Here is a 288,358-nt window from a genome sequence, read left to right on the forward strand (position 1 = left end):
CTCCAGCTGTCAATTGGGATTGAGAGCAGGAGCTGGTCAGGCATGAAGGAAAGGGCTGGAAGTGACACAATTTTCTTCTCCCTTCTCTGAGCTCCGTCTCCCAGTCAGGGAAGTTGTCAGGGAAGCAGAAACAAGAGAAAATAGGCACAAAGAAAGCAGGCACCAAAGCTGCCCTTGGCAGCTGCCTCCCAAGATTATGCTTGAAACCAATCCTGCTACTAGTCAAAGTATTAAAAAATATCTTGAATTAAAATATAAGCTTTATATATCATCACCTGTTATCAAAGTTGTTGGGTTTTTTTTTTGTTTTTTGTTTTTTTTTTTTGTTGTTGTGTGATCAGTCTGTTATCCTAGTTTTGTTTAGTTTGGCTTAGTTTAATTTCAGTTTTTTTGGTTTTGTTGGTTTTTTTTTTCTTTTTTTTTTTTTTTTGTGTAAGGTTAGACCTTATCCCTTCAAATTTTAGAAAAAAACACTTTCTGCAATCCTGTGTAGAAATTTGGTTCTGCAGGTGGAGATGATGGCAATTAATAGAGAATGTAGGATGGATTGAAGAGCTGTTAGAAAGGGAGAATGTGCAGAAGGGGATACTGGGATAAAGAAAGGCCACTGTTAGTGTCTTCAAGGGATCAATCTGTGACAGATCCTGTTAAATGTATTTGTTAATGAAATGTAGAGAACTAAATATGGGATTCTGAAATTCAGAATTGATTGTAAAGCTGGGATGTAGGGCTGAAACAGAGGGCTGGGGAGGGAATCATCCATTAAAAGAAGGCAGGGTGGATCAGATGACTCAGGCTGCTGAAATGAAAAGCATGAGATGAAACTTGGGAGTTTCAAATTACAATCCTTGGCACTCAAAATACTCAATAGTAACTTTTTTCCTATAAATAGAGGATTTCTAAATTGGAAAACAAAAAGGATCATTCATTAGATGGAAGATGACTATGAGCTGCCAAGAAATTTACTTGACTTCAGGTGTTTTCCATTCTAAAATGCATTATTTAAACCTTAGTTGACAGAATAAAAGAGTTTGCCTTTTAACTTTACCTACTGAGTTTCAGAAGGGATAACTTTCTACAGATACTTTTGGAGAGTAAATACCAAACAGGAAAAAGGTTCTGAAATTAAAAATAAATTAAATTTGGCCTTCATGAAGTGTAGGGAAAAAGAAAAAAAAAGAAAAAAAAGAAAAAAAAGAAAAAGGGTGAATTACTGGAATGATGTTCTAAATAGCCAACTGGAAAAGGAATCAAATTTGTTTGAAGGTGATGTTTGGCAAGCTATTGAGAGGGATTGCATAATAAAATAAGGGAGTTTAAGGTTGCTGTGGATGAACAAATCCTTGGACATTTGATGCCTCTGACATGAGACTCTATCTTGATCACTTCATATATTCATGACCTCTTTCTGATGTGGAGGTTGTTTGCAGGAAGAGGGTGGATTTTTCCCTGCTGATCCAGAGAGGACTAGTGATGATTGTGTGGGGAGAGTTGCCTTCCCCTGATTGTTGTGCAAAATCAGAAATATCCACCTCCAGTTTTTCTGGTGCCTTTGCATATTCAAGAGACTGCAGCAGCTCAGGCTAGCAGATACTAATTTTAACCCACTCTTCCCCCCTGTGGGATGTGGTTGGCTTTCTCAGTTCATGTGCTTTGTCTGAGTTTGCACAAAATGAGTTAATCTCAGGGCAGGTAGACAGAGACTCAGGCTGAACCTGAGTCACGGTAAATCTTTATTTAATAAATGCTAAATAACAATAGTGCTGTAGGGCCTTGATAGCAACCCTCCATTTCATCAGCTGAGCTCAGCAGCTCAGGTGATCCCTTCCAGCCCCATGTTCCTGTTTAGAATTGGTTGAAATGTGACATCTTTATTCAGGCAAAACTTTTCTTAAACTGTACTGAAATTTTAATTTCCTTTAATATTTCTCTGCTGTGAAGATTCCCTGCTCTCTTAAGCATTTCTTTTCCCTAAATAGCAATCCATTCCCATTAAAAAAAACACAGTGTGCCAATAATGTACAAAGGCTCTAAGAATTTACCAAGCAGGACACATCTGAAATAATTGTAAAGAAACCTAATGATATAGGAAGGCACGAAGAGATAGGAATAGATAATTTTTCATTCCTTTTATCAAATAGCAATAAATAGCTTCTTTTTCCCCCTAAGTATCCACCAAAACTTATTTTGTTAATATCCGTGTTTTGCTTTAGAAAGAATGAATGAGAAATAAAAAACCAGACGTGATAGTAAGGACAGAATGAAATATTACTGTTCAAAGTAAAAGAAAAAGCAATACTTTTAAATAACTAAAAATGTTAATGTACTCAAATATGTTTCTAGAGAAATATTTTTCACTGGGATGTGGTGGTTTCTGGTTTTATTTTTTGTTGTTGTTGTAGTTTTTTGTGTTGTTTGTTTTTTTCCCCTAAACCTGTAAATATCTTTGTTTTGTTTTAGAAAACTCTTAAACTAAGTTTGATTCAGACACAGACTGGACAGGGAAATAGATAATGTGAGCATTCAATACACCAGTGATTCAAGTGATCCAGAAGATGCCTTTCCAAGCATAGCCCGAGAAGGTTCCACTATTTCAAAAGAGAAAGTATGTCATGATTGCCTTGTTTTGTACATTCTTATGTATTTTTTAAGCTAGTCTTTGCTGGCATGTGTTTATTGAACCCCAGAGACCATTGCCTTCACCTAATACAGCAACCCTTTTGATCATAACGGAGTGATTTTGAAAGACATTTTTTTAAGTATGGACTTGAGTTCACCATGGTCTGAGGAATGCAGGTGATTTAAATTGTTTCCTTTTAAACAGGATTTGGGGAGTTTAGTATTGTGTGTGTTGCAAAAGTTTTCTAAAAATCTTCTTTCCTCCTTAGTCTGGTACTGTGATTTTAAATATGACCTTCTCTAATTTTGTGTGAAGAAAACCAATGCCTGCTAACTCTGATTCCCATGAGCACTATTCCTTGTTTAGAAACATCTTGTGTGAATAAACATTTCCTGATCCACTTTCTTCTTTGTGAAAGCCTGTAATTTTGGAGACCTCTGAACGCAGAAATGGGGAGACACCTTTTCACTCTGAAGAAATAATTTTGAACTCTGGGATTTATGGTTAGTCTGTCCAAGTGTTTGAACAAATCAAGGTCAAGGGACCAGGTATTGTAATTTGGCTGGTTTTGCTGTTGTATGGGACAGGGATTCTTGCATGCCTCTGGCCTGAGCTAATCAGTGCTCTTTCAGTGCTCCTAGGCATGGTCTAGGAGTGAACTTGCCGTGGAGCATTCCTTGCTGGCAGTTTGAATGTGTTGGAGAACAAGGGAGCGTTTTTAGTGTGGGCATGGAGAGGATTCTCGTGGGTTGGTTCATTAATATTGCAGAGCCATAGTATCCTGTGCCTGAAAGGTAGGAGACAGAGCTTCTCTTAGATAAATCACAGAGTGCCTACCCATAGAAACATGTAGGTGTAAAAATGACTGGGTAGCTGAGAGTGCTGTAGAAAACATGACCAGGTCAGGTGTAATGACAAGTTCATATTCACCAAGAATATCAAAGTAGAAAATGTTTCTGTCAAAAGAAACAAAATAGTTGTGGGGCCACAGGAAGTGTGATTGCAGATAAAAGTGCCAACTACATAAAATTTAGGTTATGTGGGAGTAGGGGTGATAGACTGAATCTTGGAAAGACATTCAGAATTTAAAGAATTTTTTTTTTTGAAAAGGCAGTAGAATTACTGGTGGAAGAATACAGCAAAGGAAAACATCCTTACAATAAGTTTGAATAGACCATGAAGTAGTTTATCAGCCAATGTAGAGACAGCCATGCCAAACACAGATTCTACCACTGTACTGTTTTTAGCTGATTGAGTTAATTTTCCTCATCGTAGCTTGTATGGTGCTATGTTTTCGATTTCTGATGCAAACAGGGCTGATAGCACAGTTTTAGTTATTAGTGCACAGCATCAAGGCATTTTTTGCTTCTGACTCTGCTCCCACAGTGAGGAAGCTGAGGGTGCACAAGAAGATGGGAGGAGACACAATCAGGAAAACTGACCCCAGCTGGCCTAACACCCTAGAACATCATGCTCAGCAGTAAAAGCAGAGTGGGGGAGTTTTGTCAGGGCTCCTATAATGTGGGAACTGGCTGGCATTGGTCTGCTGGAGGAGGGAGATTGAGGGTTTTTTTCCTTGGTTTTGTTTTTCTTTGCTTCTTTTTGCCTTTATTTTTAACTTTTCCCATTGAACTGTGTTTATCTCAACCCACGAGTTTTCTCACTTTTACCCTTGTGATTCTCTCCCACATCCTGCTGCGGGGGAACGAGCATGTGGCTGTGGGTGCTCAGCTGCTGGCCAGAGTTAGCCTGCAACCACAGCTAAACTGAAAAAGAAGTAAAAACTACACTGCCTGGAAAATCCTGCCCTGAGAAGCTTGTCTAGGACTGCCAAAGACACTTAGCATGGTACATTCATAACATGTGAAGAACACAGAGGTGAATGAGCTGAACCTCAGAAAGTTTGAAAAACTGCAAGATTACTATTCCCAGGCATGTTGTCTGGATCACAAGGAAAAAAGTTATTAATATCATTAGGCTGTATATTAAGAATAATTTGATATTGAAGGATAAACTACTGCAGGTTGCACAGAAAGAGATGAGATGAATTTATCATTGTCATAGAACATTAAAAGAAAAATTATAATGTTATCAAAAGGTGATTACATTCATTCTACAGATATTCTCACCTGGTGTAAATCAGCAGATTTCTTTTGCCATGAGAATTTTGGTGATTTATAAACAGAGGAGAACTGAGGTCACTGTTTGTGTTCCTGTGCTGTCCTTGTAATACTGTTTGGACCAGAAACATTCATGCTCATGTTTTAAAGAATTTTTAGATGCTAGGGTTTGTGGAATTGTTGTGAGCCTGAGAAGTGCCATCTAATCACTCTTGTTAGGTTAATGGAAAAGCTGTTTGACCACACCAAATACTTCACAAAAACAACAAAAAGTGAAAGTGATTTAAAATTCCAATGAACAGGAACCATGAGCTCAATCTTGAAAGGTGCAAAAAATGTGTTCCTTTCCTTGGAAGAGAATAGGGCAGATTTTACATGGAAGGAAGAAGCAATTTCTCTAGGGCTGGTGCCTAAACAGAGCTGAAAATCTCTTAGGAAGTGTTGAGTGCTCCAGATTGCTACTGAATTCTTGTGATTTTGTTCTTCCTTCTCTTAATGGCTTAAAACAAGTATACAGCATTGTGTTTCTAAATCTGGAGACTGGTTTATATTGAGGTTTTTTTGTTGTCATAATGATGTACAGTTTTATTTTCATTTCAAAATACTTGCTTTTAAAAACCATAAAAACTTGTGCTTTATCTGACAAAATGAAACTAATAATTTTGTTTGCTGTTAGTATCCTCCAAGCAGTAATGTGAACTGAGGTATCAAATATTTAGTACTATGCAGCACTAATATGGATATGGTGATTTTTCATTAATACTAACAACTTCAAAACTAATTCTCATTAGCTTGAAATAATTATTTAGCTGCTTAGCAAGTGATTAAATTCAAACAGAAGTATATAATAGTTTGCAAAAAAAAAAAAGAATTGGTTGACATTACAAAATCTTAATGGCTTTATTCCTTAAAACTTATTGTTGGATTGATCTATACATTTAAGAAATATTCTTAAAACTGTACACTGCTTTTTTCTTTAGTACACAAATTGCATCCAATTTGGAAAAGCATTTTGGATCTGCCAGCTACAAATTAAGCAACGATCACAAAAATAATAAACCCCCAAATAAACCTTAGAATAATGTAATTCAGATTTTAATGGAAAAATAAAATTATTTGCCCATAATTGTTTGACTAAGCCTGTTCCTATTTTCCCTCCATATTTATAATGTTGTCATTTAAAGGCTGGAAGTAGAGAAGCATAAAGAAATAATTTCCCACATGCAGAGCCCAGAAACTCAACAGTAGGAAAGGCTAAGCCTGCTAATGCAGACATGAAATTTGGGTGGGACAGTGTCTGGTATCTGAGCCTCACCTCACTGTTTGAAAGCTTGGGCCTTTTTGTTGACGGAGAAGCCTTTTGTGCATCTTCACTTAACTGTCAGGTCTTAGAACTACGTGATCAGCAGTCAGGAAAAGGATTGAGAAGCAAGTGTGAAAATGGAGTGATGAGAAATGTTCTCTCTGCTTTGTAGCTTCCATCTTGGACAGTACACAGGGAGCTTAAGTGAGGAGCTCAGGAGCAGATGCATGGATGCTATTAAAGCTCGTGTGCCAAAGCATTAAAACTAGAACTGTTCCTCTCCATAAAGGACAGAAAAAAAGAGAGGGCCCTCTAGCCATAAATTCGCCAGGAAAATGCATGTGCACTGTATCATTTGGCTCAATAAAAAATGCAGCATGTGGCAAAATTTTAGACAGATAAATGTAATTAACACTGAAAGGCAGATGGCAAGGAAAAGGGACAAAGAAAGAAAAAACCCATAAGGATGGGATGCAGTGACGCACTCTAACATTATAAGTGCATTAGGAATTCCATCCTCATAGAAGACAATATTTAAATGCTTTCTTAAACTGAAGAATATGACGCAAATTTTTTTTCCTGAATTAGAGCCTAAATTTTCAAATAAGGATCAGTGCATATTGATTTATGCATTCACTGTAGTACATTGTTGTTATCCAAAGTATAAATTTCAAGCATCCTGGTGTTAAGAAATGTGTTTAAGAGCGGCAGTTATACCATTTCTTAGAGGTATGATAAGAAGTGTCAGTGCCCTGCATAACAAATCATGTTTATGTTACAGTAGAAAGTAAACATTTGCATTTCAAACCCACACAAAACATGGGTAATATGTTAAGGTTGCTCTAAGTCAGCCTTGCAAAAACTTCTGGAGCCTGAGTTCTTAGCAAGACTGAATAACTACCATGTATTCATATCAACCTGAACAGCCTCTGGTTGAAAGTGTCACACAGTGGGGGGTTTCCTGCACTTGGATTTAATGGAGAGATAAGGGCAAGGAGAGCATTTGGAGGGAAAAAAAAAAAAAAAAAAGAAAGAAAGGAGTGAGGTGGAATTAAACTGGGATTTAAAAAAAATGGAAAATCAAAGTATGAGGTTTTCAGGCCTGTCAAAATGTTTAATTCTTCTTGTTCAAGCTGCAGATGGTTTGAGTCATCTTGTGCCAGAATTAACTTGGTGACACAGTAAAATAACCTTTCAGAAATACGTTTCCCATATTTTATTCATTGTTGCACTTTAGCTGAACCTATTCTTTGCATGAATAAGGTATTTGAGATCAGATGCCCTCTTCATACTTGCTTGGTGGGAATTAGAATGTGACTTGTTAAGAGCTAAGCCTAATTATGGAATAAAGGCATGAAATGTTGCTTTTGCTTACATTGTGTTGTGCATCTTCATCTGTCTATGCAAAATACTTATGAAGTGTGCTAAAAACGAAACCCTTGTGTCTACATCCTGCAAACAATCTGGAATGCCACCTTCTGTTATATAATAAATGCCGACTTGTCTGTAGAGAAGAAAAATAAGCCACATGTAAAACTTGTATGGTCGAACCGCCTGCTTGATTTATGACAAAAGGGTTGCTTCTACCATTTGGATGGTTCTTCAGATCCCAAAGCAGCAACAAGAATGAAGTAAAAATTAAGGTGTGGCCGGTGGAATGCTCCTGGAGGTTTAGCAGGGCAAGGAACCAACTGAAAAGCTGGGAGTGGAGATCAAATATTGCCTGTTTCTGAGGTGGCGTTCTTTGTCCCTTCTCCCAGGCAGGCAGTTTACAGTTCTGCCAGGGGCAGTGTCGAGCAGAGGGCATTAGTGCAGAGCTCTGTGCAGGGTCTGAGAGCTGCCCTTGATATCTCAGAGACAGATTTTGAACATGTTTTTTACATTGTTTGAATCAATTTTGCATAGTGTAATGCTTCTCTTTGCAGTGGAATGTAGTTTTCTCATAAGCATGCACTCGAAGAACAGCATCTGCTTTGAACCCTGAGTATTACTGGTTCAAATGAGAGCTAATGGAATAATATGTGCATATAGGTTTTTGCAATGCACATATCTCATTATAAAATTAATTAAAATATGTGCATAGTTAGTCAATGGAAACTGTGTACGTATTTAAGTGGTCTCAATAAAAGAAATATTCTGAATTTTAAATTAATTTTGGAATTTTCCTCTATCACAAAAAGATTTTCTGTGCTTCAAATGAAGGATTTTATTCAAGCAGATGACATCTTTCAAATCAGAAGCAGCATTTTAAGTTCAAGTGCTACATTTTGGTCTGAGGCAGGTGATTACTTTTATAAATCAGCTGTATAAGGTAATCCCAAAAGCTCTCCATAAATAATAACCAAGACCGAAAATTTCTGTGTAGGGTGTGTGTATAATGGGACAAAAATAGAGATGAGGGAAATGAGTTGGGTTTAAATGACTTTCTTCATGTAGCTAAATGGGCATTTCTTCCATGGAAATCAAACCAGGGCTATACATATGGAAAGAGGGCAGGATCTCGTACCAGCTTTGCAAATGCTTCAAAAAATTATGCTGAGCAGCCCAGCCTGTTACAGCTTTTGAACAAAATCTGGAGGAGTGTTCATAACAAGTATAGAGCAATTTACATTTTTTTTCAGTTGTCAGACACTGTGTGCCACAAACTAACAGGGATGACTGGGTAGTATGGAAATCTGCTGCTGAAAAATTGTCCAGATAGATTTCAGTTCAGCATGTTCTCCCATTATTGTCTGAGAACATTTGTTCAAGTAAAACTTTCTTTGGAACTGGTGAAATGTAAACCTTCACAAAAGCTTTATTTAATTTAAGCTGTTATTTTTGCCAGTGTGGGAAATAGTTTAGCACAATTAGGTCACATAGTCAGGAAGCAGGAATGGTATTTATTGCATGATATGGATAACTATTCATGTCGCTGCAGTACTGAAGTCTTAGTTTTCAAGCTGATACAGCCAACCACTGCAATTACATACAGATCAACAGCCTTTGGAAGAAATCTCTCTAAATTTTCAGGTGAACTACTTCTGAAATTTTGAAGAATGCTTTTTATTTTTCTTGTATCAAAATATTATCAAATTGTAAATAAAATAATTCAAATAGAATTATTAGGGCTTGGTGTAATTCAACTGTTTTTTTGAGTAAGTGTGAATATGGTCATCTTTAATCTTTCTGACCATTTCATTCAGGAGCATAAAGGCAGAACTTATTAAATTAATAATTTTCTGAGCAAATATTTCAGTTATTGCTTCTTCACCATGAATGCAATGTTTCTCTTTAAAATTTAAAGAGAAATATGGAAGTGTTGTGTTACCTGTCATGTATATATGGATGGAGTTCAGAATAAATATAAGTGAAATCTTGACCTAGCTGTATAAGTATAGCCTTACAAAGGATCCTCAGCAAAACCATGGAGAAACTCCTACCACTACTATATAAGATGTTTTATCTAATATTATTTTAATAAAATTATTTATATAAAATTTTCACACCAAACACAGTGCTTTCTCCTTCAGTTAAGGTATCAGCATTTTCAGTTTCCTCCTGTCTCTGTCTGGACTTAGAAAGATCCAAGAATGATACAGAATGCACATTTTCATGTTGCAGAGACTAATGAGAAATGAAATGCTTTTTTTTAAGCCACAGGATGTTCCTTATTAGGACTAATGAGAAAATGAAAATTATTTCCCTTGAAAAAATGTGTTAAGAAAATAACACCTAATCAAAACAAAAACTCAAGTCCACAAAATTTTTGTGGTTAAGAACTGATGGGAAATTCCATTTCAGAAAACTTCAGGGGAATTTTTCAGCTTTCCATAGAAATCTTCAAAGATTTTCTCAACTGGGAGAAAGGGAAATGGGCAGGAACCTTACAGAGTGGAATCTGGGTAGTCATCATTTTGCTTTTTCTTGAAGGAAAACTATTAGAATTTTTTTCCAGTTACAAGTTTCAAAAGTGCTTTATTTATTATTGTGGCAGACACAGCTGTCCCCTCTCAGAATTCCTCAGTCACACTATGGGATGGACATGGATGCAGGCTCATTTTCCAAATTGCAGTTAGATTTTCTTGGTGTGCTGCATTCCTTATTGTGCCAGCCTCCAACAACATGCTGTTTTCCTTGTGTTCTCTCCTTTTTTAACCCTTTAACCCTCTGTTTTCTATTTGTCCTGGTCACCACATTTGTGTAGCTCACCCTTTGTAGGTATTTCAGTTGCGTGTTCCTTTGTTTTTGTAGTTTTCTTTGCAAAGGTAACAGCTTCATCACAGCAGCTCAAAAATATGGAAAAAGATCATAAAGAAATTTTCACTGTGGTGAATCATGAGGAGTTTCACAGCATCTAAAATAGTGCCCAATCTGAAAACTCTTTGTTGTCACAATCCAAGTCATTAACTCCCTTGCAAAATGTAAAAATATTTTTGTCAAATTCCAAAATTATCCACAAAGGTTAGTTATATCTATGGCCCCCCAAAATTGGTATTGTTTTGTTAGCAGTTTTTAAAACCTCAGAGACAAACTGCTTACAAGTTATAAAAGGTTTAAGGTAAATCCACATTAACAGATTTACACATGAGTTAAGAAAGACAAAGTAACATAGAGATATCTTAGTAAAATTTGTTTTAAATAATTTTTCTCTCTGGAAGATCATCATTTTGGTGCATGTTGATCAGAGGACTTATTCTGTCCCCATAACAATGTTATTTTCTTGTTTTAATGTCAGAAACGAAGTTCTAATGGTCTGATTTCATAGTTCCACTGTCAAATCAATGCCTTGCATCTGTCAGATGTCAAAATGATGACTAAAAGTATGGCATATTCTCTAATGCAATTATTCTGGCCAGCATCGTGCTCTTTTAATAGAATCCACTGGTCATAGATGTAGTAATTGAGTGCCTAAAAAATTGGACATCTTTCTGAAGATCTCATTAGGAGCTTGCCATTTTTCATGCTGGTATGTATCTGAGAAAATAGTATATTTCAGCAGCTGATACAATTCTTGAAATGCAATTCCTTCAGCTGTTTTTGACTTATAGGTTTTTGACTTATAGGAAAGAACACTTTTCCCATTGTTTAAAAGTATATATAACTACATTTTAAAATTTTTTTGAACAGCATGGCAGCAAATGTTCAAAGCTTGAAACTCAGATCTTCACACATAGATTCTTTTATAGAAGGAATCAGTGGTTTTCTTAGTTTGAGGGGAAAATAAAAATAGAGTCATACATGATTGAAAAGGCATTTTTTGCTTGCCTAGTTTAACACAAAGCTCACAGAAAATGTAAATTTACTCAATAACATTCAACTCATTGAAAGAACTTCAAAGTTGAACTGGAACATTTAAAAATCCACTTCCTATGCAAGGGCTCTTCCCCTCGCTTTTCTTTTTCTTAGCAGGGGAACAAAATACTTGGTAATCTGCTGCCATTAACTTTTAAATTCCCTGTCACTGAAATGTTAAAATATAATACAAAAGAAAGTTTCTAAAACTGTTCCAGCTTCCTATTTTCCAGTCAAGTATGGTAGATTTTTACTGCTTTTAGTGACAAAACACAGCAAGTAGAGCTGCTTTGGGAATCAAATTAAATTTTGATTAATCTTTAATCAGAAAATGGCTTCTTAGGCTCAGAAGGGAGTCTCTCATCAAAAGAAGACACTGACTGCACAGAATAGCCAATAGGTCATAACCTGAAGAACAGTCCCTTTCAAGTCTTCAATGTGCTTGGTTCAAGCTCCTGGTGTGGACAGGAGCAGGTTAGTTTAAGCTAAAGCCCCAGTCAATGTTCTTACTGTCTTGCTTGAGTGTGTTCTGCCAGCCTTTGCTCTTTCCCCTCCCTTCCTCACAAAATTTTATCTTGTCCTCATATGGAGTTGGGATATTTAAACTTGTGGAAGTATTCTGTGGCACAGGAAAACAGTTTCCAGCCCAGCACTTAAAATGAAAATTGCACAATATACATGCTATCTGCATTTATATTGCTTTTAGCACCTTAATATTATATTAACAGCATCTTTTGTTTTTGTTTTTGTTTTACTCTCCACGGTCATGTAAAATAGTACATAAAAAAGTGCATAAGTATTATAAATCACATAGATTTTCCATAGAAGTTAATCATCACAGGAAGAATTATGATTATGGTGTACAATTTCTGTGTCCACAAATGAAAAATTCTCTTTTCTGCACTCAGGTCCTTCACCTCAGGAGGCTGGGCAGCCCGAGATCTGTCAGTATTATTAAAGACTGAGGCAAAAAACCCTTTGAATGCCTCCAATTTTTCTTCATCCATATTATTCATATTACCATCTTGAGAGGAATCTGTTCAATGTTTTCCTTTTGCTATTACATACTTTAAAAAAGGATTGAAATTTCTGCTGTTATGGAACAGGACTGATGCTGTGAAGAGACACATGATAATATTCTTAATAGGCATGGTGCATCCTGGACAAAAGGCCCTAAAATCATTTATGGTGCTTGTGTAAACCTTAAAAGACTATGAAACTCCTGAGCTTTTCCATGGCCTCTGCAGGAAAAATGCAACACATTAAGGAGGAGCACTTGAATATATGAATGAAGACTTGATAATTTATCTTTATGTGGAGTTAGTTCTGCTGAAATTGTGCATGTGAAGTGAATTCTATATGTACAACTTCACATCTGATACATTGAGTATAGGTTGAACAAATGTGCCAGTGTCAAATGTCTGCAAAACCTTGGCATGGTCCAAAAGCCATTCTTGGGTCTTGCCTCATGTGTGCTGTGGCAAGTCACCCTCCCTAGGTATTCACACAAGGAATCTGCTGCCTTTTGTGCTGGTAGCCCAAAGATAGATGCACAAACCACTGAAGTGAGTGTGAGGCACTTGGCCTTTTCTCAGACTGCATCTGCTTATTGCTGTGAGGATAGATACCCTCTGGAAAATAATGAGAAACAATTAATCTATTGCAGTAAGGACTCAGGGCAGGAGACAGCCAACTGTTGCATATCCACAGAGTCACCCAGCCCTAAGAAAATATGTCTTAATGATTTAATTACTTTTCTCATCTGAGTGGATATTGTAATTCTGATTACAGAAGCTGAGGATGAACACGCTTAAAACTAATAAATACAAAGTGCATTCATCTGAAATGAACATCATCAGCACTCACAACGAAATTTCATTTATGGGCATTGTTTCATTAAATGTAACCTCTAGCTTATTACAGGCACATTATTTTTCATTTTTTATGCATGATGTCATTCCTTTATTTAAACAGACCATAGTAAATATTTTATGAAACAATTAAGGGAACAAATAATAAATTTTTGCATTAAAAATGGATCTGTGAAAGTGTCTGGCAACTAAAATGCAAACAAACAAATAAACAAAAGGGTGGAATTATGTTGCAATCTGTCATAAATTCTCCTGGAGTTTTATCTGTGATTTGCCCACTGTTACTCTATTTCTTACTCGGTTGGTCTATTATTATGAGATGTGTAAAATGGTAGAAATATGCAGGCTACCTTGGGGTAGAATATGATGATCTTTCCACCTCAGACTTTAGAGGATGTTAATTGTGTGCTGGGCTTTTTGTGTCCCCAAAGTCCTGTTTCATGTATTTAATTACAGATTTTTAACTTCTAAAATATTTGCTGTGCACGCTGGCAAGTATTTTAAAGAACCATGTCCTGTGTACTGAGGCAATTGTGCAGATTAGCTAAAAGAGTCATTAAGCATATCTGCTTGCACAAAACTGTCATAATCCAGTCTCCTAGCAAATTTTTATGGCTGCTGCAAAAGACAGGGTACAGATGGGCTGTTGAACTTTCAGCTTAGCACCTCCTAAGAATCCCACTGACTTCAGCAACAGTTGAGAGAATTTTTCAATTTAAAATATCTGGAAATACAAAAGATAAAAAATTAATACAGTGGCAAACCCCACATTATTTATGCAGTGGAAACTCCTACTAAATGTACTGAGAGCTCAATACAGTCCTACTGAAATCAGGAGGAAGATTCCCCTTGACTTCACTTCAGGAGCTGGATCAAGCAACTTGTTACTAAAGATGTGATTCTGCAGAAAGAAGAGCCAAATCTTCATCTCCCAAAAGGAACAGTTGTGGTCATGGTGGGAAATATTCACTGCACTCAGCAGCTTCCAGTGCTGCTCTGTACCTGAGAGATTTGAATCTTAAATGAATGAAACTCAGGAGACGTTTTCTCCCTGCCCCAGGAAAAAAAAAAAGAACAATGACAGGATCTTACATACACAGATCTGAGTTTTAGCACTAATGTGTCATTGCCAGATATTAATTTTCAATTTTCTCCTTGCAGAAGGAGTAGCTTTGTCAAGGTCATGCCACACATAAATCATTTCTCTGTTTAAGCGAGGTCTTGCTAAAGCAGACCTTCTGTAAATTAACGTTTCTTTCTAAGGAATGCATTCTTATTTCAAATGACCCATTGCCAATTTTTTCCCTTTCTTCTTTTGTTTTTAACATCTAAGTGATTTGCAAACTTCTTGAATTTCAAGGACATAATTAAGAATGCTGATTACATTGACATCACTCTGAACTTCGACACTGAAGAATGTGAACAGGAGTGCACTCACTGCTTTTTAAATACTTCTGTCCCATCCTCTACAAATAAACATAAGTGATAGAACTTGAGAAATAAAACAGGTCATGGTCTGTCCTCAGAAGGTGCAAGGCTGAGAATGTAGATCTTTATGCATCAAGAAGAGAATGTAGCTGGCAATATTTTTTCCTAAAAAGAAAAAAACTGAGTTTATGACAAGGCTCAGGCTTGATGAGATTAAAAGGATCATCCTTTTGGTACATTAGGAATCCTAATGGTACTAGGATTCTCTAGTACCATTATTTTTTCAGAGTACACATTAATGCATTTTATTTTTAAATGCAAGTCATGGCTCTCATTGATGCTGTTATTATGAATTGCAAAGACCTCCATCCATTAGTTTGGTCACAATGTTCTTAATTAATAGGTGACCTATCTTTAACCAGATATCATATTTTACATAGATTGTCTGGTGATAACCTGAGACAAATACCAATGCATAATTAATTAAAAAAATAATTCTCAATATATGATGCTGAATGGATTCAAAACTAGAAAGGTACTAATTAGAATTTTTTTCATTAGCCTTGCATATGCTAAGTGTATTCTGCAGTGCTCAGTGCAACAGAATGGGTGATCAGGGGAATAGTTTAAAACTCCTGATGAGGTTAGAAAAACACCTCAATAGTCTTGTGATTCCAGTGCTGCTCAAGAAGGATAACTGGAGATCCATTTTTCCATAGCCTTTTTCCTGTCTCACGATTGGGGTTCTAGAGGAGTTCCAAGTTAGTAAGGAGGGTTAAGGAGTGGAGATGGTACTGTAGTGATCTCCAGCTGCCAAGCAGTCATGGAGGGCAAGTGCTGCTTTATCCAACCATGACTAAACCTTACACTTGCCAGACACTGCAAGAGCTTCTGTGTGTTCCAGTCTGGGAGTTTGTACTGGTAGTCAGTGAAGTTCTCTGTAAGGAAATTTTGCATCAACTGAATGCCCCAAGTTCATCTAAACCAACACTGATTGTGGTCCTGCATGTGGCAGCAATTAGAGGGATTTTTCTCAGCAGTTGTGTACAGCCAACCCAGGGCAGGTGGCAGAGCACCAAGCATGGATCTGGGTAACAGAGCAAAGAACCTTCTGCGTATCTCCCAAACTTTTGGGGTTTTTCTATATATCTTTATTCTTTTAGTTTTGTTTTCAAAAATTGATAAGAACCTGAATCTTTGAAAAATGTCACCATTTGCAATTTTGACACAGTTGCTCAAATGACAGTATTCTTCCAAGGCTTTGCTTCTATATTTCCTTTCAGAAGGAAAATACATACTTTTTAATTTTCTGAGGAGACAATTTTTAGTGACTGACGAATGGAAATATGAAATTTTCCTTTGGGTGACAGCATAAACTGTTCAAACAAAAAAATTAATTTTATTTGTTTAATGACTTTGCTTTGGAATTCCTATTTGAGAAAAAAAGAATTATTTTCCTATTTGCTCTCAAACAGAGAGTAAATAGGAAAATAATTTACCTGTTACCCGTTCTTCTGTGGAGAGATATTGCAGATACCAAGGATAGCATAATATGGGTCTTTCTGTGTCCATTGAAATTTATCATATCAGAGCCAGAGGAGGAAAGAAAGATTTTGATGATGATGATGATGATGATTATGATTATCTAAGATTTTTAATTGCTTTTTGACAAAAACCAAAACCATTGTCAGATCCAATCAATAAATTTTGCAGTTTCTGCTTGACCTTAAAACAATTCAGTGTAATGTTATACCATAGGCCCCAGCAATTCTAAAAACTTTTTTTAATTGTAGACCAGAAACATTATTACTGGCTTTCTTTTTCCTTGTAATGTACAATAACAGCTTCCAGGGTAAGCAATGTGTCAGTTCTGGTGCAGAAGGGCATTTCTCTGTTCTCATTTTTGTCATTTTTTTGAAACCCCCATAATACCATAAGTTTGAACAGCAGTAGGTGATCATAGAAAGGGTTGGGTTGAAAGGGACCTTAAAACTCATCTTGTTTCAACCCCCCTGGCACAGGCAGGGACACCTTCCCCTACACCAGGCTGCTCAAAGCTCCATCCAGCCTGGCCTTGAACACTTTCAGGAATGGGGCATCCTCATCTTCTCTGAGAAACCTGTTCCAGTGGGTCACCAATCCCTGTTTGTCTTCCTAGCATCATTCTAAGCCTTTCCTCTTTAAACTAAAAAACATTCCCATTGTTCTATCACTATAATAGGAAAGTATGTCTCTACAATCATGTTGCTGCTGCTTTGCAGAGAGACAAAGAGAGAAGGCTGCCTCTTACCTCTCTATTGGATGTTCTGCACTGAACTCCAACTTTGGATCAGCAAAGCTTTAAGGACTTGTTTCTTTGCTGCTGTGTGCAGTGGCTGTAGTATAAAGCCCTAAAGATTTCCTCACCTCCTTGTTCAAAAACATGTAAATTTTGTCCCTGTGCATCTTCTTGCTGGCCCTTGAAGAGAACAGCCACCTCTGTGGCAGGCCAGGAGGTGATAGTCTTTGACTTCATGGGTTCTTTTGCTTCTCTCTACTGTACTCTTCATTAATATGGGTAGGAATGGAGAAAAAGGAGTCCATAACCTGAATTTTGTCTCACCTGAGGATTTTTGGAGGACATGGCAATGTAACTCTTAAGATTGGCACAATATAATGGCCAACTGATGTTGGGCAAAACATGTAAGTTAAATGTACCAGTCCAGATCTGAACTCAGTTACATAGCCAAGATTAATGATATGTAATTTTTCAGAGGTGTGGGGGAGTTCAGCCCCTTATTGCTAACATGCATCACACAGGTTAACAGTTCCTGGTTTTGATTATGAGACAGAATTGTACTAGATACAATGATGCAGCAAAGTACAAACTATTTTTGTTGATTATACCAATAATATTTTGTTTTAATCCATCCATTATAGTTGAAAGTAATAAGAACAATTTAAAATTATGAGTGATTCACCAACAGGAAATAAAATTCTAAATTGAGTGTTGGGTTTGACTATTTGCTAAGCAGAGGAAACTGTCTTTTAGTATAAAATTGCTGTCCTGTCCAGGTGTCACAATAAATTTGTCAGCTCCAATAAAATGTAGAAAGTATTGTTTTTCTAATATTAGTGAAAGATGATGTCCATTTAAATTAGATTTTTCATTCATTTCTAATTGGCTTAAAATCTAGTTTAGCTACATGTCTTTCATTCATAACTTGTTAAAAGGATTCTAATTCTCATAGATAAATAGGCATCCTGACGTTTTTCATTTTCATCCATCATTAAGTTTCTTATGGCTAGGTTACTGGTTGTGCATTGCCTTTCCACCTTGCTATCAACTTCTGAAGTAACTGAGTTCAGATTGGATCCATTTATTCCATTCAGTGCCTTATCTGCCTCTTTCCCCCACTTTTTTGAGCACTGCCGAGGGTCATATTGAAAAACTATCTCCAATTCCAACTGAAATCAACCAGGAAATGGCTTTATTTTACTTTTGGCTGTGACCAAAATCAAACAGGACTGCATCATTTCATAAAATGGTCATTTAAAATGCAGCGGCATGTATGCTATGTTGAAAGAACCCTAAATTTCTTATATATGCCTGTTTTTCATTTCATTCATTTGGAATTGCTTAAGAAACAGAAAATATTGTGAAAAGTGCTGGTTTTGTCTGAAGTAGACAATTTTCTTCATAGTAGCTGCTAGGGGGTTGTTTGGGATTTGTGCTGAAAACAGTGCTGATAGCACAGGGATGTTTTCATTATTGCTGGGCAGGGCTTCCACAGACTCAGAGCCATTTCTGTGCCTCACCCCACCAGTGAGGAGGCTGGGGGTGGACAGGGAGCTGGGACAAGACACAGCTGGGACAGCTGACCCCAGCTGACCCCAGGAGAATCCCAGACCATGTAGAGTCATGCTCAGCATATAAAGCTGAGGGGAAGAAGGAGGAAGAGGGGATGTTCAGAGGGATGAGGTTTGTCTTGCCAAGTCGCTGTTACACGTGAAGGGGCCCGGCTCTCCTGGGGATGGCTGAACACCTGCCTGCCCATGGCAAGGGGTGAATGAATTCCTTGTTTTGCTTTGCTTGTGTGCATGGGTTTTGCTTTACCTATTAAACTGTTTCTACCTCTGTCCATGGATTTTCTCACATTTACCCTTCTGTTTTTCTCCCCATCCCACCAGGAATTAAATGAGGAAGCAGCTATGGGGAGATGAGTTGCAAATTGGGATTAAACCATGGCAATCCTCCAGAGAAGTAGAGTGCCATTAAAAAATAAGTATATTTTTTGGATAAAAGATACATTTCTGTATACAGGAAAGAAGGGACTTTAGAAGGTACTTAGTAATAGGCTCTAAAGGGCAAACTAAATCAAAAGAATATTCCTTTCAGTTGCACAGGGAGACTGAAAGAGAATGTCAGACAGTAGAGGTGGAGTGTGTGTTTAGATGCACCAGTTGCAATAAGAGGGAACACTGAATGGGAGATAGGGAATTAGAAATTGCTCATACTTTGCTTTTATCTGCAAATGCACTTTTCCAAGGACTGCTCTCAGAGGCAATTTCTAATATGTTTTCATTCTGCTTTAATCCTTACCCGTGTTTTCACTGATCCAGGAGAGTCATGAGGGTGACTTTTAAACTGTGGCTTGTTTTTGTAGATAGAGGGCTTGTTCTAGATTTGTAAATATGTAACTTAATGGTAACTTTTACAAGAGTGAAGAGAATGGAGCGATGACTGCAGGATAAATTTTACTGATGCTGTGGGACTGCAGGAGGTTGGGAATTGTTTTTCTGTATTTAATCTGGCTTTGTACTCCTTTTTTTGAACTTCCCATGGTAGTTATTGATAAGGACGGCGTAGAAAATGTGTGTGGGGAAACTGTTGTCATTCTTGAAATGTATGGCTTATAAAATGGGCTAAGGTTTGGTAATGCAGTTTTTTTTAAACGAGGCTGGTGTTAGACATAGATATATTAGCCATGTCAGTCTATTACGTAAAATAGAAATCAATCAGGTATATTTTACAGCAGTTTCCATACATTCCTCTGTTCCTCGCATCTTTATCTTCACTTTTTAATGGAACTAATTTTGTTAAAAGGAGATACTAGGAAATTGCCTCAATTATCTTGCACAAGACATTCAAGAATGGGTATCTAAAGTAGAAAGTCTTATGTGTAGGTCTGGTAAATTGATAGAAACGGTTTTAATATCTGTGGTAAAGATCAGACTCCTATTATGAAATGTAGAGAGTGAATATTAATTCACTGAGTGTTGTCTCAGGCTGTTTTCTTGTTAACAGTCTGCTAAAGAACATGGCATTTCCCATCTGCTCATGAAATAGTCACCAGGTCTACCTCAGGAATGACAGCTGGCTCAGTGTGCTCTCTGAAATGTGTGCCCTGGATACAAACTGGCTCAGGACTCTCCAATGTTTTCATTGCTGGCATTTTGAAAGGTTTTTCATCCTATACTTGGTGTGTTCCTTATACTCTTTCACTGAGCATCTGGGGCTGTAAGAATGGAAAGAATGTTGACCTGAATCTCTACTGCAGTTCATGGCACCTCTCCAGATTTTTGGGCTCTTTCTGTGTGTGCCAGCAGGACATAAGCATTATTTCAGTGTCAGGGTGCCTTTGGCAGGGGCTGATATCAACATCCTTGCAGCCCTTCTTTAGGGTCTCCAATATGCAGAGTAAACCTAGCAGAGAGCATGCACTGTCTGCCATCATATCAAATATCCTCAGGATCAGAATGGAGGATCTCCAGGGCTGAATGCAAGAGGTCTGACAGCATGTGCTACGTCTCAAATAATTCCAAGATGTTCCTATTGGCTCCCAGCTCTCTGTGTGCAGCTGTGTGTTGGTGATGATGAAGGAGAGGAGGTTAGGGTAGGGGTAGGTAATATAATTTTTTCTGTGCATGATTTTCCTTCTCTCATCTAATCCTGCCCTTCATAAGCCATGAATTCACAGACATTTGGCATCAACTCCTTGATGTCTGGCAAGGGGGTAGCACAGAAAAGGGAAAGATGAACGGAACAAAGCTTGATATTTCATAAGTGGTTTACAGAACATTAAGGGGAATATTTTGTTCCAGTAGAATTTAGAATTCCTTGCAAATAAAGCTGAAACACAAAAGCAGCACACTTTAGGTTTTGGAGACTTAGACCCCTTAACTCTTTTTACTGATTTATTTCAATGAATTTCAGAATTTAAATCGCACCTCCTATAATGATTGAATGCACTTTCTGTATACCCAGTATTTATGGTGCAGCTGTTGGCAATGTTAATGTGAAAAGCACATCTCCTGAACATTGTCAAGCTCTTATTGTCACCTTTAGTTCCCTGGGAGATGGGGACAAAATTTTATTTCAGATTAAAAGGGAGAAAACTGTTACCTTTCAGGGAAAACATATATTTATGTTTCTGGATGTCTCTAAAGTGACTCAGACAAGGAGACACATATTTGAGTTATTGTTACTAGATTTCATTATCCCTGGTGCCTGTGTGGCTATACTATATTTTATGCTGCAAGGTTTAGAGTTGTTTTGGAAGGGAAGGGAAGCATTTTTTTGATCTTGATGAGGATGATAAAATGTAAATTCTAAGGGCAAAATTCAGAGGTGATGCTGTTGAGAATGAAAGTTCAATTTTTCATACGTGACAGTCATTTAAATTCAGGCTTCATCTTATCTTTTCTCTCTTCTCCACCTATTTCTGCCTGTTTTTCAATGAGTAAGTATGTCAAAATTAGTGAAAAGTAGATGCTGTTAGCCTATAGGAGATATGAATTAAAATATGTTGATAACAAATCTAGGCTCAAACCCACCACACAAAAGCATCTGACTTCATAATATGTTTTAGAAGTCTAATCAGCAAGTCTTCCTGAGGTAAATGTTTAAACTGCTTGTGTGGTCAGCAGGCAAAGCAGATGTGTCTGAAGAACTTCAGACTAGTGCAAGGTGCCCCTGCCCATGGTGAGGGACCTGATGATCTTCAAGGAGCCTTCCAACCAAACCTTTCTATGACTCTGTGACTCCAGAGGGAGAATCTGTCAGTCTCAGGTTAGGTACTGGGTTGTACAGATGCCTTCTCTCCCTGGAAACCCTTTACAATCACCTGCCTCTCCCCAGTGATAGTACAAAACTTGTTTCTGATGATCTGCCTCATTAGGCCTCTGAAATTTTAGGGGAGATTTTGGTGAAAGAAAGAGGGACTTGCTCCTACCCTAACTGAGTCTCCTAGGGAGTCACAGTGAGTACAGGTAGAACACAACCAAGGGTTGCCAAAGAAATGTTTCTCCAAGCTCAGGCTCTGACACTGCAAATAGGGTCACCTGCCCAACAGAAATTCAATTGCTAATTCAGGCTCCCAGCTGAAAGCAGGGTCAAAAGCCTAATTAGGAAACCTAATTAGACATTGAGTGTATGCAAAATAGAGCTCCTCCTTCCTTTCCATCCAATATAACATTATATATATTTAATGGGACAGTAGTACTATGCATGAATGAAGCACTTCTAATTAATAAGTGATGGTATAAAGACTTAGTATTTAAAATTGACAACTTTTGATGGAAAAATGTGACCCTATTTAATTGCCATTATTTGATAACGTAAGTAGCAATAACAAAAACTATTAAGAAGTTTAACTTGTACCTTGTAACTGCTGCATATGCATTGATTTATAATAAATTTAATCTTTTGCTGGAGGGTAGCAAAGGCACAGCAATAGAGCAAATTATATGATGATATTTATAGGACTTGTTTTGATTCTGGGCTCTGCAAACGTACAAGCAGAAACACACACACCCCTGTACATGCACCACACACATCCTAACAATTTCTAGCTTGAAAGGGCAAAATGTTGACCATCAAAAAAAGGTAAATAGTAAATTTGATCATTGTTTTTAATAAAATGAAGTGGTTTAGCAACAATAGCAAAAGTACAAGGGAGGAGTAACCTGTAGCTGGCTAGGTGTGTGTGATAAAGGTCCTCAGGTAGGATTCTACATGCACTGAGGGGAAAAAAGCTTACAGATATCTCTGGGTAGGTGTGAAACACCATGGTACTGCTGCTCCACCGTGGGTGCCTGGGTCAGAATTCATGCCCAGGAAAGCTCTGTTTGTGCCAAACTCTCGTGGGTGAGCCCAGACTTCTGTTGGTATGAGCTTGTAGGCCACAAAGGAAATCCTGTCCCTCCTATTGATGCATGTTTGGCTTTCATTTGGTGGCTGAAATTCTTCTTATTGTTTTTTAGCCTTCTGACCAGATTTTTCAACTGTGCTGGGTCATTTGTGCACCAGTGTGTTTTAAGTATTATTGTGAAAAAGCTAGAAGGATGCTATTTAAAAGTCCTGTGGGTGTGCTGACTGTCAACTGCTCATGCAGCAGCAACATGTGTCTTTGCTTGGCAGAGAAGCTTTTATCCATCAGCCAAAGGGTTGCAGTGTGTCTCCATAAACAGCTCTGAAGTAGCTCTGAATTACCTGAAGAAAAGGTTGTATTAGACTCTTTAAGAGACCTTTTTAGTAGAGCTACATGAGTTCTGACTCCCGAGCTGGCTTTCTCAGAGCCCACTGAGCTCCACCTTTTCACACTGCTATGGAATGCATCTCATACCTGGATTTAGGTCATCCTTTGCATGGAAAAACATGCCTGAGGCTTTAAAAAAAAAAAAAATTATTGTGAAGATTCTGTTCTCATAGAAACAAACAAAGAAACAAACAAAAAAAGGACCTCTGATAATGTTCTAACTCAAGTACAGTCTTTGAAGAAACAGGTCCGTCCTAGAAAATGGAGGTGTACACAGTGGAAGATAAAGTAGTTATGTAAGCTTCCTCATAATCAATAAACAGGATGATTCATTCTGTGATAAATTTCTAAAGTAGATGTGGCCTTACTTTATATTAAAACGAATTCTCACTTGCTATAATTGGAAATCCTCAAAAATTACAGAACATAGACTGTGAAAGAAAAACAGTGGACCAATATCAGCAATGTGGCCTTTGAAAAGTTACATTTTAGAAGACCTGCAATCACATTTTGAACTGACTAGACTGAACATCATCATGAGGAAGCTTTCTAGAATTTTGGATGCCTTTCTTATTTTCCCTAGTGGATTTAAAATCACTTCTATCCAAACCCAGATATTTAATTTAGATAAACTTCAAACTGGTACAGGTTAATTGAACTTTGTATTGAATAGTGAAGAAATTCATTTGACATTTCTAGAAAAAAGGAAAGAAATAACACACTAGATTAAAGATTTTCCCCTTATAACAAATTTTCACAATGGAAAGTCTGGTAATATCCTTCTTTCATTATTGGAATTTTGCTTTTTATTATTTTCCTCTCTCCTGTTATTTAACTTCTTTGTTTTCTGCTAAAACACCCACAAAATGCAGTGTCCTGGGTTTTCATTTTTTGCATTATTTCAGGTTATCCCGAGTTTCAGTTTGAATGAGAAATAATGAAAATAGCATATGCCAGTTATTTCCCCTGGCAGATGGCTCTCACAGGAGCTTCTATACTACTCAGCTGCATTTATAGGGTAGAAAAAAAATTTAAAATGTCACACAATAAGCCAAAAGCTGTTTCATCCAGGGTCAGAAATTATTTATGGACTTAACATTTAGCACTAAAAAGTGTCCTTCAGTAGCCATTGTTCAATGTGGAATTTTATTTCCTTGGGCTAGATGGCGCTGGAGTATGTAAAATATCCATTCCTGTTTCCCAGCACAGAGCTTCCTTCTGTTTGGGAAAGGAGCAAGCCTTTCCTACATGCAGATATTCACTTCTTTCTTTCTGTATCGACCAAAAAAATGATAACTCTTCTTGTTTTATTTTGAAGGTTATTATAAGTTCCCATTTCACTTGGTATATATTCTCTTAGTGAAGTGTGGCAAAGCTGCATTTTATACATAGAGGATTATATATATGCCAAAAAATTGAACATGTGCACAAAACCCACAAACATTCTGTGAACATTTGACTTTTTTTTTTTTTTACTCTGGAGAAGGAGAAAGAAGCATAAAGGAAGAAGGTGTGTTATTCCCTGGGATAGTTTGTGTTTCTAGCCAAGGAAAGGAGGATTTTCAGTCCAAAAATCTGGAAGGATTGAGATCTACTGGGGCTGGTGTTGAACACTTCTCATGTTTTCTGGCACTCTGTTATGCCCCCTCCTAACGAAGCAGGACCTTCTTTCTGCTGTGTCAATCCTCTGCATCTCCTTCTCTGCCTTCTCCTTTATGCCTGTGTGGAATTCCAGCCATGGCACTTGTCTTTCTGCTTCAGCCCTGGGAAGAAGTGACTATAGGTGAGTCCCTACGTGCATCCTCTGCTCAAGTGGTGAAAGAGGAGATGAAATTCATGTCAATTTATGGTGAAATTTGAAAAGTCTAGTGATATCCTCTAGGAATGGGAAATAGTTCCCCTAACAAGACCAAACTGGGTCTCCATTAAGTTAGAGGAAGACAGACATATGGAGGAGAAGGAGAGAGCCATCCCAACCCATTATCCCTGAAAACCCCATGGTCCCAGGGTTGAACTGTGCATCTGCCTGCTGCCACAGAAATTTTCAGTGCTGTCATTAGCAGGAAAAACTCAGTTATTGCCCAGGCTTTGAGTGAAGGCAAAATGCAGTAGTTGGAGGAAGGTGGTTCCATGTTCTCAAGTTCCATGGCCACAGAATGTTTTCTGTAAATTAACTTCCAAGCTTTCAATACCAGCCAGAGGTGCTTTTCAAACGTGACTAGCCAGAGGTAAGGGAAAAGGTGCACTAGCCTGAAGGTTTTGTGCTGAAGTCCTTCATTTGAGGATACCTGTGTAGTAGCAATAAATACAGACTTGCTTGAACAGTGTCTTTAAATTTGTCTTCTGAATTCTGTATGTGCTACTTTGCTTTGGGAATAGAAATGAGTTTCGCTTGGAGAGTATAAGATACTCTCTTTGAAAGCTTGCTGGAGTTACTTAAAACTGCTTATAAGTTTTTACATATGTGATCTAAGGTTAATTAGGTTTTGTGAAAACACAGATCAGATATTGATCCTCAGAAAAGAGTTAAAGCAAAGCTCAGAAAAAAAAGAGTGGTGAACTAAGTTGTAATGTATTACACAACACTGCTTATACATCACTTTATTATGCTTTTGATGCCATAGATGCTATTGTTTGGTAGCACAGAAAAGGCTCTGAGGGGCAGGCAGGGGTGCTCTGGCACCCTTGCCCATCTCAGGCATCCCTTACTCTCCAGGGGCAATGAAAGGATCGTCCCTCACAGCCCTTTCCTTTCTGGCTCCTGCCTGCACCTGCACTGTGCTCTCTGCACTGCTGTTCTGGGGAGCTGACACAGGCTGTTGAAACCCATGATTTGGGCTGCTGTCCCATGGGGTTGGATTGAGCTGCCATTGCAGATTCAGCACAAGTACTGGTGTTGCTGAATGTGGAAGCACAGCAATTACCTGCCTATAGATGTGCTGAAATAAATAATCTCTTTATGTATTGGCAGGATACTATTACAGATGAAAGAATAAATACATTTGCTATTTTTGTTAAATTTTTCTCTTCAGGGGCAAAGATCCTTCTATTTTTCATGAACACCCAAAGCATGGAATCTAGTTGGTGGAACGTTTGCCACTGTGCTAATTTTTTCTGCCCTTGCAGATTCAGCTTGAGCAGTGGTTTTTGCTGCTCTAGAGAGGTGCTGCCTTTCCTCTTCCACACAGCCTCATGCAGTTGTGTTTAGGACCCATTCTGCCATTGCCTGGGCATTGGGGCTTAAGCTGACTGCACAGTTAAATTGGACACAAATTGAGAGCTGAGTTGTTGTTAGTGGCACTGAACCTGTATATCCTGTCATGCTGCTCGATGTAGAACTGCAGGCAGATTTAGGAATTCTGAGCTTGTTTGTTTCTGTTTGTTTGTTTCCTCTGAACTTTCTTAATGAGGTTTTTAAGTGTCCTGGAAAAAAATGCTTTTAAGGCAGTATTAAATCGATTTGACTTTTTAGCATAAAAAGGAATTTTAAATTTGTTTTGCTGCTGGAAAAAGGCAATATTGCTTACATCTTGGATCTTGCTTACTTTGCTCATGTTACTCTTCTCCCGGACTATGCTTCTGTGCAAGGATCTCAGTAAATATATGATACAAAAATTACTAGTTTTGATTCTTCTATACTGACACTTTCTAGAAGATGTCCACATTCTTTTGATATCAGTAGGAACTGAGGACACTTAGACCTAGCTGAGTTATTACAAGCTCTTGGGAAAATAAACCATTTCAAAAATATGTTATTAAAATCAATGAAGATGATGAGACTGAAATAACCAACCCAATCTACTTCTCTTGGTGAGCAGAACTGCTGTGGTTCTCCAGCTGTTATTATAGATGCTCTTAAAAGAATATTAAAAACAGCTGTCACCTATTTTTTTCCATCACAACATATGAATTTTAAATAGCTGTTACAGTGAAAGCTAGGTTGACATTCTAGTCTGGAATGAAGAAATAAATATTTGTATTTCTAAAGCAAAGAAGTATAAAAGTAATTTAAATAAGTGGTTCAATTAGAAAAAAAAAGTGTTTTATTTGGCTGCTAATAAGTAATTTCAGGTAGGTATAAACTGGCAGGATGGTTCCTGATGTTGCATCCAGTGAATGACCTACATACCAAAACACATCACTAACAAGGCATTTCTTTGTGATAAATTGCAGACATTGTTTAAGACACATATCTCCCTTCCTAGCATGCCAGGAAACCCCACTTTGAGAAAAATCTGAGTAGCCCTAAGTTTAGTGCATCAGTATGCCAGTGCCTTTTTTTTTAATATGGGATCTTCAGACAGCATCTGGCTTTTATTCTCTTTCAAGTGAGCTGTTTGCCAGGTTCTCTGAGTGTGTTTGGCCTTTTTTTCCCCTTGTTTTCAAAACTGCTTCAGACCCTGTCCTGATCGCCATAATGTCCCAGTCGTGCATTACAAGACCTCATCTGTCACATATATTTTGGTTTGATTTTCAGCCTTCCCTTGGGTTGTACTTGGTACATCCTTATCATTTCAGCAAATCCTTCCACTTTCAGGAAGCTTCACTTTTTAGGTGTTCTCCCAGCTGTATCTTTCTCTTATACCATAAGTGAAATGATCTGCACTTGGGGCCAGTAATGCCTAGCATGCAAAATGATTGGGGTAAATTTAGGAGGTAGATTAATTGGAACAGAAATCTAAAATGCATGTGATCTAACAAATATCACAAAATCTGTCTCTGCAAATGGAATTCTTTCCAGACACTGTTAGAAATACCTCCTCTGATGTCAGAGGCACAGTATCTTTAAGAACTTACAGCTACTGGAGGAACTACATTGCAAGCAGTCTTGAGCACAGGGATCTACTAAGTCCTCACCCATTTTTAGATCTTCTAAGTCTCTGATATGATACAGCTTTCAGAGGAAGAGCAAAAATTAAAGGCTGTGGTGAGGAACTTGTTTATTAACACAGGAGACCACTTTGCCTCAAGTGGTGCAATGAGAGAGAGAGGGTTGGACTAGGTGACCTCTGGAAGTCACTTCCAACATAAATTATCCATGACTTTATAATTTTTTCATTAGCAGTGGACTGGCTGAATACTTTTTTCTCTGTATACTGTTCTTAAAAATAAGGAAAATGCTTTTGACTCCTGTGATTTGTGTGGCTTCATTTACAATTTGTCATTTGTATTTCAGAACCAAGTTACAATATCTATGGTATCACTGTAATTTTTTTGTTAAAAGATAATTCTGGCTCCATAGTACTTCAGTATAGTAAACAGCTCAAGGGGTGATGGGGGAGAATAGCCATAAAAATCCATGAATAATTTGGCCACAATCATAGAAAAGATTTATGGACAAGCAGGAGACACATTTTTTTCCTAATGCATGAATACTGTTCTATATTTTATGTTCACTCCAGATTATTTTCCCTTCAAATAAATTTAGCCCTATGAATATTTGAAGCCAAGTGACTAATTTCACAGCCAAAATCCTGTGCCAGGCAGTATAGGGTAAGATATCTGGTACTGCTGCAGACATAGGCACATTTTAAGGGGAAAGTTTTTGTTTGGCAAAGTGAATTGCAATTGCACTGAAGAGAAGCCTCCATCTCTTCCTTCATTTGTGTAGTACAAGTGCTGTAGGCAAATTAGCAAGATTTTTGATTCTTGCACATTATTAGGTTAAGAAAAGAGCAATCAGGCCTCTTTAACTTGTCTTGATGTGGTCTGTATGTCCAGCACCTGGGCAGCAGCAACAGTTCAGTCAGGAGTCCTACTGACTGATGTTTCAGCACAGGTCTGTAATGGTCCCAGCTGGCAGCCCCTGTTTGTGTGTGGTGTCAGGGGTCCCTGTAAAAGTGTTTCTCCACGATCTTTATTACCTGGGGATGTTTGTTTTTCTGTGTATGTGCAGCCAGATGTTGTCACAGACTTCCAGTCAAGTCAGCCCATGTTGGTACCTTGGTGCCCTTTCCAGTGGTGTCAGGGATTGTTCTCCCATCACTTGCTGGTCCATGCCCATACCAAGCCTCATTACACTCAGGACTTGTTTGCTCTGCCCTGCTGTCTGCAGCTTCTTATACTCAGGCTCTCAGCTCTGGATCAAGGCAAGGTTGCAGCGCTCCCATCACACATTCCTTTGTGACAATGAAGGCAAACTGTCCCGGGATGAATTGGCAAGAGCTTATCCTGAGGATCAAGAGATGTGATTATGCTGTTTGGGGACTTGTTAGGCCGTACCTGAACTATCACATCTATTTGGAGTTTTTCCAGTTCAAGTGAGATTCTAAAAATTAAAGCTGATCTACTAAATGGCCAGCATGAGGTTTGGAGGGTTGGTGGATTTGACATATGAAGAAATCATGAAAAAATTGGGTTTAGCCCAAAAAACATGAGGGTCCAGGAATTTCTAATAATAATTTCCCATTACCTGAAAGGTAGTTATGTGGGAGATGGAGGCATTTATTTCAAAAGAGTTCATGTTGACAGTACAAAAAGTACTAAGCACAAGCTGCTTTAAGGGAAGGGAAATTCACTGAAGAAATAAGAAAACTTCATCACGGGAAAGCTTTAAAATTTGAATTATTTGTCCAGAAAAGTGGTGGAATCTCTCCTGCAGAAAATTGTTGTTTCCCTTGTTGTTCAAGACTTGGCTTGACAGGGTTCTTGATGAACCAGGCCTTCAAGAGAGAGTTGGGCCAGATCATCTCAAAAGGTTCCTGACCGTTTATGATATTTCTATTACTTCTCCCTGCTCATGGCAAGGGATTTGGAACTAGCTGATCTTTAAAGTTCCTTCCAACCCAAGCTACTCTGTGATTTTATAATTCTTTTATTGTCTATGTATTCAACTCAATAAAACCTAAAACCTGCTTGTTGCAGGAAGGGATATGTTTTAGGAGATCACAGATTTATTCTGCCCTTAGCTTGATGACACTAGCAGCTGATGACAAAAACGTTTTTTAATTCTGTGACTTTTATTAATTATCCAGTAACCTTGAAAAATTTCCCATCGGCCCTTTCACTTATTGAAATTTCTTACATGAACTGCTTGGATTTTTCAGAGGGTTTTTTTCACCTAGTACCTTACTATCCAATTAGAAAGATAAATAGATAGTGGAAAAATCAATTAAAGCAGAAAAGTTATAATGTGTTAAACTAGAATTGGTTCTGACCTGCAAGAATTGGATTATTATCTAAATATTCCCAAGTCTTGGAATAGCTTTCATCCTGTGGTTGAGCTCTGGTTGCAGTGAACTTCTTAAGAAAGTTAATATAAATTTTACTCTAAAGCAGGAGTTCTGAAGGGTTCGAATGTTTCTATATTTACATCATCAAACAATTTAGATGCAAAATGAATGATTTTATGCCTCTATTCAGGCTTGTGAAATTATGAGGTCATGGAAAAAGAGGGGTTCTTTTGTTAACTCAACTATTTCCATAATTAACATTCTTTTGGCTACTTGAAGTTTAGCGTGCTATTTCATTAGAATAACACAATTGCAGATGGAGAAAAAAAGTTTTTAAAGTATAATTGGTTTTCATTGTCAATATAGCTTAAAATCCCATTAGCCACAAAATTTCAGCATTGTTTTCCTAATGACTTGCATAATTGGATCATCAGATTTCTCTCCTTAAAAAAAAAAAGAAGAGAAAAAGTCTCATGTGGTGGCTTTAAAGGTTATTTGCATGAATTTTCCCCCCTCAGTGTTACATTTGCACTTTTATTTCCACCAGTGCTGAAAGGTCAGAGACCTAGCAAGTTAAATGAAACCATGTCAAGAGCAACTAGAGCTCTTACTTCCCCTTTCCTCTCTTTCTTTCATTTTAGATTATGACAGCTGCTGGCAAATGCATGTATGCAACCAGCTTGGTTTGGGATCCTTGTCCATCTCAGCCTATTAAGGCAATTTAGAGCTCTCCTCTGGGTCTTTCATGGTGCTGTTCTCTCTTTTACATGTGCCTGTGGCAAGTTTTGTCACTTCATTTCAAGAATTCCAGTGCACTGGACTGAACTGGACTTAAATGAAAACTGTTTTGGACATATTGTAAAATAAGGAGTGTTTACACAAAGAAGTGTAGATACTCCCATTAATAAATATCTATAGAGGTCTTACCGTTATACAAGTAAACTAGATTTGCCATACATATTACTAGAAAAATTCCCTTCTAATTTTCCACGTCTCTATTACTACAGGAGTCAAACACATTAAAAATTATAGAAAAATTGCATTACTTGAAGAGATCTTGAGACGATATCCAGTATGTCTTCTTCCTGCAGGGCAGGTTCAGCTCTTCCTAAACTTTACAGATTTTTATTCTACCAATTCTTTAAAATCTCCAGGGTTGAAAAATCTTTATTTTCTTCAGGCAATTTATCTGTCTTTAGGAGCATTTGAAATTCTTTTCTCTAATGTATAAATTAGATATCTGTTGCTGCATTTTAGGCTGATTTCCAGCTTTCCTATTTGAATTTGCTCTTTATGCAGTAGTCTTTATGCAGGTTTAAGATGAAGTCCATGAAAGTACTCTTCAGATGCCACTCATTTACACTACCCAACCCCTTTTGGTTGTCCTCAAAAGCTGTGGTTTATAACTCTTTGATTATTCTTATCTCTTTAGTTGGTCAGCATTTCTCCTGATGGTATCCCATACAGAGACAAAGCAGCTGAAGTAATAAACAGGAAGTGTTTTTTTACTTTTTATTCTATGTGATTCTCTTCCAGGATGAAGCTTCTATTTTGTCTTTGAAATGGCCTTGCATAGCTGACTCATGCCCAATTTATGATCCACTGTAGTCCATGCACCCTTTTTCAGAAGAACTGTTATTACTCATCCTATAATTTTGCAGACGGTTACTCTTACCTAAGTGGAGAACTTTTGATTTTTTGCCCTTATTAAATTGCATCCCAGCCACTTGAGACAATTTCTCCAATTTATAATAATCAGTTTGAATTCTAACCTCGTCATTGCCTGTCCCAGCTTTGAATCATCTGGAAATAGAGTAACTATATTCCCTACTCCATCATGCAGTTTTTATTATAGAAAGTTTTCCATAGACCTAAGCTTCAGATCAGTCCCCAGCAGACCTCACTCTTACATCCTTCCAGCTGAACAGTTTGTCTTTACGCACAGTATCCCAATCAGTTGTATCCCCACCATATGGCAGTTTCAGGAAGACCCTGGATCGCAGAGAAAAATGTCATAAAAGACACTGTCAAAAACTTTTCTAAAGTAAAGATATTTTCCTTTTCAATACACAGACCTGTCACCGTGTCACAGGAAAAAACTCAGTTGCTTGACGTGATTTGTTCTTGACAAATCAGCGTTGGCTGATTCATATCCCCTTGTTCCCATCCAGATGTTTGAATACTTGAACCAGTATTTTTTTTTCTTGGTAATTGAAATGAGATTGACTGATCTACACCACCTTTCATTTTTTAAAGGTAAGCACTATGATTGCTTTTTTTCTGTTTTCTGAAATTTTAGCTGTCCTTACTCCATTCTCAAAATAATTGCCCTGGCTGTGAGATCACTTCAGGCCACTTCTCCAGGCACTCTCAGGTGTATTTCATCAGGACCAGTCAGTTTAAAAAACGTCCAGCTTCTCAAAGTAGAATCAAATCTCTGCTTTATCTTTTCCATCCCAAGTTTTTACCCATTTTTCGTTGATGCTAATTGTGTTAGACATCTAATCACAGATGCTGTATCAAGTGAAGACTGAAGGAAAAAACTACATTCCCATCTTTGGCCATCTGTGCACCATTGAGGCCTCTTATACTTAGGAACCTGTGAAATGTTTTGATAATCTCTGCTTTGTGTAGTGATAGAATAAGAAAAGAGAAAGATTGCTGTGATATTTAAACTAATTTTTACCTCAGAAGGAAATTAAGGGTCTAATGTGGGCCATGCATATATGTGAAATTCATCACAGTCATTTTGATCAATAGAAATGCTAATCTCTAATTTAAGCATGCTCTTAAGTGTCCCTCTGTAGTCAAAAGGAGATAGAAAGTGACTTCAAGGATCAGCTTTTTTCCCTTTTCCAGATACCTTTGTTAGATGAAACTGAACCTGTCAAGAACAGCACATAACAACGATGATGCCAGTGCAAGCAGACAGGAATGGCAGCTTGGTGAGGACTTGGTGCTTGGAAAGTCTTTATTACATTTGAGGACATCACCAAAAGCAAATGGCCAGGTTTTGTTCTAGTTCTATCATAAGCTTTAAGACTGCATTGTCTTAACCCCATCTTTTACAAAAGTGAATGACAATTTACATTCTGATTTTTAATATGTTTAACCTGGTGCACTGCATCATGTTTGATGCACCACTTTTTTTTCATTAAGAATCTGAATTATGCAAGAATTATTTATGAGTATGTGTATATATATTCATCAAAATAATCTGTTTCTCTCAAGAAAGGGAGTTTCCATAAATTGGCTACAGCCCACTTCTTCTTCTATCTTATGTAAATAACTTTCAAGCTTAGGAAAAGGTTGTATTTTAGTCATTTTTAAAAAGGCTTCCAAAAGATGTTTTTTGAAATAGTTAATCTTATAGCATGGTATCAATTTAAACAGCTTGTTTTACTACCATACAACCAGAGGGGTGACCTAGCTGAAGTCCAAGTCTGTTTTAAAGGGCTAAATCTGTACTTTTTTAAAAATTATTATTTTTTACCTTTTTTTTTTTTTAATTACCAATGTAGTCAAAAAGTCCAAACTTTAAGTTTAAGTTTCCCCACCTTATTTAGTCTCCATTCCTTTATAGATCATGTATTCCCTTGTGTGCCCCTACATTCTGCACACGGAACTGTGAATCTCTGTAATGTATTTGCTTCATGGTGGAAGCCAAGAAAACCAATGAATGTTGGTCAGAGCATGCAGTAATTCTTTAGTTATCTTAAAATTTTCAATATAGCTTGAGTTTCCTTCAGGTCTTTTTTTTTCCTGACCTGACATAATGAAATTTTTTGTATTTTTAGAATCTACATCTTCCTTTCCTTTCTTTTCCTGCACCTGACTAGAATTTGATGTGTACACTGTGTGTTATGCAAGTCTCTGCTCAGCTCAGCTACAGTATGGTGTGTATGTTTGTCTGTGTGTGTGCACAGGCACACACAGGTGAGAGATTCCTGGAAAAACAGAAACAAAGCAGGTTTTCCTTTTAGGCCAATTTTAATGATTGTTCTTCACTGGACAAAGTCTGGCACATACCTTGTTGTTTCATATGAACTGTCACAATAACCTGACTACAGTGCAGACTCCTGACTCACCATCCAGAGCTTTGATTTGTCTCCTTATTCCAGTAGCATTTTGTCATCTGCACCCCTGATGCCACTGTCACATGGAGAAGAGGTTTAGGGTGAGGTTCTTGATAGTGTTGAAAAGTGCCTTTGTATTTTACTCACTCTATATCTCTCCCCTCTCATTTTGCACAATACCTATTTATGTGTTTCTGCTTGTGTCACCAACTGATGCATCTCACACACAGCTTGTAGAGCTTTATTGTGGAGGCTTATGAATTTAAATATTTGGGGTTTATTTTGAACATGATATAGTAGAATAAGAAGGCTGTCAAATGTTCCTTCTATGCAATTCCTTATAAATGTTTCAAATGAGGGCACTTTTCTTCTGACATGACAGTAAGAATTGGCTGAACTACTTTCTGGAATGTCAGTAAAGGAGGGGATCTTAGCCACATGCTTCCTTAGGGGCTGGTAACCTCATTTCTGCAGTATTGATTGGGGCTTTTTAGTTTGTTTGATTGGTTGGTGGTTTTTTTGGTTTTGTTTCTTTGTGTTTTTTTCAATTTTCTTTTTTTTCTTAATGTGATTTGTAGCAAATTCCATCTGAAGGCAACATAATAGGAGTAACTGAATAGATGAATTTAAAAAAACCAAAACCAACACCAACTAACCAACAAACCAAACTCAATCCCCCCAAAAAAAAACTCCAAACAAACAAACAAAAACAACAACACCAAAAAAAAAAAAACCAAAAAAACAACAAAAAAAAAAACAAGGCAGAAAGAATTTGCAGTATTTCCATGTTTTGATTCAAATAATTTTAAAGATATTCAAAGTGTTCTGGTAGCCCGCTTAAATGCCTTTATTAAGCAGACATATGGAATCAGTTTATGTTAATATTTTATTTTAATGATGACAGCATATAAATATAATTTACATTAGTGATATAAAATGGCTGAATGCATAAGTATATAGCAAATAAAATGAATAAGTATTTAGTTTTAACTCTATATGCCAGCAATGATGCTGCATATAAGGATGATGTGATATTTTTATATTTATAATTCAGACAAAGTAAATTAAAAAGATTTTTCCAAAGCGCAAGAATAGAGGCCAGATAAACATTGCTTGAAATTTCTTTTCTTTACAGCTTAGTGCAAATAACTGCTCTACAGCAATTTTTCTCATCTCTGAAATGGGAATAGCAGCTGAGTGCTAGTCCTTGGTGAATGACTTACTCAAGACTACATTTCAATGACTAAAATATAGGATATATTTACATATTTTTTCTGTTGAATTTCTTCTTTCATTTTTTTACATAATTTGTTTCAATTTGCTAAGTAACTACTTGGCTGTCAGCCCTCGAGTTTACATTGAGTTATTTTTATTTTTCTGATTGTATTTGAACTGGAATCCTCACAAAGACAGGAAAAAAGTTCTCCCTTCATATTGTAACTTGACGTAGTTGTGAATTTGTATATTGCATTGTGTTAGTGCAAGGTATTCAATATCTTTACTTTTGGAGTTGTTAAGAGCAAGCTGGAAGAATCACCTTGATTTAAGATTGGTTTTTAAGTTTATTTTTGCTGCAACTACTGTAACACACAAAATTAAATGCTCTACTTTCTCCACCATGTTCTGTTACTACAAGTCATGATTCAGGCCAGATGATGGGTGCCTTCCTATGTGGTCTGAACAGGACATGACATTTACAAAACTGGAATAAATTCCCTGATCCCTCTGATAACAGGCAAGTCTAACTTTAATCACAAGATCCTTTTTGGCTCAGTTCTATTGGGTCAGAAATTCATTTCAGAATAACTGACAATTTTGCTGCATTCATTAGACAAAGCATGGCAAAGTTCTGTAACGTTGCACGTTTTACACCAATGTGCTCCTGCCTTAATTCATTAAATTTCAGCTGCAGCCCACCACTTTGTGCAGATGTGTTCTGTGTAGAATGGTTGTAACCATTGAATAACCAAGGTAGAAACTGTCTCTTTCTGGAAAAGGGGATGGGCCAGGTCCATGCTCAGAGACCGAGGTGGTGGCAGACAACTCTGGTCCCTATTTCTACTATGCCAAACTTGGTATCAGTGGAAGGTTGGCAGGGCTGAGTCATCTTGGGTTTCCTGTTAGTTCATGTGAGAATCACTGCCTCAGACTCTGCTGGCATGGCCACACAATGGCAGCTGTCACTTCAGATGTCATTTGAGATATAGTCCTGGAACATTTTGAACTCAAAACCAGAAGTCTCTGCAGCTTGAGCTGAAAAGAAAGTGTCTGTAGCCAAAAGAGGAATACTTTTATAACTCTTCTGTAGACTGGACAGCTGGGGCAGGTTCACAGTCTTGCTGAGAATAGTTGTAGCCCCAGTGTTAGTGGAATGGAGCTTGGTTGTGTCAGGCAATCTGGAAGTGCTTATCCCCATGTTAATATGGGAATTGGGAAGGTAAATGCACATTTGGTGGATTACACTCTTCTAGTAAATCCAGAGTGAACATATATTAAGCAGTAGACTGCGGAACATCTAACGGCCAATTCAGTTCTGTTCATCAAGAAACACCTAAACCTTTGAGCAATTAGAAAACTTGCAGAAAGTAATGCTGCTAGTGGTGTCTATAAATCAAGAACAAATAAACAATCATTAAAATTCTTCCTCAGTAACAGAATCTGATAGTGACTCAGAAGCAGTAAATGAGAATAGATAGTCTAGCTCCAGCCCTAATGGAGAAGGATCGGTGCCAGCTAATAACTTTCTGTTTCTTTCAGTAAATAAGTGTGAGTACCCTGGGTTACAGGCTGGATAACTAATGGAAGGTGAATCACCAATATTCTGAAATTTACACCCAGTCAAATGGCAATTCATTTGCTTACTGACATAGTTGCCCCCACTTATATTCTTGTAATCCTTATTGACATTAATGGGAAATTTACTGTTGTGTGACCATGGAAGGGAGATACAGAATCAGAAAACGTTTTTTGTTTTTTCCATCCTTGTAAGGCAAAAGTAGAAAATAGTTCTTATTGCTAAAGCTTGCACCAATTAAGAAAAAAATATGCATCTTTTTCTCCCTTCACATTTAATCCTGGCTGAATGCAGGACAGTGGCTCTGATGAGTCATATGGCTCTGGAAAAAAATTGAATGGCTCATTGTGATATTAATATATTATTCTGTACTAATATATTTTAGTTTTTAACAGGAAAGATGTTGCATACCAGATATACATTTTATACATTTTATTCAACCAAATTTAACTGTTCCCACTGAAGAGTTTTGAAAGTGATGTTTGTGTCCCTCTCTAGAGAACTTTTGCTTGTTTTCCACTAGTCCTGGAAATCTTAGCCTAAAAAATAACCTCAAAAAGGTTTGGAAAAAAATAAATGCATCAATATTTGGGAAAGTTACAGAGGATAGTTATGAGGCTGTTTGCCATTGATCTTGGGAAAAAGAGTGAAATGGTTGATACAGTTCAAATTAATAAAGAGTTAAAAGAGGTGACTTTAATTGTTGCCAATCAACATCAGTATATGCTAATAAAATTTGTTAATATAGCTTGCTACATTTTTATGAAATTAAAAATTTGATTGAAGAATCTGTTTAATATAGTTAGACATCTCCAGGGCATTAGATTTGGTACAGAGCAATATTTCAGTACCTAGGAAGAGTGATGAAAATTCAGTGGATTAATAAGTACGTAAAAAAGTAAGTTTCAAAATGCAGTTGTGCATTGAATCTTGCTGGGGTGCAGTTACCTTTCCCCATGGCAGCCCTCACAGTGCTGGGCTGTGCTTTGGTAGCTGCAAAGGTGTTGGTGACACCCCAGTGTTTTGGGCAGTGCTGAGCTGTGCTGGCACAGCATTGAGGCTGTTTCTCCACTCTCTCCCCTTAAAGGCTGACAGTCTGGGGCTGGTGAGAGGCTGGAGGGGACACAGCTGGGACAGGCTGACCCACAGGGATATGTTGTACCATATGATGTCATGCTCAGCAATAAACGTTAAGAGAAAGAAGGTGGGGAGCATTCGTTATTCAGTCTTTTCTCTTCTGAAGAATATGGGTACCAAATCCCTGCTTCCCAGGAAGCAGCTGAGCATCACTTGCTTGTGGGAAGGAGAAAAAAAATTTTCATCTAATATAAAATAAAATAAATACATCTACACTCAGACTTTGCTTTATTTCACTAAACCGCTTTTATCTCAGACCGTGAGGATGTGGTGTGAGAGAGAGGCTTGGTGTGCACCTGTCACCAGCCAAAATCAACCCACCCAAAGTCATAAATTAGGAAATATTAGGAAGCAGACATCTTGGGGAATTATTAGGAAACCTCGATAAGATCCATTCTTCACTACACATGCATTATCTCCCAATTTGGAAAATACAGAATTATACTGCTAAAGCTTCTGATTGAAAAAAATCTAGGGGAAGATATAAATAATGAAGAAAATAGTTTATGAAAATGTAGGCACCTTAATTGCTTGGAACTGTGGTACAGGAAAATTATTTCCCAGTATTGTCCCAGTAAATTATTTTCCAGCATTACAAATTCAGAGGCCAGGAAAAAAAAAAACAGACATAAAGATCTGGAAATATGTTCATGGGAGAAGGGATTGTGGAAAGGACTCAGAGGTCACAGGAGTTAATCTGATGAAAAAGAGCTGCTAAAGATAACACTGTGGCAAAAAGGTTAATGAGACCACTACATGAATCCACAAGAGGATATGAGAAGTTATAGAGAGATTAAATTACTGTATTGTTGGGTTTTGCACTGACCCATCTGTATCAGGATAATTTCTGATATTTAGTGAAGAGTGTTATAAAATGGGAGAAGATTTAGAGAAGAGCTATGAGAATGACTAATGAACTGAAAAACATGCTATAAGGAAGGAGTAAATTATTTAGTTTATCAAAGAGAAGATTATGGAGTCAATGTCTGTTTGGTGAACAAGGTTCCACAGTGCATTCTTCTGCCTAACCAGAAAAATATAACTGGAATCTTCATTGGAAAAAATAACACTGAAGCATGAACGTTTCTTTGAAATAAAAGTTGTTTGGTTTTAATCTTAACAAAAAATTCTTCACCGGAGGTAAATTTGTAATCAGGATTAGGTTCTGTATCTAAAAGCTCCCTTCCTGTTGAGGTCAATCTTCTGCTGTCAGAAGCTTTCTATTGGCTCTGCAAAGCATGAAACATTTTTTAGATCAACTCTTTAGTCCATACTACAACTGGAGATGTTATATGCAAAAATTTTGCTGAATTCCTTATATTTCTCTATCCCAGCTCTATTAATATCTTCCTTTTTTTATCATGTCTAACAGCTAATTTCTGTTTGTGTGATATGACTGTTTATTAAAAAGCTACCTCATACAGATGTATATGTGATATAGAGATATATGTGTGGGGAAATGTATTTACAGAAATATCTGTATTTACTAATTGTTACTTTCCTGTGAATCCTTAGCTTTTCCCACCATTTCTAAGATGATGAATTTTAAGGAGAGATGAATAAGGAGAAATAGAAGGAGAGAGATAATTTGGAGAAGCACATTATGACAATAGAATAAACAATCTTAACAGACTAAAATGAACCAGCAGAAAGACTTAAATATGCCTCACGTAGTATTGTTTAGTGACAATGAATAAGTTTATAGATGTGCGCTTTCACCTTGAAAAATTCCAAACTGTTTAATAAATTGTTTGTCTTATTTCTCCCCTTAAATTTTTCTTTGACTTTTCCTTTCCAACTCTTCCAAATAATAAAAGTAGGGATCGTAAAGAAAAAAAAAAAGTCACATAAAATTTAATGGAAAACATTAATTTACAAATAATTGATTGATCCCCAGAGGAGTCAGGGCAAAGGAACTTTGTTTTATGATAATGGAAAATAAAATAGAAAGAGACCCAATTCAGAGATGATCAGAAATTGTTGATTAATTTAGTATTGAAGCAATAACTACTAGAATTAATTTTGTTACTTTTTCACAATGATGATAGACTGGACTTCAGGGCTAACCTGTTTCTCTTTCAGACTAAGAAAAAGATTCCTAATAATGTAAGTGGGAGGTGACTATGACAATGTTAACATGGTCTGCATTGTTTATCTTAATGCCTTCATGGAGGCAAAAACAAAGTTCTTTGAAGTGAGAACACTGAAGTATTAAGTATCTGCAAAGTAAGTTATTATTTTTTGTGGCTACTAATTGTCTATCTAATTGTAATTATCCAAATTATATCACCACAGAAATTCAAAATGACCCTCAGTGACCATGGCATGGAAATCAGCACAGGATTTATCAGTGTTTTCCCTGTGAATTCAATGAGTGTGCTCACAGTCATAACCATTAATCTTTCATACCCTTAATCCAGAACAAGTTGTAAAATGGACGTGACTTAAGTTCTGGTTTTGCTTCCTTTTGAAAAGGTGGAACTGTTTTTTCTCAGAAGTTGGAATCATCATCATGGAATCTTCATAGAGTGGCTTGGGGTGAAAGAGACCTTATACATCACCTAGGTCCAAACCCCCTGCCACAGGCAGGGACACCTTTCTCTAGAGCAGGTTGCTCAGAGCCCCATCCAGCCTGGCCTTGAACACTTTTAGGGATGGGGCAGCCACAGTGTCTGAGAGATATAGGTCAGATATCATAGGCATTCCTGATGAGATTAAAGCTGGGCCATAATGACCTATTTCCTGAAAAATGTTCCTCTGCAAATGGTGAATACCACAATTTTCTAAATGGAGGAATCTACTGAATCTAAATATTTATTTTCTCTTCCACAGGTGACACCTTGCATAATGGAAGGTTATAGCTTCAGTGATTCTGCAGACTACTATTAATTTTCTGATAATGCACATTAATTTTCTCACCTAAAATTATTTTGTTTTCACCAAATTACAAAATCTCATTGATATCAGTAGCTTATTATCCATCATAGCTGTGTTCTGGGAACATAAACATGGCACTCATTTACAACTTTCTGATACTTTGGTCCAAGAACATCACGAGCAGTACAGATGGCATTATTTGCTCCACAGCTCATCTCCTTGACATGTTCTGGATCTGTGCTCTATTTAACTGATGGGTGTCTTTGTGGAAAGGTTATGTTCTGCCAGCATATTTACAAATGCCCCCTTTGCCTTCAAAATTACTGAAAATTCATTACTATGGAGAACCTCTGTGCCCATTTTGGCTCAATAGTCCACAGAATGTAAGGAAGGGTTATGCCCTTTGCCACTAAATATGTATGTTCTACAGATTTTTGGAACAGAACCAGGGAAGGAATTCACTCTTTTTTCTCCACAAGAAAGTAAAGTTTAAAAGTTCAAAAGATTGTGGAAAATAATGTTTTTATATGGTATTCAATCTGATGATTTGCACTTGTGTCCTTGTAAAAAATTACCCCTTATGGTATGAATTAAATTGCAATCAGCTAAGCAAAATTCTTCTTTCCTAATACATTAATGTTTCTGATTCTTGTTCTTCCATATTTTGCTGTCAGTCTTTCATTGTGGCATCAAAGACACGAGAAGTCCTTTCACATAAAAGCAGAAAAAATCAACTTTACAACTGTGTGTTATAGGCCTGGAATCCAAACCTTTTGGCTTCCTTGTGAATCTACTACAGTAAAAGGGGCTATGCTTAGGAGTATCTTATTTAATAGTTGCATTTTTAGGGAAATAATGAAGCCTGTTTCATTCTTTGAAAGAACTTCTTGAGAAGATTGTAGCCCTGAAGAAAAGTTGAGACTATTTGTATCCCTGAGGATCCACTCTGCTATTTTGAAATGCAAAGTATTTATTTTTAAAACTTAAGAAAAGGACTGAAGGAGGGAGGAACCTGCCCTTAATTTATTTATTTATGAAAGAACTCTAGTAGCAAGATTTGCCTACTCTATTCTCCTATTTACTGGCCAAAATCCTAGTTCCAGTCTTGAAATAAATGTGTCTGTTTCTGGTTTGCACAGACATTGTTTATCTTGTCTGTCATTCATGTCTCAGATCATTGTGACATTTCATGAAACTTTTGCCTATTTCCCACTTTTATTTTCAAAATGAAAATCTAGGTATACATCTTGGTTATTTAGCAGATACCGGAAAAATACAAGCACTACCTCTCACATCCTGTGCCCAGGAAGACTTAACCTTCAGTGTTTGCTTGTATCCACTTTTTTCAGTACTGCTGTTCACTGGTTCTTATGTTTGAATTCAATTTCTCACTTAACTTGTTAAAAATTTTATTTTCCCCGTCTTTCCTCCCCTCCCTGCTTCCTTCCCTCTGTCTCCTTCATCCCTTTCCCTTTCCCTTTCCCTTTCCCTTTCCCTTTCCCTTTCCCTTTCCCTTTCCCTTTCCCTTTCCCTTTCCCTTTCCCTTTCCCTTTCCCTTTCCCTTTCCCTTTCCCTTCTTCTCTTTCTCCTCATCCATTTCTTTATGTGTCTCCATCCCTCATTTCAATTTTTAGGAAACACAAAAGACTGAATGTGTCAGTGATGACCCTTTTGGTTGTGGGTATACAAGACAGGGCTTTTGAAGAGACAAGGGGTCTTAGGATGGACGCTGCTCATTCCTGATCCCTGTGGTGCCATGGGAAATGCTGAGTGCCTTTTTAAAGCTGAATAGACCTAGACAGGCATAGAAGCATAGGACACTAGGGATTAACTCAAAAGGTAGGGTCAGAGAAAAGATAAGGTTTATAAAACATACAGATTAAAGAAAAAAGAATAAGATTAAGGGGAGAGACACTCTTACAAATCAGTACAGTCAGGCGTGAGACTGCTGCATTCTCCTGACTGAAAAGCTAACCCTCCCTTTATTCAGAAATGTTCAAAGTAATAAACAGTGCCTTGAACTCCTCTAGCCTCCTTTCTTTTAACCTTATCCTTCTAGCACACCCCATGTTATGTCCACCAGGGACATCTTTGACTCTTTCAAAAGCAAGTGGCTCAATTAGAAAAGAAGCAGCATTTGCCACACAGCCCACTCACTCCCGCAGCTTCCTTTATTCCAACCCACACTGAAAGCATTCATTTATGTCTTCTTGGTCACAATGGAACATATTGATTATCGATACAGGGACCACATTTTCAAACCAAGTCAACTGAAGGGCTCACTGTGTACAATTGTGACACTGTTTTTAAAAGATCCCTGCCCTGTGGCATTTATGGCCATACTTTCAGTAGATTTTGTTTCCAGGGCTTCATTACCTTTTCTGTAGTCCCTTTTCTTGTCTGGCCCAAAGGGCAGTGGTGATGAGCTCTTTTTAATAACTGGGAACTGTCTTCTGTTCTGCCATTTCATTAGCATAGCGAGGCTGTGACCCATGAGGAAGCTGCTAATACTGCCAGCAAAACCAGAAATACATATAATCAGAAAAAAAAGAACAAAAAATATTGCTATTTTATTATATATTAACTCTTTTAAATTTCATAGTAAGAAGAAGTAACAATTGTGTCTTGCTAGCTCACACCATTAAATAGCATGATCAATAGACTTTTAAAATTTTTTAAGTGCCTTAAGGAAAATTGAAAACAAGGATATGAATCTTTTATTGACGAGATTTGGATACATACTTTTTTTTAATGTGCTCTTTAAATATTTAAAGTTTCCCAGGCTGTTTTATATGATATACTTAACAACTCTTCTTCATCAGCACTACCACTGTTTTAACACAACAATCATAAACTGCAGTGTAGTTATTTTGAGGGTAAGGCTATAGCCTAAACTGAGGCTTGCTCAAAATTTGAAAATAAAAATAATGAACCTGATTATCTTTGCCTTAGCCTTTTCTAACTATACTCCTGGACAAAATACTGTAATAGAGATACAAATCAAAGAGCCCTGCATTTTCAAAATTTGAAGGAGAAAAGATTATGTGTATTTTAATTTTCACCTGCCCAATTTGATGGCTCCTCAAATACCTCTGGATTTTTTAGAATTACACAGTTGTTGACTGAGATAGAGTAAATTTAGGCAAATGTGAAGCATTAATAGCTGAAGTTTGAAACACAGTAATGTTATTTTATACCCCTATGATTTTGTCATCATTGTCATCCTTTTGAGACAGTGGTTCAGTGGTGTGGTAGCAGCTGTGTGATGCAATGTGAATGTGTTTGCATGCTTCTTTACTGCTTGATTTCAGCTGGGTTTAGGGCTTTGTCCTCACAGCTTCTGTTTCAATAAATGAAAATCTCCTCCTTCATTTCTAGATGAGATTCTGTGGCTCAGGCTGTAGCAATAGATGTTCCCATGAATCTATTTTCAGTACTCTTAAATTCTATCCCTAATTTAATAATTCCTCAGAATTTGTGTCATCTGGAATTTTGAGAGGTTTAGATTCTAATTCTGAATCTCTCAGACACCTTATTTTAGTTGTCCACCAATGCTTTACATGTCCAAGTTTATGATCATGACCAACCATGCTGTGTTCTGTATTAGTTCACTGATTAGTCCAGAGTCCATCTCATCACCAATCCATTCCACATGACTGATGTCTGGTGAAGAAATGGAAGAGAAAGTAATTGTGAATCTTTGAAAATGAGATAATTTAGAGACATCTCAACACAAGAAGGATTCTTCACATGTCATTTTGGTCATCTGCAGCTAGGAGAAGTCATTTGGCTGTTCTGGAACTGGCAGGAAACAATAAACAGCACTAGAGTGTCACAAATAGGTGTCTAAGAGACATGTAATGTGGATCCCATTCATCACTGAAGAATCTCAAAATATCCTTACTATATCTTATTACAATACTTTTAAAATGCCCCCAAAGCCAAAAGCATTTCATGTCAATTTAACATTAAAATTCTAATTAGAATTAAAAAAAAATTCAAAATTTGACAATTTGTCAATTATAACAGTATTCATGGGCTGCTTAGAACAGAGCAAATTAATTGACACACCTTAGTTCCAGATTAATTATTCCTTAATTATAAAGTGGACACACCAAAAAGAAAACTACTAGCACAAGACTGTGCAGAAAAAGTAGGGCTGATAGGTGAGGAAATTGTGTTAGATGCCTGAAGAAATGGAGTTTTGCACTGACAAAAAGTATTTTCTTCAGTTAAAAACCAATCCAGCTAAGAGGGAGGTGAAGTCCACAATGAAAAAATAATGGGAAAAGTATGGAGCCTGATAGCAATGAATAAATTCAGTATTAGATAATGGAGAGAACTGATAAAGAAAACTAAAGCAGTCAGTTGAAAATCTGTGGGTAGTAGGGCAAAGATAACAAGAAGTTCTTTAAACAGGAACAAAATACCTGCAGTTTTGTAGAACTATGGATGGTAAAATTATTAACCCTGGTAAAGAAAATGCTGAATTAAGTAAATACATCCATTTTCTAAAAGAATAATGAAAGATTTTATTTTCTCTCTCTTCTGAGGGTGTTAAACAGAAACACTAAATATTTTCAAATCAACAGAATTAGATAATTCACTGTCAAGAAAATGACTTGTCTGTGGAGCTGCCTAAATTAGTTTTTTTGTAAATATCTGTATCCTGAGGAACTTCCATAGGCTTGGCAAAATAGCCATGGCCAACATTTACAAATAGTGACTTAAATGGCCTCAAAACAATTTGCTAGTTAGCCCAAACCTTACCTGGGAAAAATTTCTTTGATGAATTGAACCAAGATTAAAATTACAACTGATGCCAGTCAATGCACCGTTATGGAAAATATTTTTATTTTTAATGATCCAGTGTCTTGATGAGTCTGTAAAACATTTTCATGAAGCAATTATCCTGATGAAGCATACCTAGATGTTTTATATTTTCAGAGGCATTGCGTGCAGCTGGCAGATGTGACAAGGAATCCATGGGTGCAGCCAGGTGTGATGCCTGAGGTCTCTGAAATCGCACAGAACTCCGGTGTCTAGACAGCTGGATTGTCCCCTGGTGACCACTGAGTGAGATTCATCTGCCTCACTAAAGCTATTCAAGAATTAAGACTCCTGGGTTGAAACTAGATTCCTTTCAAAGCCAGCAGAGGAAATCCTCTCCTTGCCATGTGCTGCAGCAGACCCAGTGGAATGCCTTTTGCACGGCGAGGCGGAACGTGCCGGTGGAACGCAGGATGTGAGCTCCCTCTGCCAGCTGTGGGGAAAGAGAGTGGAACTGGAATCAGATGGCAGATACCCAAAGCAGAGCAAAAAGGATATTGACAGCCTGGAAGGAGTTTGGGAAAGATTTATTGAAGCATTTCAGGGTTTGGAAAAGATGCTTTGTAGTGTGAAACTAAAGAAGTGCAATCAATTTTGTTTGTCCAGAAAGGTCAAGAGATGGCTACCTATGATTACATCTGAAGAAGTATTTGATCATAGAAGGCTCTTTTATCTTCCAAAAAACCCCACAACCCAACAACAACTGCCTCCCCCCAAAACAAAGAAACAAACAAACAAACTTAAAAACCCCACAGCACAAAAATCCAACAGTTGCAAATTTAAACTAGCACAAAGTGTAGATGTAGAAATTAGCGTGCTCATTATTTACAGTGGAAGAAGCTCTATGGAGGAAAATGTGTGACTGTCACAGTTAGTGGCTGGAACAGCTTATCTTGGGATATAGAGGCTTTTCAATGCCTTGAGTGCATATCTAAGCAATGTGCTACCATGCAGAGCAAAGAGATGAGCCTGGTTAAATTCCTGGTGAGATTCTGTGGCCTGGGATGCACCAAGCAACAGGCTGAATACTTGCAATTATTCATTCTGGCCTTGAAATGTATGAATTTCAAAACCTGTTTTTGTAGCGTAGAAAAGTAGCTTTGTACATTTATCAGTGTTGCTTCAAGTTCTAAAGAGGCATGGGAAAAATTATTAAATAAGGCAAAAGGATGGTGAAAAATGGGGGAAATGATAAAGAGGGAAAATGAAAAATAATTGCACAGGATTTCCATTGCCATAGCCATCCATTTGTTTGAAATTTGGTTTTGCCTCTAAAATGTTGGGTTTTATTTATTTTCAATTTAATTTCTTTAAATTGAAAAACATATATATAATACTTAATTTTATATATTTTTTTATTTACCTGCTACTTTCTTTATCTCTGTTTTTAGCCTTAGCTTTCTTAATAAAACTAATCTTTGCCTGAAAAAAAAGTGAAAAACGTATTTTCCCTTTCCTTCATGACATTTTGCAGGGAAAAATAGTGAAATAATACAATGGCATTTTTTCAAATTTTAATGAACTTTGTGAAATTTTTAAGCAGTTCTTAATAAATAGAAGCTCGTGTCCTGGTGTTAAATGATTAAATTATTTTCATGGCACCTATGTACTCTTACCTTTTTTCCAGTACTCAGGAAAAAAGATCATAGGTTTATATCCATGAAGAATTAAGTTGTTCTTAACACACAGCAGCTGCTGCTGAAATGCTTTTACAAATAAGAACATTTTTTAAAATAACATCTTGAAGGAGACTCTTCTCTTTAGGTATCAGAGATTGCAGGCTGCCTTAACCCACTTGGTATTATGTCTAGAACATTTATATATTTTTCGCTTGCTGTTTACAGCTTTTTTTAGTAGTGTGTCTTTTTTTTCAGTGCACAGGTTTGTGGAGCAAGCAGCTGTTCATTTGTTTTGTCAGTAATGGAAAGAAGACTTGAACAGCTGATGACAGGTAATTTGGGATGATGTTCAAGTTCTTATAATAGAACTGTGTAGAAAGCTATCACTTTATCTTACAGTGTCTGTATATGTGTGACAAGACTCTCAGAACAGAAAAAGAAATTTGCACTTCACAGGGTAAATAATAAAACATGAGAAAATAGACAGTGGTGTTGAGAATGACGTATAACAAAACTACATGCAGGAAGCCATTTCTGGTGCACAACAAGGTGTTTTGCTGGTTGTACGCTTCTGGAATTTTTGATAAAGGTTTGTGACTGTCATGTGTTGACACCTCTTCTATCAGTTTCTAATACAAATCTGGAGCATACTCAGAATATTCATTTTTCTTTACTGGAAAATGAATAATGTAAGCTAAACGCAGGGTTTCAGGAATTTCTAGGCAAATTTGGCTCACTTGCAATTTGTCCAGTTGGAGCCTCATGTCCTCTTGTCATTCACTCTCTGGAGATTTCTGTTCTGAAGAGAGAAATCTGGCAGTTTCTTTGACAGCTCCTGAATGTTTCCAGGAAATCATCCCCACATGTTCATGGCTGTTCGCTGTTCTACACCTACTTCCATGCAGGAATTTGCATTTCTGTCATCTCTCAAGGGAAGCTGCTCCTGCACAGCCTCCTGGAAACTGCAGTTGTAGAAATTACAGTTGTCCACTACTTTTAACTTTCCTGACCTTGAAGGTACCTTTTGTGTACTCATCCTGTCCTCAGCTGCTTTTCTCTGTCACTGGCAACCCTCTCACTGCCTGTCCTGCCCAGAGTTCAGGGAGTTCCCTGTTACCTCTGTTACTGCAGTATTTGGCTCCCTGCTGCCACTTTTTAATTCATTCTGTCAGCTTTCCTACCACTGCTGGCTTCAAAAGTTTATTTGCTGTAGGCAACAGAAAGTCCACATATGGAGTGCCTGGAGATGCTGTCCTGGCTGCTGCCCATGCCTTCTGTTTGTGTGTGTCTCCAGTTGTTCAGTTGCTTCTTAACTTGCTCATGAAGCTGTGAAAAAGCTCTTTTTCCATAGTTATTCCCATATATTTGCATTGCAGATGGAACATTGGTCATCACTTGTGATGAGCAACTCAGTGGTTTTGCTTAGCATCACCAAAAATTAAAAGAGAAAATATGTTATAAAGAGTTCAGGTGATAGTACAATCATCAGGAGCCATATGCCATGCAAGAATGGCAAAATCTATTTGTTCCAGCCAACTACAAAGCCCATGCAGCATACTCCTTATCATTATTTAATAGGGGGTAATTATTAAGTATTTGGATACACAGCAATCCATTCTGTAGCTATTCAAGGCACTTGAAAGCATGCCACTTGCATAGTGGAACAACCTCAGGACATATAATAGTACTCATGAATTACTTATTAATTCTGCTCTCTTCTGTGTCTTTTGCTTTCCAATTTAAGTAGTTTTGGGCTTATTGTGCTACATAGTGGGACTTAAAGGTCATTTTACCACCTGTTGATCCCCTGGTTGTCACTACACTCCTTCTGGTATTGTGTCTTCATGTAGCAACTGGATTAAGAAAGGATAATACAGCTTAATGACCTAGAGTAGGGATGTGATTCTTCGAATGCAAAATAGAGAAGAAAAGATTGGTGCAAGTTAATGAAAACATGAGGACATAAAATAAAGAGATACAAATAAAGACAAGAAGGAAAGGTAGGGCAATGTGTAAATGGCAAATAGACGAGTCAATAATTAATGACAATAAAGAAATGACTACCTGAAAAGTGCAAGGCCTAGCTTTTATTCTTTGAAGAATATTCTCATTGGCTTCTTTAACTTAAAAATAGAGAAGAGTTCTTAGATGTTTTTGTCCTTGGAAATCTTCAGCATTCCATTTCCACACCTAGCAAGAATTTGTCAATATTCAGACAAATAGCCTGAACAGTACAAATATTGAAGCTTTTCCTTCTAAGTATAAAAGAACTTTAAAACTGTCTAGATACATTAATATTTTTGATGCATTGCTGTTGATTTTTTTTATTCAATCTTCAGCAAATGTCCTCTTGATTTTAAATGCACATAAAGCAACTTCCAAGATTAAACAACCCCGTATTTCAGCCCCTGTAAATCGCACTATGCAATTAATAATACATCCAGTGTATTATTTTTGAGGAATAGAGAGCCTGTTATATATTTTTTGTGAGCTGTGTTGGGATTTAGCCACCTACCTTCCATTCACATTAATGGGACTCACGCAGATAAATTGCCCTCAACAACAGAAGTTTTGCCCTTCGGTCTCAAGCCAGGCCTTCAATTACAACTCAGAGAACCAAACACACCCTGCAGTTATGAAAGATGTATGCCTGGGAATTCAGCATAAAGAATGAAAAATATCAAAATCAGGTTATTTGGCAGGAACTGGGAAAAAAAATGTTATTTCATAAACGGCAGACAGGACAGAAGAAACTAAAAGTCATGCAGCTGAGAGAAGGATCAAAGAAGAACAACTATTTCCTTGATGCAGGGAAAAGAAAGAAACAACAAAGTGTGCAGTACAGCGTGTGCTCCTGACACAGCTGGGTCAGCCAGCAGCTTAGAGAGACTTCTGAGCAGGCTAAAAGGGACTGGAGTCAGGCAGAGGGAAATACATCAATATTCTGAAAAGAGAGAAAAACAATATGTAGTTTTAAGGTTCCTTCCCTGTGAAGTTGCCAAGTCTTAGTCTTTATGATTATGAAACATATTGAATTGTTTTAATATTAAGGTGCTAGAAATAGTCAGTCCGATGTTTATTTTCTAAAGGAAATAAAGGGAAATAATCTGGTGAACAAAATTTTGAGGAAAGCAAACCCTCAGGGCTGGAGAACTACATTGTTTGCATGTATTTGGGAGGGTGGAGTGAAATGGAAAGAGAGAGAGAGAACAAGCGAAAGGTACAAATACATTTTAAGTCAATCCTATGATTTTTGTATCCTGTGATTTTTAGTTATGGAGTTTACTTTTGTTACAGAGTCTTACTGTTTTCAGTCTTTAGCTTCTATTAAGAAAGGAAAAAAAAAATACTTGAAGTGGAAATGGTATTAGAGAACTGAGCAGGCTGGAAAATTCCTGGGGTTGTCAGATGTTCAGCTCCTGTCCAGGGCAATTACCCAGGACTCAGGTGTAGCCCAGAGGACACAATGTACTTGTATATTTCCTCAATGTGAGCCACCCTCTCTCATGCCCCGTGGTGAAATCCAGTGCCCAGTTGACAATCATTCCACATGGGAAGGGCTGTGAGCCTGGGATCTACCAGGTTCTTAAATGTAAATTACCAGGAGACAGTGAGATGGTAGCTTTAGCCTCCAAGATTAAATGTGTTTAGAAATGGTCCCTTGAGAACTGTTTCCTCAAGATATATGTTTCAGCCAGTGCTTCACAGCTATGTGCTTTTGGAGGAAAAGAGGACTTTGTAAATGGATTTTCTAGTTTTTTTTTTTTCAACTCAGTTCTATTCAGAAGATGAATTAAAGCTTGAGTGCAATTACTTCATCCTGTCCCAGAATATCATTTTATTTTTATTTAATGTATTTAGTTTGGTCGATAGGTAAATGATTGTTACATGAACCTCTTTTTCATTGATGAATGTGTCTAGAAGAATAAAGGAAGAAAGGACAGGAGGAATGGATATTAAAGTAAGCAATATATTTCAGTGTCCCTCTTGCTGTTCCATTAACAGTACCCATGAAAAGACCCATCTTCCATTTCACAGCCATTCTTTTTTCTCCCATTTCCTCTTCCCTCTTGAGCATCATTTATAGAAATATTATATCTTTAATATTTTCTATAGTCTTTGACTTGGCAATTTGTTATTTGCCACAAACGAAATTTTTTGTGTGTATGTTTCTGGAGTTTTACTTGTATTTTTACTGTCTGTGGGCTTGAAATACAAATTATATATTCATTGATAGCAATGCATTTTACAGCTTAAAACTTGCTTCCTTCTGCCAGGGCTCCTTTCAAATAACTCAAGGATTATTCAGGTAAAATAATAATTATCTCCCAAGAATTTAAATAAAAATAATCTGTACTGACTGTCACTGCTTTTTCATAATGCTGGATAACAGGGTTAGTTCAAATGAACACTTTCAGTTTCTCTCTCTTGGTAATTTGCAGCTAGGATTACATTTGTCTGATTTTCACCTCCCATGGCTCAAGAATTCTGACATTTCTCCCTGCTTCCTGTTTTACCCCTCCCTCCCCGACTTATCCACGTACTTCTAATGCTAAAATTATTATAATAGGAATACAAATTGAACAACAACAAGACAGTTCAAGAACATTTGGTATTCGGATGAAAAACGCTTTTCACATATTCCTATTGCTGCTGAAAGAACATGAAGAATTTCTGCTGAATCAGTAGCAGTCGGAGCAGATTCACATGTGGTTTTAGCAAAATGGTGAGCAAGAAATGCCCTGGTGATTCTTCCCCACAGCTATGCAGGAGCCCCCTCTTGCAAAGAGTGGTGCAGTATCATGGATAGAAGGGAATAATTCTCAACAGAGCTGTTTTTGAAGTTCTGTGTATGTATGTGCATCATTATCTGTGAGTGAGCTTGGAAAATCCAAACCCCACAAATTTCTCTCAGTCTGTTTCAGATCCTTTGCAGTTTTGGGGGTGTTTGTACCAAAGTGGTGTGATGTCTGTTGGCAGTGAAGTATCTGCATGCTAAGATTTATAATGAGACTGGAATCCAGATTCCACACTGATATTGTTTGATTCAGCTCTGGTACTGTGTCCTAGGCTGGTGTCATATGGCAGTTTGCTCTTATGGAAATTACCTCAGACTGGTGGTAATGTTAAATGTCTGCTCATCTGTTCAACTTATGTGGGAATTTCTTTGTTCCCAAAACCAAGAATGTGTTGAGGAAGAAGAGCAAACCAAGTCTGCTTAACACCTCTCACTAACACTGAATATGGTGCTGTGTGGGTGACAGTCAGTGTAAGCCGTTTGAAAAGAGGAGCTTGAAAAAAGATTTTAATAAATTCAGTTATCATTTTCCTTTATGAATTTTTGACCATCTGCAATAAGTAGAATATAATCTGAGAATGATACAATAGAAAATTTACACAAATATTGTAGCAGTGGAAGATGGACCTTGCCCAAAGTTGTGCAAGAGAACTGTGAAATGTGGCACTTGAATCTCTCAAAGAAATGTTTTTTTGTCTCTGAATATGGATTCTGAAAATCAATTATATGTAGATTGGCTGTGAGAGAGAGAGAGAGACAAGCTGTTCTGTTGATTTAGGCATGACCTGTGTGGTGATGCTTCATCTCCCACTGAACTAAATACTCTTTCAAATGACATATTAATGGGAGGACATCCAAAATACTTGCTAGACAAATGAATGTGTAATAGCCAGATGGTTTATTTGGTTTTTCAGTAATCCTCAGAGGATCAGAAAGGGGATTCATTTTGTAAGTTATAGCATGCAGTTACCTGTGTTAAAGTGTCTTGAAATACAGTAGGTTATAATTGCAGATCTGTTCTGTTCTTTTCTTATTTTGCCGCATTTGTAAAGCACTGTGGAAAATGTCAGCCAACTTTACATGGTGTGGTAGGGGCACAGGTGGGGAATGTTTAAGAAATAAGGTTGTAAAAGAGATGTTGGAGCAAATTACCCAATAATCCTTTCTGCTATTCTTAGGACTATTCAAATCTTTCATCCCACATCAAATTCCTTCTATTCAAAATTTAGCATAAAGAACATAACACACATCTCAAAAGGTGGGAAAAAAACTTATCTCATGAGCCTGCCTACATAACTCTATTTAATACATGCAATGTATTTTGGGATATCTTCTCTTTCCTTGAGCATATTGTGCTGAGACAGAAACTTCTAATACAATACTATACAGCTTTTAGCTCTGTACATGTCTGGTCAAATGTCCTCAGCATATGCTCACTCTCTGCAGCTGAGAGAGTGAGCCACAGGTGTTACACTTAAATAAAGGCTGGCTTCTCTCCATCTGGTTCCCTAATACACAGATTGGGATTTTTTCCCTCCATGAGCAGGAATGGGTCCCTTTGATGCTACCTTATGTTCTGCATGGAGGAGAAAAGGAAATTGAGCTGCACCAAATGCTGTTCTTGGTCTCAAACACATTTCTGCTGGGGAAAATGGAACTCTTTCTGAAACATTGCAGAATTTTGCCTCAGAAATTTCACTGTTGTAGACCAATGGTGCTGCTGCTGTGTGTCCCCCCTGGCAGCAATAGTGGGCCAAAATGATTTCAGTCTATGGTGCAGTTAGGAAATCAGCAAAACACTTGAAAACCAAATGTGTCACTTGAGCAAAATGATGAAGTCTAAATTCTCAATAATTCAGGGAAACCTCTCCAAGGCTGCTTGTCATTAGATTTGTCCCAGCTGTTACAAATGTTTTTGGAATACCTTCCCTCAGACACCCACTCTGACGCTTGGGAACTCCTTCCCATTCTAACACTGGGAAGGCACAACAGGAACACCTATTTACTGTGCTTGCTGCTTAGGAGATCTCTCTCCTGAGTGATTCATAAAACAGCCATTCATACACCTGAGGTCCCTCTAGAGCCCAGTTTGTTGAGTGAATTTAGCTGCTTTGTATTGAATTTTACTAAAACTTGCACAGTGATGCAAGGGCATGACAGCAAGGGTACACTGAATTCACTCATTTTTCACAATTGCAGAAAACTGGATAATCTATGGATAAGGCAGGTCATAGGATTTTCCTCCTACTGACATGTAAGTCCTCAACTGTGCAGTATAAGTCTGGGCTCCTTTCCTTTGGTTTCATGTACATGATTTAGCTCTTACAGGTAGAGCCCTTGCCAGATATCTGGATATTTTTGGAACACAGGAACATCAGCTTGCTTTCCCACAGCCTGTGGATAGCCTAATCCTTAGCTACCGTAATTGATGGCCAGATCCTTTCATGGCTGAATAGGCAGAGGAAGAGGAAATGGTCTGTGCTCAGAAATGTGCTCAGGTTCTGCTTCTCATCTGAGTCTCACAGAAATTCCAGCTCAGAGATACTTTCACAGAATCACAGAACAGGTCAGGTTGGAAGGAAACACAGCAGGTGACATTGTCCAAGCCACCTGTTTAGGCAGGGTCATGCCAGAGCACAGGGAACAAGACTGTGTCCAGACAGTCCTGGAATACCTCCAGTGAGGGAGACTCCACTCCCTCTCTGACAATCTGATCTTGTCACAGTCACCCATGCAGTGAAGGAGTTCTTCCTCATGTTCAGGTGGAACAGCCTCAGTTTCTGCCCTTTGCTCCTCATCCATCCTTGCTGTCAGACCCTGTGGGTTGGCTCTGATATCCATGTGGGATAACTCTCCCAGTGGTGAATCACATCTGGAGAGGTTAACTGTCACAGAGATATCTGGAGGTTTCAGCTGATGCCAGCACTTCTTCACCTGTCTCAGGGCACCCGGCTTTAAGCTGAGAATGTGCTGCAGACCCTCTGTCAAATGCATGCCAGGAGACCATCCCTCATTAGTTATGTCTTATGACTCACTACTCATTTTCTATGCGGTCACTTCTGGTGCTCAAGTCTGTAACCAGTGTAATCCAGAACAACAATTGCATGTGGAAGCATCTTTGAGAGCCAGGGCATAAAAGCACCTCCCAATCCCTGAATTTTGAAAGTAGTCTTTCCACTGTTTGTCGCTTACCATTCACTCAATTTCACTGTGAGCGATGTCTCTACATGAAATGTGAGCCACAGCTATAAGCCAGATGTCAGTAAAAAAGTGGATTATCCCTGCTTCAGCGTCCCTTATTGTGATTCAATTTTGTACATGATGGACACTGCTGTTCAACAAGCAGCACTGTCACTGGTCAGCATTTGATTTAAAAAAACAATTTGAGGCCATAAGCTGGAAGGGTGCTTGGTCAAGCAATTGATCAGTGGGTAGATGAAACTAGTAATACAAACACGCTGGAAGCTGGGAGTAACACCAGGAAAGAAGATGTATATTTGGTGTCAGTGATCTTGATTTGCATGGGTACATAAAGAAAGCTGTTTCTGAAATAGAGATTAAAGGTGCTGAGAGAAAAGAGATTAAAGGTTCTGAGAAAAATAAAATTCATTTTTTTAAGAAAAGGGACTATTTGTGTGTATGATTATTTTTAGCAGTTTAATCTGGCAATAAAAAATATAGTATTTGGCTTGTCAGCATTTGATCTCAAAATTCTCTTTAAGGATTCAGGAACAAAATCTCACATGAACTAGTGCAGCTTCTTCTTGCAGGGGGTGGGGGGAGTTGTTTTTTCAGTTGTTTTAACAGGCAATATGCAATATCAGAGCAAATCTCCAGAGGTCAATAGAGTTTGCTGTAGTTATCAGGAGAAAATAGGCTTCATGGTGAGCAGAGAAAACACAGTTTTTTAATATCCACTGTACTGTTTAATGTTTGATAAAAATTCTGTATACACGTTTGTACATACATGTGCACACACACATAGACATATGCAAAAAGATATGATTAATATACTTCAAACAGAAATATTTCCTTCATGCAAAACTTTCCAGTATATTTTGGAAAGCTACAAAAAATAAAAAAAGAAAAAAGAAAGAAAAAAAGGACTTTCATTGGAATAAGGGAAGTTAATTGTAGGATCTTTCAGTTCACACCAAGAATGCTGCAAGTTATATGTCAAAATACCATCAGCCTGAGAAATGGTGTCAGGTCCTGACATCACTCAAGCCTGTGACAAACCTCCCTTTGGCTTGCATGAAACAAAATCTACATCCATTATGCTTTTCACATGGCAAAGTACAGCTACTGCAAAATAAGCTTTCAGAGCCCTAGTCCCTTTCCTTTTGATTAACATTTATTTACTTTACTGTATCAAAGTCTTTAAACAATATGCAACCCTTCATCTCAAAAGAAAAAAGTTTTATGTTTCTTTAGAATAAATCCATTTTCTTGCAAAAAATGATCAGCAGAGAGGTTTCTCTGAAACCTAGCACAATATTAAGTAGATAGTGTTTTAGAACATGCAGTAAAGCTATTTTCAGAATATTTTATAGATAGATTCTATTCTTAATAAATCCTACAAAAATCTGTATTTTTTTCTTACATTGTTATTGAAGTGTTTCAAATACAATAGTTACAAATACAGGTCTGTTACGTGAATTGCTTTGCTGTTTTGGCAAAATGTACTAGAGAGGCAAATTTGAGAAGCCAGTCTTTAGTAAATAAAGATTTTTATCGGTTGGAAAATACAATATGGTCAATACTGTTAAAAAATAAGTGTATTTCTGAATTGAATACTCAGCATAATTGCAATACCACAGATTTCTCAGGGAAAGCTGGTCCCACACCTGGTGCATTCAGAAGCTGTGGTCAAATACTTGAAATTCTCAGCTGGTTTAAGTGGAGGTAATGACCCTGACTTCAACAGATAACTGGCACAGAGGAGAATTTAGTCTGTTAACTTTTTGAAAGCAGCCATTTTATTTGTTCTTCAGTTCTGAGCATTTATGTTCCAGCTGGTCTCAAAAATCACATAACTGGAAGTTGTGAAGTCATGCTGGGGGCAGGGAGGGAAGTGGCAGGAAACTTGGCAGGAAAAGAAGCACTGAAAACTTGAAGCAGAAACTATGGTAACCTGAATAACTTGCTGGAGGGAGGAAGTGTGCAGCAGGTTTTGCTGATGGCACTTGGGGAACAAGGGCTTCACCTCAGCAGTGATGTCTTGCAGTGAGAGAAACGATTCTCCTCCTGGATTTGACATGTGTGAGATGGCAATGCACAGACCATCCACACACATGCTCTTTGCAGCATCTCAGGGAAAGAATGAGAGGGAAAAACTGGAGCAAATCCAGTGTGGGACTCTGTTAGTCAGGAGGCATGAGGGGTATTTAAGAGAGGTGTGTGTGTTGAGAGGAGAAGGCTTTGGAGCACCTTCAGAGGTGCATGGTGATAAGGCAAAGTCCAAAACCTGGAACACAGGACATTCAAACTAGATATGAGGAACGCATTTTTGGGGAGGGATTTTTTTTTTTTTTTTTTTTTTTGGTTTTTGTTTTTGTTTTTTCACTATGGGGGCTGTCAAAGCCTGGAAAAGAGATTGTTGATACTTTCTAGACACATTCAAAACTCAAGTGGACAAAGCCCTGCAACCAGATCTGATGTGGCTTTGCCTTCAGCAAAGATGGCCTCCAGAGGTCCCTTCCAACCTGAATTATTCTGTGTTTCTGTGATTCTGTTCAGTTTACTTAAATTATTCTCTTTATTTTCAAAGGGATGTGACAGTTTCAGAAATGGATCCAGCTGTTGATTATATGCTTCAGGGGGCAACATTAATGGAGAAGCTGCAGCCCGTTTAGCCCCCTGGTAAACTCAGGCCTCACTTTTTATTGTTTTCTACCTTCAGCTATTGTGGAGCGTTGCTGAGCTCATAAAGCAGCTGCTGTGAATGGTGTGGAAAGTAATTGCTGCATATACTTCACAGGGCTTGTAAAATAGTTTGGAAATTACTCTAGAGAAGTGAGCTGCTATGTTTTTATCACTATAGAAAGCATCAAGATGGTAGATCACTAGATAAGCTATAAGTATATACATACATAAATATGTATATACATATATAAATATACATATGGATCCCAACTGTTAAGCTAATTCATGCTATCTTAGAATCTGGCCTTAAAATTTGTCCACAGCAAATTTTTTGGAAGAAATAATTCAAGTGTCTCGATAATAACCTGAGTAAGATGGAGCTCCAGGTGGCATACCTGGCTGATAGGACGGGTGTGATGAAAACTGAACATGAACTTCAAAGAGAAATCCCTAGGTGCCAAAAACCCACAACCTCCTCAATGCATCCACTAAAATCCTAATGTATGAACAGGTAAAAAAGAGAAGCATAGTGATAAAGGAAATCCGACTGTAGAAAGGATGCCTGTTAGTGTATAAATTGTGTAAGAGGGAGCCTCTGCCCTGCTAAATTCTGACTTTACATTTGGGTTTGATTAATTTCTTCCAAGATTACAGGAAGAGTCTTTTAGACATCCTCCTTGCATCAGCTTTTATTTATTTTCTCTATATTTTAGAAAAGAATGCCCATACATCTCGCAGGGTAGGCCAAGACTTTTATTAATTAAACTTTGAAGGCCTTGAAGATGGAGAAAGAAAGTATTATTATTGAGGATTACTTAAACTATATTTTTGTGAGTTTGAAATACAGTCCAGCTGAGAACTACCTGCCAAAGTCTTAGTAAAAATAGACAGCCGGTGGGTTCTGAGCCAGTAGGATCTCAAATTAAAATTATACTTCACAACAGTAAATTCAGTGATGATAATTCCATGTGGATTAAGTGTAGGAAGCTGAAAAAATAAGCACTTATTTTTCTCATCCAGATCATTTGTCTTTCTTTTAGGGTTTTACTTTGAAAAAAAACCTCTGAAATCTGTATGTGTGGATGTAAACAGCTGCATGGGGAAAAATGTCAGTACTTAGCAGCAGTGAAGTTTGTCCAAGGATTACCACAGTGAATAAAACCAACTTCCCTTTTAAAAGCTGAGTGTACTATTTTGGGAATGTGACCCCTTTTCATGAATAAATGACGTGGTGACATTTACAGATAAAGCAAGATTTAACTGCTATGAAAGGAGATGACAAATGTCAGGATGTCAGTAATGATCTGTGAACATAATGGTCTCTCACCAGAGCACTGAGTAGATATATAATGTAATTGTCGCCTGCTAATGCTGCCATGGAAGAAGAAAAGCAAAGCAATGTGAGGAAGATCAAAAACCCTCTCTGGAACCAACCTTAAAGCCTGATTGATAGGCATTGGCACAACTTAGCTAATAAATTAAACTGCTAATGACTTAGAGTTTTTACCTTGTGCGTATTACTATTACACACTGTGAAATTCCTGTATAACTTACAACTGTATTGTGTCAGAGGATAAAGTGTTGGCCATCAAAATGGCTTTCTGACAGTTTCTTTATCCCTGCTGTACTGCTGGGGCTTGGCTGTTGCAAAAGTCTTGCTGGAGCTGAGTGGATTTACTGCAGCCAGAGCTGGTTAATGGAGCACAGGCTGCTGCAGAACAGAGAAAGAATCCTTCCTTGGCAGAATCTTGCAATTCTGTGAGAGATCATACAACCACAGAATCATAGAATGCTTTGAGTTGGAAGGGACCTTAAAAATGGTCTAATTCTAATCCCCTCCATGGGCCAGAATGTCTTCTCCATGACCAGATTCCTCAAAGCCCCATCCAACCTGTCCTTGAACATTTCCAGGGATGAGACACCCACAACTACTCTGGGAAACTTGTTCTGGGCCTCAGCACTCTTACAGTAAATAATTTCTCCTTAATATCTAACCTAAATCTCTTATCTTTTATTTTTAAAACTGTTCTCCCTTGTCCTATCACTATCTGCTCATAAAGATCATCTAGATCCCTTGTCCTCATCAGGTGTTATGTCTCAGTTTTTCACACCCTTGTAGACTGTACGCTGGCCCAGCCTTGTGATTGATACCTAAGTTGCCTTGATGACATCCTCAGGAAACCCAGAGATGTGGTAGGGAAAAAGAGCTCGGAATTATTTATGCAGTTGTCTTCTGAAGTCATCTCAGACAGCAGACTCCCACCCCGGGGCTCAAACTGAATCCCCCTTTGTCCCACACATGGAGTGCTTTCTCCAGCTGACAGCTAAATTGATTCTCACTTGCTATTCAAAGTGAGGAGAGTGTCTGGAAGTCTGGAGGTTTAAGAAAGCTGAGACCTCAGCTCAGTGTACCGTGGAAGGCAGGGGGGTTCTTTGCATGAGCTCCACAGTCTCCTGGCAACTTCTCAGCTCTCAGCTGAGCGCTGGGCTTTGCTTCCCTGGTGCTTTGCTCCCACAGTCAGCTGACATTTTCTCAGCATAAGTTAGCCTGCCACAGGGCTTATGTTACCCAGAAGACTAAGGATGATCTCAGAGAGATGGGGAAACTGTGATTAAAAGCCAGACATAGACAAGCTCTGGTGCAATCAGCCAGAAAGCATTTGGCTGGTAGGTTGTTTATGAGAAGAAATATAACAGATAAAATAGAAGCATTAATGCAATAAAAATGACAAGCTCTGGAACATAGTGAAGATAATGCTGAACAGTGAATAGATGTATTTTTAGAAGATACTCCAAGTGAATCTCCTGTTGATAGTGCACAAGTGTATCTTTAACACTACTTGTATAAACACAGTAATCACAGTATCTCTCAGGGAGATTACAAAATTACAAAAGAAACTCATCCCAATCTGCTGTATCTTTTGATCTGCACTTTACAGTCAGAGCCATCTATGACAATGAAGATGGAGGTGGCATCTTGGATAAGACAGCCAGCAGTGCAGCAATGGTACACTGACATCCAGCAAGGATTCCCCTCGTACCATCTCATAGCTAGATGTCTTCTCTAAGTGAATTCTCCTAAGCTTCCAGAAAAGTCAATGGAGAGATGTAGGCAGAGCAGAGGGCAATCGACCCTATTCTGAGATAAGTATTCTAAGATAAATTGTACCTATTTCTTGCTATTCACTCTAGAGGGATCCCAACACTCCAGAATCAATGCCTACTTTTGAGGTGTATGTGAGACATGTGGGAGGCTCTAATTTCCATGGAATCAGCTGATCTGAAGGGTCAATTGCCTAAACACAACCTTGTTACTGTGAAGCATTAAACTATTAAACCTAATTAAAGATGTCTGGTAAGGAGTCCTTCAGCCTCCGTATCTTGCATAAATGCAAGAAAATTAATAATAAAAAAAAAAAGAAATGCACTTTAAGAACAGAAAAGACATCATTAAAATGCACAGAGGAAGAAATAAGCAAAAAGCAATTATGCTTTTATGTAACCATTGAGCTATTTAATTCACTCTGTGCATACCTTTTTAAAAGATATTCAGTTAAAGAGAAATGACTGATGTTGAATCTTGAGGTGGTCACTGTGAAATTATTCTTCTTTCTGAAGGAAGGGGCACATCACTTGGAGAAGCAATACAATCATTCCAGTAGTAACTGTGAAAAAGCAAATATCGGTGTTCTCAGGGTATAACAAGAAATGTATTTCTGTATGCATCATTCTGGTGTTCCTGCTGATCCAGTGGGGGTCATTTGTGTTGAAACGAGTCTCCCAGTGAGTAAAGATTATCAGTTATGACTAGGTTTTGTGATGTGAAGCAATAATTTTAGAGGCTGTATATTCGATGATTTTAGTCCACAAACCTTCTCTTGAAAATGATAAAAGGTAGTTTCTGGGTGGAATAACCATGGTCTGATTACTTCTTAGGTCTAACTTTTAACCCATCTATCTTGACACAGGGATTTCTAATCTCACATTCTAACTTGTGTTAGATACGTATTTCAGTATTATTGGACCATATCTGTTTAAACTACTTGGGATTTTTCAGTGTAGTTCTTTTGGCTTGATTTATTGTAATATTTAATTAATTCTTACAATTGGATGGATTTCTAGGTTACAGTTATTGGACTATTATTTAGCTCTGTGGGGGTGAGAAGCCCATTACAAAATGTGCTAACAGTTCTGCTGCTCAAGGAAAACCTAGGATGAGGTTTTGTTTTTCATTTAAAAAATACTGACTTTTAGTCTCTGCTTTAATGCCCTTTAAACTCATCAGCTAGAGAAGGACATTAGTGGTTATCTCAGCCCTGACACTTGCTAACAAAGACTGACAACTGCTGACACAACAACATGCCTTGAATTATATTTGGGTAGGGAGTGGAATGGGTTGGCATAACAGAAACATGTAATTTCAGTAAACCACCATTTTTAGAAAATGACATAGTTTAAAATTTCCTTTGCTGAAAGGGAGACGCATTTTTCCCCAGACCTCTCAAAAAAAAATCATGCAGGGGATTGAATAGGAAAATGGTGCCTGAAATGAGAATTTCAGTATGTATTCAGTGTCAGTCAAAATCTTCCATTTTAATTTTTATTCGGAGTTCTTCTCAAATAGAAATGTGTATAGAAATTCTTATCCTTAATTAACTATAGAGCTTACAGAAAGTGTTTGTTGCTATCCATTTCTTTCCTATCCCTCCCCTTACCTCCACTGATCAGAGCTGCATGTTGAGTAGACACTCTATAACCCCGTAATTTGAAGCTACTGCTATAGCATCAATTCTTCTGGATGATACCACACCTTGCCAGTCAAAAATGATTTGAGCTTAAATTGTCAGCTAAAGATGCTCTTCATTTTTATTGCCCTGAACTTGGAGGCAGTCTATTGGACGAAGTGAATTACTTTGTTGTTGAAAATGCTTGTAATTTTGTGTGAAGGACACAATCAGAATACACAATATTTTTTTGCCCTTTGCATTTCTCAACCTGCTCTGCTCCTTTGGTACCCAAGCATATTACAAAATTGCTGACATCTGAGCTGATCAATCAAACTCTTTGCAGTTCTGTAAACGATCTTAACTGTCTATGCAGCTGTTATTTGGCAGTGCTCCATCTGGAAAATAAAATACAAACATCAAAAGAAGTTCAGCAAGGTTTATGTTTCACAGAGGTTTTTTGATAGCTTGTCTGTTATATAACAGAGTCTCTTGGGTTAAATTAGAAGACGTCAGATCTTTGTCCTTTCATAAATCTCTGATCCCTGAGATAACCATATGACAGTCACCTCCCAAAACAGCTAAGCAGTGTGTTGGTGCTGTGCTGATACTCTGCACACTAATGGGCACAGCCTCCCAGGAAAACACAGGCTGTACACAGGAATGTCTTATAGGAGCTAAGGAAAGCCTGGGAAGCCATATGGTTTATAGAATTAGGAGGGTAGATTTTTTCGACAATGGTTTTATTTTTGTTCCTCAATTCTGCCCAACTCTCCACCAAGCTTAACACCATGGCATGCACAGATAATTTGTGATTTATGCAGAGGTGAGTGTGTGCCACTATCCCTTGCCATATATAGAGAACTGGGCAGAGAGTTAATGCTCTGGTAGACTGCAGGAAGACATTTGCCAGGACTGTAGAGAGACAGCAAATCTCCTGACACTTTATGCTCTGATTGGTCATGCCCAAAAGGCGTATCAGCCAACTTGAACAGATCAGCAAAGTTCTCATTAGCAAAATTCCAAGCTAACCTTTCTACTCGCTGACTGCAGAGAGGGCAAAACGATAATCACAGTGGAAAAGCTGTCCTTAGCACTGCAAAAAGAAACTGCCAGGCAAGAAACATTGTTGATCAGGCACAAAATCAGATGGAGGAAAGGAAGATATCAGTGACTCAAATGCCTTCTCTTCCTGGACAAAACGCAGAGGTGAAATGCTGCAGTTATGAGCAAGAATACTTCACGTGGTGTGAGGGACATGCTGCCAGTTGGTCCAGGTCAATTACAGTGGCTTTTTTGGGCGTGATGTGCAGAAGAAGCTTTCCTCAAAGGACCATAAAGGAAATAAAGGGCCCAATACCTTTGCCAGTTTTATAGCTCACAGACTACATGGAAAATTACATCCAGAAAGAACTGGCAGAGAAAAGAAGATAATAACAAGAACAACAAAACAATGCTTTGTGCTGTACAAGTTGCAACATATTTAAGATATATTTTTATATTATCTCACTTTGTGATTTGCTTTTGCACTGCATTTTATACCTTGCTTAGTCAAAGACTGCAATATGGAGCTACAGTAATGCACAGCAAATTTAAAGACCTTTAAGCAAAATCAAAATATGCATCTAGAAAAAGATTTTCTTTTCCTCAGCAGAAATTAGAACTATTGCATTTAGAAGCACATCCCATTTCTATCAAATATGCACCGTTTCCCCTGCAGTTCCTTTTATGTTAGTCAATATCTTTTAATATTATCTGATGGTTTCCTAGGAGATGCCCTAAATGGCCAAACTCACTAGTTTGATGCTGGTGTTGGATAATATCTATATGCACTAAACATCTGTTTTGTTCACTGAAGTCTGCTCTGCCCTTTTTCCAGTGGTCATTATGTTCCCCCTGAGGGTTTCTAATGGTTGCTAATGAGATAAGAAAAAGGCTCCATGTACACTTCCATCTTCTCTGATGATGTGTGATCAGAAGTCTCTGCTCTTTTTTTAGCAGGAATTGCTTCAAAATCATTGTTAGTGTTTCTTTGTACAGTAGTTTGGATGCAAATTTTACACTTAAGGACTAAAGTGCCTTTTAAAAATCTGTAAGATGCAATTAGAAAGAGAAAGATCACCACATTATAGGGTAGAGAGTTCTATTTGTGGAAGGGTGGGCTCAGTGTTGATTCATGTTTTTCAGATGGTACAGTACAGGTTGCATCATTAATAGAAGATTAAGATGCCAAATGGGGAATTTTTACCTTCTGTTTCTGAGTTTTTCACTGTAGGAAATCACCCAGATACAGCAAGAGTTTGATTTTATATAACATGATGAGCAGACAGAGTGTTCCTCAAATTGAACAGAGCCTGCTGCTACTGTGGGAAGAGGGGCTGACAACTTGGGTAGTATCCATACAAAGCTATAATTTCTAATCTGTCAAAATCACTTCCCTTTAGAAAGCCTGATTTCATTAGCATGTTCTTTGTCGGATGTGATTGTCTCTCTTAGCAGCTTTCCTTTTACAGCTGTCACAAAAGCCAATCAGATTATACCAAGGGCAGGAAATAAATAAGTCTTTTTGCTGTAAATTAATTTAGGCAAGGCTGCATCGCATATGGTTAGATTTAGTCCCTACCTTGAAGTGTGAAATTTTAGCAAGGTAACAGATGAGGGCTCTAAGAGCAGGTATTGGCATAAATTGTGTTTCATACTGCACTTCTTCTGGCAATCTATGGGTGGGTATAGAAAATACATTTACATATAGCCTATGCTTTATAAATGGCAAAACAAGCTCTCAGCTAAACTGAGGACATAGGCTAAACTGTCTTGGACAGAGAGGCCAAATTAAGCTTCACTCAAATTTTGTCTGTCCTGCACTCTTCTGGGGTAATTTTAACCCAGATATTAAGAGCTCATTTAAGCTATTTTTTTGAATATTTGATTTTGTCCACTGTTCCATTTACCACTGTGGGCTCCTGTATCATTTCACTCAAGTATAATATTTGTGCATATCTTGCTGTGCTCTGCTACCAAGGAGTATCAAGGCTGAGCTTGCCTTGGTTTTTCTGGTGTTTTGGACCTGAGCATGTAAGGTAACGAGGAGCAGCCTTTATCAATATCTGTTTATTTACTTCATTTAGCTCTGCTTGATTCATGTCTCTGTAACAGCTTCAGAAATTTGTGAGGAAAAAAAGGGATCAGATTGTTCTTCTTTTCAAAAAAGTATTTCACTCCGGAGACAAAGGCGGTTGTCCCACTTGGCTTCTGAGGTTGAAAAAAGAGTCTTTTTAGAAGTCTTTAGTGCACAAAAGAAAGATGAGTGTCATAAAGAGGGCACCCCCGTGTGTCAGCTGACTTGTCCATCTTTCCCTGTGCCATTTGCAAAAAGGGGCAGCATGAAATGATAGCAAAGCTCTTCAGTGGAGCTGCAGTTTCTCTGTTCAGTCACTGTGACCCCTCTAGGGAACAGCTAAAGCTGTAACCTTTTGTAAAGAATCTTTCTGTGCAGAGAACCATTCTAGAAGCCAAAGCTGGAGCTGTATGATTAGGTTGATTAAGAGTTTCTTTTATTTTGGAATCTTTGTAAATCACAACAATCTATTTCTTGTTAGAACTGGATAGCAAGCTCTATATGGATTGGTCACCATTTCCCTTACAGGTATGTTCTTTTATAGCTGTATTACCTGAGCAGGTATAATGAGTCCCAGTGTCTTTTCATTGTGCTGTGAAATATAGGCAAAAGTCCTCATAATTATTATTACTTGCAACCAAATTTTCTTCCCCTTCTACAGAGTAATTGGTCTTCCAATTTGGGCCCTTCTGCATCTCTAAATGCTAGTAGTTTCCTTTCTAGAGCTAAGAGAATCTTCTGGTTTTAAAAACTTCATCCCTTTCTATGACTATGTGTAATGGTCTAGCTGGTTTTTTTCTCTGCCTTTTTGCCAGCTCCATCTGCTCATTTAAAAACAATAATTCTGTACCTTTTCCTCTGCTCCAGATCTTATGCAATGCCAGTCTCTAACTGACAGTATTTGATCCCTTTTATGATTACTCTTCATCTGTTCCTGGCTCTTTGCATGCTAGTAAATGGCTTTGATCACCTCTTGGCCAGAATCTGTGGCTTCTCATAATTCCTTCTGGAAAGAGTCTTTCTCTTCATTTAATTACTTTTTACCATTACCTGGCTAGCATCCATTGCCTGTTTTCTGTTTTTAATTTTTGCCACAGTGAAAGCTAATACTACTCTTCTGCATTGGGACATTTAGGAAAGTCAATCCAAATTAAATGTTAAAGTTCAAACTTCAGCTGCATTAAATCCCTGTGTTGACAGCCTTGTTAGAAGAAAAGACCTTAATTTTGTTTAATTTAATACATACTATAAATGAATTAAGCTAAGTCAAATTTAACTACTTCAACTTTGAACAAATGTGTCTACACAAGGTTTGTGAGATTTAGCAAATCAATTTTAGCTTCACACCTTTACTAATGTTTTTTATTTCCTGAGTTTTTTGCAGACAAGGCCACAGATATCTTTTATATAGGAATAATCTTTTTCTTCCAGCCTGATTTTTTTCTCTTTCTCTCCTTTCCTTGATGTTTTCCACTCCTGTGTTCTGATGGTAGCTTTCATTATACTGAACATAGTGGCTCTTAGTATTTTATTAATTCCACTGTAACAAGCTATAGATCTGCATTAATTTCAGGGGAGGTAAGGGGGATGCTGTAGATATGTGCACATGATGCCTCTTTCGGGCTTACCTAGAAACAGAAGCCAGACAAGGTTAAAGGATAAAAGCGAATATATTTAATGAAGGTACAGGTACATTGAGGGCAGATGAAGCCTGTCCAGGGGGCTACACCCAAAAAGGACCCAATAGTCATGACTTTTTCAGACAGATATAAATTTGATCTATTAGCATATCAGAGGTTAATCCTCCAATTACAGCTTCAGGTAATGAAGTCACACACCCCCAGTCTGCCCCTCCCAATTCACTCTTGTTTATACTTCATGGAGCCTGTGGCAGAGGCTGTCCTTGGATCTCAAGCCTTGAAGGATTGTTTTTTTGCCTGACCAAAATGTGAAGGGAGTTAAGTAACACCCTGTATGGAGTTCAGAGTTATACACTAATGCAGTACAAGATCTGAAAGATATAAAAGCTAATATCTTAAGGCATCACACATCTAGAATGGAGTTCATCTTTCCTAACCTTACTGGGAAATTGCAGGCAGATGGAATTTACCCTTGGCCAGTTTGTAGATGATATAAGCTGGGCAATACACCAGGTTGTGTCACCTTCAGGGAGATCTTGGCAGGCTGGAGAAATGGGTAGAAAGGACTCTTGACAAGTTCAGCATGAGGTATTGCAAAGTTCTGCATCTCAGGAGGGTTAACCCCACACACCAGAACATGCAGGGGCTGACTGGAAAGCAGCTTGATGTCCTGATGGACATGCAAGATGCCCATGACCTAGCAAAGCACCCTCACACCAAAAGGTGGAGAGAGGTGCTCCTTCACCTCTGCTTAGCACTGGTGGGTCAACAGCTGCACTTCTGTCTCCAGTTCTTGCTTACCTCAACCATCCTGTGATCAACACCTAAAATATTGCTAGCTAAGCAGAGAAGATACAGTTCTACAGCATCCAGGGCAAGTCATGGACTCATCACTTTGGACTTATCCCATGTGCTCAGGCTGCTTCCTTACCTTTTGAAATTTCCTTTTTTTAAAAATTAATACTTCCCTGGAATAACTTAAGCCCTTAGGGCAGTAGCAAATTTCCAGAGCTTGGCATGGAAACAGAATGCCAGAAAGCCTAATGTAAAGTGTGTGACTTATAAGTACTTCTTTTTGTCCCAGGGGACTTTTGTCCCTTTTGGACTGTGAAGCTCCAAACAGAGAAGTCCAAGCCCACAGCCTTGCTCCCAGCTGTTCCTGTGAGCTGCTAATCTGAAATTAATGACCTAAAGGCTCTAATCCCACGTGTTTAATAGAGCAAATTTAATAAGGATACTGGCTTTAAACTAGCATGAATCTAACAGCTCCTAGTGATGATGATGATGATGAAGAATTATCTCCAGAATTTTAACTTTTTTTTTATATGGAGGAGGAATAGGAGAGATAAGGATGTGAGACTTGATGTAATGGAAAAAAGATGAACTCCTGCTATTTTATCTACTCTTTTCACAGAATATTTTTTGCTCTCTGTTAAAATTGTTCCCAGTAAGTCTGTCTCAGCAGCAGATGGATGAACCCTCCCATTTAAATCCCCTCCTGTCTGATAGGTAGACATTTGCAAGCCAAAAGAGAATCATCCTCCTTACTTCTGAAAAGTATGGTCTGCCTTTCAGATAATACCTACTTTTCCAACCCTGTCAGGTGAGGCAGTGCTTGAAAGCTATTTAGCACTTACCCTTTTGTATAAAAAGTTATCTCAGTAGGAGACTTTGCAGCAGTCTTTAACCCCTTTTGTATTCTCATTCCATCTCAGAGATGTCTCATGCAAGCTAATAAATAATTCCATGAAGTCTCTCCTTTTTCCACAACATTAATCTCCCATCAACTAGTAATGAGCCTTTGTTGGTTCCTTGTGAGAATCTGAGAAACCACATTAATTCCTCAAAACTTTTTTAACAATAGTGATCCTATTGGCAGAGAGTTTAGGAACATCTGATCCATACATTTAGCCTTAGGAGGTTTTGATGGTCTGTGTTTATTGTGCTCTGAAATTTCTAAAACCCTAGAAAGATGCTGCAAATGCAACCTCCATCAATTTCTAATAAATTATATCTGCATATTGTCTGATGTAACAAACCAGAACTGTGCTGCCAAAGTCCTGTTCTTTCATGTTTGTTTCTTGACATGAATAATTTTTTGTGAAAAAAGTCATGTAACCAAATACAAATTTTATACAGGTTGCTGCATATTTTAGAACATGTGAAATGACTGTTTAATCTTTTCATGCTGATTTTGCCCACAAAACATTCCAGAATATACCAGTCAACAAATAGCCAACACTCATTCTGCTTGACTTGTCCATGTGCTGTGCAGTCTTTGATTTTAGCAGTCTAGAGAAAAAAGGTCCCTTTAAAGGTTTGCAAAGAAAGTTTTTGTTGCTTAAACTTGGGTGTCCAAATTAGATGCCCAAGATCCTACTTATCTAGCACTCTACTGACAGCAAACCTACAGAATAGAATGGGGTTAAAAGGAAAGCACTATATCCTACCAGAGAGTGTAAATGCTTTCCATAAATCTTGTATTTTATAAACATTTCAGACAAAATTATCTTCCTATTAGCCCCACTTCCATATTCATGTCAATTAAATAAACAAACCAATCAAATAGTAAAGGGGTAATCAAAGCTGAAAGTGAAGAAATAAAAGAGGATTGTGAGTCTACAGAACACTAGTGTGCATTTGAAGCATTTTTTTTTATGCATGGCTCTGACATTACAGCCTGCACTCAATTTGCTTCAGCTGAACTCTGCATTGCTAAATGTAGCAAGGACACCCATCAATTCTGCCCACTCATTTCTGCTTCGTTTCAGCATCAACTCTTCAGTGGATTGCTTCTTTCTGCCACAGCAACTCTTTCAGACTGTCATGGTACTCTCCTTCTTTGGTCTCTTTCCCTGATTCCATTGTTTTATGCCATTTTTATCTTCTCTTTGTTCCCCTGTGATATGCAATGAAACCAACAATGCAATTAACATAGTTACATTCATTCTGTCCTTTGACTATTTATAAAGACATATTTTCTGAACCTAAAATAAAAAGAGAAAGAAAATGAGCCATCCAAAACTTGAAGTGTCTTATACTTTACAATTTCCTGCTCTTCTTCTGAATGTGTGGAAGCCTGATAACACTAAGGAAATGGTCTATAAACAGACTTCACATATGTGTTCCATGTTGTTTGCAGAGAATTGATTTTGTCATAACACAAAGCAAGTTTTCATTGTAGTTTGAACTAACTTCAATGCCATGAAAACCTCTATGAATTTTTCCCTAAAAGTGTTATCTGAATGGAAATCTGCTAGTGAACCTCCTGAAGGATAATTGATTGGGACAGATTGTATGCAAAGGGCTTTCAGTTTATGTGAAACCAGTTTTTAATCTATATTACAATAGTACTTCTTATGTTGCATGTATTGCCAGAAGAAGAAAAAATGTAAATACTGGTCTTGAGACTGTGACATGAATAGGCAGCCCAGTACATTCATTATTTAGCCATGACAAAAGAATGGCAAGAATCTGTCTTCTCTCTGAAATGAGAAGAGCAAGCTATGGCTGGCAAGTATTAAGTGACACAACTTGAAGGTCTTCAAAAAGCTCTTCAGTGAAGAGGGCTGGTACTAACTCTCTGCCCCAGTGTGATTACAGAGGCTGGGTCACAGTTGCCAATTGCATTGTCTTGCTGTTTGCCCTCAGAAAGTTCTGATAATTTCCCCTACTGAACACAAGGCATGAAGGGTTTTAATTGATTTGCCTAAAATGTTGATTTTTGAAAGCTGAACTTCACTTTTTAGCTTGGTCCATTTGAGCATTTTAAAGTAACTTTAGATTGTTGAACCTAATTCAGGCCCTTTTGCAATACCTGCAGCCCATTGAGCAATGGATGTCTGGAATAAACTTGCAGGATGAAAGGTCTAACAAGGGAAAGAAAACTGTCAGGATTCTCTCAGAAACAAATCATGGTAGTTCTAGGGAAGTATAAGCAATAATGAACATAGGATATGTATAAATCATGTTTTCCTGCACTAATATTTGAAGTTTTATCCTTCTGTGTTTTAGAAATTGCATCTTAGAATAGGTAGATGATCTGTGCTGGAAAACATAGCTATCTTGTATCAAGTCTCTGAGGACAGAAGCAATTGCAGATAATGAGCTGGGTTATTTTTTGATTGTTAAACTTCTGTTTTTTCACAGTATAGCCATCTTTGTAACCTGGCTGTGAGTCCCTTCTCCATCAGGAAATGCAGTAAGCTCCCTCGGCATCTGTGACCTGGATATAAAGGTTGTATAACTATGATGCAAATTCTTCTGAATATGCCATTTTTTAGTGGAGCTCTGGAGTTTTCACAGAAGAATGGTTGTGCATGTAGAGCAGGAAAGCTGCCAGTTTTATTTTTTGTGGTTGCTCATCTCTCTCAGTCACAAAACTTTTAATTTCAGCCACTGCAATTATTATTGTTTAGCAACAGAATGTCTGTTTGATGATATGTGCTACTGTACCTTAACAAAAAAAAAATTCTATCCTCTGTTCAAGTTGATGGACTGTTTACTGCCCTTGGCTGTACTGCTTATGGCTTTATACCTCTGAGTCACTGTGTATGTATCCAACCTACTGTGCCTCTGATGAAAATGTGTACATGAATTTAAATTTAGGAGATAACTTTACATGCTGTCTTGGTGTGATCTCATTTGAAATGGTCGCTACAAGTTTCTCCAGTTGGCTGAAGAAACAACAGCAAAAGCTGTTGCTAATTTTATTTTCTAATTACTTGTGCAGCATGGATTTGTTGACATGACATGGATAGGGGTCAATTAAATAGATTTGCCTTGGGTTAATAGAAGTTTTCCATCATCTCCTCTGTTTCTGGTGCATAAAATATTCCTTAACAATCTTAACATCTCGAATGAGTGCATAAAAGCCTCACAATCAACCTGACAGCCTTTAACCAAGGCTGCCACTACCCTTTGCATTCATCTGCTGTGCAACTCCCATCACTGGTAGGTGGCCTCTGAAATGCTTGGAAACAATTTTATGAATAAAAGTGTTTCAAGTGCTAAAATACACTTTGTATAAATTAAAATAATGTCTTTTGGACTTTTCATAAAACACTATATGCTCTATTCATCCCTGGAGTGGATTTCTTTTACTGTTATTGCTATGATGACACATAATTAAGTCAGATTACATTTGTATAGAGAGAGGAGAATAGCTAAGAAACAGTTCTAAATTATTCATCAATAAATTTCACCACAAAAAAAAAAAAAAAAGGAAAAAGAAAAGAATTTTAAATGTGCTCTCTGTGGTTTTTTTCTTTCTAAAACTAGATAATTTTATAATGGTATATTGAACAAATAAGTCTCTCTCCTCCTCCCCATGAGAGAACAAGAGACTTCGTTTAACTCCACATGTGTTATTCTGCTTCTCTGCTGATTATCATATTACTGGGATTTGTGTGGTAGATTGTAAACTCTTTTAGGATTATGGAAAGATTTCTTTCCCTGGGCTGAACCAGTGAGATTTTCAGTACCATGAAGACAGAGATGAGTAGAGTAGAAGCAGATTGGTTATTATATCTCTATGTAGTTTTTACCCACTGTTTTGTCTCATTTTTATCGCTGCAGAGTCAGCATGAAAGCCAAAGAAGTTAATACACCTGCACAACGTTGACACAACACTAAGTTTTAATGTCTCTTCATGCCCTCAGCATGGCTAGAGAAAATGGGAATTGCTGAAATGGTGTAGCCATAAAGAAGAACAGGAGTAGGCATAGATATGCTTTGATTCACCTAGGTGAAATGCTCCTTTTGATTAGGAATTGAAAATACACAATGAAGGAAAGTGCTGATTTACTAAACATCAGGGGTTCTTTATGTACAAGTCTTTCTTTCTGATTTTGGATGAGCTCATTCAAATTTGCAAGACAATTTATTTGGCTTGTTAAACGAAGCATTTCCTTGTAGAAAATGCAAGGAGAGCCAGTAATGAAGGAGAAAGATTAGACCAGAGAAAAAACAATAGCTGTCCCATAAAGCTAAAAAATATGAATTCAGCTACTATATATCTTTTCTGTGCATGTAATTCAGATTAGAAAAATAAAAATAGTTTAAATAGAAATTGTATAGAAATATAAGACATGCAGTGGAGGTTATCAATGGTTTTCGGGTATACTGGAAGTCTGTGGAGAAACATGGAAATGGATAGCCAAGAAGTTGAGCAGTGACTGGTGACACTGACTGGAGGCTGTTTGAAGGTCTGCATTCCTACTCCCTTTCTCTGGGAAATATTGGTGATGCATGTCTGACCCCAGCACGAGTGTGTCCCGACCGTGTTCGACAGCGGTGGTACCAAAAGGAGGCAGGACCAGATGGAAGATGTGGATTCACTTTGCTGCTCTGCTTCTGCTTTCTGGGAGGTCAGAGAAATGGCTTTTCTCTGAAATTTAAACAACTCCATTCAACTCCTTTGCATCTGAGGAAATGGACCTGGAATCCTGTGTGAATTTCTTGTCAACTGCATCCAAGATCAACTGAATTTCCAGAGAAAAGGCCAATGCTAGGTGAAAAGATGGGGAGTTTAGTGTAGAGATAGTTAAACAGCTTTCACAATGCAAAGAAATTGCCAGTACAGATGAAGAAGGAAGCTTCATAAGATCTGCACTTTTCATCACAGTTACAAATTATTTGGAAAAGCAAGAGCTTAACAAGGTGACAAAGTTTGCTGATACTACAGAATTGTTCAAAGTGACAGAAACTAACAGTGACAACAAAAGGATGAACTGAACTAGTGATTTTGAGTGGTCAGGGATCAAATAGGGGAAAAAATTCAGTGCTGATAAGTGAAAAGTAATAGATGCAACAAAGCATAATCCTTAATTATTTTTACACAGCCATGGGATCATAAATGAGGTGTAAATACTTTGGAAAGACATTTAGAATTATTATGGTTAGCTGAGTGCTAAGTGCTGCTCAGTGAAAGCTGAAGATCATAGGAACAACAAAGAAAACATCAATAACAGAATAGTTGACATAACTTTTCTTCTATATAAAACCAGGATCAACTCGTGTCTTGAATACTGTATGAAGTTCTGTCCTCCCTTTTTCAAACAGAGAAATTGTTGAAGCAGACAAAGGCAGCAAGGATTAGATATGAAGTTTTTGTGTGAAGAGCAATTAGGCTGGAATTGTGGGTCTTCAGGGAGAAAAAATGACTGAGGGACAAAATTATAGAGTATATCAAATAAAAAAGTAGATGGACTGCAATGTTTTCTATTAACAATGTTTGAAGAACTGAGGCCCAATTGAAGAAATTATCATGCTGCTAGCTTAAAGTAAAAGTAAGGAAGCACTTTTCTCCCACAGCACATTTCAACTCTGGAATTCATTGTTTGGAGTTTTTGTAGTACCCATAGTATAGTAAGATTTATAAAAGGTTTGGAAAATTAGTTGGAAGAAAAGATCATTCTATACAACACTAATATTTTTTTAAAATTTGTGTAAAAGAGGGATATTACCAATCCTTCTTTTTTTAAATGACCACCAACAGTAACTTTTACAGTAGGGAGATTTTTTGCTAGGTCTGATGAAACTGATTTTTGCCCACTATGATATTTGGTGTGTCATAGAACTGAACTCAGTCCACAGAAGGTGTCCTCTGACATTCAAAGGAAATTTTCATGACAGAAAAGTAAAGTAAAAAAAATAATTAAATCTACCTCCTCTAAAATAAGAAGGAAAAAGAATGAATATTATTTGTGAGTGGACCCGATGTTCTTTTACACTGGGATGAAAAAAAATCCTTGTTATATAGGACAATATAGGTGTGTTCTGGGATGTGTCTTTAAGATACAAATGTAGTGTGGGATGACTCGGATCAGATTTGCATTTTGTACAGCATTATATTAATTTAGAAACATGGAAAAATCCAGTTCTGAGAGTTTTTTTTTTGCCTGGTGTCTGCCTGTTCATCTTGTAGCAGGCGTGAAGACTGAAAATAATTTCAAATTGCACTTCCCTTCTTCCACTTCACATGGGAATAACTGTTGAACTGTAGGAAACCAGCCCTTTTTTCCCCTGATGAATTGACAAAGTACCCAAAGGTATCAGGTATAAAACACAGGAATATTGCCCAGGCATTGTACAAGTTCTTGCAATGACAATTTGGAGAGATGTTGAAAGATGTGCCTGAGGGAGGTGAGGGCTTGAGGGAGACAGTGATTTTGTTTTGTGATTTTTACCTGAGCCTGAATCAAGTTGCCTTCTCCTAGGGCTGAGCCTGGAACACATACATGAGATGAGCTGGCATGCCCTGAGGTGGATCTGGGATTCTGGCCTGCTTCCCAAGGACTGCCAGAGCTACTGTGCTGAAATTCAAACTTTATGGACTAATGATTTTCCTGCTTTAGTGCCAGCATGTTTAAACATTCCCGATATTCTGGGTGTAAGTTGTCTGTATAAATATAGGTAAAGTCTCTGCCCAAGTATTCTTTACTCCACAGGGTTAAAAAAATAAGTGCATCAAAATCTGAGGTATTCTGGTGCCACGGTGGTGAAGTCATATAAAATATGGAACCCTGTAAAGTGTAAAATGTGTAAGATGTACAGAGTTAAGGGGAGCTGAAACAACCCAATGCAAATTGTGATCTGAACTCTCCCAGGAGCCAGAGCATTTGGGTCAGGTGTTACTGTTCAAGGCTGTTTCCAAGCGAGTACCTGTGCCTTTTTACAACACAAGCCTTGTTACACTTTGATTTCTTCCTCTCTCTTGGTCTGAATTATGTTACTTTTGTTGATATGAATTCACAGCCACTTGCCAATGACCATAAAAGCCATTCTATACCACATATTGACTTGAAAGATTTAGGTCCCCAGTATCAAAAGATGGCACTTTATCCACTCAGCCAGACCAGACCCTTGATTTTATATTGCTGTTTTCTCTCTGAGTTTCAGAAGTCCTTTTAATATTTCAGAACCATGTCAGCTCTTTCATAAACTTTCCAAAGGATGAACAGTAGTAGTTGTATTCCAGCTGCTGCTGAATCTGCTGTGTTTGTTCAGCCCTGAAATGATCTTTTAAGATGTGAAAATAAAATGTTTCACTAGTACTGAGCCATAAACGCAAAACTGACCAGGGATGCAATATGCCCAACAAAAGCTACCTATTAAGTATTAGAACCACTTTTCTTCCAGCTTTCTGCATAGAGGCCTGATTCTGATTTAACAAGATTTTTTTTTTTTTTCTTCCTGCAGGACAGGTAAAATAATATTAATCAATTTTTTAAGTTTTGAGAAGATAATGGCTATTACTTTGGCCTTAACATCCTATGAAGCCTATGGTAAAGCCTTTTCATTTTCTCATGGGAAACAATCAAACCTTATGTACTTCATACAGAAATATTCCTTTGCATTTTCTAAATATTTTGACTTAAGTCACAAATCTGCTTAAGTGTAAGATTGCAAACTGATTTCCTGATTACTGTTGTAGATATTTCCTCATTTTGCATCATTTATTTGAATGTGTGAAAATTCATATGCTTGTATGTATGCCGTAGAGACTTTCAGACTTTCTTAATAAAAGGCACCTTCTATATTTTTAAAATACATAGTGCTTAAGTCTCAAGGCTGGATACTGCTGCTCCACTGACAGTTTCTCTTATAATCTGAGATGGTGTAGACACAGGAAATTAACCTTGGGCAAAGTCATAAGTGTTTCTAACATTTTCTCAAGTCAGGATAGAATAAATAGTAGAAATCTATCAACCTATATCCTATATCCTGCCTGTATCCTGCTGCAGGTTATTATACTGATAGAACTGTAGGCCATATGGGACTTGTCTCTTTAATTTTAATAATAAATCCATAGTCCATCAGGACGTTGAATGTTGTCTGAATGTGGTTTAGATGTGAAGTTTCTTGTGGAACTGTTGGCAAGGTTTTACCTCTAATATCCCTATTACTGAATTGGTACTGAGTGGGTATAAATCCTATTCTGGGTTCCACACCAAGCTGGTAGGTCAAAAGTGTATTAAAAAAGTGCTGAAGTGTTAACTGGTCCTATACTGCCTTCTGTCAACATTTAAGAAGCTGCTCAGGTCTTGACTTCTGTGGGAGTACTGAAAGAAAAGTCTTGAATAACTCTTTTCTTTTTAAAGGTCTCCCCTAGTTGGCAAATGGCACCATAACCCAAGAGAAAAATATGACAGACATGTTATTTCTGTGGGAATTATCATAGTTTTCAGAGTTGGTAGCAATTCTAAATATTATATATAGGAGCTAAATATATTTGTAGAGATACTTCTATGCCAGAGAGAAAAATCTGAGGTTTTTTGCTTCTGTTTTTCTCCCTTCAAAAACCGAGCTTTCTGGAATTAGCAGAAGTTTACTTTGAGTGATAGAAAAAATTCATATCTGCTAGTACAGAACAGAAATTCCTCTGATAAGTCAAGAAAGAACAATATTATTGGGTATGGCTTTATTTACTTGAATGTTGGGAAAATTGTATTGCAAGTTCAAAAGCTGTTTGGATAGTGCTACGGGTACAGGAAAGACTGCAAGAGTAGGATGTGTGTGTGGCTTTGACGTTATTGACAATTCATTTCATGACACTTACTTCAGCTGCTTCATTTCATGAAAGGAAATGGAATCTTGCCATTTCAATGAGGATCAATTTGGCAAGGTTTGGTCTGTTTCCCTGCTCTTCATCTCATCCCATGCCATTTTATTATTTTCACTTTGCTTTAGAATTTTCTCTTTTTTTTTTTTTTTTTTTTTTTTAGCATTTCATTTCATCCATTTCTTCTCTTGTCTCTTTGCTTGACTTCATTCCCTGATTTTGAGATTTCAGTGAGCATCATTATGGAAGGTTTCTGTCCATTTCATTTAGAAGAAAGAACACCCCACTGCCCCAACATCCCTCCCTCCATCCCTTTCTGCTTGGCACCAGCCTCAGCCAAATCTGTTTTTACTTGTCTGCTTAGTGTTATGGTTATGCTTAGGGTTAGGGTTGAGAAAACCACAAACCCCAGAGCTCCAGGGACGCTACAACTCCAAAAGGCATGCCAAGGGGAGCCCAGCAGTGCCCCAACATTGCTGCCCCCACACCTTTCTGCTTGGCACCACCCACGTGCTTGGCACCTCAACACATGGCTGTTTTTACTGCTCTGCTTAGGTTTAGGCCTACATTTAAGGTTAGTCTTGAGAAAACCACAAAGTCTAGACATCCAGGGATTTTTCAGTTACAAAAGCCATGCAGAAGGGTAGCACTGTAGCACTTCATGCCATCTCATAATGTTTGATTACATTATCTTCATTTCAGAATTTTCTTTTACTTCTTTCCATTGTGTTTAATTTCATTGTAAGTCCACTCCAGTCAGTTTATTTCACTTTGTTCTCTGATTTCAAGATTTCATTTCCTTTCTTGAAATGGTGTAAATACATATTGAATTTTTCACCTGTCTGCTTTGCAGGAGTTTTAAAGGTTTTCATATTTCCCGACACCCCTACGACCAAATGCAATAGCATGGCATAGAGCTGGAAGCAGCCACATTCATATCCTGATAATATCAGCTCAGCAGTTCCCAAGTGCACGTCAGGTAGGTTTAGACACTAAATAAATTCTCTTTCACTTTGCTGGTAATGCCAGTCTATGTGAGATGGGTTTCTCCAGCCAAGTCATACTTGGATAACTGTTCAGGATCCTGTTCCCTTTGTATTTTGAATTGTCCTCCATGTCTGATCACTTTTGTGTCACATAATTCTTGGTCTTATACTAGATAAAATTATTTTCTAATGGACTTGTGTCATCCTTTATCATCCTCCCTCTCCAGCTGCTTGGCTATCACTCTCTGAGCTACATTGAATGAATGACACCTTGTGTTTTCTGAACCCTGTGGGGTGTAGAATATACTGCACTGCAGGAATACCCAATCCAATTACAGCTAATCTGACACTTCTTCAACCAAGAGGTTTTCATGGCAATTTTCTGAGGAACCTGTTCAGAGTATCTAATGTTAGACAAACATGAGCATGCCCATGTCAAAATGGGCAGAGTGTGATTGGTGGAAGGTCCAATGCCATTAACAGAGGCTCCCTCTAAGATCTGTGGTTGGGTAATGTTCCCTGAAACTTGTGTCATAGCTACTTCTTCCAAAGGGCAAGGAAAATCTGGAATGCACTGGTCTGCATTCCTCTCCAGGGTGTATCTTACAGACAAAATCCTTTCCACCCTGCTTTTTTGTTTTTTTTTTTAAGACAGAATCACACAGAATCACAGAATGACTAGGTTGGAAGAGACCTTCAAGATCACCAAGTCCAACCCATGCCCTAAACACCTTAACTAAGACAAAGCCAGTGACTGGTAAAGGACATGTACAATGCAGAATACTTCATCCTAACACAGCTACAAATCTGTGTGGCTTCTGCTCTTACCCAGAGCTGCAGTGGTAGTGCTCAGGTGGCAGCTACACCTGCCCACCTGCAAACAGGCTTTTCCAGTAGCTGTACCTGTTTAAGCAATTAAGTGGCTGAGACAGAAGCTCTGATGAAAATTAGAGGGATTTTCGATTTGAATGTCTGCAGATCAAGGTGGGTACAAGGGTAGGTTTTAAAGAGCTCCTGCAGATGTCTTGGATTCTGTTCTAAAGCCCTTTTGAATAGTCTTATGTGAAGTTTGTCCCTGAATTTTCAAGCATGTCTTCTGTATTTCGTTTCTTACTGATATTGTTAATAGATAATCCTGAGGGCTTTGAATATATCAGTAGAAGAAATTTCCTTGACAAAACCAGAGAATGTTTCTTTTATAAGGAAAATCTCTGTCCCAATTGCTTGTCTGTTATAAAGAAGTCTCTTATAAAAAGTAAACTTCACAGTGAAACTCTTGGAAATCCAGCTGATAGGTTGGAAATCATCTCCTAGTGGAGCTTACAACAGAACAGATACTACAGGATTTTTATTTTCTAGTGATGAATAAGAGGTTAGGTATCCTAAAACACCAGCAGTACATTTTCTAACAGATGCAGCAAAGAGAGTCTGTTACCAGAAGTCTTATGATTCTGCTGTATATTCTAACTTTTATTAGCTTTTAACACTCAGGACAGAATGTTAATTAATACTTGGTCTCATAGGGCTCTGGTTAAACCTGAAAAAACTACAGGAAGCTGTTAAATTTAGGTGCATTGATAGTGCCAGTAAAAAGAAAAAATATCCCCCAAAACCAGATGAACAGTATCACATGTTTTCTTAGAGATTTGTCGGCAAAGTTAGCTTTCATGCTAGCCAGCTGAGGTCTTAGATTTCTATATGAAAAGAATAGCTCAGCTATGTCTTGAGGCTAATACTGAAAAGGTCATGAGACTCTCTTTCATGAAAGGAATGAAAGTAAGCTGAAAAGTACAGGAAAACATAACGTTCACTATAAACGATAGAACTGATTTAGTTCTATGCATTTCTCTGTGTATAGAAAAATGACATTGAAATACATTTGTATTTAGATTTAGGGAGCAACTTACTTTCTGCCTCTTCACCAGTTTATTATTTATTTCCAAACCTTATTATTTTAAAATGCTATAGCACCCAAAATGTGCTAGACTATTTCTAAACACAATCACATAATGGATTTTTCCTATGATGAGCAAAGCAGCCATTTGAAGTTCATTCATTGAGACCCTTTGGCCTTTAGAGCATTTAGTGAAGGGTTTGTTTTGTTTATTTTACAGTTCAGTGGAATGGAAAACAATTTTTCTTAAGCATTACTGGAGGCCATCAAACTGCGAGAAGGAATAATTTTTCTGCTGCTGCATGTTCAGCAGAATTTAAAGGTGTCTATTAGAAAAGCCAGGTGTAGTGATAAACCTAGATTTCCCCCCTTTTCCAAAAAAGTGTAATTATACTCATCAGACATAATGATCTGCTATTTTCCCCATCTTGCAATTGCTCGGAGTGTAATGAAGTTTGCTGATGCTGGGTGCATTTGATTATTCCCCATTTCTTCTTGATTGTTTCCTACACAAAAAGAAAATAGAAAACCACACCCCTGCAAAAAAAACCCCCCACAAACCAACAAACCAACAAAACCCCCCAAAAAGCAAAACAACACACTGAAACTAAATTAAATTGTTTACTTACTCATGAAATGTGATTTGGATGTGCAGTTTATACATGAAAAAAAAGGTAATTGAAAATACACTTTTCTCAGCCTGTTGCCACAGAACTATTTAGATTCAGCTTTTGATTACTTGGAGAGGCAATAGGAGGTCCTGTTTTCACTCATTGTTTTGTGTTTTTCAAAAACTAATTTCAAAAGACATTACATATATTATTAAGTGGAGGTACAAAATAGATAAATAAAACTGTTTGAACAATAATGGGGTAAACTGATAAATCAAGTGATTGATGATACTGACATTTAGGTCATGCAAGTTGAAAACCTGGAGCCTAAATTCCTGTTGAAGTCAACAGCAAAAGTCTACCTGCCCCTGCACACCAAATGAAAGTTACAGTTCCTTCTTAAGAAGACACTTCCATGAAGTTATTCTGACTTTACAACCATATAGACACAACCTGTATCTAAATTCAAGTTGCATTAAAAATAGTGGCCTTAAGAAGCAACTTGTAGAGCTGAGATATTGTCTGTCCCTGATACATTCAAGGAGGTAAAAGGTGCTTGACCCTTTAGGAGGTTTGGGAAAGAACTCTGGAAAACATCTAAACCTGTTGGGTTTTTTTACTGTGGTGCACAGCAGTACAGTCCCCTTATACTGGCAACACTTGATAATCAGGTATCCTTTCAGATCTTGAAATGTTGATGTCTGTCTCCTGCAGAATGACTCAGGCAAAACCAGTCAGGACCTCAGTCCCCTTTTTCCTGCCAGTAGGTAGCTTGGTGCTTGTCCTGCATGCTCAGACATGCCATGATCATGACAAGCAGAACAGCCTTCATTTCTTGGCTCACTCATTGTTCATTGTAGAAGGCACAAGAATATTTGGTCTGTAGGCAAACCAGTGGATTGAAACCCTCTTCACCCTCTTCCCAGGAGGATATCCTAACCATGCAGGTATAGAATAACCACTGGGGCTGCCTGCTGTATTCCTAATGACTTGTTAAAGCTGGACACCTTCAGTCAGGTTTCCTTCTGCTTTCTCTCCTTTGGTCCCATGACTCTCTTGTTGGAGGAACAACTCCCCAGGCACGTTTTGCAAACTCTACCCCTTGGATTTTAGAATAGAATTGAATAGGAAAGCATATTTCAGTTGGAAAGTACCTACAACAGCCACTAATTCAACTGCCTGACCATATCAGGGCTGGCTGAAAGTTAAAGCCCATTAAGGGCATTGCCCTCATGCCTCTGAAGCACTGACAGGCCTGTGGCATTGACCACTTCTCCAAGAAGCCACTTCCAGTGTTTGACCACCCTGTTAGTAAAGAAATGCTTCCTAATATCCAGTCCAAAACTCCCCTGGTGCAGCTTTGAACCATTCCTGCATGTCCTGTGTCAGGATATCAGGGAGAAGAGCTTGGCACTTCCCTCTCCACTTCCCCTCCTCAGGAAGCAGTAAGAGGGCAATGAGGTTGCACCTCAGCCTCCTTTTATCCAAAATAGATAAACCCAGATTTCTTAGCTTTTCCTCACAGGTAATGCTGATCTCAATTCTAGCACTTGAAAGGCTCCACTGACAAAGCCAAAGTTTTTTAAAGCCTATTCCAAGACCTCCTTAGAGGTCATGACTGGAAATTTGTTGTAATTTTTTTTTTTTTTAATGATAAGGTCAAATTTAATGGTTGCTACAGTGGATGTTACATTTTAGGTGAAACTGGCTATTTTTTGATCAGTGATAGCCAATTTTGTTTAGTGGAAGATTTCAAGACAAAGAAGTGAAATCAGTATTCAGTTTCTCTTAATAGTTAAACGCTTTAAGCATCCACTTTAAAAAGAACAGCCCAATGCCCTGTTCATTTTTGCTACAATACACGTTGTGTTTTTTCCATTTGTTTGTTTATTTTTATGTTGAAGACAGGTGCTTTTAACGATGCATAAAGTGACATTTTCAGACTGTGAAACTCATTCCCTGCAGCATTAACTGTCTGTGACTATTCAAAGGTGACTTTGTATTGGCTGAGGTTAGCTTTTTGCTACTTTCTAGCCTAATATTTCCTACTTAATGTTATCATTTTCTTTCCCTTGGATTCTTACTTTCTATTTTAAACTCCTATAATGTATTTTACCTTTTTATTTTTTCTTTTCTGAGCATGGATTGGTGTTAAATAGAGTTTTCTGGTGTTTCTAGAGCTTTTTAAGAGATCAGTTAGATACCTGGATTTCATATTGGAAGGTCATTTTCAGTGAGATGAATTTTTTCTGATTTAAGGCATCTATAATGGAATAGTCAAACTTCAAACTGTCACTGTAGAGTCCCTCCATAGTTAATGAGAGAAATAAGTACCTCCAAAGGGCAGTCCATGTGACCTGTCAGAGGTATCTGTCTGTGGATGAAAACAATTGTCTCCTGGAGGTGCCTATTTCACTTTACTGACAAGGTAGAATTATGCCACTAACTCTGGTACCATTGCCGAGGCAGATGAATTTCACTTGGTGAATCTAGGCTACAATTTTATTTTTTTTTTACCATGCATCTGAGAAATTTGACTTTACACCCATTTGCTACCTGTGCACATTTTTATTGTCTTTATGATATTCTTTTGCAAGTGAAGGCTAAAATTAAGTACTCAGCTGGGTTTCCTGATTCCTTTGGATAGTGAAAGCCATTCTTTTTAAGCACTTATTTGAAGAAATGAAAAGTGAAAGATGAATGATACCATAAGTTATATCTTAAGTTAGAAGACATTATCAAAGCTGTGATTTTTAGTAGACATTCAAGAGCTTTATTTCATGGGCTTTAGTTCAATTTCCAAGTAACAATTTTTTTTCTTATGTTCTCCACTTTCTTATTGCTATACATAAAAAGATGTGTTAAAATGAAGGAGAAGCTTCCTGCCTAGTAGGTCCAACCAGGCACCTCATCCTGCCCTTGGAAATCTTGCTGGAAGGCTCAATAATCTTAAACCAGAAAATTTGCAGACAAAGTTGAATATATTTACCTGAAACAGTCATGATTGGTGGGGCAAGAGCAGAGTGAGGCAAAGAGGAGAAACTAGAGCAGGACACGGGTAGATTGCACTGTTTATATTTCTCTGAAGAAAGGGATAACAGAGTTCAGAGATCTTTGATTTCCTTCCACAGGCTTTGCTGGCATAGCATTTTCCCTTGCCGTGCCTTGCCTTCCCTGTCCTTCTCTACCCTACCCTACCCTTCCCTGCCCTTGCCTTGTCCTGTCCTTGAAGGGATTACTGTCTTTAGACCTTGTAACCCTGCATGCAGCACTGGTCATAGGGTTTCCCTGCTCCTTCACCTTCTCCCTGTAGCAAAAAGCCCTTTAAAAGGCCAGAGGTATCAATAGCAAAGAGATATAAAGGAAGAAAGTGAAGCTAAGAGGATAATTAAAACAGCAAACCCTAGTAACAAGATAATGAAGAATCCTTCTGACACTTTCAGCAGGGATCGATGGGACAGTCATGATAATCATATTACATTGCACCTTTCATCCTGGAGGGTGTCAAAATGCTCTGCATATTCATCACACTGGTACAAGGAGTTGTTAGTCTACGACTCACACAAAACCGCCCATGGGTTTGCATCTGGCAGCTGCACTGCAGGAAACATCAGCACTCAAAAGGTGAAGCATGGGTAGGTAGAAAATCTGTCTGCTAAAAATTAAGAGCACACAGGGCATTAAGCCTGCTTATAACTGCTGGAAAGATCAGACCTCGCTGTGTTTAGAGGTAAAGTGCCTGCTTTCCAAGGGTGTTGGTGCCAGTAGACAGGTCCAGTGCTTGTAAAGAAGGGATGTATGGCCAGGAGGGAATTTAATGTTATTTATATCACATTTGCCAAAGAGCATTGACTGCAAAGATAAAAGTCCAGAATGTTAGCTGGAAATACGAATATCTAACCTGCCCAAATGGAGGGTTAAATACAGGAGCGTGAACTCGGAAAAAGACTGGATTCCAGATCTCTTTCTTACGTGAAAAATTAGATAGTTTTTTTCTCCAGAGGAGTTGCCACATGAGACATTTTCATCAGTTAGTTCAATTCAGTGCAGGATGTTTATTTTAATTGTATTTGCCTCAGCAGTTTCCCAGTCTTTGCTTCTTTTTCCTGTTATTTTTCATGCATTTACCATACTGATGTATTTTTGGCACTGTCACAGCCAGAAGTTTATCCCTTGCCATTACAAAGCCTTCTTGCTTATTATCCAGCTGCTGTTGAGCAGCATGTTTTATCTTTCCAAGAAATTTAGTTAATGCCTTGGTCTATCTAACTATTCTCATCCTCAAGACTCTCAGCACAAGGCAGATGAGGGCTCAAACTACAGATATATTACTCCAGCTCAGCAGGTTATGGGTAGCCAGCTGAGCTGTGGTAGCTCTCATAGATATCAAAGTTAGATCTTGGCAAAGTGCAAGGGAATGAAACAGCTTAGTCCTTTTCAACATGGCATAGATGGAGTCAAATTGACATATATTTTTCCAGTTTAAAAGTGTCTAAAATTGTCTTTACTCATTTGTCAACTCATGTTTCAATTGAAGAAACATTACCAGAATTTTACCATCTTGGGTGATGTACTACTTGGTTTTTCTCTGCTAGCAAAAAATGCATAGTGATCACATAATGTTACAAAAACTTTGCTAAATGGGCATTTTATCATGACAGAGTTTTGTGAAACTGACTTCTAAAATGCTTGTGAATCTGTGTGTGCCAAAGTGATGCTTACTAAAGAGCTGTTTGAAGGCCTGAAGTACGTTTTGTCTAAAAACTGGATATTGGGTATGGTCAGGATGAATCTAAAAATGGCAAGACCCCCTACAGCGGGACAGATTTGAGCAAAATAGATGTTGAAATGTTGTGTTTATAAAGTGCTTTTTTATACTATATTCTTTCAGAGCTGGAGGTAGCTGTGGCAGCTGACACCGTTTTCCTGAGAGTGTACTTTTCCTATTAGGCTGTTGTCAGCTGGGAAAAGAAGGGAGCCAGATGAAGGACAAATCCTTACACAGGTTCTGTGTTCATCAGGGAATTCCAAAGCCTTTTGCTGACACGTTAAAGTCTGCAGTGGGCTTCAATTCAAGCTCTGAATGGTCTGTGCTGACATCTTTAGCTCATGGCATTTGCTGCTGCCTTCGTGCTGTCTGTGATGTCTCTGATAGGATATAATTTGCTACAGCTGGCTTAGGTGCAAAACTGCCATGGGCAAAGCTTTCTGTCTTTCCTTGGCTGTGCCGTTTCATTGTGTGTCTCATCAAAATCAGGCAAACAAATGTGGAAAGAGTGGGTGCTCCTGCATGTATCATGCTCTGCAAATCGAGATTATAGAAGCAATCTCTTGTCCAGAGCTCTGCTTGTAGCCCCACACAGATCACAGCTCACAACAGAGGGGCTCATTTGTTCTGTTTCTGCCTCTTCAAGATCAGAAGAGGTTTAAACCCCTACCTACTGCTAAAGCTCGTTATTTTCTACCTGGATCCTAAGAAGGGGTAGGGTATGGGGAATACAAAAATATATTCTAAAGCATAATGAGATGCAAGACAGGTAGGATTTAGATACAGTTTGATTAAATCAGAGTCCTTTTCTAATACAAGTCAATGTTACACCAAGAGTCCTATTATTTAAGAGAATTTTCAATCCCAGTTTAAGAAAATGTGCCCTGTATTCTTTGAAATAATGTATTAACTGAAAATGCTAATCTTCAAGTATATTCAGTAGGGTGGATTCTTAGCTGAAATATATCCATGTCATTCCAATCTCTGGTGTAATTACACCAATGAATGTCATCTAAGGAATGGATGGATAAGAGAAGCACAGGACATCACTAACAGGCACATAATGTCGCTCATGCTCTGATCATCACTGAATGAATTCAGCTGACAATCTGAACTGGAAGAATAAAACTTTCAGACTTAAAAAAAAAAAAGAAAAAAAGGCTACATGAAGGTAAACTTTTCTGCATTTGTTACATTGCATTATAGAAATACACTAATGGGAAACCAGAGGGAAAAATTTGCTATTATATCTCCTGCAAGTGACTTTGATAACGAGAGGTAATTGTTAGATTATGTTAATTCCAATGTTAAACTTCCAAGAAGGATGAACATACATTTCTCAGTAATCAGTGACCTATACTGAGCTGTGCATATAAAAACACCAAAAAACCCAGCCCTAAATTACAAAAAGGACATGAGAGCATATGAAGATTTTATCTGGCTGGACCAAACACTAGGGGGTTCTATTTATGTCAAAGTGTGTCACACCATAATGGGTTGGATAATGGGAGCTGTTCAATGATAATGCTGCAGGATTGACCTATGTGATTTTGAAGCTTAGGCATGGTGGATAAATCATTGGCAGGCATTATCCAGCAGTAATGAATGGTGCTGATCTCATGTGTGTTGTGACCATCTCTGTGCTTCCCTGAGGAGCTGGCAAGCAAGCAAAAATGTCCCTTCCTCCAATTTACTGCCATGGGCTTGAAATAGAAATATGCAAGTCTGTTAGCATTCTTCCAGTCAGTGGCTGCAACCAACACCAGGGCATTCATGTCAATTGCAATAACAGAAAGCCCTTAAGGGTTCCTCAGTGGCATCCTTTTTTTATGTGGTACAGTCTGGGACTCTGACTCTTCCATTCGGCCAAGAAAATTCCCAGCAGAGTCTGGAAGGCAGGTGAATGGACATGTGCTGGCTGGGACACCCACGGGCATGCTGAGCTGCTCCTGGAGTGTTCCCCTTTGACTTTTGGTTCTGTTCTCTCATGGGGACAGTGCCCAGAGCCTGCACAGCCAGGGCACAGCTCTCCCAGCCTCACCCACTGGCCAGGGCCTCCTTCTGCCACCCCATGCTCAGTGGCTCTCCCATAGCTGGGGAGGCATGCAGAGACACATCATGGCCCTTTCTCCATCGTGTGACCAGACAAATTCCATTTTTCTTGCATGCAGCTCTTCCACTCCTCTGTTTTTCCTTATGTTACTCAGTAAGGTAACATAAGGTCTCAAGTGAAATTCATTTATGCCATACTCTGCCACAGGTTTCTAGTTCTACCATCAAAATGTAGCTCATTCAAGGTCTATATTTGATCACAGGACAGCAAAAGAATAAATAGGGAGGGCTGGAGTTTGTAGTTGATACTAAAACTATGAAAAGTTTGGAGGTGCTCTTAAAGAAATGCAGGTCATGATAAACCAGTATCAAAACATACTATCTGTTTGTATGAAGTATAGTCTTCAACTTCCTTATCTCAGTCTGTGAGGAATGGGTACCTTAAAAGAAACAAAGTATGCGAATAAAAAATACCAAACTTTTTTTTTTTTAAAGTTTATATTCATCAGTGAGACACAACAAGGTGAAGGACAAGGAGTAGGTAGATGAAAAAAAAAGAAAGTATGAAAAAGCAAATGACTTCAGCTGGTTGAATTTATTTCTGACTTTGGAAGCAAGATCATCTTCTATCACTGCTAACACCATTAAGATTAATTCAAAATATTCTGGCACTTGTCTTCATTGTTTTGAAATCTTTAGATGACCCTGTGAGAGGCTGCATCAATCAGAAAAACTATCATTTCCTTTTCTGTAGATACCCAACATTTTAGTAATATTACCTTGTCATATTGTAATCTATATGAGTTTTTTTTTTTTTTTTTTTGTTTGTTTGGTTTGGGTTTTTTTTTTCCTTTGAAACACATTCTAGTCTGGTTTGCAAAGTTGTAGGGCTGCAGAGACAAGGGAAATTTTTGTCAGTTGTCTAAGTGCAATAGATAAATTCTCACTTCTGCTTTTTGGAGGTATTTTTTATAATAATGTTGTTATTTTTGCTCTGATAACAGTGACAGTAGAAGCTGTTGGGGACATTCAACAATCTTTATTCAGGACTCAAGAGTAAGAGAAAATTAAGATAAAATGAATTTTGCAGATTCAAAAATAAGCAAATGGCATAGTTAACAATAAAGCTCAAATTTAAAAAAAATCAAAATCAAAATTTAATGCATTGTATAATAGGGTAAACAATTATGCTAAGTTATTTAAAAATATGTCATATTTGAATCTTTCTAAATTATATTGTTCTAGTCCTGACTGACAGAAAAATTTGGAAACATATAAATGGAAAAAAAAGAGGCACAGATGTGGTCATTGTGACTTGTGACCAGTAAGACCTTAATCTGTTTGTAAAAATAGGAAGATACTGATTGAGCAAAACAAAGTCTTATTCAGATGTCCCTTAGGATGAGAGAACAGTTTAAGCATTAAAACTTAATGCTTAAAATGCATTAAAACACTTGAATATAAACTATTCAAGTACCAGCGCTCAACAATGGAAAGCACTACACAGTTTTTCATACACAAAGGGCAAAAAGTATTCCATACTAATTTTATTTCACATGAAGAAAAATAATAAACAAATTATGCATCTGAAATCCAAAGGGCAGTTACTGCATTTCCTTTACTGAGATTGAATTATTTGATATTTCTGAACATCCTGACCCTTAAATGTTAAAATAGACACCAATCTCCCTGCTTTATGAGCAATAACTTATGTTGACAAAAATGCATTGGTTTTAATTTGTAGATGTACTTGCATTCTTCATCTTCTAGTTTTTCCATCCAGCTGCTTCTCTGTGACATGTGGTATAAAATGACTGAAGATTTTTAAATTGCTCCTATCTTTGCAAGCAATGCAGCTATTTCCTGTCCATGTGGATAAAACATTTTCGTAGAAAATTAGATTGAATTCTGATACTGGGTAGTTTTCCAATTTTTAACCCTATATTCAAACAAACAAACAAAATTTTAAAAGTACTGACAGGAAAATCAGAATCTTTCTAGGCTGGGATTGTCTTCTATTCCAAGCTGTAGTTGTGAATAAATTGAAACTCAGGTGTGACTAGACACATTTTTATGTGTTTTTGTGTGTTTCTACACATTCATGTGTTAATTTAAGTTCTGTATTTTGGCTGTAGGTGGTTCTTCCAGAGAGTTGTAACACTGCAACAGAAATTTTGGAGACATTTGGGGAAACTATCCCACATTTGTGAAACTATTCTCTGAAGTTACTCAGTGTAAAACTATTGAAATCTGCCATCTCTCCCACCCTTAGAACTCAAGCCACGACCCACTAGATCACTGGATGATGAAAATAAATAAGTTAGAAGTTAATACAGAAAACTTTGCAATTTTCCCCTTCTAAGGGAACCTATTGATCTATATTCATGATAAGGAAGAAGTCTGGAGGAAAGCCACGGTAATATTAATTATTTTAAAATGTGCTTAGAGAGATACCACTAGTTTGATATTGTATACCATCTGGATCCAGGTTCACTGCTTGAGAGAATGTTTATGGTTATGAACTGCACCTTCCCTATAAGATTTACACCTTTATTACTTCAGTTTCATGATACTGTAAAATAATCAGCTTCCAACTAAAAAGTACAGGCCATCGCTGAATTTGTATAAAGTCAATGCAAATTCTCAACGAACTCTGGATCACATCCCTGGTCAGACCTTGAACTGGGGTAAAGATGCTTTCAATCACCCATGACTCATAACGCTGAAGAAAGGGAGTTGTTTTTCCTTTTCTGCTGTGCAGCTCTGAATGCCACTGACAGCCAGCCCTGCAGAGAGATGGAAACAGAGTGCAATCAGACTTCCAAATCTCCCCTTAATGCAGTGTCTTTCTTTGGAGCTTTTCCCTGTAGGGTACCTCTCAGATGGGGATAAGTAATGCTGTTAGTACATAATCCAATCACTGAATGCAGATTGCTTCTAGACAATCCTGAGCAGAAGAATTGTACTTTTTTTTACTTTATAAAGCAAGTAGCTTTTCTGCAGGAAAATGAAAAAAATGATGCTGCTTAAGAGTTATTAAAAGTATAGATAAGTCTTGTTATATATTTTTGCATATGATAGAATTGGAATCTAAGTGTACCATAAAATATCAGAAACCAAAGTTAAAAAAATGAAACATTTTCATGCTCAGAACAGGATGACAGCTTACATTGTGCAGTCAGTCAGGGATGTATGCTTCTCTGTCTTATTCCTAGGCTGATCCCATCTCTGGGAGTGCCAATGTAGAGGGTCTCTTTCTAGATGTTTCACTGCCATTGATGTGCTCTCTCCCTTTATGTCTAGCACTGTGCTTAAGCTGTTAATGGTAGTGTGGTCTGCAGACCCTGTGACTAGACTAAGACTTTCTAGATGTATTTCCAGCCCCACACCTAACCTGTTATTTGAATTAATGTCATCCTCCCTACTTCCATCTCCTTCCCATCATGTTTCTGTCTCCTCTGTTTTGACTGTAGACTTTTTGGACATGGGGTTTTACCTCCATTTTTAGTATATAAATCTTAGCACTCTGGGTGTCTGAACACATCTAGCATGAGCACATGTAACAAGGAGAAAATCATGGAATGATTTCTTCACTCACCCAATTTAGGTATCTAAATTTGACCCACTAAAACAATTATTGAAGATCTCAAGAGACAGTAGAGACAAATGGTCTCAGGATTGACCTGGTCTAGTGGAAGCTGTCCTGCCCATGACAGCAGCTTGGAACCAGATGATCTTTAAGGTCCCTTCCAACCCAAATATTCTGTGGTTTTATAAGATTGATGCCCTTCAGGTACCCAAGTTAGCATGATGGCATCTAGTTCTCCATACTATCAGAAAAATCTGCCTCTTCTACAGTTAAAACTGTACACTTATAAACTGTAGCCCTCCCATAAACAGGAATAAAAATTTCATTAGAAAATATGTATGGTGTTCCAGAAGAACTGAGTCGTTCAGATATTGTGAGAAATTCATGGTTTCCTCAAAACATGTCAGGATTCTTTTGAAATGGGACATTAGTACTTCCCAGCTCGAAGCTGGTTTGTTTACAAATGGGTTTTCATTTCTGCCAATGCTTTTAACAAAACAAAATTTGCAAATGTACTGTAATTCTAAAACAGATATCCAAAGTGAAAAACATGTGAAAGCTGTATGGAAATGACATTATTTAGAGTACTTGAATAATTTTTAAATTATTTATAATATTTTATATGACCATCATCTTACCTCTTTTCATAGGTTTTTGTCACATGAAATTCTTTGTCAATCTGACCAGAATCCAGACTTAGATTTTTACCCAGACCATCTTTTGCCTTTTAAAGTAATTGGTGGATTGTCAACAAATTTTAAAAATCATGCTGAAAGCTGTGTAAGACTTGTTTCAGAAAAGGTAAAAATAAAAAAAAAAAAAAACAGTAGGACAATGTAGTAAAAAAAAAAACATTAACAGTCTTCTTTGTGCTGTTGTTAACTATTCCAAATTTATTGGATTGCTTAAAAAATATACTGAGATCCTGTTACCTGTGGTAGTTGCTACAGAATCTGAGGTGGGAAAGCTTATTGGTTTTGGTTTTGAAAAGTAATTAGAATAAGAAGTCAGGGTGCCAAAAAAAAAAAAAAATACAGGCAGAGAGAGATGCAAAAAAAAAAAAAAAAAAAAAAAAAAAAATTGTTTAGGGCCACAGAAGAAGAGATAGCAACAAACCCAATGATTTCTGACCTGGGATTATTCTGTGAGTATTAGGCCAGGTGTTTTTCTCTGCCTGTTAGATTGTTAGTTGCTTTTAGTGATGGCAGGGAGGTCCAGTTTCCTAGGAATATATTTTGCCATCTCTTCGACTAGTGCCGCTCAAGCACCTTTCTTATTAAGAAAACTGATTAACAGATGACTGAGCAATGGAACAGAACCTGACCTACCTCCCTTAAAGATTACAATGTAATATAGTTAAGAAAATCAATTTTTGGCTGATTTCATTAGGCTGGGATAAGTCAGATGCAAAACCAGAAAACAAAGTGTGCTGTCTGTATTCCAAGCTAGCAATTTCCACCATCTCATATAGGACAGAGCTACTTACACATTTCATATGGAGTCAGTGCTTAATGGAGGTGAGGAGGTCAGCAGAGGCCAGATGTTTCTTGCCTTTTTCTTTACACAGAAACACAGCAAGGATTTCATTTTGTGCTGCTTGCGTTTTCTGAAGGGGGCAGGGGGTGTCAAAATGTATGGATTTTTTAGTAGATTTGTTAAAGTTTTTGATTCCCTTGATTTATCTTTCATAGATATCATGAAAAGTGAAAGTACTGGCAATCAGAGTTAATGAGCATTTCATTGCTCATGACAGTTTATTTCAGTTAGCATTATTTAGTTAGCGTTGTTGTTTTTTCTCCTTGTGTTGAGAAAATGCTCTGGAAAGCTTTTGTGATAACACATGAAGCCAAGCTTGAGCTCTGCAGAGCTGGCTGAGAAGAGCAGAGACAAGCTGACCTTTACAAGAAGGGAATATATTATTCCTAAAGGAGCCTCCATCCCTCTGTTGGCTCTGCTGCATATATTTATGTGTTTCTTTAGAGTTTTGCAACCAAAGATCTCTCTATATGTGGACCTTTCACAGACCAAAGACCACGATCATTTGTACAGTCTTTCCCAATTTTTTTTTTTCTGGTAAACAGAGACAGCATATTCAATCTTCCTTCCTTCCTTCCTTCCTTCCTTCCTTCCTTCCTTCCTTCCTTCCTTCCTTCCTTCCTTCCTTCCTTCCTTCCTTCCTTCCTTCCTTCCTTCCTTCCTCCCTTCCTCCCTTCCTCCCTTCCTTCCTCCCTCCCTCCCTCCCTCCCTTCCTCCCTTCTTCCTCCCTTCCTCCCTTCTTCCTCCCTTCCTTCCTTCCCTCCCTCCCTCCCTCCCTTCCTCTCTCTCTCTCTCTCTCTCTCTCTCTCTCTCTCCATGAAACATGGTAAAACTCCGCCTAAAAATAAGCTGGTTATGTGAATGTATGAATATCTATCTATCTATCTAGATAGATAGATAGATAGATAGATAATATGTATATGATGTAAATAAGATAAAGATAGATATATAATATGTATATTATGTAAATAAGAGGTGATGTAACATAATGATTCTAAGAGCACTGATGATGCATGGAGCATGTTCTGATAACTGACAATTGCTCATGTTAGTTTAACAGAAGTAGTTTTAGAAAAGTCATTCTCCTTTGGAGAGATGAATCAATGAATCTGAGCATGAAAATCAATGTGTAAAAGCAATCAGCCTGATCCTGCAACTGTGGGTCTGTAAGGAATTTGATACTGCACACAGTATTTCCAGCCAAGGTTTAGTTTTATGCAATGTTTGACAGTACAAAGACAATACTTTTAAAATGAACTTCCAGTCCTGCATGTCACTACATCCATTCCCTACATTAAAAAAAAAAAAAAAAAAATCTTGGTCTCTCCTCATTGTTCTGATTAAATAATACTCTTACATACTTTTTTATTAAAATAGTTTGCAAATTTCTCAGCACAGCAATAGTTAGACCTTAGAAATCCTAGTGACTGAAGTCAACAGAAGCTTTGTGGGACTTGTTATATTCATTCATATAATGAATTGTACCATGGAATGCTAAAGCTATTGTTTTTATCTTGAGTATAATTTTTATTAGCATATCATGAGATGTCCTTATGTGTACAATAGGCAAGAAGTCTGGCTAAGTGTACAGCAAAGCTCTCCTTGACTAAATAAAAGCTTTCCATGAGGTCAGGTAACATAAAATATTCTAGTGAACTGTGTCCCCCAGAGCACCTGAGGCTATTTTACCATGCTTCTTTTAATTTCTGTAATAGGAACCTTTTCTAGCTGATACAAATTTCTTCTTCCCCAGTTAATCATTAACATTTTTGTCAACTTCCATCAGGAGAGCATTTATTCTAACTTCTGAAGTAGGAAAATCCTCATTACCCACTTATTTATATCACTGATATTTTTGTTACCAATTCACTGTTGACTGCAATAATTTCATTAGCACTTCTTGAACTTGTTATATTCACAGAAATAAATAAGACAGACTGGTTTTATAAAGTTATTACAGGAATTTATCCAAAATAGAACACATCTTTATGTAAAGGCATTTGTCCATAATATTCCCATATTTGCAACACTTCCTGCAGTCCTGAAAATCCTTCTTTGAACAATTTATATATTGATTTATGAAAAGCTAAAGATGCTGTCTACAATGACAATTGTATGTGTAGTTTCCACACATGAGAAAAAAGGAGAGGGCTGAAAAAGTTGATAGAGCCTTTAAGATCAAGAGTGTTGATCTTAAAGTTAAGTGAATGTAATGCTCAACTAATCTGTGGTTATCTTTGCCATAGGATTTTTTAGAAGTTAAAACCAGAAATGTATAAACAGGTTTGGAAGAGGATTCAGAGCTCCAAGGTGAATTTACCTAATATCTACCTAAATATTTTTTTCCTATTAAAGAGCATACCCAAAACAGAAGGGAGTTTGTAATCTCTAAAGTCAAGTTTGAACAATAACTAGAATAGCAAGCTGCTATAAAACTTTCAGTGACTGAAAAGTTGATTATGAGAGAGAAGTGAATAAAAGTTCATTGACACATCTGCACCTATTTGTTGAGGCCTTGCAGAGCACTACTTTTCTTCAAAATTAATTTATGATCAGTTTGAATTTCTGGTTGCCCCAAAATCTTCGATGACTTTCAGGGTTTTTTTTTTTTCTAATGTATCTGTTTTTCTTTTCTCAGCAGTTTTTTGGGCACTCTGCCAATCTACAGAGTTCCATCTCCTTCCTGAATCTCATCCTCTCTTTTCTTGCCACATCTTGAACTTTTGAAGCTTTTTGATTTCACAAAGGTTCCATTGGTCTTCAAGGGCATGAGGTATAGCCAGACAACCTCATTTAAAAAAAAAGAAAAGAAAAAAGAAAAAAGGAAAAAGAATAAAAAGAAAAAAAACGAATATAGTATTTGAAAAAGAAGTGGCATGAAACATATGAGTGATATCACTGAGTTTGTAAGGGCATTCAACTTTCCTCTCTTTTCTCTTGTGTTTTTACAGGTAGGCACTGCATTTACACTTGGTGGGGTAAGACAGTGGAAATCAATCCACTAATTTCAATTTGTGACAACATTCCAAATGATAATGGGAAATGATGATCTTTTCAGTTATTTAATTATTTGGAAAGAATACCTAACCTTTTTTACTGCTAGCATAATTCTTAGGAAAAACAGCAAACTGGCCATCTTGGCAAATTTTGGTTGACTTCATCAGGAAATCTCTGGACCCCTGTCCCAAAGCTGGCTGTTTCCTTTTCTGTGTCTACATCACAGTACAATGGCATAAATTGGGTCACATATATTTCACACATACTTCTAAAATGGCAAGTAGTCTAGAAGGTGAGGGTGAAGTTTCCAGTTAGATAGGATGGTTAGTAAGCTGGGGAAGACTTTTTTTGTTTTTTAGATTTAACTGTACCCCAAGAAGGCCTGAAGTTGTTTGCTTGAATTCAGTAACTGTAAAGCAAATTTCATGGCTCAGCTCACAGATTTCTGAGTTTGCAAAGCCCAGTTTCCTACATCAGCCCCTGTTCTGAGCAGATCAAAGTTTCTGCTGTGAAGTATCACAGCATTATGTATGGAAGGAATAATGTCCTAAAGCCTTGTCCAGGACTCTGTTAGGTGCTCCCCTGTCTTTGCCCCACGTGATTCCACCCCCATGCAGCTTGTTCTTCCTAACCATGTAAAATGTGAAACTTTGTCTGAGTGGACAGATATGCACATGCATGAATGCAAACAAATTAAACCATATTCTTGCCTGATTGTGTACACTCTGGAAATGACATGCTAAGAAGAATTTAAAGAATCCCAGAAGAATCATTTATATTGCAGAAGTCAATGACGGTAAATCCAGGTAAATCGTATTTTAAGACCAGACTTAATTCAAAGGGCAGAGGGACTGGCAAAATGATGAAAAAAAAAAAAGAAAAATTTTTAGTTATTTAGCTTTTTTTATTTGACTAGCTTGTATGGGCCAGGGAATATCAGAAACTGCCATCCAAAAATACCTGTGTCTATAATGAGACTAATCAGAACTACTGTTAATTTAAATGTACAGATTTTTTTCTGGTATTCATAACCCATTTTTTTTTTTTCATATCCTGTAGCATTTTTCTGTGGAGAATAAATCTATCCTTGATCTTTGAGATGGTACATCTCTGAATAGTGCAGCTGAGCCCCAGTTTCATCATCTGCGATTATGGTAAAAACAGAATTTCCCTTTGCCAAGACACTTCCTCATTTCAAAAATGTTTTCAAACCAAATGGATGCAAAATGTTGATATTTCCGGGAGAACAGATTATCACAACAATTTATATTAGAAAACATTAACTAACTACGGTGGTAATGACTCAACTTTTGCATTTGTCTGGATAATCTCAGAACTCATACAAATCACCTGTTCATCTACATTATCAAGCACAGAGCTGTAATAGTAAATTAATGTGCATATAATCTGAAAGTCAAACCATAATGAAATAAATTTATGTTTCTAAACTTGATATTTTCAGGTGCAGATCCTGGACCTTACGGGCAGAAAGATTTTGTTTTAGAACAAGAAGTTGTAGCTGATTAAAGAAACATTCTCAACCACATTTCATGTTGAATACTTTAGAAAAAGTGTGTTGTACTGAAGCCAATTTCCCTTTAAAAATACCATCAAAATGAGCTATTTCATCAAAGATATTTCAGTTTTAATCAAAGATCCTTTGGAAAAGGGTTTAAATGCTGAAAAGTTATGAGGAGAAAATCACTTTGATATTGTGCAATTCACAGGCCAGGCACTATTGTAGGATGTAGAAAATCCTCTTTAGCAGGTAAAGCATCAATGAAAAATTGGACCTGGCACATTTGACATCACTAATCCCAGAAGAAGGCACCACTCACTTGTTTTCCCTGGCATTGCTGTACCTGCGCATAATCAAAACTTCTGGTTTCAGTTAACAATGCAATTTGTCCACCCATTCTCTATAGATTAGCAGTACTAACAGAGATCCACAGAGCCATAATATGTACCTCTTATTTTTCTACAAAAGTGCTATTTTCATACTGTTGTATATTTATAAAATCTATAATGTATATCTTTATGTATATTGTTCTGAAAAGAATTAAAAAATTTTTACAAATAGATGTCATGGGATTCTACAAATAGATGTCATGGGATTCTATCCAAGTATTTTGACACATAGCATTTTCTTAAATTTAATTTAAATCCGTTTGTCCTAATCCACAGAAATTTTCTCTTAATATCATTCTTGAATCTTTACTGCTACAGTTGATCCATGAAACTTAAACAAGACCAAATAGTTGCCTTTATTTGTTTTGTGCCACACTTCAAACTATTTGAAATTTGTTCTCATATCTTCAGTCATTTTTTCCCTTTTCCCTTAACAACACCATTTGTTCAGATTTCTCCTCTGAGCAATATTTTCTGGATCTCTGACCAGTCACCACTACTGCTTTTCTCAGAACTGCTCCAACCTGTCAATTTTTCATAAATTCAGGAAACTGTATGAAGTTTTATTGTGAGAGCCTTTTTTGATGGAGTGCACTGGAAGGCTAACTCTATACTTTTACTCAAACATCAAGTCTGCTTCTTCAATGGAGAGTCAGAAATATGTTTTTCAGTGTTATCAATTGATTTCTCTCAAGTCCTGAAAATAATTGTCCTAAATACACTCATAGCATTCATCCCAAAAATAACCAAATACCATGTAAAAGACTCTGATGTTTTCCTGACAAGTGTGATTCATGAAGAGCAGCAGTGAGATGACTGGAAATTTTCCCAGCCAAAGTGATTACAGTGACAACCTCACTATGTGGGATGAACTGACAGAACAGCTGGTTTTACATTTACTCTTTATATATGCACAGCTGGCAAGCACTGTGTTCTGGATAGACGGATGTCTGTTTGTTTCAGGGGGAGATAACATATTTATCATGCATCCGCTGTCATCTCCTGAGAATATGCATTGCAATAAATATTAAACATAAAGATTCAAATTATCAGAGAAAAAAGAAATTTTAAGCCTCAGTATGTGGTGTAGTCAGGGTTACAGTCTGAAACACTGATTACTGCTGCAGTTCTGCAATGCTTGCTCAAACATTATTAATAAGGACAGACTGAGATTACTAACAGTAATGGAAGTGATCTGATGGCCTGCAGGAAAAATTATGGTGGAAAAGTAGAATATGAACTGTGAAGACCTTCAGCTGTTTCTGAGGAGTCACTTGGGTATGCTCTTGCCCCAGTGGCACTGCATGTGCCTCCCACTGAGGAGTTCCACCTCCTTGCACAGAAGGTGACCACAGTGACCACACCTGTCCAAGGATAAGTTATTCTTTTAGTGGGCTTTTTTCTCTAAACTACAAGATCTTTGAGAGGCTGTCTTTGGTAATTGACTACTAGCATTACTGCACTTCAGGTGCAATCAAAGTGCAAATAATTTATGACCATGCCTATACCTTTACCACTAAAATAGTTGAAACCTGCCTGTAGACAAAGCCACAGTTCCACAGGTATTTCAGAAATACAGCCCTCCTGAAAGCAACTGGTAAAACTATCTCTTCTTACCTGTGTGTTTTCTCCAGAGAGCAAAAATGCCTTCATGGTTCATTCTCATTTCATTTAATACATGTGGTGAAAACTTGCGAGGTCACGGGGATTTATGCTAGCAGATTTGGCACCCTTTTAATATTTACTTAGGCTGTAAAATATAATTTGAATTTTAGAAGTATTTGTCATTGTATCTAAGATGGATAAAGGTATGTTTATTATAGCTGTATTTGCTATGTGTGATTTACATTGTTATATGTTGACTTTTCATTTCCTCAAATGTCACAGTTGCATTTTTTGTCTTTCTAACTTCCTCGAAGTATTGAAAGTTAAATATTTTTTTACACTGATGGCAATCAAATCTCGTTACAAAGTCTTAGGGCTGCTATACCTATTGAGCGATGACTTATTTTTTGAAAAATTCTTCAAGAAGCAGATCATCTGTACTGCCAGCACATCATGTACAGGAAACCAGGAGATCAGGCCCAGCCAGCATAGGTTTGTGAAAAGCAGGTCCTACTTACCTGCATTTTACCAACCTGATGTTGGTCTGTGACAAAGTGACCCACGTGGTGGATGAGGGAAAGGCTGTGGATGTGTCTACCTGAACTTTAGGGAAGCCTTTGGCACCATTTCCCACAATATTCTCCTTAAGAAACTGGAAGCCTATGGCTTGGACTGGTGTACTGTTTTTTGGGTTAAAAATTGGGCCATATGGTCTGGTACAGAGAATGCTGGCAAATGGAACTAAATTCAGCTGGGGGCCAGTCACTAGTGGGGTTCCCCAAGGCTCAATACTGGGGACAGTCCATTTTAATATCTTTGTCAACCATATGGGCAGGAGATTGATCAAGGGCACCCTCAGTCAGTTTGCAGATGACACCAAGTTGTGTGGGAATGTTGATCTGCTGGAAGGTGGGAAGGCTCTGCAGGGGGATTAGGGCATGCTGGATCAGTGGGCCAAGACCAACAGTATGAGATTCAACAGGGTGAAATTCTGATTTCTGTACTAGGGTCATAACAACACCAGGCAGTGCTTCTGGCTGAGGAAGAGTGGTTGGAAAACTGGCAAGTGGAAAAGGCCCTTAGGATGCTGCTTGACAGCAGCTGAACATGAGCCAGAGTGTGCCCAGGTGGCCTTGAAAGCCAATGACAGCCTTGGTTGTACAGAAATAGCATGGCCAGCAGGACCAGGGCAGTGGTTCTCACCCTGTACTCTGCGCTGGTGAGGCCACACCTCAAGTCCTGGGCCCAGTTTTGGCTCCTCACAACAAGAAAGACATTGAGGTGCTGGAGCATGTCCAGAGAAAGGCAACAGAGCTGGTGAAAAATCTGGAGCTCAAGTCTGATGAGAAGCAGCTGAGGGAGCTGACCATGTTTAGCCTGGAAAAAAGGAGGTTAAGGGGTGATCTTATTGCTATCTACAACTCCCTGAAAGGTGGTTGTAGCCAGGTGGGGGTTGCTATCCAATCCCAGGCAACTGGTGTTAGGATGAGAGGAAATTTCAACAGGAATGGTTTAGATTGGATTGTCATGGTTTGACACAGGCGCAATGCCAGTGCTCTCATGAAAATACTTTCTTTCTGATGTCTGCTGTGAGATGTGATCAGAAATAGAGCAAAGCGGGCTCTAGCTTAGGAATAAGAGGGAAAAAACTTTATTAACTTACAACTATATATAAAGAGAAGCACACAGAACTCCGAATGAAAACCTTCCAAAAACATTCATCCTCCTCCCCCCCACCAAATTTCCAGTACATTCACCCCTCAGATCATCAACTCTCAGTCCATCACCACTCTTTAGATAATCGATTCTCAGTTCATCAAGGAGAGAGGAGTCCCTCTTATACCATAGGCTTCCCCTGGAAACACAGTTGAAACCTCTCGTGTTTCCATGGCACCACCTGGAGATCATTTTGCCATCGTGACATCTTCCTTCCATGCCCAGTGCTCTCACCACTGCGCATGGACCAGAGCTGCTTCTAGGGTTTTCTTTTTTAAGGGTGCTTTGCCCAGTTCCAAAAAGAGCACAGTCTCTCTCCTTTGGGACACCTGTTCCCCCCAAATTTCACCCCCTGGGGCCGAGGGGTCTCGAGAACAGAGATCATCTTCTTCTTCTTCCCTGAAGATGGAGGGCACCACCACCACCCTCCTCACCTGTTGTCTCTGTTCACGACACTCTTTTACATCACATCACTGCACTCTCTTGGCTCCGAGCCATTGTATCCCCCCTAAATGCAGTCTCTGTGTCACAGGAAAAAAATGGTTCTGTCCATGGCTATACAAGAAAAGTCCAGCCAAAGGCCACTCCATCATCTCCTCCTATTTAAGATTCTTCTCAACTTCTCTCCTGGCCCATTTCTTCTTATCTCATCTCTATCTCTCTTCTCATTCAACTCCAGGAGGAATCAGCATTTGTAAGGTTTTCATCATCCGAGAAAAGGGTAAATAATCTCAGGCTTTGCCTGTCCAGAACTCCCACGCTGCCCAGCCCGGCACCTTCTCACTGTACCAACCACCCCCCCCCTCCTCCTTCATGCCGGCTGAGCTATCAAATCTCAAGGTGGCACAGGCACAGACACCAGCTCTCTCTCTCTCCCTTGGTGGGGTGGGGGGCTGCCCAATGTCTCTCAGGGTTCTTCCACTCTTCCATCCTGCAGGGGCCTTCACCTCCCTTCACTGTCCAAGGCCCGACCTACCTCACTCAGGCCTTGTGGCTGCCCCTCCCCCGTCCAGCTCGGAGCCGGGCAGGGGAAGGTTTGTTCTCTTTCAGGGATGGAACCCAAGAGAGCTTCCCCCTGGGAGTATTCTGCTTTTAACCCCCCTGTGTTCTCAGAGATGCATTCATGTCCTCAGTGGCCACACCAGGTGCCAAGATTCAAATCTGAGCACCTATTGGTTTGACCACAGCATCCCAAAAAACTCACTTCCTCTCAAACCATGACATGGATATTAGAAAAAACTTCATCATGGAAACAGTTGTCAAGTATTGGAACAGGTAGGTTTCCCAGAGTCATCATTCCTGGAGGCACTTGTTGCACTTGGGGAAATATTGCACTGATGGAAATGGTTTAGTGCTGGAGCTGGTAGTGGTTTAGCAGCTGGGTGATCTATCTCAACGATCTTAGAGGTCTTTACCAATGTGTGATTCTGATCCTGCCCTAGATTTTGTCTCTGTTGTCAGTACAGTATGACTCAGCACATCTAAAAGTTTCATTGCATAATTAATACCCAAGATCTATGTTTACACTATATTAAAACCAGCAGCCTGGGCAGTGGCCATAAGCAGAACCTCTTTTTAGGTCTTTTGAATAGCCATGAAAGAAACTTCATGGTGCACCTGAAAGATGGTTTAGATACAGCCAAATAGTTTGTTATTTCCCCACAGCATAATTATCCACAATTTTTTCACTTTCTCCAGTCTAGTTATATGGAAGGTAACTGGTTTAATCAATCATGAGGCACTAGTTTCTAGATCTTATTTGTGGGAAGGTTTCTACTTGTTTACATGTGTGTTTAATATACGTGGATATACCACCCAAACTACCTTCATTTATTTTGACAGAATTTTGTTACACTGAGTAAGTCACAGTAGAAAGTTATCTAAATAACTTATTTCTACATCACCACTATTAAATTTTTCCTCTTTTTCCATCAGCTACAAGCTTTATCAGCAGCAGTCTTTGACTTTCAAATCACAGCTTTACGTACTGAATGGCCTCACCCTTTCTTAAAAATGGATCCAGTGAAATTCATGCCTGTTTTATGCAGGAAATCAGTACCCAGGAACATATTTTTGCAGAGGAATATCAAATACTAGATGGAACAAATGTACCATTTGTTGCATCTCTGCCTCCTCATCCACAGACTGTGAAACTCCTTTGGATGATGCCTGTGCAACTTTTTGTTCTGTACTCTACCTTAGTTCTGTGTCTCTGAATTTTGGGTGAAGAGAGTTTCTCTTGCTAGGTGTATTTATGAGCTCAGACTGAAACAGCATCAGAGAACAACTGAGCATTTGACCATGCAGCAAAGCAGAGCATGTAAGGTCTTTACAGCAAATCTTCCCTCTCGTTAGCTGTCATTTAGATTGGACATAGATTAACCACCATAGTTCACCCCTTCACTAAAAAAGACATATTTTTCAAAACTGATGGAGGTCTATAGTTTCCACAAAATTCAGAGAATTTTCTGACTTTTCACTGCTTCTTATAATGTGACCTCTTTATGTAGCTGCTATAGTACAAACTTAGATGCCTCTACAGTGTTGGTTTCGCTTGCTAGGCAGCCATAATCAATCAATAATTCTTAAAAAACAGAGCATGAGCACAAATATTTGTGGTACAACAAATGGTTAAGTGCTTTCAGGATTAAGAATCATGTAATCATTTGGGTTGGAAGACAGCTTGAAGATGATCTCCTTCCCACCTCCTGCCATGGTGAGAGACACCATCCACCTGACCAGGCTGGTCAAAGCCCCATCCAACCTGGCCTTGGACACTGCCAGGGATGAGGCACCTACAGCTTCTTTGGGCAACCTGTGTCAGTGTCTCAGCACCCTCACAGTGAAGAGGAATTGCTTGTACAGACCTAATCTTTGTGGAATCTAAGGAGCACCTTGGCATAAAATTAACATTAATAGTATGTGTTATTTATAGAAATTAAAAAAGGAAATATTTATTCCCAATTTTTTTTTGCCTTGCAGTCTCTGTTGTGGGCAAAGATAACATTTGAGAAACATCTATACTAGAAAAAAATCCAACACTGAAGAAGTCTAATAGTAAGGTTGGGAAGTCAAATGACAGATGCTTGAGAAGTTGAACAGCAAGGGAGTTTGAGAGTTCAGGCAGCAGATGCATGACAAGGCAGAAGGAGTCACCTGAGAGAACACTTGCCATTTTTCATGCACCTGTTAAATTTTTGAATGAAAATATTTCTATATGTGAGAGGATGCGAGAAGGAAAAGCCAAAGCCAGAGACCCAAGGGGGTGAGGTCTTAAGTTTTTTATTTGGGACTAGCAGCCTAGTTGCCCTCATGAAATCCTCAGTGTAATCAAATGAAGCAGCTGTTTGCACTGCTGGATCTATTCAGACTGGGAAAAAAGGGGTAAACACTTCTAATGCAAATATCAGCCTTCCCTCTCTACACTTGCTGCAACGATTCTGTTATTTAGCCACTTACGGTGGCAACTGGTGCAGAAAATCTCCAGAGCAAACAAGGCTTTAATTAATAATCAGTTATTTTCCGCAATAAGTAATTGGGAGGAAGCTCAGTTTAATGCCTAGACTTGAATATATCTTTGTGTTCTGATAAAGAAAGTGGTTTACTCAACTGCTTTATTAATATTTCCTCTATATCTGCATGTCAAATTTCAGGATAATGCTATGTTTTTCATAGCTTTGATAAAGAGGGGGAATAGAAATGTGAAGTGGTACTAATCATTAGAATGTGTTGGCTTATTGGAAAATCCAATGACTGAAAATTTTAATGACTTTTCACACTAAATATAAATAATCCCTAAAGGGAAGTTGACATTGCTATGAATCCTTGCTTCACAAGCCCATAAAAATTGGAAGATTATATCTAGCACATTACAGGAAATTCTTTTATTCCTCAAAAAGTCCTGAGCATTGAGGCATAACATTAGAATACAGAAAATGTGTCTGTATAAACTGAAACCCACACATAGAAATGTCTCAAAGTTCACAATATGAAGTACAAGAGCTATTTTGCACTTGGAAACTTTTTCTACTATCTATGTAAAATGTAATCAAAAATTATAGCTCTGATGAACAAATTTTGCTATATACATATTAAAGTATATAACATATAATTTAATGGATGCATTAGACATTGAGATATTTTCATTTTTGATTAATTTAAGTTCAGCTCAAGGACAGAGTTTGAATCCATTTTTGTTTGCCTGTAGCACTAGACACAAGTTTCTCTCTTTTTCTGACCCTGATCCTCTGATAAATGAAGTTAATGAAAATAATTTTGTGTCACTGAATGGAGTACTGGAATGGGACTACACCTTTTCTGTTTGTATATTTCTCCTGAGTAACTTCCCCTCTAGCAGGTGAACATTTCTATGGCATTCTAAAACTGTTTCGTAAGTTTCCAGTGTCTTTCGGATTGTTTCTACTAGTGTACTTATTGAATAAACTCTCTGAAAAGTGTAAGTAAACAGCCAATTCACCATAAAGACATAGGAGAGAATTCCTGAAAATGTATTACTCATATATATGTTAAAATTTATTTTCTCTAAATCTCGTCTTGTTTATTTCTTTTAATGTGTATTGCATTTCTGCTGTCTTTAAAGTTAGCATATAGAGCATGTGATATTTTTTTCCCAGTGGTACTTATGTCTAGTTGACTTTCTCTTAATTTTTGATAATCTTTCATGCAACATAATAAGTGTGATAGAAAAAAAAAGCAGTTTAAGATATCCTATCAATGTTATTTAAAGTATATATTTATGTGTATCAAGAAATATTTTTTAGCACACAGTTTTGGGAGTTATCTAAAAAATATAACAACACATTATATCCCTTCTGTTCTTGAGTGGGTTGAAATCTTTAGCAAGTGACTTCACCCTTCTTTGTCAAAGCTAAATGATGTGGAATGCAGAGTTCTTCCAATGTAACATCGTCGAGACTCTGTTCACTAAATAACCTTCATGACAGCTACTCAAAATAACTGCCTAAACTTTCTTAACCTCTTTTTTAACATACAGTAACAGAGTTTAAATTGCTTTCACATCAACCAGGTTTGAATGCGCGTTTCCCTTTCTTGCTCCCACTCCTGAGATTTGTTCTTTTGTAAAGAGCTGAATATTTCCAGCTTCTCTTCCACTGTATCTAATCATTTTAGAAATTTTTAATAATACTTTTTTTTTCTTTAATGGCACAAATTCAATATTTCCTAAACCATAGACCTCTCTGAAATATACTGGAATGGTGATAGAAGTGGGAGAATTTTTTAAGCAAATTTTGGGGATAGATGTCAAGCTGTCAGACTGCTGGTCACAGAATTTGCTTTGCACTGCTCAGAAGTCTCAGATGTTGAAACGGAACTGTCTTGGATAGAAGGAGTGCATGGTTTTCTTTCCTAGATATTCCCAAACAATTATTTTCTTCCTATATCCACTGGTCATTCCAAAACTGGCTTTGTGAGATGAAACCTTCTCTATCAAAAGCCAGCAATAAATCAGGGTTCATCAGCTTGACAGCTGCCTGTACAAATAATGCTTTCACTCATGTGAGCTGCATTAAACCATAGAGATTTAAAGTTGAAATTATTTAAAGCATAAAGATTTTAAAAATGTAACTATCAGGGGAGAGTTCACTGGGAGGGCCAATGAGTGGTTTCCTATGATGCAGATATAGGGCAGTGGAGGAAAGGCAGAGGAAAAAAACAGTGCTGTAATTAAGAGGGATGCTCTTCCCAGCTAGTCCATCACTGTCATTGTCTACTGTGTGATTCATAATATCATGAAAATAGATCAGGTGAATTGCAACCAGACTGTAGCTATTTTTCTTCAGAAGGGGAACCTTGGGTGCCTTAGTTGGAAATGTCTGCAATGTTGATGCTAAATGTTGAGATGAGTATGCAGATTTGTTTAAAAGTCATAGAAAATATACAAGATATGATATTTCACCAAAAATCAGTTACCAGGCACCCAGGAAGATACAGGATAATTCAAGGGTTGTATTCTGAAAAGCTTCTCTGCTGACTGGTTGCTGCCTCAGGCCCATGTTTCATCAACTTCATTCAGGCAATTTCACTCCATTGCTGCTCATGACACGCCTTATTCTTTCTTTATTTCATCCTCTGCCACTCTTTCCTGTACCAAATGCATCTGGTTTTCCTCTAATCAACTCCTATGGGACTACCCCTTCCCTTCCATCATTTCACTATGAAAGAATTAATAACATGCCTGTAAATAATGGCTTCCTTTAAATCAAGCTTATTCATTATGCTTTTCTGTTGTAAAAAACCCACACCATATTTTACCGATCTCTTCATTTAAAAGAGAAGTCTGAGAAGATTAGAAATTATTTTTAATCCTATTTTTTAAAGATTTAACATGTATTCCTATTCCTTTGGAGGAGAAAACAAATTTTTATGTGAAAGATTGTCTGTAGCTGATCTACGAGAACTTTTGTTTCAGTGTTTTAGGGAACGAAAATTAGGAAAAAAATGAAGGCATCTCCAAGTAGGTCTGATACCCAAAGAAATTCATGGAAATGCAGGAGACCCAGATGAGATACATCAGCAGTGAGCTTTTTGGCTGTCCTCAGTACTTTTTGCTGGTATTATCCAAATCTCTATCATTAATTAAAGATTCATTAGACCGTGAAATCACCTTGTATCCCAGTGGAGTAGGTAAGATACCTAGAATGGGAGAGATTGAATAAAGTTCCCATCCTAAAGAAAAAGATTTCCACACTTAATTAGTATTACAACTTGACTACTTGCTATTCTAAAAAGAGTAGCTGTCTTTTTGTACATTTTACCAGAAATTCCATCCTGGACTGAAGGATCAGTTTCAATTAATCAACATTTTCCAATGAAAAATATCCCAGCGGACATTTATAAACCATGATAAGCTCTTAGTGTTAGTTATTGGCCTGTCCTAATCATTTTCAGAAGTGTTATACAGAATATTTAATAGATGAGAATAATTAACACACGAAGCAATAGATGAAGTTCATGTAGGGTATAGATATGATATGAATTCAGTAGAAATTGTATCCAAGCTCAAAATTTAACATTACTGTTAGAATTAATTTCATGCCTATTCTAATCTTTTATACACTTATTTTTGTATGGTATGAAATTGCCCTTTGGAGATGCCAGTCTCTCACCAGTGTCAGGAGAGAAACCTTAGATGACTAGCCTAGATAAGGTATGTAACTTTTGGATTAATTCCACTCCATATAATTATCGGAGAAATGCCTAAAAAAGACTCAAAATGAAAGAATTCTGAAAAGTGAGTCCTGCAAAGTGGGAACTTCATTTTAAGAAAGTGAGGTGAGGGAGCATAAAATGTCCTTGTGATGAGTTCTTAGGGTTATATCTGAAAGATAGTTAAACTACAGTGAAATAAGTGCTTGCTAGCTCATTATTCCTATATCTGTAGATATAGATTTATTTTTTTTCTGAGGCACTCCTGTCAGAACAATGAAATAAGCAGCCTATATAAATTCTCATCCAAAGAAAGCACAAATAGTGAACTTTATGACACACAAAATGAACGTGGTCAATAAGAAGAGGAACCTGTCTTTGCAATCAATAAGAGATCTTGAGGCTGTCTGATATCTAATAACTCCTCCTGCATTGTCACAGACCAGAATAACAGGGTCAAAGCTGGGCAGAGTATGACTCCTTCCTTCAGTGCAGGTCATGCTGATAATAATACATTTTTTATCCTGTTGCTGTGGATCATCTGAAATGATCAGTGTGACCATCTCTTTGGTTTCACCTCTGAAAGGTCCTTAGGGGAGGAAAAAAGGAGTTATCAGAGCTATCTCAAAGAAAATAGATTTCTTTTTCAAATGGTTTAATCATCCTACTTGCTAGAAAAGCTTTTTAGGGATAAAAACGATCAAGCATTTATCTTTTTGTCAGCTAAGCATACACTATCGAATACTAATATGTAAATATGCATCATTGCAGTGCAGCAACCAAATGTAGCATGTAAATTATAACAAACAGCCTTCAAACAGCTAATAATTAACTCCTGTGCACCTTGCCCACTTAATATTTACTGAAACTTTCTAACTCTGTTATGAAAATTTTTCTTTGTGACAAGAAATAGCAAGGTATTCTACCCTCTTTTGTTGATGTGTTTATTTCCTCCTTCCACATGTGTAAAAATGTATGGACATAGGTATGCATATGCACAACCTGTGGTCAGAATGAGGTGCTATGAGCCAAAAGTGCACTGACATCTTGAGTGAGAAGTGATGAAATAAAGGTATGCCAGATCCTAAATGTCAAAGTCTCACTCATGTTGCAGGGGGGCTCAGGAGGTCTCTAGTTCAAACTACTGCTCAGAGCAGGGTCAACAGTGAGATCAGACCAAGACTGGATCTTCCCTCCAAGGATGAAGACTGCAAATCCCCTCTGGGCAACCTGCTCCAACCTTGGACTCTCCATCTAGGAAAGAAGGTTTTTTTGTTCTATCCAGTTGCATTTCTCTTTTTTTTTTTAAATTTTCAATTATGTCTATTGTTCTCTCACCACAAATTGAATTTTTAATGTTTATTTCTTAAATTCTGCTTTTTTACCACTTACACAGATGTCTATTCTTGATAAGCAGGAATACACTCATTTACAGCCTAACTCCACGTTCTTTGCTACTTTTAAAATTCTACTTTCTTTTTACTATTTTTGTTCAACTCCCTTTATGAAGTGCAAATGAATGACACACCTGTGAAGCCTAGAACTTTAACAATCCTGTAGTAAAGTGACTCAGTAAAAATGTACACAGCTTCTACCAATTGCCTGCAAACTGCTATCTCAAGAGTGCCTTGCAGGGGAGAATACAGCTATATCAGACTGCCTCAAGCATAAAGTGGTATTTTTTCATAATGTAAGTTTACATTATGAAATTAATTGCATCTTTATACTAGTAAGATGTTACCACTACTTCAAGATTCTAGACAGTTTTCAGGTTGAAAAAAAATACACTGATTTCAAAGATGTTTCTCAAAAAAAAAACAGAAAAAGAAAAAAAAGCCCACCTTTCATGTTTCATCTCTTTCTCTCAGTCTCATTTAAACTGGGATAATTAGCTATCACAGTGGTGGTAATCTCTATTTTCATCAGTGTAAATAATGTGAAAACCAAAACTCCAAAGGTTTTTTTCTATATAAAATATTGCCCTGAGGAAGAGGTTCCATTGTTAGGTGTGGCAGTACTTTATCTCAAGAAATGATTAGAGAAGTGGCCTGCAAAAAAACCAATACAATTGAGAAACCACACTGGAAAACTGTGTGTAGTCCAGGAGACATAGATTAAACACAGGTTATTCCCCCATGTGAAAGTGGTGAATATGCCCTTCCCTGCTCCAGACTAGAAGTGAGTGATGCCTTGATGCTGTTTCAACACACTCCATGAGCCCACAGCCACCACTCTGACTTCTGAGGGCTGTCCCATTCCTTTCAGACTGATACACAGATATTCTTCCAGACACAAATGGTTCACGCTTTTACTGAGGATTTTCACTGTGCCTCTCACATGTCCTTTCTTCCTTGGGATGATCCAAGATCTGGTTTTTGGGGATCTTTCCATCCTGTATGGATTCATGTACAGTAGCAGTTTAGCTCAGAGGGAGTGTGCACCATGGATGTGCGTGCTTGCCTGCTATGCTTTGTTCTGCATTGGGAAGCAGTTTTGAATCCTCTAAAATGTATTTATTTGTGATGAAAGTAACCCAAACCAGCTAATTCCCAACCACTACAGACCACTACTACCCTCCAAAAGGCCTGTGGTGACATAGAGAGGATGACTTTTCTCTCCACACCTCTCCTTGGGATGCTGTTCCTGCTGATGTAAAGACATGTAAGTCAGCTGAAACATTTTTCAGGTAGAAGAGAAAGACAGAATTTTTAATAAACATTCTCTTTTTGTTATTTTTTTTCCAACATGCATAATCCTAGGCTCTTGGATACTTAGACTAGTTTTACTTAAGTAAGTGAAATAATGCTGGGCCTGCAGCCCAGGCATGAAGATCTGGCTGCTGAGTTGTTTCTATGTTTCCTGGTACATATTGCCCAATTTTCTCCAGCATAGTTAGCGAGCCAGCCAGGATAAGGGACTCTCTCTAAAAGGACCCAGGGACAAATCCACCCAGGTGCTGTCACACAGCCAGACTTGCCAGTTTCCCTCAAAATCAAGGGACTGTCCTTGCTTCTGTTGAGGTTACTTGTATGGCTGTAGCCCATGCTGGAAAAAGCACAGGCAAGGGCTAAGGAGACAAGAAGGTGGAGGCAAAGCTGAAATGGGTTTGTCTGCTGAGGCACTGAGTCCCCTGTGTGTGCAACATTTGGCATGCTGAGGCCTTCTCTGCTCTCTGGCTGTAAAGGAATTCTAGAGCAGGGAGCTATCAGAGATCCTACCCTGGCACTGCTCTGCAGCAGGCCAAGTGATTCTCCCTTCTTTCCCTCTGGAGCAAATGAAGAAACCATCTCAGTCCATCAGAGCATTTTCCCGGGCATTCAGTAAGTCTCCAGATTAATTAGAGAATGAACTGGAAAAACATTCCTGCCCCTTTAACAGTTGTTCAGAACCTGAAAATAATGCAGCCCCAACCGAAAATTCATCTTTTCTGAAGTGCTGTTAGAATAATTTACTTGTAGGCTGGTGTACAGGGCAAATTAGGTTATTTATATTGTGGGCAGCAGCTGACAATATAAATTTGGAATTATTTGTTTTCAGCTCTCAGCTTTCTCTTCTCAGATCCCCCTAGCTCTTCTGGCTGGCAAAGGGAAATAGAAGAGAGATGTCATTCTGTGACAGAATGATCTTTTCACCAATTTTTTTTGAGGCATCAATCCACAAATGTAATCAGTGCTTTCCCCTCTACTCTCCTAGACTTCAGCCTGATTCAAAAAGGTTTTATATGTTGGATACTAACTTTTATTGGCCTGTGCATCCTGGTATATACACTACATTTTATGTATGATTTAGTAAAGACCATTTAAATAAAGATACATTTATAACTGTTTCTAAAATGGAAATGGTGGGAGGAAAAGTCAATTATATTATGTTGTACAGAAAACAGAAATCAAAACAGGGAATTTCCAGTCTTAAATCTACAAGAGTAAACTATGACCAAGGAACAGAAAGGGAAGATAGAATCACAAATAGTCATAACTATTGTAAGCACTTTTACCTGAAAAGCCGTAATTTTCTTTTACTAAAAACTTAAATTCAAAGAACTGAGGTAGATGAAACATGAAAGCAAACTGTACCATCATAGTTATTATTTTCCAGTGTTACTGTATTTGCCTGTTCTGTGTAAGCTGACAAATCTTCTGTAAAGGGATGAGTGGCTAACATGTCAGCAATCTAAAAATAATAGTGTGACTCACTTCAAGAGCCTCGTGTTGCAAAACCAGGATTTATCCAGGAAATTTATGTTTTAGTTCCTTCATACCATTGCTGAGAAGTTTAACCCTTTTTATGGGAAGAATTTAGGAAGGATTCAGAGAGGAAACTTTAGCCATCCAAATATCAGCTATAGCATCACAGTATAATTTAGCTTGGGAAAAAACCCTGGGGTCTTCTTCACAGATCCCATGACAGGTTGTGCAAATCTTTAGGTTGTTTGTTCTCAAACACTAACAAAGATAAAGATACCCTTTCTTTTATTATTTGACTACCATCTACCATCCCTCCCACCCCTGTATCTAACCAGAATTTGCCATGTTTTCACTCAGCTCTGTTGCCTCTCACTCTACTGTCTGCACCCCTGAGAAGACTGTCTCTTGCTCTCTCTGTTTCATCTGGGTAAGTGTAAACAGACTACTCCCACTTTGAACCTTCTCTGGGCTGAACAGACCCACCTCTCTCAGCTGCTTTTGGGATTCCATGTGCTGCAGGTCCTTGGCCGGCTTGGTGACCTCCATTAAACTTTGCACATCTTTCGTGGAGTGAGACATCCAAGAAGAACATGGCACATGAAGTTCTTGTGAGGCTATTTCTCCAGCCTGTCCAGGCCCTTCTGACTGAAAGGCTTTACTGCATTGACCACTCTCCCAGTCTGATGTCATCTTAAACTTGCTGAGGTTGTCCTTTGTCCCATCATCCAGGCTGCAGACAAAGATTCCAAATAGCGTCAGTCTCACCCAGACTAAGTAAAAAGTTTGAATTTTGTCTGTGTTTAAGTGAGAGAGCTGTCACTCCAAAAAGGTTATTCACCACAGCCTCAGCCTCCATCTAAAAGCCCCATGAAATAATGGAGGCAGCTTAATTTCGGGGATGAAGTGACTGAGATTTTGTTTATGTAGCGGTAACAGTGCTTCAGTCTGGAGTGCATGTGTGTGAGACCAGTGGAGTTAAATTGGATTCATGCTGCTTTAACTGACAGAGAAATCTTCCTTAGTTAACTTCTTCTCTGTGGGAAAGACCTTCAGGCTTTGTATGATCAATGGCCATTTTACTGTTAAAAACACTATGAAGATTAAAACAGTGGTTTATGGCTCTTAACTATTTTATCTTTAGACCACCCAAGACATGCACGAATCATTTGTAATGATTCTCTCAATTGATTAGATGTAGTAGTTAGAGTAGAGTACATTGCACATGTGAGTTTTCCTGGGATCACAGTGAGCAGTTTGTTTTGTGACATGACAGCTGACTTTCAACTACCCAGAAAAAAAAATTTCTCTCAGTAAATCTCCTTCTGCAAGAGCCAATCCATGTATTTGGATTGGAATTAGTGTCTCCTACATATCACTACAGAAAGACTGCTTTAATCCATCCGTGACAGATGGCAGGCCAGTCATTGGTCCACCTTGCTGTCATGTCTCTATACTTTGTTTTTAATTTGGTCAACAGTGTTTGCCAGGATAGCTCTCAAATCTGCTACCAGACCGTGACATTTTCAAATAATCAGCCTGGTTTACAGAAGAAATGCATTTAGACAAATTAATCAAATGGCTTTCAGGAAGGAACATTTTCTAAGGTTTGTTCACCAAGAAACTCAGAATGAGAAATATTATTGCTGACAAAAACCTCAATAGATGAACAGTTCTGAGATACAGAATGCTGAGGATAAAAATCAGAATGACAGGATTTTTTTTCTTTTTTACCTGTAGCAAAAGAATAAGAAAAGGTCACTTGCCAGAAAGACAGCTGAAATGGAATTAGTTTTCAAATTATAAGATTAAAGAGTGTTTGCTTGAAGAGAGTGTTATTATAAAGTGTGCAAAGAAAGAGAAGAGATTAAAATGTATGGAAGATTTAATCAGAGCAAAGATAAACTGTGTATCCTATAGGTTATAAGGGTTCCTGTGAGCTTTGTTTGCCAGTAGGGTTTCATAACCCACACAAGACTGAAATCTTATTTTTAAATAAGAGGTTTTTCTCATGTGCAGGAGGGGTTCACCTCTTTTTGATTTTGTAAGGGTGATAAAGGAGCAAAGCTGCCACCAAACAGAGGAAAGAAAAATTACTTAAGTTTTTCAGAGATAAGTTGGGTATTTTTCAATGTCTTGGCCAGATTCTTCCATTTCTATTGGTGAAATTCCTCAGTCTGGGTGGCTAAGTGTTCGTCTTTGCTATTTACAGAGGAGTTTGTGTGACTATTTGCCTTGCCTTTTAATAAAAGAAAGTACTTACCATATGCAAATCCGGCATTTCATGGTAAACAATGTACCCTCTGAACTGCAGGGCACCACACCTCCTGCTCTGTGTTGTCAAATGGCTTTCAAAACACATGGCAGGGCTCTGTCAAATTTAAGTGTGTTAACCCTTCACTTTCTCTTTTTTTTCTTTCGTCTCGGTTTATTTCAGCTCTTAAATTCAGTGCAAAAAGGAATAAATTGAAGTTTATGTAAAGGATGGAAAAAATCTGGCCATGGTGTTTTGCTGTGCTGCTAAAACCTTTCCATCTCTCCCCAGCTGCCCTCTCTGCAGCCATCCCCTGCCTGCACATCTGCCTCTTGGGGCTCTGTCTCAAATTCTGGACTTTGCATTTCATGTCACACTGTTTCTCCAGCCTGCTGAAGTCCATCTGAAGAGCAGCATATCCACTTCTCTGCCCAAGTGTCAGAGGACACATTGTCCCAGCCACTCATGGAGGCATTAATCAGTGTCAGCCCTAGCAGTGACCCTGAGGATGGCACTGGTGACTGGCCAAAGCTGAGCTTACCCCCTCACTCCCATCTGAGCATTTCTGCTTTGCAAAGCTGTGACAGTATGTCCCATGCCCTGCAATAACAAATGTCTTTTCCTTTTTTTAGGTTTAGCTGGTCAGTCCTTTTCTTTTTTTCCCCTGAACACTCCCCCCACCTCAACTTAAACTTTTTTTTTTTTCTTGTCAAACCTTTCTCAACTTTAGCTTTAGAGTCTGGTGTTCAGTAACTTTGTGTTTCTGATCTGCTACTTGTTCTGTCTGGGCTTAGTTTATTTAATTTTTTTTTAAAAAAACCTTTTTTTAAGCTTTTTTTTACAGAAAGATCTAAAGCCTGTTGATCAGCACAGTGATATTTACATAGATTCAAGTTCCTTTTTCTCCTCACTTTCTTTTTTATTCAATTCCCTTACACCATTGTGAGTACTTGCACATGTTCTCCACTAAGGGAATGATGTGGTTTTCAAAGACACTTCTGAAACATGATTTTTGACTTTAGCATGTGTGACTGTGGGTGAAGTTCTTGACTTATGGGAATATGTGCAGAAATGGAGGACTGACATGATCTCCAGATATGCAAATGCACTCATTTCACTTTTTTATTCTGTCTGTCCCTTACTGGTTATGTATATTTCATAACTGCTACATGTAGATATTAGATAGTGAAATCCCCTTCAGGAAGAAAAAAGTGTCCTTGAAATAAAAGCTACTACCTTTGGGCTTTATGAAGTGTTCCTTGGTCATTTGTTAGCCAAGGAAAATTCCCATTAAAATTAAATTTATTTATAGCAGTATGCCAGTTGGATTGAGGTACTTGCATATTTCACCTCTACCATATGACAGTCTATTTTTCAGACTAAAAAGACAACCCTAGACTCCAAGCACTTATAGTTCATCTGCGTTTCGGGAAAGACTGCTTTGATTTCCATGACAGGAACCAAAGCAGTTTGACTCCCACTTAAACAGTCGTCAGGAAAATTTTCAAGATACTCATTCAACGCATTTTTCATCTAGAAGATCTTTTCATACCCAGCTCCTATAGGGAGGCATCCCAAAGGAAAGTATAACATCTATCAGCAGAGAAGTGCAGAACAGGGATTTCGTGATCTGAGTAGACAGGAATTGACAAAATGCAAGTCTGTGATATGCAAAAATGGGAAATAAAAGAGCTCTTGACTACCCGACCCACCCTATTTACCACTCCCCACTCAGAGCACAGCAGGTGGCCACCACAGTGGTGCTTTATAGAGTTTTCCATCTGCTTTTAAGAGGACTATGTCTTTCCCCCTTCTCTCTTCCTTACAAATCACCTTTCTATTTTTTTTTTTTTTTTTTTTCCTTTTAGAACAAACCAGTTTCAGAGCAGTGTGATTTTTAGAATAGGGGCTATCATTTTAGTTGTAGGCTTTTTAGGTTTCATTTTCTTTGCTGTTAGGCAATGTTCCCTAGGCTGAAAGAGAACCAGAAATTTGTCATTGCCCATTCTCCAGAATGTCTTCAAGGACATTTTATGGTCCATGTTTAGAACTTGATTTTAGAATCTGTACAAGATGTGCTACAAGGGAAAATGTCGTTTTGGCTATTAATGGACTAGGCAGCCATTCCTAAAATCCCTTCTGTTTTTAATTTCCATGACTTCATTGTGCTTTCTCACAGTATCTTAATTACTTGTTTTATATCCCTCTGCTTCCCCTTCCATTTAGTTCTTAACAGACGCTGTTCTCAACTTTTATTGAGCAGAGTAAATGTGATGCACATGCAGTGTCTTTCATTATCAGCCCAATAAATCCAAAATGATTCACATCATCTATTTTAACTCTGTTTTGCCTTTTGGGCACCACCTTTGTCAATTGATCTCTTTTAAAGAGTACTGCATTTCCTTTCCCTGTTGTACTGTGTGTTCCTCCAATGATCATATTCAAACACTAATCCACTGATTCTTTTCAGTGGGAGGTGAACATTACTGGGGGTTGATAAAATGGAAAGGCAGAATAGAGATGTGGGTGTAAATTGATCACTCAGGGCAGAGGAGGAAGTGAGGAAGATTGGAAGGCAGAAAGAAGCATATTATTAGCAAGAATGTTGTACTGCACAACAGAGACTATTAATTTGAGACCTCAACTCATGATTCAATGGGATGTTGCAGTGATTCATGTAAGGAGACTAGCTTATATTTTTTTCTACCTCAGAGATCTCTGGGCTGCACTTCATTGAGACAGAAGGCAATACAGACGTGTTCAAGAGAGCACAGCTTGGGTAGGCTCTTAAAACAAAGTCTGAAAAGGGACATAATTGATTCTTATAAGCAAACTCAAGACAAAAAAAACATGGAAGAGAAATAATTGTTTAAGGCAGAGGAGAACATCACTGCAAGAACAAATAGTTACAGAGCACCAAAGAATAAAATGAAGGCAGAATGTTTAGATATGATTAGATACCTACAGAACTATTGAGGATAAAGGAAACAAAAAAAAAGAATGAACAGCCATCTTTTAGCCTTATTATTGTTTTCTCACTTAAAAGCCTTTGTATTTTGGGTCAAGTTTATAATTCTTGATTTGGAAAAGAAATATTTCCTGCCATCTTCCCAGACAGAAATGAAAAGACCAATAAATGCTCACTTTTTTATGCCCTTCCCCATCTTGTGGGTAAACTTATTGATGCCTCTATCTCTATTTTAATAACTTGTTATATTCATAATGTATATCGATAAGAAAACCTGTGACAAAATAAATATAGAAGGAATGAAACAAAGGAAGTACACTGAAGTGGTGCATTATAATCCCTAGTTTATAACACTGGCAGACCAGGGAGAATTTTACCCTTTTCCAGAGAACCTTTTTTTACTGGAAAATATAACTTCAAGGCTGCTAAACTATTGACAGATTTAGGTCATAGTCAACAAATATTTCAGCAATTCAAGGGGAAGAAGAAGGATGGGTCAACGTGTTTAGTGTAAACGTTGCCATGAAAAGTTCACTTTTTCAGTCTGTTTTAAAAGGAGTTGTTGGTTGTGAGACTGTGGAGAAAAATTTGGGCCAGATACTTTTTTTCAAAGGAGTAATGTTAATCTCTCATGTCAAATAGATAAAGACTGCCAGAAAGAAAAAGAAAGAGCAGTAAAGAATGAGTGCTAGTGCTCAGCTTAATTACCTTGGATGATGAAAAATGAGCTCTATTATTTTCAGAAAATAAATAAACCTGGGAGACCTTTAGAAACAGAATAATCACTACTTTTCTAATCCATAACTCAAATATTTTCTGCACTATTTGTCTGCTACTTGAGAACTCTAGCCAAAGATGAACATGGATCTTATACAGTGGGAAAACTTTTCTATCCTTGAAAGCTGCCCTGCCTGCATTTCGTGATATTGAAATACAAGACCAAATAAAGAAAACTCACCAAAACCAAACCAAAACAAAATAGAACAAAAAACCAAAAAACCCCCCACAAAACCTCAAACCCCCAAATAAACCCCAACCAAGCAGAAACAAGGCAATTCTTAAATCAGACTTTGCACAAACAATGACTTATCTCGCAGCAGTGATTTGTTTCAGCAAGGACAGTAAAGTTTTACAGTCCTTATGAAGTTTAAGGTCTTGTACTGCATAGAGAACAAAAAATACTGTCTCAGACTTTTAAATGGTCTTGGAGACTCAGTGTTAAAATAGTATGTGGATGTAACAGCTGGGCCACTCTCAATCTCTGTTCAGAGACTCCTACACTTGCCCTTTTTCCAGTATAAACAATGCTAGTGTGACAATTCAGCCACAATATATATCCCATTATATGTTTTATGTTTGGATTTGAGTAGCCTGGGCAATAATGTATCTTCAAGTGGGGGAAGGGAGCAGCGGTTCTTTATCAAAATTTTCTCTCAATTCCATCAGTGCTTGTTGGCTGACTTGGACTTAATTCAGATCCTATTTTAGTTTCACATAACTTCCCAGATTTCTACTTCTGTCTTATTCCGTAGGGCTCTCTCTATGGCAGGTCATATCTTGGGTCATTACATTTCCCTCTGGGCAGCAGCAGAAGCTTTCTTCTATTTGTCTTATTCAACTGCTGTGAAGTTTGCCCATGGGTAGCAAGAGTTTATTACTTTTTTTCTCCCAGTGGGTGTTTTTTTTCCTTTTTCAGCTGCACCATGCCAGTGTGCTCCTAAACTGTGAGAAGTCCTGCTTCACTGGTTTCATTTAGAAACCTTTTACGTTTGTCTTTGCCAGAGCATCCACAGAATTATTCTCAGTCATATACTGACTATAATACTTTATATTAATGGCACACTAACTGTTCAGCTTTCTGCTGCTTGACCCTTGCCTTGAGCTCTGTTTATTTCTGGTAAATATTTTCCAGCACATGATCTTGAAGCAAAAATTAGGTTAATGCTTGTATTTTTCATAGTATACATTTCCCACTCCTCCCTGTCTATTTAATGGATTTTCCAATTAAAAGAGACCTTCCTGGCTATTTTATCTGACCCCCTGAATTACAAGGCTAAAGAAAGCTGCACAGCAATTGCATGGTAATGCACTGACAACAGCCCATCGTTTTTGTCCTTCAGCTTTGAGCACAGCACATATACATGCCAATGTTTATATCTATTCTTATTCAGCCACTTTAAAAAAAGGACACTCAGAATTTCAAAGACACTTGGAAATAGATGCACACTAGAAAGTTAACTTTTATGAAAAGGGTAAGATTACCTGGACTATCTTCTGAGCACCCACTGTATGTTTTCATGCTTGGGCAAAGCCTTTACCAGGTGATTATGCCAGGCAATAGCTTTTAAATCATTGACACATTCAAAAGGTGCAGCAGCTGAAGAACACTGGTATATTCAGTTAAGGTTTGCTTTGTGTTTCAGAGCCTATCACTATCATTGTATGTGGTAAGCCTGTCTCAAAATGTTTCCTTTCACTGCTCTTTACCTCTTCCTCAGGGTAAGGACAGAGCTGGTCAGTTATACATGTACTCTAATATGGAACTTTTACAAGAAGGTTCCTATCCCCATCTCATATAGAGTGTGCATTCAAACAAATGCCTAGAATGATAAAAAAGTATTATTTATACTTAAATGCCAGGGCATTAAGCACTGCAAAACTGGCAAAAAATCTGGATGGTTACAAGGTCTGACACCCCTTTTATAAAGGACCAACCTTTTGCCAATTGAAAAAATATCTGGTGAATTTGCAAAGTTTGTTTCATTGTATCACAGAATTGTAGAACACTTAGGGTTCAAATGGACTTCAAGGATCATTGAGTTCCAACCCTCCTGTCTTGGGCAGGGACATGCACTACACTGAGTTTCTCAGGTCTTCATCCAGTCTAGACAATTTCTTCAAAATCCGGACACTTTTTCATTCAGTTTTCATTTTGTAATATTACAGTTTTCATCACTGAGTCCAGAATTATTTTTTTCTTTAAAGGAAGACTGATATTCTTAAATATTCAGTTATCTCCAAAAGAAACACAATCTCTTCTGGCAATTAAAAAAGGTAAAATAAAATCTTGGAATAAACCAAAATTAAATAAAAAAAATAGTACTTCAAAAAATTATTAGTTGTTTTCCAGAGAAAATAGATCTGTGGAGGTGATCAAAAGGTGATTTGGGGAAATTACCTGTTGAGATTCAGAGGCTGTCAAAAAGGCAGTCCACAAGAACTTGTTTCTAGTTTAAGGATACATCTAAGGTGAAGATATTCCTATGGAACTGTATGAAATTATATCACTGTTGTATGTGTCTGGATAATCTACAGTTTATCTGAGTATATAATCTTCAGAGATCACACAGAACTTTTTTTCCTTTTTTTTGATATTTTGGAAATGCATTTTGTAAAAGGACGTTAAAGACCATGTCAATATTGTAGGTATTGATTACTCAAAAATAACTGGCTGTGTAACTAATTTTTGAAGGCTTAGATCCTTTAGGAGGGTGCATGCAAAAACAATACATGTTGAGTGCAATAGGTTTTCCTTATGATAACATCTGAATTAAGTGAGAATGGTAAAATTGGATGATACTCCTTGTGTGAGTGGATGTTTTAGTACGGAGTTAATTAACCTTTGATCTGGGAGATGCTGAATGCCTTATCAGCAGGGAAATGTCTATGATTCTTATCAGGCTGGTGGGGTTTGTTCCCATTCATATTTGCACTGGGGATGAAAAGGATTGTTTATATATTAAATATGTTGATTTAGGGAGAAGATTCAGTGGATCATCAGCAATAGATTGAGATCTGTCTGTAGAAGAATGGGATATAAAAATGTGTCTACATATAGAGGCAACAAGTGAATGGAAAATATAAAAGACTGAAAAAATTTGCAAGAAAAAGAAACATATCAGCCAGGACCTTAACTACTTACAGTGTGAATCTTAGGAAAATATGCATTTGGAGTGTTTTTTTTTGTTTGTTTGTGGGGTTTTTTTTTGGTTTTGAGTGGGTTTTTTTGTTTGTTTGTTTGTTTGTTTGTTTTTTAAATTTTTTTTTCACCTGATCACTTTCAAGCAAGATTTTTCAAGCCCTCTGAATAACATATTTTGCAGTTTTCTGACATAATTATTTCATCATTTTTGCTACTGAGTGAGACTATCCCTTACTATTGGTGGGGCCATCCTGTGGGATGCAGGATGGTCCCATGCAGTCACTGTGGGATGTGCACTGGAAGGATGTAAAAAGGTCTTCTGACTGCTCAACCCATAACCATGAGGTCCACGCTAAACCCAGCAACAACCTTTTACATTTACAACTAAATCCTCTCATGCAGGACCACATCAGAAGAGGGGAGATTGAATTATTGAGGATGTCTGCTAAAAGTTTATGTAGTCCTTTAGGTTGCTTTTTAGAAGGACGGAATGGAGTAAACATCCCCAATATCATTGTTGGGCCAGAACAAGGTAAATTAGAATGTGTTTCCTCCAGCACAGCATTATGCCACGATTCTTAAATAGCCAATAGAATAATTAAGTGCCAGTCCATTAGGAAGAGAGTTGCAGTGAATTAAAGCCTAAATAATAACCACAGAATTCACTGAGGCTGAGACCATTAGACACTTATTTCTTCTTGCTTTTTATAAATGTACCTTTGATTTTATGTTACTTCAATTGCCTGAAAAATGCTTTTCTTGGTTTCCCTTGGGATATCATGATAAACCATCTTTCAGGTTAATTTTTGTTTTGGAGATATTTGGAGCACATGGCAGTGAGCAGAAAGTTTCCTCTTTTGAAAAGGCATTTTTTTCTCTTGGTCATAAATTCCAGCAAAATTTTGTTTTATACTTTTGAAGCTGAAGTGCTCTCATAAGATGCCCCACTTTTCTCTGACATTAAATTTCTTTGTGGATAAGGGCAATGTTGAAAAGAATCTATATTTCTGAGATCTTCGTAGGTCATAAGAAGGTATTGAGAAATCAGAAAAGTTGCAAGGGGGTATGAGATTGATCAAGCAGAGTTCATGCCTGGCAAAACACTCTTCCACTCACTAATGCTATTTCTTTACATTTTAGACACTGTACTATGAAGGACATTTATTTCTATAATAATATAAATATTATTTATTTATTCACCTGAATTCTATACACAGCTTTTCCTTCTTTAGCAGTTCATAACCTTGTGTTTTTGAAAAAATAAATGGTGCATGAAAATATATTTTATGCATTGAATTTTGCATCTTTAAAGGCTGTAATCTTTATATAAATGTTCTTCTGGGGTGAGGGAGGTCTATTGCTCTGGGATGTATAGAAATTGATAAACAGAATGAGCAGAAGCAGAAGAGGAGCAAGAATTACATATATACAACTATATTTTCTTGGCAGAACTTTTTGAAAAGAAAAAAAATGTGAATGACAGAAACAGAAATAACTTCAAGAAATTTAAAAAGTTGTCTACTGATAACTTAAAATAAAATAAAAATTCATATCTTTTCTAGAAAACACATCTCCAGTGAGTATTGCCAGCCTAGGAGCTACTGACATCTTCAGATGAATCCTGCTTGTGTCTAGAAGCTATCAGAAATTATCTTTCTCTCATGGTCCTAGATGTATCTATAGAAATCTAAACTGTCACTTTAGCCAAACATGGAATGATAAACTCTGTTGGACAAGATGGATTTACTGTTCAGTTTTTTTTTCATTCCTGTCTATGATACCAGAATAATGTCAAAAATAGTAAAGTTTTGGGTTGGTGTGTTTTTTGTATTTTTTTTCTTTTTTCAGGAAAAAAATCTAGAACAATCTTCTGTGTTGGTCATAAAATATCATTAATAACTTAGGTAGAAATTTTCCTTTTGAAGCTGTTGCCTAAAGGTTCACAAGATATTTCTTACCTTTTCATATTGAACTTAGGATCCAAGTGAGCTCAGGTTTCTCCACAGTCCTGGGCTGCAATAGATTTTGCAAACTGGTGAGCTGTTCCAAAAATCCCAGTTAGGGATTTGTACTCACTCTACAGAGAGAAACTCCATTGCAATCACATTGTGATTGAATAGGTACTTCAAAGTCTTATGAATCAAGTTATTTATCCCTTAAAAATTATCAGCAGACAAATCTTGAGTTTTAAATGTTGACACTTCTCTTGGTAAGCATGGAAGGAAGAGATCAGGCAGATATCACAGTGCCAATTAATGAGGTCAACCCTTCAAGTGTAGCATTCATTAGATTATGTGGTAGTCTCTGCAAGCTGTTCAGAAATGTGGTCCAAAGCACATTTAACTGTAGAGCAATACCTTCCAAAACTTTGGAATAACTAGAGGAAAAGGAAAATTATGTTTCAAACAGCCTCTCCCCTTTCTCTTTGTAGAGTAAAGGAGAGTCTGAAGCCAACACAATAGCTGTAGGGTCAGGATGAGTTTTGACTTGGGTTGAGTTTCTCACATTATTAGTAGAGCAATAGGAATGGACATAAAAGATATAAATGGAAGGGTGTAGTTTCATTATGTTGTTTCCAGTATTACAAACACATGCCTAATAACCAGATTTTGCCCTCAGTTTAGTATATTGAGCAGAAAAGAAGAAATCAAGTAAATGATGGTGAGAGAGAGAGAGCGAGAGAGAGAGAGAGAAATATGTATCAATACAGCAATGGAAAGAAATTCATGTACTCGAATGTTGTCTTTTGAATTCTACATTTGGGAAAAATATTTCTCTGGGATGAATTTGCAATTTCATTGTCAAAACATGAAGTGTAGAAAGATCTTGCTTTAGAAAGTACACAGTGTTTCAGGTTATGGAAGTATTTCACTATGTCTTACAGGGAATTTAAAGCCATAAGGGACAGGACATGAAATATGTCCCCATACTGAAGTCAGTAACCTGAGTTATAAGCTAAGGCACTTAATTCTCTGTAGATATAAATATGGATGCACCATAGGTAAAGATCAAGTGGAACTGAAATAGCAGCAGTGCTGGAGGCCAGAGCAATGGCAGGGAAACCATGGGATAAAATATACTAGATGAGCTTACAGTGCACATGTACCCTGTTCAACTGTGTCCCCACCAACCTCACCTGAAGGAAATTCTTTACTGACACTATATCTAGAAATTTTTAAACCTGGGCATAAAAGTGAGTACCCAAGAATATAAGAAAAAAAAAAAAAAGGTAATTTCACTGCAGAAATAAACCAAATCAGTGTCATATTTCTATTTGCCAAACATTTCTGATGGGAAAAGTGCATTTTGTGTTTATGTAACAGCTTACTGGCCATGAGTACATAGATAGGAAAATTTTATATATATATATATAAAATTTAGGCTATAGCAAGCCAACTTTGGGTGCAGGGGGGACAAATGAAGAGGGAATTCCCAATATTATGCCACAGAGCCCTTCTTGTAATGAGTGTCTTGAGGACAATGAGTTTGTGTAACAGGAGGATGCTGATACATTCCCGTTCTCCCAGTAGACAATAGATGAAGGAAATTAAATATTCATTGATTCTAAATAAGACCTCATTCACTAACTGTCTTCTTTTGTTGCTCAGAGGGTGCCAGTGTTGCAGTAGGGAACATGAAGGGGTAGAAGAATTAAACAATTGAGCATGCACAATGAGTGGGTAGAAGAATAAAACAACTATAAGACAGTAAAACCTTCCTTGACATCTTTGCTAGGTCAGAGTGTGGAGCCCAAACTCCACACTAAACCAGAGCAAAGGCATTGTGGATGCCCATTAATTCTGACTGGCTGAAGAAATCTCCCTCAATCTCTCTCTCTCTCTCTCTCTCTCTCTCTCTCTCTTTGTCTTGCCAGCAAGGCTGTTTCAACAGCATTAGGATAATACTACATTACTTTTCAAAACTTTCTACCAACTCAAAAATATGTCTCACCTTCCTGACAGGAGAGCAGAGTCCTGCTTCCACAGCTCAGAGCCTGTGCTCTTAAGAGAGAATGCTTTGGCTGGGCAGGACCATGGGGGAGCTTAGGCTGCTCTAAACCTGTGCCTCCTGCAGGGAAAGACCTGGGCATGCACTGTGTCTGAGCTGCCTAAACAATCATTGAACATCACTGGAAAACAAAGCCATTTCCAAGTGTTTTGCTAACAATTTATCAGATCCCCAGACTCCCCCTGGGGACTCTGGACCTGCCACAGCTGTCACCCCAGCAAAGACAGTGTCACGGGGTGGGTGGAAAGATGCACCTTTGGTGGGAGAACACATGGCTCCTACACACTGGAAGGCTGTGGATTGAGGGGATATAAACTCACAGGGGGAGACTGTGCTTCAAGCCATTAGTGAATTTCTTACTATATTTTTTTCATCTGTTTTATCAATTTCTGCTACAAGTCAGAATTAATAATTTATTGTGAACTTGTTGAATTATAACTCCCTTAACTTGTGAAGAGAGAAAAAAGAATATCTTCTCTCTAGGGCAAAATCCCCTCCTTCCTTTAAGTCTGTTTCCTGGTCAGTTGAATAGTCTTTCTCTGATTTTCTACCTGTTTGAGACTTATTTATTAATCCTGTGGGGTCCTTGGGGAGGCATTTTATAAATGATTCAATAGGATATATTTAGTGAGTAGGAATGGGGTCTATGTGAGCTTCAGCATTCTTTAGGGAACGGTCTACAAAAAGAGGAAGATCTGATAATAATAGTAATAATTATGACCTTTCCAGACCTTATTTAGCTGGCTTAGTTACAACATTTCAGACAAGAATTTTTTGTGATTTAATCAATTTTTACAGCTTTCTTTGGATTTGTTTATCAAAACCTTTTACTCCATATTTTCTGTGTCAGGAAATGTTCATTACTGACAGAATTCATTGTAAGAACATGAATGATTGTATAATTGGAGGAAAGAGAGAAACAAACCCACTTTCTGCCTAAATTCAATTGGTAAGTGAAAATCCTTCCAGACCATTGGTGGTATAGTATTAGCCAAAGCAAGACAAAACTCCCACTGCCCCTTAATATTTGACACTGAATTCTTTGTCACTGTCCTCTCAGTAATCAATAATTGTCAAGTAATCATCTCATTGTGGATAGTTTTAAATAATTGCAATCAGTTGTGACTTTATGTGGTTTTGCACTTAAGGACTTTGCTTCCCTTTCAGTTTGAGAAGGAAAAGATTGTCACATTGCTTTTCAGTTAAAAGAAACTCAAAATGCACCAGCACAGGATGGGGGCTGACCTGCTGGAAAGCAACGTTTTGGAGAAGGACCCGAGTGTCCTACAGGACAACAAGCTGTCCATGTCCCAGCAGTGCCCTGGTGGCCAGGAAGGCCAAAGGAATCCTGGTGAACATTGGAAGTAATCAGCAGGTTTGGGGAGCTGATTCTGCCCCCTCTACTCAGCCCTGGTGGGGCACACCAGGAATGCTGTGTTCAGTTCAGTTCTGTTTCCTACATGCGAAAAAGACATGGAGGGGTGGGTCCAGGGCGGGGTGACATGGGGTGGGTCCAGGGGAGGTTGACAAAGGTGATGAAGAGACTGCAGCAACTCTTATAAGGAAAAGCTGAGGGAGCTGAAACTGTTCAGCCTCAAGAAGAGAGGACTGAGAGGGCACCTTACCAAAATATATCAGTATCTGAAAGCAGGGTGCCAAGAGGATGGACCAGGCTCTGCTTGGTGGTGCCCAGCAATAGGACACAAAGTATTGGGCAGAAACTGATGCACAGGAAGTTCACTGGAACATAAGAACTTTACAGTGCAGGTGAACATGCACTGGAACAGATTGCCCAGAAAAGTAATGAAATCCCCCTCCTTGGATATAACCAAGAACCATCTGGATGCAATCCTGTGCCATGAGGTCTAGGATGACCCTGCTTGAGCAGGAATGTTGGACCAGATGTGGTCTCTTCTAACCTTACCCATTATGTGATTCTGTGAAAATATCAAAGTAAAACTCACCTGATGCGGATAAAAATCCTTCTGTGCAGAAATAAAACAAAGCCATATTTCACATGGTTTGTTCAAAATTCTGTCTTATCCTTCTCTGGTGCCTGGAAGTTACTCAGATCTCAGTTTGAGTTTGTGGAAAGCCTAGTGAACATGAACACACCTATCAGTGAACATGTCCTCACTTTAGGGTCCATAGCAAAGCCAGTCTTATGCACAGCTCTTTCTGAGATAACAGACTGAAAGAAAATACTCGCCTTTTTTTTAATTATTAAAAAGATCAGTCATTAGTATAGTTTTTTAAATGACATATTCCGGAAAAAAAGCTTTCCCAGACAGATCCTAGTACCAGATATGAATATATATGCTTGCTCTGATGGAATGGAAAAATGTTTATTCCTCTTCTGTTAAGTTGCAGAAACTTCCAGGTATCTACAGGAGGATGTTATCATACAAGTAATGCTTCATTCACTTGAGCTTAAGAAATTTTTATTTATAATGCACTATAAATGCATTTATTCATTTATTTGCATTTCCCCAAACTGAGAGTTGCTTAAAATACATAACATGGAGAGTGTGGCAGACAGTGAGATATACATCTTTGGTGCTCATCCAGACATCATGCTTCATCCCAGCAATGGTGACATTTGCTGCCGTAGATTAATAATTATGAGGCACTTGGAGATCCCTCAACATGAAAACCTTAATGTAAAAAATACAGAAAATTTTCATTGCTGTTATTGTGGTCCTCCTGAATACTTGCTCTGCATCAGCAGTATTATATTGAAAAAAGATGTTCTAAAATTTGGCTTAATGTAAGAATTAATTGGCTTTCAAAATCAGTTTCTGGCCAAGATGAACACTTGGGGGTTGAAGGTAGGATCACTTGCTGGAGACTGGCAAAGGGGCTCCCTATATGCTTAATTGGAAATGCTTTGCCAACTCCTTGCTGCTTGCCTATTATGCTCTGGCTGAAAACGCAGAGCAGGAGAGCTGTCAAAACACAAACACTTTTATATCTAAGCCAGTCACTTTATTTTAGTGTGAGGGTAGTCGGGGGAGAGAGTTCACGACCTCACAATAAAAAATAGCTTACAGGAACAAGCCTAATTGTTTGTTTCCCTTACCCTGCCAGCCCCAAGTCTCAGTCTGGATGTCACTTTGGAGAACACTGAATCTTATTAACAAAATAAATAAAATCGAAATGAAGAGTCTGTTTGTACTATGCAGGGATTTTTTTTTCCCACTCCTTGAGCTGTAGTGTAATCTGTGTACTGGCCTATTCACGGCTTGTATTTGAATCAGTAACAAAGGCAAATGATGTAGGAATTTGCCCTTGATATGATGCACTGGAGGGGTTGACTTGAGTATTTTCCATTGTTGTTAATGGAAATGATGTTCATAAATCACCCACACACCAGTGGGGAAGTAGATATTTGAGTCTTCCAAATGTGTTATGTGTCAAAATCTCATCTTTTAATATTTGAAGAGTTACTTATTCCTCTTAAATATTATGACCACGAATGATTAGTCCATTAATTCTCAGTTTTATGTAGTTTCTACTGGGAGATGGGCTGGGATTGTTTGTTTCATATTTGCTTTTCTTTAGCCAAACTCTCAGAAGATCTTTTAAGGAACCCTACTGAAGGTCTGGAAGACTCTGGCTACAACTATGCCAGTAAAGAAAAGCATGCTGGTGCCTTCTCAGACACTGCAGTTTGTTTATGCCTGCTGTTAAATAGTCAGGAAGGTTTCTTACATGCTGGAAGGTTGTGTCACCTGGCACTCAACCAAATAATTTGTGGTCTTATTTTGAGAATTAGCATGAGCTGAGGGCCATTCTCAAACAGTTGCCTGGGTGCAGACATTTTGGTCTGAAGAACAGGAGAGTTTAGTAATATTGACTCAGGCTATTTCTTGTCAAGTGAATGATCTGGAGAAAATTTAATTTTACTCACATAGACTTAGTGTCTTTGTGTATTCTGTCACTTGTGTAATTCCTAAGCTTTGCAAGACTGAGTGCATCCTGTTGCCATTAATGATGTCTCCATTTGAGAATCTTTTACAGAGTCTGAAAATGTCTTTCCAAAAAAAAAATATTAGTAGAAATGGAGCCATAGATCTTACAGGCTCTTTGCTGTACTGAATCTCCTTCCCAAACCCCCATATGACCAATTAGTGATAAATGTCATGAGGGGATGAAGTGGATACTTTTCTATTAGACATAAGATTGAGAAAAGCAATTTATTTCAGTTCCCCATCCAAGTGGCACAGAAGGTTGGAATTCTGTATAACTGATGGATAGACAACACTTCCTTTGAATTAATATCCTGAATTTGTGTACTGGATGACCATAAAGATTTTTTTTTTTTTTGTGTACACCAATATCCATGTTTGCCTTCAAATCACTGACCAAGAAATAATAGATTCTGTTACCCCCAAAGTAATTTGTTCTCTATATTGCCCATTTTCGCAAAACTTCAAATTATGTGAAGGCTTGGCTACCACTGATGGTTTGGGAAATTCTGGTTTTGGGTTCTAGGGAACCAATCTGGTGCTGCTGCTAATTTATTGATTAATGGGTTTACTCACAACAGGGACTAAATATTTAAATCCATCTCTATCTTCATCTTCAGCAGCTTTAAGCTTTTAATTCTTTTATTATTTTTCCACATACTACAGAAAAAGAAAATATACTTTTAAACAGTTTTTTCCTCTCCTTTTTGCCCCTCTGTGGTTCTGCAAAAGGTTAGGTTTGACAATAGGAATATAGTCACAGAAACTCTAGGCAACAAATGAGAAATGTTCTTTTGTGACCTTAATGTTGGCAAGTGATAATAACCAGTGAACCATGAAATACTGCTGCAATATTGTTCATGACTTTTCTGTTTTCTAAGATTAATTTTATGTTCTGAAATAAAGTGACAATCATTTATTTTTCTGTTTTACATAGCTTCCACTGGAAAGCAAATATGAAAAGCTTAATTTTCTAGTCCACTTGCAGCAGAGTTCCTAGAGAAGAATCATATATATATATATATATATGTATAAGTATTCCTTGGTTAATGTATAAAACACAATCCCTTTGTTTAGCCCTGGTCAGAGATATCTGGGTTAGCATAGAGTCAGCTAATGTTTAAAAGTAGAAACTACTTTTCTCTCCTAGGGGTTAAATAGTTACAGCCCAAATTATTAATACACTACGGGTGTGAACTATGCAAGAATATTTAATTTTGAGCTACTGTTTTCTGAGACTATATAATGCTTTCCTAAAGAAGTGTTTTCCCTTTTCTCTTTAAAATGTAGCAGACAGGAATTTAGCCTCCAAAACCTTCATGCTGCCAGCTATTTCTATTCAAAAAGTAGATTAGAATAACATTTTCATCAGAGGATGCATTTATAGTTCTCATATCAAGCCTAGTTCACCTTTCCATGTAAACCATTATCGTTTTCTCCATAGGCTGTTGGTAAGCAAACAATTTTAGGGCTTGATAGTGCAAGTCTTCCTCATCTTGAGTAGCACTTACCCATACCAATGCTTCTATTGACTTCAGTAATATTGCTGCTCTGAAATACATCGGGTGAGTAAAGCCAGGAAAAAGAAAAGCCTTTAATTTCAAGGTCAAATGGATGAGGGAAAGTAGATAGCAATATTTTTAAAGTCAGTGTGCGCTGGGTTTTTTCCTTTAAAACATGCATGTGGTTATGCATTAGGATTTAATAATTTAACTAGTTAAGGGCTGGATTCACAGAGAAGCTGAATACAAATAATTTTTACTAATGTTGTATTTCTCAGTAAGGTATTTCAATAAGCTATCACTGGTAAGGGATTGTTTATCTTGGAGTGGGGTCTATTGTGAACATGATGTGTATCCCTTTTTCTGGAAAACTTAAGAGTTTCCAAACCTTGGGGGATAAAATTACATTTTAGAATGTTTGTTTGGTCATTTCAGCTAATAGAGGTTTGTTTCAAGAGAGGGTGGGTTAACTCAAAAAGAAAATTTCTATACTTTTGGATATCAGACCAGAACTAGTGGAATGACTTAAGGAGAGGATTAGGTGCCTGGCATCAATGACTCACAGCAATAAAAATACTGATCTATCTACATTTGAATTAGAGGCCAAAGACCAGGGGCTATGGTGCATCTGTATGGAACACTGTGCTCCCAGTGTGTCTCACAGTGTCAGGTATTAGCTGGTAGATCAAATAATCACTAACAGTTCTAGAGTCTTAAAACAAACAGATTAAAAGGAAATCCTCAGTGTTAATATTCAGATAAGTAGCCTAAACTCTGATGTGATGTGCTGTACCATGGCTCAGTTGGGATCCAGCTGTTCACACATTGCAGGCTGTTGTTTCCTGGTTTAATGGTAATGCCTTTTCTAGAGTGTCCTGATTAGATAATTGTTAAAAACAAGAGTGAAATGTTGGATTCACCACTATTAGTTATCAGAGTCTTGGCTGTCAGGAATTTGATACAGTGCTACTGCTACTACATGTGCAATAAATAGTGTTTGTGTTAAGAGTCAGAGATTACTTTTGTTCAAGACATCTCTGCTCATTATATCTCTACTTGAGGAGCTTTCTTGAAGATTCACAGTAAAGCCCAGGCTGAGAGTAAATATAAAGCCAGCATCCTTGTGGGATTTAAAACAAATAGAAGATAAAGGGCTCTTTTTTTTCCGTTATCCACTGAAATGGCCACAACTTGAAGTGGATAATTTACTGAATTGCATTTCATTTCCTTGTAATATAGTACATGACATAAAAGCAAGATTAGGTGCTGGGATTCAGAAGCAATGAAACAGAAGTCTGTGGGTGCTCAGTGGATATTTATACACTTCTTTAAAACATGTTTTAGGCAAGGAAATTCAAAAGAAGGCTATAGGCTGTTACTCAGAAAACAGTTTTATGGTGTTATCATGGATTATGCAATCACTACATGCAGTGGTTATATGTGATCTACTCAAGTTTTACTATGTAATTCAGCAAGTCTTCATAATGGAGGTGTATACAAGAGAGACTAGTAAATGTATTTCCTATATGGAGAATAAAGAATTTTGCCTTAAAGCTATTAAAGTTGACATCTATAAAAGCACATTGCACAGACAGTTTTGGAGGCTGATAGCTCAGTAAGAAAGAGACATTAATCGAAAAGGAGAGAAGTACTTGCTTATCTATTTGCATTATCCAATTCATATTAAGATAATGTTCTTTGTTTCTGTATTTTGTGACAGTTTATGTTGCCATCAAAGCTCCTGGGTGTTTGCTACAGGATGTGTGCAGAATTGGACCAAATGCCTGAAGGGAAACTTTCCGGTTAATGTCATGGATGTAGATTGATCTCAAAGTGTTTAAATCTTCAGCCATGTTTTCAAATGTCTTCAGTAAACTCAAACCCTGTTCTGAGCCCCATGTCCATTTAGGGGTGGCTTTAGCCCTTCAGCCACCAAGTCCTTTGGACACTGAAGCTTTCATCCTGCAGTGCTGTATAACAGCCATCCACATCCATTATCCTCCAACTCACAGATTTCAGCAGGAATTTTGGAATTATGTACCTGCAAGTAATAACAACCTTCAGTTGTAGGACATTTAAAAAATACAAATATAATTTAACTGTTTGTGGATAGAAAATAAGCTCTTGAACAAGTGAATCAAAGAAAATATAGTACCGGTTTTGTTTAAAAGTCTATTTCTTTGTTCCTGGTAATAATCTGTTCTGCTCTGTACATTCTCTGTATGAAAACTCCCACTCCTAGCAAACAGGAGATGAAAACTAATTAAAGGATAGATTTCTTGCTCTAATTTTAATGATTCACATAGATTTTTTTTTCTGGTATAGAAGGAAGTTTTTCCTAGACCTGAACAAAAAGTGAGGTAAAATCAGGAAATTATTACATTTCCTCAGCTAGTGGTCTTTTCCTTTCTCCTAGGAAGAAAGAAGTTCTATTTTGCTGGAAACAACCAGATTTCTCTGAGTGGCAAATGAAACTTGTTAGTCGCAGCAGAGGGCAGAGCTGAAGGTCAGAGCAGAAACTCTGGCTGCTGTGACACATTTTCATGAGCTGGATCATCTCTCCATGATTGACAAAGCTGACACTTGCAAGAAAAGGAGTGAAGGTGAAGGGGCAGAAGATTTCCTCATGGTTCTGGGGAGGGGGGGAAGGTAAAAAGGGACTGATAGCAAGGCCCTCTAAGCATGGATATAACATCATAAAAAATAAATATCTGGCCAAGTGGCAGAGTCTAAGGTTCAGCCCTTAGAGGGGCAGGTAGAGGAACAGATGCTTTGCAATGGACTTTAATCATCTGCTGCCCCAGTGGCTTTCTCTGCCACCTGCTGAGGTTTAGGGCATTTGTTTCAATGCACATACAAAGGAATTAAAGAGGTTTGTGGTATCTGGGAAGGAAAGAGAGGGATTTTTGCCTTTGAAATAATTATATATTAATATGAGATGCTGCAATCAGGTTTGCCATAAGACAGGAATCTTGCAGCAGGATGAAATAAATTTCCAGTGTATCTTGGAATCATCAAGCATTGTCTTGAATGGTCAGTTTCTTTGTGTTTCCTTGATTTCACCATGAGATTTTCATTTCTACTTCTGGTGATATGTATTCCTGCCATAAATTTATCTCCATGTTTTTCTCACAGCTTCAGCCCATTCTATATTTGTAACAGAATCAGCAGAATTCTGCTGTTTCAGCATCTTCAATTAGGCTTTTTTTCTACATGCCAATTTTATATGTAATCTGGGGAAATATGATCTAGTATAAATTATTAAATGTTTGACAAATATCTGTTTGTAAAAGTGTAAGCAGAGATCAGCAGTTGGTGTCTCATTGTCTGCACAATGCATGGAGGTATGAATGTGGGAGAAGGTGTAAGCACAATGAAGGAGAGAATTAGAGTTTGAAATTGTCTCTCACACACACACACACACACACACACACACACACACACACACACACACACATGTGCATTTGCTAGGATTCCCTTCCAGTTCCTTCTTTCCATGGATCTGATATGGTGACATGCAACAGCTACAACCCCTTTTACCACAAGCATCAACTCTAAAGTGTGTGGCTTCACCTCCCACTGTTACTCTTTCTTTTGGGAGGGAGAGCTATATCTTCTCCCAGATCTCCCAGTTCCATCACTCTCAAATCTAATTACTACCCACTATTATTTCTATGGAAACTATTAATCCCTTTTAACTTTAAATTTTTGTTTCTTTACGATACCAAGGAAGAAGAACTACAGAGTGTTGCAGAGGGAGGTGGATATTGTTTTCTTTTTCCACAAGACATCTTTTTCTGTAGTATTACTTGGATGAGTTTCCCTACTGTATCTTCAGTTCTGTATGAGTAATCCTCTGGAGCAGGGGAGATTATAGAAGCCTGCATTTTCAGAGTGTTGGGGGAGAGTTTTAGCTCCACCTGGCAGGACGTGCTAAGGATTTAGAATGGAGACTGACATGATTTTCAATGTCTGTGAGCTCCACTCAGTCAGTGGAAGGTCCAAGGTCTCTCACATGTTTGATCCTACAGTTGGGTGAGGAGCTTCTTGCACTTGTCTTACACACCCTTTCTCCTTCATGGAGGTTTGATTCAGGCCAGTGCACTTATCATCTTAGTTTCTTTCAAGATTTTTCTCTAGTTTTTCTTGTTATTCTCAGTTCATTTTTTGTCACTGTTGTTTATCATTATTTATGAGCCCTAAGAAGCACCAATTTCAGCAAAATAAGACAAACTTCTGAGACCTGGAGCTGGCTGTCTGGTTCCAATTCAGTTGGGAAATATGCTACTGCTTGTTCACCAATTTCAAATTCCTCCTGTAAATCTTAATAAGGTCTCAAATTTGGCAAGGAGGGATACCCTTGGGAGAGCTTTAATGATTTGACAGCACTAAACATGTAGAGGACAAGTAGGATGCTTTGTTTCCAGACTTGTAAAATGTAAAGCGTTATGGAGTCTTGTCAACTTGCAGACTTTGGACGCTATAAATAAGGATAATGAGGCATTGAAAACAGAAGTGGAGAACTTCAAAACTCTTCATTATTAAGGCAAATGCTTTTTTGTATCATTAACTAAAATTTCACAGAATGAAAATAGATCATGAGATCTACATGTCAGAGGATTGAAATAAGGGGAGTAAAAGTAAGGACTTGGTTGCTAGATTTACTTGCATCATGGTTTTGCAGGGATAATGGTGAACTTCTACATCATGAAAGAACTCAAGATTTGCATGCATATCAGAGATTTTTTTTTTGCTTGTCAATTTACTTTCTCAAACAATATAGATAACAATACCACCTGTGTGCTTCCCTGGTGAATTCCCTTTTTATTACTTTTTGGTTTTTTTATGATTTCATAAGGATGTTGTTTTGTCATCATTTAGTCTTTTTGTCAAAATACTTATGGATGTTTTTCAAACAGCTTCTCTTTGCAACTCTGCCTCTTCATTGCAATTGCTATAGCCATAAAATAGAATTTTCTAAAACTGGAGAACAAGCTGATATGCTTCATCCAGCAGAGCTGCAGGCTATTTTTCATGATTGTACATATATTGTGTTGATTATGATGAATCCAAACGATTTTTAAATAGGAAGCAAAAAGCGGGGAGAGGGGGAAATAGTCTGCCTTCTGCCAGCCAGCAGAAGCTTGTGAAAGGAATTAAAGATGAATTTGTCTTCTGAAATTGTTACTACTATGACTTATACTGAGGTGGGTAAGCATTTTCCCTCTTTTACTGGGCAATTGCTTTGATATTTTCTTTAAAATTTGTTAAAAATGTATTTGTATTGCAAAATATCAAACATTTTAAAGCATGCTGCTATTTTCGTATATTCAAATTACTTCTTATGGAAAATTACTGCACTGTAGCTGCTGCACTGTAGCTTATTAAACAGCACTTGCTGTTCTGAGCTGTCCTGTTATTATGGCTCAGTAAGACAGGAGCATGTACACCCCTTCATCAGAAACAAAAGTGAAAAGATGTTATTTAGCAAACTAGAGGTAGAATAAGTGAAAGAAGAGAGATCTTGTGGCTTTCAAGACAAGGACATTCCTATTTCTTAAAGGGATTGATGCGTTTGCTTGTACTTAATTTCCTTTGAGATTATCATTACAAGCAATTTATGCAGATGCCACTGACAAACAATTGTGCAACCACAGAGCCTTGTGGTCCTCGTGCTGTTGGTGCTTTGTGTCTACAGGCTTGGCCACAGCAAGCAAGGCTGGCTGCAAGCTCCAGCAGCACGTAACATATCCTAATGTCCTGGGGTTCAGAGAACATTGTTATGGAACAGAATTCAGCTGTCAAAGCTGCTACTCATTATTCCATCAGGTTGTTTAATTTCTCCAGCCTCCATTTGCTGCAGCTAGCATTTAGCAAGAAAGATTTCCCACTGCCACTAGCCTTCAAGAGAGCTTTATACGAGGAAATGACTGGTGGTTTCTGCAGAAGCAGGACCCAAAGAAGATACTGGGAATTTAAATTTCTGGCAAGAGTTTTTAAAATAGATCTCATTTATACTGAATAACCCCAACATTAACATGACTCAGCTTTTAAAGTGATTCCATTAAATTACATTAAATTCAATAGCTAACATCCTTTCTGAGAATAAAAATGTATTAGTTTTAATTAGCACTCTGCCAAAAGTGAAATAAAATAAATAGAAACAGGTCGAATTTTATTCTTCCTAGGAGTGTTCACAAATGCACATCAGCTAATCCACTTTCAAGTCACACTTTTGGTTAAGTCAGGTTCATTTTCCTGATTGCCCCTATTTAGACAGGTCTTTGGAAATGGGCTCCAGTTGCAAACCTCAGGTTAGGATGTGAATATAAATCAGTGAACTCTAAGCCTGCTATTGGGATACTGCCTGGGTCAGACCAACATAGCTTTGCCCAGTTAACCTCTGTTACCCTTCAGCAATGCCTTTAGCATCATTTTACTGTTATTAATGCTGCCCCTTTCTGTAACTTTTTGAGCAAAAAAGACATTGGACTATTCTGAGGTAAAGCCCAGCTGTGGCTAATAGCAGGGCTAGTGGCACTGCTGCTGAGGAAAATAGCAGTGACAGCAAGAAACACAGATAAAATTGACACTGAGACTCTGACACAGTAAAGATTAGCTTCCAGTGAAAATTACTCCCTCGTGTAAACCAGCAGCGAGACCATCAGGGGGATTGTGCCACCAGCATCTCCCCCATGGAAAGAGAAACAAAGGAGTTTTACTAATTTTTTTTTTTTTTTTGGAAAAGGGAAACTGATAGTCTGCTTCCACCCCCCAGAGGTTCTGACATTTTAAATCCTTGTTTTCATTGCACCAGACACATCCAGCAAATGCACATCAGCAGTGGCAGCAGCACCTTGCTCTCTCTCAGAAAGACCTCTGCACTTTCTGACAGGCAAATTTCATACCCTGGGAGTGCCTGTTGCCAGTCTGTGAGCCAAGACACCTCCTTGCCTGCACTCAGTCCTGCCTCAGCTTTTGTTCCTTGTGTGCAGCATGCCAAAGGCAGAGTTTTCTGACAGAAGAAACTGTCAGAAGGATTCCTAGGACATGGATGAAAGAGAAGTCTGAGGCTGTGCAAGCAAGTGTAAGAGGATGGGCAAGAAATAGCATAAGGATCGATCTTGGCTTGGAAAGGGAAAAAGTTGAATGGTGCAACAGGATTTTGTGTCTCCCATGAGAAACAGAAAAAGGGGCATTGCTGCTGGGCATCTGAGGAGTTTCTAGACTTCTGGTGTAAAAGAGGATTTGATTCCCATTTCTGGCCTACAAGAATTCATGTTAAAAAAGTAATAGATGACTTCAGTCCAAAGATGTTCTCTCTGGAGATAATATAGGCTGAGCTCAGAGAGAGATGTCTTCCCATTCTAAATTCTGCACAACTGCATCCAATTCTTCTGACCAAGGGTAGACTTCTCCAACAGACCATCTGAATAACACCCTAACAGTGCTGTTTGGTCTCATTTGAGATAAAAGGGATTTTGGATGACTAGCTTATATCCAGGCACAAAAACTGCAGGCAAGATGACTCATACTGCCTATCATTAGCTCAAGAGAGTTGGAAAGATTCAACCAATTCCCAAATTTGCTCTGAGGATGAGAATAACAGTGGTGAGTCCTGAGGGATGCTAGGAAGATGCTAGGGTTACACAAGTGTAGCACTACCTCCCCCCACGATTTCCCCTGTATGAGGAAAGTCCTCACACATATCAATGAGAATGATGAGTGGGGATAGATTTAAATTGAAAGAGGGCAGGTCTAGATTAAAAATTAGGAAGAAATTATTTACTGTGAAGGTGCTGAGGCACTGGCACAGGTTGCCTGGAGAAGTTGTGGATGCCCTATACCTGGGGTTCCATCAAGGGCAGGTTGGACTGGGCTTTGAGCAACCTGGTCTAGTAAATGACCCTTAAAACCCAAACCATTCTATGCTTCTATGATTAAAGGTATTTTCCAACCAAAAAAGTTTTGTGATTCTTTGGTATTTTATTATTTCATGTGAAGAGAACCTCTGGGCTCTGCTTGTGCTGCTCTCATTGAGCTCTGTTTGATCATGGTACAGGCCAGACCCGTGATGTCACCCTGTAACTCCTTCATTTTCCTTGCATAAATGCTGCTTTAGATCAGTGTAAAATGTTATTTTGCCATGAGCATCTTTATGTGTCCTGATATGTCGGGCTCATGGTTGCAACTCTGCAAAAGAGTAAGGAACTGCATGAGAATTGGGGTTATTGTGACTGCAAGAAGCTTGTGATAGAGTCTGAAAAACTTGTAATCACTAATTAGTTCCTTTCCTGATGACCCAGAAGCTGAAACTTCTAAAAAATAAATCACAGTTATGTAGCTGAAACATTTTGATGCTAATAGTAAATGTCATCCCAGCTCAAAAGAAAAAAACACAATAGGATTTCGCAAACCTGTTCAAATATCTTTGTATTACAATAATATACATAACTGCTTTCAGGGAAAGAATTAATGTGGTTTAGTCTCTGGAGCCTACAGCATGTCCTAGTCAGCTTGAGTGATATACATAAATAGTGCAGATAGATATGTGCAAGCACAGTTATTGACACATTCCCTGCTTGCTCTCAGGGGTGAGGTAACTGGGTTCTGACACTAATCTTTTTTTTTTTCTCAAGCAACAGTCTAATTACATGTATTTTATTCAGTTAATCGGTGGATATGCTATTGAATTTCTGATTCCTTTCCTATAGTCTCTCAATTTGAGCTTATTCCACTATCCATTGCATACTGACATGAAGATGAGTTTGCTTTTGCTGCTGCTGTTTGCTTCACTGGATTTAGCCCTCTGAATTCCATACCAAGAGTTCCAGAAATTATGGGAGCAGAAGCTCATTTCAAGAACACATTGGCAAAAATACATAACACAATCGCACTGATAAAAAAAGATGTAAAGCAAAGCTAAAAGAAATTTTGAGAGATATTCCTAGATAAAATGCTATAAAATAGGGTGGCAATTTATATTTAATCTATAAGAATACTATTAAAAGTTTATTTTTGAATTTGAAAAATTATTTTTTTTCCTGGTATTTTAGGCTTTCAAGCATTCAAAGGTTGGACCTTGACAGATTTAAAAGCAAGATTTGTGTAAACAGACCAGATATTTTTAAGTAAGTTCTGAAATTTAGGATGGTCTTGTGCTTTACTTACTAAATCCTCAGTGCTCAGCATAGCTTCTGTTTTGTTGTAAATTTCTTATGCAGAAGTAATTTAATATTTTTCAGCTTTTCTTCTTTTTTTGTTGGTTTTTTTTTAAGTACCAAGACAAAACTTATTTCTCACCTTCTTTTTGAGTCTTCAGTTCTTCTGGAGAAAACCTGAAAAGATGGTTTCTGTTCCCTCCACAAAGACTCAAAAATCAAAATGAGTTTGAACTGATTCCCCAAATACAAACTTCTAGGTCTCATTTTTCTCTATCAGTTCAGACTCCACCTCTCTAAATTCTTATCTGGCAGCCAAATGTACCTTCTTTTTCTTACCTAATTCTGTGAGGTAAGGGCTAAGGTTAGGAAGACTGGAATACACAGTCAAAGCATAATGAGTAGGATTTATTTGAATTTCTCTCCTCAGAAAGATTTATAGTTCAGTACTCTTCCTCTCAGAGAGCAGCTGAATTTGCCTTTTCCTACACCATACATACTTGTTTTGCACTTATTGGATGTTTTCCACAGGGAAATTCAACAATATTTTTCATGGCAGAAGTTTTTGAAAAACAACACATATATGTGTGTATATATTTATACAATTGATGGCACCCAAAATCTAAGGGTTTTTTATGTTAGCTATGATACTAAACACATGCAGACATTAATCTGGTGACTGTTTGCTTTGACTTTGCTTGGTGAGTATAAACTTTTGACAGTAACTGTTGCTTCTTCCTGACTCAGTGATTTAACATCTCACGAAATGCTTGTTTAAGACCCTGTGTTCTTAGCTACCTGGAATTGATGATACCACAGAATAAGATCTCATAGGTGACACCATTTCCTGTGAAAAGCACAAAGTAAAGCAAAAAATTTAGTTGAAATGTAGGATAAATTAAACAATGATTTATTCTCTTTTTTTAATGAAATGGCTGCAATATGCAGCCTTGCTCCCCTGCGGCTTATCAAGTGTGTGTCATGAGGAGGAGGCAGATATGAAAATGATAGTGAAATCCCAGGTTAGGAGTAGCAAAGGTAAGGGTGATTTGTGATTGTTAATTCTCACAACCCAGCTCTGATTCCTGCCGGGGTGGGGGGGGTGGGGAATACCCATTTCTACCAAAAACAAGTTTAATTTCAGAAGTCAGACTTTTTTTTTTTTTTTTTTTTTTTCAAAGCTCTTTTTTGGACAGACCCACGTGTTTAAACATATTTCCAGTGCCTGCAAAAATTTCCTTAGCCTTCACTCAATACCTCACTCAATTTCTAACTCTTCTCTAAAGGGTTACTGATGGCTCCATTTTGGTTTAGAACTGCTGATGTCCCTTTAACAAGATAAAAAAATTAAAAAAAAAAAAGAATTTTTCAGCCAGGAAATAAAAGCTGTCACTGAACATGAATGCAAAGTTGGAAGTTAATATTCAACTACTAAGAAATAATTTATCTATTGTGAGTGAAGGATGCTGTGAGGGGTGGTAGGGCGTGGTTCAAACCTTGGTACATACCCTTTTATGCAAAGAAAATATGTGTTTATACAAATAGAAATTTTGAGCACTCATCTTTAAGCACTTACTGTGTGAACAATATGTGAACCTTACTCTTGATGGAGAACATACACAATGAGATCTAATTACCTTTGGGGTGATGGTAGTTTCAGACTGCTGGGATTGAGGGACAGTGCAATAACAATAAAAGAATAAAATCCTTGTGAATGGCTCTCAGGGGAGCTTTTGCCTTATCATTTTGAGGATCTGAGCAGCAAGAAAAGAAAAATATACAGTGCTAGCCATGGACATCATTCAGTATCACTATCAGCATAGAAATTCCCTTTCACTCATTTTGAAGCAGTTCTCATTCTTCTTTAAAACTGGTTTCTCATGATAGAGAAGATCAAGGGCTGGATTTCTAGAAAGATGTGCACATAATTTCAGAAATAGAAAGGCCATCCATTTGAGCACTTTATACAGACATGGTCATATGGTTGCATTGTCAGCATGGTGAACTGCAGCTGGAACTGCAAGAAGCCTTTGCCCAGCTGCCCTTCACGTACATGTGCAACGTGCATTTGTGTTCATCAATAACAGAAGAACAGTGTATATATCTATAAGAACTGAGCGTATATTATAAATATCTATGTTGGCATTTCTGAATTATGGCTCCTGTCTCACCTCTAGGACTTTTAAGATGTATTAGCAATAAGATTTCAGTCCTAACTGACTTGCAGCTATGTCAGAAGGCATAAAAAAAAGAGGGAACACCAACTTGTGTAAAAAGCTACGTGATAAACTGTCTTTTTTTTTGGTCTTCTTTTCTGTCATAGTTATTGGGTCTTTGAAATTAGATTAACCGTTCTCAAACAGAGTTAATGTTTGTTTTCACATTTATCCAGTTCTTTACTGCTGAATTAAAGCTTAACTTGAATGACAGAGGATTTTTCCGGGCAAAGTTTCTCAGAAAACTTCTATCAACACTGAGATCACTTGCTTAGGCTATGGATTTTCTCTCTGAAATTATATAGCTTTATACCAGTCCATTCCAGTAACTCAGATGTGTGAGCACTAAGTTGTGAAGCAGACAATCGAGATCTCAGAGGCAAAAATGAGAATCCCTAACAGTGTTTCTGAGGTGTTAAAAAAAGATTTTCTTTGATGGCATACATGTTGTTCTATGGATAAAGTGTTGATATCTCTTCACTTGTACTTAATGTAGCTTGTCTTCCAGCCATGCTTTCCTGTAGATTCAACTGAAAAGGATAAAGAACATTTCTTTTGTCCTAACTGTGTATCTCTGCACTCAAAGATTTGCATGTACTGGACTTCTATGCCCAAATATCCAAAAGAGTGTGCCAAATGTAATATAGTAACCAAATGCAAAACTGTAATCCTACAGTCTCTTTTTCTTATTGAAAACTAGATACTAAAAAATAAATAAGTAGAAACCAGGGATTTCTTTTTTTTTTTTTTTTTTTTTTTTTTTTTTTTTGCATGGAACAGGTCAGCAATGAAGAACAATAGAAAAAGAATCTGATTTTTGCCTGATGTCCCATTTATTTTGGGGAAGTGAAGCCATCCTTGTTGTCAAGTAGTTCCTGATTGCTTTAATTAATATTAAACCTAAAAGCCTAGTGCATATGTCTATTTTTATATCATTACTAGATACCCTCACATTTTTCCTGAAGTCTTCTCTAGATGCTTAAATGCATCTCTTACTGATAGGAGTTTCAGTGTTTTTTCACATAGATCACTCAACAGCATTGAACTCAACTTGGAAGCTCAGAGTCTCTCATTGATAGCTTTTTCTATATGCCAGATTGATCCATTGACTGGGTTTTCTGCAGCCTTGCCATTTTCTAAAAATACAGCACATTCCAGCTGCTGAGAGCAAAATCCCAGTCCCAGTAGAGTTAATTTTTGTCTTTTTAACAGCCTGTTGTAAGAGGCTGTATCAAAGGCTTCCAGGAGGTTGCAGTAAACTATTTTAACTGGCTCTTCTTCACTGACCCTTTTGGTAATGCAATAAAAGAATTCTAGTACATATAGGGCAAGACTTCCTTTTCTCCAAACTGTATTAATCCCTGCTTACTGCTGTTCATGTGTGCAGTTTGGTTACTCTATCTAGCTTTAATTAGTATTTCAGCTATTTTACCAGGTACTCAGGAAAATCTATTCTGACTGCTATTGCTAGAATCTATTCTTCTTTCGATCTAGGTACATCATTTACTATTTCCCAAGTCTTCTGCAATAGAGCTGATTTTAATGAGCAACTGCCAGTGGTTAGTGTATCTGAAGACAATACTTTGTGTTTATTTCAGATATTCCCTGCCCCCTGGAGAGACTTAATCTTCACTTACATCTAAATGAATATAAATATGACTCATTAAGTGGACAATTAGTGTTGTTTATGAAATTATTTTTCAAGCGCTTGCAGTTCCCTACCCAGGTCAGGTTCTGCTTTGGGATACAAAAGGTCTCTTTGCAAGGACAGTTGGTCTGACATTTAAGGCCATGCTCAGACCTGGAGGCTTAGGTGGACTCTGTTGCCAGCTCTGGTAAGGACGTTCTGCATGATATTTGGCAAGTCCCTTTATCTCGCCATGTCTCTGTTACCTTACAAGCACCATCATATTCACCCTATGAGCTGCCAAGCCCTCTGGTTAGAAGGGTTTGTATGAGACCTTTGTCTCCTTTTCTGGACAGCTTGTCCATGCTCAGAGCTGGAGTTCCTGCATCAGGGGAGAGCTTAAAATGGAATGCATTTTGTTTAGGGTGGTATTATATGAATTTGGTCCAACCTTAACCTAAGCTTGGTGAAAACATGGAGTCACTATCAAGACAGTGGAGTGGAACAAGGTTTTGTCTTTTGTAGCTCTTATGACAATTTTCCTCTAGCACCATTTCTGAACGTTCTCGATATGTTAATTCTGTTTCAGTTTTCTGCATGAAGCATTTCCTTTCTTACACAAAACAAGTCATCTAGGTCACATAAACACCAGATTGATCGACACAGGGACCTCACCTCATGATAATGAAGAAATCATCAACACCAATTCAAATTCAGATTTTCATATCAATTTTTGGATAATATGAAAACAGCAACTTTAGTTTCTTTGGCAGTGAGATTTTTTTGTCAGGCAGTAAGAGAGGGAAGTGCCAGGGAATTTTAGTTATAAAGGTTAGAAGACAAACTGAACAACAATAAAATAAATTTATAAAGACCTCTAAAGACAATGTATGAGCCTTACTGAATCTGCCTTTACTGCTTAATATCTAATATTTTATATACTCTAGAGAGAGAATTTAACTCGAGTGTTAAAAACCTATGTAAATACTCCCCCAAACTCTCCTTTTTATGTAAAATACCTTTCCATGCTCATAACACAAATAAGATTTCACATGTATACCTTCTGTGCAAAGCTTGCTAAAGATTTGCTTGTATTTTATTCAAATGTTGAGTATGTTTGTTCCAGCCTTTTCCCCTGTGAGTTCTAATGATTTTTTTTTCTCAGTACAATACCTATAATAGTGCATTGGTCTCATGAAAGCAGCAGAGGGTTGAGCAACTGAAATATCTCTTTTCTAGCTCTAAGGGCAGCATGCCTGGGAAGGTCATTTTTGCAACCTACCTGTGGATCAGCAGATGGCACTCTCGCAGGCAGTATATCAAGCTAGAAATCCCATTTGTAAAAAGGGAAAGGAATATATAACTCTCTTTACACTTCTGCGTTTTTGTTATCTCACCAGGTCACACCATTCTGTTGCCATATTTTTGATACTGACTCACAAATTTATTTTCCAGCTTCTGGTCCCGCTCTCTTTTCAAATCAGTATGTCTTTTACATATGCTTCTAAGTCTATGACTTTCACATCTCCTTTTAACTTTCTTCTCCTAACCTGAAACTTAACATTGCCCAAATTAAATGGAAGGGTCATTTTATTCCATTTTTTGCTTCTGACTCAGAACGTCATTTTGCTTTCTTTGTCTCATTTCAAATGACTGTTAAAGCTGGACTTTTTCCTTTCTTTCCCTCCTCATTCCTGTTTTTTCCTGGTTCCTGTCTTCACCAGTACTGCTCAAAAGCTCACACTGGGGTAAGTTTTGAGTAGCAAAACCTGCCTACTGACTTCTCTCAAGCCAAAAGTGTAGTGTGAGTGCAAACTGCAGTGGGGTGCAGCAGGTGGCAGCAGAAAAAGGCCAGTCCTATCAGACCAGCCTGGAATTGCAATTTCTTTTTCAAGGGGAGCAGTGTGTCTAGCAGTAGGCGGCTGTCTGTAGCAATGTACCTGACTGGGTCTACCTGGGATAGAGTTAATTTCCTTCCTGGAAGCACATAGAGTGCTGTGCTTTGGCTTTGTGACTAAAAGTGTTGATAACTCACCAATGGTTTTTTTTGCTATTGCTGAGCAGTGCTTGCTCAGCATTGAGGCTTTCTGTTTTTCCTGCTCAGGCTCCCCAGCAAGTAGGCAGGGAGTGCACAAGAAGTTCCCCTCCATTACCTCAGACTTCTCAGGTCTGTAGCTCCCATATCTTTTTGTTGGATTATATAAATTGTGGTCCTTGCATTCTCACTCTGATCTGAGTGGGACACACTCTTCTGTGTATTCCTGGTGGTTTGCTCCCACCTTCCCCACAGCACTAAACTGATTCCTGTGCAGTGGCATCTTTCTTGAAGCCCTTATTTCCCCACAAGTAGCCCAGTGCTGTTCTTCCATGCCGTCCTCCATTTGTGGAACAGGCTTTGGCTGGTTGCCGGTTGCTGGCTCCCTGCAGGGTTCATTTGCCCCAAGCAGGCAGGCGAGCATGGGCCAGATAGCTCAGTCCTTTGGAGACTGACTGTCAGGACACCCAAGCCACTCTTAGCTGCAGGCTACCTTAGCAGGCTTAAGTGATACCAGCTCTTAGTGATCTCAGCTCTTTTTATGGTTTCAGCTCTACTGCTTGCTAAGGCGCCCTGGCAGGCTGTGGATTCCCGGTCAAGTGGACGCAGAGAGAGTAGAGAAGGCAGCTCTGGAGTTCTACAGCCATGGTTTATTGGGAGGTCTGTGAATGGTTCCAGCAATGGCTCTTCTGACCAGAATGGACTAAAGTTGCCCCTTATATAGGGCTAGAAAGGATCAGAAATTGTCCAACAGCAGGGGTCAGGGAAAAGTAACCCATGGGGTCACAGGAGGATAAGCTAGGGTCTGGAAGGCAGAAGAGAGGGCTTCTGGCCTTTTCACAATGACTTAGCATGTCCTCTCTCTAGACCTTGGCCCTCCACGGGGCTTTAGCCAAGCCTGGGCCTGCTACAGCTGGTCACTTCTTTTCTGCCTGTCAAACAGTCTATCATCCTCATCTTTGCTTTGACAGGTCTTCTCTGCAGTGATAAAGTTCCCCCATTAGAAATTAGTGCAGAGCCTGCAATTCAATATAATTGTATGCAGACAACACATCATCTTGTACAGGAGTCTGAGCCACTTCCCCTTCAATGGCTGTTTCCTTACATTTTCAGAGCAATGCCTGTAATTTAGTCTGTGTGACTTCTATCAGCTGCAAAGAGTTAAATCCACATGTAACTCTTCAAAAATCTGGGGGCGCCTTGCCAAGTCTTAGATTATCTATCACTCTAATCAGCCCGATAAATCTGATTACACATCTTTCAAATAAATAATGATGGGTTTAGGTTTGCCTGGAGCTTTTACTGTTTTTCAATCTGTATCTATCAGCTGAAATTTCGTGTGCGCTCAGCAATTGTTATTCTGTTGTTAGGAATTCTGATATTGCTGACTGCAATAACATTCATTTGAATGCTATGGATGTAAAAGATTCTGTGTTTCTCATGCAGAGCTGTTAAATTTTAAGACAGCATTAGTTGAAAAAACTGTCATTATTAAGAGAATTTTTATGTCTGATTTCTTTTTCTTATTCTCATTCTAAACAGGTTCTGGAAACATTTTAGGTTTAAGTTAAAGTTAAAGCAGCGCTTTAAAAATTGATGACACTATGGAAAAGAAATTCTCGATCATCACCTAAAATTCATAGTTGAAGTTGGTGAAGTTATAAAATTAGTTGATATCACGATTTTTCCCCCATTTTTTTTCAAATTACCAAGTTTGAGCTAATTCAGACTAAGGTGTTTTACCTGTAACTCCTGTATGTGTCCAGAGCTGAGGTGTGTGAAATAATCTGCAAGCACCTGTACACATCTGTACTTAGGCATGACTTTTGGACATGTACATTTACAGAATCACTGCTATAATGTTTTTAATTTTACATTCAGAAACAAGTGCATCCACCTTTCTGGTGCTATTACCAAAGCACTTCACAAACAAAATTGATGTTACTAGCATGAAAGAGACATATATTTTACAATCTTATCATGCTTATTAAGTGAAACTGAGTTCATCCTTTGCCATATTAGAGCCTGGCCCCACAAAAAAAGTTCCAAAACTTTCAGTATTGCACATATTTTTGCACTACCTGACTCAGGGGATATAGAGGAGGGAGGAGATTGCCATTGTGAAGAGCAATGGGAGAGTGAGAGCCATGAGAGTGCCATGTATGTCAGGCACTGAGGAACAGGCTTCAAATGCAGACTGTTGTAGTTTTGTATCTAGAACTGGCAATTCTGGGAAGAGCTCAGGCCTCTGATTGTCTGTCTCATCCAATTGGCATCATAAACTGTTTAGTGAAAAGTAGCATTGTCAGGCTCCAGAGCAACTGAGAAAAGCCACTAGGAGTGCACTAAGAATTCCTGATGAGATGCACAGCTAGTGACAGTCTTGGCTGGCACCTTTATGAGTTATAAAAATTATAAATGTTATTTTAAATGGTGAAGCCAGTGAGAATCTTAGTATTTATAAGGAGCTCTGAATCACACCTGCAGACAGCAGATCTGCAGAGCAGCTCACCAGTGCTGCAGTCAGGAGAAAGCAGGCACTAAATCAGTGACACAACACTGTTCTGTAGTGCATGATATTGTTAGAAGCATAAAGCTCTTATATAAAATGTAAATTTTGTGCCTGAAGACCTGTTATTGATAAAGAGCAACAGTCATTTATATTTTTGAGATATCAGAGGTATTGGCTCTAACAATCTGGGTAAAATCCAAACTGGCACATACTTATCTGAGGCATACAAAGCATTCCTAATGAAATGCAAAGCTGGTAGCAATTCAAGTTTTTCAGTATTTTATTATAGACATCAATATAAGCTTATCTGAGTGGAGTAAGTACACATACTTCAAGTAAAACTAGACGTCATATCCCAAGAAGGTGGAAGAAACATCGACTCTATCTGCCTCACTGAGTGAAAGTGATCACATTTTACAGATAAGCCTTTCATGTTGAAAGGATGTGAAAATTCATGTTCATATAGACATTTGTATTGTATTTCCCCTAAAATGCTTAAAAATAAAAAGATGTGAATTTTGTCAAGATAGAGAAGGTATTGGGGGAAAGCAATATAATTTAAAAACGGGAGAATATAGCTTTTGATTTTTAATTAGATTTCATGCAACTTTAGAAGGTGCAATATTCTCCCTATAACTTCCCTCCACATATTTCACATTCTCTAAATCTTTCCATTACTTTCTGGGAAGCTATCTATTGTGGCAACCAGAATGGATTTAGATGTCCAGATAAGCTGTAATCTAGGTCTGCCTATCCTCAAAAGTTGAAAACCTAGCAACACCTCCATTTTAGAACATTAATTTCTCCCAGGAGCCTAAGCACAGTCACCAGTGTATTCTCAGAAATGAACCAAATAAGACCTAGATATTTTTCTTATTTAAAAACCATTGGTAGTCAGGAACTGAGGATGGGAAAGCTCCACTGAATTTTCCAAGAAAGATCATACCAAACCTAAAAAGCACAGTGTCTGTATTTTCTACACAGATGAGAGTAACTTTATTCAAACAAAAGAAAACACATTTGAGGCTCACCTCAACACGAGCTGATACAGACCTCCAGCTTATATATTCCAGGAGACAGTCCTAACCTCAGTAGGTAAAAGACTCATACTGCACTAAATACAAGATTTCTGGAATCAGGGAGACAATTGGCATGGAGGGTCCAGTGACATAATGACCCCCCCAAGATTTATTTTCAGTAGAAGAAAAACTTTCCATTTTATTTTAGTTCTTTTCTCTTTGACAAATATTACCCAGCCTTTGTCTGACCTTCATCATAGATGTAATTTGTTAGCATTTATAGCAACGCAGATGGGTCTGCCAGTCTTTCAGAGAAACTTTGTCATTCTGCATTTTGCAAGGGCTGAAAGTCTTTTGGAAATTAGAAATGTCACCTACAATGTCAAGTTGAGTTGTGTGTCCTTTTGTGCTCATTCTCACTTAGTCACTTAGCCTTGGAGCTTTCACTCTCTGCTGTCCTGCAGCTGCAGTGGTGCTCACGTTGACAGGGAGAAATGACAAGATACGTAAAGGATGAGCCCAACGAGATTCTGAAGGCAAACAGAAGACCAGTGCTTGCAGAGACAGCAGCAAGAGCATTGAAATAACCTCATTCACTGAAAGGTTTCAAGGGAAGAAAATCTATGTGTGCAGGGAATATGTTGAAATGGTCATGGTGCTGACAGTCTGAATAGAGAAGGAAATGGAATTTCTGAGTCATTGAACATCCCAGGTGAGTTCTGGTGATCTGCTGATCAGCACAGCTGTCCCCATGTGCTTTAGGCACTGTTCTCCCACTTATTGCTCTCTCTCTGCATTTTCTATGTAGTAGCTCCCCGATACTTAATGTTAACAAATTCATGACCAGTGGTATGGTTCAAAGGCAACCAAGACCTCAGGGGCTGGATGACAGGACTCCAGAAATGCAAGTAAGAGGGTCAGTGAGTGATAAATCTAAGGGAATTTTAGTTTTAATAACGACATAATGAATAAGAGACTAAGTCTAGATCTGTACTTTTTTTTGAGTGCAGAGGTCTTGCAAGCCTTGGTTCTAACCTTGGTTTTGAATCTGGAGGTAAATCTGGGAAGATTTTCTGCATAAGAAAACTCTAAGGCAAGGAAAGACACAGAGCTTGGCCCTGTGCAGTTCTTCAGGGCAAGCCAAAAAGTGACCCCTTCTACTGTGTATGAAAGTAAAGTATGTCAAAACTACTTCTGTTGCCAGAGAATGCTTTGGTTTCTGAAGAGGTTAGGAATCAGACCATCATTCTGGAGTGTTTTGCTGTGTCTGGTCTCAGTGAAGAACCAGAAACATACATAATTTCTACTGAAAACCTAGACTGCTTAAATATTCATATCATATACATTTTTAATGTAGAGACCAATTTACTGAATTTAAGTTCAGTGAAAAACATGTTCCTCAGTGGGAAAAGCTGAATAGCCACAAAAGAGCGTGGTGGAGGCTTTTACATCTCTTTGGAAAAAGAGCTGGTTTTCAGCCAAGTATAAGGCAGCCTCCAGTGTAACAAAAAGACATTTATTCACATGCTGAAAGAAAGCTCTCTAAATAAGGTGACGGGAAGTTAGTCTCCTATTTAGGGGGAAAAAAAAGAAAGAAGAAAAAAGGCATTTTATGTTAAAAGTTTTGAACTGTTTTGTCCTTCACAAGTAGCTTCATGATTTGGCATGGAGGATTCTTGCTTTTACCCTGCAACACTTGGAGATAAAGGAGGAAAGCCACAGGGCACAAAATGACAAATCTGTGTTTTGGGAATGGAATCCCTCCCTTTATGTCTCCCATGTAACTCCCTACCCCTGGACTTACCCAAAGGTCCCTAGAAGTCAGTGGAGATAAATAGGCCCATCTAAGTTCTGAATTATCACACTAAGACAGGATAAATTTCACTTTAGAAGTGCATGTCTCTCCTGACTTTTCTGTAAGAGAGCTTCAAGTAGCTAGTTAAGATACAGCAATGGGATGAGCTCACTAATTTAGACATGTAAATTTAGGAATCTTTGTGCAGAAACGTAGGTTAACACTGAAACACAGGTGTCCATCACATGCAAGGGTCCAAGGCACCAGTTACAGTCAGCGGAAGTCTAATCAGTGCAGCTACGGGAGCGTGGGGTTCACATCCCTCTTAAGTAGGTGTGAATTCAATTACTCATGTGGCAGTGCCTGTTGCAGTCACAGCTGTGACTTTCCCTCTTGCAGCAGGCTGATTCTGCAGAGAATCTTCTGCAGGTCTTCTGTTGTATCTGTCAGCTGAATAAGGATGTCTTGGACATCACAGAACATCTCCAATAGCCCTACAGGTCTGATTTTGTGCAACTGAGCTCATCCCCCAGTTTGAGGAGTTGTCCATAAAGCACAAGGGGAGGTCAGGCCTCAAGTGTCCTTCTAGGCACCTTCATTTAGGTGTCCTTAACTCTGAACTAAATTCTTGCTCTATGCTTGCCCTGCTGAATTCCGTCATGGGAGCTTGCTCCAGGTATTTTGTCCTCAAGTCCTGGTTTCACAAAAAGCATTCTGGAAGTTTTGGAATGCTTCAGTAGAGCTGAAAACCCATAAAACTCAATGAATTCCAGATTTAGGTCTGTGAGCTTTGGGGTCAGACAGAGCTTTGTGGTAATGCAGGTCCCTCACTGCTGGACCTGCTGACCTAGACCCCAGGCTGGGGTCTGCTCATGTAAATAGTGTTTTGCACTTCAAGTAGATGAGCAGGCAGAGTTGAAAAAGATGGAAAAGTGCTTTAAATTACAGTGGCATTAAGGTAGGAGACTGGGACAGAAAATGTCTGTTTCTGTGGCTGCTCTTCAGAATGAAGGTGCTGTCATATACAGAGCTTTACTTGACAAAGGAGACTTTCTCAGAGGCAGAGCTCTGACCCTTCTGCCGTAAGTCTCTCTGCCCTAGGAGTGCACAATGGCAGTAGTGGGACAACAGGAACCAGAACTATCAGAAAACCTACCTACTATTTGCTAAAGAACCACTGAATGCATGAAGTTCTGGGATGGTGGTTTTAATACGATGTAGTATTTTTCTGTTTTTTCTCAAGAAAAGAAAAAATAAATCCCATTATCTTTAGTTTTCCTTGGGGAGACAGAGACATTCTCTTAATCACAGAGGTTTCCCTTTATCTTTAGAAAGAAAATATTAGGAAAGCTACTTTGCTACTGCTGCTTCATCTGTATCTGCCCTGTCTTCCGTACTGAACATCGGAGCTCTAAATTTGGTTTAAAATGTATACATACATAAGTAATGCTGAAAAAGACAGTAACATGACTGAAAGCTGGAACACAGACAAGGCAATTGGTTTCACTGCATCTTTGTCTGCTAAGGTGCATTAATCTTGAAAAAGCAAAATGATATTAATGGTAAGAAAGAAAGAAGTAGGTTACTTTCAGACTGATTTATTTCTCTGGGCAGCTTCACTGTATGCTAGTGCATTTACAGCTACAGTCCAAGGACAGTAATGTATGCAATTGCTGGCAATCTAGGTAGCCAGACATATTTTCAGGTTTGATAGACAAATGTCCATGTTGCCGTGACTTCTTTTTTCAAAATAGTTTCCTTTTATTTTCAACATCTGTTGACAGAGCCTTAAATATAGGAATTATGCTAAGTCTTTGCTCTGACTACAATGCTTTTGTGATATGATCTATTGCAGAAATATCAAGCTGAAATTGGATCAGGAAAGTATACTTGCAATTTTGAGCTATCAAAACAATGTAGTGTTGTAATACAGCATAGTTTCAGAAAATATAGTGACAAAAAAGATTGCTGTGGCTATTTTTAAGTTGTGAGAATATAAAAGTAGAGGCTTGCAAGGCTTCTTTTTTCAAATATTGCAATTTGAGACTTTGTGTTGACCAAAGAAAATATATTTAATGGGAATGAAAAAAAGTACTATTTAGAAGAATAACTTATAAGAACAGTTATTTAGGCTAGAATATCAACAGTCAGAGTTATTTTTCTTCTGAGGCAAAGATTCTGAAATGGACAGTGCATACTTTGCCAGCGTTCAGCACTGTAATGGAACCATTAGAGTAAATCACTGCTTTTGCTTCCCCGAGTACCCATGTAAATGATTGTGTTAACGTCTCGTCCATCAGCTCGACACTATTCCTTATGAAAATGTGTGTTCAGCTCCAACCCACATAAAAGGAGGTCTGATGAAGGAGATTTTGTGGAGTTCTGTGCTGACAGATCCCACAACAGATATATGAAACTGAAAGCGGAAAATTATCCCTGGAATCAGAAATTGGCAGTTATATGTTTCCAAAACCAGGGTTGGCTAGATCTAAGCCACTACTTATTTACCTGTACATGGATCTGTTTTCTTTCCCAATTCTCCAAGCCTGTAGACACAGCAAGAGCTCACACAGAGTTATTTCAGTCTGTCCTGGTATCCTGATGTTTAAAAGAATGTGATGTTCTATGTACATGAAAATTCAGTTTAAAAATAGCTAAAGCTATAATAAAAATCATCAAAGAAATGTAAAGTCCCCCATGGAGTCACTCTTAAGATAAAAATCACGCTTAAATTTAGTCAAGACCTGCATTGCTAATATACCAGAACGCCATTTTGCTGCAGAATAAGTAAAATGGAACAGTTTTTAATCCAATTTAAATTTGAAAGAACATGTCTTAGATCTGCTCTTAAAACTTGGCCCATTCCCACTCAAAATGCTCACCAGTCTGTTACAAATTGTCTCAACACCACATTCCATGTTTTACTTTGTGTAACTACAAGGTCTGGATAAAGTCTAGTCAGGATTTTCCAGTTGCTCATGTATCCAAATCTTCTGGGAAGCAGAGGCTGAAAGGAAGCATTCCCCAGGTCAGCGTTTGGGCTGTGAAAGTACACTCTCACCCCACATCCTTACTCTCCCAGTTGGAGAACTCCTCCTTAGAAGATTCTGCATTAATGTCTACCTGGACAGTGCAGGAAGAAGGTACTGCAAGTACCGAAGAACGGAAGTGCCAGAGTACTGAAGAAGGTTGCTGAAAGTACAGCAAAAGGCTCAAGTTAAAAAATTTGTCATCTGGTTTGCTGCTTTTGGACAACATAATAACCTTGTTTCAGATTAGATGAGATTAGAAGGATTGAGCTAAAGACATAAAATAAAGTATACACATTGAAAATGAAATATACACATTGAAAATGAAATTCTCAAAGGCATTTGTAATTTGACAGGGATGTGTTTCACCATGGCATTTCTTCCTATAGTCGACTCACTTTGGGCCAGGATTTTGCACTCGGTGCTGCAAATGCTGTTTCAAAATTTCTGGTTGTGAGACACCAAATATTAGGACTACTGATAAAAGAAACAGACATTTAATTACCCTACCACACATACTGAGGGACATGAACTTGAGAGAAAGAAAAGACAGCATGGTCTGCATAGTCTCTTCCATAATAACTCCATTAAATATAAATAGGACTTCAGGGAGGACATTCTTCATAGTAAGGAAAGTTATGACAATATGGTCTGAAGACAATTGTGCAAAAGTGTGTTGCAACAGTTGAAGGAGAATGAAATGAGCTCTTGGTCCTCATAAAATCTAAGTACTGTTTTCTGCCCCTTGGTTTTCCTTACCGGTATTTTAAACCAAGCATATTTTTATCAGTTACAGAAGCTGTGCTCCAAAAAAATAAAAATAATAAAGCAAATATCTCACTTTTAATTCCCTGGTTTAGCAGTATGATTTCTTAAGACATGCATATAACCTCCTCTTTTTGAAATGCTAATTGAAAGGGGTAAAGACACAGGAACCTGGTTTATTCTGGAAACAGCAGGTAGTTTGATCTATTTTTACTGCAGATCATTTCCCAGGACACTGTGATTCTTATATTTTTAATCAAATGTGTGAATCGAAAACCGTGGTGTGACCTTTGGAGAAGACACTGCAGGACATCGGCTGAAGCTGTGAATAGTTTAAGTGCAAACAGGAAGTTGACTCAGTTGTTCTCTAACAAAAGACTGCAGTAATTTATGGAGTAGGAGTTGCAGTTTCAAAACATTTTTAATTGCTGCATTTGATCTGCGATGCAGTATTGTGTGACAACAGCTAAGAATGAAATGTCAGTGCCTATGTTTCAGCATAAATTTATGCAGTGTGAAAGCAAAGAACCCTGTTGATTACAGCTTTTCTTTCTCTAAGTATTTCAGATTTACCTGAATTATTTTCAGGTTAAATGTTGTGTGAAAAGGTCCTCAGTCTTGTAAAGCATTTAAGTAGATGCATAAGTTTGTTATTAAGTCTACTTATGATGAAAAGGAAATTTATTATATAGGGGAAATAAAATGCAAAGGTATTTCACAGTGACCTATGTACCTGGGAAAACTCTCTTTGATAAATGGGTCACTCTCAGGACAAAAATGTAGTAATACTTATTCTGTTTGCTTTTAGTTGATTATTATGGCAACTTCAGCCTAAGAAAATTTCCAGCAGTTTCCCTTACAGGAATGAAGTACTTAGGAGTAACTAATTTATCTAACTTGAAAAAAAATCCCCTTCATATTTTACAAGACATTATTTTAGGGAAAAAAAAAAAAAAAAAAAAAAACAAACCAAACAACGAAACAAAAAAAAAAAAACCCAAAAAAACAGGACATACAATTATGGGCTCAGAGTCTCCTTAAAGGTTTATAGAACATAAAGCTATTTCTACAGCATACCTTTAAAAGTCGCACTCATATACTTTCATAGAAAAAAAATATACCAAATCAGTGGGTGCATGCTGCCTTTTGGCAATGTCTGTGATATATGCTGTGGGCATCCAAGTCTTCCCATAGACCATGACAATGAGACATAAATCCTCTATGAAGAAACTCCTGAGTGGTTTCCAGAGATATCCACTGATTTTTAAAGGTATCAGAAATGTGCAATCCCATTGATAATTTTTATGCAGTGGAACAGATATGCCAGATAATAGATATGCTATTAAAAAAGAAACTGGTTCTATGCCAAACTGTGTTATCGTTTTCTCAAACAAGGAGGGAATTTTGAAGATAGTTGTTATTAATTATAGAGAAGGTGATTATCTCTCTGTGGCTAGACAAACATTTATATTCCTACATCAATTAGGAGCTATGTTTTGATAGGACCACCAGAAAATGCATGTGAGCATCAAATATGTGGGTATTTATGTACTGGTGCATACTTGTCATTCTCAAATTTCCCAGCGGACCATGAATCAGTTAAGATTTTCCTATTTTTTCCTGGTGTCTTTTACAAAGAATGGCTTTTGAAACAAAACAAAACAAAACAAAAAACCCAAACCAAAACAAAAAAATCAGGCTTCTCTTTATTGGAAATGTTTGGTCCTATGTTATCAGTAAGTAAGTAATGAAAACTTTGGCAAGAAATTTTGCCAATTGGAATATGTGCAATGTAACAATATAGTAAGGACCAAAAGCTTTTATACTTGTATAGAAATTGTTTAGCTTTCAGGGGGTAAATTTTACCTAGAAAACATTTTTCAGAATTCAAGATTCTTTTCATAGATATTCTACTAACATTTAAAAGAGACAGTTCAATTTCTTTACTCATTTTTTTTACCATATTTTATAATTAATTTTAAATGTAGAATTTTGCCTGTCAGTTCTTTGCAATAAATAAATCTGGAAAGCTCAATCTTTTCATTATGGTGTACTCTATTGTCTCTGTAATCAAAACACCTAATTCCAGAAATATCTGGTTAAAACCTTTAACAAATCAGTTAAAAATGCTGCAAGCTATTTACATACAGTAGTATGAACATGAAGTTTGTTTTAAAGCATTTTTCATATGAAAATTTTGTAGCGACAAGAAACTCTTGAGATAAATTTTTATCAGCAGTTTCGGACATTTTCAGACTTGGATAAGGGATTTTTAGTAATTTCTTCTGTACTTGCTCCTAAGGAAAGAACTGGAAGCCATATTGTACACTTTTTCTTTCTGCAAGTAGAAAAAGACAGTGAAGAAAACTGACAGCCAGAAAAATGAGATGAACTACTTAGTAATTTTCATCTCTTGAATAATTGTCATGATGCTGAGGAAAGGTTTTTCTCCAGATGAATAAATACAAAACAATACACCTGCATGTTTTCCATGAAAAAGTCACAGCAATAATTGCATGTGTTGTCAGCAACCAGGATTCTCAATTTCAAAATCCTGACTGCAGTGATAATTTTAATAAATGAAGTAAAATGAAGAAAGAAATGCAAAATGCAGACCCAAGCCTTTGACTGTCCCCTTGTTTTAAAGTGATCACTGCCAACCAAGGGTTATTGTTCATGCTGTTATGCTACTGAAGGGAAATTCTGATGACTTGTGACTTAAGACTGCTTCTAAAAAGTTGCATGGAACAATAGAAATGAGAATTTTCAGAGCAAGTAATCATTAGACCAAAACATCTCCTGTAAGTGTCACTAACAAAATATACGTGGAGAGCAGTGGGGCATAGTCAGTCCCCATCATAGTGGGTGTTTTTCTGTTCTTTTTTGGCTTGAAGAGTTCAAAATCAGAAGGCAGAGAATTATATCAAAGTATCAGACTTGGAAAAGAAGACAAATTTTCCATCAGAGATTCCCAAATGAGGTTGAATTTTCTTCTGTATAGATGCTGCTACTGTTCTGGACAGATCCAATTTTTTCAGAATCTTGCTTATTCTTCCATGCTTATCTTTCTTTCTCCCTTTTATTCTTACCCTCACATTTTGGTCGTCTTTTTCTGCCCAGAGTTCTTTGTCCTCTAGGTATAGCACTCTGAGATACTGGACAAGAAGTCAGAATTGCTCAGTCTGAAGGAAGGATCTGTTCAGAAAAGCCATCTGGGCTTCCATCTTTGAATTCTGATAAGATAAGTCTGGTACTGGAAAATAAGGCAAGGTCAGTCTAAGGCTGAAAGCCATTTTTGGTGGTCACAGAAGTTTATGTTTTTTAATCCTATCAAGTTAGCAAAAACCAGATAATAGGACAGGATAAACATATCAGAATTGCCTGGACATTTTCCCAGTGAAATTAATTTCTAAGTAATTTCATTTTCAGAGAAGTGATTTGCCGGTCTGAAAATTCAGTTTCGGTCTTGTTGAATAATAGACTTCAGAATCCACATGTCTGGGACAGGTTCACCAAACTTGTGCAAATGGACACCCCTCCAGGTTTTGCAGAGTCAGGAGCCTTCAAGCCTGAAGTGCTTTTTCTGGAGCAGAGGTTCCTGAGTTACTCTTCTCCCTCTGCATTAGTGATGTCTGGAGTCTGAAGTAGCTCTGTTTGAGGTGTGGATTTCCTAGCAGAGTGTTCCCTGACTCTGAAATAGTCAACTCTGTTTAACTTGCCAAAACCTTTCAAAAGCTGTGAAAGATCATTTAACATTTTTGGAACAAGAGAGAGACTGAAAATAGCTGAAAAGTAAGTTCAAGGTTGATTTTCGAGAGCAATACCAGGGAAGGCTGATTATATTTTAAACAAGAAAAAAAAAAAAAGAAAAAATAAAAACAAAGCTAAAAACCCCAACAAAACAAAAAGCCCAAACCCAAACACCACATTAAAAAAAAAAGCAGAAACTTTAAGACCACAAAATATTATATTTTCATTATACAATGTGATACATTAAAAAAATAAAAAAAGGAAAGTCTCACTGGACAGAAATTCCATGTTTCAACCATTTTAAGAACATAGGATTCACCAAGGAAATAGGCTCTTTATGAATAATAGTGTGTGACTAGGAAAAGAGAGGACTGCTTCTGTGTGCAGACAGATCTACCACATCAAGTCCTCAAGTACCTCCCATCACAGCAAGATCCTACTGATTTGTCAGACACAATAGAATTGGAAAAGATGACTTTAGGTATCTTGTGACTCTTGCCTCAGCCATCAAGTCCCTTAGTGAAATACCTTTTCAAAGAATATCTCTATCTCTCCTACTGTTCCTAAATGTGTTGTTTACATTAGAAATTTATAATACTGACATTTAGTATTTGGCAGTGAAATATAATGTTCTTTAGGTTAATTACCTTTCCTACACACAGTGACAAGCACTATAAGATATTGTCTGTAGAACAGCTGGGACATTTTGTGGGGGTTTTCAAAACCCTAAATCTCCTATGAGATGTGAACAATACTTAGTGTGGGAAATGCTTTATGGCAGTATAGAATTATGTGTTTAATTAAGTGCTGTATACATGCACTCTGCACTCCCTCAGCCCCATTACAGCCTGTTCCTTGCTACTGAATGTGATTTTTACATTTAGAGAGATTCAGCACTTGCAGAACAACTTCAAGGAGTCAATGACTTATGGACTGGATCCTGCTCCATTGAAATAATTGGAGTGACTTCCATTGACTTCAACAGGAATTGGATCATGGCCCTCAGCAAGTAATTTCAGTTCAGCAAACCTGCACAGATTGAAGAAAGGTTCTTGAGGCATGTGAAAGTCCCAAAGCTGAGGATTTGTTAAGAAAGCTTTCTGAATCACTCTGAATAAGAAAGGAGTCTGAGTACATGGACCTTTCCTGAACAAACCCAATTTATTAAAATAATGATGCCAAATAAAGCAGAATAAAATGGTAAATATTGAAATATGCAATGAAACAAGACATTATGCTTTTATATACTTTTTCCATAAAAAATGCTTTCTAGATTTTTGTAAAAAAAAACCCATAGAGACTTAAAGCACCCACTGAAAGATGAGTCTTTGAACTTAGTAGTTTTAGAAACAGATATGACAGGATGTAACCAGCCCAAAATACAGCCCTTAGACAGAAATGAGAGAGGAACCATCTTAGATTGTATGTTCTGGGGGTCTCCAGTAGGCCTTCCCTCCCTCTGCTGACTGCCCTGTCCTCTTGTGACTCCTTCATGTTTGTTTTGACTTTCTTTGTGCAGCTACCAGCTGCAACTGATTCTGCAACTGCAAGTTGGCCTGACAACCAAGGTAAACCAGAAATTATTAAAAAGCTCTTAGATGATTAGCATTTCTGTTTGGCTTTCTTTCTACTTCTAGAAGTATAAAAATCGATTTGACCCATTCCTGTGTACTGACTCCCTCTGTCTTCTAAAGTAGATATTGGGGCAAAGTCAAGGCATGCTCAATTTTACACTGGTCTTTTGTAGTAACATAAAATGTGCCACATGATCCAGACCCATTGCTGGAACTGCTTTCCTGATTTCACTTAATTCCTCTTGCTTTATTGCCAAATAGGTCTGTGAAAGAAAGAAAATAACTACTAAAAGTCTTAAGAAACCAGACTATGTTTGCATAGTGACATTCCCATTTTGAATCATGATTACCCTCTTTTGAACAAGAAACAATGAGAAAGGCAAAGATATTGCAAGTCTTACTTATCAGAAGTACCTAAATAGTATAGCACACCACAGAGTGATTAAGTAAAAGACTCTTGCTCCAACTTTAGGAAAATGATTCAGCACTGAAGCATTTGATTGGAAAACTGAAATTATTATTCACAGGTTGGCACAAATTTGGAAATGCATTTTTTTCACCATAATGCCTGAAATAGAATTTGCTTTTTTCCATAATAGAAGCAAAGGAAGAAATACACAACCACCTGAATCTTTGGACAATCTTGTGTTTTAGTGCAGTGGGATTACGTTTTTACTGAAAATATTTACTATGTGAAGGTCATCAAGTCCCTGAGAATGATGGAGACTAATTGGAGGATATCTGAAGATCAGTTTTGAAGAAGAATGAGAACTTCTCTATCCATTAGGCAATAACTTCCCTAAAAAAATCAGCTAAGTAGCTCCCAACAAAGCATCTGAGCTGCCTAAGCCTACCTCCAAAGTCAGCAGACAGTGGCAGCTCAGTGGAACAGTGCAAAAATCCCAGATATTAACCTAATCTGGAACTCATTGTGTGATGCTGGGCACAAGACTGTCTAAACTCCTCTCTGTGATTTATGTCTCCAGTGTCATACAAAACTGGTTCTTTAAGGTTTGATGTTGGATTTTTTGTTTGTTTGTTTATTCTGACATTGTAGAGTTTGTTAGCACTGTACAGAACAGGTTCTAAAGCCTGATGGTTTTTGTGTCTCTCCTCCACGTTTTCCTTCCCTCAGGAATATTTTCCAGGGATAGAAATCAGACACAACTCTGCTGAAGGGTGACATGAACCAGAAGAGATAGAGTCCACTGCAATCCCCTTTTATAGACACTGTTCCACCTCTCCTTCTCCCAGTCACTCTGTTCAGTGATGCTACTTGTCACAGGGAGAGGGAAGATCAGAGCCTAGCACAAGGGGGAGCAGGCAGCTTCCCCTGCCAGCCACCCTCGGGGCTGATACAAAGCACATTGCCAGTGCTTTTCCTTATTTCATGTTTCCTTATTCCTTATTTCTCTTATTTTCTCTGACTTATCTGCAGCTGGGGTCAGCTCTTACTGCCATGTCTTAGGCTTGCATTCACATCATGTGGGGTCACTTCCTCAGCAAGACTCTTATCCTGACCCAAATTTAGAAGAAAATAGGTTTTGTTCCTTAGGGATTGGACACAAATGGGTTCTGGCAGGAGTAAGGGAAGAGTAGTAGGGGATAATAATGAAGATATGGGCAGTAAGTCAAGAAAACAGACTTGCTGTAACATGGAGAAACACTCTTCTGGTGTTGAATGTAAAACACCTTCCTGTTCTCAAATGTAAACATGACACTTGCCTCTCAGACAGGGACTGAGATTCATGAAGACCTCAGACCATGCTCAGCTGCCATCCCAGGATGTTCTACCCCCTCCATTCCTGCATGCTTGATATTCTCAGGATATGAAAGAACAAATGGAGAGGTCAACTCAAATGGCTCACAGAGAGGTCCTGGCAGACTTTGCACAATTCATACAGGTGTGGATCAAGGACAGAGATCTAATTTTGTTTTAGGGCTTCATGTAGATGAAATAAATGTGAATTGGTCTGTAAGTTTCCTCCCCATACACTGCAAGGGTCCAGTTTTTGTCAACTGGGATGCTGATTTTACGAGCATTCTACCAGGTCTGCATGGGGAGAATATTGGAATTTTTTATTTCACTCGGCTGCAGCAAAGAAGTCTATGGTCTCCATCATTCGAGACAGAAAAAGACCAGCAAAACATGTTATAAAACATTGTTTCTAAAAGTAAATAAAAGTTACAGGCAAATAGTGAAATCTGTCCAAACAAAGAGGCCTCCTGATAGCTTAGATGATGATTCCAATTTTCTGGTAAATTAGAAGAACAAAGATGAGAAAGCAATGGAGCAACAGTGGCATGTAAAAAAACAGCTTTAACAGATGAATAAAAAGATGTGAAGATGGGATATTATGCCAGTTGCCATGCTTGGCAGGGATAGTATGACAGTACTGCTGGGAAGACAATAAAACAGAAAGGAAAAACAGTTTTCATTTCAGCTGCCAGGCTTACCATATTTTAGGGTGTTGCAGTGGCACTTTTATATTTCTGTGCTTCTGATCCTGAGAAATCAGAGAAGCAGAGAAGCAGAGTGGACAAGAGAGATACAGAAGAGTGCAACAGCAGCATTTCTGGCACCAGCCTTGGTCCTGGGGGCTGGTTACAGCATGGGCCTTGTGCCCATGAGGATTGGTGTAGCTCTCAGCCTCGTCCTTCCTTCTCTTTAACTCCCCCTTTCCACCTTTTTCTGTTTAAATATAATCTGGCTTCATTTGGCCAAACATCTCTATTTATTTAGTATTCTATTTTCTTTCTTTTCCTGTTTGTTTTCTGTTGCTGTTTTTATTGTTGTTAACCCTGTGACCACAAAGGTAGCTAATAGCAATGTCTTAAAAAGCTTTACACCAGTTCAAGCCTGCCAGGTTCTTGGAGTGTCTGGTAAGACTTTGTGCTGTGCTTGTCTTTCTCCAGCAGCAAAGTTACAAATCAGTCAACAGTACAAACAGAAGTGGTTTTTTTTGGCTATTTTCCCTACTCTCTTTGCATACGTGCTTGTCCTGTTTTATTTCCGAGGGAGCAGGCCCAGATTCCAATAAAAGAGGCAACAAGTACAGCTCTAGCCATCTCAGCTGCTTTTTCACTTTATTATTCTCTCCCAAAGGGGAAGTTAATATCATCTTAATACTGTATAAAAAGACACTATCAACCAGGGAATTTTCCCCATAAAAAGGCTCTGCAGCTAACAGAAAAGGGGAATAATGGATGCTGCTAAAATGAAAGTCTCCTTGAACACTTACATAACAAATAGATTATTTCCTTGTCTTCTGCATTTTTTCATAAAAGATTTAAAAGATTTTAATACTGATCATTTGCTGTGAGATTTAGTGGCTGCCTTTCTGCAACTCCATTCCATGGAAGGTGCAGCCATTCTGAGCTCTGTAAAGAGAAATCCATGGCAGCACCTTTGCCCCAAGCTTCTCTACTCCAAAATGCAGGCAATTCCCAGAACACATGCAATGCCACCCTGCAGCCAATTTATTTTATTTATGTTGGTTTCTAAGGGTATTTATGTTGCATATATATGTGATTTTTGCAATCTTGACACATGAATTTTTGTCTTTTCAGATGGGAAGCACAAGGTTCCTTCAGGCCTTAGCTGGGGAAGGTGTTACGGTGTGACACTGTCCTCTGCAGCACTGATTATCTTCTCTACGTGGGCTGGTGCAGCTGAGCAGGTCCCATTGCAGGGTGGCAGTTCATGGGCCACAGAGGTTGTCAGGCATCACTGGAGTCTGTGGGGTTTCAATTCAAAGCTCTGCATTATCTCTAATGGCATAATAGCAAAGGGCTCCTTGGGATGAAGGGAAGGGAAATGTGAGGCTGTGTCACTGTCACTTGTGACAGCATGAGGTTTTCCTACTGAGCAAAAACACAGGTTATCAGCTCAAACCTGAAATAGAAAATGCTGATATTTAAGAAAATATATGATATATACACTGAAGTTGCTGGAAAAACAGGAAAAACCCATCAAAACAGCTCTGTTTTCTCATGTCTAAGAGATGAAATGCATAATGACATCTCTTTTTTTCATTTTCCATTTTTAGGAAGTGCAGTAGAGAACCACACAACTTAGATTCATCAGATAAGAATTTTTAACTCTTTCTACTGAAATATCTTTCTCATGGAAGGCATTGCTTTGCACCCAGCAGCACAAATTTGTAGTACATAAGTAAAAAACAGGAGTTAAAAGCTGCAGTTTGATATTTTTACAGGAGGGGGGTTGTGTCCACAAATGAATAAAAAATGTTTTATTCAGTCAAACTAATCCTGTATAAGCTTTTACAGTCCAATATCCTGTCTCCAGCTGTAACCAAAACTGAATACTGAGTGTGTGCAAATATGATTTACATACAAAGACACACATGTACATTTGTATGCATGCAACATCTGTGAAATTCCCCACATCTGACATCCCACATGGGTGCTGATCTACAGCTCAAGGCCTTCACATCCACAGTGGGATCTTTCACTGAAGTATTTCACAGTAAAAGTAGCAATTACTGGGCATTAATGATGTGATCAGCAGACATAAAAGGCAGTGCTGATGCATCATACATGCAAACCAGAAGCAGAATCAAATTAATCAAAACAAAATCAGGTTACAGGTATATAAGTGAGCATATTTCTATGGCATTTTCTGGTGGAGCAGGTGGATAGGCAAAACCATCCATCAGTTCTTCATCAGAGGAAACATGAAAATTCCAGCTGATGGCAAAAATATTCACAGACTCTACTGAACCATATATTTTTCTGTCTTGGAGAGAGATGGAGTAACATGTGACTAAATGTGTTGAATCCGATGCCAGGAAGAGTTCATTTTTTATGTTCTTCTCCCTTGGCCTTTTTAAATTGGGAAGGGATCCCAAAGGTACCCAGCCATGTAATCTACAGCAGAGAAATTGCTATGGGCCCCAAGACAAAGCTTAAAGCAGAAGATGGGAAGATGAACTCATTTCCTTCCTTACTCACTGGGCTATTTCTGGTCAAGCTGTGCTTCTGCAGGTAGGAGCTGTAAAGGATTCCAGGCACATGAGCTGCCATCCCAATTGCTTATAGCAACACTTGAGGATTTGGAAGCAGATGTGTCTGTGCAGGGATGCCAGTCTTTCCAGGATTGCTTCCTTTGTCATCATCTCAGTCCCTGAGAGGACAAATTAGCAACAGGAATGTGTGTTTACATAAACAAATTGGACCAATATTAATAGATTTTTAAAAAGCAAAGTTTGCAGGTACCTAGCATGTGACCTTTCGTCTTGAATTGAGTCAGTTATTTCCCAAAAAGTCAGATAATGAAAAAGATGCTTGAAATGGAGGTCTTAATGTTTGCTTTTAAGCTGTGAGGCCTTGTTACTTGCATTGGCAAAGGATTCCAACCCATCCCTCCCCCAGCATACGTGTATCTTAGGGCTGTGAGACCTCAGCATTCAGGTGGAAAAACACATAGGTTGAGATAAAAATGATTAATTAGGCAAAGCAAACACAACATATTCAAGAAAAACAAAGAAATCCATTCATCTCTTCCCATGGGCAGGCAGGTGTTCAGCCATCCCTAGAAAAGCTGGGCTCCATCTCATGTAATGGTGACTTGGGAAGACAGGCACTATCACTGACTGTTCCCTCTTTTTCCTTCTCCTTCCCAGAGCTCTATGTTCTGACCATGATGCCATATGGTCAGGGATATCAGTTGGGTCAGTTGGAGTCAGGCTGTGTCCTCTCCCACCTACCCGTGCTCCCCCAACCTCCTTCTGGTGGAGTAATTTCAGAGTATAGAAGAGCTTGACACTGCACAAACACTGCTCAGTAATAATTAAAACATTAGTTTTATATATAAAACATCACATTAAACAACAACAATTAAAACTGTGTTGTGAGCAATGTTTACAGCACAAATCCAAACCATACTCCCATAAAAGCTACCATGAAGAAAATTAACACAAGCCCAGTCAAACCCAGCCCAAGAAGTTCTCTCTTTCTGGGACCTTCAGAAATTAACAGCTGCATGTGCAGGCCTCTTTTCATGGACCCTCAGCAGAGGGGAACTCTGGAACAATTCGGAAAGTTCACTGAGTTGATTTAAGAGGCACTCTGCAAAAAAGAAAAAATCTTTGCAGGTATCTCAAAAGGACCAAGCTGAAATCACTGGGCTGTGAAATGCTGGTTGGTCCTTTCAGAAATTCCAGTGCTCTTTGGGGGCCTGAAGGTGAAAGCTTCTTCCTGAACTAAGCATATTTTGGCTCTAAACAGCACAAAGTCTGCCTGCTCTGCCAAGCCCAGGTTACTGATCCTAACTCGAAATAGAAAGTGCTGATATTTTGGAAATTATATAATTTATACACAAAAGTGGAGTTAAAAAATTATGTTTCCATTTGTAACTAGAATTAAATTATCCTAAAAAAAAATTGGCAACATCAAGCTATCTAGCTGTGAGTAGCCTGTGACTCATTTTTGTAACACACAGGTTGCTTGTCCTCTGCGTTTTCCATTCAGAGGGAAAAAAATTTTTAATTGTCCACAATTATTACAAGTCAAATCATGCTGCTAGAACACATGAATTTGATTTTTGTTTTAGATTTTATAAGGATCTTTATTTCTTTTTTCTCTCCTTTTGTTTTTTAGAAGCCACAGTCAAAATAATTTAAAAATATAATTAAAATGCAGTACAACACTCAATAGAGTTTGTTAGAGAATGTGGAATCCTTCTGCTCTGATTTAGTTGCTCTCAGGAATATGATTTGAATGATAGGTTCCATATGATGAATTTAGATTGACAGCAATGCTCTGAAGTTCTGTTTTATTGTGGTCAGCTCTTCTGTCCAAGTTCTGTTTAAGAGAGTAAGAAACCAGACTGTTCAGATTTTAGCAGAAGGCTCCAGTCTGTATTTTTATGTCTTCATCCATGCAGACTCCCATTTTGAAGTCTATCAAACTTGTCAGAGTTGTCTGTCTCCACAGCTCTGATATTTTCTCTTGGAAAAGCCAACAGCAGAGCATGGAGATGAGAGTCTTTCCTTCACTAATAACTTCACTGTGAATTTAGTGCTGATAATAAACAAGACAAAGGTGTAATGATGAAACTGCGATTATTGTTTAGTCACACGTGATAAAACAGCAATAGTAATTCAAATCTCCAAAGGTATAAGCACTTGTAAGCCTGAATATCAATAGCCCTCTTGTTGGATGGACCTCTCTGGCACTTTGGCTGTGCTCCTGTCCAAGGTGTACAAGTATTTATTGGGTGGTTGTGTGATGTGGTGGTTGATGATGCCTTATCTAGTATCCAGTAGGCAGGGACAATTAATTTGGTTTAATTAGGTTACTATGCAACCATAATGTAACAAATACTCTTAGTCAGTTGTTGAAGATTCAGGACACTGAATGAAATTTTAAAAAACTCTATATTAATAGTGATACTATGAGCCAAATCTTGCTAATTAATTTTTTATTTAACCTCACAAAAAGCATTCTACTTGAAGATTAAGTTAGATCACCCTGTGATTTCTAAAATCCTCCAGGGGAAAATGGGAATAGAAAAGACATAAAATATTGTATACATACATATATATAGTGTCTGTGTGTCTGTGTGTGTTATTTTTATTAATTATTATAGATTTCTTTTTTATTTAATTTTTTTCATTTCTGATTTGAAAAAGTGGAATGAAAAGACAAGAAAAATAGCGGACATGATGAGAAGCAATGGTGGCTAGGAAAATTGCTTTTTTTTTTAACCTGTTCATTGGAAATAGAAAAAAAAATTAAAGCATTTTCAACCTCAGAAAATGATAGTTTTTCAAGGAAAAAAATGCACTCATCAATCCACTAATTCAAGAAACTTCTAGATCAGTATTTTTTTTGGATTTTATTCAGATGTCAATTTGCTCCACCAGCTGAATTTGTTGTCCAGTTCAGCAGCTTAGTGAAATCAGGGAAGGGAAGGGAAAATGAAGACAAGTCCCTCCCCAGAACATAAAGATTGTGTCATAGCGTAGGCTTATTTTAAAAGATCAGTCAAAGAGAAAAGTGGAAAAATTAGATCAATTACTTTTCAAAACTTATTATGATTTCATCAAAATTTAAAAAATAATAACCTACTCTATTAGCAGTAAGGATGTCTACTCATGCTTGGCTACATATTTAAGAATTCCCCTCACATTGGCTAAGGACACTGTATTTTAAAAACATCCAATTCAAAAAAAGAAAAAAATTGCTCTGCTTTCTTTCAAAATCCAAAAAGATTAAGATACTTTTTTCTGGTTCCATTCCCAGTCTCTTCTTTACAGCACTCTTCAGCACTGTTTTGTGTTCACCTAAAGGAAATAGCTATTAGATAAAATAAATACTTTAGAATTTCATTATCATAATGCATTCATAAAACTACCAGAGGATTTGAGTTCTAGAATAACTTCCAGAGGTGGAATAAAAACTCCCTGAATTATCTATTTTTTGGAAGATGCCTGATTTTATATTCCTGAATTGTCCTTTGACATGGCTGCATACACCAGAAAGCAATTAGCACAATGCATGTTGCCACTTTCTTGAGTTATATTTCCTTTAGAACCTTCTGACAAGGAAATCATACTTCAAATATTTATTACCTTACAATTTTAAACACTGTAGTTCTGAAATTCTAAGGTATTTGGACTGGTTAAGCAATCAGCATGCACAGGTGATGCTTGCTCCCATACCCAAGGAATTCTTACTTCTACAATGTGCCTGTGGCATTTGCATTAGGAAACCAAATCCTGTCTCTTGAGATTATAATGTTTTGGTGGTCATATTTTTGTTATATATTCATACAATACCTCCATCAACACTGATCTTCTACGCGTTATTGGACTGCAAATAATTTATAATATTCCTTATTACATATTTTTCAGGGGAAAAAATAAAAAGAAAAGCTATGTTTGAAAAATATAATATAAAGTTAACATTTCTCACTCAGAATAATAATCTTAAAATAAAAACAACTCCAGGATCAGTGACAGAGGGTTTTTGTCTATGATGTTTTACCTGTGATTCCAAGCTGCAGATAAAAGGACATAAATAATGTGGGCAAGCACTGCCCAGAGATTTAGACATTTTTAACAATTTGGTTTTCTGAAAATGAACAAAACCCTCAAAACAAATAAAAACTTGTGGGAGAATACTGCATAGAGAATGCTTCTTTAAAAATTCATTGGTGATCATTTCACCAGGAACAAAACTCGTGGAATTTTCAAATAGGTCTTGCCATGGATAGGGAAACAAAACACCTCTCTGTGAGCTGATGCTGTGTTCCTGCTTGGAGTTAAGACCAAAATGGTTTCTGTGGGCAAAGAGGAAACACTCCTTATTCATAAAGCCAGGTAATTACTCATTGTGTGAATGAAATATTAATGGCTTCTTCAAGAATTAGTCTTTGCTCAGATCTAATTATTATATAAAAAGAAAGAATGCTTTAATGATGAAAAACTCTCAACAGTAATAATAAAGTTAATACACACACTTCTCAGATTCTATCACTTTTCCTGGAGTTATGATCAGCCTTCCATTCCCTGCTTGGTTTTAGCTCTGTAACCAGGACTTCTTGCTGTTATTGTTACATGTTAGCTAAAACTCCTGTACACTTTCCTTTTTCTTATTGGTCTCTAATCCCATGTTACAACTGAATTTATTATTTGTGGTGGCTTTCCTATAAACTAGATAGTAATTTTTTTTTCTCTCTTTTACTCCTAAGACCAACATGGTCTACCTCCAGGTCTTTATTTCTTTAATTGACAGTTGGTGGGTCGTTTATAGAAGTGGGATTTCTAATGCCAAACTCTATGCAATTAACCCTGTGCATATTATCTACTACTCAGTCTCTGCTATCATCATGGGTCTGCAGTGCTCTATGCTACATTATTAGAGTCAGAAATACCTTTTGTTGCACAGAAAACTACTTGTTATTCACATTATGAAAATATGATTCCACCATACAATAATGAAAACCAACCAGAGCATATTGGGCATAGCCACTTTGTCAGATGAAAAACTGCCTTTACTGTCATAACTTAACACAACATTATCCTGAAAAGTCCTGAAACTTTGTAAATTCAGTGGAGAACTTGTGGCTGATATTAGCAAAAGCAGTGCCAGATATCTGGGATATAGGTTTCCAGGTGCTTCAGGATTAAGTCTGTGCATCTCACTGTTCTTGATTGCTTTTGCCTTTTTCACACCCCCATGAAACAGGAATGCATTGTTGTTCCATTACCTCCCCTACTGAAACGCTTTGTAAGTTACATTACTTTCTAAAGGTTAAACACAAAGTCACTTGAATTAAAATTGAGTGTAATATACTCTGATTTAGCATCTTCCCACTTAAAATACATTCCTGCACAAAGTGAACTGAGAATTTCTCTGCCACCATATATCCTGATTGTGAAACTTAACAATTAGCTATTCATTTCTAAGCTATGCTTTTTTGTCTGTATTTTAACATTGCCTTAAATTTGACATGAAAGGTTTTAATGAAGGTGTGAAATACTTGGCAGTGAAATCTAGCATATGCTGTAACACCTGTTAATTTCAACTGTTCATTTTAAGCTGTTACTTATTCTTGGCATTTAGTCTAATTCATGCTGTGATTCTTAGTTTGAAAGAAAAAAAAATGCAAGCTGCTTACATACTCCCTTCTACAGCAACTTCTACTTAATATTTTTTATTTCTGCCATATTTTTTATCATTGTGCATTTTTATGGAAGGCATGTTAAAATCAGGATTGCAACCTCATGCCACAAAAGATTAAACTACAAGATGAGAAAACATGGAAGTTAAAGATTGAAGGTCCATCTTGAATATTCCTAGGAAAGCTTGGATCAGCTCAAATCATTGGAGACTTGTGGCTATCTCCACCATTTAAATTTGATTTAAACACAGATCTGATTTTAATTCTTAGTTATGGCTAGCACAGAAATCTGAATTTTTGCATTAAAATTAGAATTTAAACAATAAGTAGGATTTCACTAAAGTTTATAAAGCTTTGTCTTTATTTTAAAATGATGATTAGCATAGTGCTCTTTGCAGTATTAATTCTGGTGGTAGTTAGAGGCAGCTGGATTAGTTGTGCCATGAAATCTGGGACTATTCCAGTCAAAATCAGTGAACATTCAAATGAGGTAGTGATCCAATATTCAATGCTGATTCATAAGGGTGCTTCAACTGCATTTTACAGAGTAGCCTAAATATGTACCTCTCTTCTGTGTATATATCAAGTGCTTCATTATTCTGTGGGTATAATGCCAAAAGATGAACTGCTGTTAAAATAGGATTCATAATTATGTGTGAATATGGCTGTAAGGTGACATTGTATCTTACAGAATTAGTAGACCTTAAATACATAAACAGCGTCCTAACAGAGTCCTCCTCAAGGTCATTATCACTTCTTACATTCCACAGCTGCAACATCTAGGACATTAGTAATCTGAAAATCCAGGTGTTTCTTCCCATTTCTCAGACTACAGGGACTCAAGACATTTCCAACTCCTTGATTAGGAGAATGAGTGCATATTAGCTGTTGAGAGTGAGCTCAGAACAGTAGCACAGAGTTACAGTATAAAGTCTTTGTAAAATATGATTGAAGAAGAACTCATGAAAATCCTTTCACTCCAAGATTAAAGCAACTCCTTTCGCTTTATGATCTTTTGAAGACCAGGGCGTGGTATATAGCCAAGGAAATAACCCAGCAAATATCTGTGTTTGAAGGACAGGAGGCATTGCTTCCTCAAGGGAAAAAATTACATTTCCTTGATGGATGTACTCTCTCCTCTTTCTCTCAGTAAGTGGCATATTGCATGTCAGGAACATTTCTCCTTTTGATTCAGTTGGTTATTTTTTTCTTTTGTAGATGGTTAATTCATGAATGAATATGCACATATGTGTGTGTCTTAAATTTCCAGCTCTAGAAATATTTTCTGCAGTAGAAGTACTTTGCACAAGTGAAGAGACAGGGATTTGATGGATGGGCCACTAAGTGAGTGAGGAATTGGCTGGATGGTGGCACTTGGGTGGCTGTGGTCCAAGTTCAATGGGTTGATGTCCCAGTTCAGACCAGTGATGAGGGGTGTTCCCCAGAGATTGGGATTGGGACTGGCACTTTTTAATATCTTGTCTGTGATGTAGACAGTAGGATCAAGTGCACCCCCAGAAAGGCTGACAGTGACACTGAGCTGTGTGGTGCAGGTGACACGCTGGAGGGAAGGGGTGCCATCCTGACATCCTGAGGGACCCAGACAGGCCTGGGGGGCTGGGGTCGGGCTGGGCAAACCTCATGAAGTTCAACAAGGCCAAGTGCAAGGTCCTTCATCTGTGTTGGAGCAATTCCAAGCACAAAAAAAAAAGGCTGGGCAGTGAATGGATTGAGAGCAGCCCTGAGGAGAAGGGCTTGGGGGTGTAGACTGATGACTGAGTGTGACCTGGCAATGCACACTCACTGCCCAGACAGTCAAAGGGGTCCTGGGCTGCATCAAAGCCCCATGGGCAGCAGGGTGAGAGAGATTACTGTCTTCCCCTCTATTCCACTGTCATGAGACCCCATCTGCATCCAGGTCTGGGGTGTCCAGCATAAGAAGGACATGAACCTTTTGGGGCAAATTCAGAGGAGGCCACGAAAATCATCTGGGGGCTGGAGCATTCAATGTTCCTATGACTTTACTCTGGGTATAACTACTTCTGGCCTAGTACTTTTCAAAAAACTCTTTTGGAAATCAGGAGCTGCAAGAGATTCAGTTGCATTCTAGAAACAAAAGAAGTGTTTAAATATTGATTACTAACTTTGATTGAAAGTGTGGTTTACCATGAAAGATAAGCTTTTTGAAAATTGTCACCCTGAGTGTCAATTTACCCTGACAACAAAAAGGAAACACCAGAATGCAAAGTCCACCATACAAATTAAATTCCTCAAATGTCCCAAGCTACCATAATGATTCTCCTTTTAAAATAACCACAATCCCTGTCTGATGATAGGTCTCACAAATCATAGTTCTCAGATTTCATTACTAATGAAATTTGTCGTCTAGGTTTGGCAGCTGTGATTGCCACGCAAATCTGAGCCACTAATTAGATTGATTGTCTATTTGATGCCTGCTGATTAGCTTATGAAAACCCTCTGTATTCCTGACTTCATGATAAAATGTTCCTGACTTCATGATTGCTGATTGATGCTCAGAAAATCTGATTACTGTCTTGAATAGCCAAGTAATGGCTCTGTCAGCTTTCCAAGGATATAGATATTCACCTGACAAGGGGGATAGGCTAGGGTCTTACATTTAGTATTTGCTATTGTATGTTTAAAGTTCTTTTAATTAGAATATTTATAATTTGAGCTATGAATGGTAAATGTTTAGATAGGGGTCTAGAGTCTGCAGGGAAACCATCAAGTGTCTACTTTCTGACTTTTGACCTGGAACAAGTCCAAGAAATTCAGAGACTATCAGAAGCAAATTCTCAATTTGCAATTACACTAAGAAATACACCTAGTGACATTCCATTCAGCAATCAGGTTATTTATGGCAGAGAAAAGAACATTACGTGAGATTTTTAGAACCATTTTCCACAGTGAGTTCAAAGAGCAGAGGTAATACTGTATGAGGTTCAAAGACCTTATAATTATTGTCCTGGGCTGTTGGACACTCCACAAATTTACTGTTGCATGATATTTTGATCCTACACAATTCTGTGAAAGTGAATATGCTACACTTGAGCATACATTTTGTACGTGTGTCTTATGATTTCCTAAGTTAGTTTTCCACCACTTCCTGTAACTGTGAGGTCTTTTTGGATATTTAAGCTTACAGAGGAAGCAGAGATTTGGTCCAATGGAGGTATGATAAAGAAAACTGAAATCTGAAATTAGGCATGCAGTGTTCACCTGAGGGTAGTGAAAATGATATTTCACTGTGGCTTGGGAACAAAATTGTGTAAAGGTAAAATTGTGTCACATTGATATCTATATTAACAACAAATACATTCTGATAATCATAACATGGTTGCTTAAAGCACATAAACCTCACTATTGCCCTTCAGAAAACAAAGCAATGGCATTGTGCTTATTACAAGTCTTATTCTGACGTATTTGGCAGAATTAATCATGCTTCCAAACCAGATTCTGTCCCAGACAATTTCCAGTCTGTAGAACAGGTATTCTAAAAGTATTGCACACTGAGGGTGGTAGGACTGAAGGGATGAGAGTGCAGAGATAAGAAACTGAGCTTCTCCCTCTGGAAATGGCTCAGTCATTGATTCGCTATGTAAACTTGGCCAAGTTGTTTAAATATTAGTGTCTTCATTTCCCATGTGTCAAATTGGATATCCTTGGTGAAACACAACAAATGAAAGTTGCTATGTAATCACTAACAACCTTTACTGCTCTGATACTTGCCACCAGCATAATGTTGTATGCCTGCAGTGTATTGTGAAAAACAGTGTCTTGTAAAGAGAGTTGCATGGGGCTTTTATGACTTATAGATTGTCAATGACTATAAAATTATACTGGAAGGTATACTTGGTGGATATTAGTGACATTTTCACTGACTTTATTGGATTTATTTTAAAAGCCATTAACTGCAAGAAAATGAATAAAGTAGCAAGATGATATTATGCCTTACAATATTGCATAAACAATTATATGCAAATTAATTATCATACCAAAGATCATGGAGCTGAAGTGCTGCAACCTTTCTAATAAATCCATTGCAATAATCTTGTTAATAGCAAAGCACATTTCAAGTCCTTATTGTCCTTTTAACACTTTATTGTATATGTATTATGACTATTGAATAAAAAATATGTTGATATTTGTATTTTATTATGACAGAGAGCAAGTTATGTGTGAAGCCCAAGATACTTTAAAAAGGCTGATTACATACATTGATTGATGATTGGCTTCAAAATAGTTTTCCTTCCCTAGATGAGAAAAGTGATGGTTTTGACCCAGCTCATTCAATCAAAATGTTAATGCAACAGAAAGCATGGCTGCCTGCAGATTCAACAAGCCAGGAGAGAATCTAAATTATGCACCGTTTGTCTCTAATGTAAGCTTATGAATAAAATTGTCATTCATTCCCATCCTCAGTGCCAGTGCTGAGGCCCAAGTACATTTTTGTCCCATTGCAGTCAAGCAAGAGATTCTGAAAGAAAAAATGAAACTTGTTTTAGTATTTAGTATTTCCCTTGAACTGGAATTATTTCTATCTTTCAAAATACTATTTTCTGTAAGAAGTCCAGGTAGGATAAATGCATATGGAGTGCCTTCTGTACACAATCTAAAAAAAAAAAATATTGCACATAATATCTTTACTGAGTTTTCCACATGATACAAAACACTGCACAAGTTACTTAAGAGTTTTCTTCAAGTTCCCTTTTCTATTCTTCCCTTCTTTACTGTTTTTCCTGCTGCTATTTACAGATGAGTCAATGTAACTGCAAATTTTGCCCTCACAGTAGCAGGAGTTTTAACTTTCCAACTGAAACATCTGTGAAGATGGAAGATAGTCTTTTAATCTAGATAGAAAGTAGAATGAAAAAGTTAGAAATGAACAGGAAAATAGTGAAAGTGTCTTGTATAGTAAATATTAGCTGCTAACAGTTTTTTAGCTTCCTACTGACACTGAGAGATGCATCAGTTATTGCCAATGTTTTTATTTGATGTCACTATTTTCTGTACTTGACCATGATTTTTCATACTTTTCCCTCTATGCAACTTTGGTGGGTTTTTTTTCTGTGGCCCACAAGAGAATGCAAAATCAAATTAGCAGACTGATAGGAGGAAAATCTAATTTTCTGGGACACAGAGTCTTTAGAAAAGAATCTCAGGTATAAGCACTTTGACTATAATTTTTTCTTCACCAATAAATATGCATTTTGTATTTTCCTATATACACTATCTAAATAAATCAGGTTTGACCATCTGTTGTCCTCAAGGGAAGTAGAACAGTAAAACAACTTGAAGCACCCATAAGCCAACAGTGATCATGACTGGAGATGCTCACCTGAGTGTTCAAGAGCCATGCCCAGAGAGTTCAAGGGAAGGACAAATATGGGAGAGGAGAGGTGGCATTGACTACCCATCACAGGAAGCTGAGCTAGATAGACAGGTGGCTGCAAGCTGCTGCTCCTACCAGCTTCTTTCCACCCAAAACTAGTGACCCAGAACCACCCAGCATGGCTGTCACATCACTGAAACAGCCCCAGTTTGGGAGGTACATGGAGCCCACAGGCAGCACAAACCACTGTTCACCTCTCCACACTCATGGCTTGGAGATCATTTCAGCTCAGCTAACTCAGTGAAGGCAAATCTGCCCCACAAAGAGAGCTTGAAACAGAACAAAGAGGCACAGAGATCTCCAGGAGAAAAATTTGGCAGAGTCTGTTGATGGGAGCTAGTCAAGATTTTTCCAGTGTAACAGGTTGCCAGAAGAAAATGCCAATTTAACAACACCTAAATGATTTCAAGAATGTACCAATTTAATTTAAAACCTGGATGGGAAAATTACCAAAATGAGACATTTTGATAAGGTCAAAACATTTCATTTTGACATTTATTTTATGTTATCATTTAATATATAGTAAAAGTAAAAAAAGATGAAGCAACTTTTTTAACTTTATCAGAATTGCAGTTTTCTACCTTATCAAAATGTAATGCTTCAGAGCAGTTAAAACAAAGTTTTCTGAAACTTTGAGCCTCACAGGAAAACCTTGGATTTTGACTTCTGTTCCCCTTTAGAAATGAAGGCACATTTAATGCCTGAATTTTGCACGCAAAGAAGTTCCATTTGGAAGACAGTTCTAACATAGTGTTCACCTTTTGATCTTGTAATGTATTATTTCTGAATCAAATGAACTGTTGAAAAGCTCCTGACAGCAGATGATCAGGTTGCATTAGACCTAAAGGGTAGAATTCAGTTTTTGATTAAGCTACCTAGATGTATGAGGGGCTGGAATTTGAACCAAATTCTCCCCAAATGTGTGTAATTAAAATGTAAATATTTATAGATAGATAATAAGATTATTGGGCTTTAAGACTCTCAAAAAGAAAGAATCCTGTATGATTCCTGGGGCCAGTGAAGAGGAGCAATATTACCAAATTCATGATGTGGTTTGAAACATATTTAACAACAAGCAGGCATTTAATTTGGAATGGTCAGAAACATCTATAGGTGGCAGTTACCTAAGCCATGTACTTTCTTTTGCAATACAAGCTTAATTTTATAATGTAAAAGGATTTTAATTCAGTTGATATAGATCTCTGCAACAATATCAAAATTTTGAAATATCAGTAACATGCATGTGTATGCTTTCTTATAATGCAATCAATAAACTTTGAGGTTTCAGACAGATATGATGTTTCCTTTGAAATAATTTAAATATTGCATAGGAATATTTCTTTCAAAACTTATTAACATAGCAATAGAAATTCAGGTTTTAAATCAGGTGATCAGAGTCTATAGATCAGCACAATATAGGCCAATCATCATGGTGATGAGCCCCTTGGAAATTCCTGTTCATTATTTTTCTTGTTTTCACAGTGGTGATCTTGAAAGCATCACTCTGCAATATATATATCCTGCATAAACCTTCAAGTCTGCAAGTTTTCCTCAAACTTGCATAAGATATAGCAGCCCTTATTTCAAAAGCAGACAGTTGTTGTCTTCCCTATTGTAAAACATGGGTTTTTAAAGCTGTTATCCTCTGGAGGTATGTAGGGAAAGAAAGAGAAGGCAAGAGATCAAGAGTTTTTTTGGTTGTGTTTTTTTTCTTTTTGTCTGAACTGGGAGAGGAATGCTGCTAGATATTCTGGGCACCCCCATCACTAAGGATCAAGTAACTCTGTTGAGGGCTGTGGGTACAACAGATGTAAGGCTCTTTTTCCTCCGAAGTGCAAGTATCCAGTGAGAATCCCAGTGCCTTCTTCAGCCTGCTGACATTCCCAGGAGACCATGGGAGACTGTGTCATGTAAAACAAACCACTGCATGATTCATGTCATCGTTTCATTTCAAGTAGAGGAAAATATGCCTTCTGATTCTCAGCAAACCATGCCCTTAAGTTCAGGGAGTCACAAAGTAATAAAAACATTTTGTTTTGCTTCTGCCAAGTTCTATTTGTGGTTTACTTTTTTTTCACTTGAATCTTTTGTGGTTTGTGCTGCAGACAGCAGAGCAGGGGTGATGCATCATATCAAATCATGCAGAGATGCTCATGATGTCCAGTCACACCTCACTGGATGCAGCACACTGTTAGGAGGAGGTATTGCATGACAACTTCTGTGTCTATATCCCTATATGTATGCATGAATAGGTAGAATTGGGGGATTCATTGGGGCTTTTGAATCAGCTGCTGCTTGACTAAATATTTTTCCCTCTGAGGAGAGCAAAATGAACACTGAGAGGAGAAAAACCAACAAAAGAATATAGAAAGTGATTCATACTCATATTCTTGGGCTGGAGATCATGTAGAATGCATAAAAGACAGACTGGGGAAAAAAAGAAAAGATAATTTGGTTTAAGTCAATAATTCACATCATGAATGTTCAGCTGTGGAGCATCATTTTGTGGTAGATTTATTAGAGGGCTATCACTCTGACAACCACATAAAATGTAGAGGAAGATGTCCCTGGCCATGGCAGGGGGTTGGAACTAGATGAACTTTAAGGCCCCTTCCAAGCCAATCCATTCTATGATTCTTCCTCATTACTTTCAACATTGTGTCTCTCTTCTCTTAAGCTCAGAGAAATCCCTGCCTGACATATCTGAAGATTATATTCTCATCATTGCATATCTCTTGTTGAATTTGTTTGTAATTTCTTCCTATCTACACAGAAATTTCTCTCACATGACCTGCTTGCAGGGATTGTCTGGGCTAACTGATTAAGCTGAGTTCTGCTTTCTCTTGAGCTGACAATCCACCATGAATACTGCACACAGGCCTGATAACTGCCAGAGGGACATTTGGGATAATTTGTGATAAATTGGGAAAGAATGGTAGCTGACATCTGTATCAGTGGACTTTAGGTTGTTCAAGTCAGCAGGTACCCACGCTGAAAACCTGCCCTCTCACTCCATCATTAGTCTTCTTCACGTGAGACTTCTACCTAATCTGATTAAAAAAACCCAAAAATAAACAACCACAAAAACAAAACCAACAACAACAACAAAACACACAAAAAAACCCACAAAACCAAAAACCCCCAAACAAGCTAACAAAAAAACCCATTAAAAAACACATGTGGGATCTTGTTGTGAATCCGGGTTTAATGTAGAAGTCAAGATGAATCCTGAGGGTGTACCTCAACAAGCTCCAGCAATGAAATATAAATTCTCTGCAAATATCCTCTTAAACTGAGGCAGAGTATGTCCCCAGAATACTAAAGGGGTGACCAAGAATGGGCAACCCCAAGGAGGGTATTTGAGTATGGTCCTGCAGTATAGATACTCACATAGAGCAGAGAGAGGCTGATCTGACTGATAAAGCCTAAAAACAAATACTACCTCTTATTCACTCTGGAATGGACACATAGAGTTAAGAAGATTCAAAGGTCACATTTGCTGGTTTTCTGGTAGTGTTTTGAAGGGAGAAAAGAATGAGAATTTAGTGAAACTTGAAATCTTGCTGTTGAAGTCTGATACTATCTCCTCCCAAAGAAAGCAAAATAAATGGACATAAACAAGGACAGAAAAGAACAAAAAAGGCAGTTTCTGTCTCTGGGAATAATATTTGTTCCTGATTTTGGTGTGGGATAAGCAGACCATGCACACTGAGGTCTGACATGCTCTCTGGGCTGCTGGGACGTACAGGCAGGTTCTTCCTTCTAATTTGGTCCCAGGTTAGAAGCACTAGAAAAGGTGAATTTTGTTCTAAAAAAACAAGTACTATACAGCTGAAAGGATAGGTGAATAGAAAGACATGGCTGAAGGACAACTGTGGAAAAGGAGAAGTTTTATGTTGCAGGTGATATTCAAGTTTAAGCACATGCAACAAAGGTGTTCCCTTCCTCTTTTTGCAGCCAGCCTGCCTGATGAGTTCGGAGTAGTGTTGTGGAAGGTCCTAGAACTCTGTGAGACAACAACCACAATGGTGATAATAAAAGTTGATTATTCCAGCTTGATTCAATCCCAATAATCCACAAATGCAATCCTAAGAAGGACAACAGTCTCATCTTATTACAGTCAAAAATTTCAATTTAAAAATTTCTGCAATTTTTTTTTCTTATTTGTAGAACTTCTCAGTTCATTATTATACTCTTGACATTAATGGGAACTTGGATGAGTCCAATTACAGTTTTCTTTTTTGGAATGACTCTTTTATTTGGAAGGATTTTATAAATTCTTTCTCTCTGCACACATTCTTTCATCTGCTACAGCCCAATTTAGGATTTCAAACCTTTAGGTACCCCAAGGATTAATCACCAATGCAAAAGGTTAGCTCAGAAAGATGCCAATACAAGGCATCCAACCAGGAAAGTGACTAAAATGGTAGCAGAAGTCCTGCAGCAACACAAGGACTGCAGCCCTCTCTGCACTGCTTCTGCCCAGTGTCGTACTTGGGCTCGCTCGTGTCAGAGCTGTTTGGATGAGCTGAGAAAACCCAGTGCTCAGTTCCAGTGGTTGGGAAAGCTTTCTGTGCCTCAGCCTTTGCACTTGCTGCTGAGGAAATGGGAAGAGAAGCACAGTTTTAACAGTCAGTAAAGGTCAAATGCACAGCACACACTTGGAGCAAGGAGGGCTCTTTCCCTCCAGGAAAAGCAGAAGGATTTTGTGGTTAGATCAGGGAAATTATCTCTTGCTTTGTAAAGGGATAATTTGAATCTTCTCCAGACTTTTCTTGCAAGTGAATTCTGCTGTGAATTTGCATATGATCACTTGTGCTAAGGAGCTACAGGTCGCTGCAGGTTGAAAACATTATTTGCTTCCTGCCCTTGAGTGCCACTGGCTATTAAGGCAGCTGTGCCTGAAAAGCTGACTTAGCCATTCAGGTGGACTGGCTGATGGCTCACATGTTTAGTTTCTGACAACATTATTACCAAGTAGACTGGTACTAGAATAAGGGACAAATATTGCAGGAGTGATCTCTGATCCAATTGGAAAAAGAAAGGAACAAGAGATCCAAGCATCACATATTCTAAAAACAAGAAGAAAATGGGCTGGAGAATAAATCTATATACTACATGTAGTAGGATTTTGTAAATGAGAGACATTAATGCAAGTATAGAAATACATAGCATGTCAGGTGAAAGTAGATTTTGTTCAAGAGTAGGTAGGTAAGAACTACATTTTGTCAGACTAAACCAAACATCTGGCTATGCATTAAAATGGATTTTTGTGCATAGGTGTTTACAAGCATTGTTCAGAAGTGGTTCTTGTCTTTTGCAGAGTGAGAAGCGGGATGAACTGTGACAGTTAGAATTTACAACAAAAAAGGATAGGCTACAATGAAGCTGAATTAGCAACCCTGATTTTTATTTTAGCTATCTATACAAAAGTATGAGTCCTACTAAAACAGCAAGAAAGCTAAGCTGAATTTGAAACTATCATATGGTTCATTGTTTGCCCATCCAAATGAAGTTGGAATGCAGCTTCAATTTGTCAGATTATGTTATAGAGGACATCCAAGATTCCATTATATTCTTATTAACTGTCCAGAACTTAATGAGCTCAATAGAGATAGATTGCTTAATAAGACCCTTCAAAGTATATTTTTTCTGTCAGGAGATGGGGAAGTAATTTGACTGATCTTACTGTCCAGAAGTTCAATTTTTTAATCACCTAGATGATGAAAAAAACCCTTTCCCAAGAACATCTACAGGAGTCAGATTTTTCTGTTATATCATTTATATACTTGTATATATCCAGTAATTACACTCCATTTACTGGGTCATGGGAACTGACATCTAACTTTGAAGTGAAATGAATAACAATGAATTCACCTCTAATAGTTTTCCCATTACTCTGACCTTGTAAAACTACATTGTGATTTATTTTTTGTTGTATGAATTTACCTTTTGTCTTGCTAAACACCTGTGTTGGGCAAAATACAAAACAAAAATCAGATGTAAATTGCAAAAGTGTTAACTCTGTTTTACACAGATCACTAATATGAGCTTTGTAAACCACTCATGCTCTGGTCAGGAGTGTTTCAGTTTATCAGCCTGTGAAATAGAATACTACAAACCTGAGCTCACTCCGTGGGCCCTTCCTGAATCTTGGCAGACCACCCAAATTTGCAGTTGTGGGCAAATCTATATTATATATGTTTCAGAGTCAGAAAGCTGCATCCAAAGTTGTGTTCATATTCCTTCTTCCATGGCAGAAAATAGAGAGACTTTCCTGGTATCAAAGACTCTCTTCTTACCTAGAAATAGTTTAAAAAAATACATATATTAAAAAAAACCCAAACCACCAAAATATTATTCTGAACCCCTTTAAGGTAATAGACCTTGCAATAATAAACTAGAATGTCTTGTTACAGTAATAATTTTTCTCTTGCCATTATAAAGCAAAAAAGTCAGATAAAACCTTGTCCTTGAAATGTGCAATTTAGAAATTCATTATTGCACCAATTTTTATATAGTTCTCCTTTGTTTTATGATGACAGAAAAATTCAACAATTGTGTGTAGACAGAGATTAAATTTAGCCTTAAGTGAAATTTAACCTTAAGTGAGACTGAAATTTTCCTGGGATTTTGATTCAACAAAGTGATGTTAATGATATTTAAATCTCCCAAATGACAGTGATATCATAAAAACAGTTCATTTTTTTAAATTCAAACTTTTCATACCAAGCTTTTTTGGACAGATAATGATAACATCCTAGGCAGATCTATTCTTTAGACAACTTTTGGACTCCAAATGTGAAAGTATGAAAACTAAGCATAACTCACACACAAGATTCTGGTTAACACTCGAATCATCTTTGATTCTTTTGTTTCAGAACACCTGGTAGCTGAATATCTCACTAGAGAAAGAGACTCTTCCTCCAACTTTATTGTAATTTGGAAGTGATTGTCACAGGCAGAATGTCACAGTACCTTCAGGGGACACCCCTGGGTGGAAGTTCAGTTCAGACTGCAACCAAAGCCATGACATTCACATATTCTAGGCAACATGGTAAATTTCTGCTTTCCACAAAAACATAATGTTTAGTCTCATCTCAAAAGTATTTTTTTTCTTTTTAAACTCTGAAGTGAATCTTCTTTGGTTTTTTAAAGTGTTTAATGATGAGACACTGCTGGACCTTTGACATAGATATAAGTCAAACAAAGCAATGATTACCAGAGAAGACAAGACTAACCCAAGAACTATTCTTTCTAATCTATGCTAGAAAGTTTAAAACTGTCTACCAATCAAGCAGGCAAGATTTGAAGGCCAATCTGCTTTTCAGACTCTTGATATTAGGACCTTTGTATTTTTCCTATGGCCCAGCAAAGACCACAGCTGCTGTACTGGGCAGCATTCCAAATCAGGCCCCCCAAAAATCCTCCCTGTGGCAGTGCTTAGGGCAAACCTGTGCATCTCTGGAAAAAGGCATAACATTTCACTGTGCACTTATGACAATTATCCACTGGAACAAAATCCTTATGTGTCATCTAAGAGGCCCTAAGGATAAAAGTGGTAAGGTGTCCAACAGATGACTGTCAAAACTCAGGGTTCAATTGCTTCTTGTCTGAGTCTAATTTTATCTTACATTATCTGTTATAATATCTAATCAAGCTCAAATGGCACAGAAAGTGCTCCCCCCACACACTTAAAGAGCTTTGTGTCCTCTTTAGCCTCTCACAGGAGAGCTTTCAAGCCATATTTCATATGCATTTGATATTTCCCCAAACCATTTGCCTTCTATCAGAATAAATCTTTTGATTTTTGACTATTGATAGAATATGTTACCAAGTTACCTTTACTGTTTCTTGGATTTTGTTTCCCTTTTTTCTTCCCTGAAATAGATATTACAGACAATAGCAATAGAAATAATTTTATTGGAGATTTTACAGCTAAAATATTTGTGCCTGGAAACACAGCAATAGAAGGATTAATCCTCAAGTGGGATTAATTCTTCTTCTGCTATGTACTTTACAGACACAGTAAGAGAATTCTTGCACCATAGAGTTTAAATTAAAAAGATGCAACAAAAAAAAAGTCAAAGAATGACAGAAGTGAAAGCAAGTTTCTCTAATTTTAACAACAGGAAGCTTTGTGGAATGTATATCAAAGAACAATTACGAATTTTGCATAGATAGAACCTTCAATAATGAATAATATAAAATTGGGTGGAAAAATATTAAATTTTAATTGTAAAGGTAATAATGTAGAATCTTATAATTGTGGTACTAGGGAAAATAAGGGAGATTTTTTAAGGTTGAAGTAATATATTGATAATTTTGATTATTACTCATGTAAATAATTATTTGGATGTGTTTGGTGCTTAGAAAAGAAATGAGGTGACTCCTTCATTTTGTAATATATTATGTTTCAAATATGAGATATAAACTAAGAAATAGTATTCAAGCTCAATCTGTATAGGAATTAATTAAATAATAAATGCCAGAGATAAAGAATGAAGTAGGCAATGGAAGTAAATTCAAAAAAATATATAAAATAAAGGGAAAAATAATGTTTTGAATCAATTTTCCTTTTTTCTTTTTTTTTAATTAAAAAGGTGCCCAGAATGCATGAAAATATTGTTTAGAAAGATATTAGGAAATGCCTTTTTTAGTTTGGAAAAGAGAATATTAAGGACTTAAGTTCTTCAATTAAAAAAGGAAATCTAATTTTAACAAATAGAAAAGTTACTGATAGTTTTTAAATGTTCAAGGAAAAGGAAAATATGTATAAACATGGCTAAGCATTAGGTCAGACTGCAGGGGAATCACACAGAATTTGTTTTAGGAGATTTTTTAAAAAAACATAAAATCAAACAATCATCTGAGTGGTAAGGGTATTGTTGACACTGTTTAAAACATTTATTTCTTTAAATTCTTCATAGTTCTCTTAGTCTCTGATTGCATTTCTTTGCCAGAACAAGGAATTCACGGAGGAAAGGAAAAACTGAGGGCAGTGGCAACAAGAAGGCAAATGGAGAGTAAATGCTGATCAGATATCCCAGGATAAATGTTTAGTTCTACAGATGAAATTAAGTTCCCAGGCAGGAATCATTCTTGCTTTCTTTTTCTATAACAGTTTCCCAAGTGACTGTGGAAAATTGATGGCCCAGGTCTTGATTGAAGTTGCAGTTTACTCTTACCAGTCTCGACTGCACATGTACAGTGGCATGTCCAGAGTTACAGACATTTCACCAGAATTCGTGTCTCTCTTCTGCAAACCTGACAAATGCAGATGCAGGGCTCTATTGGGTTTGTGTGGCAAGGTTTTGGCAGTCAGGGAGCTACAGGGGTGACTTCTCTGGGAAGGTGTCAGAGGCTTCCCACATACCTGCCAGAGCCAGTGCCAGCCAGCTCCAAGATCTACCTGGTGCTGGCCAAGGTCAGAACCATCAGAGACCATCACATGGTAGTGTCATTGGAATATCGAGTTTAGGGAGGAAACAGCTGCAGAGGAGCAGCTGCAGCCTGAGAGAGGAGTGAGAATATGTGGAACAGCCCTCCAGAAACCAAGTTCAGAAGTGGGAGGAGGTGCTCCAGGCATCAGAGCAGAGATTCCCTTGCTCTCCCGGGAGGTAAACAGTGCAGCAGATTGTCAGTGTTGGATCCTGGTCAGAAACAAAGCCCTACAGAGCCTCATCCTGGTGGGATGGGGGAGAGGATGATAAAAGTGAGAACTTGTGCACTGAGACAAAGACAGTTTAATTGATAAAATAAAAGTCGTGTGTACAAGCAAAGCAAAACAGGGAATTCATTCACCCCTTCCTATGGTCAGGCAGATGTTCAACCAATCCCAGGAAAGCTGGGCTCCAACACATGGTGGTTTGGGAAGACAAACACTGTATCTCCAAATGTCACCTCCTTTCTCCCTGCTGGGAGTAGGCAGAGAAGTTGAGACTGAAGTTGAAGGCTAGGAATTGTTTTTATTTCTCATTATCCTACTTTGAGTGACAAAAAATTACTTTCCCTGAATTTACACCATTTTGCCCTTGACAAAAATTGAATAATCTTGTCATTACCTTGACCCATGAGTTTTTAATTGTATTTTTCTCCTCCTATCCAGAGACAAGTGTCTAGGTGGTCACTTGATGTACAGCCAAGGTCAGACCACCAAAAATTCACTGAAGTTCCTGCAAGTAAGAAAGAATTCTCCTTCCAAAAGGATTGTTAGAGCTGAGCCTTAAACTGACCGACCCTTTGCAGAGCTCAGAACAGCATCTTCAACAGACCTTGTATCACTGATTAGCTGCAGGGAATAAAATTTAGTGTTTCTGGAGAAGATCATATAGATGCAGGAGTTTTCAAATGAAAGTCTGCCAGTTTTGAAGCCTACAAGTATATTTTACCAAGGTTTTAAAAACTAAATTCAATGTTGGACCAATGGTAATGAAATGCTTCTATTATTTCTACAGAGTTGTCTCAGCTTGAAAACTTGAGACAGTTTGGGGTTGTGTAGTGATCTGTTTTGAAATTCTGAAAAGATGGGGCTGCGTTCATTCCCAAATGGGTTGTCAGAAAATCTTCAAACAAAGTTTTTTGTTGTGCTGAGGCAACAGTAATCTTAGCTTTACTTTATTTCTGACTAACCTGGCTCCCAAAGAGATCTCAAGGTCCAGAAAGCCCATGAAAATAATTGGTGGGCTGTGAGGAAAAACCATATTCCACCACGCTGCACCTCCAGAGAAAGAGTGTTGTCTGCAAAGTTTAGTAGTGAGCTGAAGCTGTGTTTCATCTAAATAGTGGAGGAAAAGACAAGTTAGCATAAAAGAATGTATGCCTGATAATAATATGGCCAGTCTGAAGGGCCTTTAATCGGGGTCTGTGGATTCCCATATCTGTATGCTGTTGAGGAGGTAGTTAGAATTTTGATTACAGAATAAAGCACCTCTAGAAAGTGCTATATGCAAATACTGAAGAGCATGGGTCAAAGTTTTATGCTTCCTGGGACTGCCTAGCATATTAACTGGTCTAGGGAAAAATGACTGTGGTTAAAAATTAATAGCACACTGACAAGTGTGATTTAAACCTATCCAAATCTAAATCAGTCAGCCCCAGTAAAATCTTCAAATCCTTAAGAGGTAACCCATAGCCAGTGGTGTCAAAAAGTGCTATGAGGATTGAGAAATTAATCTGCATTTCTCTCACATAGCAGATTTGTCCTTGTGTGAAAAGTAAGTGAGGGATTTTGTTGCCCTTGTGTCTTTTATTTAACCTCCATTAGCACTGCATGTAGTAAAATGCTACTGTGTTAAATAAACATTACTTCTTTGAAAAACAAATTAGATTGCAAATAATATGTTAAGAGCTGACTGAATTCTTCCTATCCATTCTGTTGAGATAAATCTCCTTTTTCTTCTGACAAGCGATTGTTGCTTGGAACTTCCTTATGCTCATCAGAAAGTTGGATAAATAATTTTTAGACATTGGACTAACTGGAAATCGATTGCCTCTTCTAACTGGCATTTATGGTGCAGCCAGGTCATCTTAATATCATGTTTGCTAAGTAGGTGACAGAAACTTCCATAATTGGAAAGCAACAAGGGACTTACAGTTATTTACAGAGAAAATGTTGGGAATTTTTGAAAATGTCTCCCCTCTTCAGCTGCTGTCCATATGTTAATCAATCATTTGACCTTACACAATACAGCAAACCAATCTTGATTCAATTATTAATGAAAGTCCTTTCTGAAAGTTCTCTGCCACCTCTGTATATATAAAAAAACATTGATGGCACTGTGCAATACAAAGATTGCAGCGATAAATCAGGCTGTGGAATGAATGGCAACAGCCATATCTGCCTCTAGATCCAAAATGTCATCTATTTTGTTATTTTCTTTATGGTAGCACACTGTATGTGTTAAGTGCTTTGCTTTCAGGAAGGACAGACGAAGATCCTATTTAAAGGAGTTCAAGTTGAGGACAGGCCAGTAATAAAAAGATTAAGGAGAAAAGAGGCAATAGTAGTTGACTCATACAAATATCAGTTGGACACTTTGCTGCAAAAGCGTTGGGCTCTTTTTTTTTTTTACAGAAGTTTAGAGGTGGAGTGCTTGCTGGTAACTTCAGAACACTTCAGTTGCATTGCAAGTTTATTTCACTGGCTGATTGATTGCAATTTTAACCTGTAATCACAGCCTATTCCCAATTGTTGCATTGCTATTCACTCATTGCAAACTGGAAATCCTCGGCTTCTGTCTGAGCTTTAGGCAGCTGTATATTAATCCTGCTCTGATTTGGATATGTCTTTTAGCTGCTTCCAAACCAACATTCTGAGATATTCCAACTTTCTCCATTTGCTTTTCTTCAATTTGGTTTGCAAAATTATTGTGGTACATAGGAAGCAGACTTCTGCCAGAAAACAATAAATGAGAAATTTCTGTCCACATGGGTGAATAAAATTCGCTGTCCTCTAATGGAGAACAAAGGGAAATAAATAATATCCAGTCAGTGAGATAGCTTTGAAATATCCAGAGGGTATGCTTGGATCAAGGGGCTAGAGCAAATTTATCTGAAGCACACCCTTTGAATCACTCCAAATTACTTCCTAAGGTAAGGATATCCTTTCTGTGTCCAGTATGGCTTCAGGTGGCTCCATTGCTCCTGTTTACCTAATGCATACATTCAATTAATAGTGGTTAATGAAGATGGAAAGGTAGAAAGGATAATAAATTTACTGATATAAAGTGCTTTGAAAACTTTGGAAATTAATCTTGTAAAATGGCAAATCATTACCACATGAAATAAATGACTTATTCTATTGAAAGTCAATGAGGTAAATAATATAGCTATTTTACCATTAAATATTCAAAAGCATTTAGCAGTGCTTAATAAAGAAAGCAATAAGAAAGAAAGAAGGAGTGCAAGTATGCTACTGCAATGCCTAAGGCAGCTCCAGGGTTAGGCAAAGAACTAGTGTGCAAAGAAATCTCATTATAAAGAGAAACAATATTTGCATTTTTACTGTTTCTTTTGTTCAATGTTATATTTTAAAAAAGGGTAATCTATCAGTATTAGATATCTGATTTAGAAATTTAATTTAAATTGGTTTCTCTTTCCTTTTCAGTTCACCCATTTTTTACTGGATTTTATAATAGCATAATCATGTAGGAAGAAAAGAGCAAAACTGGGTAATTATGTGCACAATTATTTTTAAAATACAGTAACAATAGCAAGGATGAGCTGAAAAGTGCTCATACACTATTATAGTGTCAAGGCATAGTCCATACGTTAGGAACAATCAGAGGATTTATATTAATAAACAAAAGATACCTCTTTAACATCCTAGATAATAAAAGACACATGGATAGATATTGGGGGTGTATATATATATAAATATATAAAGATAAATATGGTTACCAAAGAAATTGCAGGTTGGCTTCTTGCTCCCTTTCCTAGAATATGTTGTGAGCACAGAATCAGTGTCTGGGGCAGATCTTCCCCTCCAGCCACCTCATACACTCACAAGAGGCACTGAACCAGCAACCTTCAGGTTCCAGAACAAAAGGAACTTCTTTAGCTTGACCCAAAGAACAAATACGTATGCTGCTGTCAAAGAAAAGGTGTTGCCCAAGTGTGTCACATATTTATCACAGCTATTCTTTCCTGATCCAGGTGATCTCATCAGTGCTTGGAAGACTCAGATGAGACTCTAGTTGGCATTTCAATTTTTATAGTCAACAAAAATTCTTATATTTTTTCCACAAACAGGAAATAACCCACTGCTTAGTTGTACATCCAGAGAGGAGATTGAAAAAAAAACATCTAAAGCATTAATTCAGTGGAAACCTGAAGGTGGGACTGGATTTTAGCCAGAGCCTTGAATTCTTCACTTTTATACTGTAATCTGACTTTCAGTAGAGGATAATTATTTCACCAGACATGAATCTTTACCACATCCAGAAAGACACTGAATTTTAATGGCTGAAAATGAAGGGGTGTTTTTCAGTTCTTCCACTGCTTGGCCCAAAATGTGCTCTGAAATATGCAAACCATAATAATTCTTTGTAATCAGACACCAGTTATATACAGTCATCTGAGGCTTAAAGCAAAGCAAAAAATTTAAATAGCACATTGATTCTTAAAAACATTCATTTTAGAAATTTTTATCATGTAATGTCAAAAGAAAGAATTTAAAAGTTCGCAAAACTTAATTTCAAAGTCATGAATTTCACTTTCCTGAAGTTAAACTATAATAAGAATGGATTTACTGTAGGTCCTTTTCATGCCCAAATAATGTATTTTTTCCAGGAAGTATATTGCCTTACAAGAGAATAAAAATAACATCTTTCTGCAAGTTAGTACTTACTGAAGGCTGCTTAGAAGAGTAAATTGTTCTAGATTGGCACAAAAGCTTACAGAGTTAAAGATCAAAAGTTTCTTCCTTACAGAGAGGTTTCCCCATTAATTTTACTGGCAAAAGAATCCCTTTCATTCTGTAAAGGGTAGGTTTAGTTGATCCAAATAACCTACTCAAAATATCCCAAGGGAGAACGCTAATTAAATAGCAATGTAAATATGTTGTTTCAACAAATAGGGACAGAATAAAGCTTCTACCACCCACGTAAATGTCTAAATAGAATTGAACATATTCTCCCTCTCCCTGTGATCAGATAATATTTAAGTATTTTAGTTGCTCAAGGTCTTCCCAAGTTTTTAATTGCATTTTCATATTATCGAAAGATTTTTTTTCATTCATTTAATTCTCAGTTTCTCAGAAACTGAGATGTTTTGCATTAAATACTGCATGACCAACTTCATAGCTAATAAACCTGGGGACCCTGTGTCTTAAAGTTTACTTTAATTCAGCAATAGGACTGAGACTAGGAATAATTTAGTAAAAGGAACATCAGAGGCACATTTATTTGATAAATATATGTATGCACATATATGAGTGTGTGCTCCTATGTGTCCAAACTCAATTCAGTTTTGTCCTCCTTCAACACTGCAAGTATTAAACTAAAACTATTTAATGTCTTATTAAGTAAAATTTTAACATTTCCTGCATGAAGTACCTTTAGAGCAGAGTTCTCCTGCTTTGCTAGACTCCTTGTTGGAAGTTTAGCTAAATTTTACCAATCCTTTCTCAGATTTTCTGAAGTTATGAACCAGCTGCTTTCAGATCATTGTTTTCCCACTGTGATCTTTGGCAGATATGATTGTTTCTTTAGAGGTGCTGTTGTTTTCTAACCCACTTTACTTTCAACTCTTGATACTTCAGTCTGAGGGAAAAAAAAGCAGTTGCCACCATTGTTTCCTGAGGAAGTGAGAAGAGTGGAGAGAGCTAGTCATCATTTGGAGCTGATAGGGGGGAAATGTTATGCGCAGGTGGTAGTTCCTCACGTGGGTACAGGGAATGTGCCCTTGGCAGGCCTAGAGTAGGGGTGGCATATTGGTGAGTTCACTAAAACTTGAGAAGAGGGAAATTTCACAGTGAATGGGGTGATATGAATACCTTTGTGCCTTTGGGATTATTAGCCAAACTTTAATTCACCTAATCAAACTCCTACACACAGGCTCATCACAGAGAGATCATAATGAGGGGAAGATAAAACTTCATTGTTTCCCCAAACCCAAAGTCTTCCCCCAGAGGAAAAGCAAACTGGAAAATCAAGTTTTTTTGGAGCTTTTGGAGTTGGCAGAGCAGTGAGAGAGTAAAAGGACCATTAGTAAGCACATCAAGGCAAGAACTGCACTAATGGCAATTATGCTCAAGACATCTGGTTCTGCTAACCAGCCAATTTTTCTAACTTCCCGTATTAAAAAGAGAAAAAAAGAAAATCTTGGTGACTCCAGAGCTGACCGTTACTCATTCCTTACCCAGATTATCCACATTTCAGAAGTTTCTTGAAGGGCACCAATTTATTGTTTATTCTGTCAAAAGCTGCACCCCATCAAAGTAGTTTCCTTGGTCTCGACAAGCTGAGGAACTCCTTATTTTCTGAACAAGATGAGAAAGAGAGGAGACATGAGTAAAAGCAACATGGAGGGATAAGGCAAAAGAGCAGAGTAAAGGCAATTGTAATAACCATTAAGTGCCTCTATATAGACATGCTTGCCCTAATATTACAGACCCCCTTTTACTGTCGCATTCTCAGACACATCCCACAGCAAAGAAATCAGAAATTACTGGCTTATCACCTTCCAAAGAACACAGCAAAGTCACACAAGAATTTGTAACACATTTATAGCTCTTTTCAAAGGAAATATCTGATTGCATAGAGCAGACTATTCTTACGGCCCACTTCACCTCAGAATACACAGAGAGCTGTGGAGATGTTGACAAGTTTGGATATTAGGAGCTGTATTCTTTTAATTCACAGCTTTAATATAGAGAAACAGAAAAACAAATCCAAATTATAACCAGCTTTCTCTCCTCTGCTCATTCCATTACAAGGCTCATAGGCTGCCTAAGCATTCACTTTGCAGCCAGGTGTGACCTAAGATCTTCAATACATTTCTAATGATCTTTTTGCTTAGCTTGAATATTAAAGAATGTTGCGCTGAATTTTTCATTATAATGCACAATGAAGATATTTTCAAGGTTTTGTTCTGTGAGTTCCTGTTAGCATGTCACCATACATACCACATTCAAAAATATATTAGCTTGCTTTATGACCTTTATTCTTAAGGAGGTCTCTTAAGTTATCCCAAGGCATTTTTACTAGAATATGGCAATTATGTATCCTAAGAATTGAACTCTATATGTTTCAATTGCATTCTTTTTTTTGTTTTATTTGAACTGTCTTCTTCTGGGGATTGTGATATTTATTTATAATTGTAAAATAAAATTAATACTAAGAATGCTCTGGAAATAAAATAAAAGTTGACATTAAATATAATCTGCATAAAGATTCACATAGACCATATTTTGAACTTACATACTGGGAAATATTCAGTGTTATACAGTGGAAAAATAATCTCATTAGGATTCAGGTAACTTGGTTCAAATTCTTCTACTATTGTAGACAATCTACTGGGTAAGATAACAATAATAAAAGGACTCCAAGTATTTGCAAGTTTTCCACTTCTTTCAAAATACTAAACAAAAATAAGTCTACACTAAAGTCTTTGCCTATTTTTCAAATCTCTTTTCTTCATTAACTTGAACATATTTTCTTGTGTGATTTAGAAGATAAGTAATATGATATAAATACCATGTAAAAGTATGCGTGTAACTATATATATGTCTATATTTATAAAAATTCACTTTGGAAACTCTCTTGCTTTTAACTCCACAGTCAAGTATATGTTAAACAAATTGCAACTCTATTCAGTTTGCAGATTTTGTTGTTGGTGTTAGGTCCAACATTCCTGGCTTTCTCTTTTCTTCTTGTTGAGTTAGTTAAGGAGTTCCTTCAATCTGTTTAATAAAACATCCAGTGTTACTCTTTCCTGGATCTTCCTACACTATCATGCCAAAATAGCAGGAGCAGTCAGCCTTCTGATTGTTTTTGTAATTTACAAATTGCAAAAATTCCTTGTAAATTGTCTGAGGGATGCACTTGAAAATGTCCTTTAAGGTGAAACCTAAATGCCTGAATGAGGTTAAAAGCTCTTGTTTTTTCTCTTTTCTTTCTCTACATGAACATAATACTTTCAGTTCATAGTGTCCATCTGTCTAAAGTTTAGTTTGTCTAACTTGGTCTTACTGTTTATTTGCATTTCTGAGACAACAATTGCATGACAGAAGGAGATGGTGATGGAATTTCAGACCTCTGAGCAGTTAGTTTTGGAAGCCCATGGAATTCTGTTAGATCCTGTAAGGCTTGGAAAAAAAGCAAATAGAATGTCCATGTTTAAAAAGGGCATAAAGAAGAACTGTAGAAATGGAAATCAGTCAATCAGCTTTATTAATTTCCTAGAAAAATATTGCACAAGGATAATCAGACAATTTGTAGGTACCTGGGTAATAACAAAGTGTTAAATAACAGCCAGTGTAATTTCTATCAAAGCAATCTCGTTTTTATTTTTTCAAAGCAGGGTAACAGAATTTATGGGAAGAGGAGAGGCAGTCATGCTAAAATTTTTGTATGAATCCATTGCCATATATTTTCATTTTTTGGACTGGTCTTCGTTTGTTTTCTCTCATGCAGTATTCTTAAAAGTTTGATATGGAAAACATCATTTGCATCGTATTAGTGTAGCGTAGGCACAAAGATGTTTTAAAGCTGAATATAAAGAGCAGTTTTCAATAGTTCATCTGCAGAACATTAGGTGGCACCAAAACAGTCCCTGCCAAGATATATCTTCAGTGGAACTCATTAGTATTTTTATGAATAAACATTAGAATAAAGAGTAGATGTATTAAATCTGTCAGTAACTGAGGTCAAAGGGAATGTCACTATATTGGGATATGCAAATAAAGCCCAAAATTATCTTAATACAGGAGAGAGAACTCTCAGAAAAAAAAAAATGCACCATTTGGTAGGAACAAGTGCAAGATGCTATTCTCAAATGAAAATGATCTAGCATATGAATAGGGGATGGGAGAGAACTGACTGAGATAACTCTACAGAAATGGATTTGGGGACTCTAGGAAATAAAAAATCTGGATTTTATTTAAAATTTAGAAAGAAATCAGATTTCTTTCTGAGGATATAAAAACATAAGTATCATCTCCAGAACTCCTGAATAAATCTTTTCACTTTTCTTGGCAGAGGTGAGAATTTCATCAGGTTCTCTAAGTGGCACTGTTCTTCAGTGGCTTTAGTTAATATCCTGTTATAAAAGCTTTCATGACTTTATTTCAGTTACTATGGGTTTTTTTTATGTACTGCTATTATTTTCCTTAAGGTAAGGTGATTATTTTTAAGGTTTTTTTGTTTGACTGGTTTGGGGAGAAGGGGTTGTGGTTGTTAGAGTTGTTTTGTTTTTTTGTTTGATTGATTTGTTTGGTAGTTTTTGTGTTGGTTTGGTTTGATGTCTGTTGTTTTTTATGTTTTTAAGTTTTAGACTGCTTTGTTTGTGGGGGGGAGGTTGGTTGGTTGGTTGGTTGGTTGGTTGGTTGGTTGGTTGGTTGGTTGGTTTTTTGGTGTTTTATTTTTCCCCCCACTATTTTGTCTGCAGTGGCCCAGCACTATTTTTAGACATAGTTTTGTCTCAGAGTCAGGACTCACACAAGCTTGCTTCCTCGTGTCTTGTTCTCTCTTTTGCTCTCTCGATGTTAATGAGAAAGGGGGAGAAATGTGTGTTATCAAAAAAGGATTTCCTCTTACCAGCAGAAGTTCATGCATTGATTTGTCTCAGAAAAGACTAATTAAAACTTACAAACTGCTTTAGCTGTGAACTTTAAATTCATGTCTTGAAAAAAATCTGCTTGCATACCCACAAGACTATTTTTTCATGATATACAAATACCAGTGTATCATTCTTTTGGGTCTGAGAAAATCAAGGCAATTTAATGGCTTTTTACCATTTCAGCCAAAAGAAGTAAGGATATTTATTGTGTATTCCCATCCCATAGAATGAGGTACAATCTTCTATCACCTCTTAAGTCCTTGGATCTTTGAAAGGCAGAACAGATGAAGTCGTTTACTCTCTGAGGAGCCATGTAATAATTTTAAGACTGAGTTTGAGTTTTCCATATATATATATATATATATATATATATATATATATATATATATATATATTCAACCTTTTTGTACTTTTACACTCCAATCGCTTGACTATGCCTCTTAAGAGAGACTACTATGAAAACCTTCTCTGGGTTAGATCAGATTCAAGCCCACCATTTATAATGAGTAAATAACTTTCATAACAGATTTCTTTCCTTTGTGAAATAATTGGATATTGATGTCAGGAAGATATGACACACACCATAGCTTTTCACTCATCAGGGTTCCTTAAAAGCTTTCAAACCCCACTTCTCTAACATGGAGCTATTCAACAGGTTAAACATAATGAGGTGAATAGTATTTGCTAAAAAGTCATAAAAGCTAATATTTTTGCAGTGTTGAAAACAGTGGGAATATAAATTAAAAATGCTATGGTTTGTGGCAGTGTTTATTTTAATTACACAGCAGTGCCAAGGTTTTTTTCCTGGCCTTTAAGCCAAATGGCAAAATTACAGCACATTCATTTTACTAATCTCTCTTAGCCTCTGAAATAGGGTGGCCACATGCAATGTGCCTAATGAGAATGATTCCTGGCCCAGGCTGCCTTCTCAAATACACCTGTTATTTGAGAGCACTGGTTGGCCTGAGTTAAAGTAATTTCAGTATTTATCCACTATACTGATGACCGAGTTCCAGTGCAAGGGCCTGTCCTCTCACACTAATTTGCTCTTCTGAGAAACTGAGATGGATGGAAATTTGGTTAGCTGGCAGGACATGGAACTAGAAATAATTTACCTTTGACACTGAAAAAGATACTTTGGTTTTCTTAAATTATTTAGTTAATAAATTCATCTGACATGTTGATTTTCTGGTTTAGAATATGTTTATCTTGAAATCACGTATGCAGGTTAGGCTGTTTTCACACCACAGATTTTGTTAAGATACTATAGGATCCCTTAAATAGAATTAGCTATCCCAACATTCTGTGCATGGTAAGACCATAGATTTAAATGAATATGTAAATGGCAGCCTGTGAATTGAATTACAGGAAGACGTTAAAAACACTCATTCCTTGTCACTTTGCCCAAGATTTATCTTTAGCATCTGCTGCTCATTTGCTCTGCCAGGCCAAGGACTTTGTGGATATGAAAAGAGTACTATGGTTCTTCCTTTGTATTTCTGTTATTGTGGATTTCTACTGTTAAAGATTCCTAAATTTTAGTAATAAATTTATTATGGTAATTACAATTTACTAAATAAATTAAAATGTGGTACTCAGCCTGAACATAATCCTTCTGTATTTTGAGACATTCAGTATTGTTGTGTTCTAACCTTCTTTTCAAAACACAATGAATTCACAAATGTTTCTCTAGATTTTGTACTGCATTTATTTGCTGACACTGGACTGAAGACCTATGAATTTTCTCAAACATAGATTCAAAAGTTATTTTTAAAGTTATCATGTTTTACCTTCAATGATATTTTGACACAGCTAATATGCCTTTGGCAAAGAGCAAAACACTAAGAAAATCTTTTTATTGATATTTAATTGAAGCATTCCTCCAGGAACTTTTGTTGATGAAAGGAAAGCCAGGTTTTGCATTCTGTTTCTGTAGCAAATTCTATAACTATACAGTAAAACCTGTAATTGCCACACTTTCTAAACTGTTGGTTCTTTTTCCCTCAAGCTTGAAGATACTGCTTCTATTCCTGAGAAAATGAAGCATAGTGCTTCTTTTCTCTTTTCTTCTTTCTCTTTAATTTTTTCTTTTTCCCTTCTCCTTCTCCTTCTCCTTCTCCTTCTCCTTCTCCTTCTCCTTCTCCTTCTCCTTCTCCTTCTCCTTCTCCTTCTCCTTCTCCTTCTCCTTCTCCTCCTTCTCCTCCTCCTTCTCAAGTGTGCTGTTCAATTCAAGTGATAGGTTTCTTCTGTTTCTTTCTGCAATATGCACATTTTGCTCTCCACCTTTATTTCACACTTTCAGAGCAGAGAAATAAGATTGCTTTTCTCTTTGTTATTACTGGATATCATTTAATCAAACAGAAAGCTTCCCAACAACCCCAGTGCAACACTTTTGCACTCCACCTGCCCAAACAGAGATTCACCACATGATGAAGCTCTTTTCTATTGTCACAGACACATGCACTTTCCCTGAAATATTAGCACTGCTCATCTAAATATTATATTGAAGTTCTCTAGAGCCCGCTTTAAACACATTGCTTCCTTTGAAAAGGAGAATACAAATGCAGAATTCTAATATTTGTGATACATCAACTAGTGAAATCAGAGAAAGAAAGAGGATTCTGGTCCCAATATCCAAGAATAAGTTATACATTTGTACTTTGGAAAACCTTTCCAAGAAAAAGATGAGAAATGGCTTGTTCTTCTGAGCCCATGAATTCTGGGGGTTAGACTATGTTTTAAGTCTGAGGGAAAAGGTTCAATGATCCAGAGCAGCTGTTGTTTTCCACGCTATCCTGATATGTCTAAGCTCAGGTTTCCTGGGTCCTGGGCAAGTGTTCCAGCCACCTGTGTGATGCTTGGAGAGCATTTGGCAGCACCACCAAGAGCAGCAGCTTTCAAGAAAACAGTTCTCTTGCTCTTTCTGCATAATAAAGACAAGAAAATGCATCATAAAACTTAAGGTTTTTAATTTGTTTTCTTTTACAAACACAAAAGAATGAAATTAATCTTCTGACCACATTTATACTCTAGGCATCTAGTCTAAGCAGGTTATCAGGCTTCTCTTCATGGTGAAAAATAAGAATTAAATGCCATCAGAAGTCAGCCCATCCCATTGTCAAATAGTTGGAACAAATGATCTACCATAAATTTTTATCTCTCCAAGACAGAGCTTAGACACTTAACTTTAATTTTTAAATCAGCCTTGAGAGACCTAATCTTAAGACAAATCTCACTTTTACAGGGATTGAATTAATAACATGAATATGTACTTTGGGGTACTATTAGGGTGGGATGATATAAAATTAAATCTTTTTAATGGCTTGCATAAGTCTTTTTTTCCCCTGAGTTTCCCTCTTTCTTGTGATGTCAGGATGTTGTAAATGCATGGTCTAGAGCTGCAGAACTGTGCAGTCACTGGAGGCTACAGCAGACCCATGAGTTTGCTGCCATGTATTCAATATTTTTCATTTTAATTGGTTATCAAGGAAAATTGGATTTCCTGAATAAGAATGATTTGTTGCCTTCACTGTGACTTACTGAATAGGTGTATAATCGTCAAGAATAGGTTTGTGTTCTGTCTCTAGAAAACATTAGTCTGCTCAATTCTTATTTCTCTCTGTTACTTTTGTGGGTTTTATCATATACTAATCTTCCAATACATTTTAATTGTGATCTGGCTCTGAATTCACCACATTTACTAAAGGCTCCGGATTTTTAAGTTTTACAAAACCTGTGATTTTAATTTCAAGGTTGCATCATCAGCATTTCTAAACAGTTATGTGATGTCCAATAAAGAATCAACTCCAAGAACAATTTGTCTTCCATATCATAAAACTCTTTTATAGGCTCACATCACAAAGAAATGCTGTGTGCTTTTCAGATTGTCAGCACTTGCTGTGATTGAGAAGTGGATGATATCGTAATCTCTGTCAGAGTCAATGGGCAGCTGAAGTTGTTTTTTGAACTCCAAATACTCCTTTGATGTTGGTTTCTTAAGTGAAAACTTAGAAAAGGAAATTGCAATTGTAAGCATCTTTTTGACTCACATAATCTGTTTTTATTGGTATATGTTGTCTGGAAGGTTTGTACTCTGGATTTAAGTGCAATCAGTTTTGCCTTCAAAAGTGTCTGGTTTTTGTTTGTGTATTGAACTCTCTGCTCAACAAAGAAAAGATTAACTTTTCCACATTACTGGAAAAGCTTTCTTTTCAATTACTCTCAAGCAGCAGCTCCATTTCTAGTATTTCATGTGTAAGGACAACTTATTGATGTTCCTTTTCTGATAAATTGTGTATTAGGTGATGAGAGACACCCAAAGTCACATGCTCTGCCAAATTGTCAAATTCTACCTGATATTAGTTCATCATTTTTATTAAAACCAAAAAACAAAAACAAAACACCATTTCACTTCTTTGGCTCTTCAGAAGCATTTTTGCATGAAGAAGACATGCAATCATGACTGTGACCATGACCTTCTTCTTATAAAAATTAGGGAAAGGAAATGTACTATGCATTTTGCTGGCTGCTTCTTTTTCTTTTTTCTTCTTTTAATAATTCATTTGGAAACTGTTATAGGAGGGACTAACATGATTTATGAAATGAAATGAGACTTTTATTGAGGTACTTAAATCTATTTTTTCACAAAGTATTTATATATATTTATATCTTCATGACAACTAATATTTAATCTCCTGTTATCTGGCTGCCTCTAGATACATCTATATGAGCAAATTAAACAGAGAGAAAATGGTGGCTCAGGTTTGGATGTTAATCATTCACAGTATTAAATTGTCCTTCTAATTTCGGATTATTTCCAAGAGTCCTCACCTGAATAAGTCCAGGAATGCTTTGAAACATAGCATAGATCAGACATTATTTACAAAAGGTAATTTGGATGGTGCCAACTTGTTTTGGACACGTAATTATACCACACTAGTTGCACTCCAGGCCTTCAGTGTCCAGTTATAATTTGTAAGTTTTTTGTGCTCAGTAAGCTTGCTTTGGTTACCCACCAACCAATATTTGCTGATACCTGAGATGTTCCACCAGGCGCTGTCCAGCCCTCAGAGTTCTAAAAGGACATGGAACTCCCCTGGGTCCTCTTCTGCATCTGTGAGCAGCCAGGAGACATTCCATACAACCTAGTGTAGCTCAAATGATGTTAGATATTTATGTGAGGCCGACTGAATCAAGACCTACCCCTCTTCAGAGTGAGCTGAAAAGCTGTCTAGGTTCCATTAATTGTGTTGCAAGAGTCTCAGATGGCACCAGACTACTGTGTTTGGCCAACTGAATGTCTTCTAGGAAGCTTGAGTATTTTTTCTTAGGGTTTCATAGAGTTTAGGACAGTTTAAAAAGGACTAAATTTAAGGTGCCTTTTCAGGAAAGGAATATATATTTGTAGGTTGGTAGGAAGGTCATTTTGAGTTGACTGTTCTGTCATGAGATGGCACCAATCTTATAAGTACTCTTTCTGTCCAGCAAATATATTCTGTGCAATTAATTCAGAAATAGGTGTCTATTCTGCAGATATTCAGTTATTAGTCTACTTACTTCATATCAGTATAATGACTTCTCTTTCCAGGAGTACAGACGCAGGAGTACAGACAGCATTACTAAGCTGCTTATTTTGCCAGTGTACCATATCACTTGGAATCATATTAATGTAGCCAGGTGTTATTTATATGTATGTAGGTCTCTAGCTTGCTTTGGGAATTCATCTGTCCTGCCACAGGTACTCATGACTACTTTTGATGACAAGGTCAATCGCTGCTTGCAAGCCCTGCCACTTCCTTGCAGATTCTTTTTTAAATTTACCCACAGTTTTCCACTTGTGTGACAGCATGTGAGTATTGTGCTTGTGCCTTTTTCAATACTTAGATGTTTTCCAGCTTCTCTACTAACTGTAGTGGCTCTGTTGCCAGCTGCTCCAACTGAGGTACAATCATAAACTGGTTGTTATATTGTCTACTTGGGTTAGTTGCTTTTTTCTAATGTCAGCATAGGATTAAATTGGAAGTTTTCTGGCAGTTTCTGTTTCTTTTATACACATAATGTTCCCGTCTCTTCTCATTTCTTCATGTAAGTGACGAAATGTGTTAGGTTGCACTAGGCTCTCCACAGCTGTTTGTGACTTTAGTTTAAATTAAGCATGGGATCTTCTGCTATTTTATGGGTAGGTGAATATCAAACATATGAGGCTGTGACTTACTATTCTTACCCTCTTCAGCTGGCAATTCCAATAAATTATTGTTCACATTCTTAACTGCAAAAATTTCACTTCTAGGATTCCTGCTCAACCCATACAACTCTAAAGTGTGACAAACCTGAGAACAAAAAGAGATAATGTTTATGTTAACTATATCTTCCTTAAATTATGGAAGTTTGGAAATGCCCCAAAAGAACCTTTCTGTCCACATTTTGGTCTCAGTCTCTCACAAGTCTCCATCTTTTATTTCAATGACTCGTGGAAACTAGTATTATTGACATCCCTGTTTTTCTGTCTTTTTCTTTTTACCCCATTTGACTTTCTCATAAATGGGTAAGATCAGGAACCATCATTCACCTATTCCTTCATCTTAGCCTTGAGGATGCAATTAAAATCCAGTGCTTCCTGTACACCCTCTGCATCTTTGCTTTAAAAAGAAAATGAGTCCTTCCTCCTGCTGGGTTCCTATCCCCATCTACCCATTTTATGGTGAGTAAAAATAAGCCTCCTTGAATCTCCTATCTCATCCCGTCTGTATTGAAATTGCCATCTCATCTGTACTGAAATAATTCCTATAATTGGAATACTTTATTTCATTCCTCATTAACAAATATTTTCACTATTCTGTGAATGACTGTACCATTATCTTGACTGTATTATACATATACATATGTATAGAGACAGACACAGTGTAAATTTGAAATGATTTCTGACTGAAAACAGGGTAAGGTGGATAGTGTAAGATTATCTCTAGCCCAGAATATTATTCCTGAGGATAATATGTACTTTCCCAGTCCCATTGTAAAATGTCCATTTTCTCTTAATTACCCCAAATTTCCTTCCTCTTCCTCTTTGGCTGGTTTGTTTGATTTTTTTCTCATACTTCTAGGGAGGACATTCAAGTTTGTATTTTTAGCACCACTTGACAGCCACTAGAGTTACCACAAAATCATATACTTTGGGAAAGGGCCTCAGAGACAGTGCTTAATGCTGGTTGTATGCCAGGCAGGTAGCTCCAACATGGAAAAGAGCACCCTGGAGAGATGTGTGATAGACTGGGTGAGGGTGAGAATTCCCCTCTTGTCTCATATCTGGGTCTTCAGGTACCACTTTACATGTGAGAGGCTATTGGCTGTGAGTGCCCATTGCATTCCTGTTTCCTCATTTTTCAAAAGTATATTTTGGCTGTTAAGATTCAACTCTATAAGCCTTACTTTTAGTTTGACCTTTTCCAGAGCCCACACCATGTCATCTTCCACCTAATTAGCTATTTCTTCAGAGATATTTTGTGAGTGTGTCTCACTTCTCAGTTTTAGACTCTAAGCCTGATTTGATGAGCTAATGATCCTATTAGTAGACTCAGCATGGTAGTGACATTTTCTGGAAGAGTATATAGGAAAAGATTGGGAAATAGTTTGCGCTTCTTACACATTACTTATTTTCTTCATGTTCCATCCTTCAAAGAATCTGCATGATGACATTTTAAGGATAAATAGAATAAAAATATTTTATAACTGGGTGGCAACATTCTGCTGATTCTCAGTTTGCTTCAGAAAACTGCTCTTGAGGTCAGCATGTCTTGCTTCATTCCTAATTACCTAAGAAGTTTTTGGGTGCTTTTACTGTTTACAAAATTTTGCTGTATTTGTTTTCATTTGAACTAAATTGTGACTGGAAATGTTCTTCCTATCTCCTATTATGCCAAGTTTTGACACCAATTTTTATGAAAATGTCAGGCTCCGACTGTAGTAGCTAGGCTGTGGCTTGAGCAGCTAAGAACACAATTGGTATTCAGGGATGTGTTTCCAAATTTTAACTATTAGTTCTGCAATTAGAGAGAGACAGCTTCCCTGTGAAAGATAGGAGTAGAAGCCAGAAGTTACAGGTAATAGAAGGATCTGGAGATATGTACTGGAGATATTTACTGCTTTGATAAGAGCTGTGATTTTAATCAGTCTTCTACCACACTGGACAAAATCATTCCACTTCTGAGCAGTGGTGGGGATATAGACTGGGTACAAATCTTAGTAGGGTACTGTGTTGGAGCAGAGCTCACAGAAAGCATGATGTGACATTCTCATGGTTAGCAGATATGAAAATTGCAGCTAGATATTTCCTGTTCAAAAATACTAATATACTACCTACTGCTGTTTTCAATGTTGTCAGTAAACCTAGTGAGTAACATCTATGTTAAGTCCTTATGTTTACAGTTTCATCTGGTCATGATTTTCCCTCATGACTACCGTGATTGGAAGGAGTACAGTCATAATCCACACAGATTTTGACAAGAAAAAGAATCCTAATGTGAATCTAAATTAGACCAAAGCATTGATGAACTTGGAAGATTAATTAACTAATTGTCCAGTATTTTTAAGTGCCTGGCAATGCTGACTAAGTAAAAGACACTGACTTATGACAGGTCCAGCTTTCCCTGTCTCTAATGCAACTGTAATTTCTGCATAGTGCCAAGCATCACAAAGAACTGGTATTATGATTATACACTTTCAATTCCAAAGGACTTTTTAAGTTTATGGCATTACTGACTAAATCTATTAGTCTTATATTTTAAAGTCAATAGTGTAATATAAAAAAAAAAATAAGATTAAGCACTTTCCCCTTCTTTCTTTAAAACAAACCTATTTAATTATTTCAAAAAATTGATTGTAAAATAACATAATTGTTTAATGGTTTAGTTCTCTTAGAAGACCTCATCTTGTCTAAAATTACGTTTTTCTCCTCTTTGTAGTCTTAACATCTTACAGTGCACTGATAAATTTGTAGAGTTGTATTCAGACTGTTCCCCAGACAGCTTGTTTACAAGCACTTTAATATGACTGACTACGTACTTCATCTTTTGGACTTGCACTTTGCCTGTCCTCTGTGCTGCTTCAATGTCTCATGAGCAAATAGAAGTCTGTGTAAAAACAAGAGAAAACAGCAACAACAAAACCCCAACAAAACCTCACTTCTCTACTTGTCTCTCTCTCTTTTTTTTATCTTAAACCTATTTTCGACGCTTTTTCCCTTGATTTTTCTTTAGCTCTTGGTCTAATAATGTACACTTGCTAGAATTACTCTTTGGAATAGTACTTAAGGTCTTCTCAGTTCACTTGTCTTCTCACATAATTTACTTCTATTGTATGTTTCTCTTCCAGAACACCTAGAGAGTTCTTCGACCTTTTATTTCACTCTTCTTTTCAACCTGAAGCCTTTCACTTATGAACTCGCTATTACCTGGCACAATGCTAACATTCATAGAAGCATATAATAGGATGACTTGGGAGGGGACCTTAAAAATCATCCAGTTGCAACCCCTCACCATGGGCAAGATTGCCACCCACTAGATCAGTTTGCTCAGGGCCACATCCAAGCTGGCCTTAAACACTTTCAGGGATGGTGCAGCCATGACTTCTCTGCACTACCTCCTCCAGTGACTCATCAGCCTCACAGTAAAGAATTTCTGTCTAACCTGTAGCCTAAATCTCTCTTCTTTTAGTTTAAAACTGTTCCTTCTTGTCCTATCACTATCTGCCTGTGCAAAAAGTTTCTCTCCATCTTTCACATAAGTTCCTTTTAAGTGATGAGTTGCCCTCAAGCTTCTGTTCTCCAGGATGAACTTTCTCAGTCTGTCTTCATAGCAGAGGTGCTACAGCCCTCTGATCACCTTTGTGACCATCCTCTGCCTCTGCTCTAAGAGATCTATGCCTGTCCTAGTTTGGAGGGCTCCAGAGCTGGATGTAGCACTCCAGGTGCCACACAAGGGCAGAGCAGAGGGACAGAATCCCCTCCGCTGATGTGCTGGCCACGCTGCTGTTGATGCAGTTGTCCTTGGTCTGCAACTGCGCATTGCCAGGTCATGCCCAGAATTTCCTCCACCAGAATCTCCCAAATCCTTCTCCACAGGGCTGATCTTAATGAATTCATTACTCAGTCTCTACTGAAGTCTGGGACTGCCCCAGCTCTGGTGCAGCAGCCTGGACTTGGGACTGGTTGAATCTCCTTCCATGCATGTGGGTCCCACTTATCAAGCTTGTCCAAGTCCCCTGGATGGCATCACTTCCTTCTGTTGGGACAACTGCACATCTCAGCTCGGTGACATCTGCAAATTTGCTGTCATCGAATTTCTCCAATTCTTTGTTTGTTTCTTCTACTCTTCTCCACTCTGTCCCAAATCTGTAGCACTGCAGGGAGTTTTTTTAACCCTAGTGCAGGAAGGACCCAGTTACCTGCTATCATCTCTGCAATATTTGCGCAATTCTTTTCAATACTTTATGAAATTAAATATGGATTAAACACTATTTAATAGACTGACAAAATTGTCACATGTTGAAAAAAAATTAAGTAATTCTCCTTTATTTAGTTATTAAATTTCTTTCTTTCTGTATCTGTGCTTGTCAGCCAGTGGGAATGGGAATTTAGGGAAGAGGAAGTATGACAAAGTGTTGAAGATTTGCTGTTGATAAGCTCTATAGCTAGCTTATCCAGCATTTTATTTCATATTTCAGATACAGAAGATATATCTCCATGCAACTTTGCAGTCAACTTTACCAAGACATCATTCCAAACATTTTTTAAATTTACTTGTATTATATACTATGAAATAGTCTTTGTTGAACCTACTGGAGGTTTGTATGTTCATTTTCTTCCTACCTTCTTTGCTCTTGAAGTATTCAAATTATATTCAACATTCTTGCAATGTAAAGGAAAGCAGCTTAGTTTTTCTAAATCTCTATTTCTTCTCTTCTAAGTCCTGACACACCAGATCACATTTATCAATTTTTTCTTATAGTGTAAATGAAAAAAAAGTCAGAGAACATGGTCTTTACTTTTGCCATTCTTCTAGCTGTACCATTACTTAGCATGTTATGTAGATGGAATCTGAGCATATTTGTTAAGATTATTAACAAATAGTTGTAAAATCAATCCTTCTGCGGTACTTTTCAATTATGTAATTATCTTATTCTCTCTTCACTTCATTTTCATAAATGGTGCCTCTCCATATATTATTCTAGATGTATTTGTCTAACCATAGTGCTTCAAAATTTTGATTGTTTACTGGAACCCTATTGTGCTTGATGCTGAGTGTATATGGATCAATAAGGAAGCTAACCTGTCTCTATTATGTAAAATATAAGAATAAGATGAAAGACAACATGTTGACACAAACAGATGGGATGAAAAGACAAAAGGAGACCAATTTTTCCCTATTTTATCAGTATTACCTGACTTTACAATTTTTATTTTGAGAATGTGTATTTTATTTTGAATTGACTTGTGTCTGAGAAACAGATATTTTTTAAAAAACTGCATTGGTTTTACATTTTAAAAAAATATGACTAGTTATTGCTTATGCTTTTAAATCTACAGGTATGAACTCTGATATACCATAAGAACTTTTTCATTAAGAGGACATTGTCCACTGTCATAATTGGCATAGTGTTTGCTGCATTTTGCTTGTGTGTCTCCAGCTAATGACTTTCTGGTCTATGCCATTCTACTAAAAGGACAGGAATAAACCAAACTTTGGTCTATACTTGAGCTACTTTGGGAAAACAGACATATTTGCAGTGTCTTTAAATGTTATTGTATTTCACAGTATTATTTTTTGTTAGAAACACCCTAAGCCTGTTTTATCTTAATATTTTTCTGAATTTGAAAGTATACTGTGATTCTTACTTTTAGACCACTACATCCAGTTCCGTGTATGCTTTCAGACTTGTATTCTTGGGCTCAATATGGTTAAAGGCACAGCCTGGTTTTCAGTAGCAGAGGGGCTACAGAGGTGATTTCTGTGAGAAGCTGCTGGAAGCTTCCACTATGTCCAGCAGAGCCATTCCTGGTGGCTCTGAAGAAGGACCTGCTGCTGGCCAAGCCTGGGCCTGTCAGAGAGGTTCATAGCATCCCTGTGATAACACATTTAAGAAGAAACTAAAAAAAAAAAATGTTGGGTATGCATTTTCTCTAGCCAGAGAAGAAGAGGAGGTGAGAATATGGGAAAGAAGCAACATGGGGCACCAAGGTCAGTGGAGAAGGAGGGGCAGGTAGTGTTTCAGGTGCTGGAGCCAAGATTCCTCTGCAGACCATGGTGAGACCATGGTGAAGCAGCTGTGCCCCTGCAGCCCATGGGTCCACATGGAATGTAAAGATCCACCTGCAGCCTCTGGGGATCCATGGGGGATGCAGAGATCCACCCACAGCCAGTGGGGGAGATGCCCAAGCCAGAACACCATCACCAGTGACAATTTACAAACATTGCTCTTCTAAATTCTGTACAGACCACACTTTGGAAATTGCCATTAGGATGGATTGTGTGATCCTTGTCATGCTTCTGATCAAGAGGAGGAAGGACAAGGAAGTGGTGAGTGTAACTCTAAGGAAATGCAATCTGGTTTAAGCACTGATTATTATAGAAACAGCACAGATAACTCTGGCTTATTTGGACATCCCTGCATGAATACTCAGTGTGGATGGCTCCTCTCAGGCAAAGTATGGAGGGCTGGCAAAGGAGCAAGGTCAAATCTAAGTGTAGAGGTTGCTCACAAGTAGAGATTTTTTAGATATGGGAAATTTAAAGTGAATGTTATAGTTTGTTTGCTATCCACTTTAAATCAAAGGCATATCTTTACTTTATATGTCTAGAATTAGCTCTTGGATACTGTAGCTGCTTAAGGCAATTGGTGTTCCTGTCAATTTTACAAATAATCCGTGGCATTAAATTGATGAGACTGTCATCTCCACTGGTTGGTGGCAGAGGACTTGGCTCTTGAGCAGCTGTATTAATCCAATTTGAGTTTTTCACAGTTTGTGAAATCCCTGTCCCGGTGGCCCATCTACCAGGAGTTAAAATGGTTCCCTGAAAACCCATCTCTGCAGTGAGTTAAACCCAAGATGTTTGAAATGAGACAGTTGGGCTCAATGAATTGGGTGTTTCTGTGTAACTTTATTTTGTCAGGGCTTATTTGACTAGCTGTACATGTTGGCAGCTGCTTACAGACAAACACCTTATCAGTGGTCTAAGCAGTTTGATTGTTTTAACGGACAAAAATGGATTGTACTTGATGCATTTTTCAAGTGTTTCAAACTAAACTGTCCACACTACAGAAATGTGCCTGATGCTTTCACAAAACCTGTATGGGGTTTGGCTCTCCGTCTCTGCTCCCACACACGCGTAGGATGGTTCTTTTGCACGCTGGGCTTCAAAGGATGAGTCTGGACTCTAGCTTTTTGGCTCTTCAGAATTGTTTATTATTTCTTATCTACAAAGTTCTTTCTCTGCCCAGCCGGGATCTGACCAGCAAGGCAGCCAAAGGCACTCTGACCACCCACGAGGCGGTCACATCTTTTTATAGTAAAAACTATGTACATCATATTTACCTTTCATTCCCAATACCTATCACCCTAATTACCAGGTGCACCTTCACCACAGACCAATCCACAAGTGCCACCATCACACAGAAGATGGATGACAAAAAGAAGAAAGAACCTTGTGACACTCCCTGTTCCCTCTGTCTTGTCTCCATAACCCCCCTGTACCAAAATCCTAAAATCTGTGCTTCACCCTATAATTATGTCTTCCCTTCACCATTCACACTCGAGTGATTCTCATAGGTTTCATTTCCTCATACACAGGTGGCTAATCCCTAGAAGGATCAAAGTCAAGCCACCAAGTGCTTCTGGCAACATTCCAAGATCTCCGAGCCCCCCAAGGGTTCTCTCGGTAGCTCTGGACATCCGGAGTGATGTGCTGAGCTCCCACAAACCTGTATGCAGTAATTGAAAATATTCATCATCATTCCCCATTTCCTCTCTCATCTCAGTTCTGTTTTGTTCTGTGAAGATTTTGTTATCAGAGATAAACTGTAATGTGGTGTTTTGGATACAAATAATGATAGAAAGAATTATATGGAAATCTGTTATCAATTTCAAAAAGCTGGGATACCTCATTTCAATGGGAAACATAAATTTGAGCCTGGATCTTCTATAGCCCAAGCAAAGTTCAAATCCAGATTGTGGTGCATGACCATAAGCATTCCTATAAAATTCTACTTTAAGACAGCTGGTTTAATAACTCATATTTGCTTGAAATAAGGAATTAAAATATATTTAAATTAATTAAAATTACTGGAGCATAGAGATGTTGTCTACTTTGCTTCATCCACAGTCTGTTTGGCCTGTGTCACAATTAGGGAGTAACAGTACAGTAAATTTGCCAAAGCACCTCCAAAACAACTTCATCACCTACAACTGATTTAATGCTGTTTGAGAACCACTGCTTCCCCACCAAAACTGGTTCTTTAGGAGGAAAGATGCCATACACTAGGTCAAGTTAGGAACTGGAGATCCCTCTCTGTAAAACACACCAGAGACATCAGTACAGATAGATTAACATTGAAGTATCTGAAAGTGTGTCAGAAAATATACTTTAGAACTTATATATTTATAATATACTTTATAAGTATATAAGTATATATAAAATATACTTTAGAACTTATAAATTTAGAAAATATACTTTAGAAATCTATCAACCCAGAAAAAATTATTGTCTCACCCCTTCAGGCCAAACTCTCAGTGATGGTAGGTGTTCCTAAGCTGCAGTCTTGCCATCTGTGCTATAAAGTCATCAAAAATGGTATGTTGCTAAAACATGTTCTTTCTTTCTATTAAAAAAAAGAACAGGTTTGAATTTATGCCATTCACTTAAAATTAACCTCAAAGTGTTAATCCTCTGTTGTTCTTTGATTTGTAAAATTCTAACGGTTTCTCCACCAAGCTATTGGCTTTTTGTTTGCTTTGTTTAGACCTTACCAGTGAGATTTCTTAGAGAAATAAAATTTGTGATCATATTGTATGTCTATCTCTCCCTTCCTACTGCTTGGCCATAATTTTTTAACCTGTCCACCAAGTTCAATGAACTTTGACATAGACACAGTAATTTCAAAGATGCTCTGTTCCTAGACATATGGTGAAAACAGACATCTAAATACTTGAGAGAGAACATACAGCTGTCAGCAGTATGACCTCAGCCCTTGTCAAACAGTAGGGAATACACATTGAAGGACTGCATTTAAAACTCCAACCATCAGACAAATTTTTTGTCCAATTCATATCTTCCTAGATAGCACTGGAAACAGCTCCATAGGAAATGAAAATATATGGTGTAACTTTTTCATGGAAATATTGGTTTTATATTTAAAAATTATGGAATTGCATCTAGCTGGAAGTTGTCCTCAGCAGCATTTACAGAAAGCATCAACCTTAGGCCGTGAGAAATAGCATCCTGAGGGGAGACATCAGGTGAGCCAGGTCATGGTGGGAAGAGTGGGGTCGTGGCAATTAGTAGTATTGTAATAGAACCACCCTATATTTGGTCAGGTTTCTGGTTCTTGTTCTCAGTTGGTTTGGTACCTACGACAAATAAGGTCATGCTTTGAGCTCACACTTGTGATTGGACCTTTGCCCTTGGATGCCCCTATGCCTGGCTGCGTTTGCCATGCCCATGGGTCTCTGGATCCTGCCCACTGTACTCTGGGTTTCCATATTCGTCATTTTCGTTATTAAATGTTTTATTTTCTGGGCAGAACCATTGTTCTTATCCCTTATTCCACCAATTTCCTCCAGCCAAGACGAAAAAAGGGGTCACAGTGAACTCCAGACTGATAAAAAAATGTTTTTTTAAAAACATTTCAGTTGTACCTTTCACTGTATTACATATTTAAAAATATCTAACATTTCATTTTTCTTTTTACTTTCTCACTGTTTTCCTTTTTCTTTTCTCAAGAAATTTAGAAATAAATACTCAGTTCATACTCAACACCTGGATATGGCTCTGTAGAAGCCAGAATGAGCTTTTCCTTGCATTTTTTGTCTTCTAAAGTATCTGAACATTCTCTTGCCTTTCCTACATTAGCACTAAGGGAGCTGTTTTGGAGATTAACTTTACCATCTGATGTCCTGTTTTCTATAAACTATCCTGAATCACCTTTATGAGATCTGTGCCATGCTGTGAACCTAAGTGTTGCAATCTGGACAGCTATTTGCCTTCTAAGCCACAGCCAAAGTTTTCAAGTTAATAGCATATAATTAATGAAGAGGAAATCCTTCTGTCTTGCACTGAGTTAACTTTTTTCCTAGACTGTGAATTCATAATGGAGAGACAACAAAACTCGAGGAAAGAAAAAAACAAAAAGAAGCAAAGAAATTTAAGGTCAAGAATTTTGCTCAGTGCAGACGGAGCACATCTTCATACAAATCATCCTGAGGCAATCAACTCATCAGGCCACCCCATCTGATGAAGTATATAATTTTCCTGAATTTTAATATGACAAGTCTGATTTTAAGTCTCTTGTTTATGCTTTAGTACTTGAAGACTAGGGGGGGATCATCATCTACCTTTATTTATTGATCATGCATAGGAAAAAGAGAGCAGACAGAGGTCCTCACGCTTATGACACTGAGTGAAGTACCAAGCTCAATGTGTGGGAAAGGATTTTACACAATTTGCAGAATAATTAGAGTGAGATATCCATAATAAAATAACTTTTACTGTAGCCAAGCATCAAAACACCTACAGAGTGGAGTGGGCTCTTTATATGCACCTACAGTGCATCACGTGTTTCTTTGTTGCCAAAACACTTTTCTGTTCCTTCTAACCAAACTTGCACAGAAGCAGCTGTTCCCAAACCACCCTTGTGACATAATTCCATTCTATGTCTGAAGTCATTCTCATAGTCCTGTTGCCATGACAACAAAACATTCTCTGTTGCTAATGCATATGTCTAAGAAACAATTAGAGAAGTACCAGTATCCCCAAATTGACTTTCATTAGAATAGTTAAAAATTAGTCTCTAATACCATACAGTGGGAGAAAGTTTGTGAAAAATCTCTTCTTTAATAAATGATTCCAGGCAGAAGGAGTTTGTTTCAGCTATATTCCGCCTTTATAGCTCTTAACGTTTTAGTTGAACCTAAGAAAAATATGTGAAATCAACAATTCTATTCATACTGCTTCAGAAACATGCAATTATCACATTTAATCAGGAAGTCTTAAAAGGAAAGTGAACATTTCTTGCTAAATGCCTTGCTTCTCCTTCTGAATATTTTAAAATGTTCAGATCTAGAAAGCTTTAAGTTCTTATTGCAATAATTTTTTTTCACCTTGCATTACAGTGCTAAGAGAGGAATTCACTACAGGATGCATCTGATTATACAAACCTATCCTGTCAAAAAAAATGGGGATCATTTGCCACTAAGTTTTCAAGCCTCATTCCACATAAACATTATTCCAACTAAATTTTAACAATATGATTTTCAGATTTTTTTATCTCATCTTTTCTCCTAGTTCTTTATACTAATTTACAGTTTGATGGTGATAATACAGACAATACAACAATATAGTTTTAAGGCTGGAGGACTGTTACCCTTCCAGGGGTGTTCTGTCAAGCCAGTGGGTCTTTCCAGTCCTGCACTCCTGTACAATTACAATGTTTTTACCTAGCATGATACGGAAGCAGAAAATGTTTGGGACTGTGAGCTTTATATATGTAACCAGAAATTACAGCTTCACCAAATAAAAAAAAAATATTCTTCAAACAGAATTTGTTGTAAGATCAATCCTGACAAAGTTGCTGGTTCTGTGTTACTCCATTACTTTTCTGAACTCTGTATTTGACAGGTGTCACTTTTACAACCTGCAGTTGCCATTTCACAGAGCAGGATGCCTAACTGTCTAGAAACTAATTTCTTGTTTATTTAAAAACATGTTCCATGTGAAATATTTTTGTTCCTTTTTGTAAGTGGAAAAAGCCGTCATTCAAAAACAAGTACTAAAAAATGTTCCCTGCTTCAAAAACATTTTAACAAATTCTAAGATAAAAACACAAAGATCCCCAACAGTTTATCTTTCTTTTATTTTTGCATACAATAAAAATAATAATGGTAATAATAACTACTACAATTCAATGTACTGTTCAAACTGCATTATTTTATATTCTCACTCAGTGGCAGAAAAAATCACAACTGCTAGATTTAGTAAAGTTGAAAAATGATAGTATTAAGTGCTAATTTCTTCCTAACTCAGTAATTTCTCTAAGATGCAATTAGATGAAGAAATGAAGTCTTCACAAAGAAAATGGGGCAATTCGTAAATACCCCTCAGCAAAACTGACTGTTGCACATGTGTGACAAAAATCCTTCCTCAGCTGAGAGTTGGTGGATCTAAGCTCAGTCTCACTTTGTAGCTGAAATGTGCATTACTCTGGTATAGATTCAGCCCATAAAATCAGCACCCATAATGACATAAAGTAAATTCATGTGTTCTTGAGACATCCCAAGAAATCCCAAAAAGGATGACCCATTTTTTCAGAATTTTGCCATTTTTGAGGACATAGGAGTTTCCAAAATAAAGACTAGTTCAAAAGATCTAGTGACCCCAGAAATCTATCTACAGCCTTAAAAGAAGAGATCTCTGTATCATGACCACATCCAACCACTCTGGACTCATCACCGAAATCAGATGCTCCAGGACAGATCATCTGGTGGGAAATAACATGGAACCTTCACAGTTATTCAAAGATATATGTGGTTGTGTACATGCAACATTTGAGGAAAAGAAACTCTTTAGATACTATCAAGCACTTTTTCAAATTTTGTGAAATCTGTGAGTCCCTCTTGAATGAAGACCTCTGCCAGAGGGTGCATTCAGAGTTCTCTAAGAATATGTCACCTGAGTAAATTCACTCAGGTGACACTGAGCAGTTTGACATAAAATTCCCACTCTGATCATCTTCTCTAAAGACTCTATCTTGCTCTAGATTTCAGAAGGTTTATAGAAGATTAGGATTTTTATACAAAACAATCTTTGACTACTTGTTCCAGGGCTGGATAAATGGCATTATGTCCCTCATAGGTTTTACAGGCACATTACTCATCAAGGGACTCCCCTAAGTAAAGAATCTTACAGTTCCTGCTGTGCATGGCTTTGAACTATTTTTAAGATATGAGCATTTGGATTCATCTTTTCTCTCCTTGTACCTCCCTCTTACCTAATTTGGACACCTGACCACTCAATATTTTCCATGTATTTTATCATTAGCTCATGCACTGCATTTGGAAGCTGAACAGATGTTTTGGGATAATACACACTTGTTACCTGCAGAGGAACTAAAACTGTGTTAAATATCCAGAGAAATAAATTTACAGATAGGTTTTTTTTCTTCTTTTGTGATACGCAATAAAAAACATATGAAATACAATTACAGCAAAAATATTAACAAGGCTGTTTCAGACAGTCCCCTGATGAAATATGAGCAGACCACAATGCTGTAACTTGTATAATCTTCATTTTTATTCTTTTATGAAAGATGCAGTTAAGCTTAACAAGCAATGAGTCTCTTTGTATTTGTTGTGGGTGCTTGAGAATGAGAAAATTTGGTCTGTGGCTGGTAGCAGGGAAGATGAGTGTTTCTGCTGAAATTCTTGTGGATTAATAATTCACACAGCTGGTGTTCCTTTCTCCTGGAGATGTGGGAGACTAAAGAGCAGGGCATTTAAATGCTGTAGGCTATGTCTATTTTAGTAAGTAGTATAGAGCAAAAGAAGGCCACTGGATCAAAGCAACTAAAACCACAGACCACATGTGGATCATGTGGCTCCAGCAGAGAAGCTGGAGATGCCCCAACCCTGGAAGTGTTCAAGGCCAGGTTGGCTTTGAGCAACTTGTTCTAGTAGAAGGTGTCTCTGCCTGTGGCAGGGGGATCGGAACTAGATGATCTTTAAGTCTCCTCCTACCCAAGCCTTCAATGATTTTATGCTATAGAAACATTGGATTATATTGATGTGAGACTGGAAAAAATATCCACAAACTTTGGTTCAAATCTGTCTGAAGGATCAGTGTTTGGGACTTCATGTCCTCATCAGGGGTTGAAATATACTTTTTATGCAGGTGAAAATGATCTTCCACTTCTGTTTCCTCAGACAGAACACTTGCTCATGTGCACCAAATCACCTCTAAAATGGAAACTATGCAATAGAGCTGGTTTCTGGAGTTTTGTGTCAGAACTACATTATTGCTCCATCCTAAAAACTAATACCGGTCCAGCTTTTGATGAATGCATTTATTTACTGATCTAGAAAGAACTGCAACTGGTATTCTCTCAGGAAAACCCCAAAAATATTGCTCCTTTTTCCAACTTTTGCAGTAGAGGAACTCCTGGTCAGAGCACTGTCACCTCTGGCAATTTGGAAATGATACTTTACAACGACAATAAATTTTAGAAAAATCTTCAAGATATGAATTATGAGGTAACAGAGGGGTCCCTAGGGTAAGCAAGTAGTTTCAGTGCCTGTTTCTCCTATACAGAATATGCTTTGAAGAATTTAATACTTTTCAGTAGCTCTTGTAATGATAAATTTTATTTCTTAATTATTCTGATGTCTCATTCTTCTGCCTCTTGGAAGGTCTGTTCTAGTTCCCAGAGCAGTCAAGCTGGATGGCTCTTTGTCAGAAGGGTTCTACATAAGCCTTTACTAAATACAACCTACACGGATAGAATGTAAACTTTGGATGACTTACTTCATCAAAGCAAACCAAAGTGTTTTTAAAGGAGCAAGCACCTTTATTATTATTATTATTTTTATTATAATAATTATTATTATTATCAATATTATTGATATTATTAATAGTATTAATAGTATTAATATTATTATATCATTTTATATGGTGTTTGTACAGATTACTGTGATGTTCTATTGCAAGTTTAGAAATTTATAACAGGAATGACAATAAATTCCTGGAAATTATTTTGCTCTTGTGCTTTGAATCAGACGCAGTAGGTAACAAAAGTGTCAGGATCAATAACATGAAACCATAAACCCCACCAATGAGTTTATGGTGGGCAGTACCCAAAGATATAGCTTATATCAGATTGCTCTTCAAAAGGGGTTAGGAGTTTATTTGCTTCATAACAAAATCTAAATTCTTTGCTAATTCCCTTTGAAGTATTCACAGAATTTTAACGTGAAACATTTATAATTGAAGTCGGAAATTTTTAAAAATATCTGCAAAATGTATCACGGGACAGCTATTGAGACCAATGCAACCTCAACTGAGAGAGGAATTGTGTCAATGAATTTTATACTGGATACAGATTTGTTCCTGTGCATTTCCACCTGATATTTCTGCAGGTCACTAAGAAAATCTCAAAAGCAGGGTGAGAATAGAATTACAGAGGTTGTCATTCTCCTCATCTGAGGGAAAATTGATGGCCATAGGAGCAGAAAAATAAAATCAAGAAAATTCTGGGGTTTTTTTGTTTTGTTTCCTTTTTTTTCCTTCCCATTTCATCATCCTTCAGAGCCAAAGCTTGGAAAACTGATGGAAAGTACTAGGTGAATGAAAGACGAGCTAAATTCCCAGCTGAAAGTGTGGACGGGATGTGAGAACTAAAATGATGAGGGACTTGGAATAACAGGCTTACAAGTACCTGTGCTGCATCCATGGAGATGGTGAACACAGGAAACAACCCCCTTTGATGCTGAAGGGAAAATATGTTCAGATTAAGATGATGAGAAGGAGCATAGGATTTATTGTAATGAATCAGACAAGTTTTGTATTCGTTCACCTTTCTTGAGTCTTGCTTTTTTTACTGCCTTCAGAAGTGACCAGTGTTAGGTGTTTGAAGGGAGGTGGAAGAAAAGCCCTTAGCTAAATGAACTTAGCTGGTTGTATGAAAGGGAAGGCAGAGAAGAGGATATCTTCTTGACCCCTGCAGCTATCAATTTACCCTCAGAAGCATAACAATAGATTACTTTAACATTCATATTTTTGTTATTATTCACAAAATTATTCAGCCCTTTAAAAATCTTTCATATTTGACTTAATAATCTCCTGCTGAAGTTAATTCCAAGGGATGACAGCATGCTGTGAAAAGAATTCTCTTTCACATTTTTTGCTGTGCTTTTATGTTCCATTTATTTCATTGCATATCTTTTATTGATTTATTATGTCATAAGGTTAAAAGTAGGGTCTTATCATTCTGCACTTCATAAAAAAAAAGAACAGACCATTCCATTTTCCTATGTGAAATAAAACTCAAGCTGTTTTCATTTAGTATATATATTGGAGAGTTGAGTTTCTCTGCTTTCTGTACCTACAAATAGAGAAGGTAAGAATGACAAAATTATTTATGTGGTATATTCTGCATATACTGTTTATTTATATATTTTTCTATTATTGATAGGTTGATTGATTCCTAAAGAAATTTTAAGAGCACCTCAGATATTAGCGTAGAAAATAACCCTCACCTGTCAGTTAATTTTTGGGACTCATCATCCCCAAATTTGAGTTTTACTTCAGAGTATCACATGGAAATAAGAATGGGGAATACCACATTTTTAGACAAAAAAAGGGAACATTGTGTTTATTCTGCCATATGTACAATTTCATCAAGAAATTCCTATTTTTATATTAAGCTCTACATTGTAAAGGATCTGAAATCCTTCATACCATGATTCATAGAATTAATTAGAGGCAACTGCATTTATGTCTGTGAATTTTGGGCCAAGATTTTTTCAGCATGTTTTTAGATTACATGTGATCTTGATTCATAGATCATCACATTTTTTAGTACAAAGTGAAAATAGAAGTCAAGAAATGTACACCCAGACATTCCAAACCACCATTTCAGTAATACTTAATAATATGTGGAATCTTACTGTTGGTAAGAATCTCCAGAAATGTACATACCCATATTTGTATATTGACAAATACAATCTTAATTAACCTTTAGCACAAGTAGCTGATGAAGCTACTTTGCCGTGAAATCACATCCTGAGTATCTATAATGATTCAGGTAAGCACAGATTTTTTTCTTTTTTTCTTCCTCTTCTAAATTGAAACTAAATTGTATTTACCCACTATCTATATTCCTTTAGGCAACTCTCTGGTAAGAATGGAAGCTGTGCAGTAGGTTTTAGCCTCCAGGTCAGTGTGGTCAGTCAGACAGACTGAGTGACTCCAGAGGAGTTCCACCCTCCTTCTGTTTGTCCTGCTAGCTTTTCCCAGTGCATCACTGTCTAAGAAAAAAAACCCAAAAGACAGCCTGTGTTTTTAGGTAACTTTGTTTCTCTCTCAGCATTGAAGTTTGTAGCTGCACAAGATGATGAGAATGGGAAGACTGGAAGGAGGTGGAAAGGGCTTTAGCAAAGCTTCTTTCTCCTCATTTTCTCATCTCTTTGCTTTTCAGAGGCACAGCAGTGGGTCAAATGGATCTTCAGGGGAGAGGCTGCATGCTTCTCACTACTCCTCATGCTTGCTTACTTCCTCTCTGTAAAGAGGAAAGTCTCCTAAACCCTAGCTCCTAAACCCTAGTAACTTCAGCTTGGGTTCTTTGTATTCCTAATATGCTGGAAGTCTGCAAATCTGTTTGTGCATATGTAAGCAAGATGGAGTGCACCAGAAACTGAATTTTTCTCAGGCTGTCTCTTCTGATGTCTCTGCATCAGCTGTCTGCAGAACACCTCTGTATAACATACCTTCTGAGAGGGTTGGGCCTGCACAAAGTGGAATTGCAGATGTTAATCTTTTTTTTAATATAGTATGGAAAGAATTGATGTATGTTTCAGAGATCTGGGTTTCCTTCAACAACACATCTTTGAATGAGATGGTTTGGTACATTTGCTCAGTACTTCCAGATGTTCATCCAGGTGAGCAGGTTTTTGTTAAAGCAAGAGAATTGTTGCCACTGCTGACCAGCCCCTGTGATCAGTTCAGTGCTCCATCTGCTGTTGGGTACTAGCCTGGTATTTTTAAAGCATTCAGTCATTAAGTAGGTCACACAGGTTAAATTTCTTTTTCTGCTTGATGAAGGGTATTACCTGTGAAATGTTTTATGTTCAAAAAAAGTGAGGAAGCTTTTGCTGTTTTCCTCTTTGAAGCTGTGTCTGTGTATATAAATGATTGCAAGGGTCCCTGGCCTGAGAAGGGAAAAAGGATAGTGGTGTAACTCTGCACCTCAGTGCTGAGTAGTGCTGCCTCGGAGAAAGAAGGCTGGAGTGTTGGAATGTTTCTATGTCCAATCACCACTTTATTCTGTCACAGGATTTGCTCTGGGAGCAGGAACTGATATTTTCCACCTGGCTGGTGAATGAGTGTCTTTGTGTTGTCTCTGTACAGAGGTCATTATTTTGAGGTTGTTGAGAGCCCCTATTCACTGCAGTGGGTACATGCATGCCCACCACAAGAGCTGGATGTCACAGAGCCATGTCATTAGCACTGAGGGCTGCATTGCTGAAGCTTTTAGGCATTTAAGAATTGGATCCAGTCTGTGGTGTTTTTCACTCTCAGACGTTTTATAGCTGCTTCTTCCGTGCTGAAGATAATCCAAATTTGTGACATTGTAATACTTTGTTTGCTTTCTCCTTCTTACAGGAAATTGTTATTTTCAATTCCTATTTCTATCATTCTTTCCCAGCAGCAATTATGGCTTACTTGATCAAGATATTCAGAGGTTGGTAGTATGAGTCACTTTTCCTATTCAGTCTCCACAATGTCAAAATGACACTTTCTAAATCTAAACACCTGCCAGTCCTTTACAGTACCAAAACCAGCTCTATTCTCCATTCCTTCCATTTCCAGTGTCTTTTTTGTTAAACCACAATCATATCATCTGCATTCTCTTCGTGCAAGTCTTTTATTTCTCATCAATGTACATCCAACAGGTTACCTCCTCCTGTGCAACCAGTACCTCTAATTGTTAGTGAGAATCCACCCTCTAGTTGCTTTTGTCTGTCTGTAATGTAAATCTCATGCATACAAATATATGTGTATATATATTGCTGCATTAGAGATAACAGCAAAAAACAAAGTAACTAGTTCCCACACCAAAACTACAAAATTGTGTGTTCTCAGCACTTGGAGAATTATAACAGCTGGGGATGGAAGGAAAGCTGATGGATCAGGCTATTTCCTCCTTTCCCACTGCCAGATTGTTCTCAACAATATATTCTTAACATTGCCTGGCCTATTTTTATGTGGAGCTTCTTTTCATACTTCTTAAGTCTGAAAAAGTGAGAGACAGATTACTCTTTTATAGCAGAATGACTCTCTTTGACTTAATGACAGTTAAATTTATTTTATTTGGTGTATAGAAAGAGATGAAGTGTGTTTCATTTTTGTAAAGAACTAAAATATGGGTAATAGGAAATCTGAACTGAAAAAGGAACTGGTCCAAAGACACTAACAAATTTGTGAATTTTCAGTTTCTGAAAAATGTGTGATGGCTTTCTGAAAGACTATTACTTGGTGGTTTTTGTTATAACTTCTATACTCTCAGCCAGATAACTCTTATACTAAACTACAAATAGGCCAAATACTCAGCTGTTATAAATCCAGTATCCCTGCTGACAGTGCTGCTTGGCCATTTGCACCAGCTTAGGATCTGTCCTTTTGATCTGGCCATATGTTTTTTGATGATAAGCATCACAAATTAGGAATGGATTTACAGAAAATCTCTTTTTCTCTTTTACATCCTTAAGGATACATAGGTGAGCACAAGATTCCAAATATTACCAGCTCTGACTTTGACATAAATGGCTGCTGTTTCAAAATACAGTATTCTGTTGCAAACTTTCCAGTTTCCTGACTACAGGAAATTATGTTGCAAGTGACTCTTAGTCAGCCACTGCACTGAGAATACCATCAAAACTAACCAGAAAATCTTATGGGAGCTAAAGTACCAAAAAAGGTACTGAGCATGTACCTTGCCTTCTTACGTTTAGCCTATAAACATTATTTATTAAACTTTAATTTTTGTTCTGATTTTATTGGTTTCAAACCAGAAGAAAATGCATGATTAGAAATGGGGGAACAAATGAGAAGGATGTGGGAGGGACAACAAAACTGTTCAAACAACAAAATGAGAGAATCAACACCCAATGAAAAGAGCCAGGTCTCCCTGCTGTTGTGTGATGTGCCAGTGGTCTGCAAGGACCATTTCAACAGAATGAAGTATCCTTCAAAAACTTTACTTTTGCTAATATTAATCAAGTCTTACATTAAAAAAAAAAAAAAAATAAAAAAGACTCACTCAGAACTGAACAACATGAAATACACAGGATAGAGGGGATATGAAAGAAAGAGTCTTACTATGAATTGAGATTATTTTTTTGGTGATTAGTTTAACATTTATACACCTCAGCTTCTTTGAAACCTGATTAATTTAGCATCTTGTCAAGTAATCCAGTACTAAGGGGATAATATCAAAAAGCAAATAGCTCAAATATTTTCTTAACTAGGGGCAGAATTCTGAACAGCAACCAGGTATAGACTTATGAAAGGGTTGATGGTGCCTGGTACAGAGTGAACGTCACACTGCACACTCACTGTGCACACCTGATTCTCTCTCTTCCTGACTGGATACAGGATATTTTGCAGCTGACTCCTGGCACCAGCACTCTCAGGGCCTGCATGCAGGCTTGGGACCTAATTAAATAGTGCTGCTGTAATTACAAGCTTGCTGCAGGTAGTAGAGTAACATGCTGATGGTCAAAGCGTATTATAAACGTGTTTCTACAGGTCAGATTTTGGGAGAGAATAATTACATCAATTTAAAGTCAGAAAATAATCTAGTGAGCCAAGACAGTGAGAAGCTGGACACAGCAGTCATTGCTTTCCTAAGAACTGCTGCTAAAACAGATATTGAAAATGTTCCTCAAATGGGAAGACCACAAGATTCCTTCATAATGGAAATTGCTAGGAAACCTAAATAGATGAGTAGGTCCTAATTCCCCCTTCACATTCTCAGGGCAAAGTTGTATAATACATAGCAGATAACAGCTCATTGTAAGAAGGTAGCTTGGTTTTAAAGTAAATGTCAAGATTCCCAGTATTAAAAAAAAATAAATTCTTTTGTAGCAGTATGGGCAAGCATGGGAGCAGAGATGAGGTGGAGAAGAGGAGTGAATTCTGCACAATGATGGCAGTGTTCACCCTTTACTGATTCAACCTTCCACTTCCCTAACAGTCATTTAACATGCAACAGTGACTGTATTAAGTATTTTTACTATTCCTTACAAAGCCACCCTGGAGGAATGGCACAGCAGACCTGCTAAGGCTCTCAACTTCTATGCTTTTAGCTCCATCTTAATTAGGTGGTGGAGTGAATGAAATTATTTTGCCATTCCCGTGTCCCAACTTGACAAACTGGGACTTGGCAGTAGCTCAGACTAAGGCACTCGTGCAGCTATATATGGTATGTGTTAATGATGCTATTAGTAACACATTGCTGAATGTTAACATGTTAGAGCTTGTAGTTTCATCTCTCCATGGAAGCTACTTGATTAATGTTAGAACTTTTTAACAAAGGTATAATTTCTGTGCCACTGTTTTATATCATCAAAGAAAGAGGCATAATCTTTACACTGAGTATTATTATGTTTAATTAAATAGACTATGCCAGGCTTTGTACTCCCCTATCCACTCACACACATACAGTGTTTTTCTTTGTTTTCTGAAAAGGGTGCTATGATTTGAGGGGCCATTGATCACCTTAGTGAGTGCCCTAATGCCTGGTCTGCTGAGGGCTGACAGGTACCTAACAGTACAGTGGTTGCAGGGTGATACGTCCAGTCAGTGATATGTCACTTCAAGACATCTGCAGACCTAGTATTTTTAAATGAATGCTTGTCAATGGAACAACTAAGAAAGATCTTCTAATGAAAATAGTGACACAATGGGGACACATTTATCGAGGAATTAGCAGGTAGGGTGTTTTTTGGAAGGGAAGATTGTTAATGATTAAATGCAATTCTACTAATTAAAAGTCAAAAGGAGATAAATAAAGGATAACCCCCATGATAATCGCCAAATTTGTATATTCAGAGAAACCTAGCACATCATAAATATTAAATTGGACTATTATCTGCAGTGTATTTGTGCCAGGGATCCATAAATAAAGACCTTAGGGACTAATCACTAGAAATTTTCATTTATTTACCTTTTCCACATTTTAACAAACAGAAAAGCTATGTCTTCAGTGTAAACCACAAAGAGAACATGGTGGGGGTTTTTGTTTCTTTGTTTGTTTTTTTTAATGAATTTTTTGAGGAGAAGAAAAGAAAGAATAATGCAGTGGGAATGTACACACCAGAGGAGATCTCAGCCATGAGAAAATCTTTCAAGACAAACCTTGGCTTCTCCTTTCTTCTGAGCATTAACCTCCTGTTAAGTATACTAGTTTTATGTCAATGTGTAGCTCCATTGACTTCAATTAGGCTATCTCAGATACCCACCCTGCTGAGAGAACAAATACACACTGTAAAAAAAATCATCCTACACAGAAATGTGGAAAGAGTAGTGAATTGGGTCATTTTAATAATCTGTCCTGCCTGGTACCTTATGTAATAATTTATGCAAAAAAAGGTATCTAAAGGCCTTTTTAGGGCCTGTGGCATTTCTACTGATGCTAATGCAACTGGTTTATGTTCATTTTTGCAAGATTGACTGTGTATTATGTGCACAGTTTTATGCACAGTTGGCTTCACTACACCAGGATCTTGTTCTGCACAGAGCCTGGGACTGTTGTCTTCTGGGTCACTCGGTGTAGCTGGAAAATTGAACAGCTTGAGAAAGTGGGTCTTACCTACAAGACTCTCAAGGATTCAGGGAAATCAGAGGAAAGGATGGTGTCAGTTATGCATCAGTACAGAATCTGTGAAGAGGTTCAATTTATTGGAAGCTGAAAGCTCATTTGGAAACCTCCATGGTGAATTGTGCCACGGACAAGTCAGACTGTCCCATCTGGATTATTCTTGGATATGCTTTGGTTTGGCTAGATTATTTTTGATCCACCAGATGCTTGAGTTTCCATAACAAAGAAAAAGTGTGGGAGACATTCAGCAGCTTGGCACTGGAGTATTGACAAAGAAATACAGCTACTGACAATTGGCAGAGCTTTCCTTCATATCCCTGCTGTCAGTCTTGTAATAATCCTCTTCGGCCTTTTGACTACAGAAAAGGGATAATATTTTTCCTTATATTGGATATTATATAGAAACTAGTAGTTCTAAACAGTTAAAATACAACTAAGAAGTAACAAGAATTGCTTGAGGGGAGCACTAGACATCTATTGCTGCATGCTAAGACATTCTATCTTTTTGAAGCATGCAAAGTAAACATGCTGCAATATCATTCACACAGTTGCACAGAGGTTGTAGGCAGAAGTGATATTCTGTAAGCTGAAATCCTGACTCCTTTCTGAATTCCAGTTATTTAGAATGGGTAAAAGACCTGCAAGTTTGTGAAGTCACACATTCAATATATGAGGCCAGGAGTAAAAATAAGACCCCTGCCCTCTCCCTTCTTCCTCCTTTAGATACTTTTCTCTGTAACAGTGGGTAAAATGCAGGAGTGGAATACCATTGCTATTAAGTGAAAAATGAGCTTTTACAGTTAGCCATGAAAATGAAAGTAATAATTAAATCTTCATATAACTTTAGGTTGTATTGCAAGTGCTTAGCTGAAAAATTTGTCTTTAACTCATGGCCTGAAGCAATCACATCTGTTATATTTTAGGAACAGAAAGCTAATGAGGTGGAATCTGGAGTACTGAGCTTAATTGGGCTTGTTTTGATTAAGTGTATGTGCTGGGAATATTTTACACACTAGTATAAATTGCAAAACAGTCAACATAAGCCACAAAATTTGTAAAATCCATTGTGGGTAGTGTTAGAGGAAGGACTGTTTCCAATAAACAATAAAAGGCAGAAAGAAAATATCTGAGGTTTTAATGAAAAAAAAAAAGTGCTTTAATTTGCTTAATTAGTGGCTTTCCACAGTTGCAAGTGCATTTCTCTCTTGTTCACATACATGCAAACACACAGAGAGAAACACAAAAATGTGCTGTTTAGTATAAAACTGTAACAGCTTGTCTTTGGGCTGAGTAGATTGGGTCTAACTGGAAAAGACATTTAAAACTGCATAATCTTTATGGAAGCATGAAAAATTGACATATCCTTCATATATTACATATTTAGCAGAAATAATAACATTTTAAAGCAGCTTTAAAAGCATGTGTTTCAAGGGGGAGATAGTATGTGGAGTTTTTCTCCTGCCAGTCCTTATCACTTTGGGCCATACTCTTAGATAATGTAAACCCACATAACTTCATTGACTCTACCACATTTTGCTGATCCACTCAATTTAGATCTGATCTCTCAAGTTCCCATGTGTATTCAAAGCTTAGGAGTTGGGGGAAAAAAAGAGTACTATGTTTCAGCAATATTATAAATGGATTTTTTAAATGGATTTTTCTCTACAGTTAAAAAATGTTACAGTCTGGATGCCTGATATTATCGTATCATCTATAACTAGAACCAGAGGCTAACTCTTCAAAGTAAATTACACATGAATGAAAAGTGTTTCTGTTTAGATTGTAGTCAAAACCACATCAACAACAACAACAAAATTGTCTACTGCTTTCATTAGCAGCTCTCAAAACAGCTTCCAAGAAAACAACTGCCTCCATCTTTGCACTCAAAAGAAGTAAGGCACCAAGAACTGGCTGGCAGAAAGCCAGTGGCAGAAGTCCCTGAGTGGTGATGATTTGTCCAGTGACCACCTCAACTGTCCTAGTCCAAGGAGATTGACATAGGCCACATGATATGGGGCATTTGGCTGTTGAATCTTCCTCTGGTTTGCTGGATTTAGGATTACAGTGCTGACATTTTTATAGCGGTCTCATATGTTAATATATTTCATACTACCCAGACATGACTATTTTGTGTTGAGCCCTTTCAGCTGGTTCATATTTTCCCCCATCCCCAAATACAAACTAAAAACTTAGACTGAGATTTTCAAAGTTTTTAAATTCCCATGGGATTTGTTTATCAGGTTCTTCTATCCTTTATGGTCTTCTCTCAATGAATGTTTCATGATAATTGACTAATATCTAAGAAAATGTCAAGAGCTAGTAATTTCATTTTAGTTCCTTACTGGCTTCATATAATTCAAAACATTTTGCCTGAAATATTGTTATTGCTAGGAAAAGGAGACTTTTTTCAGATGAGTCTCTAAACAATTCCTGACCTTCCCAGTATTCATGCTGGCTCTTCTGTTCTTCAGGTAACAGTGGTAAATGCAGTGAACATGGAAAGCACACAGAGTTTAAGGACAAATACTCTGCAGCCTTCCAGGAAGATTATGATAGTAATTTTTTAACAGGTTGGATTAAATTCTTCTGTCAAATGAAAATCTCACTGGTGAATTGCTGCTCCTTCCAGTGAGAAAAGAAAATGCTGTAGGAGTACACACAGACCTCCTATATACTACTAACACAGGCTAAGGGACTGACTGAGCTAACAGGAGACAAAGTGCACTATTCAGGTTAGGTCTTGATGGAGCAAGGTCTTCACTCTTGAAAATAAACCACCTCTGTTTAACACCCAGAGTTATTCAGGGCTTTGGCTTTACAATTCATTCAGAAGAGTGCACTGCTCATTGTGACCCCTCACACTGTATTGTCCAATTGGTTCAATAATGACTCTGAGGAATGAGAGCCACCTACCCTATTATTGGCTCCACCTCCTGGGGTTTTCCTGAAAGGGATTTTCATTCAAGTCTGGTCCAGAGTAGCATATGCAATTACACTTGGAAGAATGAAAATGTGAAGAGGGCAGCCACTGCAGCTTCAGGTCATGAGACGATTGCTGACTGTGATTAGGAAGATACCCCTCCTCCTAAATGAAGTATAATAGTGATCATATCTGAGGATTCAGGACTGGCCATTGTCGAAGATAGCCCTGTGACAGTTCATACAGTCTTGGATTTCCCTTCTCTTAGCCTCTCAAAATGTTAAAAGAAATAGAACACATTGAGAAATTTTCTACCTTCTTATTGAAAAACAAATTGGGGTAAAGAGGAAATAAATTTTAATATACTGTCATTCTTCTGCCCAAACTTGTGCTACAGCTTCTTCCTTTGAAAGTCATTTTAATGTTCCTTTTTTCTTTCTTTTTCCTATTTTTTTTTTTTTTGCATATACAGTGTTTCATGTTTCTAATATTTGATATAAAAATTCTGAGTTAATTTCACTCTGTTGAGCCTATTAAATATGACTTACTTTTTAAGCAGGTTGCTCTTGTGAAAGACTGTGGTCTCTAAGGATTGTCTGTCAGTCACCTCATAAAATAAAGGTTATTATTATTATCAGTGACGAACAAAAGCTGATGACTTCAAGTTGAAGAAAGGTCAAGAGACTAATCACTGATACGCTTTCAGCAGCTATCTTTTCTAGTCAGGACTTAAGTGATTGTTAAAGGCATATTTTTCAGCTTTAAAATTTTTTCTGTTATTTCCTCACTGTCTGTATACTTGTGTGAAATGTTCACATAAATCCATCTCGAAACTTTTTGTATATGTCAAGTTTCACTCAAGCAAATGAACAGAAAAGCATAATCATTTCAGAATCTGGAGTAGGAATACCTGTGACATTCATGAATTGTGTATCAGAGGGGAGCAAGTAGGTGAGGATTCCTTTTCTCTGTTAGTAGCTACCATGTCTGTGTCATCCCTAAACAAATTTCAGTTCTTTGGCACAGTTCTTAAACCTCGACTCTGTTACTCTTCTGCTGGAATGCTTCTTCCACCCACCCCACTTAAGACCATGGAATACACTGTGGTTCCTTCTTGAGACCTTTGTTTTAGAATTCATGGACTTTAAAACCAGACCAGGTTTTCTGGAGGTACATCCCTATTCTTTTGATCTTGCAAACTATGGAGTATCAGTAATGTATGAGGCTGTTCAGATCTGGGAGTCTGAACAGAGCTGGGGGGACGTGCTGCCTTTGCTCAAAATTCAGTCAAAGCCTGAGAAGTTTATGTAGGTCAACTGTGCCTTCCTTCAAACTGAAGAAGCTGGCCATGCTTGGAATGTGTAATGTAGGTGGAGACACAGCCTGAGAGACACATAGAGAACTATTCAACTGAAGGCTGGTATCAGCTGAATCCCTTCATTGTTCCTGAATGAGATATTGAAACTCTTGAACAAGTCCTTGTTGGTAAATGACTGTCTGAAACAGCCTGTTTCTTCACTATAGATTTAAAGGAAAATATTGCAGCAAGAGAAAAAGAAGGTGAAATTGATTTCATTTAACAACAATCTTCCAGTCTCGCCTCACATCTCACTCAAATAACCTTTGTAACTAATTATAGTGGAGCTTGAAAATAAAGCACTTCTAGGCTAAAGGATTGTATAGGTTATCAAAATTATCCTGTGCTCAGTATAGCCAAAATCCTATATGCTATTATGTTCTTATGCCAGTGAGGCTGCCTGCAAGTTAACATCTTTAGAGCTGTGAGAGGAACAAAAGGCAAACATCGGTATCATCAAACAATGTATTGATGTCCAAAAACATTATGGTAGGCTGAGAAATCAATAACCTCTAAGTGCTTTCTTTTTTGAATTTGTATTAAATTTGGAGTGATTATAATAATTGGTGATTTTCCTCCTTTTTCAGGTCTGGCAACATATCCAGACAGTCAACTTCATGCACCATCCTGCCATATTACAGTTTTTTTTTTCCTTTCTGCTCCTTAAAAGTTCAGGAGTATGCATTAACATTTGTAGGCTATTGTGTATGATGCAGATTTCAACTAAAACAGACTTATCTGTCCCCCTCTCCATTTGTCTTAGTTTGGATGACTTTTTTAATCCTTTGGAGTCAAGATTTAAAAACTGTTTACATTAAAAGGACCTGTCATTCTTAAAAAAAAGGAGCCTGGATTCCTTTTTCTGCTAATTCCCAGATGATCTGTGTCTTGCACCTCTATGCCTGAGCCTCTGTTTCTGTCAGTGTACTTCCTTTACTCTAAATATAACATCTCAAATATATTTTTTTTAATTCTTTCTTCTTTTTTTTTTTTTTTTTTTTTTTTCAACTTTCAGGACACTAAATGCTCCATGCACATTTCTGTAGGGAAAATTTTGTTTCTTATGTTTAGTGACCTTCACCATATAGTACAAGGTCTATCTGTTTATTTGGGATTTCTTCAAATCAATATCTCCCTACTGCAGACCATGCACCATTAGTGATTCATGAAGCACTTGCTGGAGGTCCATGGAGAACTGCCTAGCAAAGAACAGGATCCTCTGCATTTCCATCTGCTATCTTTCATTAAAACCAGCTAATATTATATTAAATAGCTTCTGAATGCCACTATTCAGAGAAGGCAATTGCTGCTGTTACACAAGGCCAGTATCTAGTTGTGAAATATTCCATGTGTGACTCAGTAGGGACTGAAAACAGGAGTCAGGGAGTTGAAATATGACCCACACCCCAGAACAGTTTAAGCACACTTGCTCTTCACAACTTCTCTGCCTCAGCTATAATCCTCTGATTGGCCTGTACAGAATATCCTTTGGAGTCAAATCAGTTTTATGATTTCTAAATTCTGATGGCTTTATTTTTTTGCTGCAAATCATTCCAGAGATTATGATACTTTGTACAGCATACCTATAAATAAATTCTATGACAGCCTCATTAATCAGGCTACATTTTAAAAGCATTAGCCTTTTTCCCCTCTGTTGAATCCACAGCTCATCTTTCCCCAATTATAATTAGTGTTCATTAAAAGCAGTACTTTTTTTGCAAACTAGAGAGTTACACTGGGCCTGATGCAGACTTCCTTCAACCTCCAGCTGATGAACCCCAATACTGGAGAAGTGTTTGAAAACTTGGCTCCACATTAGCAAATTACAAATGGACTATTTTAAGCAGGGTAAGGCTAAAGAGATCAGTTACAGTACTGTAAAGCTTGATATTTTAACTTCAAGATTGCTGGTTCTGAGAATGAAGCATTAATTGGGCCACCTTATTCATCCTGAGGAAAATAGGTGACACAAACAGAAAGATCAAGCACCAGCCCCCCTGAAAAAAAAACAAACATGAAAAATTGGTCAGCACATAGAAACCTTGCCCTTCCTATTCATGAAAGAACATTTTAAAAATATTGATTTTTTTATAATGGCAGAAATGTCCCCATTCTGCAGGGAAACTTTGTAATTTGGATTTAGGACACAGTGAGGTAAAGATATCAGAAATAAACCTGCTAGAGAAAAATATGATTCCTAGGACTTCTAGACTCCTTGCCAAATGTTCTGATCAGTGGGGTAGTGTGTGCATTAGCAAGAGTTATCTCATGGAAACATTTACAAGTTAGTTATGGAAGTCCAAGTATATGGTTTGGAAAAATATTTGGTTTATCATCAACTTGGACTTAAAGCATGGACTTGACAACAAGATTTTGAAAAAAATCAGTTCTTTCAGCGCGTGTGAAGGAAAGAAATGGTATAGGGTAGGAGCTTGAGAAGATTAATATGCCTTGCACCACTATTATTGTGAAAAACATTATGGTGCATTGAACTTCTTCCTAAACTCATCTCTTTATTTCTCTCTTCATCCAGCGGAGGACAGAGATTGTCACAGACTGATTCATGAGGGAAGTGACCTGCCTGCAGAGGTACTTGACTCCATCAGTAGCAAAGAGACTTAAGTTAAATAAGTAGGTTTATTTCTAGATATTCTGTGTGAGAAGAATCCAATCACAGATTTGAAAACATTAAGGTACTTTAGAGGAGAATCTACCTGACTGAACTTTCACATCAGATTAGTTTCTCACTTCCCACCAAACCATCAAGGCACATGCAGAAGAAGTACATGATCAGGGAATTAAGATACTTTTAGAAGTCAGAAAGGAACAAGTGGATGCTTTCAGGACCCTAGTTTTGAACCCGAGTAGGTCAAATTTATATATACTTTTTAAATATTATACATTTTCTTTATCTGCCCAGTGGTACCAATGCCACAAAGACAAGAATTTCTTGAACCTCTCTGAGTATATCCAGGTCTTGAATTTTTTTTGTGCTAATAATGTGAGATAGAACTAGCAAAAGTTTTAGATACAAATCTTTGTCTGGTAAATTTTGTGGAGGAAAGAAGAAAGTTGCAGGTTCTCAGTGAAAATTGAGTGCAGAGTGTGTCACACAACACTGTCAGTGTATCAGTGAGAAGAGTTTCTAAAAAACCAATGAAGGATACTGAAAGACATTTCCCACCAGTACTATAACTGGAAATGAACTTAAGATGACTTTCACGCCCATCTTCTCTTTCTTTTGTATTGACATATCCACAGCCATAACACACTTCTCTTTAGCTAACAAATGACCAATCTTGACAATACATTCTGATGTCCAGTCCCACTAACCCAAAATCTGTAGCCTCCTGTCAGGTTCATGTTTCACTGGAATCTATTTCATACTTGTCAGGGAAAGCAAATAGTACTTGTATCCCTCTTCTTCTTCTTGACTGGCAGGGGAAATAATGAGCAGGATGCTGGAACTCAGGTGTGATGAAGACCAGTGGCTACAACTGAAAAGGAAACTGTGAAATGTTCTCATCTGGAAATTTGGCTTATATGTGTCCCTTTTTCCACCCCATCACATCAGATTGTGAAAAGGTTAGGTGATAGTGTGAGAAACAATTGAACAAGAAGATTAAAACTACTCTCTCTAAAGAAAAAGACTTTGTATCTCTTTAACAGAACTTCTTAATATCAAGTGGTGAAGTTATTTGCAGGTCTGTGACAAGGATTCCTACTGCCCCAGAAGGACAACTCTGTGAAAATGGCACTCTGATGAGAAGAGGACAAGGCTGCTGTGCAAAGGACTGATAAATCATATCTAAGAGATGAAGGAAGTGAAAGCTAAACAGAGCTGGAAAGGGTCAGAAAGGAAAGGATTACAATGGACATCTGAAGGGTCTTACTGTTTTGTCAGCTTCCCTTTTCAGAGTTAAATTTGGTGGCAATGAAAATAGGAATGTGTTTACGTTGATTTTTTTTGAGGTTAAAATTGCAAGGTGACTTTGTCATTTTCATGAGATGTTGTGAGAAAATGCATGTGGTGTGTGCAGTTTGTGATGACTGAGAATGTTTGATCACAGGAAGGGATGGCAAGGGGAGAGGGAAATTTTTAAGGTCAACTTTAGAAACTTTAAAAATTAAATATATTGAAACCAGGCCCAGAATTCTAATGATTGTATTCTGTACAGTTTTATTATGGACTATAATTTGTCCATGGAAGTTTTGCTGATGCTTGTACTTGTCCATTGCTGTAAATCATATTAATAGGCACAGAGGGGTTAATGGTGACCTTACACTGTGCTCACTTTAGCTAGAAACCCTCTGTTCTTGCCCACCCTTCAGTCAGGATGTGGGCAAAGTGAATTGTAAGGAGATGTTGTACTTAGCACCTAGCTAAGTGTATATTGTTCTGTGCTGTGCCATGCCATGTGAGCACACCATGTGTCCACAGGGGATAAACAAGCTGTCATTGCAACACTTGAAAGTTAATAATCCTTTTTTCTCATTAAAGCTCTTCAGCTCAGAGACAATACTGATTGGAGCAGGGTTATACCACTGCTGACTTCCAGTCAATTGTCGTCTCCATTACTTTGGATGACCTTCCTTTACCTTGCTTTGACTTGCCCTGCTTAACAACTGGGAGCTGACCTGCCTTCAAACATCTTCCTGTGAATGCCAGAGGATGGCAACAGCCTTCTAAAATTCACTGGGGAAAACAGTGGAGAAGATTTTCAAACTGCAGCATCGAGCAGCAGGTGCTGGGCTTTTACAAGCCCCAGTGAAATGTACAGCTGAGCAAACTCTGGGAAGAACAAAGCCAGTCTGACATGGTTTTGTAATGTGGAAGCTCCCATGCACATTTCAGGTGTTGAAATAAGAAGCAAGATGTCTCCAACAAAATATGAAAATGTCCTTTTAAAGGAGGAGGAGTCACTTCCTGGCAAATACCAGAAAAATTGCATGTTAGAATGGGCAGATTTTCTCCAATGACTATAAAAAACCCCTACAGGATTGCTCAGTAACTGCCATCAGTGAAGATGTCTTTACTATTGATTTCAGTGGTGAGCAGATTGAGATTAAATCACCTACCTTTTTCAGTCTGCAGGCATTATAATCCCATCACAGTTAACAGCCACACAGCTACATCTGAGACAACCCTAAAGAATTCAAGGCATCCACACCAGACTGGCACATATGGGAAGGGAATTAGAAAGAGGAAACATCCTCTTCTAGAACTAGCAACAGATGGAGATATGTGGGGTCCTCTAGGTCCTAGTATTTAAGTTATTTAACTCTACCTCTCAGAATGCATTTAGACTGTTCCTTGTGGACTTGAATTTAGGTGTCAGTAGTCTAAGCAGGATCCTATCCATAAAGGTGGATGAGATGAAATCCATACAACAGATCTGAAGACCTATGTCAGTTCTCAAATGTGATATGTGCTCTTCATGAGAACCAACAGTATTTTTGCTGTGTGAATTTCTGCATCTCTATGGAAAGATGTGGAACTACTGGAGACAGTCCATCAAAGGGCCATGAAGACAACTAATGGGCCTGGAGCGTTCACTCAAATGAGGAAAGGATGACAGAGGTGGGTTTTTTTATCCTAGAGAAGGGAAATGATTTTAAAGCTACAACCTCTCCTACTAACTAAATTGCTGTCGTAGTGCATTGGGTTTGTGTGGCCAGGTTTTGGGACTGGGGGTGGTTGCAGGGGTGGTTTCTGTGAACAGCTGCCACAAACCTGCCCCCCACAGCCAATGCCAGCTGGTTCCAAATTGGACCCACTTCTGGCCAAGGCTGGGCCAATCAGCCTGTGATACCATATTTGAGAAAACAAAAAAAATTATCATGCTGCAGTAATTGTGCTCAGAAGAGAGGAGTGAGAATGTGTGAGAGGAACAACTATGCAGACACCAAGGTCAGTGGAGAAGCAGGAACAGGAGCTGAAGCAGAGTTCCCCAGCAGCCCATGGTGCTGTGTCCCTTCAGCCTATGGAGCTCCTTGTGGGAGCAGAGATCCACCTTCATTCCACGGAGGGTCCCACCCTGGAGCAGGTGGATGCCCAGAGGAGGCTGTGACCCCAGGCAGGGATCTGCAGACCTGTGGAGAGAGGAGCCCATGCTGGAGCAGGTTTCCTGTCAGCACTTGTGACCCTGTGGGGGATCCACCCTGGAGCAGGTGGTTCTGGAAGGACTGCACCCCACAGAAAGGAACCCATGCTGGAGCAGCTCATAAAGAACTGTAGGGCATGAGAAGAACATACTCTGGAGAAGTTCATGGAGAGCTGTCTTTGTGGGAGGGACCCCATGCTGAAGCAGAGGAAGGTCTTCTCTCCCTGAGCTCAGCAGGAACCATGAGTGATGAACTGACCCCAACCCCCATTCCCCGTCTCCCTGCACCTCTGGGGAAACAGGTGGAGCTGGGAAGGAGGAAGGGGTGAGACAGGGTTGTTTTTAAGATTTACTTCTCATTATCCTGCTCTTATTTTGATTGGTAATAAATTCACTTGATTTTCCTAAGTCAAATGTGTTTTGCCCAGTATGGTAATTGGTGGATTATCTCTCTCCCCATCCTTATCTCAACCCATGAACCCTTCATAATATTTTCTGTCTCCTGTTTATTTGCAGAGGGGAGTGACAGAGAGACTTTGGTGGGTATCTGGCATCTAGACAGAGACAATGCAGTGCTAGCACCACATTTTTCACGGGACATTTTTAAATCCTATTCATTATAAAATACAGATTAACTTGTAAGAGTGTGTCTGTCTGTTGGCATAGTTTTTCAAGATAAAATCTCCCTGAGGAGGAAAAAAGTGCTGAACATTTCTACAGTAATCAAGGCAATAGGCAAATCAATTATTCTGCAGGCATCTTTCCTCCCATCTAGGACAGTTGGTTTCATTTTTACACCATAAATGTGCAATCTAAACCAACAAATATATTTTTGCTAAAAGGAAGAAAAGGCTTTTAACCAAAATTCAGGAATGTCCTGAACACCAGATTGCTTGTGCTGCCACAGTTCTAGATGCTATCATCAAATTATGTAATCTCAATGCATTGAGATAGTTTGGATCATGTTTTGCTCCACAGATAGGATAGTATAGCCGAACATTTGTCCAAATTGCCTTGTAGCTACAAATTCAGATTTGATTTTTTTCCATTTGCCCATTTGTTCTGGATAAATTGAAGCCAAAGATCCTTCCTTCTTAACATTTTCTGTATCAAATTCAATTTGTAGAGCTGTGTCATAATGGACTGACCATAAATGGTACAAATCTGCCAGTAATTGGCAAGCAAATGCTGTCTGAATTTGATTATGTTTATTTTTATAGAGCTCAGGTCTTGAAAAGTCAGACATTTTGTATATGAGTGTTGAGGGCATTCAATTACCTGCAGGACTGTGGACTAGTAATTCACATGTGTTACCTGACTGAGTCTGAATTTACAAAGCAAAGGTGTGCTTAGGTGTGCAAAGGTTTCAGTTCAAGGCAATACAGGCAAATCTTCATTTTGCTGCTCTCAGGACAAAGACCTGGGACTGGCATGTTCGTGCCATGGCAGCAGATGAAGCAAAAGTGGTGGAAGGAAGAAATGGGGAAGAATATTTCAGAATCAGTTTTGCTGGTTCCACTGCCTCCACAGGGAAGGTAGAACTGTGACTTAGCCTTGAGGAGCCATCTATGTGATTTTAAACGTATCATTTCTCACACCATCTACCTCCTCTCACAGCTCTGAACTTTATCCAGTGGTGGCAATTATAAAAAGTAACCTAGCTTAGGAATTTAGTAAAGAGTCATTAGGGATTTTTTTCACTTGTCTTTTTTCCTATCTATTAGTTTAGGGAATTTCCTAAATTGCCTACCTTGCTCATGTGTAATTTAACTCTCTTTATGTGTCCAAGAACCCCACATACACAAAACATCCTGTGCTTCCCATGGCCAGATAAATTCAAAAAGCCCAAAAGTCCTACAGCCAAAGAAAATAATATCTGTGTTTTCAAAGCAAAGATCTATGTGGATAGAGAAAGAAGTTAGGAAGCTTGCTAACAGCATCCCAGGAATTAGTCATGGGTAATGAAATATCCAACCCAACATACATAAGCTAGTGCTTGTCTACCTAAATTACCTTATGATTCAGATATTGGCTGTTGGGTTTGTATAAACATCTGTATTCGTATATTTTAACATAGAACTCCTAAATGATGTTAGTAGGGGACACTGTAGAGAGCTCATTTATTGGCAGACTGCCTCTGTGACTGAGCAGGCTGTGGGAGGCTTAAGTGTGTTCTGGGTAATGTAGTCTGATTTCTGTTTTAATGGACTGAATAACTAGAGCAGGCACTTATGCTAAATGGCCCGACTGAGAACTCAGCAGCCATTTGAGGTAAGAGAGTGCTTAAGATAAAAGTAATAATCTGTAAGAGTCTAAATCTATTGTTCGAAAAGAGGATAAAATGTGTAGTGCCAAAGCCCAAGAGAACAGGTTCTGTATCTGACCTGGATGGTGATTTGCTGTGATTTTGCACAAATTTGGGGAATATTCCTGGGTGATGATTTAAATGTCCATAAACCATATTAATTTATTTTCCACCTGGGAAACCATGGAAAGAGAGATTCTGGAGCTTAACTAATGTTCCCAAGGTGCTTTAAAATTGCTGGATGTCTGCTATTCAGTAAATATAACATTTAGAGAGTTAAGTTTAATCTATCCAAAATAATTCAGGAGGATTTCCACTGAAGCCCACTGAGTTGTAATGGTGTAATGGTAGCATAAGATCACTTTTCAGTCCTTCATCAGGAAGAAAAAACCTACCTCTCCCCAGCTTTGTGTGTTGGGTTGCCGCTAAAGACACTGTGCTGGGTTGGGACATAACCTCAGATGAGCACTGTTTTGTATCCTCCTTACAGAGTCTGCAGAATGCCCCACAAAGGCTGCAGCTATTTGCAAAGTCATGAAGAAATCTAACCAATGATGACATGTCTGAATCTGTGGGTTAAGCTATGGGTTAAAATCATGTAGGACATCACAAAAAAGGAAAAAAATTTCCAATAATTTTATCAGGGCAATATTGTAATTTAAGAAAAATATTTTAGTCTCCTCATATTTTAAAAATTTAGGATAGAGGAAAGGTCAGCTAAAAAAACTTAACTTACAGAAAATGGCATTAAGCTTTTTTTCCATTTCTTCATTTCTTCATATTTTAAATATTTTTCTCCAAGGCTTTTAGATTTCAGTCTCTAACTCACTGAATCTGAGGAGAATTTGATTTTAAAAAAATTGTAATATAGCATTTCAGTCAAAAGTGATTTGTATGAAAGTCCATACAGGGTATCATGGAACTTTTAAAAGATAAATGTTTTTGAAAAACCTTGAATGGAGTTTGGAGTTTTCCTTGATTTTTTTTTCATGAAGTTTATGTGCTTCTTACAGACAGAAACTAAAACTGACTAAAGGAATTTAGTGAAAAGATGATCTGGTGAAGTATTTTATTTTCCTGTTTGTTTGGCAGCAAAAAGGGAGGGTTGGCTTAGAACATGGTTCCTAAGGAATTGAATTTTTCCTTATGGTCTGCAGTGAGTGGAGAGCCTTGCTGTGTGTGTAACCCAGGCACCTAGATATGGTGGTACTTAAACTGCAATGTCAGTGGGAAATGCATTCCCAATAAAAAATCATTGAAGAAAAGTTATGGGATGATGCAGAGAATGTGTGATTAAATTTTGGGTGCCTACAAGGGCAGACAGTATTGGGGAGCAGGTGAATTCACTGTTAGAACATCAGTGAGGGTCTAGGTTTGTAAGACCAACATAATAGGTTTAAATTAACTGAGTTCCTACCTTTCTTCTTTTATTTTTTTTCTCATCCATATGTCAAAAGTAAAAATAAAAGGAAAAATAGGCATCTGTTGTTTTAAATTTCTACATCAGGTTTGGACTTCTACGGGCTGAGTGATTAACTTTATCAGAGCTACTACAGCTCTTGTTCAGTAAAATATTCTTTGAATCTAAGTTAAATCCAAGTGCTTTACACTCTGCTTTCCTGAAGAGAACACAACTACCTTTCAAACTGAGAACTTAGATGTAAATTCCAGATGATATCAGCCCCTCCAAAAAAAAATTAAATGTGTGAGAACATTTCTGCCTATTTCTAAGTAATCAGGAAAAATTAAATTATTTCAGAAAGTATCTAAACCAGCATACTTCTGGGATAATGGCTTTTGTCATAAGACACAAAAGAACAATTACAGCCTTCTGCTTAAGCATAGAGAATAATCTTAGCAGTCCTCATCCCCTCCCTCCTGCCCCCAAAGTCCTTACTGTTCTCTGAAGGTTTGGGGTTTGTGTCTTGAACTTTTTCTGGGCCCACAACTCAATGTTTTCTGACAGATATATTTTCAGGTCTTTTTTATTCTCCCTCCATTCACTGAAGAGTTTTGTAGCTGTACCAAGATGTCCTAAAGTGTGTCTGGTGTTAGTAAAGGTACTACATGTCTTTCTTGTCTTTCTTGGTGCCTGCACAGAGAGTTGATGTAACCTTACTTCCAGCACAATCAATGGATAGAGAGAAATGCAGCATCAGGGTGTGGGGAAAGCACAAGCATCCCATGTCCTGCTCCATGGAGTGCATACTCCTGGTGATGGAGACTGAAGGAAGAAAAAAAAGGCACTTTTTTTTTTTTTTTTTTTTTTTGCAACATGACAGTTTTTTCTGCATTGGGCTAAAAGAACCGTCTGCAAGGGGTAGGCAAGCTTCTAAATCACTGGTTTCAAAAGTTCTTTATTCACAGCAAAATTTTTTCTTTGAACCAGCTGTTCAAGTGATGGAGCCTGGACAATACCTTCTGTTGTTTTCCCATTTGTTTACATCCTGCCAATTTCACATATAACAAAAATGTCATCAACAGCAGTGTTTTGTCCTTATCACAGGGAAAAGAGAAGCCTGTACAGAATTTATTTCTGTTTCTGGAAATAGACTGGAGCCAGAGGGAGAATCTATACCAGTAAATTGAATAGTGAGGGCAGCAGTATTTTGACACTGAGGCCAGCTGACACCATCTAGTCCCATCTATCCTACTAAACTCTCATCTTCCAAAACTAGGAGGCTGTGTCTCAGCTCTCTAATGGGGGTTGCCCTTGCTTTTTTCTTACTCCCTGAGCACCCCTGGGAGCTCCATGGGATAGTGCCAACCTAGACCTGGACAAAAGCATGCCAAGAGCTGGTTAATAAATTAAAAGTATGGATGACTGAGCCTCCTGGTGTCTGAGCCCTGGCACTGTTTCACTCACTCACATAAACCTGCCTTGATGCTCTTCTGTGGATTTCAGATGTTGCTGTCTGTTGTCTCTGTATCTCACTACTGAGCTCAAGTTCAGCAGCCAAGGGTTTGGAGGTGGGGAGGCCAGGAGATGGCTGTAAGGCAGATGTTAACTACTATTTCAGAAAATTATTGGGATAACACGGGGCACAAAAAAGAAGATGCAAATAAGGCCTCTATATTCTCCCTCAGGCATATATCAATGTTTGGCTTGGCAGTTCTATTACAGAATTTAATTTTCAACATAGAAGAAATAAAAATGAAGGGAAAGAACATCCCAAGACTCTTAAAATGTACAGTATGTTTCTATAAAAATGTGCAAAATTATTTTCTCTTTTTATTAATTATTCCTGAATGAACCAGTACTTTTTCATATGCAAGAAGAGCTTTATGTTATAGATTGGATTCTACTTGCATGATTCAATGATTCACAGATTGGCTTGGGTTGGAAATGCCCTTAAAGGTCATCCTGTTCCAGGCCTGCTGCCATGGGAAGGGATTTCACTAGACCAAGTTGCTCAGGACCCCATCCTGAGGTGGCCTTGAATGCTTCCTGGGGTGGGACATCCACGACTTTGGGCAATCTGTGCCAGGGCCTCACCCCCTTCACAGTGAAGGCTTTTTTCCATGTCCATATCTAAATCTACTCTCTATCAGCTTGTTGCCATTGCCCCTTGCCTGTCAGTACTGGAAAAAGTCCCTTTCGAGCTCTCTCATACCCCCTTTAGTTGCCATCAAATCCCTCTGGGGCCTTCTCCAGCCTGAGCAACCCCAGCTCTCTCAGCCTGTCTCTATGGGAGAGGTGCTCCAGCTCCCGATCATCTCCTTGGCTTCCTCTGCACTCTCCCCAACAGGCCTATGCCCCCCTCCTGCTGGGGGTCCCAGAGATGGATGTATATTCCAGGTGGAGTCTCATGAGGGCAGAGGGGCAGAATCACCTCTCTCAATCTGCTTTTGATGCAGCTCAGGACACTATTGGATTCCCAGGCTGCAAACACACATTACCAATGCATGTTTAGCTTCTCATCAACTACATCCCCAAGCTGATCCCCAGATCCCCAGGCCTGATCTCAATCTATTCACTGTTCAGCCTGTATTTGTGACTGGGACTGGCAAAGAACTGGCAAAGAATACTACAGCCTCACTTTGTAAGGAGAGGTGCTTCTTTTTTCTTTTTTCTTTTTTTTTTTTTTTTAACAGACTTCAAAGGTGTCCATTGTGACCATGAAACCATTGGAAAAACAGCTAAAAGGGAGGAAATACATCAATGTTTTATAATGCTCTATTCAATGACAATAGGTGATTTGTTCTTGATCATAGCCTTGAATTTCTATTTGGAGCATGGGTATACAGAATGAAAACACTGGAAAGCTGTAGATAATTTTGGTCCAATTATATGGTAGAAATTTTAATTTCTGAAGCTAAATTGAAAATAGGAGATAAGAATACAGTTGGCTTTATTTGTTCTATTTAAAAACTGTAAAAAACCCCTCTGTCTAAATGTTAAAAAGGAAATGAGACTGTTCAGCTATTAGAATTTAAAATGTCAGTGAAACATTGAAAGAGAGAGTAGCAATGTGCATTGAGCCTTCACGTGTAGATTGTTCAGGGGAGTCATGTTTCCACTTAACTGGCTTAGAAGGACATGAAAAGCAACCAGTATTTCATTTTTAAAAAATTAAGAACTCACTTCTTTTATGTTTGACTTCCTTTGGTTTCATGCTGTTACTTGTATGTAGACTTACTCACATACAAGAGACCTAAAAGGTCTCTTGAATGGACCAATAGTGGTAGATCCTATTAAAAAATTGAGATAGAAATGCCATCTCTGATAATATGCAATTAAAAGTATGTTTGTGCTGCATACTGAATGTCAGTGAAGCACCCTCAAATAACTCTGAAGCCAGGAACAGGACTGGCTGGAGACAAAGAGAGCTGCTAATGAGCAGGGCTTGTTCCCTAAGGCACAACCTCACGCCAGCACCATGTCCATTCCTCATTCTGGAGTCTCTCCTCATTCTGCTCTCTCTGCTGTGGGCACATCAGTCCGTGCAGGGCTTTGGGCACCAGGCTCCACACAACTGCCTGGAACACCAAAGCTGTGCTGTGAGCTTGAGTTGGACTGTTCCTCCAGGGCTGGAGCTGAGGAGGAAGGTACGAGACAGCAGATGGCTTCTAAACAAACAAACACACACAAGCACTCCAGAAAACAGATGGGAGAGCCCAAGCAGGGTGAGCATTACTGGGATGACGTGGAGCAGTCTAGAGCAGCAGCTTTGCTGTGCATGTTCACAGGCTGGGTAACTAAGGCACTACGGGAGAGAACAGCGAGAAGGAAGTTCTTGCTTTTTTGGGGGATTTGGTAAGAACTACTGCACTAAGCCTGCTAAGCTGGAAAACAGAGGAAATGCTTTTTATCAGTAATGTTTGAAACTGATCTCCAGGTGAATAGAAACGAATTGTTACTATTCCAAGGCTGAACTGAAGAAGAAAAGACTGTGATCCATTCCTTCCTGTTTTTACATTCAGTTCTACCACCCCACAACTGAGTAACTCCATGGCCATATAACTTTCTTGAAGATAAAGAGTTTTGCTTATGAAGAACAAAATGAACACCTGGGTTAAAAATCCGGTCTAGATTTAGAAATGCTAATCTTCATCTCCTATTTTTTTTTTCTTTTCTTACACAAACTAGTGTGGAGATTGCCTACCTGTGCACTGAATGATGGTGCTATGGAACAAAAAACAAGGCAGATCTGGATTGTCCACTTTCCTTTGGGTGCTTCTTCTTTTTTTATTCATCCTCATAAATTTGCAAATGCAAATGTGTTTTAATAAAGGACAGTGGGTGTCTGTACTGTGTAGATGTGAGAAGCTGAGAGAGATGCTGGTGGAGGGTGGATAATTCTAATCAAACTACTCACACCTTGCCCTCCTTGACATGCAATACCACTTTAAACAGCAGTGCTCTAATAGAGAAAAGAGCTACTGTACTTACCCACTCAATAATTTGCATAATTTTGAAGAGCTGAAAATGTCACTGCTGTTTTATGATAATTGTGGGGAAATGATTAGCTATAGCATTTATGCATTCCAGGAAAAAAAAAAAAAGAAAGTATTTTACTATTCTCTCTTTAATATTAATAAGGATTAATAAAAAGAAAAATAAAATCACCTTGGAGGACAAACATTATGTATAAAATAATGGGTGTCATATGAAGGCACATGAGTCATCCATCCATTTGCTGTAGCCTGTCATGTCTGGGGAAGTCTTAAAAGACAACCTCTCGACTGCCCCTTCTGTAATTTGAAATGCAAATTTTAGTAATAGGAATAGCTAAAAATAAACCATTATTTTCTTCCTTCTCTGCTTTGTAGCTTTGATTAGAATATACCAAATATATGTCCCCTGTAATCCAAGCATTTTTTAATTGTGACAAATACACATGAGGTGTCCATCTCCTTTTCATCATTATTCTTCCAGACAAACCCTTTGAGAAGAAGATTAAGACATCAGTTCTAGGTAATGGTTTTCAGTCCTCAAAGCTCCTTGAACTTAGCAGGTTCTGTTGCTGTAGAGATACATAAAGTGAAGAGCAGGTGCAATAGAAAACCTTGCAGAGGCACAGTTTCATTGAAGTCCCAGTCCAGCATACTTTGACTTTCTCTGCCTTTCTCAGACTCCTCTTTTTCTTATACTGCAAAAACAGCACAGCTGAGATTTAGAAAGGTCATTTTTACAGTACTTGTGAAAGCCTAGACTGCTCCACATTGCCCAGCTCCATCTGGGAACCCAGCCATGAATCCCAGTCTCAGGGTTTCAGTCTCTGTGTGATGTGACTGATGTGTTTCTCTGACAGACTCTGTGCTGACAGTCTGTGCAGAATGGAGAGTTTTTTAATAGTTTTCCTCCCAGTTTAGTGAAACTTCTCAGTTACAGTCTAGAAAGGAGATGTGGAAAGAGATAACAATAACTGCTAAACATATGATGTTGAAGATGAAGGTTTTAGGTATATCTTCTTTACCTAGCACAATTTTTAAGTGGATGAAGTATCATGTATTTACATGATATAAAATCTCATTCAAAAAACACTATAACATCTATCTAAGGCCAAGTAAGTGTTCCAAAATATGACATATATTCTCTAGAGAGTTCTAGAGATATATTTATTTTTTGCTTGATCAGGAAAATATTGTCAGGAATAGATAAAACATCTGTATTTAAAAGAACTATTTATTTTTATCCTTTATTAGAGGAGAAGATTAAACAATTACTGCCTTTTTGGAAATGTAAGTGAAAGAATGAAAGGTAGCCTGGACTGGCATGGCAGGACTAACACAGCCTCACAAGGAATGGGCACTCCAGCTGGTGTACATAAATGTACAACAACCCAGAGGATCATCCACCATTCCTTGTAGAAGGGACAGAATTTCAATAACTGCTCTGCAAGTCACAAAGTCTTGCTAGAAGGAAAGATGTCCATGCCATCAAGAGACCTCAGAGTCACCTGAAAGACATATGTGAGAAAGACATATTTTCCACATTCACTGGAAAAGTTTACAATTTTTTTTTTTTTTTGATACAAAAGTCCAAATTGTTGCAATGCAGTGTAGAATTGTGTATATTCATCTGGACTATTCTATGGTGTGTAGCCATCTTGTGTGGCTCAACACCCACATGAATTGACCTTGTCTCTCATTACTTATGACTACTATACTCACTATCACTAGAAGACATTGGCTACAGCAGCATATACAGATACAGATCTCTCACTAACAAACTAAAATCTTAAATTTGATTCCCTGAGGCTTTTTCACTTCATTTTTTTTTTCCAATAATTAGATGAGAGCATCCCTTTTAAAAAAATGTGTTTTAACCCCACCCAACAACTGAGTACCATGCAGCTGCTGTCTCACACCCTTTCCTCACTGAAATGAGAATTCAAAAAAAGAGATAAAATTTGTGGGTTGAAAGAAAAACCATAATAATAATAATAATAATGAAAAGGAAAAAGAGAAATGAATAAAACCCAAGAAAGACTTTGGACAACCTGTTTCAGTGGCTCACCATCTTCACAAGAACTTTTTCCTAATATTTAATCTAATATTGACATTGATTTCTGCAGTGCTTAAAAAAGCAGGAGATACTAACTCTCACATCAGTCAGATACTTTTAGGTATTATCAATTTCACCCAATACTTGTTTTTCCTTCCAGCAGTTGTGACAGCCTCTAAGTCACAGCTAGAATTTTAGTTTATTTTCCATATACATAACCATTTTCATAAGCACTTTCTTTTTCCAATATTATAATTTTTGAGACAATTTTTTTTGTCAATTTTTCTCCTTCGGGATTTAGTAGTTAATGCTACATCTTATCTATCAAGAAAGGCTTTGTAAATACTATAAGTTCAGGACTTTTCAAAGAGTATCAATCTATCTTAAGTTGCTTTCCCACCCCACAAACCCCCCACCCCAGTACACCCAGGTCTTTTATACCTCATCTGAGTGATCATTTCAGAATAAAAAAATAATGTATACTGATAACAGTTGTATGCTAATTCATTAAGGTCTGATTTTACCTGAGCGCTAATTAAAGGAAAAATATTTGAAGGATAAAGTAAGGCTCGCAAGCATATCACACACGGGTTCTTCCCTAATATATTTCCCGTCTATCACACTTATTACTGCAGGGTGGGCTGACAGGTTAATTATGTACTTGCAGGAGAACTGATACAGAAGATATTATGATCTCAAAAGCAAACATTTATAATCATTTTAGCTAAACAGAAGACAGCCTCACCTTGATGAAGGTCTGCATTTAGTGAACATTTTAAGGCAACAGTCACTGCACTCAAGGAAGATACATGATAAGCTATCCATCAGTAGATACCAAGCCAGCAGTATATAGAATATGCTGCAAGAATGTAACCTACTCTTATGGTAGTACATGGGAAAAAAAGGATTGATTTTGTGATGATGCCATAGGACTGGGATTTACAAAATTCCATTTTAATTTCCAGGTTAATTTGTGTCCAGATTACTTGTGTGCAGGTCTTTCACTGACATAGAGGCCCACTGAGTGAGATTATGTGTGGTGTGTCATACCACATGGGGAGATCATGCTGAAAGCATCTGATGTGCCTGGTTATTTGATTCCTATATGAATATATGCCCTACTATCTGGAAGGTGTGTTCCCAGATGTATCAGATCCTTCCAGATGGGATTGTGGTTCCAGTGAGGTTACAGTGTGAGAGGGATCCTCCTAAAAAGCACATGTGCTTCCACTGCTGTACAAAATTTTTGGGCTGTTCCAGATCAGGCAAATGCATCAGCTGATAGTGATTCTGGCTGTTCACCTACATCTAGCAAATATTTTGCCAGATCTAGAGAATGCTGTTCATGTGAATACATAGGAATTTCCTGATTCGTGGAAGGGGGTAGCTGGACAGAGGCAAGAAGACCTAGTCACACACTGAATAGGTGAAGATGTAGCTGCAGCTGTATCATAGAGATCTTTATGTATTTTGTTTAAGAAGAAATCCCAAAAGTCAATTAAGTTCTGACATTTTGAGGTTTTTCGAGTTCTCATTTTACGTCCTTCCCCCTCAATTCATCTGTTTTTCAAAAGAGCTGCATTTTTACTCATGTTTCTCCCTTAGCTGCCTCCCATAATTAATACGTGATGTCAGTCATTCTGTACTTTGTGATCGCTCATTGCTTACTACAATCAAACCCAGACAGTAATTAAACATTAATGCCTGGATATCCATTCAATTCTTCTTCTGCAAGGTTTAGAATCCATCATGTGTTTGACCTTTCACTGTACCCCAAAACTACAAGACAAGTTCTATATCAGTTGTTGGGTTTCTACAAACTTTCCAAAAGGGTCCAGCAGGCTGTGCACAAGTATTAGTTCCCTCACATGGATCTGGTTTTAACACAAGAATAAAATATTCATCAACTAAATTATTCAAGGAGTAATTGTTGGTATTTGTTGAATAATGTATTCTGTTCATGGTGTCTGAATACTACAAGAATGAGCTGAATAAATTATATGCCAAAGCAACAAAATCACTGCCTTGCATTTGTTGAATAGCATTTTATCTAAGCTAAATGTGTTTTAATAAAAACATAGTAGAAGAGAACAAAACCTTTTACCTTTTTTTCCTTTCTGACAAAGAGTATGGCTTTAGGTATGTATTGTGATAGTCCTTAAACTGTACAACAGATGTTGAGTACTGACAGCTAGAACAATAATATCTTGTGTGGTGATTTTCAGAGACCACGAAACACAGTATTTCTTCCCTTCAGAAAACATTTATTTTATTGCCACAAGAAAGAAGCCTAGTAAGTGGGCCACAGTAATTGTGAAAGTAACTCAAGTTCTGCTTATTCAGTATTAAAGTTTATATGTTCTACACATTCAGCTATTTCATTCCCGTTGCTTACTTGCTGGAATCACGTTCTTCACTACATGGACAAATATTGTACTACTGAAAAAATACACATGCTTTCATTTAAGGGTAGAACTGAACAATTCCACATGGACAGAAAAACCCAATTTTCAGCAATGAGCTGTTTCATCTAAGAAACCTGGGAACCAGGAAGTCCGGTCTGAATAAATAATGTCAACATACAGCAGGTGCATGTTGAACAGAACTAAGAGATGACAGTCCTTCAATTTGATACTGACTTGAATAATTACAAATGTGATCCCAACAGAAAAAGTCTGGCTGTTCAGTTCAAGCTGCTTCCATGTGGGTGGGAGGGATGTTAAAAAAGAAACGACTCTATTTGAAAAAGTTTACACTGCCATTGTGTCCTGACTAATATTCACTGAGGCAACATTTTAACTTCAAATGGCTGCTGACCCCTCCATTTAGGCAGAGGTGTTTTTGGTAGTTCCTATATACTGGTCTGCTCTCTCTCTTTTGGTTAAACTACAAGAGAACACTGTACCAACCAAATCCAGTCAATAAAGTTGCAAGATACCCACCTTTAACACTTACCTAGAAATCAGAACAAGAGAGGGTGGTATGGATTCTATGGGTCCTGCACCTGACACTTAAGAAAAGAGAGTTCTAACCAATCTTTTCATAGTCACACAATAATTCACATTACATTGACTGTGTCCTACAAGGATAATCAGACTATCTTGAAACATGGAATTAAAATGTGCTCAGTAGGTGCATGTCTGTATGGACGAGTAGCACAAAAATTTGATCCTTTTGATTATTTCTTCATTCATCAATATAGAAACACCCAATGTCTGTTTGTTTCAGTGTCAGTCAAAGGACCTTGAAGGCTTACTGAAGTCAGAAATCAGTAAAAGTAACCCAATTAAACATAAATTAAGCACATGCTTGCAAAGAACATTCACTCAAGAAATGGGTTTGATTTAAGCACTCACTTAAATATTTTGCTAATTGAGTCCTAAATAAGCAACTCCCCCTTGATAGAAAATCATATTCTGATTGGTATATATAACTCTGTCTACTATGGAAGAATTTATCATTGTTGTAAATATTCTTTCCAGCACTGACTCTGTGAAATGTTGGTTTCTTCAGATATCTCTTCCCTGCCCTCACAACACTGCATGAGAACAGCTTACTAATTACAAGGAATTCAATTCCTGTTGGTGACCTCAGCCTTGATAGCTATGAGATTCGGATGCTGTCACAACTCAAGGTGAAGACTTCACCTGGGGAGAGAAGCATGAAAATACTGCATGCTATAAAATGGAGAAGAGAAATACTGACAAAAATAAGGCAGACTTGTCTCAGAAAAGATTAGGGGTTTGGGTTTTTCATGTAGTCCAGGAGATTAATTAACTCTTACTTAGCTTTGAGAGAGAAAGAGAAAAGTTGTACATGGATTAAAGACAGCTAATTCATTGCTTCTTGCAGCACAGACAAATTACGGTAAAAGAATACTAATATCTCTATTATTTAGCACATACATATTCTTATGCTACCAGAACTTTCACATTATGTCATTCTTTTGAATGCAACAAACGCAGCCCCTTGTAACATTCTACCAGGTTAGTGTGAAATGGTATTCCTCACTCATGAAGACCATCTCCCTTTTCTCAGACCATGATGATGAAATTGAAGTTTTTGTTTCATCTTTTGGCCACTTAATAAGTATAAATGTTAAAATGCTTCTCTTTTAAATTTCAATAAGATTTTGTTTTTTTTTTTTTTTTTTTTGTAGAAAAAATTCACCTGTAAAAGGTTCCTGAGAATGTAGTGAAATTCACCTTCTAACTTGTGAAACAGTTCATTTTCAAATATGTTTGAGAGGACAGCACACTAAAGACTTTTCTGCCCTTGATTTAAATTGCTGAAATCCAACAGACTGGCTTGTATTTTGCAGTTATAAATGAGTAATAAATATGTTCTCAGAAGGAGAATGTGAGTTAGCAATATTGGAAAAGAAAACATAATAAAAACTTATGACTCTGATGAGACTGTGGTGAGTGGAAGGAAGAGCCAAAGGAGAAAGTTAACAGTAAATAAAGTGAAATTATGAAAACAATATTTGGAAAAAAAAATAGTAATTAAGAAAGGAATTTCTTCTCAGTCACAAACTAATTGGTAGAGATATACTTGAAAAAGGAAAGCTTATAGAGTTTATCTTCCAACCTGTCTTTTAAAATAACCATATAAAGATGTACAGATGCTCCCATAATTTGAAAGCAGTCATTTAACCTTGCATTCCTTCTCTCTACTTTGAAACTGCACTTGGTTCTTTAGAAATCTGCATAATATTTACATAATGAGACTCAGACCCTAATATGCCATACAATTGTTCAGCAAAATTCCCTCGTAAGCAATTATAGACAAAGAGTGAGAGGGAAAAAAAAAAGATAATAGAAAAGTCATTGGTTTCTGCTATGGAAAACCATCTCAATGTCCAAACCTATCTCTTGGCTTTTAGCTTATGCTTTTTCTGCAAGACTTTCTAGTGGCCTAATACAAATGTCTGTTATTTGAGTCTCTAGCTTATTATTTTTTAAAAATAAATTGTAATTATTATTTGTGAAGATTTCATATGCTGGACTGTAGCAGAAGTACAATGCTAGTTAGCTTCTACAAAAGGATGGCAAACTGACAGAAATTGCAGGAATTCACACTGTGTCTTTGTCTGAAGTCTATGGAACCCTACAGAGAAATTCACCTGAAAGTCTTGTGGATCTCACATACTTGTAGGAAAGAAATTGAACATATTTGAACTACTTTTTTCTCTCTGCCTCCTCTTGATCTACATTTTTTCATGGTCATTTCCTGTAACACACTGTATTTGAAAAGGAAGTTTCATGTCATAAGCATAATTTTCTTCTATATTCTCTTCTCATGACCTCAAGAAAACAAGGAAAATGATAGAGGGATCAGTTTTTAAAAGGATTTTGATTGATGACATTTTATCGCAGACTTTGTTCTTGGTAAAAAAGAAAAGGCAAAAATCTGGTGATACAGGCTTGAAATATCTGAGATGCTGTACAGGCAAATTATGCTCCTCTTAAGGTTAAGCCCAATATAGTACATGCTCAGTAATCTAAGAATGTTTGGCTAGTCTATATGCTGGTAAAGCTTCAAGGACTGTTTGCTCATTGCCTTCAGTCTTTACCACATGACAAATTCCTTTGTACTAGCTGCTGCCCAGCAAAAACACTTTCGTTACTGTAAATATTTCTCCCCAAATACAGAAAGAATACTTCCTTTTTAGTTATGACCACATTTATTTTCTTTAAAGCATTCATATGAGAGAAATTCTGTTTGTTGGAACAGTTGTCAAATGTGAAAGTCCCATGAATATTCATACAAGCATGTATTCACACAAACATTGATATCACATGTGCCTGCATGACCTTTAAGAAAGCTTTCTGTGGCTGAGAACTGGAAGAGGAAAGAAGGAGTGTTTTGGCAGAGAAATAACAAGTATGTCTTTCTCCATAAAGCCTGCAGGAAAATGAGCAGCTGTTGTGGAGGAAGTAAAGGACAATATGCAAAACAACTATCAGCACGAACATGGATGTTCACCATGTGATACTTCAAAACTAAAGATCGGCATGCTTATTTGTCTGTGTACCTGAACTCAGCCAGGAAAGAGAAAGAGCACTTAAAGCACATTCCCTGTTCTCATATCATCAAATGAAAGGGAAAAGAGGTTGCAGTGCTGCAGTGGATGGCTATGATCTCTTCAGAAGGGATGGAAAAGGAAGGAGAGGTGATGGGATAGCTCCATGTGTCAGAAAGTGGTTTGGTTGCCCAGAGGTTAATGATGGTGACACGAGGGTTGAATGGTTTTGGGTAAGAATCAGGGGGAAGACCAACAGGACAGATACTGGTGAGGAAGCACCTCAAGTGATGCATCCAGATCTGGTGAGGAAGCACCTTGAGTGATGCATCCTCATTTCAAGAATATTGAGCTGCTGGAGCAAGTCCAGAGAACAAAGCTGATGAAGGGTCTGAAAAACAAATTCTATGAGAAGAAGCTGAGGGAGCTGGGGTTGTTTAGCCCAGAGAGCAAAAGGCTGAATATTGCTCTCTGCAACTACATAAAAGGGAGCTGTAGTGAGGAGGAGGTTGTTTATTTCTTCAGAGTAACAAGCAATAAGACAATAGGTCTCAAGTGGCATCAGGGCAACTCTAGATTACGTATTAGGAAAAAGTTCCTCATTAAAAGGCTTGCCAAGCATTGTAACAGGCTGCCCAAGAAGTGGTTGAGTCACCATCCCTGTAGATATTTAAAAGTTGTGTAGATGGCCATGGTTTAGTCATGGACTCGGCAGTGCTGTGACTGGTCTTCAAAGTACAGGTGAAAAGGTAAAAATTTGTTCCAACTGTATTATTTGATGACTGCAGTGGATGACTGTAAAAATACCCACATATTTCCTGGAAATGTTACTTAATTTTCTCAAGAAAGAGCCTTCAGTGAAGGCAAATGTTCATTTATAACATTTATTCATACAGCTGCATATATTTACATACATTCAATCACTATAAATACAGTGTTGAAAGACAACTTGAAGAAAAAAAGAATTGAGTGCACTCTAATGCAATTATTTCGAGTAAATGTATGAAGAGAAAGATGAAATTCAAAAACTTCTGATTCCTTTCTCATTCATTCAGGGATGGAATCAGACCTTTTTTGTAATGCTCTTGCACATATCATTAAAAGGTAAGATTAAAAAAATAAATGGGAAAACAGAGAATAGGAAAAAAGAGGAAGAGGAAATTAAAAAGAAAGGAAATGGGAAAGGGAAAAAAGAAGAGGAAAAATTTACAGTGCTTTCTTTTTCATAGTCCTGGTTATCATCTAGTTATAATCTCAATATCCCCTGTGCTCCTTGGACAACACATGTAACAAAAAATGGCAAGATCTGTGCTGTCTTATAAAAATTCTATCACAGGACTGGCAGAATGAAATGAGCTCTGGCTTGAGCTTCCAGTAAATTTTCCCTAAATGTCACATTTAAGGGCACAGTTTCAACACACTCCAGGACTCTTTAGGTACCTAAACAAATCTCTAATTTTCAGTGTGGGATAAACATAGCAGAGGCTGCAATTTTAATTTCAGTAAGTGCATCCTGAAAGCTGTGGAAAAAATGGCCATTAATTGGTCCATAATAAGGCCCAGACATTAAAATCCTGAATTGCTTTCAGATGGCGAAAGCGTAGAAAATCTTTTATTTATCGTTCTTAGTTACTTTAAAAATTCATTCCCATTTCTGGTTGTTAAGCATTAAGTTCTCATCATTTCTGAAAATCCTGAAGTAGTTAATCAATCACACAAACCAAATGTTGACTGCTTGCCTCAAACAGCTCTTGCAAAATCCTTATTCGACGGGTTCATTTGACATTTGTTTGCAACAAACATGTAAATGAAGACTACCACCTATATGGACAATAGCTTTAAAGGAAAAAGATAACACTGAGGGGAATGACTGATTTGTAGGCTATTTTTTCTGTCATAGAGAACAAAGAAATATCTACATATTGTCAGTCATGTTGATTGAGGGTTAATTTGCCTGCAATTCTTCAACAGATGACAGGAAACATGAAAGGCATGTAGGTAAAACCTCAGCATATCATATGCACTAGACTCCATTATATATGCATGTGAACACAACTTACCTCTGACCTCAAAGGCGTGTGGGAAGCAAAGCATCTTTCATTTGCAATATATCATATCTCCATGCTGTGTGGTGCATGTGACACCCTGGAGGGAAGGGATGCCATGCACAGGGACCTGTAGAAAGACTTGACAGGTGGGACAGTGCAAACCCCACAAAGTTCAAAAAGGTCACGTGCATGGCTGAGGCAATCCCAAGCACAAGTACAGGCTGGATGGAATATGGATGGAGACCAGCCCTTGAGGAGAAGTACTTGAGGATGTTGGTTGACAAGAAGCTCAGCATGACCTGACAATGTGTGCCTGTAGCCCAGAAAGCCAACTGTGTCCCGAGCTCTATCAAAAGCAGGGGGGCTGGAAGTAGGTGGGTTTTATGGTACCTCTCAAACCAAATCATTCTATGATTGTATGAATCTGTGAGCTCTGTGCTTTAGCACTGAAATCACGAGGGTTCAACACCAGGTGCAGCCTTTCCAAACTTTCTGGCTATCACATGGATGTGGCTGTGGGGCTCTGAGTGCACCAGCAGCTCTGCAATCTCTTCTCCTGCTCTTGGGGGTTTGGCTGCGGGCATTCAGGGCAGGTTCTGGCATGGTGGAGCTGTGCGACCTTCCACAAGCACATGGTTTATGTTCCCAATCTGAACCATTCTCTGAAAGACTCTCTTACTCTCCAGGTACTACAGGGAGCAATTAGGACACAGATAATCAGCTATGTTGTAACAATTTCTTAAAACAAGGGGCATGAAATTAAAAGTCAGAGAATTGCTCTTTAGAAATGTTTCCTCTTAAACACACAGGAAAATTATTGACTGTAGCTTTAGAAAGCAACTTCTTTATTTTTAAAAACTGTAGGGGAAAAATATGGAGAGATGCGCAAAAAGTGATTCTCTTAGTAAACCTTGGAAGATAGATTAGCATTTTTGGCATATAGGAAGGAAACACTGCATTCAGCAATAAAACCAGAAATTTTGTTTTTTGAAAGATGAAAATCATTATTCATCCAGTATTACTCCATGGTTTAATTTGTTTGTGTTTTAAGATCAAATGCAAAGTATTATGTCTTCTGAACACCAAATCAAAGTTTTTCATATATCTACCAAAACTTTAATGAATTTAGAAAAGACATAAGATAAATTATATAAATTTTTCTTTATCAAAGCTTTTATGTGGTTGTCAAGCACTTAATTTTAGTAGAAAACATATGTAAGGATTTAATTTCCATTAGATGATTATTTCAGTACTTAGGCCTTTCATTGAAAAGTGTATTATTTTTCTGTCATCTGGCCTGAATACAATGCTGAACACCTTCCTCAAATGAACAGATTCATACTTAATAGTGAGGTTTTTCCCTGGTTTAGAGTAAGCAGAAATGCTTCCAGTCATATTTCCTCTGCCACATAGATCATTGTAGGTTTTAAACTCTACCTGCTGTGAAAACTGGTTATGCTACATTTCCTATAAATTCCATCCATCCAAACATCAGTGACTTTAAACATACCATATTAATTAGCATAAAAGAAGATGGATGATAGGTCATGAATAAATAACATTGCAGAGAAAAAAAAAATGTTCTTTTGCAACCAGTGAATATAAAATATCTCTTAGCAGTGTGAATATAACATTGTGTCTCAGGCTAAAGCGAAGGAAAAAAGAAATACATTTAATAATTAGTATTTGCTTAAAATTAATCCTTAATACCACATAGTATATAAAGCATTGTGGACATACATTCACTTTGAGGCTTGGTGTAAACCATGGCATTTCAGATGTCAGTACATTGAAAACACTAGAGAATCTGGTTAAGCTCAAAGCAAATACTGAATATGTAATTGTAAAAGTTTTGTAAAGTTTCCTCATTCCCATGATAATTGCGTCTGCTGCAATAGACTACGGGAGGTAAAAAAAACCCCAAAATTAATGCTAAATGCTAAAAATTACATTTTGAAATAAATATCAAATTTTTTCAATGCAACAGGGGTTATGTACATGGGAATCCTTCTGACTGCCACCTGAAATTCTATGGAACTCGAAAAAACTCCTTGGAGATTACCTTTGTCTCATAGCTCACAGAAATCCTACACAGCCATGAAGCAATAGATAAGAACTCCTTGCAAATGAAACTAGGGCCTTCAGAATATTTTGACAATATTTATATTGCTTCAGAATTTAATGAAATATTCAGATTGTCAAGAAGAAAATTATATATTTAGTGAAAACAGAAAAAAAAAGTAGAAAGGGATGTTAATACTAATGTACTTAGTGAATAAGAATTAATGCTTGGATTCCTTATGTAATCTAAATAACTAACTACTATAGTGTGTGAAAAAAAAGTCATCAGACTTATGTCTTTGGAATTAGATTTTGTTTAACTCAATGAACATATGAACTAATTCAATATCCACATTTTAAAAGAATTAGTATATAAAATGTGAGATATAAGAGGGAAAACTATTCTGAAGGTCTCACATGGACTTCTGATACTTCCAGAAAAACTAAGAATTCAGAGAAGGAGATTTCTGATTGAATGCTAGAAATAGATCTGGGTTAAGTGTCTGTATTGACACTTACTTTTTAATGAAGAACTGACATAGAGACAGTTCCAAATGTATTACTGAGCTAAACAAATGCAGGAGATGCATGCAGAATTCTTCAAAGAGTGGAATGAGACACACAATGAGATGAGACCAGTTTTTCTACAAATGCTGATGTCAATTATGATTACCAATACATGTCAACAGGGAAGACGTGAAACTGCAAGAAGTGAAATCTTGACACAGATCTTGTAATACTCAGTTGTTGTGCTTGAAATTATTCCTGAATAGAAAATTATGGATAAGCTATTATAGAACTTAGGTTGTGTACATGGACATGTCAGGAGTAAATTGACTCCAATTTTGACTAACAGAAAGCTAATGGGATAGCAATTTCTGTGAGCCATATGGGCACATGAATATTTTCTAATTTTGTTCTATGAATATTATCTGTTCATTTGTATGGGCACATTGTGTTATAATTATTAGTGCTGCTTCTGGATGAAATAAACAAAAAATGATTATTGGAAGGTTAAAGGAGAAAAAAAGACAATGCCACCCTCTCTGCAATGTAAATTATGCCAATGAACCAAAAAGGACTGTGACACACAGTCACACATTTTTTAAACCTCATTATCTGTGAAGCATTGCAAATTGGGACTCAGGTGTTTTGGTGTGAATTCAGGTGGAAGATTTTCAAGAAGGAGTTAAAACTGGATTCCATTTCAGGAAAACATATCTGCTCATTTGATATAACCAGTTTAACAAAGAAAGCCCCATTTTTGTGCACTTTTCTGCAGGCCTCACAGCTAACTTAGAAACTGTTTGACACAGACCCATATGATTTGATCTTTTCCCTGTGGATTGGAGCATCGTGAGCTATGATGGCTGATAAACAACAACACTGAAAAAACGTTCCGCTAGGAAACCTAAAAAGTCATCAGTTGCAATATTAAAAAATATCTGCTCTATAGGGGGAAAAATTCTGGGGAAGGCAGTCACTAAGTGTCTAAGGTACTGCACAGGATGAGATAAACCAACATGAGTCCAAGCATCATGCAAAGAAGCAGGAAAGCAAATGGACAAATACAAAAACATTTATGCACTTGTTTAAATCTCACTGGCTTCAGTAGTAAATTATTAAAACCTTCTTAAGGAGATGATATTACTAATATATTTAAAGCTCAGGTCATACTTACAGGCTTTGCAGAATCCAGAGAAGCCTTGGGAAGTCCTCCAAGCCAAGATGTTTATCCTATTCAAAACAGTGCTATTCAGACTCCCAGTTAAAGACAGCCAAGGTCTTGCACAGGTAAGCTGAGATAATGCATTAGGATTGAATTTGTAATAACACCTCCATCTTCAAGGAAATTTCAAAATATATTTAAAAATTGAATTGCACCTAAACTTCATTTTAAAAGAAGTTTTGAAGAGTAACAAAAGTTATGTGAAAAAAAAAAAATACACCCTCTACTTAGCAACCTCTTGTATGCCTAAATAATTTAAACTACTTATAAATGAGAATGTCTTCTGTGTATACTTCAATTACTGCTTTTAGTATATTTTCTCTCTTTTTTTATGCAGCATGCAGCATGTACTCAATATGTCTCCAGTGCCTATTATCACTGTTCTTGTATAATAAACTTCTTATCTGTGAGAATATGACCTTGACACTGCAAAAAAAAAAATCTTTTAAAGAATAGCTCAATTAAAATCTAATACCTCTGTTTAGGATTTGATTTCATTACTATTCATAAGACCATGCAACACTATTTGAGTCATGAGTTCTCATGCAACTCGAATACTCATTTCAAAAGAGTCATTACAAAAATAATTTTTATTCTTCTCTCTGCCCTATTGATTTTCAGTCACCATGGAGCTTTCTTTGTTGACTTTGCAAAGGTCTCTGTTGAAAGTTCATGCTATTGTTGTGATAATAATTGTTGATCAGGGTCCATTTGGAGCAGGTAAATTTAAATGCAAGATAGGTAGAGGTGGGTAGTAGTAAAGGTGCATGCAAATCACAGAATCACAGAATCACAGGGACTGTAAACATTATTTAGTTCCAGCCCCCTGCCATGGGACACCTTTGAGCATCCTTCCACTATCCCTGGATGCTCAAAGCCCCATCCAACATGTCCTTGAACATCTCAGGGATCCACAGGCACCCACAGATTCTTTGGGCAACTTGATCTAGTGCCTCACCACCCTGACAATGAAATTTTTTTCATATCTCATGTAAATATCTCCTCTTCTAGATTAAAACCATTCCCCATGGCCTATCACTATCTGCTCACATAAAAAGTCACTCTCCCTCTTTTTCTTAAGCTCCCTATAGGTAGTGAGGTAGGTCCCAGTAAGGTGTACCTGGAGATTTCTTTCCCCAAAGTAGCAGTAAATGGGCTGGAAATGTGGCATAATCTACACAAATGTCACTCAGGGCTGTGAAGCTGCACCCCAAAGATGAACTTTGGATGTGTCACTTAACCTGAATGTTTGTTTACCCATCTCTAATTGAGGATAATAATTGTCTACCCTGTAGGGAATTATGGTTCTCAATCAATTAATTTTGCAAACTGTTCTAAGAGGGATAGACAAGCAGCCTCACACACATGAAGTGGAAAATAGCATTCAACTGAACCTCAAGCTTGCTTTCAGCATTATTGGATTTGAATTGGCATGGACATTTGTACTTACGAAACATTTCTTTCTTGGAAATAAATTTCTCTTTTCTTGATCAGTGAATATATTTCTTCTCTTCTCCCTTTCTTTTTTTAAATCAGTAAGTTTTTAAAAAATCAAGAGCATCAGTTAGCAAAACAAGGTCAAAGGCAAGAATTTACTAGAAGTGTCAAGTATCTTTAACAAAAAAAAGGGGGGAATAAAATCATCTGAAAATTTCAGGCTACGATCAGGGAGCAAAACACAGAAGGAATATGGACAGTTTTAGATAAATATCAACATCACAAAAGTTATTATGTATTAACTGAGCATCTATTCTGAATGTGAAAAGGCAAATTAACACCACAAAAGTCCTACAAATCAGAAAGTAATTCAGGTAAAATAAGGGCAAAATGCAAGCTGTCAAAAATCAAGCTTAGTCCACCCTGAGATCAGAACGTGAACATGATTAACAAATATTTTTGAATATGAAGAAAAGAAAGAAGAAATGTTAAAAATTATATATGATCTAAACCTTAAACAAATGCCTTGTTTTTCACTGTAAAAAAAGATGTGAAACAAAGGAAGTTAATCAGAAGTTGCACAATTGAGAAAAATATGTAAAAAGAAAATTATAATCTGAATTACTATACCCAAGCTAAACTAAATCTCACGCTTAAATTGTAAAATAGATAAACACCATTGCAGAATTCTGAAATAAGCCGTATACTGGATAAATTGTAAAATTTGTCCCAATATTCCTTATGCTGAGTATATAAACAGTTGATTTGAAAACTGCATATATGATAAATATTAACAAAGGACAGTAGTTCAGGTTGGAAGTAAGGTGCTGACCTTGGTCACTTGGAAAGCTACCAAGTCTTGTGGGAAAAAATAATTAGAAAAATTGAGATATGTAAAAGGGGAAAAATGTAATGCAGAGGAACTGACAGTCTGACATGACAGCTTTTGTATGTTGTAACCAAAAAATAATTGGTTTTCTAGACAAAGAAATTTAAAAATGTCCCTGATATTTTCAGCAAAGCATAGGAAATTGGTGCTACTTCTTAAAATGGGTTAGAATGGTAGAAATTGAATGGTGGAACAGAAACAGATTAAAGGGGAATTCAGAAATAAAAGAGGTGATTTTTTTTTGTTTTTCTCAAATAAGTTTTGATATTAAACTTAGCTGTTATCTGCTTTAATGACTATGGCATAAAAACATGCAGTTTAACTGAGCATATGGCATTATTACAGGTAGTACAAAACATGAGCAGAAACAACACTGCATGCAGAGATCCAAAAGACTGAAATAAGGTCTGTGCTATGACAATTAATAATATAAAAAATTATGAGAAATTTAGTTGTTACTAACAAGAATTAGCATCATGAACAACATTTGTTGGGTGAAGACAATGATTTAAGTTGATGGCTTGTTTCCATAATCAGTCTGAAATCTTATATTGTATCAGCCAAAGGATATTTAGTTTGATAGGCAAATATTCAAGCAGAGCACAGCCAAGGCTTTTTCTTTGCCTGATTGTGTATGACTCATTATTAAGAAATAAGAATTCAGTGACAGAAATGTGAAGAAAAGTTTGAGGAATGATCAGAGCAGAAAAAGTAAAAGTGAATAGAATGGCTTGTTTAGCTAATCAGACACCAAGGGCCCTAAGATTTTTGAGGGTGAAGATGAGAGATGCTTGACAGTGACCCAAGCAGTCTAGACTCATCCTTTGTTGCTTTGCACTGTCCATATGTAATTGGGGTCTGCACAGCTCTTTCTGACCAGTTTTCAACTCTGCCTTCAGCTTTGGATTGGTTGAATCAATTTCTTCTTACTGGTGAGAAGTTCCATAAAAATCAGAAAACGTCTAGTAATCAGGCTGCCCAGCAGAACTCAGAATTAACAGGATGATAGCACATTTTGGACATCTTTTTTGTAATTTTATTCTTCATGGTGTGAAGAAAATTGTCTATTTGCTACATTATTAATAAACTTGAGTATCCGATGATCTCTGTCAGACTTTTAAGTTGCATAGGGCATGATGAATTAAGTTGCCCAAATCTGGCATTTACATATATTATAACATTGTTATTATTAAATACAGAATTAATATGAAGTACTAAATGTCTGCAAAATTTTTTTCTAAATTCGAAGGGCTGTAGCACTGAAATATTCTTCCTAGATGATCCTTAGAGCTTAGCTAGAATTAATGCTGACATGATTTTCATCTGATTGATAGTTTGACACTACCCATTTCTGACATTTCACTGGCATTATTTCATTTTGGGTTCAGTGGCACTTGCACAAAGTGGAGAGTTTAAAATTATTTCTGATGTCTCAGCAAAAGGAAGGGTCAATAAGCTGCTGGGAAGGAAATGTACAAGTCAAATGTGCTGCAATATACATTGAAATCATCTGGAAACAAATGGAAAGAATCCACTAACATACACTTTTAGCTGATGAAAACAGTTTTAGTAGTGGAAAAAATAACCTAATTTTTTGAAGAAAACAGCTGAAAATTTTCTGCCTAAAGAGCATTCAATGCAGCTTGTCTGAAAAAAATAAAATAAAAAAATGTCTATCCGAAGCAATCAGCCTTCATGCCTCTACAGAAAAAAAGTCCTTTTCCAATGATAACTAAGTAGTATCACTGCATTAAGTGAGGGTGCAACACTGGACTACTTGCTTAATTATTTCAGACAGGTCAGTGATTGGAGTTTCTTTTTAGAATCATGGGCAGACCTGACAGACTGCACTGACTTAGTGAGAAGGTTATTACAACCTGGAGGAATCTTGCTCCTTAAGAATAATATTGGTGCCAGTTTAAATGAGATAAGGAAGGAAATAAAAAAAAAAAAAAAAACTGTGAGAAAGCAGGGATTTTACAAAAGATTTCTGTGTTTTCTGGATGTCCTCTCCTAGTAACTATGAAGTTCCATACAACAATGATTCTTGACATATGCATAACACTTGCAGAGTTTTAATATTGATATTTTTGCCTTACTAGAGATAAAATACTGTATCATATTTATGGATTTTAACTTCATATTCATATTCTTCATTAATTTTTACACAGTTTTGGGTTAGTTAATCTAAATCTCTATTTACATATTACAGAACTACCATAATTTTATTTCTCTCAAATCACAGAGGATTTTTTCCAATATGATGGGAGATTGCCAGAAATAAAAATGCTGGTAGTACAAAAGGCACCTGTAGAATAGTTTTAAATAAAATTCAGAATGCTTTAAATCCTCCAATACTTAGGGCTCTAGATCATTAGAAAATAGAGATGATGTGTCTATTTCTGATAAAAATACTAAGCAGGATGAACTCCCCCATTTTTCAATTCAAATTTTATATTTGGATGTATTTTTGTTTTGTTTCTTCAAACAGTGATGAGGAAAGGAAAACCTGTCTACTTTCAAAATCCTCAAAGCATTTTCCTGTTTATCTTTTTTTAAAAGCTAACATCTTAATAATCATCACAGAGTTTGTGTGTATGTAAGTGTCTACCTGTCTGTCCCTCCAATTCTTTTATGAAGTTTAATCCTGTTCATTGAGCTCTACAGGGAAAGTAAACATTTCAGACCTATGAAGTTCCTCCACATTTAATTAAATACTGCAGCTAGGTAGAGTAGAGAAGTCTCTCACATGCTGCCACCAGAAAAACGCTTCAGGATGCTGTTATTCCTTCTCAGACAGTGGGCAATCTTCTCAGAATACAGTCACCTGCAATGCCTGCAATGGTGAAAAATCTTCATTAAAGCCCATACATTCTTAAACATAAAAATTAATAATATATGATATGCAAAACTATAGTAACTTTTCCCTAACTTCCACATTCCTGGTTTTGCAAGTTTCCTTTGCTGTTTCAGTGTAACCTAATAAAGGGGGAGTCCCAACATCTGTGCCAGCTTTTCTGGTTTATATTTCTTACAGAAGAATTCAGGTGGAAGTCAATCTGTGTTTCAAGATGTTAAGCAAGGCAAATGCTTTCAAGTTCCTCACTTTTTGCAATGCAAGTCTTCTATTGCCATCAGCAGGTTATACTAAGGGGACTGGTTATGTCAGCCTGGAGCCAGTCTGCAAAGATAAATCCATGCCATGTCAATCAGTGCTGAGGCTAGAAAGCAGTTTGCCAGCCCACATCAAAGCTGAGGCAGCTAGTTTTTCTTTGGTTAGCTAAAAAACACAAAACACCTATGAGGTAGACAAAGAACTTTTTTTTTTTTTTTTTTTTTTTAAGAAACAGAGAAAGCCAGCTGTGAACAATTTTAAACAAGATATCTTTTTGAACACAGTGTGTGAAAGTCTGGTCTTTTAATTAATAAATAAATAAAGAAAAGGATAGAAGAAAATGCCATTCAATCAATAGCACAGAAATGCACAAAGTTAAACACTTACCTCTGTATACCAGACTTGTCATGTGTAAATGGAAATAGAATCTACCTGGGGCTGATGTTACAGTCATTAGTGTGAAAATAGGAGTCACTGTAACTGAGCAGTGGTTGAAACCTGGTTTGGTGTTGCCAGAAGGCACTGTGTGACAGCAGCCCCCTGCCCAAACCATGCTGAACATCCTCCCTCCACTGTGACTCCAGGGAAAAAGGTACCCCCAGTGAGGAACAGGCAGGAGTGGGAGGCAAGGACCCCGGGTGGGTGTCTGTGGTCTCACAGGGGATCTCCCTGCATGGGCATCAGGGTTTGCATGGAGCAGCACAGGCACACACCCAGCTGGAGCACCCCCATGTCCCATGAGAGGGGGATGCAAGTAGTGATTGCAGTCCCCCAAAGAGAGGGATGGTGGGAACAGCACAGCCTATGAGGTGTCTGGGTGAGAGAACTGTCTGCATAACTGTGTAAAGAAATGTGTGTGTGTGATTATACACTTCTGAATAGGTCATAAATGGATTTTAAAAAATAGTCTCAGTATATTACATTTTGTAGGCATGCAAGACAATGGTTTATGTGTTGATTTGCTGATATTGATCCTGAATGCATAGTTCACTGATTGCCAGTTAATTACATGCCATTAGTAATTCAATTAACTACTTCGATCCTGATCTGATTTAGACAATATAAATTTCTCCCTATGACACAGGGAAGCTAGACTTGATTAGTTTAGCTTGGTGTGCAAAAATGTATATAAATGACCCTGACTGAAATACACATTCATTCTACTTTTTATTTGAATGGAAATGTACGTTGCCAGAGCCATAATTTCTGCCTAATTATATCATTACTTTGCTATGCAATATAAATAAAACAATCCTTGAAGCCAGAAATAATTTTTTAAATATAATTAATTGACCTAGTACCTAAGGTTGAATCAAGTAATTATTTTATTGACTATAAATCCAATATGTGCTGTAATGACCCTTAGCTATTCATGGCTAAGATCTCATAATCTTACACTCTAATGAAGAATCAATGCCATTGCTTTTAAAATCTATTTCCTTTTCAGAGAGGACAAACAATGAATGAATTTTTAGGACCTGCACTTTCCACTTAAAGTTTGGAAAAAAGAAAAGCATTTATAAGTGGTCAGTAACCCTTTCCAGTTCTACAGAAAAGCCCTGCATAAGTTTTAATGCAATATTTGTACCATCAAGCCTTACACACACACATTCATCTAACTGCAAAATTTTAATTCAGTCCCCTTCTACAAGCCCAGCAGAGAGACAGATGTATCCAGAAGATCTGGAATGCTCCCTTTAAGGACTTGTATGATCTGGACACTGAGTCCTGAGAGAGCAGATAAAGTCTGTCTAGCCACCTTCATGGCCGTCTGTAAAAGTATCCAAAATTCTGGAACACAGCAGCAATCTTTGAGGAACACTGCTTGTTACTGAGGTAATGAACAATCTTGCACTGAACAGGGTAAAATGTACAATTTCTTCTGTTAAATGGAATGTAGGAAAAGTAGCAAAAAGTTACCATGTCTGTGTTATCAGTCAAAGCAAGCAAAGGGATGGTCTGGGATGCAGCAAGTGGAATGACGTTAGGATACATGTGGAAAAGGTGTTGACATACTCAGAGGACTCAATCCTTGGAGCTGACTGTGTGGAGAACATCTCCACCTTGGTTTTGTCCTGACAGGTTCTTTCTTCATTTGTAGATCAGGTGCTGGGAAAATTTGTATTTTTGAAAGGGTTTTGAGTTTCAGGAATATACATTTTCCTTCTCTGAAAAGTAGCACTGCCCCAGGAGTTGGGTCAGAGACGAAAGTGGGAATCCTTATCTCCACTTTTGCAAGGATTTGTTTACTTTCCAAATTGTCTGAAAACACCACCTCCTTTTTTACTGCTAGCTCTCCTGCTTGTGGATAAGAAATTGTATTATAATTGGTAGAGCACACAGAGCTGCTGATACTGGGACATAATGGCATAGAAACTTAAATTGAGCATTCAGGAATCTACTCAGGGAGAAATCAAAAAGCTGGTATGCAAGATCAGCTGCAGTTCAATTGGAAAATGCCTCAAGCCAGGTTCAGAACCAGTGATTCTTGGGAAAATGGCATTTAATAACATCTGGTAGGATAACAAATTAATAAGTGCTGTGAATGGAGTGATGCTCTTCACATGTTTATTGATATAAACCAGCAATTTTAAAGTTTGACAATAAATGCAACAGTGGTTTGGCAAAATTCAATGACAAGGTACACTTATTTTGTAATTAGAAAATAAAGTCAAACAAAATTGTCAGGGAAACACTTCCACTGAGTCATGAGGACCAGAAAGAACCCCTTTGTGTTCCAGACTCCTTGAAAAGGGAACTTAGGTCTGTCTGGGTCTGTGGTAGATGCTATAAAACTTTCAGGATTCCTGAGAGAGATTGCCACACTCCAGATGTGAAGCACACCTGGATTCCTCCCTTCTCCCTGGCCCTAATTCTTCCACACACTCAGTTATGTGGGATTGATGTCTTTTCTGAAGGAAGATTAGGATGTGCACGTCTGAATTATGAACTCCTGAAGACTGGATACTCATGTTGAGTTAAACTAGCAGCAAGCTTGTGGGTGAAATGAAGTTGTTATTGATACTGATCATTTTTTCATCACAGAGAAACCTATTGATTTCCAGACAATTTCATGTTCAAAAAGCTGTACAAGCTGAGTTCTATTTATTACAGGTGCACTCTGGAATACTTATAAGTTGAAAACCTTGCATCTAGAGTTCTGTCTGAAGGACATTGAGAGGCTATAAATTGTCATGCATCTCCTGCATAGGAACATTTCTTCACCTACATATTTTGCCACCATTTCCATTGAAAGTATAAGAGACCAAAGCTTCTGGAAACATTTGATGGATTTAATCCCAATCATAGTAATAATGTGATATTAAAGTGATTACAGACTCTCTTATTTACAGTGACTGAAGTTCATCCCCCAGCCTTGTCAAAAGTCCCTTCCTTCCCTGTGAAATCATTTTTCCCCTGAACCTCAAGTTCATCTGGTACATGTCAGGTACAAAGCAGAATGAACATCTAGACTCAATGGAATTCACTGAGTTACTGGTGTTACTGGGAGTGCACGTGAAAGGTAAATACTGAAAAATAGCTATAGAAAAAGTAGTTGCAGTTCAGCCTGAGTCTATTGGCTCACCCACAAGAGTGGTAAGAAAGGGGCCACATCAGTGAGTGCTTCCAGTAGCTTCTCACTTTCTGTCCCAGAGGGTGGCTATTTCAGATTGCTTAGGAATACTAAGTTGAGAATTTTATTCATTGTGAAAAACTAGTATGACTGAAATAGAAACAATATCATGTCTTTGTCTGAAAGTGTAAGAAAGTCCTAGTGGAAAGTGTCAGAAATGGCCAATATCAATAATTCTTCAAGCAATATTCAACAAGCCTTCAAGTAATATCTTTAAACAGTCAAAAAAAATTAATTTTCAGTTTTTCAGCTCCTACAATGCACAAACAACTCTAAATTCCAGAATGGAAAAATTTGACTAGTGAGATACCGATATACAGAGCAATAATTCTTCTTTTAGTATAATTACTGTTTGAGAAATAGAATTTCAAATCCTTAAACATATTTTTAATGAACCATTTCTGTCTCATTCTTGCAATTAAATGCTCAATTATTTTTAGCGTGCTAAAATATATATGAGACACTTCAATTCCTTGCTTATGTTCAATATATTAGTTTTATTATGCAGACCTATATTAGCCATAGCAGCATATCTTACTTTATTTGTAGATATTTTTCTTCTTTACACCTCATTTTCATGTGGTTTTTTTGTTTTGTTTTGTTTTTCTTTTCCTTTTAATTCCCCCAGAATAATGGGAAGAAGGAAGTTGCACACAATGGTTACCCTGTGAAGGAATCAGAAGAAGATGTGAGCTGATCCCAGTGCATTTCATTAGAGAGTCCTCTTATCAATTTCTTTATGTTTCAGGCTGAATTTAAGAATCCTGGGTGCCCGTTTCTACCAGTATGTTTGGAACATAAACCAGAATTGCTCTTTACCTCTGAAGCATGAGTTAAGAAGAGAAAAAACCTCCATATATCTTTTATAACATTGCAATACATTTGATGATTGCATCCAGATGTTGTGTCACAGATACCTCTACATGAAACCCTCTGGCACAACGTGACACAGCAGGGCAGTCTGTCTGGTCTAGAGGATGAAGAAAACAAACTGGCATTATCTATCAATAGGAAAAGTTGAATCCAGGGAAACAAGTTATGTATAACCATTACAAGTATAAAAATCCTGATAAGATTTCCTTGTATAAGTAATCTAAAAAGCTTAAAAAAGACATTGTCATTAAGTCTGTTACTACTCTGACACATAATGACAAACTCTACCCATACAGCAAATCCGATATGTCTTCACAGATGGATAGGATAATGTATGCACAGTAGAGTTTGCAGTCTGTGGATTCAGTAATTTTCTTAATTAACTCTTCTAACAGAGTACTCTTGCATTTAGGCAGCTTAGAGAAACGTGTGTGTGGACAAGCCAGAAGTTGATTTTTTCTGGTCATGAAGTGCTCATGAACAGGAGCCATGTGGAGTTATGTCTGTTGGAAAACTAGTTTGTAGCCCTAGGCATAAGATAATTCTTTGTCCCACGATTTTAGAGGGGAAAACATAATTTTAATCTGTTGAGAATGCCTGAAAGAGTAGGATGTGTTAATATTAACAAGATTCTTCTATTTTGCAGTGGAAATGAAGCTAGGCACCATTGATAACCACTTTGTAGAAATCACTGAGGCACTCTAAACTGGGAGGTAGTTTTAAGGCTTTTCTATTAAGGAAATAATGCTGTAAGTAATTGCTTTAATTTTAAATCAAGAAACAAGCTTCTGACTGTTACATGTGTGAAAGGAAATGAAATTGCTGTTTTACTCAAAGAATTAACAAAAGCATTAAAAGAAAGAGCTTATGCTTTTTAAATGAATTCAGAAAAAAACAACTTTTGAAAAGATTGAAGGTCTGCTAAATTGGATATAGCATTTGTCTTTAAATTGGATGTAGTATTTCTTTTCCCCCATCTCTTATTTTGCTAGTGAAAGCAGGAAAATGGATATGATACTTTACTTAAGCCAGCAATTTCAGACTTCAAAGTTTAAAGTTGGAGATATAAATCTGAATTTAAGCACCAGAACAGATACCCAAACGTTAGCACCCTTGAAAAAAACAGTCTGCTCCTATTAGGTGGCTAAAAGCAGATTTAGAAACTTATATTTAACAAGGAAAAATGTGGCAAATGTTCTACCAGGGGCAACAGGAAAACAAGAATCCTCTGTAAGTGCAATATGTTACCAGGGAAGAAGGAGATCAAGCAAAGAGTTGATCTGGTGCTTACCAAGGAGAGATAGCTATTGACAGATGATACAAAGAAAAGTCAAAGCATTTACTGCATTTTCTGCTTCAGCCTTCACAGACAATAAGAGTGCTCATCAGGCAGCTCGTTACGTCACCGTGAATAACAAGGGGTAAAATATCGGGCCCGAAGAGCAGTGACATGAGCCAATTAGAGAGCAGGTAGATAAGTTTGAACTGTCTGAGCTTGATGAAAATCACTTTATGGTACTGACTCAAACAGTCTCAGGGTCAGCAACTTGGTGAACTCATAAGGACTAGTGTGGCTTCAGAAGCCTGGAAAAGGAAAATGTATCGTCTATTTTTAATGGGTGTAAGGAGCAACCTAGCAGCTGACCTTCAGTTCCTGTGAAAATACTGGAATAAATAATTGAACTACATGTATACTGCTAGTACATGTTTATAAGGAGATGAAGAACAGCCGAGAACAAATCATGTCATAGTTTTTCAGCTTCCTTCTGTGAGAAGTTAAGTGCTTTCCTGAAAAAAGAAGAGAAAAGGAACAGAGATCATTTGGCTAAATTTCAGCAGGTCTCTCTTAAACAAGCTAAAGAAATATGGCACAGCTGGAAGGGAAGGATATCATACTGGGGAAAGTAGCTATTAGGTTCACTGCCAAGTTGGAAGGATGCTGTAAGTGGAATTTCACAAGGTCTGTCTTCAGTCTGCCACCACTCGATATTTCCCTTAATTATTTCAAAAGCATGAAGTGTATACTTATTTAATTACTAATCAGCACCAAGCCAGGAGGGGCTGCACTAAGATTTGAGGGAAGGACTAGAATACAAAATGATCGTTACAAATCAGAAAAAAAAAAAAAAAAAAAAAAGAAGAAAATCCAAAAATTCAAGACAGCTCTAAAGGAAGGAAAACAAAATGTTTCTACAAAGAAGTAGCAAGAACAGGACTGTAGAACAAGGGAAGCCAAGTTGGGCAACGAAGGTGACCATATGAGACATAGGTTGGTGGCCTGGTAGACCTGGGTGCAGCCCAGCAATACTCAAGCAGGGTTAGGTCTGTGCAGTCACACTCCCCAGTGACAGTTTAGTGAGCATCATACAAGTACAAAATGTCCAAGGTCACCTGGGAAGTCAAGTGAGCAGATCAGGATGGGCAGGGGACAGGACAGGACACACATCCACCCTCGCCATGCCCAGCAAGCACTGGCCTTGACACTTACACAGTGCTGGGCCAAGGGTTGGAGACTTGATGAGGTTGCTCAGAGAACTTCAGACCTACTGATGCACTTGGCTTCTGGTCAGAAAACTTGTCCCTTTGAAGGCTCTCAGACTTCTTTCTTTAGGAAAAAAAGAATCCTTAAAGGTGGGATGTCTTAAAGAGGGACTTGTCTTCAACAAATGAGTAGAAGAAAAGAGACAAATAAGCTTTCTCTACAAGCGTTCAATTAGAAGCAGTGGACTTAAACTGAAGTAGAAGAAAATTAGTTTAAACATATGAGAAATATTTTCTAAGTATCAAAATAAGCATTGTTGAAAGGGATTTTGCAGAGAGTAAAATCTGCTTCATCCATCAGTTTTTTAAGTATGGTTGATCACGGCTTGAGACAAGAAAATGGAATGGGTGACCTTTAAGCCCTTTCTAATCCTATTTTCTCTGATTCAGTAACAATTTTGATGAGCACACTCCATGGAATATGTATCTACAAGTAATCAGTGAAATGATTTGTAGAATAAGGTACTAATGTAACACTTTAAGTCTTTAGTCCTAAGTGATTTGAGTAAACAGGAATAGAATTTCCAGTTTATACTACAATTAGAAATCATCTAGAAGAGCTGCTATTTATTAACTTATAAGATGTAATTATTGATACTGAAATATCTAATTCTAGGTGACACATTTTAGAAATTAGCATTAATGTTTCTCCAGTGTTTTCTATAAAAGCTTTCAAGATGGCAAGTAGCTTTAGGCAGAGCAGAAGACATCTTGTTTTGTCATGTGTAGCTAAATACTGTACAGATTAAGGATGTGGATTTAAAGAACACAGAGCCTGATTCAAACAAAAGTAATGCTAATCACTTGTGGATCATTTTAAAGTGATTTGCTCTGTCTAGTCAGCTTTGTCTATTTGACTGAATTTAATACTGTTGACATTTCTACTCTCAATTTTAAACTTTGTATTTTTCTCTAACTTGTTTTTACAGTAACTTAATTAAAGAGTGGGTAGCTTGATACAGACACCAGGGTGGAAGTTGCCTTATAAAATATGAAGCAGTGTACAAAGTGTACAGAGTTGATATTTAACAATGTCAGAGACTGGAAGACCCTGAGCAACCAAACTGCAGTTGCTTATTTATTTATTTATTTATTTATTTATTTATTTATTTATTTATTTATTTATTATCTAATTCAGTCCCTTGGGGTCAACATACACTTACCCATGGAAGCTTATACTGCATAATTAGCCATAGTATGTAGCCAAGAGCCTGTTTTACACATGGCAATCTTCCATGAAACAAAACTGCTAACATAATTGTCAATAATTTGTCCACATATACAACCAAAGCTAAGGTGGAAGTACTTCATTGGATGATCCATGAGTGGATTCTGGGACTGTATGAATAATTCTGCTAACTCCACTAAACATCACAGAATCACAGAATTACAGAATATTCTGTGTTGGAAGGGACCAACAAGACCCAACAGCCCATCTAGGCACCTGTCTATACATCTATACTTTTAAACACTTAGACCAGCTCCTTACCCTGCATAGGACAGTCCCAAGAGTAATATCCTGAGTCCAACAGTATAACACTCCTCATACAACTTCCCCTCAAGGCCCTTCACATCTCTGTTGCCCTCCTTAGGGTGTTCTCTAATAGCTTAATTTCTCTTTTATATCATGGTGCCCAGAACTGCCCCCAGTACTCGAGGTGAGGCTGCCCCAGTGCAGAGCAGAGTGGGACAATCCCTTCCCTTGCCCAGCTAGTGATGCTGGGCCTGACAGGGCTGGCCCTTCTGGCTGCCAGGGCACTGCTGGCTCATGTTCAACTTGACACTGACCTACTTAGGGCTTGATTTGGTTACCTGAAGGTAAGTATTTAGTACCATGGAAGATGTTCTGGGCTGTCTTTGCTGGTCTTCATGCCAGGGCAGGTGACTGTAGTCCTGTAACTCCTGTGCCAAATCTATAAACTTCATATAGATCTGAACCCTACATGGCAGAAGATATCTCAAATGGCATTTAGAAGCATGTATTGTCAGGTAAATCAAGGGTTATAGTAGCTCAGCATTAAACACCCAGCTGTCATTTGGTTACCAACATCTCAATGACTTAATCTGAAGGAAGACACAAGTGCTAGTAGATTTATTCAGCTGTGCTGAGTGCCACATCCAGTTTTTTTTAAAACACATCCAGGGACAGTGACTCCACCACCTCCCCAGGCAGACCATTCCAGTACTTTATCACCCTTTCTGTAAAAGACTTTTTCCTAATACCCAATCTATATTTCCCTTGGCACGGCTTAAGATGTATTAGTTTTATATATATAAAAAATATATCAGTTTTGGTTCCCCCCCCCCATCTGTTCTCTCTAAAGGAACCACAGAAGAAAAATATTTCATTATAAAGAACGGCAGAGTCTAGAGAAGCAATGCTTGAAGCCTTGCTTATTTCTTTCCTCAGAATCTGCTTGTAGGTGATATATAATATACATATTATACACAATATGATAACATTGCAGCAGGAGATGTGTCACAGCCCATCTAGGCACCTGTCTATACATCTATACTTTTAAACACTGATAACAGTGTGTTTGTGGAGCAGGTTTTATAAGCTGCCTTGCATCACTGCCAGTGTACAGCAGGTTTAGTTACACTGAAAGGGACCTCACCCACTCAGGCTGAGTATCTACTTTCATCTTCTTTTATTGGGACATTATATGCCAATTATCACTCCCTCAGCTGAGAATGAGCTTCATCTTCCCCAAATTTAGGTCTCTGGAGATGCTTGCATGTGTATTAATCAACTAGGTCTCCCTCTGTGATAATGGAGAGAAAACAACCTCACTTGGGCAAGTTTCATGTGCCCTTTTAGGCCTCTACCTTGAGAACAAACTCAAGCAGACCCTTGTTTTTAATAATAAATCTTCCACCATAACTGCCTCTTACCAACTGGTTGCAAAGAAGAAAGCACTTTATAATGCAAAGAAAAGTGACTAAAAGTCAACTTTAGTCCATTTTCCATGGAAGTGGGTGGAGGGTATTTATATAATCAAGTATCAGGTCTCATTTAGGATTGGAGAGTAACTTGCTGAAGTTCTCAATCTATAATATGAGCCTATATTATACATGTGAACACCATGAAGTTTTTTGTGTGCCACCCCTATTCACTGCTCTCTTCTGGAAAAAAAAAGTATTTTAAGGCTTAGCTGACCCATGCCTAGCATGGTCAAAGCCAACTCATTTCTGTACCTACTGACACGTATATAAACTCAGGTATAGAGCTGCTACATACATGGCAAGCCTGAAGCTTTTCATGTGGAAACTGCCTGTGTCCTGATTCTGAAGATGTATAAAATACATTCACAGGAATATAATTCAGCCCTAGTCTAAATAGAGGTTCAAAATTCTGCCTCTCACCCTGTACCTGGATATTATGATACCACAGTGTTGAAAGCACTCTGACACACTGTTGGCTCCCATTGTCCTGAGCATGCCTATGAATTACTATGGAAGGATTGGTTTTGACCTGGACCCTTTGTATTATCTGTCTGTTTTGAAATAGTCTAGAACTATAGGTGGCAGAACTGCATGTACTGTATTTCAGTCTTCCTAAAGAGCAACAAAATTATCACATAGATTGTAAAAGATTTGGTGAGTCAAAAAATAATTTTAGAAATTTGTCTTTGGCATTTATCTAAGGTTTTTGCCAACATATGAAAGCCTGTGCTAACCCTTATAATAAAACTGAGTTTTTCTTCAAAATTAAAGGGGAAAAGAATGAAATTCACTGTGCATGAATGTGACATTTTCATTTCTATTTAAAGTTCCTTTACAAAGTAGAGCTCAGGAGGTGCTGTTCAGGGTGCTCCCTCATTTATAACCTATTTTGTGACTCACAGAAACCTTGTATAAACAATCATTATGAAAAATAAATTAATTCTCTCCTCATCTCTGTTACTCCTGAAATGCCACTACTGTAGTTCACAAACATGGACATGGTCTCAGTGCTATTCATTAAAACATTGGTTAACGAGAAACAAGATAGATGTTAAAACAGAATTGTAGTTTAGATAAAATAGTATTTCCTATGCTGCCAGCAAAGATTGGAATGGATTCTATTCTGTTTGTCATAGGAGGTTACTAATAGCACAAGAACTCCCCAGAGAAACCCACTGAAGCAAGGCCATGACCCATCTCTGTAGGAGGTGATCCACCATCATCCTTCCTTTGTGGCTTTTCTGCAAGATGAACAGCTTTAGATTACACAGGAGCTCTGCAGGTAGAGCTGAACCCACTTTGGTTTTGGACTGCCTTAGCCACAGCAGGAAGCCAATCCTTCCCCTTCCTACTCTATTAAGTAGATAATTTAAAGTGGCATCCTACAGCATTTCAATTTAATTGAAAGTGTTAAATGAAAAATGATTGACAGAACCAATTTTTGGTTTATATAATTTGCATGGGCTTGTGGGAAATGTTCTAATCATTTACCTTACCACTCCACATTTAGGAATACATCTTGCTTATATGTTGTAAATGCTTTTTCATGCTGAAAACATTTTATACTTTACTAGGTTTTGTGCAGGAAGAAAAGTATCTATGATGTGTGCTGAACTTCTTCTGTTATTTTGGAAATAATGATGAAAAGGTAAGATTGCTGAAATTATCAAATCACCGTAATTCCCAGACAGGATGTCTAGAGCCATCAGCTCTTGAGGCCCTATAATAAACTCTGCAAAGCATCTGAAAATCTGACCCTGATGTTTTGCAGCTAAAATGTTTCAAACTGATAAAAGCACAAAGAGGTAAATATGCCACACTGCCAAGCTATACCAGTGATACTGCGCCGTAAGAAGCTGCATTTTCAGCAGTGCAATCAGAGCATCATCTCTTGCTCAAGACTTAAGATGACATTGAAATATAATTGCTCAAAGTTAAATAACTAAATAAATATTTTCAGTTTCATCAGGACTTCTGTAGATTTATTCATTAAATTTTGAGGCTTAACAGAGAGTGATCACAATTAAAAAGGTCTTTCATTTGTAGTGTTACTTTGGTCTGGGAGATGTTTCCTTCACAATGAATGGGAAATAACTGTGGAACCAGAATATTTACCAGTGGGAAGATCATTTTTGGATACTGCCACAGAACGGATTTAAGTGCCAGTCTTTGAGCTACCAAATGTGATGAAGTGAATTTGAAAGTATTACAGATAACTGGATTGTAGCCTAGGCTAGACAGTTATTTGAAGAGGCAAATTGGAGTAATTAAATCATCTCAATCTTACTGCTTTAGTCTCCAAGTAGCGTGGTGACAAAAAGTAAGATGCAAAGAATTTGTTCTTTTTCCTAAAAAATGCCCACCAAAAAATATCCCGTTGCATTATGCCAGGCTGCATAGATTCTCTAGGGCATGGGAAATACAAATTCCACAGTGATGGATGAGGAAGAATATGCTATAAGAGTGTCTGTTGAACAGAATGCAATTTTCCCTCCTATTTCTTGTTTTTGCAGGGGAAAAAAACCCAAGATGATATTTCTTTATACAGATTTTTGTATGAAGGTAACCTTAGCTGCCTTTGGAGACTGGAATAATTATTAACAATAATTAAATAATTAGCTCTGGATATTCAGAAACAGAAATGGTAATGATCCACCCTGCACTTCTACCCATGGGCAAGGTGTATAAGATTCTTTGAAAAGAAAAGGAATATAGACTTCCCTGATTATTTAAAGTATATAAGAAGCTTTGGGGTCATCACATTACTGATTGAGATTCATCTCTAATTTTATAAAACTTCCTTAGTGCACTTTTGGCACAATCGTAATATTTTAAGGCAATTTTATACTGAAATTTTTCTAATCAGAATCTCTGGTGAGAATCTTGAATGGAAAAAGAAATCTCAGCCAGTATATTTTTAAAGCATGCAGCCATTCAGAATCTGATTACCTTTCCACATTTTCATACAAAATGGATTAATGTGTCCCTGTCTTTATTACATTTTCAACACTTGTCATTCGTGATTAAGCCAACACTATGAAGACGTATTACGCAGCAGCATAAATGGCCACATTAAAATAGGGTATATATGTGCCTGAGAAGTTAAAGGCAGATTGATTTGTGATACTTTTACATTAGATGTAATGTACCTAAAAATATTTCACACAACTCGAGAGTCAACAATCTGGGGGGAAATATAAATAAATAGATGGAAGCTTACACGGAGGGGAAAGAGCTGCAGAAAAGTGTTAATTAAATCAAACACTTGTGGGGATGTGGTAGAGTGCTATGAAGAAAGCTAGATCCAATTTCTTATAGATAACAGCTCAAATGAGAAATTGCCACACAATTGGAAGCACCTACTCCAGAGGTCCAGTGCTGGGAGACAGAGTTTACTATGAGGCAGAACTGATGTGTACTGAGAAGGATTCTGTGTGGCATTGTGTGTTTTTAGAATCAGTTATTGCTTTTGTAATTCAATAATGGTTTGGTCCTCTGTTCCCCCCATGTACTTCCCTGACAACAGTTTCTCCCTATTTCCTCCCTTTTGGAGCTGCCCGCCCTCCCCTGCCTGTCATGACAACCACCCCCCTTATCTCGAGAATTCTTTCTGTCAACCATCCCTTATTCGATGTATGATTTGCCCCCAGGGTTTTTCCCCTCCCCTGTGTGATCCTCAGTGGCTTAGCTGTAACCCACGCTCCTCCTTGGGTCCTCATTATTGGTTAGCTTTGTGTCTCCTCCCATCACACCCACTCCCTTTATCAGCACCCCCCTGAGACCCCCTCTTTGTCGCCCGTCCCTAGCCCCACTGGGGAAGATTTAAAGATCCTTGGTACCTATACGGGCATCCCTCCTCCTTCCTTTGCTTTGGTACCTCGTAGCCGAGATCCCACCTGCGCCACCCACCCCACAGACGGTAACCACTGCCCAGGTTCCGGAGGGGACCCGGGAGTGGCACTTCCTGTGGCCATCTTCGGCCGGGCCGGGGGCACCCAGCCGGGCACCCGTACAGCCCCGCGGCCGCGGAGAGAGGCTGCAATTCTGGACAAATCTAACTTTATGTGTGTCTTAAATTATCTCTAATTCTCTTCTGAAAATATTTCCCGCATTAATCATAGCATTAACTGTCTATGCAATTTATCTCACTTCTACTTATCCTGCTACACAACACGTGGACCTGCAGTATGTAAGGGGCTTATAAGAAAAACGGAGAGAGACTTTTTATAAGGGCTGGTAAAGGAGAAAGAAAGGGTTTTAAATTGAAGGACAGTAGACTTAGATTGGCTATAAGGAAGAATTGTTTTAGTGTGAGGGTGGTGAGACACTGGAGAAAGCTTTCCAGAGAGGCTTCTACATCTGTGGAAGTGTTTAGGGTCAGGTTGGATGAGGCTTTGAGCAGCCTGGTCTAGTGGAGGATGTTCCTGTCCATGGTGGAAGGGGTGAACCTCATGATCTTTAAGGGCCCTTTCAACCTAAACCATTCAGTGATTATCTGTTGTATCATCTCCACAAAGTACCTGACTTTATTCCTATTATTTCAACCCCACTCCAGGTTCCTTTTATTTTTTTTACTGGATATTAAGTTTGCTGATATTTTGAGACAATTACTTGTGTTTCCAAAATAGAGTTGCACTCTATTTTGAAGCTTGTCATTGGGAATTTGTAATAGATGAGCAACACCACCTTTTTGGCTTTTTTTTTTTGTTTTTTTTTTTCACTCTATTTTTTAAAATACCAAATTAACCACTCCAAACTTCTGCACTTGGGATCTAACAAACTTTAAAAATCAATAATAAAAATATAATATTTTTTTTTCCTAACCTGTGACTTAGTCTGCTCATACTAACCTATAAAAATCTGTCTAAAATCCAACCTATTAAATGATAGGCTTTAGACTTCAATCAAGAAAGTTGTAAAGTTGCCTTTAACTTAGTCCTATTAAAGTCTGTTTTGCCATCTGCTTCTGGAGGCAAGGTTTCTAGCTGAATACTAACTGTATAATACAGCTGTCAGTGAGAGCGCAGCTGCCATCTTAAAAGTCAGTATGAGACAGACCCATCAGACCATCATTATTAAATGGCCTCTTGCATGACATCACCTCTAGCAAAATTTCAGCTTGGAATGACCCTTAAAACATCTTTTTGCTGTCTTCCATGTAATCTGCTGTAACAAGTACAGGAAGTGTAGTAGTGTGGGTTCTACCATGGGAGTGACTTGCCAGCTGACAACTGACCCCACATAAGAGATACACAGATGAAGTAGAGGGGCTAGGCCAGCCCAACGCAGCAGGTTCAGATCTACAGGTCCCAGATTTTTGGGGCATCTAGTGGTTCAGTTTGCAGTGCCTGTTCATGGGAAAGGCAAGAGAAGTTCCATGGACATCTCACCTTCCCTTTCCAGTGTGGCCCTCTCTGAACAGCACTCTCCTTCAGCAGCCAGCTTACTCCTCAGTCTCTGTGCATATCTATATCTGAGCCAGCTAAGTTTCATCTTGTACCCCTCTAATTTATCTCACTGGTACTGAATTATCATCTTCCTGTGATTCTCAGCCCTATCCCTGTTCTTCGTTCATCATCCTCATGCACGTTGTCTGTCTCGGTGCTGCTGCCGATAGCATCGGCGGCCGCCACGCTCCGCACCGCGCACTGCAGAGATTATTCGCGTCTGAGCTGCCTGCTCTGTGTACAGGCAATCTCTCCACGTAAATGAGAATACCTTTACAGTCTTTCTGATAAACACTGGCCCCCCTCTGTATGCCTCTTATCCATTTTTCTCTGAAGTCATTCTCACTGCTTTCTGGTAACAGTGATCATTCTGAAGACTTTAGTGAGAGCATTTATCTGCTTTGGGATGATTTGGGGTCATTTTTTTCCTCCTGGACACATTTCATCACTGAGGCTGTTTCCAAGGGCAGTTCCATGCTTAGAGAGAATTTAGAGGAGAGTACATTTACAGTTTGGGGTTTTTCTCCTGAAGAAGGGAATGCAGAGTTAGCTGTCTATGGGGAATTATGAGAACAAGATTCTAAATCTCACTGCTTTAAATTATTCCAAAAGCCATGGCCTGGAAGGTGTAATTGGCAGGGAAGTGTAGAATTTGTCAGTGCAGCTCAATAATTATCTAGTCAGAACTCCTGAATGAACTCTTCCAGGTAATTTTTTTCAGCCCTAGACAGCTCTGCAGCTATTTTATTTCAGCTTAACTATTGTGAAGTAGTCATGATTTTGTGTGGTATTTTTAGTTTCCTAGATGAATAATGCATTTTGTTTTGCCCGCTAAAGTTACTGGGGCTCAGGTATGTCTTCCTTTTTAATATTATTTTTATTATTTTGAAGAAAAAATTGTGATAGAGTGCTAAATCTGTTTTGTAGAGTACAACATATGGATGCCTGAAGTATCCCTCTCCCTCATTTTTTTTATTCATATGATACATGAAAAATGGCATAAATGTATTTCATTGTGTCACATAGAATCTGTGTAGCCAACAGTAATGAATATGCTTTACTCTTCAGCTTGGTAGTGTTTCATTTTTTCCTGACAAGATTATTTGACAAGCAGACCCTGCACTGGCAATGTTGTTTATTTTCATAGGCATGTAAATTATCTTGACAGTCTCATAAACATAAATTGGCAAGCATACTGTCCCACAGCAATGCTTGTTAAAATACACTAATGGAATATAATAAATAAATTATTCTAGTGTATTTATAATATGCTAGCATACCATTACATCTTGTGAAAGTTATACAGCACAGGATTATGTGCTCTATATTTCTTACAGTTTACAGTAACTTGTTGGTCAGATATTTAATGCAATTAACTCTAAAGAAAAATGCATAGAGCCATACTCACGAGTGCATTCAACTTTAAAGTAATGGAAATAATAATTTACCCAGACTGAAAATGCTAGATAGTTTTTACCACTCTGCACACATCAGTTTCCTGAAATCATACAATGGTTTGGGTTCGAAGGGACACCAAATTTCACTTGGAATACCTGTGCAGGAGGTAGGTGGAGGGAAATTCACATGTATCCAATTAACAAACGGATTGCTTGGTAATTGGTAGATGGGTTGGATACCAAAATACTCAGAGATGTTTGGAGTGCATCTGGGAAACAGGTTTAGCTTTGGAAGTCTACAAAGAATGGATGCTAATGTTTCACAGATGGTCCAGGTGAATGTCACACTGTAATTGATTCAGCTGTTTTTGCTGGTTGTTCAAAGTTCCCCATGGAAGCCATCAGCGATTTAAAGTTGTCCTTGATATGAAAGGAAGAAGCTTCGGAGAGGTCTTGGATGTCTTTGGAGCCAAAACAAGCTGAGACACGAACATCAGTGGCAAATATCACCTCAGACTGTAAGTCCATGACCACATCATAGGTGTCAGCTGAGGGTGGCCTATAAATCTTCAGAGATTCATTCTTATAAATGCCAGGCCTCTCTAGGGCACCTTTCATGCCAGTGGAGGAAAGAAGAGCTTTTGAGGAAGAAATCACTTCACCTAATTTATAAGGTGATAAATCATGGCCTCAAGGAGACTATATCTCTGTTAAGGAAGCCTATATCAGTTGCCTAGATTTCAATAATAGTTTTTTAGTGAGCTAAAGTCAGGGAGAATTAGTTCTACCTAGAGAGTTTGAAAATTGAAGAGATATTCCCCTCAATGTTTTCCCTCATTATATAATCACCATTTTATGAATCAACTGTAAATAAGAAGCAGCATCTAATCTTCTCCCTGGAGTAATTAAAATTATGATAAGGGAAACAACTCCAGAGCACTTGGCTACCTCCTATCTCCTTGACATGTGTCAAGCTGGTGTCACTGCCAGTATCTCATAGAGACAGAATTGCCTGCTTTGTCAGGCTGGATAAGAATTTTTCTTTGTATTTTTCTCTCAAATCCCACATTTTTCAGTACTGATATGAGCAGAAGTTCAAAAAGATCATTAAATACCTTCAAATTCTTGAGCCACTTTAGCACCAGTCTGAGTGTTGAGTGCAGTCTGGAGCTGTCTAATTAATATCAGCTCCCAAAGACTCCTGAGAGCCACTCCAGTGGTCAGCAACAAGCCAGCCCAAAGGCACACTCTAGAAATTACCTTTAGTGTCAACTTGCTTGTTTTCAAGGCAGGACAGGGGGCTGCTTGACAAAAGTTGGACTGTAAAAAAATTGTTTCTAAATGCACAATGCAGAATGCAAGAACTTTACCTATTGGTGTGGTTTTGTATTGGGCCAGTTTCAATGAAAAATTCTCCTAAACAAAAATGACTGCATAATATGGCTCATAATTTCATTATTTTCTTACCCCTTCCCTTACTGAAATAAATATTTACTGAGCTCAACAGGGGGAATAAAAAATCTCTGGCATTCTCCTTGTGCCACTATTTGTATGAGCTTTCCTATGTCTCATTTCTCCATGACAACCTCATTTGACAGGCAGTCCCTGCTTTGGCAATGTTGTATCATATTTTCTTAGGCATGTAAATTCTGTTGACAGTCTCATAAACATAAATTGGCAGGCATAGTGTCCCAAAGCAATGCTTATTAAAATACCCTAATGGAATAGTATAAATACACTATTTTCAAATGCAAGCAGAAAATCCACACAGGTTCATATGATATTTCTGCTACTGATTGATGGGAGTTACAATCAGGGACAATTACAACATTTCCAATTTTGTGGTTCAGCTCCTGAGGTAAGCACTGCAGGTCTACCAGTACATCCAGTTGCTGTCACAGCCTTTTCTTCCCAGTTCCAGCACTAATGCTGAGACACAGCCAGCCTTGTGCATGATGCTTTTAATCTGTGGCTGACACTGTTCTCCCTCAGCATCTCTCTAATGCTTTTCCTGGCACTCTAAACCCACAGATCCTGGTACCTCTGAGCCACGCAGCAGCCAAGTGTCACCTCCCTCAATGCTGCCTCTTCCACTTCTGTGTCGCTGCAATAGAAACAAGGATGTAAGCTCACCTGGGAGTAAGTTACTGCACTCCAGGAGCAAGAGGAAAAAAAGAAAGGAAATTTCCAATTTTCCTGAGATGTAATTCCCCTTTGGTGGTGTTTTTGCGATGGCAAAACCAGACTGCAGAAATTGTTCCTATGACAGTAATCTTGAAGCCAAAATAATGAATTTTTTTAACAATTGCAAAATTCCACAAGATTTTTTAAATTTGAAAGGTGTTCTTAAAGCATTTGTTTACTGTATATATATTTATTTCTTTAGCAATTTAATAAAATAAGTATAATTACTTCTAGTAGTGAATATTTTTATTCAGCTTCAAGTAAATGTTGTCCAAAGATGTTGTGGACTCCCCATCCCTGGAAGTGTTCCAGATCAGGTTGGATGGGGCCCTGAATAACCTTGAATAATTTCTTTGCCAATTAGAATTATGAAAAACCAGTTTAAAAGTTGCTATTTAAGTTTTTTTTCAAAATTGAATGCCATTATTCTAAAATTAAAAAAGTGAAAACCAGAATACACTTGTGACCTTTTATTGGCTATATATTACCCAATATTATAAAGTCAACAAAATTTTTGTTTTCATAATACTGCAGAAAATTTTACAGTAGCACATTTTTATTCACTGTGACTACTCATGTTTTAAATTTAGATTAATTTAATTTCAGTTGTAATAAAGGTTTCAAAGTCTTTCCAAAGAAAGATTTTAGTGCAAACAAACCTTTTTTAAGAAAGAGAAGCAGAAAGAGTGCTGTTAAGCATAATTGCGAGTTAATAAGCTTTCACATTTTAGATGCGCCCATTTATTTGGGGGCAGATGAAGTAATTTGTATAAGACAAGCTTGGAGCACTCAGTAATTTATCTGCAAAATAACGTTATATAAATGTAAGTTGCAGGACTAAAGTTTTCAGTAGAAACTTAGAGATTTAGAAAAAAATTTAGAATTGGACTTAAGAGCCAAATTTTCAAAGGTGAGGACAGACACCTGCACAGATTTTCAGAAGGGTGTAAAGAGGTTAGTTAGCTAAACGAGAACAAACAGAGCACTTATGAGCTCAAAATACTGCTTAGATGAAATTGAAGTGTGACTTCCAGAACATTAACAGAAACATCCTCTGACCCAGTACATTTGAGATGCACCATCCATCTACATCTCCAGGTATCTGGGTAGGTTGAAGACAAATGTCTACAAGGCAGTCAAACCAAGTGCCCATAGTGGTAAGAAAAAGACACTTTTAGGATGCAATTCATCAGATTCCCTATCAATCTCCTGCTTTAGATTAAGATAAATTTCACCCTTGAAGTGCATTTTCTTTTTGATGATAGTAAAGAGTCTAAACAGCTATCCCACAGTAGGTTCCTACCTCTGATCAGATGAATCTTACCTTCATTGGATACCATGGAAGAAAAGACAAGCCTGAGGCACAGAGGCACAAAGAGTAACCCTGCAGAGTGTCAAAGCCTCTGTGCCATGAGGTAGAGGAGCCCCATCTCTGCTCCCAGTGCAGCTCCCAGTCATTGGCCCTGTAGTGGACAGTGCATGCTGGGGCAGGGACACAGACAAGGGAGTCTTGTGGGAAAGAAAAGCATCTCAGTTTATCACCTAAGACCAAGCAGAGTGACTGAAAGGAGAACATTTTTGTTGTATCTTTGGCAATTGCTACTTAAACACTAAAACCAAGTGCATAGCTTCTGTGACAGAGACCAGACCACTGAATTTTCTTTTGTCTGTTCTTCCCAGTGATATGTTGAATTGTCTCATTTTTGAATGGTACAATTTTCACTTTCCAGAAAGTGAAAATTTCTGCTTTCATCCCAGACTGAGACTTTGGGGTGTTTTTGCTTTTGGATTAAAAAAAAATCTGTAACTCCAGAGCTGCATATAATTATTTATATATGTGTACACAGAAAAAAATCTAAATGTAAAATTAGCATTAATTAAAATTTTCCCACATACTTGACTCATAATTATTCTCCAGCAATAAGTAATAAATATAATTAGGACAAGTGAGAATCATGGGACAGGAATAGTGCAATGAGTTGGAGAGAAATAGCAGAACATAGGTTAAGAAGAGAGGAAAAGTATTTCAGAATTATTATTACTTCAGAAAGAAATTAAGCTTGATGTCTCATGACATTTCTCCCACTGGTATTTTTCAGGCCTATTTTTATGTAGCTCTTTAAGATATTACTGATGGTAGATTTAAAAAATATATATTTGAAGTATGATTAAATAAAAAACAAGGAAATAGGTAAATATGTGTGAAGTGCAACTACTGATATCGTGTGCAGGAGCAAGAATTATTCAATTTGCAGAAATTATTAAGAAAGATCTCACTGAGTTCACTAGACTTACCACCGCTGGGTTTAATCTGTATCAACAAGATGGAGGGATCATGCAATTAGTACTTCCACTTTGTAAAAGCAGCAGAAGAGAAGGATGAAAGCAGGCATGAAGAGGATAAAGCAGGAATGTGGAGGCTAAAGATATAAAGGAATGTAAAATCAACATTTTTGTGTGTCTATATCATTTGCTGAAGTTAGAGCATTTTGCTATTTCTTTGAAATAAAAATTTTGTGAAATGCTCATAGCAGGGCAGAACTCACTTGCTTTAATGTGTCTTAAAATCTGAAAGAAGGAGAAGCAATAGCTTTTATTAAACTAGCTGATACAGTTATAAAAAGAGACCAGTTTCCAAGGGCACAAGAAAACGGTTTGTATGCCTGAAGCATGTCTGGGTTTGAAACCATAAAGTAGAGTTAATAAAAGATCCTTCCTCTCCCTAAACCTTACCTCTCTATATCCTTGAATATCATCTGTAATGATCCTATTACTTGAAAATATGAAAAACTTCAGCTGCCTCAAGAAATATCCCTCCTATCAAATTTCTGACTTTTGTCATGATCATTGTCCAAGCTGAACAGAAGGACAGAATGAGGGACAGCCAGTTATGGACCTGTATATACCTCACAGGGGCTCTGCATTTTGCTAACACTGGCACAAAATATTCTTAGAGCTTTGGATCAAGGAGATGACTTTTAAAGGCAGAAATACAAGTGCCAGTCTCCAATGTGCAATGTTCAGAGTAGAAACTCTGCCTATTCCTGTGCAAATCCCTTTTAGAGATCAAGGTAGGCAGCTAATGGATTTGTTTTCTTTATTTTTTTGGCAAACAGTAGATTAAGTGAAAAACCCTCCTGGGACACCTGGAAATAAATTTCAAGCATCCTCCATAAAATAAATGTGGTGGGGTATTTTGCACCTGTCCTATTTCAAACCATTCAGGTAAGCAATTGAAAAATTCACATTTTCTGGATTATGGTGATACTCCTAATGCTGATAATTTTTTGGGTGTCTGATTGATGTGCCTTGCTCATGTATGTAAAGTTAACATGCTTGTTTGGACGGGATTCAGAAGAAATTTTTCCATTAGACCCCATCCCATTACATTTCATTTCTTTTTGGCAACTGATAAGGCTCTATTTTCTTGCAAGTAGGTTAGTATTTGGTTTTCCCAAGACTGTCCAGAAATAAACACCAAGATTGTTGGTTTTGAAAGGAAAATAGACACTGACAATTTTCCTGTATATCTCTATGTTACTTTCTGGCTTTTGCCATTTTCCAATCAAGACAAATCTGTTAGGAGATGCTAAGGAATATTTTTAAATCTGTTTTCAGCAAATGAGTAAGATAGATATTTCTAAATAATATTGGCATCTAATAGCAATTGCAAAGTCTGGAGGGACATAGGAATACACAAGACCTCTTCCAGACCAATATTTCAGTGTTTCTTTGAGTAATTCTAAATAGTAATATAGTCCCCAATAGTAATATAGTCCCCAATTTCAGATTCAAATCAGTTGCTGAATTTGCTGAAGAGCGAACAAAGCAGCATTTTCAGTGGATAAATAGTTGAAGTGGTAGTGGTGCAGTTCACCAAAATATTCACTTAGCCCTACAAGGAGATTCAAATACTTAACAAAATGGATTAAAAAAAAAAAGGAGGTAAGAAAGGAAACCCATATGCATTAATTAATCCTCCTACATAACAATTAACATGAGAAATAGTAGACTCTTTTCCACTTCTCTTCAAAGATGAAATAGCTGAATGTCAGTGTTGAGGAAACATAAACCTTGATTCCATTATTTAATAAAATACAATACACTGACTAAAGAAATGTGAACCAGTACAAATAATTAAAATTTCAGAAACTGCACTTGTAATGACAAGTAGGGAAAAAAAAAAAGCTTATAGTTTAGGAATTCTCATGTTCAATATTTCTCTACAAATATGCTAATTCACAGCATTTAGGTATGAAGTTGCAAGATCTTCCCCACTTACTCCACACATGAAGAGGTAAAATGTAACTAAAAATCTTTTTCTTTTGGGTGCCAGCTCATAGAAACCAAGGGATTTGTGAGAACACTGACCCAAACAAGTCAAACACACCAGCAGAGCTTAGCTGAATCCCCTGGTCAGAGACAATGGGCTCATCAATGCCCTGAGCTGAGCAGCACAGCTCTGCCCTCACCCAGAGACACCCACTCGAGCTAGGGCTGTCCTTGCACTCCTTGGCGAGGACAGATACTTTTTAGGTCACGTAGCAACTCCAATAAAATTGGGAGGATGGTGTTAAAATACTGCACTGGCTGCTAATATAAATCCTATGATTTGTGATTATATTTTTGTGATGGTTTGACCCTGACTGGATGCCAGATTCTCTCTAAAGCCTCTTTGTCACTGCCAGCCTCAGCTGGACAGGGGAGAGAAAATATAGTGAATAACTCGTGGGTTTAGATAAGGGCAGGAGAGTTCACTCACCATTGACCATCATGGGCAAACAAACTAGACTTGGGGGAGGTACTTTAATTAAATCAGACTAGGATGAGGAGAAATAAAAGCTCAATCTGAAAAGAGGACTGGCAATAAGGGCTGTAGTCTGCTCAGTACACATTGCCTCTGCTGCTCTTTCCTCCTCAGTGAAAGGACTGCTCACATTCTTTCCCTGTTTCACTGTGGGTCCCTTCCATGGGGTGCAGTCCTTCAGGAACAGTGTGCTCCAGCTTGGGTCCCCCACAGGGCCACAGATCCTGCCAGGAGCCTCTTCCAGCAGAGGCTTCTCACAGGGTCACTGACTCCTTCAGGCATCATCCATTTGCTCCAGCCTGGCATCCTCCATGGGCTGCAGGCAGATCTCTTCTCCCCCATGGACATCCAGGGGCTGCAGGGACACAGCTGCTGCACCCTGGTTTTCACCAAGACTTGTGAGGGAATCTCTGCTCTGGGGCCTGGAGCACCTCCTACCCCTCCTTCACTGACCTGGGAGTCTGCAGGGTTGATGCTCTCACATATTTCCACTCCTTTCTACTGACTGCTGCTGGTGTTGCACAAGGTAGATTTCTTCCCCTTTGCCCAGCCCCACCCTTAAATATATTATCCCTGAGATGCTGCCACCACCACTGATGGGCTCAACCCTGCCCAGTGGTAGGTCCATCTCAGAAGTCTGGCTTTGGCTCCATCAGATGCGGGGGAAGCTTCTGGCTGCTTCTCAGGGAAGCCATCCCTGTAGTTCACTGCTGCCAAAACTTTGCCACACAAACCCAATATAACTTTATAAGTAGGTGCCTTTGGGTGCATTCTGCAGTTAAATCTAGGCTGGATTGCTCAAGGATGGTAGCCAATGTGCAGCTTCAGTGTATTGAACAGATGCTCAAATGTGGCAACACCCTGAGTAAGGAGACTCCACGCCCCTGTCCCGCCTTATTCTGTG

Source organism: Haemorhous mexicanus, chromosome 3, assembly GCF_027477595.1.
Source record: "Haemorhous mexicanus isolate bHaeMex1 chromosome 3, bHaeMex1.pri, whole genome shotgun sequence".
Lineage (NCBI taxonomy): Eukaryota > Metazoa > Chordata > Aves > Passeriformes > Fringillidae > Haemorhous > Haemorhous mexicanus.